The sequence below is a fragment of the Copadichromis virginalis genome, linkage group LG14 (genome assembly GCF_057382275.1).
Source record: "Copadichromis virginalis isolate Kocher_CV1m ecotype Utaka linkage group LG14, C_Virginalis_male_GT1.1, whole genome shotgun sequence".
In the NCBI taxonomy this organism is placed as follows: Eukaryota; Metazoa; Chordata; class Actinopteri; order Cichliformes; family Cichlidae; genus Copadichromis; species Copadichromis virginalis.
In genome coordinates this window covers 25,425,164-25,713,521 of record NC_140631.1, presented here as the reverse complement: position 1 = coordinate 25,713,521, position 288,358 = coordinate 25,425,164, and the positions used below count along the sequence as shown (strand labels likewise).

Genomic DNA, 288,358 nt, shown 5'->3' with positions numbered 1-288,358 from the left:
TTTTCTTTCAAAGAAGTAGACAAGAAGCCCAATATTGATGTCATGTTTGCACACTCACGAGATTATCTCCGTCTGAATTTTATCTTAAAAGACTTTACACAGGAGGCGACAACAAGACTGGTAACAAAATCCACCCGTCCATCATCTTCAGATCCCACTAATCAAGCGTTTTTTTGCTTTTTTAGAAATTTTGTGTGATTAATGTGGACACAATCAAAGCACTGAAACAGGTTTTAGGTGGGTTTTGTGGTTTGCTTAAATCTCAGCTGCCTGCCTAAGAAGAAGAAGTGAAACCAAGTCTTCAGTAAACACAGAGAGCAGTTAATTTAATCTAAGCTTATACAGCTTTTGATAAGAAAGGAACTGGTTGTATTTCCCACAAACTTAAAGCTAAGATGCTAAAACTCACAGTAATTGACTTTGTTTATAGTAAACACACACACACACACACACACACACACACACACACACGTATACAATGGACACTGTTTTGCATGTGAAAAAGAACATTTTTATAGGGCTCTGCACAATCCTTGGACAACTAAGAATAATGCATTACTCTTATTTATACTTAATTAACTCTGTCTCTCATTCCTTGCTTTTGCACATTTTGCTCTGTTTGCATTCTTATTCTTGTTGGCTACAAATTTCATTTCACCCCATGAATGCATGGAATGGCAATAAAACCCACGAATCATTATTCACTTTCTTGCAGAGCCACCTTTAGCAGCATTAACTTGGTAAAATCACTTTCTGTATGACTTTATCAGTCTCTCACATCATTGTGGGAACATTTTCTTCTTACTCTTCTTTACAAACTTCAGTGTTTCAGCTCATTGTGATTTGTGGCCTTTCATTTATGCACAACTCTTTTAAGCTCTCGCCACAGAATTTCAATCATGTTGAGGTCTGGACTTTCTCTGTGCCCTTGAAGCACCTTAATTCTTTTTTCAGCCCTTCTGTTGTAGATTTGCTACTGTGCTTGGGTTCATTGTCCTATTGCACGACCCAATCTTGACCAAGCTTCAGCTTTCAGACAAATAGCCTCGCATCTGACACTAGAATATGTTGTAATTACATAGGAGTTCATTGTCGAGTGATTGTAAGGTGTCCAGGTCCAGTGGCTGCAAAGCAAGCCCAAATCATCACCGAGGCTTGTAGAGACTGTGATGTAGCTCTGCAGTTGTTTTTTGTTTGTTTTGAGCATTGCAGGATCTGACCTTAGAGGGAATTTGCTGGGATGTTCACTCCTGAAAAGATTCTGACATTCTGCAAACAGGCACCAGAATCTTCCAGACTAGTAAACTGTCAAAATGTCTGCTTTTATAGAGGTGCTAACACTTGCTGATGATCAATACATTGACTGCATTTGATTAGCAGCATCTGGGTGCTACTTACAATCTTATTTCATATTGAAGACATAGGGATGTTTTTCACAGGACTGCAAATCCTGTAAATACTCCTGTAAAAACTGCAACTACTCTACTGCATAAAGTTGCATCATTTTAGATGCAAACGTTCCAGCAGTTGTAAATGTGCTATTAATAGTCTGTTATGGCATCTTAAGACTCAGTATGGGTCCATTAAAAAGCCATTACACGCCTTTGTATGTGCATTTACATAAAATGCATAGCTGCTGATATTATCACGAGCATTTCACATGGCTGCTCTCCAAGTCCATACGATTATATAGGGCTGCACTTGAAACACAGGATGCATGCGGCATGCCAATGCTGTGTCAATATGCCCTGCCCCTAATCCCTCAGGGTGAGGCGTTAATCCAGTGCCCTTACCCTTGACCTGACCTCATAACAGAACATTACCTAATTTCCTTTTGCTCTGCGATTAAATGAACTATAAAAAGTCAAATTAAATGCAAATTAGATTACATTCAGGCAACCCCCCCCCACCAAAGTGTCTAACCAAACCCATGATGACTACAGATTGAGAACACTTTGTTCAGACTTTGCACTTCTGACTTTTGCACATCAGCCTCTGTGTCATGTGTACAGATGTGCGCCTAAACGTATGCAGACTTACAGTGCTGTGAAAAAGTTTTTGCACCGTCCCTGATTTCTTCGTTTTTTGGCATATTTGTCCCACTTACATGTTTCACATCATCAAACCATGTTAATGATAGACCAAAATAACCTGAGTAAATACAAAATTTGTTTTTTGAATAATAACTTCATTATTTAAGGGAAAACTGCTATCCAAACTTACCTCTCTCTAACAATTGGTTTTGAGTGTGTTTGACTGTGGAATGGTGTGATGTTCGTGAAATATTGTGTTCATTTTATGCCAGACAAGACGAGACTCAAACCTTCCAAAAAGTTCTATCTTTGTCTCATCAGCCCACAGAAGATTTTCCCCAAAGCCCTTGGGGATCGAGAAGGCATTGGCAAATGCAAGATGAGCCTTTTGTGTTCATTTTGGTCTGCAGTGGCTTTCTCCTTAGAACTCTTCCACAGATGCTGTTTTTGCTCAGCCTCTTTCTTATTTTTGACTCGTGAACATTGACCTTTACCGAGAGAAGTGAGGCCTTTACATGTTGTTTTGGGTTCTTCTGTGACCTTCTGTATGGTAGGCTGGCCACTCCCAGGAAAGTTCACCACTATTCCAACTTTTTGAAAATAATGTGCTGTGCTGTGGTTCACTGAAGCCTTAGAAAAGACTCTGTAACCTTTTCCAGAATGAGAGATGTCAATGACTAGGTTTCACAGGTTTTTGTTTCGATTGTGGCATGATGTGTCATTTTTTGACATCTTTTAGGCTACTCAGCTTTGTCAGACAGCTTCTATTTAAGTGATTTCTTGATTCACCATGTCTGGTGGGAATCGGGCTTGATGAGGCTATTAAAATTGAAATCAGATTCTCATTAATGGGCCTAATCACAGTTAATCAATGATTTAACAAGAAGGTAGTTATGTTTTTACACAGAGCCAGGTAGGTTTGAATAGTTTTTTTTTTCCCTTAACATCTTACATTTCCAAATTATTATAAACTCTATAGCAGGGATGTCACATCATTTGACTTCTATCTTAGGAGGGCTGAACCAGTGAAACTTCTCTTTCTCTCAGTGTAAAGACGTTTAACCACATGTTTAGCAGTATGATATCTAAACATAAGCAAAAGAAGTGCAGTTTCAACATGCAGTCTCTGTTTTTGTACATGATAATGCTGCTGTAATAAATAAATGAAATCTGGCAGCATAACCCTTCAGTCTCTTCAATGATCTGGGCTTAGATTGTAAGAAATAAATGTTATTTATGTTATTGCCCAGACTTCCAGTTGTTATTTATTTATTTATTTATTCATTTATTTATGTTACCAACTGTAAAACAATAATGATAATTATAAAATGTTATATTAATGTTTAACTATTAAGTGTGTTAGTGTACTATGAATAGCCATGGAGGAGGTCTTTATCTGTTTTGAAACTTTCCCAAAGCTGTCCAGAGGACTCGGTTCAAATGTGTGCCGGCCTTGGCCTTGTGTTGACACCCCTGCTCTATAGATGCTGAGCTGCTGCGGCATCAGCTGAGCTTATATTGATGTTTTTATGATGTTTTATATCAGTATATAAGACGTGGGCATTTGCAGAAAACTATAAAGCCAGCATCTGTGTAATATGCATAGTATCTATCTAAGTACTTGATTTACAAATTGCATGCATTTTGATTCTTCTGCTTCAAACGCATGCAGGTTATCATTTTAATAATTATGTAAACCAGAAAAATCACGTATTGATAGACGGATATTCAGTTTTGCAGATTAAATATTCCAGCGTTCTTTTGTGAATATTTGCCCCCGACCAGTACAGTGTAAAGATGTTTGTCTGATATTTATCCTACGTTTTTATACTTTCGAGTCAACTTTTCTACATTCTGGTATTGTTTAAATAAATATTAAAATCTTTGAATAACATAAACGCATTATTTTCTATAGTATTTTTCTTTCCTCTCACGGGCGGTTTATGTTATTGCTGCTGTAGGTCGGCTATAGTAGCAAGTAGTCACATGGCCGGCCTGCATGCATGTAAACGGCAGTTGGAGCGAGACACAGAGAGAGAGAGAGAGAGAGCTGTGGGAGGAGGCGAAAGAGAGTAGGGGTGGGGGGAGGCAGACACAAACTGGGGGCGCTCACCGACACAACGGGGAGCGCTTTTTTTGGGTGTTTTGAGGGCGCCTGGCGGATCTCCGGGCTCCTCTTTTCGCCCCTCCGCCCGGTTTAATGTGTCAGGCCGCCGTTGGCTGCCCTCGCCACCTGGATATTATTTATAACCGACAAGAAAATTGGATGGGACGGACGCACGAGCTAGACAATCCCGGAAATAACATGCGTACTCTCAGCCTGTCACGTACGCTCGCCGAGGATTTGCATTGCTGTAGGCTGCCGTAGGTAAGCAGTGGATTGTGCTTTCCCGGCGAGAAATTTCAACGCTTTTAGACCCCATAACCTGCATATTTAACTTATTTAATACTCTGTGGGACGTTTTTCTTTTTTAATGGCGTTCAATAAACCGGTTTAGTCTTTCACTCTTTTTTTCAAGGGGCACTTAACAATAGTGGTGCTGCTAAGTTGGTAATGAATGGCAGACAAAGACGAAATATAAATAATTTAATTGGGGTTTCGTCAAAATTTAATACACTTCACGATGTCGAAGCTTATATTGAAAGCTCCTTTTATAGTGCTCATTTTATCCTATATTATATTTTTATTATTTTCGTGTCCATTGTCAAGGTGGTATAGCCCAACTGTGTGTAAAAGTGACTTGTTTTGACCTTCCTTCTTTGTAATGACTAAAATCTGGGTATAAAGCTGCAGTAAATATTAGCCTGCACATTTTTTCATTTTCTTTACACTGATAGCATATGCTTAGGATTGTATTTTTAAAAATGTATAGGCTGCACTGTTTTCTTGCTCCCACTTAAAAAATACTACGAGTAGGCCTATATACCGCATATATAGCCCAAACTAGGAGTTTGTTGCACCACATAAATATTAGGAATTATTTACATCAGCTCGCTGTGACAGGTGGTCTGCACTGTGCTATTAATAGGTCTAAAGTGTATCGTTTTGCTCTTCACAGAAATGCCCAACACACTCCCAGAATGTGTATATATAAGACACGGTGACAAACAAACACGCTGCTTCAGAGTATTTAAACCGGAGAAATGGGAGGAATCAAAGGCAGCAGAGGAGGACTTAGTCATGAAACTTCCATCGGTTGCGCCAGGGATCTTCTCCCCCAGAGAGAGCAGCAGCGGCTCAGCTAGAAAATGAGTCGAGGACGTGAAGTACGTGCGCATCCAGCAGATGACGAGATGAAATGGAGAGTTTGGAACAGACGGACCTTGTAAACCCAGCCCGCGGATCCGTCGCAGTTTCACACAAGCAGGACAGAGGAGCGAACAGCAGGCAGTTTGTCAGCGGACCGACAGAGATTCACCACACGCACCGGACGGACATGGGGCTTAATGGCTTATGTGCGGCGCCGGTCGGCAGTCCAACCGCGGCGGAGTTGCTCGCGGATCTAGCCTCTCAGACTGACTCCCCGGGAATCACCACCCCAACGAAGCAATGCAAAACCGGCGTGCCGCTCTACAACGGCGGGGTGGTGTCGCCTTCTGCAACTGTAGAGGGCAACCACTCAGGCGTTTTGGCTCAGACGCCAAATGGTTACCCTGCCCAAGTAACGGGGGTGGAGGGGCAAACGGAGGGCCCCGGGTACCCCCTCACCAGCAGAGCCTGCCTGATGGAGAACGGGGACTGGACTGCTCATGAGAAGCACCCGTCAGTAATGCGGAGACTCAATGGTGACTTAAAAACCAGACAGGCACAACAGCAGAAAAAGAGATGTGGGGAGAATCGGGAGATTGGGCCAGAGACTGTTAACAGCCAGAGCGTGGGGTCACCTGGACCAGGAGGTTCTATGGACCCAGTATTCGCTTCAGGGGACTCAGACTGGAAGCGGAGAAGGTTGGTAGAGGGAGGCGTTGCAATCAAATCCACAGAAACCAGCAGAGTGGCTCGAGCAGTCGCCCCTCTCTCAGTTGCTGTCAACTGTGGCAACAGTTCCCATTCCAACCAGTTGGCTTCCTTAACCCACGCTGCCCCTCATAATAATCAGCACAGTGGGCACAGTAAGGTGGCTTCTTCAGGCCTTTCAGCTACACCCGGGGTACATGCTGCCCGTAACCCACCACTTCCTGCAGGGACTGGCTGGTCAGCAGAGCGCATAGCCAAGCAGTACATCGTCCCTTGCATGACGTATTATGGGATTTGTGTAAAGGACAACTTCCTGGGCTCCCAGCTGGGCGACAGAGTCCTGGAAGAGGTGGAGACTCTAAATCAGAATGGGAAGTTTCTCGGTGGGCAGCTGGTGAGCCAGAAGAACATTCCCTCCCTTAACATCAGGGGCGACCAGATCGCCTGGGTGGAGGGGAAAGAGCCCGGGTGCGAGAACATTGGAGTGCTGATGGCTCACATAGATGAGGCCGTCATGTACAGCTCTGCCAATGGACAGCTTGGGAACTGTGTCATCAACGGACGCACTAAGGTGAGAGGAGTGGGGGAGGGGGGTGCGGGTGAGAGGTTTTAAAAGAAACGTGCCAGAGAAAACGGAGGACAATAAAGGATGCCAGAGTAGAGCGTCAGTCTGACCTCATTCAAATTGTGCTAGGCTGTCTTGTCTGCCCTGCTTTACCTTCTATAATGCCGACATGTGGGTAGGCAAACACACACCATCGCACCACATGGGGAGAGTGTGCAGGGCTCCTGCTGATAGGATGTCAAGATGAGCCCTGTGTTTGTGGCACATGCGAGAGGGAGGGGCTGCAGTCCTACTCGCACTAGGTTTAGGCCTGCCGAAGTTTATCTCCCCGTCCTAGTCCCTGCCTTCATACCTCTGGCACCCTAAAGAAGAAGAAAACAAACTCGGGGCTGTATCTCCTCCTGCCATCGCTTTATCTCTGCCAGAATTTTCTATCATCACTTTGACCCACACAAAAATGGCACAGGCATGGCAGAGGAGTGTTTGTTTTCATTTCCCTTATCTTATATCTCATGCCACGTGAGCAGCATTTTTTTCCCCCTTATTTTACTTTAGCATCACTACGTGACCCAGTTTTTCCATTGATATTTTTCAGACACAGTGCACAATTATCAGAGTGCGGCCCTCAGGAATGAGCCCCAAAATTACAAAATACTTCCCCAATAGTTTGGGAAAAACATTGTAGAAGAGCAAAGAAAAAAAAAGAATTGAACTTTGTTAGTCTTTTTCCATGTGTTTATCTCTGTGTATATCTGTTAGGGGCACTGTATGCTCTCCCCCCTGTCTGTGTTTTACACGCCAGTCTGGGCTGGGTTTTTTTTCCCTTTGTTTTTTTTGTTTTTTTTACTCCTGTTGAAATGCGCAACCTGTTTTATGTGGAAAAGACGTCCAGGATGGCTCTTGATGTTGACCAAATGTGATCTGATCTGAAAAAATAGACACATTAGTGCTCCGCATTGGAAAGCTGTTGCCTGCAAGCTGGCAACCACACAAGTCTTTGCAGCGGTGTAGCAAATTAGCCAGCATTTATCTTTATGTCTATGCAAAATACAACACACAGATGTAAAAAGTTGCTTGAAACCATGTCAAACAACTGTTTTGTTGTTTGACATAATAAAACATGGATGGATGGATATTCTTTTTTCACCTCTATTTCCATAGTGCTTCCTTCACAACCTTGCTAACTCTGCTCAACTGCACATAGCACCCTGCCCTAAATGCATGTCTTACCATTTACGTCAGCTTGAGACTGTTTAAACGAGGTCTGTTGTGCTTATCTCACTGCAGCCGCCTTTGCTCCCTTAGACTTGGGCCGACAGCGCTGCTTCAGTAAAGTGAAGCCACTTTAACATAATGCCTGAGCAGAGCTGTGTAAGGGTAACACATGCCCAGTTTTCCACAATTACCCCCATCCCTGCACTTCAGAGTGCAAAAACGGTAACAGTAAGGTCTTGTGCATTGCTGTTGAATGGCATTCTGCCGTGTAGCCTGTCTCACATTAGAAAACACTCTTTATCTTTTGACACTTTAAGCTGCAGCTTACTTTCATGACAGAAGTGGATTTATCTTTGAAGTCAATAACGCATCGAAGGTGTTACTTCGATCTTGAAAACAACAACAACAAAAGAGCAAACACTTAACCCTGGAAACAGTATGCAAATCTTCAATGCAGAACTTTAACGCTGTAAATGTAAAATGTGCTGATTCCAGTTTCTGCAGTGCCATGAAATTAGGAGGACAGTGAGTCAATCTTGGTTGATTATTAGATCCCACTGTTTTATTGTGAAGGATAATACATCCTTCACAATGTATTGTGTTAACTTTTACCTACTTGGTCATCTATTCTCTCTTAGATGGGATAACAAACCGAGTGACCCCTTGGTGAAAATGTTCGAGACCTAAACGGCAGTTGTTCCCAGGCCAAAATCACATTGTGCGCTCTTGGTGCATAAAAATAAAAGGAAAAGGTCCGTGCCGCATAGTACAAAATGTCCTGACGGGGTGTTTGTGTGGATTAGTGCGAGAGACAGCATTGCAATAGGTGCAATTGTGGAGTGAGCATGAAAGAAAGAGGAAGTGATAAGGAAAGGAAAAGAGGCAGTACAGAATACAGATACATGGAAGGGGCACCGTGTGGGTACTGTGGGGTACGTCCTCTCGTCTCATTGTCCAGAGTGCACTTGTATTTTTTCCTTCTTCTTGGTGTTCTGCTCTTCTTCTCGTCTTTTCCTTTTCTCCACATTTTCATTTCCCATGTCCTTTACTCCCTTTCTCCTTTCCCGTTTTATCAAGCCCCTTATTTGCTACTTGGGCAAAATATTTCCCTGCCGTTACCTTGGTAACAGGCCCATACAGAGTAGAGCTGCGCATTGTGTATGAAAGAGATGAGGAGAGGAAAAAGAGGGCCTGGCAATGCCCAAAATAATGCCGCACCAGCAGTAAGTAGCACTTTTTTCCCCCAAGCCTGTCTACTGTTAGTCAGCAGAAGGCCGGTTTCGCTGCCTGTGAGAACGTGGGTGGGGGGGGGAAGGCAAGGATTATAGTGTTAACAAAAGGAATGGTAATGTAGTTTACATGACCCAAGGTGATACTGGGAAAGTCTCAAAGATAAGGGATGGGTTAGAGGAGATGTGAACGTGCAGTGGATCAGGGGGTAAAGGGAAGACAGTGATGAGTAAGCGAGAAAGGGCGATGCAGCAGAAGCTTGGCATATTAGGACTGTCTGTCTTCTGCAGTAAAGTGTCCTTAGATGCCCCTCCTAGAGCTCAGCAGTGCCACCGTGCAGGCAGGAGCCAGAAGTCATATACTAACACGCAGGCTAGTCACTGAGTTCCTAGCATGGATGGATGAATGGTTGGATTTTCAGTTTTTAAATCAATTTAATTTCCTTTCAGATAATCTATGGTAAATAGAACCAGATTTTAGTTTTAACAGTTAACATTTGGTTTCCCTTTGATGACAAGTTGGTGTTTATAAGGACGCTCGCCTATCATTTTGAATGCATCTTAATGTGATGTTATGCAAGGTCCACTACTCTAAAGGACCCAGGCTTGGTGCATAATATGTGGAGCTGCTAATTTTTTATTTAAAAAAAAGAAATAGTGTATCGTGTACATGCAAATGCTAACACCTACAGAAATAGTCGTTTGACTGTGTTGCTTAGGCTAATATTCAGGGCTGACTCATACATAATGAGTGCAACTGTGGCTATAGTGTGACTGACTCATAAGGGCACAGCCTATGATCTCACCATTTTTTTTTTTTTTTGGTTTCCTTTGTGTTATGTTCACACAACCCCGAGTAATATACTGTTAACACTAGAGGCTGTTTATTATATTTGAATTTGATTGTGTTTCTAACCATTTATATCTTGTCATGCGGCAATGTCTCCAAATGCGATAGTGCTGTGTTGATGTGATTCAGCTTTAGAGGCTCACATTTTGTAACCTTAATGACAAATTTGTTTTTTTTTTTTTAATTAGGCGAGGGAAAGAGGGGTCTACCGCCTCTTTCAAAACACTCACAGAGTTGCAGTGAATCCAGAGCCTGGGCATGTTAGCAGATATTGGCTATTCTTGAATGGGAGAGTGACACTCACTTGGATCACAGTATTGCTGGTTACGATATGCTGCTAGGGAACAATTATAGAGTTATTGTTTGAACTCACCTAGTCCAAGTCACACCCCTTCTCACACACTCTAAAACCATCCATCAGCTTATATGAGCAGCAAACTAGATGTGAATCTGGCTAAGCAGCGGGCCGTGACATCAAACTGGAAGGACGGCAGAGATATGAGCTGGGAGTGGCAGAGCAGTTCAGCCTTATTCCGTTTTATTCACCCGGGCTCTTATCTCATTCTCAATTTGGAAGAAATTAATAATCTCTTTTTCTGCCTTATATGAAATCTCCTGCTCTCCCGGCTGCTTCTGAGTAATCAGTTTTGAAAATGGAGCAAAAATACTGTGCTGCTTGACAGTTAGTGACTCAGCAGGTCTCAACTGTGGAATTGAAAAAGATTTGTTTTACCGAAGAGTCCTTGAGCAGCTCCAAAACATTCACCATCAAGGACTTGTTGACTTTGATTCACGTTTTCCATTCATCCGAAAGGGCTCAGGGCTGCCACACGGCAAAATGTGGTGGAGATTGAGGACTTCTTTTGGCCTGCTAACACACTTCTCTTATGTTTTCATAGCATAGAGTTTGGGAGACATGCACAAGGCTTGTGGGATCCGCAGGGGACTTTAAAATAGTAATGTTTGCAATCGTAAGGAGTAACCGATCTGTGCAGTCTATATCTGTTGCAGCAGATGAGTAATATGACTCAAAGAGGATTTTAAAACAGTTTACTTGAAGGTTAACGAATCCTGAAATGTTTATAGAAACATAACTACCACCAAAACCCAGACTGAAAACTTTTTGTTTCTGAAATTCTCCTTAGCGTTTGGAGTCATCACAGTCAACTTGCAACATTTTCGCTGCTGTGCGTCACACGCATAAAAATGCCTTCCCTCTCTTTTACTCGATCACCTTGGCAAACGGCAATGCCTGTATTTGTTCAGCCACCCCCTCACCCAGCCCCACCCCCCACCTCCACCATAATTCCCTTTATCTGAATATGCATGTGGCATTGGAGTTTATTTTTGTTCTCCTCCAGAACAGCTTGTTCTGCCTGCCTGCCCGTCACCTGGGTATCTACCCAGAGCTGCCATTAGAGCATTAATGCTGGTCCCGGGCAGGCATGTGGTTGGTGCAAGTTAGACTTGAACTTACTGAGGGGAGAGATGAGGAGGTGAGGAGGGCCAGAAATGACAGATAGGATCAATTTGTGCTGTTTAGCTGACCGAGTATTGTGTGTCTGTGGGTGTCTTTGCAACTGACAGGTGTAGACTGATGCAATGTGGATGTATATGAAACTTATTTGAATACTATCGTTGTGTTAGAAAACTTTTTTTTTTCACCTCAGGTAGGTTTAAAGTAAAAAATAATAATAAAATAAAACAATAACTCATCTTCTAAATTATATACCCTTCTTGTGTACGCTTTGATAGCCACAGTGTATCAGTGTGTTTAATGTGTGTATGCTTCAGGGCTAGGCCTGAGGTGCCTGATGCGGCATATCACATGTTAATTGTGGTTAATTACAGCTGTTAAGACAGTTTGTGGGCATTTATGGGGGAAACCATACTTCCTCGAATACATGCACACCCAAAATATTTACACTCATTGTTAAAAAAATCAAATTTGTCATTGAGTATCAAAATGTCTGGTATGCCATTTTCCCGTTCTCAATAGCTGCGATTCAGATGATCACAAACTGCCTACCAGAGTCCACTCTGCTTCAAAGATAGCTGCCATTAAAATAAAACTACTTATAAAAATTATACTCATAAGTATTCTAAACCTGAATAGTTTCCTTTTTGAATTAAGTCAAAACCAAAGTATACCTTTATACAGTTTGCTGTCTGTTTAATGACAGAGTGCATATTTATCCTTTGCACAACAGAGCAGCTTCTTGTCTGCACAAAAGGGCACGTACCCCCACAAGACCGATCAGCTGTTATCACTGTGGTACAAGGTCAGCAGCAGAAGGTAATATGTGAACTTGACAGGGTGCTAAAAGTAGACTCCTGTCTGGTATTTTCTTCTTCTTGTCACTGTTTGGCATGAAGATGTTGCCAAGTCAACAAGTAGAGGTCCTAAGGGTTAGCACATCAAAACAAACTATCAGTTGTTCAAAAAAAGCCGAAAATGACCAATTATAAGGCAAACTTTTTTTTTTTACACTCCTCAGCCGTAAAAGGCTGACGGGCTATTGTCACTTCACTGGATGGGTGGCTTGGACAACTTAGTTTATGACTGCGATAGAATTCACAGAATTAGAGGCGTCATAGGAGCTTAAACTGATGCCATAAGTATGTCTACTGCACGTCATGGATAAGTTTGAATATCAGTGACCTCAACCCCAAAGAGTCAGAGGTCATATTTTTCTGAAAATCTTGTAAATGCAATAACTAAAAAAGGAAGTCACCTAAGATTTTCAAATAGATACTTTAGGTCTATCTATTAAAAATCTCGGACAGGTTTGAATCTCACTGATCTCAAGGTCAGAGGTCAGGTTTTCTTAAAAAATAAAAATAAAAATATCTTGTGAATGCAATAACTCACGAACAAGGCGACGTATGGTTTTGAAAACAATGCCATTGGTACATCTAATAGAAATCTCAAGACGAGTTCTAATCCTGGTGACCTTGACATCAAAGTCAAAATAACCCAAGAGAGTGCCTGGTTCTCCTGGAAATTTGTAAAAGGGTGTTGTTGTTGTTGTTTTTTTTTCTCTTCCCACTGTCATCGAGTACTTGCTCATAGGGGTCATCTGATTGTTGGGAGCTTTTTCTGTATTATTGTAGGGACTCTGTTGAAATAAATTCTAAGTAAAGCGACACTTCTGATGATCATAAGCAACACACCCAAATATCCGTTTTTCATTTTGTACAATTAGTCTGCTCATTTTGACATGGACACCGTTTGGCAGTCTGAGTCGAGAAGAAGAGGTCTAGAGGTTAATGAGCGCTAACTCTGAGCACTGGTCAGTAATGAGAGCAGACAATTGTTGCCAAGCAGAGTCACACAATCAAGCTCACTTTTCTATGAAGCCCAGCAAGAGGAGCAGGAAAGCATGCATCAAAGCTCTCCTCCACAAAGTGTTACAGTCACTTTTGAGTTTCACAAACAACACTAGGGCAGGTGTGTTTGTCTTAGAAATCTATGTGAGCAGGCTTTCATTTCCTAAGGGTACAAGTTGCACACTGTAGTACAAGAACTTAAACGATAGCATCAGCTGAGTTAAATCAATACTGCGGCATTGCAGAAGCTGTTAGCAATGAATAATAGTATTGCTCAGCTGAGCTAAAGTGATGCGCTGACTCGTATTATAAGCTTTGCTTCCCATGCAGAACAGTATAAGTCAAGACAATGACAGTATCTTCTTCTGTTGTCAACCTGGAGAGATAATAATGAAATCGTTACTTTACACGCTGCCAAATGCATCAGCCACAATCTCCGCTAGCAAAAGCTGATGTCAGTGAGTAAGTGAATCAGCTATAGATTTTTCATATATTGAGGAGACTTAAAGCCAGAGGAGACAGTTTGGAAAGTTACTGAAGCACAAATATGCCCCAGTTAATCTGAAGAATATGTCACACAGCCTTGTATGTATCATATTTTGGCACAGCTCTATTTTTTAGCCTACAGCCACGTGGCCCTGTAGTGGCCCTCGTCTGGAATGCGCATTGAACGAAGGACTTTTCACGCAGGTCTCAGTTCCCTCTGTCTCCCCAGAGAAAGCAGTGCTCTCCTGCTTCACAGCCTCCAACTCTCAGACGTCAAGCAGGGGAAATACCAGCGTGAAACCATTGTTTGCAGATCGTTTCTTTGCTGAACTCTGACATATTTCTTTGCTTTACTGCGCTGCCCACTTAATAACACTATGGAAAATATGAAATATTCAAATAGTTCTCGTGTGTGTGTGTGTGTATATGTGTATAGATAGATAGATAGATAGATAGATATGGTGGTGTGGTTTACTGCAGAGGGTTCGAAAAGCCAAATGTGAGAGATGATTAGAGCAGGAGATGAGGAGGGTAGCTGCATCATTCCTGCACTGCATCACTCGTATCTTCTGCTAGTGGCCGACCTTTCAAACAGTCCTGCCTCTACGTTACAAATATGGCTGAAGAATAAAAATCAAAAGTTAACTCTGTGTTTTTTGTTATAATGGTGTATCAAGTTATAACTAATGATCCCATTTCTTCTGTTTTTAGGCCATGGTTGCCTGTTACCCAGGTAACGGGGCAGGGTACGTGCGCCACATTGACAACCCTAACGGTGATGGACGGTGCATCACCTGTATCTACTATCTTAACAAGAACTGGGATGCCAAGGTACATTTTTTCCCACTATTTGTTTCACTCAGTTCAAATGAGAAAAACAAGTTAATCATCATTAGTTTATATGTGCATCTAATGTTATTGCATTATTATTATTATTATTATTATTATTATTATTATTTTGTATTTGGTAACCCGGGTAAACCCTCAGGGATTCGCATTATGTACTTTGGAAATAAGTATTTCTGTTTCTGTTATGCATTTGTCTTGTTTGTAGAAACAAGGTGGGTTGCTGCAGATCTATCCTGAAGGCAAAAATGTGGTAGCCAAAGTTGAACCTCTCTTCGACCGGCTGCTCATCTTCTGGTCTGACCGCAGGAACCCACATGAAGTTAGGCCAGCCTACTCAACTCGGTTAGTAACACGTGCACATTAATTCATGTAAAATCATGCAATGGGTTATTGGCAGCTAACTGTCTTCTGTTGCTCAGTTCTATAAGTACATCATAATTAACATACAGTTTAGGCTTTTTGTGCAGAAACCAATATATGTTTTTATCAAAACTATTCCAGCAGGTTAAAAAAAGATTACATTTATATTTTCCCTTCGCTCCCCTCTCTCTATTCTCATTTTACTTCAGCGTGGTCATTGTCGGTGTCTTTCTACAGTTGATTACGTGTGTGTATAGAAAACTGGGTTTCACATGGGTTGAAGTTTCCTTGATGCTCACACGAGATAATTCGGACCCACTTTACAGACCGACGTAAGCGTTTGCATGTTTACAAGGTCACGTGGCACGTAGCCTTTTACTCTCCCATCTCCTCTCCTCTGCGTCTTGACTGCTGGGGGGCGAGGTGGGGCCGGAGGCAGGAAATATGTGTTTCCTGAGGAGGTCGGTGGGAGGGAGTGGGGAGGAAGGTTCGATTGCAGGACTCGTGCTGGAAAGGCAAAGACATGAGAGACAGGAATAAACAATACAGCCCCACAGGAGAGATGAGAAACAGCAAGAATTAACCCTATGCTGCCTGTGACGTCTGCGGCCTGGTCGACTTTAGTTTTTATTTGTTTCTTTTGTGACATTGTGACTGTTACGACCATTGTGTTCCTGCTTTATCAATTTATAAAATTCACCGACAATGTCTCTTTTTCTTCTTCTTTTTTTTCCCCCCTTTTTGAGCCATAGTTCTTTGTCCATAAAAAGATGAGCTTTTATTCTTATTTCAGCCTTTTTGTCTCTTGCAGCTATGCCATCACAGTCTGGTACTTTGATGCCAAAGAGAGAGCAGAGGCTAAAGAGAAATACAGATTGGGTGAGTTTTCTGTTTTTACTCTTCTTGGTTGTGAGCAGCGTTACTTCTTGTTTCATTTGGTGTAATTTGTTGCTGCATGACGATTAATATGCCTTTTCTGTTCTTGCATCCATAGCAACAGGACAGAAAGGTGTTCAAGTGCCTGTCACTCAAAACAGCAGGATATAAATCTCATCTAGTGACTGGAGAGCACTCTCAGAGCATTACGTGCCTTCCTTAACTGTTAATGGACATTGTGATCATTAAGAGAGATGCCGTTAAGCTATTCATCACCGCAGCTCTTCAAGTGTCGGCTGTCAGAGTCACATCACAGCCCGTGATGTAATATTTTTGCTGCCCTATGACCGGGCTGCTGAAACGTAGAGCACAGCGAGCAGGATTGTATGGCAAAGGTCATATTTGCACGTCGTGGCAGAAGAAGAAGGAAAATTACTCGAGCTTCTCACTGAATCGCCTATGAACACAGCAAGCTGAAAAACATTATTGCAGTTTTTGCCTGTTCAGTTATCAGCGGTGTATTGAGATATCAACGTTTTTACTCTGCTCTCGTGTATTTTTTTCCCAAGCGAAACACAAAGAGCAAAAGTGGTAAATCAATGGAAGCACAGTAGAAATCAATGCCATGAGATTCTTTGCTCCCTCTCGACTGTAAGACAGTGCCCTTGTCTCATGATGTGGGCAAGACAAAAGAAATGGGCCATGACAACGCAAAGAGTGGCTGTCAGCCACGATGCAGTGGACAGCCGCGCCGTGGCACTCATTCGGTCCTGGCTGAAGGACTAAGTCTTGCATGGGGACAGCTCTACACCATAGTTTGACACTGTATAGCACACTATGTAGGGTTCATAACGTGTGGGCTCTTTTGCAACAGCCTCTCAAAATGTTAGTGCAGTAAAAACACAAATCCAGCATGAACCTCTTTTTTTTTTTTTTTTTTTAATCTTTAGTAGATACAATGTGTGTGTAACAGATTTTCAAGAAGTAAAGCTGTTCTACATACTTGATGGAGAGTCCTCTGTAAATGACTGAAATTCACAGCTCACATATGAGACAAGAGGCAAGATGTTCACTGACAGTGGACAATACAGGGTTTGAAGAAAGTGTGTGTGTGTGTGTGTGTGTGTGTGTGTGTGTGTGTGTGTGTGTGTGTGTGTGTGTGTGTGTGTGTGTGTGTGTGTGTGTGTGTGTGTGCAGATCCAGCTTGATTCTTAACTGTTCTTAACAAAATGGAAACAACAAGTTACCGTCAGTGTGGATGCTGTTGAACAAATCTACCCACCCCCTTAAAAAAAAAAAAAAAGAGGCACACAGAAACAAAAGATGGATAGCAAAAAGAATCAGATGTCTAAGTTAAACTTAGCAGTAATTAACAGAACGATTAATCTCAGTCAGTCTGTGTGCTCGAGACCTTTTCATATACAAAGCACAGAGTAAACATACACTGTATAAATGAACAAACAGCCAGGTGAAAATATTGCCTACTCGTGTGTGGGATTGAGTATTTGTGTGTAAATGTGCACGTGTCCGTCAGATTCCAGTGTCTTGAAGAGGGCTGCAGGTATTCTCTCAGTGTATCTTAGATTGATTGAAGAGAAGGTTGTTTTTTTTTTTTTTTAATAAAAAAAAAAAAAAAGCACTTTATTGTTTAAAATTGCCATGCGTGAATGATAGAGGGGGAAAACATGATTACAAATGTAGATTAATGACTTTATGCTGTGTATAATATGATTCATTCAAATGCAATAGAAACTAAAACAATGAGAAAGAATGGAAGCTGTCTTTTTAAAAAAAATGTATTTAATTAAAATGTTTCTGTTTTGTACACGAAAATTGTAATTGATCTACTGGGCGGGGGAGAAAAAAAATTCTAACCTGAATTGTAGTTTAACTTGCTTTCTCTTCATCTTAGATGAGAGAGCATCTTCCAGTACATTTTTAAATAAACATGTTTTCCAATGCAGTAATCTCATGTGAACTTTGTAAAGCATTGTGACTATAACAAGTGACTTGATCTCCAAATATCGTATAAATGTGTGCTTATATTAAAATAAAATGTCAAGCTCTTTTTTTCAATGTTGCACACAATGTTCCAAGGCCAGTTCACCAAAGTGAGTATCTGTCTTTACACAGAGAGCATCAGGAAACCGATAACGTGTCGGTCCTTATGATTCATAATAAAAAATCCTAACTAGCAGGCTCAGTGTTGCAGATTTAAATGTTCATAGGCAAGTTGTTAAGGGTACGCCTGATCCAACAAGCATCTCTAATTAAAGCGTCTTTTACAAAGTGCCTGACACCAAAAGAACCTTAAATAGAAGAAAAACGGCTAAACTGATGCTTAAATGGTACAAGGCCAGAGATATGATTACCCAAAGTGTCTTTAGCTAGAGTTTTTTTGTTTGTTTTGTTTTTAAAACCTTCTGAAGCAAAATTAGGGGAACAATTAGTCAAAAGGTTTGGGGGCCTCCACCCCAAAACCCCAACCTCCATGTGTTTTAAGTGACTATATGGGACCAGCAGTAGCAAACAAAGGCCTAAGGGACCAGTTGGAAGAGTGGGTCGATAAAAGCTGTGCGATGTACTGGGGTGTGTTACAATTCAAAGCTTTAATAGTTAATATGAAACTGACAGGAAGCCAGTGAATAGATTTTAGAATTTGGGAGATATGAGGCCTTCCCCTTGAATCAGTTAAAAGATGTGCAGCTGCATTTTGGGCAGTTGGCAGTATAAAGATGATTTGTTGAGACGGTTAAATTGAGAGTTTAAATAATTTGAGTAAGAAAAGATAAAAGCATGAACAATTTGATCCAACTCTGCCTTGGAAATAACACACATTAACTTATCAGGGTTCCTTGGATGAAAAAGTGACAGATGAATTATCTTCCTGGCATAACAGTTTGAAGACAGGGAATTGTCCAAGACAACCCCAAAGTTACGTGCAGCACTGTGCGCTCACTTGTTACCTTATTTATAGTTTGGACTTGAGCAATACAGCTCTCCAGTATTTCTGAGGATCTTTCAGGTTTTTTTTCTTCAAACCTAAGGACATGTTTTTCTAAAAGTCTGTCACAAAACATATTTGTTCCCAATTCCTCAGTTGAATCTAATGATAAAACAGTTTAAGTTAACAGAAAAGGAGTAATTCCTTGTGTAATTCCAAACAACTTTTAGCCAAAACCTAGAGATATCTCGGTATGGTGTGCAGTATCTGACACAGGACATAGAGATGCATCTGGCACATCAGGTAATCCTTGTACTGCTCATTGAGGGAATCAGAATAAAAGACCTAAGATCTGCCAAATTACACAGAAAATCAGTGGCAACAGGTCTAATGGAGAGATGAATCCAAATTTGGATTCTGGTTCAAATCCTTGTCAATATATGTATATATATGGAGGAGGTCAGTAGAAAACATGGTGCATTTTTAGCCCATGGTGTTAGGGATCTTATCACAACTGATGACATTGATTGGCATTTTAATGCCAAATACTGTACTGCCAATATAGTAAAAACGTACCATGATAGAAAAACACTATCAGCCATGGACTGACCTCCTCAGAGCCTGATCTCATCTTTACTTTTTTTTCAAATCCTTGAAATTTGAGAACAGAGAAGTGTCTCTATGATGTAGTGGCTAAGACATTCACCCCAGTTTAAGGCTGGGAGGAAACAAATTTAACCTCAGGGGGTCACAAGCTAAGGTACTCCTATTTCCAGTCCAAGCCTGGATAAATGGAAGGGTTGGATGAGGAACTGTGCTGTATGAAATGTGTGGATCCATTTGCTGCGGTGAACCCTTTGGGAAATAAGGGAGCAGCGATGAGGTTGGTATCACAATGTTGTTATAAATTAGAACTTTCATGTGCCATAATATGTTCAGACCAGATATCTACCCCACATGGGGATATGACCCATGAAAACTTACCCCATCCACTTTTTAAAGTTTCTCAGAAAACAGATGTAAGAAAATCCAAGCCTCCAGTGCTTGTTTTTGTTACTCGGGATTCAAAGCCGTTAAATTTCTGCGTCGTTTCTAATGAAACTATTGATATTGATGCTCAAAGTTGATTACAGGGGGAAAAAAAACAATGATACAGCTTTAAATGTTCTTGAGCTATTGTGCATAATAATCTTTACATCTTATACCGACTGTTTTGGAGGAAGGAAGGTTCAGGGTTTCAGTAGTCATCATCATGGGCTCATCCGATTAGAATGAGAATAAGCAGTCATCATTTGCAGGTTTTGTCGTTTTATTGTATAACAGGTAAAGGAAAGAAAGACACACATGGACTGCTCTCTCTAAAAAGGACAAAGTATGATTTAAGTAACTCAAAATGATACATGAACTCAGGAGACTCAAAGAGAAACTCACCTCAGCTGCCGCCCCATGTGGGAGTGAAGAAAGAGTGAGGGGTAGGTGAGTGCAGTCCTTATATAACAAGTGACAGGTGAGTGCAATTAAGGCCAAGCACCACACCCAATCAAAGGTGAGGAAAAGAAACAAGGTGCATCTGGTGAAGTGAATGTGCTGAAAGGTGAGCCTTTACAACAGCCGCCCCCATATTTCTACTGAGAAATATGTTCAAAGGATCAGAGATGCTCCTTTTCACAAAGCGGGGGCAGAGGAATCAGACATGCTACAGGTCTAATATAGGTTCAGGGGGTCGACAATGCAGGCCAGACAGTTCAGGGGGCCGACCATGTAGCCAGCGGTGGCGGCAAAGCAGGTCCAAATGCCAACCGCATGGGATGCAGCGGCAGGCCCAGACCTGCTGACCACTGGCGGAATGGCAGCCACAGGCGGTGGAACTGGTGATAGTGGCACTGCCGGTGACGACATAGGTACTGCTGATGGTAGAGTATGAGGTGGCTGAATGAATTCAGAGCCATCAGCGGACACAAGGATGTGCTGGAGCGGTTCTCCTGAACCTGAACTGGAAGATGTGAATAAACATTGGGCATGCGTGGAACTGCTCTGGGGTTGGAAGTCTGTGATTGGACCTTGGAGTGTCCATCCTAAGCGGGTTTTGACTGCTGCAGGAGATCCAAATGGTCCATGTCTAACTGGTGCAATAGGCGTAATAAGGTGGGTATGATCAGAGCCTATGAGCAGTAGTGGAGCTGCTTTGTTAATGAAGGTTAATGGGATACCTTGAAGATGCTTGTATCTCCGTTGAAGAGGGGATACGGGGTAGGTGTGGTCTGAAAGTGCTAAGTGACTTGTAGCGAAGGCATTATTAATTGTGTATGTTTTCTCTGGATGTGCGATGGGTGAGATCTGGAAACTTACACAAGAACCTTGAATGGTTTCAACTTCTTGATGGACAGTTCTGAGTGATAATTTTTCAGCTTTCCCAGTTAGGTGGAGATGCTTAGCTGCAGATGTCAGAAGCATGGTACGTTGGGAGCCATCGTCAAGTATTGCATACGTTTCCAGGGTTCTTTTGCCATTACGCAGGAGCACTTTCACAACCTTTAATAGTACACTAGGGCGATCGCTAGGTCTATCAAAGTACAGTGTCCTCACTACAGGATTAGTTTCAGTTCTAGGTCTCTGATTCACCTCACATAGGATCTGTAGATGTCTTTCCATGCAGGTGGCACATGCTTTCCTCAGATCACACTTCGCAGCCTGATGAGTTCTAGCACAACGCCAGCACCGTTTGTTTCTCTTTATCCACTTTATTTTCTCATCCTTTGTCTTGTTAATGAACTCAGGGCACTTGCTAATGTGGTGTTTAGGTGAGCAGCAATATGCACATCTAGCCTTAGTCATTATGATGGGTTGTGCTGCCTGTACAGGATCGGATGCATTTGTTCCATGTAATATTGTTGTGAGTGGAGAGGTGTACTTATGGGCAGGTCGTGGCTGGTTAAAGGATGAAACAGGACTGTCCTTTCTTGGTTGACACTTGCATTCCATTTGCAACCAGGATGAGAACAAAGGTAAGTCATACATCATATCTCCTTGTTCCCTGTAAATGTGCCGTTTGAAGCGACTGGAATGCTCTGCGGGCAACTTTTCAAGTAGGCGATCGACATGGGAGCCACAATTTAGTTCTGTCTGTCCTTGATCACCCATAGTGCTAAGCAAACCAACTAAAGCTTGCACACGAAGAGCAAAGTTATCCAGAGTCCGACCATCACCTGCTCTGATAGGAGGAAGCTCCAGTATATTCCGTAGCTCTTTCAATGCTAGCTGTCTTGGTTGCCCATAACGCTCATCAAGAGCTTTGATGGCTTGAGTGTATGGGTCAGGAGCATAGGAAAAGGAAATAGCTAACCGTTTAGCTTGGTCTACTTTCAGATGATCGAGGAGGACATGATATTTGAAATGCTCTGTCTCATGAGGGTCAAGCAGGTTAGTAAGGGCCATTCGTAACAGCCTATACTGGATTTCATCTTCTCTGGTAAGGTCTGGGAAAGAAGGACCCTCAAGTTTATACACATGTGTTCTAGTGCTAACAGGGTGACTAGAACTAGCAGTGATGGGTACTGAAGGGTTTTGTGCATGCAAACCATCAGATGTAGCTGGTTGCTGCTGCCTTGGTTCCGGAATGCAGACGAGAGGTTGAGCGGGGTCTTCATCTAGAGGAACAGCAGGTTGAACACATGAAATCTGGTGGGGACCTTGCAGTGGCGTGGCCAGGAAATTAAAAGGAGTCTCATCTGGTGTCTGAAAAACTGGTCTAGGCAAACCACTTGAAGGAACTGCAGCATCTAATATTGTTGAATTAGGGAAAGGAGGGCTAGCAGCCAGAACTGCACCAGAGTGACAGTTAACCTGGGGGGGCTGAGAGGGTGATTGACATGTTGCTGGATCAATCACTGGGAACTGCTCATGTTGCTGATGTGTTTGGGGAATGGCTTGTAAACCGCAAACTGAGGATTTGCTCTCATCAGAGACAGTGTGAATTGAAGATCTGGAGGAACTGCGAGAATGGGGAGGAGATAACTGAATCATGAGTTGCCTAATCTCCCTCATTGTCATCAGGAGTTCCCTCATCACCTCATCTTGATTGGTGGGTAAAGGAGCAGGGGATGTCTCTGGTTGTCTTTCTGACTCTCCGACAGGATCCTGCAGCCCATGTGTGTCTTTGTCACTATGCTGGCATTCAGTTTGGCTCTCTGTCTCACATGTAGCTCTTGTAGCTCCAGGATACTGAACGTCATACTGCTGCAGGTAGGCAGGAGGTCGACTATCACGACTGGATCTTCTCAAACCTTCAGTCAATGGCTGCTTTGAATCCATGACGCTAACGCTACTCCGGCTCGGAGGACCATGTTTTGGAGGAAGGAAGGTTCAGGGTTTCAGTAGTCATCATCATGGGCTCATCCGATTAGAATGAGAATAAGCAGTCATCATTTGCAGGTTTTGTCGTTTTATTGTATAACAGGTAAAGGAAAGAAAGACACACATGGACTGCTCTCTCTAAAAAGGACAAAGTATGATTTAAGTAACTCAAAATGATACATGAACTCAGGAGACTCAAAGAGAAACTCACCTCAGCTGCCGCCCCATGTGGGAGTGAAGAAAGAGTGAGGGGTAGGTGAGTGCAGTCCTTATATAACAAGTGACAGGTGAGTGCAATTAAGGCCAAGCACCACACCCAATCAAAGGTGAGGAAAAGAAACAAGGTGCATCTGGTGAAGTGAATGTGCTGAAAGGTAAGCCTTTACAACACCGACTATCTCTACATTCACACTAGTGAAATTGTGCATTCAGGGTCACAGTCATTTATACATTACGAGATAAATAAGTGTTTTTTTTTTACAAGGATTAAGTAAATTTTTGTAAAAGCTTACGTGTAAAAACCAAAGAAGTGACATTTCCTTAAATATTTTGTTAAAAATACTCATATAAACGTTCAAGCTCATCTTGAATCCAATCTGTTTTTTAAATCAGACAGAACCTTTGTCAGCCTGTACTTTCAAGTACAGTGATGACTGATAACTACCTTAACCTTTTTTATTTTCTCATTGTCATGAGATTCATTATCATTGTTCAGTGCAATAGCTTCTGTTAACATCCCGAGTACCCTTCACAGAGCTGGAACACACTGTTGCCGGAACATTAGGGGATGCTAATCCCTTTAGATTTTGATATCCTTTGATGTTTTAGTGAGTTTTCATGTAAAAAGCCCAAACATGTGAGAATATCATTTTGAATTTAATACCCTTAGAATCTAAGCTGTTTCAAACAGACCAAACGACAGCAAGTTGTCAGATTCTGTTGCACGTATTGTGGTGTATGATTAAAAGAGTTGGATTTTATTTGATGACATTTCAGCTCCATTAGCTCATCATAGTCACGTGTAAAACACATGACAGATTTTAGGGCTTCACTATTGACATGATACCTGATAGGATCACGGATAACTCAATTTGTAGAAACACAATGAAGGCAAGGAAACAATAGCAACATTTTACACAGGTCATCTTGATCGTTTCGGTTATCGCCCTCACGACAGTGTAACCACGTGATCTGAATAGACTGCCGGCATAACTACCTCCTGCTGTTGGCAGAGAAACCATCCACGGTGCTTATCAATGTTTTTACATAAAAATATTTTATGAATGTAGTACAATCTCACAATCTCTGCTATTATGATCCTAGTTTCTTCCAAATTATCTTGAACAAATGTCAAAAATGAATAGTAAAATGTAACCAAACACTTGCTCAGACAATGCACTTTTATGGCTCTTGTTTCTGTTTGGAAGCACTGTTACAGTTTCCTCTTTCCTCCTACACAGTCCTGGAGGCTCACCTAAACTATGATTTGTACTTTTGTTGTTTGAAATTTTTAAATTCACTGTTGTACAGTGTCCCTTCTGAATGTGTGTGATACTGGATAAGGAAAGATTTAAACCCTACCCCTAATTTTCTGATTAATTGCAACAAAATGTGCTTTATACTATATAACCACATGTCCACACTGTCCTTGCCAGCACCTTATTGTTGGATGTAGATGATTGGTTGTTTTTAATATTCTTACTCATTGCGCATATAGAGAGAATATAGGTTGCAGAGAGAGAGAGAGCCATTATGGAGAGCAAGTAATGTAAAGATTTATTGCAGTCCTGAGTCAAAACCTTTCTTGTTGTGTCTAGAATCTCAGGTTACAAAGCATACCGTTGGAAAAATTTCTGAAGTGACTTTGGGAAAACTCTGTTAAAATCTTGCAGCGTATCAAGTCCTGAAGCCAGATAAGCACCTCCTCATGCAGTGATTGAACTTAGATATCTATGTCATCTATATGCACCCAATTACTTCTGGGAGGGAAGAAAGCAACACCTATGAACTAAGATCTATGAACTAATGGAACTATTTTGCTTGTTCACAGAGTTTTGTATTTTCTGTTGTTTATTTGCTAAATCTTCAAATTAGCACAGACAGCTTTCCTTGCAGCACTGCCACAGTATTTGTATCTGCTGGTGGGGTTGCTCATGGGTTAAAACAAAACCAAAATAAACCAGAGTAACTTTTTAAGCGTATATTTTACAATGTGACAGCATGTGTTTCAACAGCTTTGTGGCAAACACGTTTATTGCTGTCACATTGTGCCACCTTGTGGTTTATTTCCCTTCACAGACGAACCGTCTACTTGGTTGTAATGTAATGTGTAACCACTAGGTGTCAGCACTTACTATTCAAAGTTTTCATGATGCCAACCTCTCCCTGTAAATGGCGCAATGTGGAGTTTGGCCTGATGTAATCTTCTCTCACAATTTCGCCTTTCCTCTGCCACCTTTGTTTGGTGGAGTGTATTGGCTGTGATCAAACACACCCAGATATATGTAGTGCTGATTAAAACAAACTTGGGCCTTTGTGATGACACTGTAAAAGTGTGTAAAAGTGGATTTATAGTAACGATCTGTGCCATGGGTGAGGGATAATTCATAGTAGTACCTTGTAACTGATCACTTTATAGTAAAAACATTGCACATGTGCTACATTATTTGACAGTTTTGACAAATTTAAGCGTTTTCTGTCGGGTTTACCAACACTTCACATGTTCAGTCTAGTAACAGATGTACAATCTGCACAGGCAGGGCAGCATATGGTATTAAATATGCACATTTTTTGGGTTCTTGTACTTTATTTTTGTGCTTTGGTTGATGACGTGATTCTCCCAAGCTATTCGTCCTCAACTTTTTGAAAGTTACTGCTGACTCAAAGTGGTCCCTCTCACTGCTTTTATCAGCTGGGATCTCCAGTGCAGGTTTAAGGTAATGACAGCAGTGTTTTGCACTTTGACCCTTTCAAAAGCACGTGTTTTTCTTTCACTTTTGCAAGCTTCAAAATCACTTCATTTGACCCATTACTGTTGTTGTTGTAATGTGATGTTCCACTACTCTGAGAAACTACTTTCCCTTTAATTGTTTTTCTTTACTTTTGCTGGGTTTCACGGTGTCACATTGCACGTCCATGCAAATGTTTTGTTAGTGTCCAGCTGTGTCTTAGCAACCGTATCCCCATATCTCACAAAAATGACTCTTACTTTGAAGTGAATACAGTTCCTGTCAGATATCGTGTATTTTGTTCTTTATCCTTTGAAATACTATAAGTATCAAGAAAACATGGCACATGATTAGAGATCAGACTTCTTATAGTGAGTACACAGTTAACATTTCTGTAGTCTTATGTTCAGTAAAAGCACATGGCTGTGACAAAGCTGTTGGTGGTATCATAAACAGGAAGGTGGCAATTTCCACACCATGTAAACTGTTCAAATCGTGCTATTTTAAGTGCATGGTGTATTGCCTGCTTTATCTTAATGCTAAGATGTTCCTTTGTCCCTCAGTTTCAAATTAATATATTATAAATATTCCAATCTGATATTTAAAAAGGGGAATTTGCAAGACACAGCAAGAGGGAAATAGGGCGCGACGAAAGCTGGCACTTCACTTGATAAGAAGGGCGAGTACCATTTATGGTGATGATTTACAGTGAATCATTTTTTGTGAGAAAGAGAAAGAAGGAAGTTCAATTCTGGAACAGTTTGTGAGCCGGCATGCCAAACATAAAAATACTTTGCTCTAAATAGCTTTTCTCCTGACGTGCTTCTTCTTCTTCTTCTTCTTCTTCTTCTTCTTCTTCTTCTTCTTCTATGTATTTGTGTCTGTGTATGTGTTTGATTTTAAGTGATCGTTGAACACTATTGTCTTTATTGAGGAAGTCAGGACCATGCTGTTATCAAGTATATAACAACATGCTTCCCCCCCCCCCTGCAGTCTCTTTCCCGCCTCTCATTTGACCTTGGAATGTAGGTGCAGGTGGAAAATAATAAATGGAAAATTTTATGGGATATTGCAGAGCGTCCAGTAGATCGAGCCAAGATGGCCTTTCTGTGATAAACAAACAAACAGCAAAGTTTTATCCCATAAGTTGTGTTAAAGAATGAGAAAAGTTGGTAGCCTGATTTTTTTAAAATAACAAATATCAATTCATTAAAATAGAATATAGTAAAGAGAAGCAAGCTGGTCATGGTGGTCCACTTATGCCTCTTAACTTAATATAGGAGTCCACTGAGATAGTTTTCACTATTAAGACTTGGATCTGACTTTTAAACTTTAGCCTGATTTTTGATTTGTAATGTCACCCAGTGAAAGGTTCTTGTACAGTGATTAAAGCTACTTGCAAAATTGCAAACGTGATGAAATTACGTGATTACGCACCAAAAAAAGAAAGCAAAGCTCAGTGGAGATTAAATGTTGGATTATTGCTGGCACATCGGTGTGGCTCAGGGATGGGGAGCACGAGGCCATACTGACAGATAAAATGAGTAAAGAACTGTACTTTGAGCACTAATTTATGATGCACTAGCATTAATTATTCTAAACCACACACAGTTTAGTAATAACGTGTAAGGACAGGGTCAGGTTCTTGTTTCAAAAACTAAGAACTTTATTTGTTACGCTTTTTTTTTTATTATGAATGCAGAAGATGACTGTAAAATCTTTCAAAGTGGATACAAAGTATCAAAATTCATGTGTTTGTCCCTGTGGAGCCTTTGATTTCAACAATCCCATTATAATAATAATGGATTGGATTTATATAGCGCTTTTCTAGGCACCCAAAGCGCTTTACAATACCACTATTCATTCGCTCACACATTCATACACTGGTGGAGGCAGCTACGGTTGTAGCCACAGCTGCCCTGGGGCAGACTGACAGAAGCGAGGCTGCCATATCGCGCCATCGGCCCCTCTGGCCAACACCAGTAGGCAAGTAGGGTAAAGTGTCTTGCCCAAGGACACAACGACCAGGACAGAGAGCCCAGGGATCGAACCGGCGACCTTCCGGTTACAGATGCGATTCCCAACCCCCTGAGCCACGGTAGCCACTTTCCTTTTTAAATTGGTCACCAATTTGACCATTTTGACCAATTCCAGCCACAGGATTGATTTTAGACTTTTTACTCTTGATTTATATTTTTTGAAAATGGGGAAACCAAATTGAAATCTTAAAATTGTTACAATTTGAAACACATAAAAATGTAATTAGAAGAAAACTTTTTTTTACGACATTCTAGGAATACGTATCAAACTTTAAAACTGTTTCCATATTTTATAAATACACAGTTGATAAAAATGTGGTTTATCATGTCATCCTTAGACTATGATGACCTGGATGACTGAGAACCTTCACAGACACATGCTTTATCTGTATTCATTTTGCCATATGCAAAAACAGCACTGGAAACTTGCAATCTGTCAAATTCAGTGAATCATATGTGACTCATATTACAATTATGAGAGAGCAATGAATCAGCATTTCTTAAGGTCTCTTCAACTGAAGTGTGAATTTTTGGTATGATGTTCCCCTTTCACATTTTCCTCTGTTCGAACATCCCCACCCAGTCTTGCAGCTGAACGCATCAACAGTTCATGGCGGTCACAGCATTGAAAAACACTTTCTGAGGAATAATATGTGTTCAGCAAAGCTTCTGTTTCAACATCATTGAAAGTAAATGTTAGTCTGGGCAGCACACAAGTCAACATCAACCAATTTACTGTTAACCATTATCTAGCGGAACATTAGCCATCTGTCATCATTTACGTTAATGTGGGAGATAGGAAGAAAATGTTATCAGTCCTGCCCGTCTCTAACGTTCATAGATGGTGTAAATTTAAAAGGATAAAAAATTTATTTGGTCTAAAAAGTGTTACATTCTTCTGAAAGTCCCAAATTAAAGCTGAGAAAGTGCCAGGAACTACACAGAAACAGTGGCAGCATACCTTATCAACTCAATATGATAGAGGTTGCTACAGTGGATCATATCTCTAGGATCCTTTTCTGACCCACCAATCCTCTGCATGTGCTTCTTCATTTCATCCATGAACCTCCTCTCAGATCTGCCTCCTTTCTCCTGTCTCAAAACACCATCTTTAACATCCTTTGTCCAATATTCACTATCCCTCCTCTGCACATGTCCAAACCATCTCCGTCTTGCCTGCCTAATTTTTTCTCCAAACCATTCAGCCTGAGTTGTCCCTTTGGTGTGCTCATGTCTAATCCAGGCCATCCTGATCTTAACATCATCAACTTTTCACACTGGCTTGTGTTCCCCTGAACCCATAAGAAGAACACAAGTCAGTGTAACGTTGTGCTGGGCAAATAGGAAGGGTTTAATCAGGAAGTGCATCTGGTGTAAAATCTTGGCCAAATCAAACATGAGGATCATAATAATCGAGACCTGTATTGTACTCTTGCCCTAGTTTGTCCCAGGTGTGGCCACTGCTGTGGACAAGCAGCTTTAAAAGCCATAGGCAAGAGTTTATTAAGAATTGGAAACTAGAGCCAGACGTCCCTGCAGTCATTGTGGCTGAAACACAAGCAGCACTGAAATTTCAAATGGCTAATGGGCTTTATCGAAATGATTAGCTGTAAATTAGATTTTACTCCATATTGACATGACAACATCACACAGATTTGTTGACTGCACAGTGGTAATGCAAATCTTCCATTCTACCACATCCCAAAGTTTCTATTTCAGTAATATCTGTGGACTGTGGAGGCCGTTTTAGTACTGTGAACTCATTTTAATGTTAAGAAACATGTTTGAGCACTAATGACGCATGTCTGCATTTCAATGACAGCAGATGTGAACTACAAGAGGGACCTGTTTGTATCACGATGGAAGAAATGGATGGACTATATTAAAAAACGCAGGCCAGTTTTTGATTTGACGATGTTAACTACTAGAAGACTAGAGGAAATATTACTTATATTAATGGAAACAAAAACACACTCCCTACATGCCTTTTGTATTTTTTTTCTGCTTTGCTTCTTTTTCTATTTTCTTTCTTTCTTTCTTTCTTTCTTTCTTTCTTTCTTTCTTTCTTTCTTTCTTTCTTTCTTTCTTTCTTTCTTTCTTTCTTTCTTTCTTTCTTTCTTTTCTTTTCTTTTTTTGTCTTCTTTCATTCCTTTTGTATGGATATTTTAGTTGTTTAAATACAGAAAAAAGAAAAATACATGTAGTGGCAAATTGTTGGAGTTGATGGTATTGTACAGTGATTCCTAAATGCCAATTAAAAAACAAAAACAAAACAAGTTTAAGGCCCCAAAACGGTGCAACTACTAGCGACTCCACACCTCCTTACCTCAACATGAATCAGGGAAAATAGTTGTTGACAGCTCGTTAAACCCTGAAACACAAGAGTGTTTGGAATGCATTATCTTATTTTAGTCTTATGGCTCTTGGTCAAACCCTAGACACTTTGTGTTATACTGAGTGATGAAGGACGCACACAAACAGACACGCACACATGAAAGCAAGTCCTTGCTCAGGAAATTTGATGTCTGGCTCCTATTTTACTTTGATAATCTTGGTGTATGAGTGCGTGCCATTGCTGAGATCCCCACTCCGTCTGTATCTGTCCGGCCTCACTCACCTCGTCACCATTCTGCTTTGTTTCTTTCAGTCATTTCCTCTTTACCTTTATCATTGTCTGAAGGTTGCACGTTAAGATTTATTAAGTGAGTTTTCACTTATATATTTAATAATTGAAATACATTTTATTTAAAGTAAAAATGGCAAGATAATTTAAGAAAATGAGATTGATTAAATAACCATGAAAAACCACTGCAAGTGTTAAACACTGTCCTCTCTTCTGTATTATAAGATGAATATTATCAAATATTGTAAGGTAAAAATATTGTATGATAAAGACCCTACAATAACACGGGAATGCATTTTCCACACTCACTGAAATGGGTGCTCAGGATACTTTATGGCCTTTTCTGCCTTTATAACTTTTGATTAATCCTTGTTTTTCTTTGCTGAAACTTGGTGAACAAGCCAAAAAGAAACCTCTCCTTTTAACAAAACCTGCTCCTTAAGCTGACTTTTTTCTGATTCACTGCCCCTCATATACATGGCTTTAAACAACCGGTGAGTGGGGCTTCTGTGTTTGTGTAGACTCAAGTTTTAACTCACAGGAATTACTTGCCACTGACCACATAATGTGAATATTTGGTTATGTTTAGTATGAGCAACCACCACTCTTAACAGTGTGTACATACTATCAGATCCTCCCCAACACTGGATACTTTTAAAAGTCGTCTAAAGACCCATTTTTATTCTCTGGCTTTTGATTCATCATGAGTTTGTTACTATAATTCTTTTTAATGATTTTATTCTCTTTTTAATGATTTTATTCCCTTTTTAATGATTTTATTTCCTTTTTTATTTTTTTATTCTCTTCTAAAACACTATTGTGTTTTTTTATGTTTATTTCCTTGTCCATTTTATTGTACAGTACTTTGGTCAACACCTGTTGTTTTAAAAGTGCCATATAAATAAATTTGAACTTGAACTACATACACCAGAAAATGAGGAAAAGCATAGGCTGACTTTAAAATTATGGATTCATTTACTTGTACTTGCAAAGCAAAGACTCCTTCTTAAAATACAAGATATACATCTGTCACAATGTTTCAGTTTCAGTGCGAGGAGCTGCAGGATGTAATGTGGCATGTAAGATAGAGACTCACCATTTTAGTGCACAATTTAAGCATTCAAATCATGCATAGACCATTAATTCCAAGAGTCTTGCAGGGTTAGAGCAGGTGGCATAATGAGCTGCTATTGATGTGACTTTCTTATGTTCGGTTACCTTCTTTCGTAACAATGGCACAAGAATTCCCACAGTTACCAAAGTACTTTTACATAACTGACTGAGTATGTGTTCTCTACTCTGTCTAAAAACAACTTTCTTCCACTCATGGAGGTCATGTTTAATGTAAATTAAATATAAACTATACCATATTAACATATTATAAAGCATACTCTGACCAGTATGGCCAATATAACTCAATTTTGAATCATTAATAAATCATTGATAATTAAGCAAGCAGAACATCTGTCCTGGTCTGTAATTCATTGGTGCACCATTGTTTTGAACCTAGTTCCAAGTTAAACTGCCATTAATCTGATCGGTCTTTGCCTTGTGCCTTGCCTTTATTTTTTTTTCAATGCCACTTTTAGACTGGTTACCCAAGTATTTAGTATTTCCACTCTTCTTCTGTGAAATGTATTGAGTAGTTAGGTTTCATACTGACACACTGTTGACAGTAAATGTGAAGCAGTCGAGGTTCCTTCCTTATATTTGCATGTGACCTAACAGCCTGTCACTTTGTTCTTTAGGAAACAAAAAAGGTAAAGGATCGTTCAAGGTACTTCTTACCAAAAACAATTTGTTTCTAAGGCAGGAACACAGTCACATCTTCTGGTGAAGGACTGTATTAGAATTGGTAGATTAATATAATCCAGCACTAGCATAGTACTGGATTATTATAGCACAGAGTACTATGCATTTCTTTATATCTTGCTTCCAATGAACTAGAAATTTCCTTTTTCATTTTTTATGTGCGCGTGCGTGTGTGCATTTTATCAAAACACTGCACACCTTGGCAAGGTGTAGAGTGTTGCGCAGTGTGGTTTTTTTGTTGTTGTTCTTTTTTTAAAAGAGGAAATTGGACAAATGTGAAGTGCAAAAGAAGCAGTGATCATAAAGCAGATGAACAGCATGTGAAATTCATGTCCTTAAGAAATAGTAAGAAATCCAGCAAAGACCTGACACAGGTGCTGAGAGCTGCATTTAGGCTTTTAGTTTACTGAAACCTCATCAGAAATGGTCTCGGTGTAAGGGTGATTGTACAATAGATACAACAGTGAATGCCTCTGGAGAATGGCTCTCAAGTAGTTTGGGTACAGACTTCAGACAGTGGTTTTGAGGATCTCATGAAAACTGATGGAACTATAAATACAGAAGCGTATCGTTAAATTTTAATCCATTATCCAATACCATCTGAGTTACCATAGAGAGATATTCACTCTCTATGGCCAATTTTGACTCACTAGTTAACATTGGAGGGAGCAGGCTGGAGTGCCTTGACAGAATCCACAGAGAGAACAGGGGAGAGACTCCGCACAGAAAGGTCCCGGCCAACTTGCACATACCAACCCAGGACCCTGTTTCTGTGAGGCAACAGAGCTAGACAGTGACAGGCAAACAAAACAATGATAAAATGCAATTATTCAGGTCAGTCTGTATGCTGATTTTCTTCTTATTTACTATAACCAACTATTTTCAGCTCTCTATTATGTGCACATTAGAACTTTAATAATAATGTAAGGTCAGAGTAAGTTTCACGATGCTGTGTTGTAAAGAGACCCAGCCCAAACCTTCCTAAGAAAGGAAATAGATGATATCTGTTAGTGGTGTAAACTCAGTGTTTCTAGGTGCAACTGAAGCAAATTCTTTCAAATCATTCCTGCATCAAAGAAATATCTTGTTGGGATCACAATATTTATCACAAAGGAAAACTACAACTACAATCAGCATTCTCTCTTCACTTTCCAAAAATAATGTTGGGTTTTTGTTTTGTTTTTTTGCATTTTGGCTTCATTCTGAGACGTGACAGGTTATTGACAGAAGCTTGTTTTTTTTGTCTTTTGGACTTTTATGCCAAGGGAACACGGTGTCCCTCTGTTCACAGAGCAATAACATATCATTATGGCTTGGAGGAAAACCCATTACTGTGATCTACTGGGACACACAACCAGAGCTGACAAACAATGAAGGTTCAAAAGAAAAGAAAATATCCAGTGCGTGGCAGCAGTTTGCCCATAGAACGAGATAAAAGAAAGGGCCAAAACAGTCAAATAACCTCTTGTTAAAAGTTGATGTTAAAGCTTGAAGCAGATGGGTTACAGCAGTAGAAGAACACCATGACCACAGTGTACCCATGTTCTGATGGCTGCTTCCAGAACGATAACAACAAGCTGAAATCATCTTAAACCAGTTTCTTGGACATTACAATGAGTTCATTGTACTTAAATGGCCTCCACAGAAATGAGATTTTCATTTAATAGAGCACCTTTGGGATGTAGTGAAGCAGGAGATTCACATCGATGTACAACGACTGTGTGGTGTAATCATTTCAACTGGAGCAAAATCTCTGAGGATTCCACATCTTGTTGAATCAACATAAAGATGAAACAAAGAATAACGGCTGTTCTGAAAGCAAAATCAGAACGGTCTGTAGTGTGGCTGTAGCTCAGAAGATATGAAGTGTGTGAATGTCAGATAGAAAGCAGTTACATAGAAAGTAGTTGCCTAAATGGGTGTGAATGAGGCAATTGTATAAAGCCCTTTTTGTGATCAGGTAAACTAGAAAAGCGCTATATAAGAACCAGTCCAATGTGGGATGAAACGCTAGAGTACTAGAAGGGTATCCCTAATAAAGTTCCAGTAGCGATAGATATTACCATCCAAACAAAAATGAATAAGGGATTTCTTGTGGTTGTTAGAATCATTTTCAGGCTGTGTACCAAAAACGTCTTTAAGTTTGAAGGACTTATAATTTTTTTTCTATTTCTTTTCAAAAACTGTTGTTGGTATTAAAGTAAGTTTATAAAACAAAAAGACTGATTGTTCATTGGGCGCAACATTTTCTAATTATGTTTGCACAGCCAAAAACTGCTGTGTTGTTAGATTTGGCTAATTGAGTAACAGTGCATCAGCCATCTTGGTTGTGCCTGTTTTTATCTGACATTTGTCAGCATAATCATGTTCTTTGGAAGAAAGGCTAATCCATACAGGAAATCGACAAAGAAACGCTAAAGATTTCATGCAGTTTGCAACAGTACAAACTGATCTAACATGAATGGAAACACAAGTGGGAGGATTGGTGGACAATTGAGCAAGAGGACAGATGTATCAGAATGTGATTTTAGATGCCTGACAGTTTCCTCATCTCTCAGCTTCAGTATCTGGGATACACAGAAACAACTCTGAACAAGAGTGAAGAGTCAAGTTGTGAATAATGATCCAATCCAATCCAATTTTATTTATAAAGCACTTTAAAATACCCAGCACAGGAACAAAGTGCTGTACAGAAAGTTAAAACAATAGAATAACAGAAAACAGCAAAAATAAATAAATAAAACACATAATACATAAAATTAAAACAGCCCTATATTAAAACAAAAACAAGATAAAACAGCATCGAATCACTTAAAAACAACTGAAATAAAAACAAAAACCAACATCTCACGTGGTGTCAAAGGCCAGGATAAAGAGGTGGGTTTTCAAGAGTGACTTAAAAACAGATAACGAACTGGCCTGTCTAATCTCTGAAGGAAGCTCGTGCCACAGTTTTGGAGCTGCTACAGCAAAAGCACGATCTCCTCTAAGTTTACGCCCAGTCCTGGGTACATTCAGGAGCAGCTGATCAGCTGACCCCATATGGAAAAGATATATATAAATCTTATAAAGTTTTTATCTGTCTTGTATGAAACTTGTATGAAGAGTGAAAACACATATAAGATCCCTTGAAAAATTATATAATGAAACTTGTATGTTTTGTATACTTACTAAAAAAATATATGAAAGTAATGAGAAAGTGGCCACTTTCATGAGTAAATCATATATGTTTTTACTATTTCTTTTCCATATGGGACCTGAGAGAGCGGGTGGGTGTGTCAGGCTGTAGCAGCTCAGAGAGATAAGATGGGGCTAGGCCATGGAGAGCTTTAAAAGCATTTTAAGAAGAAAGAATTTTAAAATGAATCCTAAAAGAAATGGGCAGCCAGTGAAGTGAAGCTAAAACAAGGGAAATGTGCTCAAACTTTCGAGTGCCAGTTAAAAGATGAGCTGCGGCATTTTGCAACCTCTGTAGATGACTAATATATGATGTGCTTACCCCAATATAGAGTGCATTACAGTAATCCAGCTGAGTGCTAACAAAGGCGTGAATCACAGTCTCAAAGTGCCGTGAAAGAATAGGCTTTATTTTTGCCAGCTGCCTGAGGTGAAAGAAGCTAGATTTTACCACTGCTTGATTATTAAACTTCAGATCACAGTCCACTTTGACCCCCAGATTTGTGACAGTTGGCTTAACATACTGGGCCAGGGAATCTACATACACATTGGGGGTCTCAGTGGGGCTACCAAAAACCATCACTTCTGTCTTTTTATCATTGAATTTTAAAAAGTTAACAGACATCTAAGCCTTAATGTCATCGAGACCCTGAAGTAATGGCTGTGTAAGGTATCTGCCTTTTTTCTTTAGAGGGACATAGATCTGACAGTCATCAGCATAAAAGTGGAAAGCAATGCTGTGCTTTCTCAGTACAGAACCAAGAGGAAGCAGATATAAAGAGAAGAGGAGGGGGGCTAGAACTGACCCCTGTGGGACACCACACAAAAGGGGAGCGGAGGACGACGCATAGTCACCGAGACTGACACAAAAAGTTCGCCCCGCCAAGTAGGACCTGAACCACTCCAGTGCTGTTCCCCTAATGCCCACCCAGTCCTCCAAACGAGAGAATAAAATGGCACAATCCACAGTATCAAGCACAAGAACAACACAGTCCCCAACATCAGTCGCTAAAAATATGTCATTAAAAACTTTTAAAAGGGCTGATTCAGTGCTATGAAATGGTTTAAAACCAGATTGGAAAACCTCTAACACATTTGTGTTAGATGATCTTCTAACCAGATGAAAGAAAAAGTAAATTAGTCAATGAAACACATGGTTTCTAAGACTTCACTTTATTCTTGGATCTGTATGATGTCAGAGGGCAGATATCCTTAATTTGGTCATGTTACCTTCTATTCAAACCTACTATTTCTAAAGTGCAGCCAGTCAAAAGAAAGCCAGCTTAAAGGGAAAAATGGATTATGAGGGAGAGAAGCTGAAACAGTTTGTTTCAGACAGCTTGATAAACTGAGGGGGCTGCACCAAAGCCCAGTATAAGATTAAAAAAAGGGGGGAACAGTGTGTGCATACAAAAATGTATGTCTATAGAACGACAGATATAGTTAAGAATGGTTGGCTGACCAAGGCAATATACTCTGATGTGTTTGCATGTCCCAAGGGATCCATGCCGTGTGATTGTTCACACGGGATGGGGTGTGCCCAAGCACCTATCTCAGGAACATCTCCAACACTGAGGGAGATTTAGCCTGTCTGACCCCTCTGTCTGACCTCTGAATGGTCTTCCACCGGGCCCCACAAACCTCCTGTCTGCTGGCGTCTGGATATAAGCCCCTGAGCAAGATTCTTTCAGGTCTGGTTTATAAAAAAGCCGTGGGAGATAGTTATGTCACATGTACACAAACCTCTGTAAGATTGCAATATTAGCCAAACAATACAGTAAAGCTATCCGAATAGTCCAAGCTAAATCCAAATGGGTGTAGTCTAAGACAGATGTAAAACACGGCTCCGCACGTCATGACCTGTAAGCTCACAATAACTCTGGGCGTGCCACATAACTGATGTTCTACCTATGAAACAAAAAGACAAAATAAACATGGTAAACATGTCCAGCTTAGCATCTGCATGTTAGCACTGTCTACAAGCTAACATTAGCATGTAGCTCAAAGCTTGGTGGTGGATTACTAAAGTCTTGCTATCATGCCTTAGACCTTTTCTTTTTTTTGGACTGCACCCTACTCATTTACCAAATTTTCTTTTTTTTCTCAGGGGGGGCAGCTTTTCAAATCAAGCAAAAATACATTTTGTGAGGCAAGACAAGGAAATCATGTTAGTGGTAGCAGGAGCAGTTTTATTAACCCTCATGGCAGTGATTTTCATCCAGTCTACTACTGCAGCTAATAGCTCAGGCCAAGAGGCATTATCGGCTACAGTAAGGGGATTAGGCCGCCATGTTGGTTCACACACACTGAGGGGGGAGAAGGGGTAAGGAAAAGCACGAAGGGGTGGGTGAATTGCTGGTGGATCTGGAGATTGGGATTGTAGAGATTAAGAGATTTTCTTTTTCATTCATGTTTTTACATTTTACGTGCTCACACCACACAGTGAACTGCCAGCGAAAACAAGCATGGAGTGACCTCCAGCTGTGTTTTAATTTAGAGCACAATCTTTTTAATAGTGCTGACTACTGAATTTATATTAAACTGACTCTACATTTGCCATCACGAATTTACAGCCCCCCCTTTTCAATTTTGTAGGATTAAGATAGCGTTGCTCTTTATGAGAAATGTATCTCTGTGGATATACTGAAGGGTTATGAAAGAAGCAGTCAAGGATACAAAAATATTCAATTTATTAGCGTTCAGGAGGAGAGGAGCTGACAAGCCTCTACCATACCTTACCCATAGACTGTGCATTAAAGACGGCGCTAGCTTCTGGGTCTAAAAAATTATGCCAGTGTTGAAGCCCCTTGAAACTTGGTTTCAAAAAGAGGTCAATTTGTATAGACGTTTTATTAGAACGTTAACATCTTGACCTGTAACCTTAGCCCTTCCCCGATGAAATTATGCCTTAATCATCAGTTTCAGTTGTCAGTGATTAGAACATGATGCTTATTTTGTATATAATGGCCCCCATTAGCGTCAGAAAGAGTAATAAGGCAGGCCCATCCCACAGATAATGATTTGGGATGGGCCTACTTTGTGACTCACCTAATGTGTTAGTCTCAATCCGATTAACCTCTCACTGGTCACATTAGGTTTCAGAACACGAGTTACAATGAGACTTCACTAATCAGTGAGAGATGTCACCATGGCTATGTCCATCTTTTATTGCCTATGTGTTTACCAGATGCAATCCAGTCAAAGAGAACAAAACAGATTTCCAGGCTAATGTAATCAACACACCTAGCAGCCTTAGTCTTTCTGACTGTATTGAACATCTTCCTTGCCACTAGCATTTTCCCATGAGTAGATGGCATCATTATCACTGTGGAAGCACTGCTACTATTGCCCTGGGGTTAGGCAGGTCTCCAAGCAAAGGTCTTCTTTTTGCCCCTCCCTTCCTTCCCTCCCCATCTCCAGCTGCCTCCCTCTTCCCGCTCCTCCACAACCACCCACACATGCAGGGCCTTGGAGTGGGGGTATGTCACCAGGGTGCAGAGGAGGCTACCCCCCCCCTGTCCCCTTCTGGCTGCCTCTGCCTCAATTTTATCCCACAACTTAGACATTCACATTATTCACACTCTCATTACACATACATATAGGATCTTGGGGGTGGGCACAATCACGGAGTCCAAATCACCATCAGGGTGTATACCTCACCCCTGACGTCGTTGCCCACCTCTCAATTTTAAATACACTTAGTCATTGAGGGTTAGCAGGAGGGACTATGCGCTTACCTGCTGCTCCTTGGCAGGTAGCTCCATGCCCTCCTGGGTTTTAATTGCACCTTAGAACACATATGCATCAACACTACAATGAGCGGGTGGAGGGAGGTTTGGAGTCTTCTCCCACCCCCATTCTCTGCGGCCTGCTGGAGCGGGAGGGCTAGTAGGAGGAGTTGGCCGTCCGACTGCGGTCTGGGGTGTGGGGCCTCCCTGCTGCTGCGGAGTCGGGGTGGTCTGCCTCTCCCCACCGCAGGGAAAAGGGTAACACCACCTGGGTCTGGGTGCAATTCCCCCCTCCAGGGGCAAGGGTACCTAGACCCGGTTTGTAGAGTACGCTTGGGGAGTGTGATTGTGTGTACAGCGTCTCTTTATGTCTGTCTCCACGTTGGTTGAGTGTGGAGTGAGTGCATATGAGAGCATGAGGGTGGGAATGGATGTTTGTGTCTGTGTGTGCCTGTATGTCTGTGTCTATATGTCAGGTTGGGTATCAGACGCCACCTCTCTGGGGACACCTCAGGCCCTCCAAGGTTTGGAGGCCTATCTCCACCCACCACCACTTCCCCTGCTGGTGGCGGACTCCCTCAGGTGTCGGTGTGTTGGTGGTTCTTTGTGTCTGGGGGTGGGCGTCCGGGTACACACCGGCTCACTCCTTGGCGGCCGCTTGTCGGGGCCTGGGGCCTGGGGCTCGCTCGGGCCCCTTTGGAGGTGGGGTGCCCCCGGCCTCTCGGCCTAGGGCTCGGTCACTCAGGCGCAGCTGGGGGCCGGCGGAGCTCACGGGCGCGTCACTGCAACTCCCCCTGACTTCTGCTCCGCGGCTGCTGGGCGAGCCCTCATCTGGGACTCTCCTCAGCTCTTACTGGGACAGTGGCGCGGCTGCCCCTCTGTTGGTCTTCCATGGTCTCTTGTGTTCTGGGGGCCTCTGGATGTCTGGAGTTTTGATCTCCTCCATACCCGCTTCACACCCTGGAGGACGGGGCTGTGGCCCCCCCACACTCCCTAGCAGATCATTACATGGAGAAACCTTTGGAATGCAAGCATGCTGATCCACACAGGTATGCACACATGGGTATTCACAGACGCGGACTAAAGCTTTCTTGGCTGCTGCCTCAAAGCACACTGTGCGCTGTCTATCTTGCGTGCTGCACAATATCGTTTATTACTTAGTAAATACTGATATCTATGACTAGCTAGTTTATTGTGATGGTGCTTTGTTTTCTCTATTATTATGTTGCTCTTTGTTGTTTGCTGTCTCCTCTGTTTGTTTTTGTTTGTTTGTTTGTTTGTTTTTTTTCTCCATACAGGTGACCCAGGAGTTTTGTTTTTTTTTTTGTCTCTCTTCCCCCCCCTTCTCACCGTCTCTTCTCCCCTTTGGTTTTCTTTCTTTCTCTCCCCCTCTCTCTCTCATTCATTCCCCCTGTCCTATTTATTAAAAAAAAAAAAAAAAAAAAAAAAAAAAGCAAAGGTCTTCTTTTTACTTTGTTCGTGCATTGCTAATTACATTGATTAAATCTACTGGGCTTGCACTGTCGTCAGTGTTTTTGTCTGCGAAGTATTTGAACAGTCTGTTTTTCAAGGCCGTGTGAAGGACACATACCTAGCCAAACAAGGCAGCAATCCACCCCTTGAGAAGGGAACAATAAACAAGGTGGTCAAACCTCCAACTTCCTTTCATATCTAGTGTAAACTTACTTACAGGTCTGAGTGACCTCTGCTCTGGTGCAGAGCAGTTAGAGCCAGCATGTAAACAGGACTATTAATATACACATCTTGCTTACATAATGCACTTATATATAGATAGAGAGCTTTCATACAGCACACATACATACATGTATGTCCAACAGCTGTACATTTTGCATTGTGTTGTCTAGTTTTATGTTCCCATGTTTTCTGAGTAAACTATGTGGCAACAACCTCGACAAAACTGTGATTAGATAATCACTTACTTTAATATTGTGCAGAACTATTTTCCTCTGACGCAGTTAACCCTGATCTTCAGATTGATATATGTGTGTGTGTGTGTGTGTGTGTGTGTGTGTGTGTGTGTGTGTGTGTGTGTGTGTGTGTGTGTGTGTATATAAGAACTGAATAGCTGAATCCTTTGATTTTGGGACAAGGTTAACAAGTTTTTTAGGCCTGTGTGAGATTTAGTGCCTTTCTATATGCAGTCTATATGCAGACATTTAAAATTAAAGTTCACCAATGATGCTAAATAACAACCCAAATAAATGTGTAGTGGTGAGATTTTCTTCTAGAAGTACAATGCATTTGCCATTCTTTATTCTTATGTGAGATTATAAACATATTTTTACCATTACACTAATATAAAAACACTCCACTTAAAATACTCCACATGGTCAGTGGAGGCGGTCTTGGGTTTCCAGAGTGTATGCTGCACATAGCGAGTGCAGAGAGCAGATATATGTGTAATAATGAAAAGAAGATGGAGAAAGCAGGATTAGAAAACAGATCAGTCACACAGCTGTTTATTCTTTAGGCCCATGTCATTATCTACACAAAAGAGCTAGTGAACAAGCATGGAGTAGGAGGTAGAAAACGAGACACGGAGAGAGGGTGGGCTGGTGAAAGAGAAAATTCTGAACGCTGTGCCATACAGTATCATATGACTTCTAAAGCAAGACTGCGCAAAGGAGCTGGGAAAGGGAGGCGTTACAAGAAGGGAGTGTTGATCTCAGCAAATCAGACCTCTCACTTGTTCAGTCTGGTTTGTACTGCCCAGACCTGGATGTTCCCTGCAACTGTCCTGTGGGAAGATTGGCTTCTGCCTATGTTTTTAGTCTACAGGTTGGCTGCCCTTCTAGGACCTCGTATCTCATCCAGCTCTCTAACTTGAACCCCACTGTGACATTCTGACCAATGGTTAGAGAGACTCTGTCCCCTAAATGGAGTGCTGCAGAGGAAAATAATCTATTTATACTTGTTCTTTTTAAAAATATAAGACACAACAGACCTATTAAAGCCCTGATTTTTTTAAAATGTACATAAGAAAGAAATTTGCTTATAATGGTTACATTTTAATAAGCTGTACAAGGTCAGAAATATTCTATGACATCAACCTCCAGTCAGGACATTCTAACTGGCTGATCTAAATGACTTTGTATAACCTTATGTGTCTCTAAATGAATTAACTTGACTTATTCATTTACAGACTTAGCCTTGTTTATGTATAAGAAGAATGTTCCTTCAGAGCTTTCCAGCTCATGATGTCCGGCACAGGAAAAATGATACGGGAGCTCGACTTGATCTGCTGTTTTCTGTGCCTTATTCTGATATGTGTGAGGTCTGATCCCTGGGGTTGACCTTCAGTGCTGCCATCTGTAAGGGTAAGCATTGTGTAAATAGTCTTAATGTGTCTTCATTTCTCTTTTTTCCTGTTTGAAAACATCAGAATTGTCTCTAATGAGTTCTCAGAATGATTAAAGAGTGAAAAGACTACAAGCTGTCTTTGTTGCAGTAGAGAGTGGTTCTCAAACTTTTCACAGTGAGTACCACCTCATAAAATATATGGCTCATGAAGTACCACCCTTATGTGGTATAGTAGTATTTCTTATTTGAATGTTATTTATTTTAACTGTCATAAACAGGATGTAACGAGTGATAATAATAACAACTGTACTGGCATCCAGGCGACAGTTCCCGACTCACCGACGGCATCTCCCACACCTCCACCGATTCTCCCGGGGGCCTTCGACTCATCGATGGTGGCTGGGATCAGGGCACGGCAGCACCACGGAAAAGGGCTGTGTTTTTACCATCAGTGTGACAGTGCCGTGCCACCTTTGCAGTTTTAAGGCCCAGGGAAATGAGCCCGCCAGTGCTCTGTAGCGGCGATAAGGAAAGGCTGCTCTTCATAGAGGACTCACGCTCAGGGAGCCGTTTTCTGGTTGACTCCGGTTCCCAGAAGAGCCTCGGGAACTCTCGTGTCATCTTTGCATGCTTCCATGATAGTATATAGTATAGTAGTATATTATTTAATCTTAAAAAAAATTGGAGATTTCCTGCGTACCACCAGAGAGAGCCCAAGTACTACTAGTGGTACGCGTACCACAGTTTGAGAACCACTGCAGTAGAGGAGCACTGCTGCAGTGGCAAAAACAGCTGAACTGTTCTCTGTGCGATATTGATTGATCTCAGCTCAATGTGGGTCATTTATTTAAATACTCATGGTGAAACAAACTTAAATGGGCACATTTAAGTTTGTTTTGTCAGGTGAATAAGGTGTCTTATTCACCTGACAAAAAATTTGTCAGGTGAATACTATGTACGCACATGACCTATGTAGTATAATTTGTTCTTGAACATTGGCTAAAAGGAATGTTTGTGACTGTGGGTGTGAACAAACAGCTGTGACCTTCCTCGGGTAACTCAGTGCACCTAAAGCCAACTGACAGACGCAGGGAGAGAGACAGGGCATGCAGATAGATTAGATTACCAATCTGTGAAGAGAGACAGTGCCAGAAAGCGTGCTACTGTATTCTTATCAGACGATAAAAAAGCACGCAAGTTTGAAGAAGCACAGGTTGTCCAAAGGTATTTATGTAAGCAATGGTTAACAAGAACTTGCACTAGCACAGTGTTGAAATCTCCTTGTTGGCTGCCACAATCTACAGTTTTAAAAATACATCATCAATTAACTCAGCAAAACCTGTCAGACTCAGCTAAAATACCTCACTTGCTAACAGCAATTCAAAGTCTGCTTATTCTTCAAAACAAGTCTTAGTTTATCCTGAGACTAAGGCAGGCAAAAGGGGAAAAGAGCCCAGGGAAGAGGAGTATGTGGTTAAACACTTAAAGCTAAAACACATGGAGTAAGACAACAGCTTTCCAACACATGGTGCATTTAAGTACAGCCCATGTGTGGATGCACACACTGTGTGGGTAATTAACTCAGAATGTAGCTTTATCTTATATAGAGGAACAACAAAATACAAGCACGGCTATGTAATGAAATGCAGATGTGATGAAAGAGCACCTTGGCCATTCAGCTTTGTAAAAAAAGGAAAGGTTAAAGCGAAAATCTGGTGCAGCGTATTTATTTTACAGGTGACAGAAAGTCAGACATAGTTTACTCGCTGAGGACAAACTTGATCTCTGAAACTACTAATGTTAAAAGAAAGTGATTGGACTTCTATTGTTAGAAATATTTGTTGTCCCTTTAACATCAAAGATAAGCAACTTTTCATCAATGCATCTGTGAGGACCAAAGAACTTTTAAATCATAAAAATTCCTCAGAAATTCTCGTTGGTCTGTTCTCACATTCATTTTGCAGCAGCGACAACAAATGTCTGCAGTGACCAGCTGTCCACAGAACCCCGATCACGGTGAAAGTAGAAAAGCAGCAGATTTTAATCAAACACCTTTAAATCAAAAATTCTTTATTGATAAACCAGTTAATGTTAAAATGTTAAATTATTTAACAGCACAATATTTCCAAAATTACATCAAGATAATATTTTTATGAAAGATTATTTTTGTCCCTCAGGAAATGTCATAGACTAACTGTCGGTCTAGAGCGTGACACCACAAAAGGCTAAAAAAGGAAAAAGACGAGTTCTTTATTTGATGTCAAAGAGCTGATGAGCTCTTTGAGTTCTCTTTTCATTCGTAATGACTAACTGGGTCCCTTTGTCTATGTATTGTCCTGCTACCTTTTCTTTTCTTTTTCCTTTCCCCTCACCCCCCTACTGTTCACAGCAGATGGCTGCCCCCCTTGAGCCTGGTTCTGCCGTAGGCTTCTTCCTGTAAAAGCAAGCACTTTCCCACTGTTGCGAAGTGCTTGCTCACAGGGGTCGCTTGATTGCTGAGGTTTTCTCCAAAATATAATATGGTCTTTACCTACAGTATAAAGTCGAGGCACTTTAATGACTGTCATTGTGATTTGGCAATATCGAAATAAATCCTCTCTTATGCTGAATCCATTCAACCAACTTATCCAACCATCCAAAGCCGAGAGGTAGGATACACCCTGAACCGTTCACCGATCTACCGCAAGGCTTTTGTCCCGAATGCTTTTCAAGTATATCATTTAGGATTAAATGTTAAGCAGTACACTCTTGTTGAATAATTGAAAGTATTTCACATTCAAATGGAAGTTCATTTGTCATACATGGAGGATGGCTCTAGGCACGGCATGTGAGTCTGACTGCGCAGCGCAAATCTGTAAATAAGTTCGGGAGGCCCCTTCTGATCACAGAAGGCTTTAAGAGATCAGATAGGCTTTAGGGGGCCCTCTCATCACTTGTGGGCTGCAGGGACAGTAGTGACAGCGAATCTACACATGGCACATGCATAAGGAGCTTTTTTGTAATGAAGTTTGCTTTGCAGTACTGTGAGGCTGGGCTTTGTGAAAGCAGTGCTTTGAGCCAAAATCTAATGTAGAACATGCACGCTGTTGAAAGTGTACAATCCTGAGAGTGACGGTCGAGATAATGTTTCACTAAAAACCACAACTTCAGTTTACTTTGACATTTGTGTATAAAATGCACACTTCACTTTTTTTTCTCACATAATACTAAATGTAGAACTGTTCAGGAGTCAGGATCAAAGTGCCATTTCAAGAGTGTTTTGTATCGCTGAGCACACACAGTGTATGATTGAACAGCACACCTCACTTATCACAAAGCAAGAAGCGTAAATGTTTGCTTCATAAACATTATGTTCTAGCAAACAGAGTTCGAGCATAATGGCCTAATGGCATGGCTTCCCCCATCTCACTCTCTTCTTGGTTCCTTTTTTCAAGTTTACCATAGTTTGCATGAGTATTATTCCTCAGCCTCTTTGAATATTCAGTCATGAAATTTCCCCTCAAGGGGTCTTAGTGGGGAAAAAAAAGATATTATTTCCAGACTTTTCCTCTGTCCAACATTCCTTCCAGATAAACATCCTGGAATATATTTTCATCATGACTCTGCACCTTATCATAACTCAGTACCGCAGTACAGCACCATGAGTCAGCACTTTGTCGATTATTTAGTTTGTGGACGACTACTCTTAATTTTGTATTTTTTTATTTATCTTGTTTGAAAAACAGCGTGGAATGAGTGGAAGTGTTTTCATACTTCACCCTGATCCTGCGCGATGACCGCAGCAGACCAGGATAAAAGATAGGGCATTGCTGCACTGGCACATTCAGGTGGAGGGGTATCAAGTTTCCTTTCAGCCTTTCTCATTTCTTTTCTCCCAGTCTCTCACTTGCTCTTCTCACGATACTTGAGACAGCAACGTTTTGTTGTTCACGTCCCCATTTCATAGGTCACATGAATTGCCCCTGTTTGTGCGCCGTGTCCTTATTCATGCTTGATTATCAAGCATCAAACTGTAGAAAAAGAGGGAACTAAACCTCCGGCCAGATGCCACGTGATGATAAATGCTAATGTTTACAGCTGAGGTGGTGCTGAATTTGCCATGTTCTCTGCCTTGGTTTAACGTGTCAGTGTTAAAGACATTTAGATTCAGCTGAGGTTTTCTGGACATATCATAACATATTTCTTCCAATTTCTTTTAAAAAATGAATAAAACCTCATCTCCAAATTAAGTCAGTTACAACTACAAAAACATAAGGGCAAAGTAAACACTCTTGGGCTCAGTGAATATAAAAAAAAAACCACTTAGTGCAATTTTAAAATGCCAAAGGAAGCCTTATCCTTATCACAAGGCTGACCGAGATCCATAAAAAAACCCTCTCCAACAAATATTTACTAACTTAAGTGCTGCCTAATAAAAGTCTTATATAAGACTTATAACAACAAGCCAAGGACACCGGTGTTATTGAACCTGTTCGAAGAACAGTACAACTTTACTGACACACAGATGTACGACAAAATGCTACATCCACCCACCAAATTTCGGTCTTCTTTGAAGACTTTCTCTACTTTCTTTATGCGGTCAGAGCGTAGTGAGTCAGTTAAAAACTCCAACCTTCACATTTAACTAAAGTTGAACTAATAACTCTCACCCATACATGTGTTATCATAGCATTGCTGTTGTTTTTGCTCTGAAATATGTGCATTTAGAAGTCAGACACTTCAGTTTTAATATATTAAATAACAGCAGAAACTCATCTTCACAGCGTGTGCATTGTGTGTTATTATAGATGGGGCCTTCTCAGCTCTTGTGCGCTAGCTGGCTTAGCCATTGAAGTTGTCCTTTCTCACAGGGTAATGCACTTTTCACAGAATCACGGTGATTCCTTCAATCATTCACACAGTCAGGGCGAACAGGGCCTAAGCTTTAGATAACAAACTTGGCTTGTAGAGCACAGCTTCCTGCCAGTCTGAGATCTGGTCCTGTGGGCATTATTTGGTGTTGAGGTGTTTTTCCCACAAATTTCAGCCAGTGGGAGTCTTTAAAAAAAGCACCTGAATTGTAGTTTGACTGTAAGCTATCCTCAGTATGTCCTGAACACTTACACATAAATTATAAACAATCGGACTGTAGGCCTCTGTGGCCCAGACAATGAGTCTGTCTCTTATTACATCTTTGTGCACACCTAGCCAATGATTGGAAGTCAGGATACTAACATTTCATGGATGTTTTAAGCCTTTATTTTCATCTGAAAGTTGCTTTCTTATTCAACGCTGTATTACTCACTTTCATTCTTAACTACTGTCAACACATTTCCAAGAAAAACACACGGCCCGTTGCTTCACAGTCATTCACTCATCACTACAACTGGGTGAGAAACAGTTTCCAAAGAACATACTGCTCCTCAGTGGCCATTCTTTGCCATCCAGACACGCCAGATGTCAGATTAATGTTATTACTGCACTTGTCGTTCCACGTGCGTTACCCTTTCATGATCTAAGAGGTTTCTTCTTCGTTGATTTGTGACTTGGGGAGAAAGCAAATAAAGCCGCAGAGGAGGGAGGGCACATCAAAGCCCCAGTGGCTTCCTCCACAGTTGTAGAGACGAACCCTGGTGGCTTCCTCCACAGCTGTAGAGACGAACCCTGGTGGCTTCCTCCACAGCTGTAGAGACGAACCCTGTACCTCTCCTCCGCTAATGTGCCCTAGTTCAACTGCTGTTCAAATGAAAAGAGGTAATCTGGGAAGGGATTAAAGCTGACAGATATTCCAGTGGATCTGCATCATTTTTAAATGTGCCACACCCTTATTTAAGAGCCCCAATACAAAGTAAATGTAAATAGTTGTATTCACTGAAAGTTGGAGACTTAAAACTGTATCATCACATGTGGTTGCCAATTTCAGCCCTCAATGGAAGTGTTGTGATGTCACTGCATGATGCAATATATGTTGCTTGTTTCAATCTAGTGAACACCACACATCATAAAAGCATCTCATTATATAATATGAAAGTACTGTTAATATCTACAGACTTTCTCTGTTCTGTAACTGATGTTAAATTAACCAACTTTCCCTTTTTTAAAAGGTAAAAGGTCTAAAACGTCTCCTTACAGAAACACTTGTTTTTTTCCCAATCATCCAGCCAGAGGCTCATTCATGAGGCCCTTACCATATTCTTTCTTTCTTTTATTAATGTCATGGAACATGTCCCTGTTAAAACATGCCAAAATCTACGTCAATATAAAAAAAGCAAGAACATTTTCTTTGTTGATGTGTGACTTGATGAATGCAGTAGCAGGCTCCACACCCTGTACCTCTCGTCAACTCATGTGATCTAGTTGTTTAACTGATGAAAGGTAGTAATCTAGGAAGAGATTAGAGCTGGCAAATATTCCTGTAGCACTGCATCATTTTGAGTGTACCACACCTTTAATTAAGAAACCCATTATAAAGTTAATTTCGACCTTTTTTTATTTATTTGATAAAAGTTGGACACTTTTCAAAGACTTTTCAACGTCTTTTGCACGTGGTTGTAACTTTCAGTTCAGGTGGTTAGGGGAAATTTTTATGCTGTCTTGCTTTTAACAATGCGTGACGCAACGACATTTTTATTAATACGTTTCCGTCCAAAAACGCTGTTTTTTTTATAATGAATGTTGCAGCCTTGGTTAGACACGCCCAGATTACTAAGAGGTGGGCGTGGAATGCTTCCCGGTAGATAAGAACCCACGCGGTCCTCAAGCGACATTCACTAATCGCAGGAGGAAATTTGTATGCAGTTGCCTTAATTTTAGAAAGGTCTCCTGCCACGTTGCTGCTAGTTTTCAGACACGTTTTCCTTCGTTAAGTTTTAGGGGAAGTTTAAACGCGCGTCATGGCCTCGACGGTAGACATGATAGAGAGCAGCAAGGAATCCAACGGTGAGGCTCACCTCGACGAGCCCATGCCCAACGGGCTGGACAGCCCCAAGAAGAGCACCCCGGAGACGTTGTCTCAGCGCGTGCTGAGGATCGTCAAGGCCAACCTGCTGGTGATTCTCACCGTGGCCGGGGTTATCGTTGGTGTTTTTATTGGACTTGGTGTGCGTAACGTAACACTAACGAGAACCCAGGTGATTTACATCGGCTTCCCAGGTGAGATTCTCATCCGGTTGCTGAAGATGATCATCATTCCTCTGGTGGTCTGCAGCCTGGTGTCCGGAGCGGCCAGCATCGACCCCAAAGCCCTGGGCAAACTCGGCGGCTTGGCTATGCTCTTTTTCCTGATCACCACCTTGATTGCGTCCTCGATTGGGGTCGTGATGGCTTTCATCATATCGCCGGGGTCTGTGTCCGTCAACAAGCCGGCCTACTTGGAAGAAGACGTGCCTGCGCATAAAGAAATTATAGACTCCTTCTTAGATTTGATAAGGTAAGCGAAACCTTAACTCTTGCTCACACACAGTCGGTCTACATACTCTCAAAAAAGTCGTTAAACCTTCACATGTAATTAGGCCTGTATGTAATGACGCGCGTAGGACGCTCCAAAGATCTAATAATAGTAGCCAAGTTACACAGAGTAACCTGTTGTACGTGTAGCAGTACTTGTAAGAACCAGATCGGGCACATGTCTTCTTAGTTGTCCACTACAGCCGGACAATGCAGTGCTGTAATGCCAACAAACGGTTGCATCAGCTGTGTCCTCGCTGAGGGTTAACTCCCCGGCACAGTCCTGTTGTCCCTTCTCGGGCGCTTTATAAAAAAATGAAAAGATTTTATTTTGTGTTAGTGTTTTGTTTTTTTCCAGGACCACTAAACCCATACACTGACTTATTTGGTAATATTCCACGTCTTGTCCAGTGTGACGTTTACACGTGGAATCACAAGACGTGCGTGAAACTTGTCCCTAATCGCAACTGTGGTTCAAACACTTCCTGCTGGGGGCTCACTTGTACTGCTGCTACACGTGTTTTATCTTTAGTCTGACTCGCTTTACGCTTACGCTCACAGGTTTTCTGTTCGCAACTTTTGTCAAAGTTTACTTTGAAACACATAACACGGAACATGGCGCAATGCCGTTTAAACTTGTTGAACTTGTTAAGTAAAAATGACTTCCGTCTGTAGGTGCCCATGCGCCCCCACCCGCCCGACATTTTTATTTTTATTTTTTAAATCAATGCGTCATGTTCACAGGGCATTCATGAAGCATGTGTCACCTCTATGGTGTGGGAGAGGGGACACCCGGAAGCATCTATGACCATTGTACACAAACAACTGCGTCAGAAGGAAATGTTCCACGTCATCTAAATAACTATTACATGTTCCTATTGATGTTGGTCCACTGTGCACGCTTCCCCTGTACCTGCTGTGTTTTGGTCTAACACTAATTGGGGGGTGAGGGCTTTTCTTACATGTCAACAGCAATTCAGTGAAGCTTAGTTTTTCTATTTTTTGGAATTTTTTTTTTTTATTCTAAAGACATAACTACACAGCATGATGCAACAGCATAGTCTGAAATAAAGTACAGTGTCAGTGTTTCCCACCACAGAGGTTAAAAACATGTTTAGAGTGTAAACAAGAAGACTTTGGGTTTACTGTTTGGATCTGTAATCTGAACCACGAATCACGTTAAGCTTATTTGGTTTGCCTCAAGTAGACGAGATGGAACACAGACAGTCTTAAAACACCTCTAAGAGTCTGTTTACATCCAGTCTTAATAATGCTTGCAACTATTGCATCATTATTCCTGGTTAGTTTGACTGGTCTGTTCATGGTTTGCTCAGTCTGGCGCTCGGTGAATCACGGACTTGTGCGCTATGAAAACCAGAATATTCCACTCGCCACCCACCCCTTGCATCGTGACTTACCCTTGGCAACACATCCATAAAACAGTCCTTGTGCCCTGATGGAGATTAACATTTTTACCTGACGTTAATTGGCACGTTACATAACGTGGGGTGGGAGGCAAAGACAAGAGATGATAAATATGAAACAAGGGTAATGTTTGTCTTGTATTGGACACATGCCACCGTTCCACATGCACGCACATTATCCCAATAGAAGACCCGTGCCTCTCATTAGCGTGAGCCTGGTCAGCCGGTGTCCTGGTTACCTTTGACAACAAAGGCAGCGTGGAACTTACTGGGTGGAACTGACTGAAGAGCTGTTCATTAAAGTGCAATAATGGCCTGGTCATTGTTTGCAGACGCACACTCATACGAAACAGAGCAGGGGAAAAAAAGACAACACACCACCCACACACCACTCCTACACATCCTTGTTGACATATCTTATCAGTTGCATTTTTTTTTTTTTCCCTTTTGACCTACAAAACCTGTGGGTGATTCTGCGAAGCTAGAACATGTTTTTGTTTTTTCTTAGTAAACTTAGTTATATGAAGATCTTCTATCTTTGTCATCCTGTCCTTAGCTGTCAGGAGCTCAACAGGCCTTTGAGATGCTGGGATTCATTCCCATTCTTTAGAACCATAATCTATTTTTCAGCTTAAGTGTTTCATCCGTTTGTCCACCTTATTAAGTGCCCGAAGTTTCTGTTGTTGGGTTTGATACTAAACGTGTACCATTTTCCCAAAGCAGCTGAGGGATGGTGTAACAGGATGGTGTCAAGACGTCAGAAGATCTGAGCACAAACAATTGTCCGTTTGACATAGGAGACCCACCCGCCTAATAGGCATGTGATGGCCCATTGTTTTCATACCAACATTCCAGTTAAACAATAAAATCAAGTTTATTTACATTCAAGTCGCAAGTTCACCTCAGAGTGAACAGTTTCGAAGGAGCATGGCATCCACATGTAGACTTGAGTAGGATAAGGCGGAAAAAACGAAACATTGTGTTCTTTTTGTTTTAAATTTAATTAGCGCTGCGGTTTGTACCTGTGCCAAGAATAAGTAAACACAGCGGAGAACAAGGAAGTGGAAGTGTACGAGTGAGCCACGCTTGTACTCGGGATTGCCATCTCTGTGCAAATGTAGTGTACGTGTACCTGTACCTATAGTCAGGAGTCCTGCCTCCCATTAATACTATACAAGGATGTGATGGCATGTGAATTCTAACAATGCTTGAAGTCTGGATTCTCTTTAGATTCTACACACAGATTATTATGCTGATCACTTTTGTGCTGATGAAACATTAAATACTTAAGCCTCTTTCCTCTCGTCATCTTACTACACTCAGACTATGCCAATCCATTTGAATATCCAAATGGTGTGAAAGCTTAGCAGTCGTTTAGTCCCCTTTCACGGCTGTTTGTGACGCAGCCGGTTTTCTAGTTCTGCCACGTCATGCAGTCACATGATCCTTAAGCTTGAAGCACTGCAGCGCCAATGGAAGGGACTGAATGACCGGAAAGCGGTTGAGGAGTTAATGCCTTATTACTCTAGATCTGTTGCAGACAGCTGCAGGGGTAACGGGTGCACTTTGGGTTTTTCGTGTGTTCTTGGGAAATTTAATACACAGCTGTACCTACTCTGTGGAAGCCAGTGTGTATGCATGCACTCGTTAGCAGGTGATGGATAAGGTCACAGCAACACGGGGGGGAAAAAAACGAGATTAACAGTTAAATTCTCTGAGCTGTTTTTTTTACATGGCGAGCCTTGGACTCCTCTCTGTTTGAGCTGTCACTGATCATTTGAAGAGATAGCATTTGTGCTTTCAATGTCACAGGATCAGTAGCAGTATTGCTCTATAGTTAGCTGAAACTCAGTAATGAGTCAAAGCAGGTCAGCCTGTAGTTTTTAAATTAAATTTCCAAGCAGCACATGTGACATTACTCAGTGTTACTATTCTGTGCTTTTTTAAAAAATAAATAAAATGTATTTTGAGAACAAACCCAAACAACCAAACCTGTTTTCTGCACTTTAGTTCCCAAACCTGTCATTTCTCTGCTCTCTATCACAGCTAGTAATCCACTTCACACTGAGCACAAGGATTTGAATGTGTTGTATTTTTTTATCCACAGAAACATCTTTCCCTCCAACCTTGTGTCTGCTGCTTTTCAGTCTGTAAGTATTGGATTTGAATTTTTTGGGTTGTTGTGGGTTTTTCTTTTTAACATAGTCATTCCACTGAATTGTGTAACAGAGCTATGACGATAAGCTGATTATGTGCTAATTAGTCTACTAAACTAGCAATTTCTTGCCTCCTGTACAGTATACGACCTCCTATAAGCTGATGAAAAAGAATGGCACAAACGGAATCGCCAATATCACGGTGGAGAATGTGAGCAGAGTGACTGGCTGGAAAATGAACTATAAATACACTCAAACTACCTGACTGTATTCTTAAACTGAGGGCTGAATAAATGTGTTTTCTTACTCAGTGTTTTGTTTTTAACGTGTGCTTTTCAGGTGCCTTTTGGAACAGACCAGGATGGCATGAATATTCTTGGTCTCGTAGTGTTTGCCATCGTGTTTGGGGTGGCTTTGCGGAAGCTGGGAGAGGAAGGAGAGATCCTGATCAAGTTCTTTAACGCCTTCAACGAGGCCACCATGGTGCTGGTGTCCTGGATCATGTGGTAAGGACACCTGGATGCTTTTTGGGTTGGGGAAGGAATAAAAGAACAGAAAATGTTCACGTGTGAAGAGCAAAATATTCAATTACAGCAAAGTGTTTTTTAAAGAGGACCACGCTGCTGTTTTAAACCTGCTATTTGAATGAATAGAAGCGTCTGCATCCTGCAACTACTGTGCATGTGCAGTTGCATAACATTATGGCTTTATTAAAGGCTTGATTCGCAGTGTCGACAAGATCCCCGTCTCTCCTAACATTAGAGCACTCAACAATATCTTTGCTAGTTATTTTTATGGATGCAGTACACCAAGACAAACTATTTAAAAAGTTTTGCTACATTTCTGGCTGGAGTTGTGTATTTAATGGACAGATACGCGAGGAATATTGTTGTTGTTTTTTTTTTATCTTTAAGTGTGCTCTGTATCAGAAACTTAAACTACATCACTGTCTCGTCTCTTCCCTTGCAGGTATGCCCCAATCGGTATCATGTTCCTTGTAGCTGGGAAGATTGTGGAAATGGAAGATGTTGCAAGCCTGTTTGCCAGTTTGGGAAAATATATAGCCTGCTGCCTCATTGGACATGCTATCCATGGAGCACTTGTGTTGCCAGGCATCTACTTCATCATTACAAGGAAGAACCCTTACACCTTCCTCTGGGGGATATTCACGGCTCTAGCCACAGCCTTTGGAACAAGCTCCAGGTAATAAACGTGACTCTCAGGTTGTTAAATACTGAATGACTTAGATTTCTGTCTTCTAAAGCAACAGTGTATCTCTACATCCTTTCTGCACGCTCACGGCCATCGTTTCTTGCTTCTTAGCTCTGCCACGCTACCTCTCATGATGAAGTGCGTGGAGGAAAAGAACGGCGTATCCAAGCACATCAGCCGCTTCATCCTGCCCATTGGAGCGACGGTCAACATGGACGGTGCGGCTCTCTTTCAGTGCGTGGCCGCAGTTTTCATTGCACAGCTGAACCACGTTTCCCTTAACTTCATCCAAGTCATTACCATCCTGTAAGTCCCAAAGCCACCAAAACACACCTTTAGTTAGACAGTGACATGTAATACTAAATCAATTGTACCACTGGCTTACTTATCAAACAGTTGCCTAATAATAGAGGTGATTTCAGTGGCTTTTATAATCATGACAATAGATTTGTGTCTAACTGCTACTGTCCATGCTTTTTGTACTTTAGTGTTACAGCTACAGCATCCAGCGTTGGAGCAGCGGGAATTCCTGCAGGCGGTGTTCTGACTTTAGCTATTATCCTGGAGGCAATAGGACTCCCCACCAGCGACATCTCTCTTATCCTGGCTGTTGACTGGCTTGTGTGAGTATACAAACTTTGGACGATGTTGACCGTGATGCCCTAGATTTACAATAATGTAGGGCACACAGCTGGCTGTAAATACCCTGACATTAAAATGGCATGCCATCTGTTTTGTCTTCCTTCAGCGATCGTACCTGCACGGTGCTCAATGTGGAGGGTGACGCTTTCGGCGCGGGGATCTTGCAGTTCTTTGTGGACAGAGATGCCAAACGAAACGGAGCAGAGCTGAGCGAGGTCCGGCTGGAGGCCGCCCCCGAGAGCTCGCCGCTCATTAGTAAACGAAGCGATGCTCAGAAATCAGGGTCTGGTGAAAAAGAGTCAAGTATGTAATGTGACTGATGACATTTTCAAGGACTCCTGGCTCAGTTCTGATACTTGTTTGATATTGTGGGGGGAGAAAAAGAAAACTGAGCATCAAGCCCCTCATTTCCGTTGTCTGCTCTGAAGAAAAGAGTATAGAGAGAGACTAGACAATGTCTCTGACTTCAACACTTTTCTGGAGGGGTAGCTGAAAACACACATGGGGCGCATTTAGCGACCTTTTCAAGATTTTTTTTTTTTATTTTTCATTGTGGGTGAGATTGTATTGTACACTAGACTGGCTGCTTTAACTCCTGTGTGTGTGTGTGTGTGTGTGTGTGTGTGTGTGTGTGTGTGTTACTAGAGAGTAAAAAATCTGATTGGTGAGTAAGTTTGTCATGTGACCAGTGCATCCACCCACAAAAGCTGGACCAATGAACTTCAACACGTAATAGGCGGAGCTTAAGTTACATGAATGCACTGGTCTGTCACTAACGTTTTGCCCCATTTCATTTGTATTATTGAACCTGCGTCTTAGTAAATTACCGGCAAACACTCCACGGGACAACGGAGAAAGCCTCTGACTTTATAAGTAGAGGACCTCCATACTGTTCACTGCACCCACTGTGTAATTATTGGAAGTTGTCAACTTTAAACATGTTTTGGCTACTTTCATGCAGAATTCATCCAGTGATGTTTTAAACTGCAAGTACTTCGTATTTGAGTTTAAGTGCATTCTTTATACTCTGCATGGAAGTAGCAGGGTTTTTTAGTCTTTTAGTGTGTTTACGGTTATTATGTGAAATGACCTTCTCACAGTGAGGGGATGAAAAGGCAATAAATCTGTCCTAGAGCCTCAGTTCGTCTTCTGAAACACACCAAATGAAAACACGTCCTCAGTAATCACCCAAAGTTGAATGAAGGCCTCTTTGCTCATGGACCTGCAATATGTAATAAAATGGGCGCATGTGGAGAAAAATGCTGCGATCACCAACACATCCTCAGGTTTTGACTTTGGCTACAAGACTTTCCTCTGCGTGCGCCTTAAAATACTCCAGGACCAAAAGTTAAATAGACTCTGCAACAGAATTCTAGTCACACTCTTTGGTCTGCTTTGCTCTTGTGCAGGTACAAGTGGTTTAACACACACTATGCAACAGTGACTGTTTGATGTTATATGTCATATATGAGCAACTAACTTCCTTACACTACAAGGATGTCTCTATTTTATGAGAATGAGAGGTGTACACACCTAAATAACTTTGGTAAAGGGAGAATCTCATAATCTGTCTTGGCTATCATGGGTGTAAATGTGGAGTAATAGCCGGGTGGCCTCCACCCAACCAAGAATTTCTGGTAGGCATTTGTAAATTTATTTCTTTAAGCTCCAAAGACATTTGTAGTATTTAATTTTGTAAATGCTAGTAATTCCAAACTTTATTTTTCCAGATTCAACTTTTGGCAAGTTGTTGGATTTGGATATTTTTATTTATCAGTCTCTTCTATTTGGTGTGAGCTACAGTTTTAAATATATTTTATGAGATGCTTCTTTAAAAAAGTTTATATCAGTGGGGTAGACTTTAAGGCTCTGGAGAGAAGTTGTTAGATCATCGATACTAAAGAGATACTGTCTGGGGTTGGGGTATGGTGATGTATCCAAGAGAGCAATGCAAGTCCGGCTGGCCGGGAACTGAACCTCTTCCCTAATAAACGCTTGGCTATTGAAGTACCCAGACACTTTTTAAATGGATGAAAGTAATATAGCACAATAGTATATCTTTTGCATCCATATCAATTGTTAATTAACATCTTATATAGACATGAGTTGGGCAAATACTGTTAAATCCAAAACCAGATATTTTTTAAGCCTGCTTTCTTAGCCTTCTCATTACATTAGCTTTACAGAATTTCACATGACAATCATTTAACTGCAACCTTGAGGTCTTAGCATTTCTTATGTCATAAGAAAATTCTTTATTTTTTTTTTCCTGTTCCTTTTGTGGTGCAAGATTACTTCCTGAACTCTTCCATTATGTGGCTTGATCATGGTTTTGTTTGTTTAAAGTGGACTATGGTTGTAAAATAACTTATTGTCTGAATGTACTGTCAGCAACCTTTCAGCAATAAATGGTTTTTTTTTATACATATAAATAAGAGGATGTGGCTTTTTGTGGACAAACCCTGTTTTTAACTCTTACTGCAGAGACTAATCAGAAGCACACAGTAATACAAATCAGAAAAGACACAAAATACTTTGTCTTTATGTTTAGAGACTGTAAAGCAATGCAGCCTCCCACTGATACATAAGCCTGGGCACATTAACCAGGCCATATATGAATACTAGAAGCAAAAAAACAATATAAACACACCTCTAGGGACACAATATGTAGAGCAACAACATGGGAGAGGCTTGATTGTAATGCTAGTTTGCATGACACGTTGGGTTTGTGATGAACACGTGAGCCGTGTTCCTGTAGAGTTGTATTCCTGCCTACACTCCACCCCTTTGGTCGTCACAACAACAGCACTTGGCGTTAATTAGTTGTGTTGCGCCATCTAGTGGTAACAGCTATTTACAAAATACATGAAACTTATTCTTTTATTGTAGAAGTACATGAAATCATTTGACACCCTAGTACATTAGATACAGGAAAAACTACAGGAATCATGTGGCAACCAGGGGAACTGAGTAGAATACTGAATTTCCTTTTCATAATATTTATAAATATGTAATTATTTACTTGAATTCTAAGGCATGGTAGAGCAATCGTCCATAACAGCATGAATAACACAGGTGTGCTTCTCATTTCATTAGATGGAAGTCTGCTCAGCTGCAGTTACCAGCTGGCTCTACCACAAACTAACATTCACTCATAAACTGAGACGTGCAAAACAAGGCAACAGAGTTCAAAAATCATAAAATACCTGTTAGGCTAAAGCCACTTATTTAACACACATACGTCTGTATAATACCTTAAATCCTGCTTAAGATAAAATACAATTTAGTTTTTAAAAAATCGTTTTTTTTTTTCAATTATCTACCTTTTTTTTAAATTTTTTTTTATTACAGCAGTAGTAGTTCAATGTTTCTGTACAACACATACACACCACAGCCTTATGTCAGTACACTAGTGTATGGATTTAAACTTTTCAAGTGTGCCTTTCAAACAAAATGCTACCGCTCAGGCAAATAAATAACGTGTGTTCAACATTAGACTTTACATCCGAACCACAGGAAGAACAATCTAAGCATGCAATACACAGTCTTCTGATACACATGTGGTGAAGGTAACAGTAAATGCAGTCGTTTTGGCACCATATTAAATCTTTTTTTCACACATGACCTCCAGAAAATGTTGAGATGATTAGATGTGGATGTCACACAGACAAGAGGTACTCGACCATTTACGGTCAGATAAGAATGTCGGACATTTGTGCTCTCACGTGAATCTCAGTTTGGTAATGTCTCAAAGCATTCAGGGCTGCAGTGCACGTGTGTAAAAGGCTTTACTTTCCATTATCTTTCACAGACAATTATTTGAGGCAAGATTTTCTTTGTATGTATGTAAACCTAAATGGGTCTGTAGCCCTCCGGTATGACTCATAATTTGCTTCTGTCCAGTCTCTTTTTTGCAGGGTTGGGATACTGGGGGTTCTCAATCGCCCCCTCTCCAAATTTAAGTTCCAAAAAGGCTCTGTGGTTGTTAGGGCCATAGGCAGTGATGCCAGCAAAAGGCATGGGTACCAGTGGCTGCAGGAAGTGTTCTGGGAACTCGACATCTTGTTTATGTTCAGTCCACGTATCTTTGGTCATGACGCCATTACGTGGATAGAACGGCCACAGGTCAACGTGCAGGTGGTTAGCCTCACTGTACTGGACCCTGTAAAAGTCTCCTTCCACCGCACGCTCCCACACATAGCCATTAGCATCCACCAGAGAGCCCGAGTCCAGGTTCTTTAAATGATCGCAGTTGGGTACATCCTCCAGATAGATACCAAGGTCTACATCATAGTCCCATGGGATGATATCTTGATGGCGTACGGCGCCCAACAGAGTACCTCCCTCTAGCCAGTAGCGCACACCTGAGCGCTCCAAGATATTGACGACATACTTGGTGGTTTCCCTGAGTGCTCGCAGACAGCAGGGAGGTGTCCAGCGGTCCAGATAAAGATAGTCTGGAGTGTCATCCTGCACAGTGCCAAAGCAGCGTGGTGTCTCTTTGCTGCAGCCGTACCACTGTTCCCTCCCATCAGGCAGCAGAAGACGCTTCAGACCGAAGCTCCTCATTAACTTCCCCGTGGCCTCCTTTAGTCGAGTGTCAGCCTTCCACTGGTTGTGAGCAGAGCTGAAGAGAGGCCGATGGTTTGCAGAGAAACAGGGGCCTTCCAGGAGTTTGACCTTCCAGCCTCTCAAAGAAGTCTGGATGAAGAGTGAAGAGAAGAGAGGCCTTCCAAGAGGGACAGAGAGGTTAAAAAGATCCTCAGTCCGAATGAGTACGACTGCATCTCCCTGTAAAGCTGTACATACACTCCCACTGCTCCCTGATGCAGCTGTTGAATAGATAGCTGTCCACTCTCTGAGGTTCACCCGCAAGTGGAGACACTGCACAGCAGATCGAGCCAATACGGGTGCAGCTACTAACCTCACAGGCCCTCCACCCTCTCCTTCCAACTCTCTAATTAACCTCTCAATAGCCCTTGGTTGCTCCAGCTCCACTCCATCAGGCACTAGCAGCACAAACTCTGTTTGCACATGAAACTCAGGCCTGTGAGCTTGTGGTGGTTGGTCTGGGCTGGGGGAGAGGATAAGAAGCCGAGCACCCTCCGGAAGCACCAGTGGAGGGTACGGTGATGTGTCAGCTACAGCCAGGAATGGAAGCTCTGGCCTCTGGTGAAGGAAGGAATTAGCCACATCCCCAACATAGTTTTCAAAATGTTCAAATTCCCGAAGTAGAACAGTTACACGTGGGCCTCGACTGTGTCCCTCCACTCCAACCACTCCAGGCTCACCTCCAGCTCCTGCAAGTAACCCTCCGAGACCAGAGGCTGGTAGGGCAGCCCTTCTTGTGCCCCTGCCAAGTTCTTTCCTCTTCTCCATCATTTGCTGCTGGGCTCGGGACACATAATAGAGAATGAGGAGGTTGAGGATGATGGCAATAGTTAACAAGCCCTGACAGAAACTGATCCGCATGGCAACTAATATTTCCTTTGCAGTTTATTTCAGGAGAATAACTTAAGTTTGAATCAAGAAATCCAGTGGCTGGTCTCGGACCCCCATCAGTGTAACAGAGAGTCGCATACAACCTGTAAATGACAGAAAAATGTTGTGCTTTGGTTCCAATACCACAGGCTTACGTATAAGTATAATGTATTGATCTGCATATGAACATCACAATTTGCACACAGGATATTTAATTTAAACAAAGTAGTCAGTGAATGACCCAAGCCATAATCACATTCTTGTGGAACTAGGACATGATTGTTCCATGACAGGTTCTAGTTGCATTAGAAATTAATGAAAATAGGATAGTAGCAACTCACCTTCATCTGAATGTATCGGTTTTATTTCATATAAGACAATCGTTTGTAGGGCCATAATATCATTCAGAAGTTAAAAGAGGCTTTACCAACGTTAAGCCAATTATGCCCGTTATGCTCGCTATATGTGGATTTCATGATGATCTTTTTGAGCTGGTAGCGTAGTAGCTACCGAGGTTGAATCGGCAGCAGCAAACACAGATATTAACTTGAGTTTAGCTCATATTTGTACGGCTGTGGAAGAAATAGTCTCCAATATTTTTTGGAAGAAACTCACACCTAATGATCAAAAGAATATATCAAAAGCGCAAGGCTTAACACAATCCCAAACAAGAAACCCAGCTGCACGACTTTAGCATTAAGCTATCACATTGTTGCCCGCAGCAACAGGACAACTTCCGGTTGAAATCCTTCAGAATAAAGCTATTGTAGGGGGTGTCCAAATCTGGACCAATCTATGAATCTATTTAATGAAAGGCACATATTTTACGCAATAACCGCTTCAGAGTTATCCCAGTTACCTGGCGTCTATACCTAATCTCTTACGTTTTAAAAGAATAGAAAAGCATATTGCTATAATATAAAATATGAGATATAACTGCAAATGTTATTGCAGAGGTTATAAGGATATAAGCAATACAAAAAAATATAAATATAAATATAAAGATGATATGGGGAAAAACTATAATTCACGTTAACATGTTATATATTACAAATGTGTCCCAAAGGCTTTTGTATTGCTGTTCTTGGTTATGGCTGTCTTCGTTTCACAATTTATTTTCCAAAAATCAAAAATCAAAATCAAAGATAAAATCTCGACCGGAAATAGCATTGTTGATCACTGCAGCTAACTTTTTCGTTCCCGAAACCATTCCTGCTCACAAAATGGCAGGAAATTCATTCCCCTAGCGACATGTTTATTGTCTATTATAGAAAACATGGCCCTTTATTTGTCACCCACACTGGGCATTTCACGAGGAGGAAACTGATCTGGGATCCGGGATATACAAAATAAGAGCAGCAAAAAAAAAAAAAAAGGTTAACGTTTATTTTCAGGTGCATTACATTTAATAAACGCTGCCTGGTGTTACTTTATTTTGATGTTAGTTTTAAGACTGCACGTAAGCCGTTTTGTGAAAAGGGATTTGTTACGAAATCAATGGGGCCACGATGTTACACTGCGGTTAGATTGTGTTTTGCGCTGAAGGCTTGGAAGCGGAAGTGTATTATTTTACCAACAGAATAGTAATTTTTCTCTGTGCGTGTGAGAAAGGAAGAAAGGAGGGTAGCTTATAGTGAAGTGGAGCTGGGTTTGGAAAAGGGCACGGGGTACTTTTTTTTATATTTATATTCGTCCATTCTGCCCGTTCCCATCTCATTATCCTGGCGAAAGGTTGAACAGTTAAAATGGAGGCGGACAGAACCGGCGGAGGATCTAACCCGAACTCCGGAGGCGGCGACGGCAGCAGTGGAACGGGGCGCAACCCAAACGGGCCTAAAGCAGGACCGGGCCAGGCGACATCAGCTGGTGGGACCGGGGCAATGGCAGCGGCCGCAGCAGCAGCCGCCGGGGCCGTCCCCGGACCGTTGCAGCAGTCACGGGAGCCGCAGGACGGGGAGTCGGGGATGACGCTTCCTGGGATCCTGCACTTCATCCAGTACGAGTGGGGACGCTTCCAGGCCGAGAAATACCGCTGGGAGGCTGAGAGAGACGAACTCAGGGTAAACGTATTCATCACTAACCCCGCGTTTGTGTAGCTGTAACGCCAAGGAAAGGCCTGGAAGGATGTCACCGGAGCTCCTCCGGTGTTGCTTCGCGGATGTACACATGCCCTGCTATCGGTCAGTTAGAGGATGACAAAATGCTAATAGGGCTAGCATTACAGTTGACCAGGATGCGTTATTACTATACAGTAGATGACAATGTGGGAGCTGTTTGACCTCCAGTTGGAAGAAGAAACAGCCACCAGCACTCTTTTAAACATAAAATATTTTTTGTGTCAATAATAATAATAATAATAATAACAAATATATATATATATATATGTATATATATATATATATATATATATATATATATATATATATATATATATATATGTATATATATATATATATATATATATATATGTATGTATATATATATATATATATATATATATATATATATATATATATATATGTATGTATATATATATATATATATATATATATATATATATATATATATATATATATATGCCTTAGAAGCCTTCTGGGCTTCTAAGTCGATACAGTCAATACAGATACACACCACAAGATTAGATAATAGACTTTTATGTCTGCCCGGAATAGCAAGCAGGCTGTGGTGCAAATAAAGAGGTAGGCAAACAGTTTAGGTGTGGCTACCTTGTCTTTCCATATTATTTCGTGCAGGTACACATGGAACTCACGCTTGGGTCACACGTTATTTTAAGATTTCTGGCATTTTACTAGGATGTGCAAATACACGTTAGTTTGTAAGGAGACACTTATCTGATTCTTTTGTACCCCACACAGACAACTCAAGTGATCTGTGAGTCTGTTGTTGTGGTTAAAAAATGATAACAGTGTTAACCAGCTTTGATTTCCCTTAGCAGTTGCTGCATTCAAAATAATAAATGTGTAAGCATTCCTAAACTGCCCTTACTTAAGACAAGTCTCCCTAAAAACAGTAATTTGATGGCTGTGATATGTATTTATAAAATAATTTGCACAATTGATCAGTTTGACCTTTGAACTTAGGCGCACAACACAGAGATGAAGTTCATGAAGGGATAATGCTTTGTGATCTGTAGTACCAATGCCTCCATACCCATGGCACACACACAAATCAGCATTTTGAGCTAGGACCAGTTACACACACACACACACACACACACACACACACTCAGTCAGTCAGTTGTGTGGTGTATCTGTGTCTATGTATGGACTAAAGTTGTATTTTCATTAGCAATGATTAATACATGAGTATTGATGAATAACAAGTGTTAGGATGAAAATTTGTAGTAGTCTATCTGCAGCCAAACTTGTGCTTGTACTTGTGTTTGTATATATTATCTTTACTATGAATAGTGTGTGATTAGTGTAGATTGACCTTAAAAACAATGCATCTGCCTATAGGCTAGAGAAGTTGACTTTCATTCTTAAAGGTAAATGGTTTAAAGCTGTAAAATACCCGCCCTCCAAGAAAACGAATGTGAGCTTGTGACTCGGTGCCATAGGAAACCCCATGAGCAATACCTGTCACAGTTATTCAGATGCCAACAGCAAAAGACAGACGTTGTACTATTCACCTCAGCTGTATGCATAAAATTAAAAGGCAGAGAGCATTACTGGACAGATTTTTCCAGGATTAAGAAAGGTTAGGAAAACATACAAACATATTTTACCTCTGCATTTGGACAGTTCATCTTTTGTGGTTATCCCTCAAGTAACTACAGTTCTTTTTTGTAATAAGAATGAACTCTGGAGTTCATGAGTTCGACAAAACCACAGAACCCCCCCCCCCAAAAAAAAAAAAAAAAACATATCATTTCCCACTCCTCTGTCACTGTGCTTCTCACATTGCCCCTAACTCAAACATACATAGTTATAAATAGTGGCTTGATAAAATATGAATGAACAATAACAAATGGGCAGTGCTTGCTGCTTTTATAAAAACGAGGGAAGAGCAGGGAATAGAAAGCAGAAACAGCCAATTGCTGTGTCCGACATGCCATTAAGTGCTTGTTATGGAACTTTGTATGTGCACATTGGCTGCACATGGTCTGGCTTCACGGGTACAATTAGCACCACGCTTGTGCTGAGAGAAAGAGAAGATAACTGGAGTGCCACGCTGAAAAACTGACCTAGCTTACAGTTTAACACCCACGGGCCAAAGGCCTCTGGCTTTTGTTGCCAACATGCTCTCCTCTCACTGAGCCAGTTAGTGTGCCCCCTGGTCATAACCTGCACAGTTAACATGCTGTAAATGTTTCCATAGTGTAGTTTGCTCACATGTTGTCTGCACATGGTATTTTCCACACTTTAATTTCAAAGGCTTTACTGAGTCACATGCAAAATTAACTCACAATCATTTGAGATCTGTGTGACTTTGTGTGCAACAGAGGAGATCTCTTCATGTGTGTCTTAGCATGTCTCTGCAAGATCACGACACGTGCGCCGCTAATGTGTTGGTGTGTAAAGCCACCTGTGGCGCTGTGTCTTCACTGACAGGTGGCTGTGGCTTTTGCCTGTCTATAATTCAATTACTTAAGAATCTGCTCTGTGAAAACACACACAGTAGCAGTCTTGTTTCTAACTAGGCATTGTTTTTGCATGAGAAGAATCCTAATTAAATCTACAGGGTATTCCTCAGATAGTCATTTATTCTACAGAGAAAAGGGATGACCTCAACCTGTTCCTCTTTAAAGTGTTCTCATTTTCAGCCATTTCATTTTATTAAGGATGTTAGTAGACATGTAGAATAGATTACTGGTGACCCAAATTACATCACATCCTGTTTGGTGTGAGTCTTGCAGTCCCTGGGTACGTATCTCTAATTAATAGCTCTGTGTACTCAGCCGTGACACACATATGATGTCCATGTGTATTGTGTTGTTTCACAGCACTGCTCTTGCATTTGCAGTCTTCAACATGCAGCGTTCATCCTTTATTTTCCTTATTTAAAAATTTCCATTCCCTTTCTCTTAAAAAAAAAAAATTATATACTGTTTGTCAGTCAAGCATGTTGTAACCTTAGTCATAAAATCCCACTAATTGGGATGTCATTATCTATCTATCTAGCTACCACTCTTGGACTGCACACACAGTGTCACTAGCACACTCCAAGCACACTGTCCCAGAAAAGATTTTTTGCTCTACTTGTTTGCTCATGGATTCTCTCACGGGGTGCGAAGGGATAAAAAGATGGAGAATAGCCAGTGGAGGAGGAAAGCTGCCCTTGACCCTATTCTGCAGCTAGTAGAGAAGGACTGACAGAATAGGCTAAATGTGGATGCGCTCCATGCAACAGCAAACTGTGGAAAGGTCAGCGGCAGCGGGCCTCATGAAGGAAAACCCACCCACAGGAAGGCTAGATCAGATGGCGCGACAGGTTTGCTTGCCCCGTAGGCCCTTTGTACTTTAGCCTTTGTTAGTTTACCAACATATTATGAAGAAAGTAACCACAGTGTCATTGTTAGCTGGGCTATGATAAATGACACCCTAGTGGTTTTATTACTCTTTGACCTGTTTATCAGATGGAAGCAGATAGTTCTTTTGCTTTTGATATTAAAAGCAGTGATAGGTTTCTATCTGCTGCTCCACATCTGTTGTGATTGTCTCAACAGCTTCTGTTCTGACGTTAAGTGACAGTCTTGCAATAAGAGCACCTTGACTAGTGGATGAATGGACGGCCTTGTCTTAAAGCTCCTGGCCTGGATCCCTCACATGAGTGAAAACAAGAATTTGAAGCAGGCAAAGGGCAGAATGACAGAGACAAATGAAAGTGAAAAACAGTGCGGTTATTACATCCCCTTGTGTAATTACACAGTCTGCTGTAGCAGTCCCATGGTACAGCTTTTTTTTTCTTGTTCGTGTAGAAATTTTTAGTTTTAGGACCCTATTTTACTCACAAAGTCAGACATAGAAAGCAGCATTTGTTCTATTTTTAAAGTGAAACCGTAGAAAGGAAGAGCTGTTGGTAAGTCCTGCATAAACACTTCCATATAACAATAAACCCTTTGAACCTGTGTTTTGGTTACCTTTATGTATCAGAGAAAGGTTGCTCTTGCATTGTACTTGGGGTGTGTGTGCACAAATGCAGCCTTGTCTCCAACTTCGCCAACAAGACAGTGTCAAGGCTTTGAGGCATGAACCTGTCCTTCTAGGAGCACAGGGCGAGACTGGTACACAGGGGTGTGATGGTTATCCGTGTCCAAAGGCAAGCTGTAGCTTGTCTGTGTGTGAGTAAGAGTAGAAACGTGTGTCTTTGCCCCACGAGGGTGAAGTAAACACATTGATTTAATGCCTTATTCTTTTACACAACTGATCAAATTTACGCCATTAAAAGAGTTAAGTCATTATTCAAGAAGAGATTTACTGTTACTGTGTCTGTCTACAGGAGGCTGCTGCTGATTTAAGCACTTTTGTTCACTGAAGTACAAGTCTGGCTTATAATTAAGTTCACAAAAAGCACCTTTCTGCATCTGGTGTTATCTACATAACTTTTAGTCACAGTCTTTTAGTAAGCTTTTAAGCAGGACTTGTGTCAAGGCTGTCAGTACACTAAAAAATCTGTCTGAACAACTTGTTTACATACACAAAACCTCCCTGAAAATTCCTCAAATACTGACCTCTACTTAAATCATAGTACACAGAACTGCTGATGTAAAACAATTATAGCATTTAGATTTGAAGTAGGTTTTTTTCCAAGCTCGGACTGCATTCCATCTGTGCTCAGCCATTTATAGTACACAGTATACAGTGTACATGCTGTGCCCACACCATGACATCGCCCAGCTTTGCCTATGTGGTAGTTTAGTAAGTTTATGCACATTCACATCTGATTATGTCGCTCTAAAACAAGTGTTTTTGCTTGCATGTAATGTGCAAAATACATCTTCTGCATCGTCTATTACAGAACCCAACTGCACAATTACTGCATGCATGTGTGGGAATGCAAGCCACAGAAATAGAGCAAATGAGTGAGACTGTGTCTTATGGATGGCTAAGCTAAACTGGTTTTCATTTCATCTCAGTTAATGGCTTAGATGTTATTTCAGTTAATTCATTAGTTATTCTACTTGTGAAAAGACTTTAGATAATGTACATGTACTGACCTGCTCCTCTTAGTTTAGGCCAAGAATAACCCCACAAAATCTCTGTTTTTCATGCCCCTATTAGCCCATGTCTACAGTGTTAATGTACTAGCTTTGAGAGTTCTCTCCAAAACTCTCAGATAAGCATATAAATTCACGTTGCATTAATCAGGATTACTCAGCAGCAGTAGCAGCAGTAGGAAGGTTTGCTTGGCAGATTATCCTGTGTTCCACTAGCCCTCCTAGCTGGTTACATGACTGTGTGTGTATGTGTGTCTGTGTGTGTGTGTGTGTGTCTGGGTATATATGTGCGCTTTTTCTCAGAGATTGACTACCCTTCCGAGCAGACCAAGTGTCTGCCCCGTGAGACGGCGTTTTTAGATTGTTCTAGTTTTATAGAATTGCGTATGTGTGTGGGAGCAGACTCGTGGACACAGACAGGGGCATGCAGAGGAGAAATGGGCTGTAAAACAAGCTGTATTAATGCTTCAGCACCACTTGGCACAGAGAGAGAAAATGCCTGTTGTGCTTGCAGTCACCATCCTGGGAGTAGAGACAGGGTTAGGGCTTTTTAACCTACTTCTGACAGGGATCACTGTTTAGTTAGTTAGTTTGTTAGTTGTTTGTTTGTATTGTTTCTCCTCACTTGGGCATTTTTTTTCTCCTTCTAAAAGCAGGCAGGATATTTGTTGCCTGATGTTAAATGGACAAAAGTTGCATACTGTGAGCAGGCACAGCCGGGTTGAAACCTGCATTAGCAATCTTTGTCATTAAGTCTGGCAAATATTTCACATTTTTGTCAATTCTTGCATTATGATGGCTTACTCAAGGGAAACCCTGTCTCGGTGTAGTGCTTGGAAGCCGTGTCATCACTCTGTAGTCTCTTATTACCTTTCTATCTCTCAGAACTCACTGGGGAAAAGTCAGAACAGGCAGAACATTTCTTTCCTCAAGGTAAGAATTTTATCAGCAGTGAGGAAGGAAATGGACAGGAAATGAGAGAGGAAACACAGCAAAGGATGGGTCTTGAAAGAGGGTGTTTGAATTTGGCTGCTCCATGTCTTGTTTTTCCTCCTTTGCAGATGCGCAGTGAGGCCTCGGTTAGGAAAGTTAAAATAAGAGCCCTATTCCACAACCCTCTACTTATTGCTCTTGGCTTTCAGAAGTCTTTTTTTCTTTTCTTTTTTTTGCACAGCTAGTCACATCAAACCTTTTTGTTCAGTCTCTCATTGCGATGTTTTGTTGATGTTGAATGATTTACTTTTCACCCCAAACCGAGACGGTGCATGCATTTTGTAACTAATTCTTTTCCAGGTCCCAATTTATCTTACTTTTGTTTATGCTTATATGGACAGATGTGGTGTGCGCGTTCCTCACCATGCTGTGTATATGTGTGTTTCAGGCTCAGGTTGCGTTTCTTCAGGGTGAGAGGAAAGGGCAGGAGAATATGAAACAGGACCTGGTGAGGCGAATCAAAATGCTGGAGTACGCCCTCAAACAAGAGAGGTAAAACGAATGCCTGGAAAGCCCCCCCTTTCTGTCCTAGTCTCCTTATGTCTGTTACTCTTTCAGTCTGTCCTGGGAGTTTGCATGCTCCAGGCATAATGATTCTTCTAGTGAAAGATGTATTTGTGGAAGCTCAAAACGTTGCCCTCAAGTGTTCCTTTGTTGCATTACAGGGCTAAGCACCAAAAGCTGAAGACAGGAAATGACCAGAGTCCTGGGGACAAGAAACCAGAGACAGAGGCAGATCAACGTATGTTTGACCAAGTCCTTATGTGCTCTGTAACTTGGACCCATTATGTTGTCTGCTTCTGTTACATTTAGATTCCTGTTTAGCGTTGAGCGCAGTTCGAAGTTTCTGCTTCTCTCTTTTTCTTCTTTTCTTCTCATGCCCTGCTGTTGCATCACTATTGAACAATCTATTTTCTGTAGTTCCCAATGGGCCGGCTGAGTCAGATTCAGAGCCAGCCAATCAGATGTCCTGGAAGGAGGGACGTCAGCTACTACGCAAGTAAGGCTTCATCATCATCCGTTCCTTTTTATCTCAGTGCCATATTAATGTGTTCCATCACAACTTCATCGTAGACATTACAATTCTGATCTAGGCTTAAATGATTCATTTATATGACCATGTGTGTATGTGGATGTAGATATCTCGAGGAAGTGGGTTATTCAGACACCATTCTGGACATGCGTTCTAAGCGCGTGCGCTCCCTTCTTGGGCGGAGCAGCCCTGAAGCTAACGGGCCCCCACCCAGTGAAAGCTGTCCTGAGCCTGAGCCACGAGCAGGTGGAGAGTCCTTGTTGGTCAGACAAATAGAGGAACAGATAAAAAGGTGAGACAGTGGAAACACACGCCCCTCTTTGATCTTACACCACAGAAGAGCTCCAATGTGAACATTGATGACAGAGTAAACATTTGTTTTTTGCAGCACAAAAGCCTTTTTCTTTTCTTCTTCTTCTTCTTCTCCTTTTTTTAAATAGATGTACTTGATGTAAAGCTACTCCTTAAAAACTGAACTTTTCACTGCTGCTTGTGAAAGGCTGCAACTTGTAAAAATTTGTCTTTCACAGAAAGCATTTACTTGCAGTCTCGTGCCAAACTTTACAGACAAGTGCGATTTTTACATCACTTCATAATCAAACTAGTTCACTAACATGGCAGACTTGCATATGAAGCCATCCCTTAACCTTCCGACAAACACTTCTTACATTAAGTGTATCTGCATTTGACCTCATATATCAGGATTTGACCTGTCTGACTATTTTCCAGTATGGTAGTAGTTCATGGTATCCTTTTATAAACAGTGGACAATATCCAAATTATAAATCCATTTGTGTCTTAAAAATTAATTAAGCGATGGGTTGTTGTATGAGATAACTGTCACTGTATCATGAGACTGCTTAGTGAACAAGATTCGTGTGGAATCTTTCTGCACAAGCAGAAATGTGAAGACGGTGAAACAAAAGCACAGTTTAAACTCCGAAACTGGCAAAATAACACATGACAGAAGAGGTCTAAAAGTGAGGGGATTCCTCATCATGCAAGTCAGGATTTTTAATGAGCACTGGAGGTAAAATTAAGATAGATGTCACTGAAGTGTGCAGAGAGGCTCAGAAGTAAATTTTATAGCTAAATGTGGCATGTTTCATTTTTAATTCATGATAAATAGGGAGTTAAAAGGTCTGGGGTTGATTCTAAGTATTAAATTTGCATTTGATAGCTATTCATGGGACTCTCAACCTTCACTTTGAGTTAAGGAGGCCACCATTCAGCTGAAAATAAACCATACCAAATAGCAGAGATTTTAGCACTAACCAAATTAACAAACTGGTACATTCTTAAGAAAGAATGCAGCATAAAATAGCCCACTGAAAACAACTAAAGTGGGTGATTGCAGAAATATTTCCAGCCAAGTCTGTGGAGAAGGTAGTTTTCAAATCTAGAAACACCACAAAAGGGTTTACCACAAGATGCAAAGCAGTGGGAACACACAAGCACAAAAGAGCAGGCTTTGAACAGAGAAAACCAACAGAAGGAAACAACAGATCAAACGGTCTTCCGTTGAAATACTCTGATGGTGTTGTCCAGAGGCTACTGTGCTACCCATAATTCACAGGTAGCTCACAGCTGTTACAACTATGGGTTTTGAAATAATTTAAAAACAGTAAAACAATGTAAACAATAAATATATAAATAAGCAGTCCTTCTGTTGATCTTTGAGTGAAACATGCAGTCAAGATACTCAGCTGTGCATCTCTTTGTAGGAATGCGGGCAAAGAAAGCTCTAAGGAACGTGTGGGGGGTTCAGTGCTGGATAAGATCCCCTTCCTTCATGGCTGTGAGGACGATGACGAAGACGACAGTGACGAGGAAGATGAATTCCAAGGCATGGCCACCGATTGCATCGATGGCCCGCGCAAGAACAAAAAGTCTCGCGTGAAGGTACGGCAGGCTAAATAAAGAATGACCAAGAAATGTTTTCACAAAAAAATGAATAAATAAACAACAACCTTGCTTTCTGCTGTGTTCTCAGATGGGTTCGGAACCTATGACCACAGATATGGACCCTGAAGACGAAGAGGACGAGGATGACTCGGAAGACGCCCTCAATGAGTTTGACTTCCTGGGCTCAGGGGAGGATGGGGAGGGGGCGGGAGAGGCCCGGATCTCAGGGGATGGACGGGAGTTAGGTACGCTGTTGCCTTAGCAACATCATGAGCACAAGCACTGCCAGGATCACTGCCATAAATGTATCTGTCTTTATTGCCCCTATCCTTGCTCACCTTTTTTTTCCTTTACTTCTCATTGTGTCTTGACATCTCTTCTTGTCAATAAAACCAACCTCTTTTCCCAACCACCTGTCTCTCTGTCCTGTTTCACAAGCTGTCGGTCTGTGACTCCTCAGAGCTGTGTAGCTGTCATCTTTGTCTCTAGATGTACTTTCTGTGGTCCAGGGCCATTTCAGAGGTTACCACGCATGCTGCCTTTTTTTTTTATGTGTTCACATTTCATATTTAGAATCATATTTGCACTGTAGATGTGCTTTTGTAAATAAAATTGTACAAGTTTATGTTGTCATTACACGTAAAGAATGAAGTTTGCCTTTTAGCTTCTTTCTGCCTTTGTCTCTTATCTGTCCAACTGCTGACCTCCCCGGCCTTCCTCGACCTCTCCGCATGACGGTATTGTGTCTCTCTCCTCTTGCTGGGTTCAGAAAACCGCAGGAACAAGTTACAAGGAATGATGTCAGATTTCCCCCCTAAACCTACCCCGCCCCCTTCTGTATCCGGACAGGCTCGCTCCGGGGAAGGTAAGACTTCCCTACAAAATATGCCAATAAAAACATCAATTATTCTCTGCCGAGCATTGCGTTTTTAGTCTTCCCCCGTGCAGTTGTAGCTTAGTTGCTGAATCTCAAATTTAGATGTTTGCGTAGGGGTATGCTTGCAAGGTTTCTCCTGCAACTATAAATATTTCCTGTGGTACACAGTGTGGGAGTAGGGAAGTGGAATAAATGACACTGTTCTACAACTATCTAGGACTTATCACGATATTTCAAAGTGATCTCACCATCCTTTTCTAGATCCCTGACATTTGTCAAGATGAAATCATATCTCTTGTGCTTTTCCATTTACAACCTCCAGGTGGTGCCCTGGGTTTCTCCTCTGATGTCTTCATCATGGATGCTGTTGGCGGAGGTGACATGAACCTGGGAGAGCTGGCTGATCTCACTGTTGCCAATGACAATGATCTTTCCATGGATGTAATTGCATATTTTGTTCTGATCAATACAAACTATGCAATACAAGCTACATATGTACAATGAAAACATTTGAATGTTCCCTCTTTTCAAACATGTGTCCCGTCAGTTGCAGGATAACAGAGAAGAGTTTAAAAAGACATGGAACCCCCGATTCACACTACGCAGCCACTTTGACGCCATCCGCGCTTTGACCTTTCACCCGAGCCAAGCAGTGCTGCTCACAGCCTCTGAGGATGGCACACTAAAACTCTGGAACCTCAACAAGGCAATGCACTCTAAAAAGTAAGAACCCTACTGGTGACGATGTTTTTAAATGAAGACGTGTTATTCTCTGCCACACAAATATAAACTCCAGATCTCATTTTAACGGTGTCTCTCCACAGGAATGCGGCTTTGGACGTTGAACCCATCTATACATTTAGAGCACACAGGTGAGTTCAGCCTGAGAACAATAAAAATGCTGCAATTTTTTTTCTAAAAATGAATGATTAATGCAATCATTTTCAAATTAAATGCTGTGAATACAAAAAAAAAAGGGATGAACACGAGGTTTTTGTTTTTTGTTTTCTTGGGGGGAAAGGGTGATGTCATTTATACCTGCTTCTCTTTTGGTCTTGCTCTAGTGGAGCTGTTCTTTCACTGACGATGGGTGAAGATGGAGAGTCCTGCTACAGTGGAGGTCTAGATGGATCCATCAGGTGTTGGAAGATGCCGGACCTGAATGTAGATCCCTATGATAACTATGGTGAGTCATTCTTAACTGCTAATTATATAGCAGAATCACAAAGTTTAGTTTTTCTTTTTTTTAAATTACGTGATTCTTTATCCAGATCCTGGTATTGAAAGCAGTGTACTAGCAGGCCACGAGGACAGCGTGTGGGGTCTGACTTACTCTGCAGTTCACCATCGTCTTGCCTCATGTTCAGCAGATGGCACCATTCGTATCTGGGATCCTCAGAACTCATCCCCCTGCATGTCTGTCTTCAATAAGGAGAGAGGTAGACATTTGTCTTGACTTTGTGGGTTTGCTTTGGCGCTTTTTCTATTCAGATCCCACATCCTCATCACGTTCCATTGTTTGTTTGGTTTTTTGTGTGTGTGTGTATTTCATTTATTTATTTATTTATTTTTCCTAGAGCACGGAACACCCACCTCAGTGGCGTTTGTAGCCACTGATCCCAACCAGGTGGTGGTGTCATTTGATGGCGGTGAGACCCTCCTGTATGACCTCAACACAGAGCAGAGTGTCACTATGCTAGATACACAGACCAAAGATGGTATGTTCTGGACACAGTCTCCAACATAATGTGCAACACTTTTTTTTTTTTTTGTTGTTGCCACAAATAATAATTTGGTGAAAAATCATTAAATTCTTCTATTAGACTGAATGTGATGTCTTCCTTTGCAGGCAGGGAACTGATCAACCGTGTCGTCAGTCACCCTTCTGAGCCCATCTCCATCACTGCACACGAGAACCGCACCATCCGCTTCCTAGACAACAAGACAGGTATGTGCAGGAGGTGTACTGATGATTACTGAAATGTGTTTTCTCACATGCATCTGAATAAAAAATTTTTGTGCAGGTAAAGTTGTCCACTCGATGGTTGCGCACTTGGATGCGGTCACCTGTCTTACTACAGACCCTAAAGGCACTTACCTCATCTCTGGCAGTGAGTACTCGGCTTTACTGTGTGCTTACTTAGCTAAGTATCCTAGGCTTAATTTTTAAAATGCTCCTCTGTACACCGAGAAACATCTGTTTAATATCACTTGCAATCTGTATACAAGTAGCTTTTTAAATCACAAATTAATTGATAGTAATAGCAAATTTTAAACAAGGAAATTAAATGAGTTTTTTGTTTAGTTCTTTTGAAGAAATAGGAGATTATTTATGGCTTATGAGCAAAAAGTACCTTAAGAAATCCTGTAAAATCTGTAGTAACCGCAAAATATAACATATCACACTGTAGAGGCGTGTGTTAAATCTAGGTTGTAAAAGGATTCCTTTACATTGTTCTCCGCAGTCATCCCTGCCCCTCGTAACACTGCTGTCTTTGCTTCCTCCCACTCCTCACCTCTTACAGGCCACGACTGCTCGGTGCGCTTATGGATGCTGGACAACAGGACGTGCGTGCAGGAGATCACTGCCCACAGGAAGAAGCATGATGAGGCCATTCATGACGTGGCCTTCCACTCTTCCCAGCCCTTCATTGCCAGCGCCGGCGCAGATGCACTTGCCAAAATCTTTGTCTGACATCACTGTCGTCGTTCTGGTGAGATGGAGGGTGCCAGGAAAGAAGCAGTATGGGGCGAACAGGGAGCGGGTTTTTTAGGAGTTTTTTTGTGAGGAGCCATAAATAGTGAAAAACAGATGGCAATGTCCTCTTGTTATTTACTAACAAGAAAACATCCCTTTATATATTGTTGGATTTTTAAAATCCCTTTAAATACCAAATTGTGCTTCTGTTGTCCCCTTTTTTTATTGGTGTTTCGAGTAGTTCTGAAAAGCTGCTTTCTTTCCCTCCCTTTCTACTTTTAGAGTCCTACATCAATAACTGGGCCAAAAAAGACTGAAGACTACAGTGGATACATTTCACCTGCTCATACATACACACACACAATTAGTCCTGCACCCCACTGGCTGGGTCATCGCCACAGGACGTCAACCATCAACTTCCTCCCCCTCCGCTCCGAAAACTCCTCACAGTTCTCTAATGCCTCAGTGACTTCTTGTAATACTAATCACATCTTGTAATGCTTTTTTATAACTTTCAAACTCTGGCTGCTCTGTTTTCAAGTAATCATATTTGGAGTAACACTTTTCTACACTACAATATTCTGTTCTTTTTTTTCCTTTCCTTTTCACAAAGTACTATGTGTGTACGCTTGTGCGCTTCAAGTGCTTGCACAATGCTTGCATTTCACTGAGAGCCGAGGGGGAAACACTTGATTTTAAATTGTTTATTTTTTTTTTTAACAGTTGAAACATTGCTTGTGGCTAACACACATACGTAGGCTTGACTTAAAGGAATAACAGTTCTCGGCATTGACGGAAAACACCTGACCTAACCTCTGCATTGGGAATCAATGTGTTGCATTCCAAAGACTCGGTGAGGAGGATGTGTGTGTGGTGTTGGAGGATGTTTGAGTTAGTCGTGTGTGCTGTGAGGAGGCACTAGAAAGCTGAATAGTGTTGATTGAACAACCTAGTTTCATTGTATGTCTGATTGCTATAGCGTCCCCATGATTCTGCCTCTACGTATGTGTGTGTGTGTGTGTGTGCGTGAGATTAGATGTCACTTAGATAACTCTCACAAACTTATTTCTACAGATGTACAGTACGTATAGAGTCTCTCACACCGCATGAACCAGCTTAGGATGGATATGACTGAGCATAGTTAAAGTCTGTAGACTAGAGAGGTGCGAGGCTGGTCTGGTGCTTTTTACTGTACAGAGGAGTGTATGTGAGTGTGTGTGTATGTTTGTATATGCACTAGTTCAACCACGGTGCTATGAAAGACTTCATCAGTCTTGAGTCAGAATCAGGGACATGTTTTGTGAGTGTTTCTCTCTCACTGGTCCACACGTGTACGTTCAGTAAAATCATCATTCGTGTGACATTTCGCTGTTGGATCATTTCATTAATTGTGGTCAAATTTCAGAATTGGCAGTCCATCCTAGTTATGTTTTTCATTAGAGGGATGTGCATATGGTCGGCTTTGAGTGTCTCCGGCTCGAGCAGTGCATCGAGCTGGTAATTATTTTACAGTGGAGGAGCTCGGATGAGAGATTGTCTCTTTGAAGTCGGTGCCAGTTTTTTTTTGCAGGCTGCTCGCGTCTCGTGATTGTTTTTATTTATTCGGGCTTTCACAAAAGGCTGACATCACCTTTACTCGAGTGATGAGGTGAGGATTTCTTCTTCTTGAATGATGAACACAGGGAGCACATTAGCCGCAGAACTAATCTAGTGAAGCGTGTGTCCTCTTCCTGAAGAGGGATGCTGGACGGGTTTAAAAAAATAAACAAATACTCCATTTTAAATTCAGCCATACAAAAAAAGTGTTGATTTAAGACGTCTGACTCAGTTTAGGAGGTAAACTGTCAACTTTTGGCTCAGCTGGAAGCATCATTATTTTGAGACCCATGTTTGTTGATGTCCTGCATTTGTGCTGTTGACTACAGGACAGTTTGTTTGCTTTAAGTTGCCTCTTCACAGCTGACCTCGTCCCAGATTATTTTTTCATTACCTTTAGAAAACCTCTAAAATCTGCACTCGGTTAGGCGTCAGCTCTTCAAGATTACACACTGTGTGTCACACTGGTGGTCAGATGACAGCTTAACTCTTTACCCCTTGAAAGCCTACTAGAGGTAACCCTTGAAGCGCTTTCCTGACTGAGCGGCCTGCTTATAGAACAAAATGACTGAGTTTGCATCAGAAGTTTATGAGGGTGGTCTCTGCCTATTCAGCTACCCTTGGAAAAACCCAGAACTATTCTAAAGGTCATCAAACCACACCTGCATCCATATGTACTGAGGCGGCAAAGCTTCTTATTAAGAATACAGGGGAGGTCATCAGATGTTGTCTTTATGGGGGAAAGAGTTAAAGTTGGCTGGAGCTAAACACTTTTAATCACTGGTGACACTAGCATTCATAGTTCATTTATATATATATGTAGTGAGAGATTTTTTTTTCTCTCCAAACAGAGTGGAAGACTGTTGTGTGAAATTAGACAAGATGTCACACTGCTGTTCCTTTGACACAAGTCTGTCAAAGACAACAACACGGGGCAACTACATTATTATACTGCTGCTGGGCATGACGTCCTATTATCACGTATTAACTATTTGACCCCTTGTTGCACTATATCTAAAAGTGAATGCTTTACATTACAAGAGGATAGACAGGGTGCAGAAACGATGTATTCGATCTGAAGCGAATACTACAAACGTGGAACTGTTGCCGTTCACGGTTATATGACAGCGGGCGTTACTGACACTTTCTTCTCGCTCTGAGCTACTATGTCCCCTGTCTGAGAATGACGACAAATCAGTGTGACTCATCAATAAGAGGAAAACAAGAGGAACTCGAAGCAGAGGTTGTAAATGATGGTTAGAGTTGCCATTATGTGCTGTAAATGTCCATCATTTCTTTGTTTTCTTTCATTTTTTTCTCTCTCCTTTGGTTATGAATATGATTATTAAGATGTAAGAATACTGTAGTATCATAAGTGAATCATTCTTCCTTGCTAGGCATAGAACTTGCTTGTGATTGATAATGGCAATGTAAAACTTGTAAAAAAGCAAAACGATTAAAAAACACGAAAAACAGACGAAAAGAAGATTTAAAAAAAACAAAATCTGTTACCAGTCGGAGGCCAAGGTAAAGAACTCTCATTTCTTTGTGTTTTTTATTTTTTTATTAGCAATTTATCACTGTGTGATATTTTGTACATCATATTAAGCTGTATTCAAACAATTTCCTCCAACTACAAGGGATAAGAGACCTGCTTTTTATTAATTTTGTTTTATTATATATTTTTGAACTGCATTTTAGCTTGTATCAAATGACTTTTCTCTTTTTGTTTACGGGTCCCCTGTTGTATGTCATTAAGGAAGAAAAGACAAAAAAATGAAAATTTTGTACAGTGAATTGAGAGTTGAGTTTTTTCTTGTCTGTCTGTCTTTCTTTCTACTAAAGGATGCTGTACTTGGAAATACATGAAGATACATGAAGGTGTGATCACTTACACTGTAATCCTTACTTATGATGATCCGGTATAGGAGTAGGGTGATGAATTACTAGGAATTTATTTTCCAGCTTTCACACAGTAAAGTTAAAGATTGGTCTGAAGATTTACATCAGAGACTTTCCTGACTTTCAGGCCTTATGTATACAAACTCCACATGTCCTATAACATGGCTTGATGTCGTCTGTCATGGACTCTCTGTCTGGTAAATTTCATGACAGTCTTTTGATGTCAAACTCTGCATACATTGTTCATACAGTGTAACCTCATAATGACTTAACTATTCTTGAAACTAGTGTATAAAAGAAGTTAGGTTTTAGTCGTCAAATCTTGCAGTTACAAATGCACTAATTTTCACTGAGTGAGTGTGTTCATTATTACATGTTCAACTGCATAGTAACACAAATAGCTAAGCAGCCAATCACGTGGCAGCAATTTACAGCATTTAGGTATACAAACATGGTGAAGATGGCCTCGTGTCAGCAGAAGGGGGGAATAAAAGGGCTTTGAGTGACTTTGAACATTAAGTATTTCACAGATCACTGATCTGCTGGGACTTTCCAACATAACCACACAACAGGATATACACACTCACCACTTCATTAGATGCACCTCGCTAGCGCTGGGTTGGACCCCAGAACGACCTTAATTCATCATGACACAGATTCAACAAGGTGCTGGAAGTATTCCTCAGATATTTTGGTTCATATTGACATGATAGCAAAACACAGTTGCTGCACATCCATGATGTGGCTAGCAACAATACTCAGCTAGACTGTGGTGTTTAAAAGAATAATCATTTGATACTAAGGGGCCCAAGGTGTGCCAAGAAAATGTCCTCCACACAAGGCAGGATGGACCCAAGCTTTCATATTGTTCTCACTAAATCCTGACCCTACTATTTGAATGTTCTTTTGTCCAGTTTTAGTGAACCCCTGCACGTTGTAGGCTCAGTTGTCAGCTGACAGCAGCGATACCCAGTGTGCTGCTCTGCTGCTGTAGCCCATCTTCTTCAAGTTATGATCGCGTTTAGCATTCAGAGATGCTCTTCTGGTTGTTACAAGTGATTATTTGTGTCACTGCCTTCCTATCAGCTTGAAGCAGCCTGGCCATTGTCCTTTGACCTCTGGCAAAAGCTTTTTAACATAGGGAACTGCCACTCTCTGGATATTTTCTCTTTTTCTCTTTGGACCATTATCTGTAAACCATAGAGATGGTTGTGTGGAAAAATCCCAGCAATGATGCCACTTCAAAGTCACTTAAATCGCTTTTCTTCCCCAATCCGATGCTTAGATTGAACTTGTCTTGATGTTAACCATAACCCTAAGTGTACTGAGTTGTTGTCTTGTGATTTTGCTGGTTATTTGCTTAAAAGTATTTGAGCAGGTGTGTATGTATGTAATGAAGTGGATGGTGTGTATAAAATAAATAGTAAGTCTTTATTGTTTGGCTAACATGCAAACATGCACATATGTATTTAACGCATACTCATTGTGGGCTATAGCATGTTCTGGTACATGGTGGTTTAGTTTCATGCCTTCATTCAGTGGTTCTAAAACTTCTTCTCGCAGTTCACACTTCCTGTCCCATATGTTTAAAATAATCCTTTTAGAAAGTGAAAAAAAAGAGGATTTAAACAACATCACAGTTCCCCCTCATCAGAGAGGAGGTGGCAATTCACTGGGGAGCAATTGCCTTTTAAGGAACATCCTTTAACATCATCAAACACCTGATTATCAATTTCCCCCCCATGTCCCCATGTCATTTATAACCTAAGATGTAACCTGCAGCTTAACTAATGCTTGGGAATCAAACATTTTATATCCAAATCACACAGGGTCTGTAAGATCCGATTTTATCCAACACTGCCCCCTTGTGGTGGCAAATCGAATCAATTCAAGCGTTTTGTTTTCTGTCTTGTTTCATTCAAGTCTAACTCGCCTTATTTAATTTGTATGAAATGAACATCGGGAGATGCCTTCACAGATATAAGCGCGACAGTGGCACTGAGATAAACTGCACACACTGTTTTTTTGCTTAACCAATCAGAGCGGTTTATTAGAACTTCAACTAGGAAACCACAAATTTCACAAGCATTCTTACTGTGTTAAATGATTAGATTACCAGTGAGGAGTCACAGTCACGCTGATGACTTCATTAACCAAACGTTTTTTTTCCTTTTAATCTGCTGCATACAGTGTCATTGTCCAAACCCACCCAAGTCACCACTCTCAGTCCATGAAACTTCTCAATTTTCATGAAACCTGGAGCATGGAAAGAACCTTCCATAGGTGCGGTCCTTTTTCTGCAGTTTATGAGAGGCGTGTCTCCCCCCCAAAAACAAAATACAGAGGAAAAATAAGGCAATTTTAGGAAAGACAGAAGGTGGCTTGTGAACTTAAAGGAAGGACGAGGAAGCGGTGGGAGGGGTTTTATGCGTGAAGCAGCGCCCTGGGCCATGTATCTATGCTGTCTCCGGCTACAGGAGGGACCAAACAAGACAAATGTCCCTAAACTAAGGAAGGGAGCCAGAAGAGGAAAGGGAGGAGGGGGAGGTTTGGGAGTCAGGACTTTCTGAATGCCTATTGGCTTCAAGATGTGTCCGTCATTTCACTTCCTCCTTGTTTAGCGTAAGATGCGAAGGCAGGAGGGAGGGTAGAGGGAGGTACCCTCAGACAGCGCTTTTCGCTCTCTTCTTTTTCACAAAAAAGACCGAACAGGGGTTGAAACTGAAACAGGGCAAGGTCTCGTAAAAAGGAGTGCGGTCTCTAGCTCCCCTTCATTCTCAGTTTCCTGTTTAAAGGAGGCCATTTTGTAAGTGAGCCTGGAGAAGAGCACAACAAAGTTTGGGCATTGTTGTTGTTTTCTTTCTCTCTCTCTCTGCCCGCGGCGGAGAGTTTCACAACCAAGTTTGGACTTTCTCCTCTGCAGAGCAGCGCCTTTTGGATGCGAGAAGTGAAGGAGGGGTGGAGGAGAGAAGGCTGGAGGTGTCGTGTTCTCAGACTCTTTACTTTGTGAGTGTTTCTCTCTCTCACACACACACAGGCACACACCGCTCACGCCTGCCATGCCTGAACAATAAGCGAAGCCTGGAGAAAAGAAGTGCTCCTTCCTGGATAAAGATTTTCTTCCTTGAGCTGCTGGAAGGAAGCGGGTTTGACGCGGGACTCGGAGGAAAGCGGAGCCGTCCACTCAGCGTGCGTGCGTGTGTATCCATGTTTCAGCGTGTGTAGCCCTCCGCTTGAATGAGTGTTGCTTTTCCGAAAACTTCAGACTGCACCTGCGTGTTTGTGAGAGCCAGCGGACTCTGAATGGCTAATGCTAGCCCTTGTATGCCCTCGGGGGCGGCAATGGCTCAGGTCTTCTTCCCCCCAGGTGGCACCTTACCATCAAGCTCAGCTTTGATCCAGCAGGGGACCCCCATCGCCATACACTCTTTGCCCACACCGGGTGGCTTTCCTGTGATGGAGCTGACTCCAGGGCATGGTGGTGGTGCTGGGGCTGTGATGCCCGTGATCCCCGTAATGCCCACGATGCCCCAAACTCCAGCAGGGGTGTCCTTCATCATCCAGATTGGTCTGACCAGAGAATCTGTCCTCATGCCCCAGGCTGCTGACCTGGCCTATGTGAAACAAATGGCCTGCTCCATTGTTGACACCAAGGTAAGAAGCGGGTGGGTGTTTGTGTTTTCTCCAGATGGAAACCGTTTTAGGTGCAAGCCCTTCGTGGCATGTGTAGTTTTCATACCTGTCAGGTGAACAGTTTTTGTTACACCTTTCACTTTCAGCCTGTGTGTGTGCTGATCTTGCAACAAACTCTTTGCGCGCACTCCATTGTTATCAAATTGTAATGAAAGTGGCAGAAGTTTCTAGAATAAACAGGTCCGAGGACAGCGATTAGCATTTTTCCCTGTTTCCCTTTCCCTGTTTTCCCTGTTTAGTCTTCCCTTATTCAGCGTGTATGCGAATACAAAGAGGTTGATATTTGTCACTTTTATCAATTAGTTTCTTTCCCATTGCGTAAAAAGGCTGATTTAGTGCAGGTTAGTGGCATCTACATTTATACATATATAATTAGACGAGCTTCGCCCATTTACTGTGACCTAGGGTTGTAATGGTCAACGTTGCTTTCACTTCTCCATGGCGCAGCATCGGAAGTTTTGCATGTCATGGCATACGAACACATTTGGCCAATTTTAGTTCTGTGCCGTACGCTTCAGTGATCTTTTTTATCTTCTGCTGTCAGTGATCATCAACACTTGTTTTTGTCTTACTTTGCACGCACTGTTTTCACCTTAATGACCTTAATGTGTGTTTTTTTTTTTTTTAAAGCACATCTTTTAAAGGACTTGTAGCCTTCTCAGGTTTTACATGTTCAGTAGGAAAATTGTAGATTTCTTGCACAAAACCCCCAAAACACCCTTTTAACTGAAAGAGAAAACCTCAAAAAACACACGTGCAGAGAAATGACTTTTTTGGGGGGGGGGGGGGGGGGGAGGGCAGTGACATCCTCTTTATAACAGGAAGCAACAAGTGTTATGGGAGATATTACATCTTTTTTAAAAAATTGAGAACTGTGCTGAATTGTGCTGATTTATTCAACCGTATAGTGTAGTTCCAGAGAACGGTTTTCATTTTAGTGTGTATCCACACGCATACAGGAAATAACATTATCCATTCACTTAAGGTGGCAATTTGAGCAGTTTATGTGTTTTTTATTTGCCAGCTAGGCTGTTGGGTGATTAGCAGATTTCCACAGCCTGCTCAGAGCCGTTCTGTAAAACTCTCCATTACTGAAAATGTTCCAGGAAGCAGTGGTAACTCTCTCCAGCCAGTTTACCCTCTTTGCTAATCTGTTCCTGTGCACAACAGTCTTTGTTCTCCTTGGTCATATGAGTGGCTCACCGCCATGCTCTTGGTATAATTCGGAGACACAGATAATTCAGCAGTGCATCTGCATCTGATGCTTTATTTGTATCAGACACAGTGTTAGTCCAACTAAAGAGCCATTTGATGGCAAAAGATGTGTTGAGTAATGTAAAGAGAGGCTGTTTCCTTTACTCTGCTATTTGCTGTTTTCACACTCAGTGTAGCCCTCAGGTATTTCTTCTTCTTTGTCCTGCTTTTTCCAATTTCCAAACTGTTTCCAGGTTCCGTAATTTTAAAACCCCCCTGCAGCTGTTTCACGGTACATCTTTCCTTGGAGTCATTAACAGTTTTCTGTTGTTAAAACTGTTTAGTTGCTCCTCTAGCTAATTAGTCAGTTGCACAGATTATCTTGGTGTAGGACAGTTAAAATGAGTTCAGAACAGAATGCCAGTAAAAGAACGTACTGCAAGCAAACGATTATTTTGATAGTCGACTAGTCACCGATTATTTTTGCGATTAGTCGACTAATCAGATCATCATCCATTGGACGTACAGCTTACAGCTTATTGCACCAGCAGCATCTGGTCTTATGTAACTATCATTAGCTTACAGCTTGAAGTGTTTGTGCTAACTAAAAATAAAGACAAGATGGTAGTTTATTAATTTTTAATGAAATTTGCAGATTGTTTCGGTAAAGTTTAATAAACTCCTTGCTTTCTAAAATATAACAGGACACCGGAGTATATTCTCCAGCGTCTCACACTTCTGATAATCAGCTGTCTGCTTGACAGTTTTAGCTGTGCAAAAACTATAACTTTAATCTCAGCCAAACCGATTTACTCAGGAACAAATAAAATACTAAAGAAAGCCAAACAATAACATTTTTAAGTTATCTAAGTGACTTATATATATGTTTAACCTGACTAGCGAAAGACGGCGGTGGGTTTGAAAACGATTTGCCGGGAGTCCGGTGTTCTCACGGCTCTAGTTAGCCTTGCCCCCGCCTAGCTAACGAGCTAGTGGGTAACAGACGTCTCCGAAAACGTCGGCGCGCTTTTGAAAATATGTGGTGTCTTGATAAACTGAGCAGATATTTGAGGTTTACACAGCTACATTCTCGCCTGAAAATATGTTAAACGTTTATTTTGTGACCCAGAAAGAATAATAAGAGTAAAGTTAAAACTAACTAGCTGCCGCCATTGTTGACAGCTGCGCTATGAATTTTGGGACACAGCTTCTTCTTCTTCGGGGTTTAACGGCAGCTGGCATCCTTGTACATGCAGTGCTGCCATCTTCTGTTTCAGTCCGTTATTACACTCTTAAATCCTACTACTCATTCCTGCGTCCTTTGTGATCTTACAAAGCTTCAAACGATGCGTCGACTATTAAATTAGTCGTCGACGATTTTAATAGTCGACATAATCGTGACTAGTCGACTAATCGTGGCAGCCCTACTGCAAGCTGAGAGTTTGTCATTTCAAGCGTGCTTGTAGCAAGGCTGAAACATCATTTATTTTTCTGTGTGAACTAGGTGGCACCTGTGTCCATTTCTATGGGATTCTTCATGCGTGTTTCCCCTTGCATGTACTTTTTCTCTAACTCCACAATGACAAGCTGGGGAAGCAGCCAGATGTGAGACAGGAAGTAGTGAGGTGGGAGTCACGAGCATAATTTGCTTATATGGTATATTTGGTTGATTAAGTTAATTGCCCTTAACTGAGCCTGGTTCTGCTGGAGGTTTCTTCCTGTTAAAAGGGAGCTTTTTCCATCCCACTGTCACCCAGTCCTCGTTCCAAGGGGGTTTGATTGTTGGGCTTTTCTCCGTATTATTGTAGGGCCTTGACCTTACAATATAAAGCGCTTTGAGGTGACTGCTGTTGTGATTTGGTGCTACATAAATAAAATTGAATTACTGAAGAGGCTAGCAAGGCAGAGGAGCTGCAAATGAGGTGTTCTGCAGGGCCTGTGTGAAATAAATAAATTATGAAAATAATTTATCAGAGCTACATTTCCAGAGAGCTTTTCTAATATGGCGACTGGCAACAAGGAATCGTGTCTGCTTTTTCTGACAGAGAGAGGAATGTTGTTTCCACAGCAGAATGATAAATACACATTTTGGGTACCACTTTGTGGTTCTTGCGCCACAGCATAAACTTTAGAAAAAAAAAAAGAAACAGCTTGGCTTTATTTTTTGCTTTGCTTCAGTCTTGTTGTTTTCAACATCTTTGGTCAGGCTGTCTTGGCTGAAAGATGCCAAATGTTGGGAAGATGCATAAGCTTCCAAGCATCCTCCAAATGATTTGGTAAAAAGGTGCAGCCCTAGAAGGTGTTATACTTTAAATATTTTCCCTGGTGTAAATGGGACATATAATTCTTTCAGCAGGGCATTGGTTGATTTCGAGCTTATTACCCAAGCTTGATAAGCATGGTTTGCTTTATTTACATATGGTAGTGATGTGTCATGTCAATTGTAATATAACTGCACCTCTGCTTAGTTTGTCCTGCGTGGGGCTTTCCTGCGTTTCGGCTGGATTGTCCATTTCTTCCTCAGTTTACTCCTTAAAAGATAAAAGGTAATGCATGAGGATGTTCCCGCCTTTCTTTTTGACCAAGGCTCCAACCTCAGCAAGCTGCTCCTTTCTTGTAAAAGTTGTAAAGATGTAGTAGTCGTGAAAGAAACTCTGCTGTTCAAATGTCAGCGTAAGGGACAGCGTGTTGTACAGTAACTGCTGGTGTTTCAGCCTCAAGTTTATATGAAAATCAACACAAATCTCTGATCGAGGGGGATTAGATGGTGTGTGCATTGTAATGTGTTATTTCTCGTCTGTGCGTGATGTTTACTGTTTATTTTTATATAAAAGAGAGGGAAAAATGTGCAAATGTAACCGAAACAAAAGGGTCATGTAGCCTTGTCAGACCTTATTAGTTGAGTCTTTCTCTCTCTTACATGCACACGCATGCGCACACGATTAGAAATCCCTGAAATCCCCTAAGCAAAAAAATTCCTGTCCCGTTTGGAGCTGCAGCTTTAGGTGGGAAAGTTGGACAATGGGTGGTTTGTCTTGGCTTGGCCAACACCACCAGTGCAAGACATGAGGTGGACTGCATGAATGCCTACAGTGGTGTGATTTGGGAGGTAGTGAAGGTAGTTTGGTATCCACACCGCCACCCCCACCTACGGTCATCTCTCCCATCCCAGAAAGGGTGAGTCATGGACTCTGTTTATTCACAGGATCCCTCCTTGTGTTCCATTGACACATTTTTCCATTCACTTCTGACTGGAGAAGCACGCTGCGCTTCCAACACAACACCCCATCTTAATTACAATTCTGTTGCTTTTTCGAGTCTCCAGATCGGAGCATTAACCTCAGCCAGCAACACAATGCTGCCTTTAGTCACAAGCACTATGTTGTTTCTAAACTTTTCCAAACAGTGCTATGAATCTAAGATCCTATGTAGTGCAACCCCTCTACTCCTGATGGAGGACGACCTGATAATGTGGCCTGGAAATCAGAAGTCTGTCTTCATTCAGCCATATGCTGTGGCGGCACTCATGCATTTGGTCTTGTTGGACAGGCCTCAACCACTTTCCTTTCTGATCTTTCATGATTTACTTTCCCTTTTCCGTGCAGGTTTCTGCCATCTTTTTAAAATTATAGACAGAACTCCTTTCCTTTTGTAACAACAGCTGTTTCTGCTAACTGTCTTCAGGGTACCAACCTCCTGGACTTCTTCCCTCTTTGCCTTTTGATCTTGTATTTCCTCTCTTATCCACTCATCTTCACTCCCTGCCTTATCTTCAGCCTCCTCCTTCCCACTGCATCCCATCCACCATTCATTCACTGTAATCTCTTTGGTTCTACCTTCTGCCACTACCTCTTCCTGCAGGCTGATCTTTGTATCAGCGTTTTTGTTTTGTCATGTTTTTTTGTTTTGTTTTTATTTGTTTTCTCTGTTGCAGACGAAACATTCTGCTTTGTCTGCAATAAGAGAATAGTGGTTTGAACATTAATACTTTCTAGGAAATAAGTCAAATGTCCTTGTTACCCCCCCCCCCCATGGCGGCCTCATTCAGCTAGTTTGACAAAAGGCGTGCCGCAGTAGTTAAACGTGTCTTTTCTTCCAACGAAGACAATTTGTTGAATTTCGTCATTAAGTAGATGCAGTACAATCTGGCTTGACGTCACTGGGTGTGTAACAGTGTGTGAGAGTCAGCATGCGAACACAAGCGAGAACCTGTCGAGCCCCGTCAGCGTCAACTGTGTCACATTACCGGATTGTCAAACACGTCTGTGATCTAATCCGCGGTGACACACTTAACACGCACTGAACAATGTGGGATCCAGCAGTGTTTGCAGGGAGTCGCGCTGCTGTGAAATCTTTTAGATTTGTTGGAATTACTGTTAAAGTGCTATATATAAAAGCAGTGCATGAATGTGTTTGAGATTGGTTGAACAAACCTTGTAGTAGAAATGGCTTTGAGTGCTTAAACTGAGTAGAAAACTGCCATTGAAGTACCAGTCCATTCCTTAAAAACAGAAGTATATGGAGCCACACACATGCACGCTTTGTGTGTCACACACAAAAAAATATACACGCATACAGCTGCGACTGAGAGCCCCAGCCCTGGCCATTGTTTCCATCTCCGTTTTGGAAGGGGCTGCTGCTTTATCTCCCTCCCTGGAGAAGAAGTTTGGCCCTGGGAATGGGATCGTACACACCACCTCCTGTTTACCTCACTTACTTATACAAGTATAACACACAGAGACGCACACACCAGTGTAAAGTAACTCAACAGCTGGCCCTGATTTTCCAGATAAAGGCCCAGTGTGACAAACAAGGCCATAATACTCATATGAAATGGCACAGTTCCTTGTTGAGCGTTGTTGAAGGTGAAAGCAGTGGCCACCCTACAGTTACACTTTCATTCACTGTAGTGATCTAATGTTGTGTGGGTTTTAGCTTGCTGCTTAGATTATTAAAAAGCCTCCCGTATGTGTCTGAGCTCCTGGGCAAATACACTCTGCTTATCAGAACAAACCTTTGTTGGTCTGTGAATAAATGCCTGTCAATTAGCAAGACACTGGCAGGTGGACGTGCAGGTGAAAGAACAAACCCTGCCTTACGACATTTAATGATTGAGTGAAAATAATGCAGCAGCTCACCAGTTTAAGCAGCCTTAGCCAAATGCTCTGATCTCACTGTGACCAACGTCAGCTAAACCTTTATTACTATAAAGGAGCTAGTGTTTTCAAAGGGGTTTACTTGCACATACACATGTGTATGTGTGTGTATATGTGTATGTATGTGTATATATATATTCACCTTACCTAAACCCATCGCTCTCACCCCCCTTGATTTGCGTAATAGCGGAACAGCTTTGCATGACTGACTGTGCCTGGTGTCTCCTAGCTGTTGCTGGTGTAGGGGAAGCTTAGCCTGCACAGGAGCATTTGATTATTCAAAGCACACGCTTCTGCCTGCAGTGCAGTGAGGAGGATAGTTATCAGAGAGAGAAGATGAGAGGTGGGATGAAAGAAGGAGATTTTTTTTTTTTTCTTTCGTGTGTTTGAAACCTGATTTGCTGTTGAGATTGTTCACATGAAAGAATAGATAATGGCCAAATCAAATCCCTTGAATCTCTTGGACGGGGGGGAGGGGAAACTATTTCAGATGTGTTGGTGTGATTGTGAGTGCAAATGGTTTTCTGTCTCTCTGATGTTAGCCCTCGGTCAGATTAGGGACCTGTCCAGGGTGATGGACACCAGCACCCCTACAACCCTCTTAAGAATAAGGGAAACAATTTTCTGATTATTAGGAATATAGTTTCTTTTTGTTCTCAGTAATGAGCCCTGTCTCTAAAAGTAAATAAAATGCATTTGTATAAAAATCACAAAGTGCTTCACAATAAAACATAAGACGATATATAAAAGGTTAACATATCATGTCATTGTAAAGCAATAAAACACAACAAAGTTCTACTGCCAGTGCTGTTTCAAAAGAGAACTTCCTGTCTACTGGAACATGAATTTGTGAAGTTTCACAAACACATGTTCTTCCTTTTCTGTTGTAATTCAATTTCAGGTAATAAATCATATATTAAATGGCCTTCTGGTAACCCTGAAAATGAAAGAGAAGCCTTTAACATGGTTTACTTTATGGAAGAGTCTAATTTAACCCAACCATGATGTTTGGGTTAAGTCCTGCCTCAGTAGGTAAACACATGACATCAGTACTGACGGGAATTTGGGGTTAGTGTCAGTGTAAGAAGCACACAGCTCTCAACATGAGATATATAGAGAATATATACACCAAATGCTTTATCTGTGCCTTGTTATAATGATCACACCTCAATCATTAAATGGATATTTTGCCGATCGTAGCAAACATTAACGATCAGTTACAGGCCTTTGTCCTTTTCATGCACACACGAGTACTATAGTGGTATAAGAACTGTTTGAAATAATAATAATCAGGATAATCATAGATTTATGAATTTGTGTATCATAGATGTCATTGCAGTCGTGTAGGATGCAGAATAGCTCACTGACCCATTGCACGTGTCATGTGACAAGAGTGTGCATACAGGCATGTGGGCAGAGCAAATAAGGTTTACCGTAGTATGTTTAAGCGGATTCTTGATTTGTTTTATTCATTTTCTATGAAAAACAGGCTTTGTAAGAGCAGAAGCAACACCAACTCATTTCTATAAATGTGTGGCCACACTTTTATCATATGACTGGAGTTCAGTGTTTAGCCTCTGGCTTTTTCTTTCTTCTGCTCTTTCACTTCAGTGCTAAAGCCAGGCAACACATGGGGAGAGGAAAATGGGGAAAAGAAGAGAGGAGAGGGGACAGACAAAAAAAGAGGAGGGGGATGACTCAGAGCGCAGTAATGTGGCCCATTGTGGCCCTCAGCATGCAGCTTTGTGTGTTTGTGTCCCCATGGCACTCTTGGCACATGGGGAATGTACAAACAGTCCTCACACGGGCCATTGCATGTGTGCTTTTTCTCTGGAGAACTTCTTATGGTGTATTCAGAGCAAGTTGAGTAATGATGATTAGGGAAACTGATTGTAAAGAGGAAAGAAAAGGAGAATAGAGAATCGCTGGTGTATCAAGGACAGGCACAAGGTGGTGTTCTGCATCAGTTCTGTGGGTCTCATTCCCGACATAGGGATGGTTGTAAAGGACCCCTAGCATATAGGGTTAGTGATGCAAAGGGGCTGGTTAAACCCAAACCCCAATCTTTTTCTTAACCTAACCAAGTAGTTTTTGGTGCTTAAACCTAACGAGAAATGAAAGTAAAAAGGGTGACAGAAAAAAAAACAAGTCGGTGAGTGTAAAATAAATTAAACACAGGTCCAAGCATTGGTTATGAAACTTATGACTTATTATACCGCTACGGCTCTAATCTCCAAATGCGGACTTTGACCCACATTAAATATGAACTGTTACGTCTCGCTGTCCAGCGCTGCTACAGCCATTGTGACAAAGCAAAAAGCAAAAGAAACCCAACCCACCTTGTGCGTGTCTCAGTGACGGTTCTGTTTGACACACTGGAGGGAGAATGCATCGTTTCTGTCAATTATGAGTCGCACGTTTGCTGTTGGTGTCATGTTAGAGTTGGATTTAAAGGAGTTATCTTTTCCAGAACTTTGGGGGATTGTAGCACGCAGCGAGATCCTGGAACGTCACACTGTAATTCAGAAGCAGTCATGCAGAGAAATTCCCAGCTTTCCTCCTATTCCGACATGATCATCACTGTGAATGAGTCATTTCTGTCAGTTATGTGGAGACAATATGTTACTTAAGGTATATACAAGAGCTAGCTAAGCTAGTTTTTCATGATGCAATCAGAAAGGAATCTTCAGCTCCGTCTACTTTCAGTCCAGTGATCTTCATCAGCATGTAGTTAAAATACAAACAAACATTTGTTTGTATTTTCATTTTTATTTATTTATCTATTTTGAAACATATTTTTTGGGGCTCTTCCTTAATGAGTTACAATTGGCTATTTGAGTCAGATGAAGCCCTGTTCCCCCCCCCTGCCGGCTTCTTGTCATGAATCAGTAAGTTGCACGCAGAGTGGATTGGGTCCGGTGTTTCAGTCGGCTTACCTTCCCAGACCTGTGCCAAGGAAAGGGAGAGGAGGAGGAGAAGGGTGGTGGTTGATGCAGACAGGAGCTGCTACCAACAAAAGACTGGTTCAGAAAGAGTAGTGTGCGCCTCCTTTATCCCCAGACCCCTCTCTCATGCCTGGTTACGGCTCTCAAATTACCTCTCCATCCTCCGTGATGCTTGGAACAGAATGAGATGCTTTGTCCCTGCGCTCCTGTACACACACACAGACAGACACATTACACATAACCTTTTACCATTTTCGTTTATTTTAGCTTGATCTATGTGCTGCATGCACTTTTAATATCATGCACAAGAGTGCCTAACAACAGTTTTTGTGCGTCATTAGCTTAATGATTTTTTTTGTGATGATCTTTATGATTAAGTGTTTTCCAACTTTATTGCGTGTATGTTATAATCTATGTGCTTGATGTGTGAATGTGATGATTCACACTCCCTCCCCTTCCAGTTTCTCTGGTTTACACAGAAATCTGTGGTATTTAGAAACCAGCACGCCGGGAATGTAAACTTGATGGCTTTGCTTTCCAGGACTACATGGGTACACAAGAACACTTTACCAGAAAAGCATGAGTCAGGCAGTACCACCGAAGCTGTACTAATTCAGAGGCTTACATTAAGTTTTTGTTCAAAATCCATGCTGGGAATCAGCATCTAACCAATCACCAGTAATTTTACAATTAATCAGCAGTAAGTCATAGCTGACCAAAAAGACTGCGTGAAGACTACTACTGACTACTGTAGAAATCTCACAGATGACTTAGTTTTCTTAGTTTTTAAAAGTTAATCCAGTAAAAGTAAGAAAAGTATATGGGCATCTGTGCAGAGCATGTTACTTGGAAGAGATTTCCTCAATCATTTGTTTGGCAAATCTCGCCCTACTTGTTTAAGCAGCCACTCAGACTGGCACAGATTCACTGCATTTTGCTTGTCTTCAATGTTCAGGCTCATGCAATAAATAAAGCAACCTTTGTTTGCCAGTAGATGTTTATTCATATTAGGTTACTCGATGCTCAAAATGCTTTCCTAGTATCACGTTTCAAACAGGAAGCTCATCAAATCCAGGAAGAAAGAAGCTTTTGCATCTGACCTTCAGTGTGCCTTTTGCAGAGATCATGATAGTAAAACGATTTTCATTATTTCCACTGATAATCTTGATGCAAAATCTCTTGACTTGCTTTGAATCTTTTACGACATGTGTGTATGCAGTCACATTCACACTTTAACAGTTAAACAGATGAGACTTTCTAGAAGAAGCCGGAAATTTCAGACAATTCCCCACTGTTCACAAGTGATTTACTTGGACGTAATTCTAGTGACAGCATGAGGGCATAGTTTACTTTACTGCGTTATTTACATTTCATTTGTGCTTCTTTTACTCATCCTTGTTTTGCTTTCTTTCTTTATGTCTGCCAAGCCCAGCGGTTAGCTGACGTCATGGGTTTTGCTTAATTCCTTGTAGTCCTGGCACAGAGCTGTCAGTCACTCCTGCAATTTATTATGTGACATTTGTGTTTCAGAGACCACAGCTTTCTTTTCTTTAAATCCAGCATGGTGCACTGTAAAGAGCAGGGATGATTATCATATTTATTTTTTTTTTTTGTGGACTCCATCTTTTCACCAGCATGTGACCTCACTGGGGTTAAAAATAGAACAACCAGCACAGTAACGCGTTTGTTCCATCACGAACGCTGTCAGCACAAAAGGAAAAATTCCTGCGCTACACCAACTTGTTGTTAGGATCTAATGAGGGCAGAAACGTTGACGTCTTTACGTGCCCGTTGCCATGGCAGCCCCTCATTAAACACCTCATCATTTTCAAAAAGATGGGGTCCTTACAGAGTCCCGTGCCTGACATGTTAACAAGGATGGTGGGATTTATGGTGCAGCCTCAGGGGTGTGTCTGACTGAGATAAAAAAGCAGAAAGTGAAGTACAGGTGTACCTCCACCCATTATCACCCTCATTCTCAAGAGTGTGGCGTCCGCGCACACGTGCACTTTTTGGGGGGAGGGTTACACAGCAAGATGTGGATGCTCAAACAATGTGTGTTGTTTGAAGGGATACAACATGTTTCCTGTCTGCTATAAAACGCCTGGATCGGGTTCCTGTTGTGATAGCCAGCTTCTGCTGCAGAAACACATCACTGTGGAGGACCATGTAAGGCTATGGAGGTCACACTGTTTACAGAGCATGCGGTGTACACAGCGACGCTGACGTCCAAGTTCTTGTCACTGGAGATTGGCCCAGCTGATTCTGAAGAGCTGCGGTGTTTTGGGTTTTTTTATGTTGTGTGTGTGTTGCTCTTAATGCTGTTTTGAAAATTATTCAGCCGTGTTGCCAAAAGGTCACAACTGGTGTTCTTTGCATACGCAGCTAGGGAAATTCAGTGGCTTTTGTGAACTGGATGTCTAAACTACATGGTTAGTTTTTTAAATAAAATTGGAAACTTTTTTTTGTCTTTGACTTAACACTAGAGCTGGGCGAAATGAGATTTTTTCATATCACGATATGTTTTTTCATTTCAGGCGATAACGATATCTATCACGATATAAGCCAAATAACTATATTTGTAAGATTTAAATGTGCCGTTGCTCACAAGTAAAATGTGAAATAATCAGCAGCTTGTTTTTATTTAAATATTTATTTCCCATAATAAGTTCAACAGGGTAGATGTACTTAAGGAACATGAGACTTTTTCAGATAAATAAAGGCAAATATTGCAAACTACACAAAAGGCAGCCGCTAAAGCGTTTAAGTTTCAAAATAGAACAAACGAAACAGACTAAATTGTCAGTTCCACTTAGAAACAAAATATTAATTCTAAAAATAAATCTTAGTTTGTTTTACAGAAGAACAGACAAAACTGACTAACTTGTCAATATCAAATAAACTGAGAACTAAAAGGAAATTCTCGATCTCTCCTTGTTGTATAGCTGAGCTTTTCAAACAGTTTTAACAGTTACTTTAGTCTGACAAAAGCCGAATGACGAATTAGCGCTTCCAGTCAGAGACTGAGGCTACGTCCACACGTACACGGGTATTTTTGAAAACTGAGATTTTCCGTTTTCGTTTTAAAAAATAATCCCGTCCACACATAAAGGCAGAAATGAAGGAAAACGCTGCTATGAACATGCCAAAGCAGCCGGTGGCGCTAGATTCCTAACCGTGCCTAAATGTTGGCCAATCAGAAGTCTAGAAGCCTCGGTGGGAAAAAGTAAACAAAGCTGGGGCATAGAAGCAGAACCGAGTCGTAAGTGTGGAGGGACAGTAACTGTGTGTATATGTAAGCATTTAAACACTGCAGAGAGTAGAATTAACAGTAACAGTATTGTAGAAATTCATTTCACCGAAACAATAACGTGGCGCACAGTGTGACGCATGCACCAGTTTATTGTATTTCCAGACTTGCTTTCGGCACAATTTACAGTGCACGCTACTCTATTTTTGTCAGACTTGAAATAGCCGAAATACCTTCACACTACGGAACTTCTTTAGCTCTTCCGTTTGACAATCTCTCCGGCATTGGAACCATCATCTGTTTTCTCTTCGGTCACGCTCGGTTGATTTTTCTAGTCGGCACACTCATTTCCTCCATTACCCGCTGGCTGCTTCCCAAACAAACACACGTGCGGCTTGGCACTTGTGCTGTACGTAACAAGTCACGCGACGTGACGCTGCGGCTGTGATTGGTTCAGCTCTGCGCTACTTAATTTGGATTGGCTGACCTTTTTTTTGAGGACAAGAGCGGCGAGGTCTATCGCGATAGCTTAATTTCTCTATCGAGTAAAAGTTATATCGCGATACATATCGTTATCGTTCTATCGCCCAGCTCTACTTAACACTTTCATTTGTGTGTGTGTGCATGTGTCTGTGCTTGTGTATTCAGTGACAATTCTAAGTGCCTTATTTGAACATGTCTTACTCTCCTTCCTCAGGCCCATATTTTATGTTTATACATCCTTTACACCTTCAAAAAGCTATAAACCATATGCTCATGCCAAGTTTGCAATTTCCTGTTGTGGCGATAACAACAAATTGAAATAAAAGGATAATATTTCTCTTATTAGTCCTAAAACATGGCCGCCTCTAATTCATTTAATCCACCAAGTTAAGTTGAGTTAATAAAAATCTACAATAGTAATGTAAAATGATTGATGCAGAGCTTCCTGCCGTAAGGTAGTCAGAATAGTTTTTTTTTCTTTGTTTGTTTGTCTGAGGTTTTGCAGTTTCCCTGTATTGTCTGAAACAAAATTAACAATCATCATTTCTCGCCAAGCAGCTGACAGAGTACAAGTTACATCCGAAGCATCATGCACATTCAGTGAATTCACAACATCTAAGCTTTGTCAAATGCAGTAAAAGTGAGGAGGATAAAGATCGAAATTTGCTGTTTGTAAGCTGCATAGCTATGGCTAGCTGGCACCGAAGAAGCGGCTGCATTCATTGTGCATACCCGAGCATACATTCTTGTGTGGCTTGGTGGTCGATGATGGCTGGTGCAGAGCTTCAGGAGGGGAAGTGATGGGGAAGATGAAAAGCAGAAGCAACTAGCGAACTCAGCAGGACATAAAAGTCTCTGTTCTTCACACATGCAGTGCCTTTTATATAAAGAGGGTCTATATTTAGAAGCACTGTTCTGTAGCTGTTTGACATAACCTCAACTTTGAAATGGCGCTGACTGAACTGGACATCAGTGGTAATGCTTTACACGTATGCAGTAATGCTTTGGTTAGATTGTAATGACCTGTAGCCGATGTGCTTACTCAAATAAAACATGAAATAAAATCTACGTGCTGCTGCTCCTGCTGCTGTTTTAGTAGAATAAATTTTGGCTCGTCTTTCATTCATTCCTCAGAACAACTCATCATTAGAGGAGGCGAAAGTAGCCGATGTGTACAAGGGGTATTAAGTTAAGCAAAATAAAGTTTTTCGTCCCTTCTAGAGTTTGAAAAACTTGTAGAATATTTGGAAAAAATGATCTAAACTGCCTGAACTTGTTTGATGTCAGATAAAAATCGCTCTCTTTACCACTGTGCATGTGACCTGCTTTATATGACCAAAACCTGAGGTGATTGACAAGGAAATAAAGTAAGAGAGGAAATGGCAAGCATTGATGTGACCTCAAGTGTGCATGTGTCTGGGTTTTGTTTTTGTTTGTTTCTTTTTTTTCTCTCCAAGCTAAAATTTCCCAAAAGCCAATACTTTGATGGTATCTGTGTGAGGGCACAAACTGAGATGCTTTGTGTATAAAGAGCACATCACTTATTATGTTTGAATCATTTTGTGTGTGAGTCTGTGTTCCTGTGTAATGTGGTTTAAAAATAAAATATATATATATATATATATATATATATATATATATATATATATATATATATATATATATATATATATATATATATATATATATATATATATATATATATATATATATATATATATATTTTTATAAAAAAATCATCTCTTGCTCTCATTAAAGTTGAAAGTTGCAACAGCACACAAAGGCCCACATCAACAAAAAAGTTGCTGTGGCATTGTTTAGGGTGACAATGGTCACCTTTGCTTGGGTTATGAATTTAGATACATGGCTGTTCACGATTGCCTTCTGAAACTACTTGAACAGCTTCCTGTCAACCACATCTGTTCATGTAATGCCACCGCTTACATGAGAGCAGCAATTGATCCGTGTGAGGCTGCTTGCTGTGAGTTAGTCTTTGATTGAAAAAATTAAAACAGTTTGTTTCTTAAGACACTATTTGTTATTACAGGTTGTTATAGCAATCTACAGATGTGTATCAGTAGCATGTTTTAGATGTTTTCAGTCAGTGACAGTGTTGGACTGCAAGGCAGCTTAGCACCAGACTTACCACGAAGCCATGTGTTTTTTTTTGTTTTTTTTTTCCCAAACATGCAGAATATGATTTGGCATTGTCTTGCAGAAAGAAACCGCTGTCGTGACACCGTTTAGTACTCAATAGTCCTTGTTGCTCATTATTAATGGTGCCTCCATAGGGTTGAGATATGATCTAATATGTGATTTTATTAAATTTTTTTGTTGTTTATTTCAGGTTGTTTTTACTAACTTTTAAGACCTGTTAAGGTCCAGATTATTTTTTATTGTGTCCATAAAATCTTAGTATCGAAAATTTATTTATTTTTTTACCGTAACTGTGTGCTATCATATAGCCTGTTATTTAATAATGTCCCGATTAGATCACGAATCAAACCTTCTGAACAAAGTGTGTTAGTCAAGTCAGTGATGAAGTGAGAGATCTATCTTCCAACTTTACCGTGACATCACCTTGAGTGAGAGGGTGTGAACCACACTAAAGAAAATGTCGGCCTTTATTAGTTTACTTTATAAGGCAGTTGCTGTCCTGTTTCTCATCAGTGTGTAGACAGAAAAAAAGGAGGAAGGAAGACTAATCAATAAAAGAGGCCATTAAAGGACAGTTAGTATTGAAGAGGAAATTAAAGGTGACGGGAAAACAAAGGCAGGGGACATAAAGAAATCCTAGTTCATAATTCATTTCACTCATAATGGCTTCATTGACCTGAATAGTAGAGGGAACACTAGGCAACCTGATCCCTGGTACCTCAGAGAAAGCAGCTACAGATCCACTCCTTCTGCAGCCAAACCTCATCACACTATACTACATCTAACTATATACTACAATACCATCAGGTGTTTGTGCACACAAGGTACACAAACAGATATATTCAGACTCCACATCTTGTAAGAATATAGCTTTTAACCTCACAGCAAAATATACAGTGTATGATTGTAAGGCAAATGTTTAAATTTCTCAGCATGCTGACATAGATGAAAATTATTTGTGGTACTTTATTCTTATTCCACCATTACAAAAAAAAGAAAATGAGTTTTTTTTTCTTTTGAGGTAGCAGTGGTTTTACGGAGCTTGGATTTTGTGCTTTTCAGCCTATCTGTAAAGGCTTGTGGTGTGCAGAGACGTGGCAGCTGCAGTTATGATTATTGCATTGTGTATGTTTTGGACGGTACAATGTGCAGAATAATATGACTAGCTGCCTTGATTTGCCTGCTAAGAGGCGAGCTGTGACATCAACAGCGTGAGGTTAATCGCAGAGAGGCTGGCATCAAATAGCGTCACGGGGCTCATAGAAGACGGCTGTCTGTGGATTTGGAAAGAGCTTGGAGTCTCCTCTGATCTGGGCTCTGTGGGTGTTTTGTAATTACTAATGGCTGCAGTTGGTCTTAGTTGTGGCAATCCCTGGTACCGATGCATGTAGCTATTACATGATTCACTCCCATCAGACATCAATCTGTGTGTGATTGCGGGTTTTTAAGTCTGTACTTAGGGAAAGGTTGGAGCCTCTGCTCATTTGTATCTGCAACGTCGGCTTGACTCAAAGCCAAAAACTGCTGTGCCAGAGTGTTGGGAATAAAGGGTCATTTAAGTCAAATTAGAAAACTGAACAAACAAAAACCGAACCATAAAAACATTAAGAACATTAAGATGGTTTCAATTACAACAATTGCAATTGAATTGCAATTGTTGTAATTGAAACCGTCAAATTGCAACATTTCGTTTGTAATCTGCACGATTAGTAGAAGTGTTTTCACAGCAACTAATATTCAAGACTGCGTCTCCACTGTTTTTCTTTCTCATAGTAACTAAACAGACATGAGATGTAGTAGTGATAATGAGAATGCTATGCCTCACTCTTTTTACTGAACCTCACATAAAGCTATGCAGAAAGCTTCCTGCTTTCACCACTATTGTTGTTCAAATAGGGTCCCACCCTCACGCCAGCATCCACTTGGTTAGTTGACTAAAAAGAAGGACCTTTAATACGGTCCCTGGTAAAGCTACATTTGTGAGTGACGAAGCCGCTTCACTGCCTGTGAAACCCGTCTCCTGGGGTGGACATCTCTCAAAATTCTGGTGTAGGTATTTTATTTTTTTTTTAATCCACCGTTTCAGTGTATACATCAACACTGAAACTTTAGAAAAGGATGCCCCATAAAAACCAAAACGACAGCCATGTGAATTTTTTATTTTATTTTTCTGCATCCACTCCATTGTTTCAAGCTTTATAATACTTTGGTATCAGAGAAGTTCACGGTCTGCAAGCTGTCCAGATCCTTTGGCTGCAAAACAAGCCAAAATCATCACTCTCCCACCTCCGTGCTCAACAGTTGTTTGTGCGGATATGCCGTGTTTGGTGGCACACGTGCATCACGGCAACACAGCTCCACTTTGGTCTCATCTATCCAGGGGACATTGCTCTGGAAGGTTCAGATGCACCTTTGCAAAGCTAAGCTGTGCTGCCTTGTTCTTAATAGAGAGAAGATGTTTTCTGATTGGTAACCCTTCAAAAAAAGCCATACTTGTTCAGTCTTGTTCTAACTGTACTATCTTGAACTTTATTCTGTATTTAAGGCTTGTGGCTTTTTTGTTTTAGTTCACTCTCACCACTCTTATCACAAACAAAATCTTAAAAGCTCCTTGCCCAACATAAAAAGCCAGACAGAATTACCAACTATGGTTTTTTTTGTTTTTAAATCAAGGGTGTGTGTTCATGTCTAATGTTCAAGCCCTTATACCTGTGACTTTTCTGGTTGCAGTGGATGCTGGAGACCTTTAAGTAAATGCCACTATATGTGCTTTTTGTAACTTTTTGTTGACTGTGTGGTCAGTAGCAGCAGGCCAATGTCGGGGCGTGGTGAACTCACTGTGTAGCTTGGCAGCAGTACAGGCCAGGCCTGGATTTCAGATGTGGTGATGTGGAGTGGCTGTTGGGGAAACAGAGGCAGACTGTCTATGTGCAGAGGAGGGGAAAAAAAGGGAAATGAGGGGGGAGAAGAGAGGGTGTGTCTGGTGGTGGTTGTGTGTGTGTGTCATTGTGTTGTTTCAAGTTGGAGACCTGGGTTCCCTTTTCTGTAAGCGATTAGAACTTAGCCAGAAGCGGCAAAGAGTGTGTCTGTGTGTTTATTTTTTATATATTTGTTTCTCTTCATCTTTCTGGTTTCATTTATGCTTACTTAAAAAAACAAATTATTATAAAAGCACACAAAGGTCCTGCTCCCTCTCTTTCTTTGGTGTCCTGTGTGGCGTGGCCACTGAAGTGAGCCAGACTGCATTAACTATTCAAGAGAGCAGGGTTTCCCTATGACAGTCTCTCTCGCTCTGCTGACTTCTGATTGACACGCTCATCCCTCATATCTCTGAAAGAACTTCATGGAAACACCTATGCGCGCTTGTGTGTGCCATTGTGCGACTGACAGGAAAAGGGGATAAAGTTTCTCCTTTGTCTTGCCTTCCATGTCGACCGACTTGCTTGATTTGTGGAAATCAGCTTGTGTTTCTTGTTTAACAGCGATAGCATCAGCATGTGTTTGCGTGTTGGCAGTTATATATCCCTGCAGCGTTACATAGCAGAGCATGCTAGAATTAGTTGGAGACATACAGTAGAAGTTATGCTTGAGAACATGCATAGACATGTTCACACTTTATAATAGCGGGAGAATCTTATAACAGATCTTGTTACTGTTAATGGCAAATGGAATGAGGTGACTTAAGTTGTAGCTTTAAGTGCATAATGGACTAAATTTGCATTGCTAGCAGAAACTCTAACAGCCAACCCTTAGATACTTTATTTAGTAGCATTAAAAATAGGCTGGTGTGTTGAGTGGTCTGTGTTGGCAACAATGAGGCCTTGCTTGAAATTCAGTCGTCTGTCTTTAAAGGGGATCAAAGTGGACACAATGTTCAAGATTTGTTTTCCTTGAAGGGTCATAAAAATGCTATCCTTGTATATTATATTTAAAATTAAAAAAATGGAATGACTAAATAAAGTTTGTCTTGTCCTACAGCAAATGTCCATTCACCATCTTTCTAGTTTCAGGAGCTGAGTCATTTATTTGTCATTCATTATTTTGAATGAAATATGACTTAATCAGGGTTCTGCCTTGGCTGCAGTTGATTCTCCTAACCTCTGTTTTTGTATTTTCTAGTTCCCAGAGTGCGGCTTTTATGGCATTTATGACAAGATATTGCTGTTCAAGCATGACACATCTACCAACAACATACTACAACTAGTTAAAGCTGCCAGCGACATCCAGGAGGGAGATCTGGTGGAGGTAGTGCTCTCTGGTAAGCTCTTCTCTTCTCTTCTCTTCTCTTCTCTTCTCTTCTCTTCTCCTCCCATAAGATAACCATATCAAAAACAAAATCATCTTTCCATTTGTCTTATCTATCTTTAATTACTTCATTGTTTTCATCCTTATCTGCTTATTTTACTACAGGTCCTACTTTACACTACCCTAATCTGTTCTTTCATTGTTTCAAGCTGTAATTTCCCTCGTGTCCACAGTCAGAAACTTGATCTATTTTTCCATCCCGCTTGTATCTCATTCATCTAATCGTTTTCCATTTTGCTCCCTTACAATACCGTGATTGTATCTTGTCCTAATGTGACGTGTTATCTATTTTAGCGGCAGCTACGTTTGAAGATTTCCAGATTCGGCCCCACGCGCTCAATGTGCACTCGTACCGGGCCCCGGCTTTCTGTGATCACTGTGGAGAAATGCTGTTTGGGCTGGTTAGACAAGGACTGAAATGTGATGGTGAGGGAAATGATGAGAAGAAGTGTGAATAGCACTAGACGCTCATATGGTGAAACAAATTTGAACACTCAGTAAATATGGTCCATCTCTTTGCTCCCCCCGTTCTTGGATGCATGCTGCCCCCTGCAGGTTGCGGGCTAAACTACCACAAACGCTGTGCATTCAGCATCCCGAACAACTGTAGTGGGGCTCGCAAACGGCGTCTGTCCACCACGTCGCTGAGCAGCAGCCAGTCCCTGCGCCTTTCGACCACTGAGTCGGTGTACAGCGTTGGGACAGCCTCCACCTGCGCAGAAGAAGCGAGTCTTATTCGCTCACACACTCAAATGGTACTGCCTCATTTATCCACATAATGCTGAAGTCACTTTTAGAATTCTTTCAAGTGCCACATTTTCTGAAACACTGAGTAGATTCCTCAGACATTCCTAATTCCCAAACACTTTTCATTAAACTTCATTAAGCAATATTTTTTTCCTTCTCTGTGTACACTTTTGAGATATTCATCTGAAACTCTTCCTGTCTGACTGCATTCCGCTAAAGGGGCATTGCACTGCAATATCAGTGAACTTTAAGTAAATAGATTAGGTCCGTTGAGGCTATAATACTTACTGCTGCTGATTTCCTCTGTTCAGCAACTCTATTTGCAAAGAAGATGTAGAAAAACATTTAATTAGATGGGCAGTAACACTTATTACTGACTGATTTCCCCTGGTTATTGGCTCCCAATTTAAAAAGAAGTAGGAAAGGCGTCTAATTGGAGAGACCACACACGCACATGCTGGCACGGACACGCATATATATGATGTACCAGATAAAATCATAAACGTATGACGAGTTAATTATCACCCAAAACTGCAGCCTCCTGTGTTTTTTAAGCCATTTTCAGCTGGAAATTTAGTTACAATAGGAAGATGTTTTCAGAGAAGGAACTGAAGACAGTGTAAACACTCCGTCCAACAACAAAGAACAGACAGATACACAGCGACTCGAGGGTGAACAAAGTTTCGCATTCAACAGCTAAGGAGTCACATATTTCCCTTGGGTGTTGTTTGAAAACAAAAACAGAGCAAAAAGAAAGTCATTATAAGGGACTTTTGTGAATAGGGAGATCTCAAAAAACATAACAGTGTGGCTCTGTAATTTCTAGATGTGAGTAGCTGGGTCATTCCATATACACCTGCAGCATCTGCTGATTTATTTTCTTTTTGGGGTTGTTTTTTTTTCTTTTTCATTAAATTAGTGATTACAGGTCCTCAAAGTAATTAGTGGTGGCCTGACATTTGGCACTTGTTAAGTTGCCTCTCTCCCCCCCCCCCCCTAGCTATCTATATGAAATGACTGAAAGCTCATTGAGGACAAATCCGTTTTACAGCACAGCTTCAAGTGTTTTACTTCATGGCCACTTTAATACTGCTTCTACTGTTTACATAAATAATGTGGGCTGTAGGAGGGTAGATGGGAAGCACTTGCTGATGTTCCATAGAGTCACTCAGCTGTTTGCTGACAAATTCACTGATCAAATCAACAGTTATTAAGGTTCGGAGGCTATAAGCAAAAGTGAAGTAATTAATTACTTTGGCTACAGGCTGAATAGCTTCCAAAGGTTTTGATTTAAGCACCTCAACAATTGTGACTGTCGCTAAAAATTTGTTTCCTATTTATTCTGCCAGCCACGGACAGCTAGCGACGCCCGGCGTTTTTACACGGGGCGACCAGTTCATCTCGACAAGATGCTGATGAGCAAGGTAAAGGTGCCCCACACGTTCGCTGTTCACTCATACACTCGACCGACGGTGTGCCAGTACTGCAAGAGGCTTCTTAGAGGACTTTTCCGACAAGGGCTACAGTGCAAAGGTGAGCGCAGCTGAACAGAGTGTCTTCTTTGTATGACCTTCAGTGGGATGCAGAATGGTCACTGGTCTTTCTGGTTTACCTAAACTGTTTCTGCAATCTTCTCAGATTGTAAGTTCAACTGCCACAAACGATGTGCATACAAAGTTCCTAATGACTGCCTTGGCGAGACCATTGGAGGTGAGTAAAGATGAATGTATTAGCTTTTGTGGTGTGTGTGTGTGTGTGTGTGTGTGTGTGTGTGTATTACTCTGTTAACCCTGCATGGATTTGATAGCATGTGTTTCCATTGTCAGAATTAGATTACTTGAGAGTATAACACTTTATCTAACAGCTCTGAAACTCACTATACTAATCTTTTTATCTTCTCAGAAAACAGAAGTAACTCTGGTAAGTATTCTTGGTGTTGGTTTGCAACAAAGTGAACTAGCTTCTGTAGCATTTTAGAATTAGACGAATGGTAATAGCATTTGTTTCATAGTATATTTAAGGCTAAGCTGCACTTAAACCCTTCTCTTGTTTGTTTTTTGGCTCAGACATGTTGAGTCCCACTGCGGACCCCGAGGTTCCAATGGACTTTAGCAGCGAGTATGACGGCTCTGACAAGTCTTCAATAGATGACTCGGACGAGGCCTGCAGCATCCCTGGTTCCTTTTCACCTGACAACAATCAGGACGGAACTAATGGAGATCAAAGGTGTGAGATGTTTTGGATAAGAATATTATAGACAGACTGATAGAAATGTAATTAAACTCATATTTTACCTGCTGACTACCTTAATGCTGTCCTTTTCCTTCTAGTGTTTACATCCCTTTAATGAGGGTGGTACAGTCTGTGAGACAAACAACCCGTCGATCCAGCACAGCTATAAAGGAAGGGTGGATGGTTCACTACAGCAATAAAGACACACTGGTAAAAACACTACCCATGATTCCTGTACTGCCTTCTTTCTAAAAACTATACATGAACCACTCTGAAATTCTGCTAGTAGTGGAACACTTGGAGACTTAAATTAATTTATTGTAGATGCATGAACTCACTTTCTTCACTTTCTCTTCTATGATTTATGGCAGTAAATTCCTTCTAGACATCTATTTTTTCTGTCTAGCAGCTTGTTGTGCAGCCATTTCCACCTTGATGAGGTGCCCGCTTTCATGCACTTTATTGCTTTCTTTTCTGTAATATTTCTGTGTATGAGGCTGAAGCACTCAGCAGATATAATAATTTCAACCTAAAATCCATTTCCTGCCTTCTTTCTCTTAAGATCTAAAATCTATATTTGACTTTCTAGGGCAATTTATTTACCTTTTCATTACTTGTTTTGTTTTTTCCTTGTTTTTTTTCCCCCTCACTGGCTGAACTAACACTCTTCGTTCACTTTTTCTTTCTCTCGATTCCCACCTGTTCATCTGGTAGCTTAAATTCCTTTTCATCCTTCTTCTCCTTTGGCATTTGGTGACATCCCCTTTCATTCCTGAAATTTACCCCCCCGCTCCATGCCCCATCCTTTATACTCTGTCCTCGCCACACCACGCTCATTTTTGTTGTCCCATCCCAACATCTCACCCTACTCCAACCCCCAACAGAGAAAGAGGCACTACTGGCGTCTGGACTGTAAGTGCATCATCCTTTTCCAGAATAACACCTCCAACAAATACTACAAGGTAACGACAGCTTTTGTTTTAACAAGCTAAGATTCATTTAAAGTCTGCAGCCCTTTTCTTTTGCTAACCCGTTCATTCATCCACCTGCAGGAGATCCCTCTTTCTGAGATCCTGGAGTTGCGTCCTGCTTCTAACTTCAGTCTCGTCTCCCAAGGCACCAATCCCCACTGCTTTGAGCTTATCACAGCCACTATGTGCTACTTTGTAGGGGAGGATCCCAACACCCTCCCCTCTGTGACCCAAAGCCACCCCCAGACTGTCCCACAGACACCTCCCTCCCCAAGCCAGGTGGCGCCCAACAGTGGCATTGGACGTGAGGTGGCAAAAGCATGGGAGAGCGCCATTCGACAGGCCCTTATGCCAGTCATCTTTCAGGACGCACCGCCAGCTGCGGGGAACATGCCTCACAGTAAGTTGAGAAACAGGTTGATGAAATTGTTTTGTGGAAGATTGTATTGCCAAGATGAAAAGACATAATTTAGAACTATTACACTGCATAACCTATGCTTTGTTCCTATCACTGTTTTTCTTTTCCAGGACAAGCTTCTGTCAGCATATCTGTGTCCAACAGTCAAATCCAAGAGAATGTGGTATGACTTGTGGTCTAATTAAGTAACTTCTGTCAATATTGACATCAATTATACATTAAGCATTATGCATGAAATATTGCATCCCTACAGGATATTGGCACAGTGTACCAGATTTTTGCTGATGAAGTGCTTGGATCTGGGCAATTTGGAGTAGTGTATGGAGGTATGGAGACCTACATCCGACAATGGAATTGATCAGTCCATTGATTTGATGGTTAAAGTGCTTTGCTGAAAGCAGTGGTGTCTAAAGTTTGAAGCTAACAAGAAGCAAGATTGTATTTCACAACCTCTGTGTATCATGCACTGTGCTAAAATGTGTTTTTAGAGTTGACCTGATTTGACACATAATAGGCTGTTTACAGGTTTTAAGGAGTGTTTTAGTCAGTTTTCACAAGTGATGTTTCTCATGCCAGCATTAGTCCAGAGTAAGTGTTAGAAAATGGAATAAAAATCTGGGTGTGTAGAGATAGATGTATATGTATCACAAGTTAGCATTTTAATTGTTAAAGTTCATGTCAATATAGTTAGAAAAGACTGAACAAGTATGATGTGCTAGGAAGGGATGCCAGGGTAAAACTGTATAAAAAAAGAACAAAGCACCGCCGCTTAGGTTTGCAAAGTTGCATCTAAGCAAACCACAAGAAATCTGGAACAATGTCCATTAGACGGACAAAGCCAAAGAGAAGATGTTTGGCCATAATACTCAGCACCATGTTTGGCGATAACCAAACACGGCAACAAATTGCCACAATGATGTGCATGGAGTATATATGTATGTATATTCAGTTTACTGTCACAATGTAAACAATCTGTTACTTGCACAAACTCCCTTCAGGAAAGCACAGGAAGACGGGGAGAGACGTGGCCGTCAAAGTCATCGACAAGCTTCGTTTTCCAACCAAGCAAGAGAGCCAACTGAGGAATGAGGTGGCCATCCTGCAGGTAAACGCACGCATTTCACTGGACTTTCTCTCAGAAGAAATTATGTTAATGATTACGTCTAAAAGTGTCTGTGCAGGTTCTTAATCGTTCAGATCATGGTCGTCTAAGAAGCTTGAAAAGAAAGCGACTGCACTTCTCATCCAAGAAGCATTTTGTGCTAAAACCATTATTAATCATGTGAGTCATTAAATGAGCCAAGGTGTGGAAAAAAAGGCAGAGGTCATTGCTAGCAGAGGTTTCGGGTAAACCCACTGTGAGACCTTGCCAAGAGGTCATATGTCCTATTGAGGTCACAGTCAGCCACCTAAAATATTCATTCTTTCCCAAGCACCTCAGCCCGCACTCACAACCTGCGTTAGGTGATCTCAACAGGTCACGTGATACTGTGGTTTTACCTGAAACATCTGGTGGAAATGACCCATGCCTTTTTTACTTTATCTTTTTTTACACCTTGGCCAATGTGATGACTCACACGATTAAAAGTGGGTCAAAGACTCTTAAGAGACGACCCCCACTAGGGTTTAAATACCTGGGACTCTCCACCGTTTGGTTTTAGAACTAAAGAAGCATTTTGGATGAAATGTGACAAGTCTCCACAAAACTTAATCCAAATGCTTTCTTTCCAAGCTCATTATGCCTGAAAGAAAGTAAAAAACCATTTGTAATATTAAAAACTACCATTAAACACAGTGAGACAGTAATAATGTAATAGTAATCTGTGCTTTGTAGTATCACAATAACCAGATTTTAATCTACACTATTAAAAAAGCTCAGTTTTGCTTATTTAAATGATTAATTTCTAATTATTTTACCTCGCAGTCATTGACAGTATTTAAATAAGTAGTACTGTTTCTCCTTTCCTTATGTGATTGCAACTTCTGAAACGAGCAAAAATAAAAGTTTGCATATAGAATTCAACTAAATGACACGACTGTATAAAACCATTTAACATTTTCATTCATGCCAAATATGTGACAGGGAAAGACTTCACATTAACAACGTCTGTTTAAAATATATATTTTTGAAAAATAACAACGTATGTTTGATTTCACCTTCTTGGGCGGCAGACTTTTTTCCCCAGCAGATGGAGGTAGTGGTGCACTAGTCAGTCTGAACTTCCCCCTGCAGCTCGGCATTTTACACAAATGCAGTTATGCAGTCATTATTATTTATGGAACATATGTCATATGTGTGACTTCTGCGGAATACTTATATTGTTTGCCAAAACAGAGTTTATAAATTTTCTGTTCTCTGCTTCCTTCTCCTGTGGTTTACTGCCTGGTTGTCACGGTCTGGTCCTTTCTGTTTATCCCCTCCTGTGATGTTCTTCCTGTATTGCCCAATTTATATTTGCTTCTTAGATTCACACTCTATCACAGTTTATTTCTGGTATTTCATCTTTTTACACACAACATATTTTTTCTTATCGTCCGCCTTCTCCCCACACTCCCCTCACCCTTCTGTTGTTTCTCTCAGAGTTTACGTCATCTGGGCATTGTAAACCTGGAGTGTATGTTTGAAACCCCAGAGAAAGTGTTTGTGGTCATGGAGAAACTACACGGTGACATGCTGGAGATGATTCTCTCCAGCGAAAAAGGCAGATTGCCCGAGAGGCTCACAAAGTTCCTCATCACGCAGGTGTGTATGCATTTTCAAATAAGTCCCATAGCGGTAGAGAGTGGGTAGTAGAGACCCACAAGACTAAAATGGCATTCTGATGCTGCAGTGTTTCGCTGCATGCTTCCTCTGCTGTCATGATGAACATTTACTGAACCTTACATTTCTGCATATTCTAAAACGAAGCTTTGCTGTGTTTGATTTTGTTTCGGATCATCTTGCTCCCGTGGTTTTGGGTATGCACATGACGTCGGTGTGCATGCAGATTCTTGCAGCTCTGAGGCACCTGCACTTTAAGAACATTGTTCACTGTGACCTAAAACCTGAAAATGTGCTACTTGCCTCTGCCGATCCCTCCCCACAGGTAAAAACACACACACACACACACACACACACACACACACACACACAGATGGATTTCCCAAATCTGAGCTGAGGAAAGTAACAGACACTTGCTAATGGCGTTTTGGTTACATGAGTCCTGTTTCTGTTTCTTTCTCTTAACATTCTTTCTCATAACCGTTCAGCTATCTTAGTGAGGACCTTCATTGACATAATGGTTTCCCTAGCACAAAGATAGCTAGACAGGAACACGCACACACGCACTTGCCCAACCAGCTCGTTTGCAACACATGTGGTTTCTGCACTTGCTCATATACATTTCCTGCCATTTTGTTATTTTACCAGATGCCTCGCAGTCATGTGTCTCTGTTCTTGACTGTTTTCTTCTCTCAGGTGAAGTTGTGTGATTTTGGCTTTGCCCGTATCATTGGAGAGAAGTCATTCCGCCGTTCAGTGGTTGGCACACCTGCCTATCTGGCTCCAGAAGTTCTGTTAAACCAGGGCTATAACCGCTCACTAGACATGTGGTCAGTCGGCGTCATTATGTACGTCAGCCTCAGCGGGACATTCCCATTCAATGAAGATGAAGATATCAATGACCAGATCCACAACGCAGCCTTTATGTATCCTCCTAATCCCTGGAAGCAGATCTCCAGTGATGGTAATCTCAGAGAGGGAATCAGCTAGAGGAGATTTCTCCTGTTAAACACAACCGTGAGATGGACGTTGATGTACACTTACAATACCTGCAAAAGCTATTGGATTGGTTTTTGTAATCAATATATAAAATTTTTATTTAACATCACCTTTGCCTAGTAGTGGAGAAAAAAATAAAACGTATGAGTGCATATGAGAAAGGGCAGCAAAGAGTGACTAGTACTGAATGTTGTTTTCAGAATGCAACCAATCTGATCTGTGATAAGTTGTACTTCAGTTTTACCACAACTAAAGTCGGGTTTAGTGTCTAGACAAATAAGGTATGATAAAGAGATGACAACTCTGATGGTTTCTGTGTGCTTGCGTGTGTGTGAGTGAGAGGTGGTTTGATTTTTATTGAAAAACATGTGTTTGTGTTTCCAGCTATTGACCTGATCAACAACCTGCTGCAAGTTAAGATGAGGAAACGCTACAGTGTAGATAAAAGTCTCAGCCACGCATACTTACAGGTACTATATTAATGAACTGCTCACAGGCACACATTAGAATGAATGTTCCACTCTATCGTTCCTACAATTTTTTTTTTATCCGTTATTATTTGCTATTAAACATACAAGAAAAAGCCCCCTTTTCTGTGGTAAATGCTAGTAACTGTAGTTTCTGAGCAGCAATTTAAGTCCTTAAAATTGCTTCAATAAAATTTGTTGCTTTTAAAGAAAATTGCAACAATAAAGCCGAGGTCTATGCACACAAATCCGAGCGTTGAAATGTCAGCTCAAGGCCGGAGGTTTTTAACTTTATTGAAAACATAACAGAAAGGGGATTAGTTAAAGAAATTGTGTTTTCTTTGACTGCACAGCTCTTAAATGCCTGCTTCAAAACAAAATGTTTAGCGGTGGAAAAGCAGGCTGCTATTGCTGTTGTTTTTTTTGTTTCCAGAATGTCACCGGATTAATTAACATTCATTGTCACGGTAGCCACGAGTGGGTTGAAGCATAATTGATCATTTCAGTGTCATTCTAGTTCTTATGTACACACATGCACATGTGCCCCCGCAAACAAATGCATTGGCACATGTATCGATCAAATCTTTGCGATTCCCGACACTCAGATTTCATCACCGTGTTTATTCCTGTTTGTCATTTCCCAGGACTATCAGACGTGGCTCGACCTGCGGGAACTGGAGACTAAGCTTGGGGAACGTTACATTACCCACGAGAGCGATGACAGCCGCTGGCAAATGTATGCCCGTGAACACACTCTGCCATACCCTGCTCACTTTGTGCCGCCTCCTCTGGCGCAGGCTTCCGATGACGAGGACGGTGGGGAGGATGCAGATATGCAAGGTCTCACAGAGAGGGTCAGCATACTCTGACCACAGAGAGGTGGAGGACTCACGCTCATTTAGGAAGGATGAAAGAAGCGGGGAGAAGGAGAAGGGGATGGTGGCCTTGTACTCTAAAAAGACACACTTGCAAAGAATCATGTGGTTTTTATAAAATAAAGTGTCTGACTGATTAGAGCTGCGTGAGAGCACTCGGTTTTACAGCTATAAATCCAATTTCTCTCCTCCAGCCCGAAGAAAACCTTTAAAGCATTTACTCTGCTCGTCTTGGTCCTCTTTCATCTTTTGAATTGTTGAATTTCTTTTATGATAAAGACTGCTCAACTCTATTTCACATTCCCTGTTCATCTGTTCAGGGTGCCTTTACAGATAAAAGGTGCGGAGTGAACCGTAAATCCGAATTTGTCAGAGGAATGAAAAACAGCATGTTCTTTCCCCCTGTCAGTGTAGTGTGCATCAGAGCAAACAAGGAAATGGCATTTTACCACAGGTGCAGATAAGAATCAAAGAATCAAACATTTTGCTATACAAACAGTAGTAAAACCCAGCCGAAACGTTACGAAATTAAAAGCAACGCGATGCTTCTTTTTTTTCTTTAATATATTATTTTAATGGGACTGACTGGAATTACAGAAAATTCAGTTCAATCTCTTTTCAGTGATGGAGCTCTTTACAGCAACAAAAGACTTCCTCTGTGCTGGTAATTACTGAAGTGAGTCCACTGAGAGAAGCCATCTATATTCACAAATGCATTCCCATAAATTCGTGTTCTATAGTGAAAACCAAAGGTATCGATCCGGCGACAGCAAATCCTCCAGTAATTACTGCAGGTTTGTGGCCACAATGGCCTTGTAGAAAATTATATGTAATTAAAGATGCCATTATGAGTTTAAATGAACTAGCGTGCGGGCAGTGTAATACTTCCACTCACCGGACAATTTTCAGTCGTGAGATTTCGTATATCGGTGACAGCTCTCTGTAGCTGCTGCTGAAAATTGCTTTTTATTGTGTTATCATTCGTTGTGAGCCATCTGAGGTCAAGCAGGTCACTGAAATGATTTGTACCGTTAATAATGAGCAGATAAATGAACGCATCTTTCAGCAAAAGCAGACATTCCCCTGTGATGTAAGTGTATGGGTGGACAGTGTGGGTCACTAAACTAGTTTGGACAACTTATCTTGTACAAGTATTGACTACCTTTCATGTCGATGTGTTACATGTTTCTGTGAAGTAGCATTATCTAGATTCATCATTGAACATACTGTAGTTACTGTTTTATGAATGTATAACCTGAAGCTTATATAGCTGTCAAATATGTGTAGACTGTGTATAACTTGTTTGAAGGATGATCCTGGCTTTTAGATAATACAAACCTCCTACAGCATTGTATTTGTCTTGGAAGTTTTATTTAACGTGACGTCCGTGCATGCTTAACTGGAACCTGCTCATTTTCACCTGCTTCCTGAGAAATTGCACACAGGCCTGAGCAGATACGGATTTAGTCCTAAAATATTTGTCAGCCATATACAGATTATTTGCTTTTTCCCTATAAATATATTTATAAAACAAGGGCCATTACTGTGCCTTAGATTGTCTATGGAAAAAGACGTGCTTCATTTAAAGCATAACAAAAGAATAAGGACGACTTGTTCTGCACCACTAGTTTTCTACTCACAGGCTGACAGGCTGTTATTTCTTTTACTCTCAAAAGAAGAGATTTTTTCCCCTCCAAATATGCTGCTGGGTACTTTGGTACAGACGTAGGCAACATGGACTAAAGAATTATGATGGAATTGGAACCAGAGACACACAAAAAAGTACTCCCAGCTCTCAAAGCACAGACAGTGGGTTTTTTTTTTTTTGGGTTTTTTTTTGGTGTTTTTTAACACCCCACAGTCTGAGTGGCACTCAAGAGGACCCTGTGGCAATGGAGGCAAAGACGCTGAATTTTTTCCCATTGTGAAATGAGTACTCTTCACTCAGTTATACTGGTAGAAGTGCACCCTTGTTGCTCCTACCCTACACCCGTCGTCATTCTCAAACAATGCCAGATGATAGACTCTTCCTTTTTCCTCCCCTCCTTTTATTTCTTTCAAGTGTCAGTAACTTTCGTTCTATCTCATCAGCTTCAATCTTCCAGCCCATTGTTTTTGCACTGTCATGTAGAGCCCTCCACTTAGTAAGCAAAAGAGACAGGCCCAAACCTCCAGAGAGACGTACCTGGCACCAGAAATTACATTTCTATTGAGTTTTATCTGCGACAAGCAATATCAGTCTAGTTTGTTAGAGTAGGTGGAAGACAGCTTAAAAATATTTCTGTTTTCACTCAACGTTTCCACTGAAAGCAAAAAAGCAGTCGGGCATCCAGATTAATGACCTTGTGCTTCTTAAATGAAAGTGTTCTTTTCACCTGCAAGCACTAGGTTTAGCAGTCTACACACACACACACACACACACACACACACACACACACACACACACACAGAGGAATAATTGATTGGCTTATTATTTAACAGAGTTAATAATCAGATGGCAGCAATCCAGTGCATTTTGGCCCATAGGACAACCTGTCAAAAGGAACATAAAAATGGGAAAGAATGTGACATAGTTGCTGGTCTGAAAGCGAGAACATATTCAGTGAGTGTCAGTTCTCTGCGTGAAAATAGCTTGTTGACGTCACAGGAGCATTGTCAATACAGTAACTCATATGACTGCTCGTTGTAGAAAAGGTATGCCGAACAGAATCTGACATGCACCTTAAATGCACCTTATGAAACTTAAAACTTAAAACTTAAACAGAAGACCACACAGAGTACCACTCCTATTAGCTAAGAACAGTAAACTGATGCTACAATTCACACTTCTTACCAAAACTGAATAATATAAGATTGGAAAATGTGCCTGCTTATGAGACTTTCTGCAGCAACATTCAAATGGTAGGGTCAGAATTGGGTATAAATGGCATGAAAGCATGGATCCAGCCCTCCTTTTATAAATTGGTCAGATTGCTGGTGGTGGTGAGGATATTTTCTTTGCTCACTTTAGGTCCCTCAGTACCAAATTCACATTTTTTTTAAACTACCTGAGTGCTATTGTCCACCATGCTTATTCATATATGACCACAGTGTATCATTTAGGAATGTATATTTCCCACCAACTGATGGCTGCCTCCAGCAGGATAACATAATGTCATAAAACTCATATAATCTCAAACTGGGTTCTCATGATGGGTTCTCTGTACTCAAATGGCCTCTACAATCACCAGATTTGCATCCAGCAGAGCATCTTTGGAATGCGGTGGAACAGGAGATTCACATCATTGTTTGATGCTATCATGTCTGTATGGCTCGGAATTTCGGAGGAAAAATTCTAGCACCGTGTTAAATCTTTTATGGGGGCTTTGAAGGCAAAAGGGAGGCCAGTGCAGTGCTAGAAAATGTACCTAATAAGCTCAATGAGGGTATGTGACTGTTGTAAACAGTACATTCAGGGTTTTTTTTTTCTGCTGTAGATTAATATAACACAAAATTGTCTGTCCATGTTTTGGTTGTGAATTAACGTGTAATCTTGTTCTCATTAGTGTGCTCTTTTGTCTTTACCACAGACAGTTTTCTTGAGAATTAGTTTGTGGTGCGATAGAGACGCGGAGGGTCCAGAGAGTGGCGTAATAAAGAAGCCATTTTAAATACACACTCATCACACCACAACTCTTCTCTACCCCTGCTTCCCCGTGTTTTTAAACACGGTGGGCGTGATTGCGGATGCCGTGCCGGTGCTTCCGCCTGGCACCGCCGACCACGCCTCACCACATAGTTCTTTTTGATTTTGTTTTTTTTAAACTAAGAAATATATTAACAATAATCGCAACTTGATACTTTATTAACGTACTCAGAAGTGTAATGTGATCTTTGAACTTGTATTATATTAGTGTCGCTTCCATACGGAAAGAGCTACTGATTACTTATTTCCATAGCACGTTTTGTCATCTAAACCTCTGAGACCTCCCAGTGCTCATTTCTTGTCAGCTTTAGTGGAGTCTGTTTTGTTCTGCAGCTCTGCTTGGGGTGTATGCACATGCATGCCAATTGATTTTAGCCAGTGGGTGCAATTCCATTTTCTCTCAGGCTTGTTCAGAAGTTATCTGTATTAATGAAGTCTGTGGGAGAAAGTGCTGTTTTTCCACAAGAGGCAATTGGCTGTGTGCTCAAAAGGTTACCAGGAGTGTTCATAACTCAGAGAGTGTCATCTTATTTGAACTGCAACTACTCCTAGAACAATTGCAATTTGCACTCTCAGTTTATAGCTGCACCTCATCTGGAAAACACATCAGCTTTTCATTAAATACAAAAGAAAGTAGTGCACGCATGCGGAATTTCGAGATAATACCCAATCAAAATAAGAACTGAACTCCAGAGTTTTCAGTCATTTCCACTTTCTTGTTATTTCATGCTTCTCGAGATAACGATCTGTGTAAACACTGAACACAAAGCCCACAAACCATCATTAGCTCTGGAAATGTTTTGTTTGTGATTGTGTAACATGATCACAAATTCTGATTGCACTTTCCTCCACTTGGTATGACTGCACAACCGATGACCTCCAGCTTGGCCATCAAGTACATTAAACGGCTATACCAGCTGCTGAGTTTGCCCCTGCACTCAGGCGTAATGCATTTTGAAAGGCAATAGATCAACTGTGTAGAGCAATTTGCAAAATTACAGAAAATTGCAGCGCATTTCCGGTTGTCATGTAGATGCATGACCAAAAAGGTACTAAATCTCTTTCTATATCACACCACTGTGTGATGCAACAAAAGCTAAACCCTAAGCTTAAAAACCACTGGGAGGTGTGAAATACTTGCAATCCTACCATTATCATAAAATGTCAATATCTGTATTTATATTACATACAAGACTGTTTTTCTAAAATGACATTTCCATAAATAATCTTTTAAATAGTTTTTATGGAAAATTTATGATGGCAAAATTCACTGTATGCCTACTGCTCTGTCTCATTAGTGCCCTCTGACTCTGCTTCATGTGACCGCAAGTTGGATGCTTGTTACCAAAAAACAGGCAGGTAAACCAACAAAATGATTTATTTTAAGGTGATAGAGGTGAAGCACACTATCATGTGAGGAAACAGTTACAAGAAACTGAAATGCACCAAACATATGCCCACTGCCTTGTCTTGTTCTCTTTTGCCAAAATAGCAAAGAATTTTCCATATATCAGTGTCATACTAAGGAATGAAAAAGGGAAGTTGACAAATTTAATATCCACATGCACAACTTTTAAAAAATATTCTCAGCACTTAAACTTTTTGGCATCACATTATTGGCACCTTGAGGTAGTCGTTAAAAAAGTGTAAAAGCCACAGCAGAAGTGACAGATAAACTTGTTCTGTATTTGAGTTTAAGAAAAAATAGGTTAGTAGCATAGGTAGGTAAAATAATACATCACCAACATGGCCTTAAATAGTATTTAGACACAATTAATGTGGTTGCTAAGTGATGTAAGCTCTGTAAGACTACATTACAGACAAAAAGCTGGATCTGTTAGAAATGACAGACAATAAAAGCCTGAATTCAACAGGAAAATGTACACATTCATGTAATGTTATTTAATCATTTGTTTATTAGAGAAGAAAAAAATTAAAAGAAAGAATACCAATAAAAAGAAAATTACTCATTCTTACTCATATTCTGCTGAAATGCAGTGACAAAAAGCTGAACTTATTGAACATGTGTGTGACATCAAAGCATTACAGAGGAAAGAAGAAACAATGCTTCAGGTGGTGGAAAATCAGAGTATCTGGAAATTCCCCTTTTGAGTATTTTATTTCCATACATTTATCGTTTCCGTTTCAATAATCGTCTACTTTCCTTTCCTTTTTCTTAACGTCATGTAAGGAATGTGTTCTTGCCGTCAACATTCACATCTGTACACTGATGGTCACTCAACGCATAACCAGAGCAACCTCAAGGTTTCGTCACAGACTCCATTTATAAACATGTGAACAGCCTCGACTGAGACCTACACGGTGCTGATACCCAGTGTTCACATCATCTGAAACAGAGCAACGTTCTTTATCTTCTTCGTGTTTTACAGTGACGTGATTGACACATTTTGGTTTTCTCGTACTGAACCAGACTGAAAGTGATCAGCCAAACTGAAAAAGACATTTAGACCAAAAAAAGGAGTGAATGACCCACTCATTAAGAACTACAACTACAATGATGCTATTTAAACACTCACTGTGATGTAAAAGGGGAAGACAGGAGCTATGCAGCTCCCGACCCATAAGTTACAAATTTCCCTTATATCGGAGAGGAGGAGGAGGGGACTTTTTTCTGGTCTCATAAGAGCATTAACGCATGATTCATATCTTTTCTATAACCGTTTAATTTTTGCCCAGCCCTGAACACTTCCTGCACGCACGTGTGCAGAAGCAAACCTCCCTCCTCCTACGTGTGTCTTCCCCTTTCTGTACTTCGCCCTTCCACACTTCTTACTGACATTTCAGCTGTGGCTGTCAACGGGAACTAGCAACGAGAGCAAACTACACAGTACAGAGAAAAACAACCTCTTGCATCTGTAGCTATTGAACTGGCTGTTAATGATCTGGTTCATTTGAGATTATGAGGAACTGCAGTGGCTTGGCTGCATGTCAGCAGCTCTGAAAAGTCTCTTCTGAAGCTTTTTTTCTGATCTTCCTGGACTGAACTCTGCTGAACCTGAAGCAGGTCTGGAATGCGTCTAACACTCTTCACCCACTGGACAGCTTTCTACAAGATACAACTTTCTATCAACAAACAACAGGTGAGGTCATTCATTACTGACTGGAGTTCTGGAAACCAGATGAGGGAATTTATGTAAAACTTTTTATAAACTGCCCTAGAAAAGGACAAGTTCAAAGGTAACTTTTATTATGTTTGCCAAGTTCTTAAATGTAGTAATTTATTTTGAAACCGCACTTCATATGCTGGGCTTCTTTTTGTACCCAGTGGACTGTTGTCAAGGGAAAGATGGAATGCTTGAGGTGATGTGAGTAACCACTGCAAAAATAATTAGGTTTGAAATGTTGATTCTCTGGAGGGTTGAATGTTTTCTGTGATTCTCCCAGCGGTGGTCACCACAGCACGCTGGAGAGGGCAACAGAAAACTGCTCTGGAAGAAGAAACTGTGGACTGCTTTACCTTTGAAACACCACTTTGGTATGAGGGAGGCAAGTTAAAACGCATATTTCTTCTTTTTGTTTTAAAAGGAGGGCATCTGGCAATCACCACATCCCCCCTCTTTAGAGATAAGGCTAAAATGCTGCTCTCTTAACAATTCATAATGACAACCAGATTTACTTCAGCACATAATGCTAACAAACACATAGTTGGCTCAGATGGAAAAAACGAGTGAATCAAGCCCTGGCCAGCTGTGCAAAGTAGTCGTTTGTTTGGATTTGAAATGTACTGATAGAGACAGCAAAAGAACAAAAAAGATGTATGCAAGAGGAAAAAAGAAAAAAAATATTGTTTTTAAGAAGGACCTGAACAGGACAAATGAACCATTACAGGCATTAGAGGTAAACTCTATCTTTGTAATAGGGGAATACCTGTTTGTCATTAGTCATAGTATCCTAAGTGGTGACTAACAACTGAAATATTTTAGAAAAGTTTTGATTTATGAGGAAAACTTTCCTATAATGCAGTCATGATAAGTCTCCCATTTTTTTTTTTTAATTTTATGAATAATCCATTAAATCAAACCCATTTCAAACACACCTGCACACAGGCACGTGCAGACACACATTATCGTTCTCTGAAGACGATCTGTCTCCAAATGGCTTCTCTATTATTGAGTTTTCTGGACGTTAATAGCATTAGATGCTTCCTGAGCCTATAAACACACCAGGGTCAAGCCTGGAAGAGAGAGAGGGAACAAAACAAAGAGAGGAAACAAATATCAGCAAAAGCCACAGAAATAACGAGCAAAGTTTGATCTCCTAATGCTTAAATTTTATACAGCAAATGGAAAGAATAAAATATCTGTACAAAAATATTTTAGTCTTGTGGTCTACATTAAGAAGAGTGTGTTAACCATTGGTTCCCATTACCTGGTAAAATAATTAATGTGGATTTTTTTTCCAGTGGAACACAAACTAAACATTAACCCCTTAATCGTCACAATGAATGGGTGTATAAGATTGTACTGATGGTGTAAATATGAATAAATACTTCGGTTATTAACTGAAACCAGAGGACATTTTCAAAAAATTCTGTTGTGATAAACTAAAATTTTAAAAAATGTTCAAGGCTGATGACACAGTTTCACAGACCAATAGAAAGCCTATAAACAGTCTGAAAGGAAAACCATAACACAACCAGTTGAACTTTGTAACAGTTCCTCTGAAACAACATTCCTAATTATGTAGTATTCATGTGTGAGTTCTTTTGTACAATCAGGTTCTGGCCTTAGTTAGCCTGTCATAGTTTCGTTGAATTATTTTTGAACCAAGCTGAACTCATGCTCGGTCTGCCCAGAAATATCCTTCTCAGTCAGCATCTTAACATGTCTGTTTAACCGCACTGTTAGCATCTGTAGTCAAAACATGGCCATGCTGTAGGAAATCCAAATTTACCCCGAATAAACCACTAAACTGTTTTAACTGTGCAGCATCTTTTGTATTTTTAATGCATTAGTCGTCAATTATGACTATATATTCCAAACCATTTTTAGGTTTCATATTATTTATGAATGTGTCAGAATTTAAAACATTAACAAGAACGCGCGAATAGCCTCCTTCTGTAACAGTTAAGCATGTCACTCTTTAACTTTTACATTAAACAGAGTAGATTAAAACAGGGGGACAAAAAGCCTAAAGCTGTGCATTACTAGAAAACAATTAGGTCTGTTATGTTAAGAGATGGTCATGTCCCATATGAAATGTGTAGGATTTCATTGAAAACAACTGGACTTTAAAAAGTGAAAGTTTAGTGAACTCTATTTATTTGTACTTTGATGAGATGTATAATTGAGTAAAACATATAAAAATATTTATCATTTATACACATTAATGTGTTGCAAGCCCTATGATGTAAGTCATTTTCTGTTAAGCCTGCAACGTGCTGCACAAAATTCATGCGACACGCCTGTAATGTAACTGATCGTTATGCCTGCACGATAATATGTATGGGATATATAAACGTCATAAAGAATTAACTTTATTAAATGTTAATAATAATGTTTTGCTAAGTTATGCACTTTTATGGACACTACCTAATTTTTCAAACAAAGTTGACAACTTCATACATCACATATTGACATGAAGAAAGACAATTAGTGTCATGTGATCATCTACATGTGTGCTCCAAATAATTTTTTTTTTTTTAAATCTAGAAAATCTGTATTTCAAAAAAGTCCTCCTGCCGTTCAAAAGGCATTGTTTGCACCCCTTACTTGTCTTAGTCTGCAAAATAGGTATATTTTGTTATCTTTTCTGGACATAAAAAACTGAAAGAGCAGGAAATGCAAATGTGATCCATCATCATTTCAATTATATTTTCAGTCATAGAGCCTTTTATTTGTTTCCCCCAGGAGGTAGCTTACATGGCCTTCAGTAAGAACTGGAATCTGTTCATGGCCTTTGCATTGAATTATACTTCTTCTCTACCAAGCTAGTTAGTGAGCCAGCATTACCATTATAATAACAACAACAACAACAACAACAACAATACATTTTATTTAGGAAAGTGCCTTTCAAAACACTCAAGGACACTGTACACAGCAGAATAGAGACAAGCAATAACAACAACAAACATAACAACTTACAAATTTACAAGGATAAAACATAAAGCAAATAAATAAAAGAGATTATGTGATAATGCATATTATGGGAAATAAAATGCAGCTCACATGTTACAAGTCACAGTAAGCTACAACAGATTGTTTGCAGTTATGCTAGCTTGGCCAAAAAACCTCACTCATCAGTGTATTACAAAGAATACCCAACAAAGAGCGCAGAGGTTCTCTCAGATGCCTTGCCCACTGACCTTGTCGTTATACCACAAATCTCTCACCTTTTAACCCTTGTGTGGTGTTCGTATTTTTGTTACTCAGCCAGTGTTCATGGGTCTGGTGGACCCGCTAGAGTTTTGGCTTTCCAAATTAACACTATCAAACAATTTTATGTTAAATTACTCAACAGATGTTTACTTCATCCCAATTACAAGACATATGAACAGCAAACATGGTTAATTTTTTCCCTTTACCTTTGTTAGATCACATTTATGAATTAATGTGCTTCTCGTTTTTCTTTTATATAAAATGTTATAAATAAATCAGTTATAATCAAGTGGAGTGAGTGGAAAGACACAACACATTTACACGTGAAAAAATAATTAATTGTTTAATTTTTCTTTTGAAAAAAACTGAACAATAGTTTCATATCCTCTCTGAAACTGCACTGCTAGCTTTACTCTCATGGAAAAGAAGACTTCTTCAAAGAGGAAAGGTTCATGTCAAAATAACAAAATCAGTCTCACAGCAGATTATTTGACCTGCTCTTTGTCTTTTATCTTTTTGAAACAGAAAGTATTACTGGATTATTATTAAATTCATTTTGAAATTCTTGTCTCTGCTGGGTTACGCTAATCTTTAAGATGTATCTGGTGTGAATTACAGTCAGAGCTCTGTGATGGACCAGGTGTGATGGTTCAAATCAGGGAGAGAATTAATTGATTCATTTATAGAGTGCATGAGTTTCACATTACTCATTCTTGAAGCTGCAGTAAACAACTACCTTCGTCACATCTGCATCTGTTTGTAACGTCACATTTTCCACGTGTGGGACTAATAAAGGTTATCTTATCTTATCTTTAAATTGGAAATAACTGGTCCAACTCACTATATGACTGCCAACTTTTTTGTCCCCCAGAATGCAATTCTGTGGGAGCCTGCAAGGCTCTTATTGTGCTGAGAAACAAAAAGTAACCTGTAATCTGTGATTACTGTAAAATGCAAATAATCAGTTTGCCTGTACATTCTGTGCGATCCTCGCCTGCAACTTAGACCACGCAGGAGAATAAATGCAGCAATTTATAGATAATTTAATAAAAAGTAGCATTAACAACAAGTAATGTTGATCGAGTGCTCAGGTGATCGAGTGCAGAAGGTTCTACATCAAGTTAATCTAAAAGGTATCAGTTCCTTAATGCTGTCTGTTTCCACAACAACGACAGCTTACCTTATGACATGTGTTCTCCATACAGTGCAGCTGAGGCAGGGACTTTTGGCAATTTCACTTTCTATTAAAACCGTGGGTGCAAACTGTTATCATCAAGCAGCATGACTAAACCCATACTAGGAAGCGGAGGACTCCCATCGACACTATGCCTGAACACCATATAGTGTGCAGAATCAAACTATCTCACATTGAGAAACATCAGGACAACCAAATTATTTTTTTTATCTCTTGAGCTCAGTCAACCATGAAATAGAATAGGGGATACAAAATATCTAAGCTATATTATATGTTTTTAAAGTATTACGGTGAAGTCGTGTTACCATACAAATTGTTACTGTATTTATTTTAATTTCATGGATTTAATGATGTATTTTTGTCTTGCAGGTGATTTTTTTAACCAGGGGAGTTACAGCTAACTAAAGGAACCATGAACTCCACTTTTAAACCAGAAACAGGCAACAACTCAACATGCGTTAACATTGGAGAGAGTGTTGTCAGTGACTTGCTGATGTCTGTTTACATACTGGCCTTTGTTTTTGGTTTGATCTTCAATGTACTGACCCTGGGCCCCATCATTCAACAAGTGAGGCAAAAAAATGTCCTGGGAATCTTCCTGCTCAACCTGTCTATCTCTGACTTCCTTTTCATCATCACTATGCCCCTTTGGATAAATTATTACCGGTTTAACCACCGCTGGATGCTAGGTTCTGGGTCCTGCAGTGTAGCTGGCTTTGTCTACTACTCTAATATGTATATCAGCATCTACCTGCTTTGCTGTATCTCTGTAGACCGCTGTCTGGTGGTCAGCTACCCACTCCGCTTCAAGACACACCGAACTTCTTGCTACGCCTGGATGCAGTGTATCGTAGTTTATGTGGTAGTGGTGGTGATACACATCATAATGCTGGTCTATGATAATCTCACAGACGCCCATGATGAGAACAACAATAATGACCGTTGTTATGAGACCTACCCCATGGAGAAGCCTATTGCTCTATTCAACTTGCTCAGAGTAGGCTTGGGCTTCCTGCTACCCCTGCTAGTGCTGGCAGTGAGCTACTGGAGGGTGTTAGCCACTGTGGGCCGAAGTCCCGGCCTGAGCGCCCAGGTTAAGAGGAAGGTCCGTCTTCTCTCCTTTGGAGTCATTGGGATCTTCTCAGTTTGCTTTGCTCCATATCATATTCTTTTGCTCATACGCTCACTAGTATTTTATAATAACAATTTTGATAAGAGTCACAATGGGAGTTACTGCAAGTTTGAAGAACAAATGCACTTCTTCTTCTCCTGTACGCTTGCACTGTCCAGTTTGAATGCTGTGGTGGACCCAGTGCTGTATGTGTTGGTGAGTAATGGAGTCTGGGAGCAGATGAAACTAACCTGGAGATGCCGCAGACGGACTGAACAAGAAGACTGTGCACTAACTGCTTACAAAGGAGGAAAAGCTGCCACTACTGCCACTACTAATTTAATATGAATAATAAGCTATATGTGATAGACATGTGTACAATTGTATGTGTGTGAGTGTGTATTGAGATATTATAGGATTTTGCATGGCAGCTTTTTCAAGTAAAGTCTTCCTCTCATGAGTTAAGTAACGGGATTATTTCCATCCCACTTGTGTATGTTATTTTGTGTATGTATAAAAGGCAATCTTTGTTGTTACATTTGTATGTTATATCGAGCACAGTGTAAGGAGGAAGCTGAATAATGTATGCATCTGAGTCCTGGTTAATGTGATATTAGTCTCGGGTTCTGCTCTCCCACGAGTTCTTCAGTGTAAGCCACTTCTGGTTTTGTTGTTAGACACTGTTGCCGCAACTGAAGAGCCATTGTATTTTTTTTTGTCCAATCTATGCAATCATAGCGTGACTGAGCAACCCTGATATATTTAAATATGCATTACCTCCAATGCATGCCATACAAAGCCTTTGTTAGCATAACTTTGTGTGCCCAGTGTCTGACATATTTAACAAGAAATAAATCAGTATTATGTCCAGGTGCTCAGAGTTTTTTTTCACGCAGACAGTATGCAACAATTAACCCATACACCCAGTCTCTTAGTCTTCGCCATTAAACATATAGATAATTATAAATGCAACATAGCTGTGTGCTTCACAAGTGTCAAGTTGAAAAGGAAGGCAATAATGATGGATGTATATAAGTGTGTGTCAGGGGTGTGAGACAGAAATGGAGAAAAAGAATAATAAAGTGAAAGAAAGACAGCAAAAAGACTGAAAGAGGAAGCGTTTGAATCAACATTATGTCTGTTACTTGGTTCATAATTTATACAGCAGCTTCCTCATGCGTCAGCAGAGCTTTTTTTAGTAAACATCATTACAATCTAAGATGAACATTGACTGCATAGTATAAACCCTGAATAAAACCAGTTTTGTTTAATTAAAGGTCTATACTGCTGATTTCCTGAATTGTACAATCATGTATATCCTTCCATAAGAAGCAGTTTTGGAGGTTTGCTACTCTGGAGAATTCTGGTATCTGTTCATATGATGCCATGATCTTCCCATCAAATTCACCCTACCATGGAGCTATGCTCATAGAAACTACAAAAACCCCAAGAGCAACATTTCAGACAGGTCTCAGTTAACCTATGACAAATTGGCCAAAAAGGGGAAGGACACAAGTGTTACAATAGCCCAATGTCCAGACCTCAAGTCAACTGAAATGCTGCGACAGGAACACAAATAGCTGTGCATAAAAGAATGGCCGCAAACCTCAATCAACTTAGTCAATTTTATAGAGAAGAGTTCACCAAAATTCTTCCACAATAATGTCAGAGAATAATAAATGAATACAGAATGACTCCTTTAGATATCGCTGCTTTGGGTCTAGCAAAGTGTTTTGTTTTTTTAAAATAAAAGGATAAAGATAAAGCCAGGCTTTTTTCCTCTGAAGTACAGAAATGTTCTGGTTTCTAAACCTTACTTTATTTTTAAACCCTCAGATACATCATGTTTAGATGCTTGAAAAGCTCTGTTGGCAAAAAAAGAAAGCATGTATCTATTTTTGAATGGAAGTCACAACTGGTGATGCTGAAGCTGCCCCATTAACTTCTTTTCAGATGGAAAAGAAAGAAAAACCCATGTTATTTTCACCACAATTTTAAAGCTTGCAGCATTTTTGAAGAAGCGTTAGTAAACGAATCAGGTTTAAAGAAATTAATGTTGCAGTCAATCATCTTGTGGCATTAGCTCCAACATCTTAAAGATCCATTTTCTCCAGACTCAGCTTTTAATGAGCTAACTCAGGTTGTAGCCAGACTCATAGGAAAATCAATGCGACTCCATTGATTAGCTGTTATGACTCATAGCATTGTAATGCAGGCTTGGTCTTAATGGACTATACCAACAAGCTATACTTAGATCTTATTTTAAGCATTTGGAGTCTTTGGACATATATAACGGAGCACTCAATAGAATGAAGTTTTTAATTTCCTTTTACCCTAATGAGCTGATTAATAATTAATATTTCTACTGAAACGCAGCAGACGTTCTGCTAATTATGTTTTGTATTTCATAAGAAAGAAGCTCTCATAATGAAACTTTTTTTTTTTTTTTACAGTGTACTGTCTTTGTGTTTTTGTTTTATTTTTTAAAAACTATTTCTGCTTATTAAAGAGTGGACCTTAAAGAAAAAAGATAATTGAAATATTTTAGAAAAGGAAGACAGCAAAGTTATTAATTGTACAATAAAGAGTTTGCGATTTACTTGTGCTGCATCACATCCACTGAAGCATATTAAATTGAATGACACTTAGGAGGGTTTGTCTCATCAGAGACTTGTTCATGTATATTTGTGTGAAGCCATTGTCCATATCTTAACTGTAACAACAAGGGTCCGAAAAATTGAAGCACAGCCAGAGATCATACAGGAAATCAGATAAAAGCCAAGCATCCAAACTTTTACATGCAAGCAAAAACATCTTACATGAGTATTAGTCAGAGGAGCAATTTACACAAGAGAAGAGGCAAAAATGCCCACAAAGGCTAGTTATACATAACAGTGTACAACACCGGCATCATTTTATACACAAGGAACAAGGAAAAGTTTGGAAGTTGAGTGGAAGAATCTGAAAACACAGCCCTGCCAGAAGCTGTCTGGGCATACCACTGAAGATGATCTTTAAGGGCTCATTCGAAGAACTTTTTGGTCACACATTGTATACACAGCAGACTGACACTGGTTAATAAGACACAATTAACAGAACAAAAGCAGTTAAAAGATCCTACATACATATGTTCCCAGTCACACAGGCCTAGAAACGGTGTGTTACCACAGTTGCAATGGAAAAATGTGAATTTCCTGACCTGTTGGCAAATGGTTGCTAATGGTTGTCACTAGATAAAATTAATCGCAAAGAGGTACAGGATACTGCAACAAAAAAGTCCTTGAAATTGTTTGGTTTCTAGTGGGTTGCCATAAAATCCCTGTAATTGCATGGAAGATACGTCAACTTCTCACTGAGCAGTAGTGAAACAATAGCATTTTTCTTTTTTTAAATGTTGAGGCGAGCAACCTCGTTTTACAGTTTAAACCACACGTTTCAGTTTCACTAATGTTCAGAGAGAAGCTGGCAAGAGCTTGCAGATAAGTTGGCCTCTTCCATGCAAACTATGTGCTGCTAACAACAAAAGCAATCACAAGAAGGATTTACTGCACTTCCTTCTTGGCAACCAGTTTAACAAGGTGACCAGCTGGTTGGGGACTACACAGTTAGAATCAGAATTACCCTACAACTTCTCTTTACCCTGTGTGACTGCGGCCTACGGTAAATGATTTACAAAAACAAAACATAACAGATGACTACATAGATGAGGAAGATGAAAGTCGTGCTGCGAAAAGTGAGAGGTGGAAAGAATTCTTCTTTGACACCAGGAGGCAGTTGTAGGGTTAGTCACATGTGAGTGTGCACAAGAGAGTTTCTCTGGCTTAATACAGTCACATAAATAATGTCCACTTGGCTGCCTGGGAGCTGGGTCTCTTGACACAGTAGATATATTCCAGACTCCTCAGACCAAAAAAGGTTGCCTTGCACCCTCCAGTGCTTTCAATCTTCCAAAGCCAGCACGATAGCTAACAGCTTCCATTTCCTAAAGTCACAGTTACTCTCTGTGGGTGCCAGTTTTCTGCAAATAAAGGCTAACAGATTAATCTTGTTGTCAGCATTAAAACACTGGGGTAGCACTACCCCAACCCACACATTCAAGCATCGACCATGTTGCGTAATTGCTTAGGAAGATTTGAGGATGACAGAAGGGCAAAATCCATGTTTAATAATCTTAAACACATGCTCTGTGGCTTTTGTCCAGTCTAAACAGTACAGCAGAGCAACGCAACAGAGCAGCGGTGATGTATAAGTTAACTGTAGCTGTATACTTTAGCAAAGCCCAGTAACGGTTTTTAGTGCACTAACACTATGTGCACTATGTTGTAGCCAATTAGGATGTGCATTGAGCTTAGAATTACCTATGCCTCATGAAACAGAAAGACCGAAAAGAGGAACTGTGAATTATTTAACTACAATTTATCTGTTTGTCTAATCTACTGATTAACTAATGTGACACAGATGTTACGAGACAGTGATGAGAAAAATAGCCCAAATCAGCAAGTCAACAACTGTGGATACATGGCGTAAGAGATGTATAAGTAAAAGAGGAAACAACAGCAAAGTCTAAGTGGCAGTGCGGTAATGGAGAAACATTAGAACTCAGTGAAAGTCTCAAGTGTCCAATTGTCATTCTGAAGGAAAAGGGACTTTCTCTAAATCACATCATGGCTAGACTGAAAGTTTCCCAAGTGTCACTACACGGCATGCTAAAATGTTTTGCAGAAACTGGATTAATTATGTCCAACCACAGTGACGCACAACAAAAATGACCATACCAACCGAAGATCAATACACAAAGCTTTGTTCACTGAGACACAGAAAAACAACTTGGTCACATACAGAGAACTTACGAAAGAAAACAATACGTGATGTCAATTAGCAAAAGTATTCACAAAAGAACACTCTATTAGCAGTGTCAGTGGATGAAAAGACAAAAAGTAGAAATTTGTGTAAAGGTAGAGTACATGGCAGAGGTCTAGGACTGGTGCCCATGAGCTTGTTGTATGTGTACCTAAGAAAACATCAAGCGTGTACGATCATGTGAAAAAGGGACAGGAAAAAGCACATGCAAATTTAAGAAATTTATGAAACTTCACTTCAAGTTGCTGCAAATGAGGTTCTGCAAGATATTGAATCATGGGATATACTTAGTTTTTCACAGGAGTCTTTTGCAGTAAGTATAAAAATAGTCATACAAAAAATGCACATTTTTTAATGACTAACTATACTTACTAAAAAATACACACTTTTACCATATTTTCCGCACTGTAAGGCGCTCTTAAAATCCTTTAATTTTCTCAAAAATTGATACTGTGTCTTATAAACTGGAACACCTTATGTATGAATTCTGGTTGTGCTTATTGACCTCGAACCAATTTTATGTGGTACACGGGCTCAAAAATCTGTCAAAAAATGTTTTAGTACAACTTTGGTAAGCTATGAAGCCGCACCGCTTAATGGATTCTTGGAGCATTACGGCAGCAGTAGTCAGGAGCCTCGCGGAGTAATCTGGGTCCAAAACTCCGTCCTTTTCAGGTCCCAAAGTCAAACGAACAGTGCGGCATCACTGAGAGTTACAAACTGTCTAAATTCTTTCATCTTTAATAAAATGATTAGTGTAGCTGCTTTACCAGGTGTAACAATTACGTTTAACATCCAGGCCTTCATGAAAACAGATTTTTTTAAATTTAACGGAGTTAGAAGTTAGCAGGAAGTTAGCTCGCTAGTTTCCACCTAAACATGATATGCCTTGTTCTGACTGAGAGATTTCTGAAAAAATTAAAACGTACAGCTCTACTATCACTTCCAACATAAATGAACACAGAAAACTAAACAGCAGTGACTTTTTTAGGGTTACTGAAGTTGGGTTAACTGGTACATAATGATGTGCTACGTGATCAATAGCGACACAGCTATGTTAGCATAACATAAACAGTGAAACTGGAAGATGAACGCTAACTTTTTTCCACTCGATAAAAGTTAACGTGAGGGTTCCCGATGGTTATGGAAAAATGCAATCTCATGGGAGGATGCTGTAATCGGACCAAATTTCAGTCAGGAGAACAACTGAGATAATCCATCCACAATACGAGGTTAGTCATTAATATACTGCAACAACATAGGAATAGAGCAGCTGCGAGAGAATTCAACATTAATGAATTAATGGTACGGAAGTGGAGGAAACAAGAAGAATAAGTTGAGTAAAGTTTGACTTATCTGACTGTTTTGTTTCGCTTAATGCGGCTTATAACTCGGTGCGCCTTAGGGTCTGAAAACTATGGTCAAATGTGTGTGTGTGTGTGTGTGTGTGTGTCTTCTTAAACACAAATTAATATTACTGTCAGTTCTAATGTATTGATTCTATGAACAAACAAACATCATCCAATGAGTCTTACCATAGTTCACTTCACCGCATTTCAGGCTGTTATTTTATAATGTACAACATGTTGAAGTACATAGTTGTGAGAAATGGCACAGAAATTGTCTTTTTTTAAAAATTCAACAATAGCAAAACACAACAACCAAAACATGGAATTTTTGAAATTGGCTTAAATACATAAGACCTGGTTTTCCACCCATTACTCTGCTTGCACATGCATGGTTGTTCAGTAAATGAAATGAACATATAAAGCCACAGTTCAGTGTCTTTTTTTCTTCATTGACTTAGTCACAGATAAATAAAGTGGAAATGTTAGCAGCTTTTGCACACTCATAGCTTACCAGCATAATTTACAGTTTACAAGAGAATACTTGAAATGACTCATACTATTCACACTTTCACACTGGTACGTCATGAAGGTATCTTTATGGTTGGCAAGGGTATATTTTTTAATATTCTTTTGTTGTGGAACACTCATTAAAATAATAGATTTTTAGTGGGGAAACCCATGTCCACATCTGATGAAGTACTGTCTTATCATCTATATAACCAAAGTTTACATTGACAATGACATAAATACATTCAGGTAAGGAACATTGCTGCCATCAACACACAGAGTGGGGGTGGGATCTGCAAGTGTCTATTATGTGTAGCAATAGGGCATTTGGCGGAAAGAGATGAAATTCAGTTAAAAAAATACAAACAAGCAAACAAACAAACAAAATCACTTTTAACAACAATAACTATTTTAAACCCTTTCAGAAAAAAGCATCAGGACAAAAATCCAATTGAGTAGGGGTGAATGCAGTCTCAAGGTTTACTTAGAGAGAAAAGCCAACCAAGCTGCCAAGCAACAGACAGCAAAGTAATTTGATTGTTAAAAGGTGACAGTTGGCATCAGCGAGCATTAGCTGGGGAGCGGTGGCTCATTAGTTTGCACTAAAGGTTCACTGGATATGTTTGAGCAAATGGTGTTTGCTATTTTTGAATGGGCTGATTAGATTTGTTGATGGACATTTTACCCTGCATTATTGCATTTGATGTACTCTATCTATCTATCTATCTATCTATCTATCTATCTATCTATCTATCTATCTATCTATCTATCTATCTATCTATCTATCTATCTATCTATCTATCTATCTATCTATCTATCTATCTATCTATCTATCTATTCATTCATTTATCTGTCCAAATAGAGAGCTCTAGACAGATCTACATAGACAGAAATTAGCATCAATGAAAATTTTAGCTTTCTAATTAACCGAATGAAAAAAATTAATTCTGCTTGCTTGCAATTTAGAGCACATTAGCATGTCCTCTGGTGAGTCTTCATACCCAGCCTATGAAAGCATTATTCATACTTGATGGCAAGTCAATGAGAACGGCATCAGCAGAGTAATGCTTTACAGTTATTGTTTTTGTCTGTGCTTTAATTATCTAATAATTAATTATTGTGCCAGTCTCTTTTGTCAGGTAGAGCCAGAGCACTTAACATTTAACTATGAGCTCTCACTCAAGTAAATCCTTTATTAATTTGGTATTGATAAGATGTAATTGAAGACAATTTCCAATACTGCTGCAAGGTGTCATATACAGTAAGATGCATTTTTATCATTATTGCATATACTGTGGTTTTGACCTGCAGAAAATGAAGAGACTGCATACAGCATGTATGCAAAAACACAAATATATATTTATTTACACATACAACACACTTAGACTGTACCACCTAATTACGTTTAATAAACCTAAAAATAGCCAGCAATTTGTTATCCAATAATATATGTAAATAATTGAATGACATTCAGTTCTGTGGACAACATAAAACCATCATTAGTATTTTCCTGATCCACGTTTGGTTTGAGGAGTTCACTGTACGGTCAGCTCCCTGAAGTCAAGTGTTTAATGTTTAAGCAAACCGGTCCATGTAACCAGAGTTAACACCCATGATCTCAAGCTCAAGCATAAGTCTGCTACAGCTGAATACTGTTTATACCCCCGCTGGCCTTTTCAAAGCTGCAGCGTCTGCGTAGCCTCTGCAGCACTGCCATCTAAGCACAACACAGGGATCCCAGTGGACTCTTCACTGGTCTTCTTTTTCTTTACCATCATTGGATTTCTTTGTAAGCAGTGTTTTTTTTAGTTGTTTTTTTTTAGCTACTACCTTTGGAGATGCTACAAGAAAGGACTAAATGCCATGACGTCACAACATGCTGGTAAAGCATGAAGAAAATGGTTTAAATAAATTTTGAACAGCCTCATTGTATTCTCCTGGATGTCTCAGACATTAATGCTCATGCTGGGGTGCAGGTGCTAGCTTGCGGATAAGAATGGGCTCTGCATATCAAGAGCTGCTACAGTCGCATTGTGGGTTCAACTGGATCTCTCCACCATCCTTCTCTGGTGGTTATGGCAAGGACAGAGATAACCTTTGAGGTGCATTCGCACCTTGCTGTGCAGTGAGGCATAAATGAAAGGGTTGTAACATGCAGAACTCATAGCCACTAAGTGGCAACATACTTGTAAGACATTTATGTAGCGCTTGCCCATAATATGGAAGTCCGGGTCCAAGTCCAGCAACAGGTTCAGCACCTACAAAACACAATGGAAAAAGTTGTTATTGCATCGAATCAGCACTGACTTCTTAAACTATTAGGAACATTTTTGAAAAAGTCTGACCAAGCTGCTCCTCTCTTTCTGCCTAGAAAATCACAAATTAGAAGGCAGCTTGAACTGTGGTAATGGATTTCAGAAATGTGAAATTTGCCAGCATAATTAGATTTGGTTGAACGCTAATACTAAATCATTCCACGTCACAAGTTAAGTTTCGGTGTTTAGCAGCAGGATTTGCAACATGCCAACTGCAATTTATAAAACCAGATCATTTCACTTTTGACTCATTTGGACACGTTTCACTAGCCATGACAAATACCCTTCTCCTAAGTCATGAAGGAGCCTTGCAGAAGCCACGAATTTATCAATTTGCATGCAACATTGACTTTAGAAATGCGACTCTACCAACACTTACGATCTGCATTTAAGCAGTGCACGCAAAGTGCTTTTAGTGAAACAAGGCTCTGAGTGTTTGCAGCCATATTGCAGTGTCAACTTTTCCTTCCAGTTCAATAATGTGACAATGAAATCCTAATCTGTTAGCCTTTTACATGGCTCATTGTGGACATAATATTGGCTTTGTGGACACAAATATCTGATGTTGGGTTTCCATAGTTAATGATGCATAAAATTGAATCATCCTAATAGTAGTTAAACCTGCAGTTTTGCATCATTTTGCTGCTATTGAGGTTATGAGTTTCGAACAGATACATATAGAAAAATGTTACTTTCTTTGTCTAATGCCTATAGATAAGGATTAATGGAGTAATGGTTAGAATTCATCAATGTCTTGAATCACCTGGAGAGGCAGCCAACACAGGGCAAAGGCCAGCACTGAGGCCACCAGCAGAGAGAACGTCTTCTTCCTCCTTTGGCTCCAGCGCTGCTGACTGTTTGATGGCTCCCCAGGCACTGAATAGCGCTTCAAACTGATAGTAATGGCACAGTAGGATACGCTAACTGACAGCAGTGGGATCATATACGAGGTTATTAAAATGAAGCAAGAGTAGAGAAGCCGCAGATTGCCACTATTTGGCCAGAATTCTTCACACACTACCAGGTCAATGCCCGTGGGCCGCAGGTCCAGGTAGTCTGTGTAGTACGATGGAGGTGCGGCCAGGGCCAAAGATAAAAGCCAGACACCCAAAGTCACTGCACCGCAACCCCACACAGAAATCCTCCTCCGTACTGGATGAGCTGAGACAAGGAAAAAATACAGATATAGTATATATTAGGTAAAAACAATAAGGATGTTATTTCATACCGAAATTAAAGTGGCCATGTATAGAAGTGTGTAAAAATTAGAGAAGTCTCTAATTATTTTAGCTTGGTCATCTCAGTATCAGGAGACTAAATCTGTGTGTGGTCAATTTGCATTTCGCATTACAGAAAACACATTTTGGAATATAGTAAGGTTAACTTTTGAACGTACAGTAAATTACTGCTAATCAGTAATGGTAATGTCAAGTCCCTTACCTACAACAATATAGCGGTCCACAGCAATAGCAGTAAGTGAAAGCACTGATGCAAAGACTGTGGCACACTGCAGCAAGGGAACCAAATGGCAGAAAGGTCTTCCAAAAGCCCAGCCATGGCTGTCGAAGGCGTAAGACACTGTCAGCGGAACACAAGTCAAACACATCAACAGGTCACCTGCTGCTAAGTTACCGATGAAAAAGTTGGTGGCATTGTGGAGTTTCTTGTCAGCCAGGATGCAAGCCAAAAGGAAGGAGTTTCCAACAACAGCTACTACCACTACAAGGCAGTACAGAGGCAGGAAGAGAGGCTTGTATCGCTGAAGGAGCTCTATGCCTATGAACATGTCCAAGGGGTCGCTGTGGTTGAGTCCTTGGTCTTTGTTTCCTTCTATTCTTGCTCGTGATGTTTCATGACTTGTGTTGCCAGTCATACTGAAATCCTTGTCCATGAAGACATCCATGTCTCTGCACGCCAGCCTTAAAAAAGACACCATCAACAGTTATCCAATAAATACTGCATGGAAAATCAGCCATTGATTTTTGTAGTCTTCAGGGATCCAGTAGACTGACAACATAATAACGCTGAAGTGACAGAATTCAATTATAGTGGGTAAAAATTCATTAACCTAAATAACTTTATGTTTGCAGCAAATTTATTGGAACAATTTCTCCAGTGGTGAAGTATGTGTAATATAAATAGTGTTCATAGAGAGTTTTTTCAATGCAGGTTTTCAAGGTTGCTAGCTGCATATGTAAAATGCAACTTCCCATTCTGATAATGGCACATTAACTCAATTATGTTTGGAAAGTTGACTAAAACAAACGTTGGTTCCTTTATAACTTTACAGTACAACCACAGCTCTGTTGTATCACTCTCTTCCTTGAAAGTATATTGAGGCTGAAAAAAGGCACCAGGACTCCTTTACATTTGTGAAGATGTTTCACTTCTCATCCAAGAGGTTTGTTCAGTTCTAAAAACAAATCGTAACCCTGAACACAGAATGTAGATATCTGTACTCTGCATGTTAGTAAGCTAGATGACCTTGTTGCATACTGAGTCTTTAATGTGAATGAGCTATGTCTTGTGGCTTTTCAGCTTCTCATTTCACCACATTGACTAATATGTTGTTTTGATCCAAAAGTCACCTGTTAGTGATGGATCTTGATCTAATGTGTACTCCTGTATATTATCTCTTAGTTCTAAGTGCCACGAAGGTGCTTATCTGTGACAGCAGTTAAAAATGGTGGATCTGATTCACCTTAGCAAATATGTCATCAGACTCATAGTTCATGATCTTCATGCCAGTGCAGAGGTTTGATTTATTTTGTGCATGAATCAGGATACTAAAAACTCACCTGCATAATTCTTCTGAAACTGTTATAGGAAGAAATGAATAATGTCTAAGTTACTTTCTTGTGTATGAGGTTTGAGAATAAATGGCTTCTTTTGAGAAATGATTTAAAAGATTTACTGAGTTATCCAGTGATCCACTTTTTTTTCCATCACCTTGGATTTTTTTTCAATGTAATGTATCATGCACTAGAATATTATACGCCTTCCTTTCCCTTAGAATAACTGACAACTCCCAGGTCTAGGCACCGCTAGCCCAAATGCAGTTATTAGAAGCGGATTATCCACAGACCAAAAAGATCATAAAGAAGAAATGACTATGTACACCTCTAAAACTTTATTTTGCATGAATTTTATGTCTTAGATAAATCATTAATCTGTGATTGTTATGGATAGATGAGTGGTAATATGAGGGTGTTTTTAATCTAATAACAATTTACTACACAACAGGGTGCACGGACATGCCCAGACATCTCGGGACTGGTTTCAGGAATATGTCACTCAAGGTATGATCATCATTCAGGGTAATAATAACATATATAATACTGGGTATTACAACTGTGCTTAACGGTCTTTTCACCTTGGGATTCTGTGTATGTGTGTATGCATTCATGACAAATCTTAACATCCTAGGACCAGGCGTCCACATATGTGGACATCACATTTTGGGATGTCTAGACCAAAATAATAAATTCTGCTCTACAAGGGAGGGATATCCACTTACAAGGACATCATGCTGCCACCGTTCTATCGAAATTTTAAACATATGTCCTCATATGTGGATCAAATTTTTCTCAGAAACAAAAAACAGGTAAAAAAAACCAAATCTGGAAATTTTTTGTTTTTACATTCATCAGGTCCCAACATGCCCAAATATCAAAGAGAAATTAAAAATGCATGCCATGGAAGAGTTCGGGTCTTAGGAGGTTAATCGTGGAGATAATTACTGGAGTGAATGCTAGCAAGTGTTTTTTTTTTTTTTTTTTTTTTTCTGAAGGTCTTTCAGCAATTTGTTTTTTTCTGTTTTTGTTTTTTTTTGTTTTTACATTGGCTATTTTTTTCTCAGTCCAGTTCTTATACCTGTTCATTTATAGAGGAATGTTTTTTTGTGTGTGTTAAGCCACTTAACACTGATCTTTGAATGATTCAAACATTACATAAAAAAGGCCTAACCAAACAAGGGAACTAGTGTTGTCTCTACACATAATGAAAACTTATCAATCAATCAATCAATCAATCAATCAATCAATCAATCAATCAATCAATCAATCAATCAGTCTTTATTTATAAAGCACTTTTCATACAAAAAAATGTAGCACAAAGTGCTTTACATAGTTAAAAGCAGCCAACCCCACCCTCCAACTCACTCCCCACACTCTCATTAACATAAATGATGTGAATACACACATATATCCCCCCCCCCCCCCCCCCCCCCCCCCTCCCACACACACACACACACACACACACGCGCACACTTAAAGAGTAAAAATTGGGCTGGGTTCGCATGAGCCAATTTTTAATTATATCTTTACGCCCTTTGTTACTGCTAAAACACAGTTTGTTTCAGTTTCTTTTTGTTTCTTTGATTTTATAAATAAAAACACAGTTTGACATGTGTAAAAGAATATTATTGCACAAACAAGGAGACTGCCAAAGAGCAAATGAACAGTAAATTAAATTTATTTCATGAAGAAACTGGAAAAATCCATCAAAGAATCTAACACAGGACTTGAGACATGCATCTAGCCTTTTAATTGAGCCATCTACTGTTCACCAAAGCCTCATCAGAAATGGTCTCAGAGCACCTGTGGCTTTTAAGAAGCCATTCTTGAAGAAGGGAAACAGGGAGAAAAGGCTGAAGTATACGAAATTTAAAAAGAATTAGAGTGAAAGTCAGTGGTAACAGGTCTTATAGGTTGAATACAAATTTAAAATTATTGGTTCAGATTAATTTCCTCAGTGGCAGAGTGAACTGTCGTGTCTGGACAGGCTTGTATTACAGCATGTCTTATCAGTTACATTACTTTTTCTCTAAAAGACTATCAGGCTACACTGAATGAGACTCAACACTTCCTCCAGAACTTTAACTTTTCACATTTAACTGTCTTGTTTTTGCCATTGGAGTAAGAAGTCAAGTACTGATTTAAATTGATCTGAAAAAACAAAAACAAAACTTTAGGACAGAGACAAAGATGAGTATAGCATGTTTTGTCCTGATTAAACTGGAGCTGTGGAAACCAACATCATATCTAATGTGCTATTTGAATTGGCATTTTCAGTCAGCATCTATAAAGGCTTTGTGTTGGCTGCGTCCTTGGCTATCATGGAAATGTATCCATGCGTTACATATGAGAATTTACAATATAACGCTGACATTTGACTTTAAAGATATTTTCTTGAACTAATCGGTGTTTAAAAATACAAATTATACTTAATCATCAAAGGGATATCAATCAGTCCAGTTAGGAATCTGTATTCATTTCACTTGCTGTGATGAATTAAATGTGAGAATTGGTGCACAGGAGGGTAAGAACAAGAAAATGCCCCAAAGCATACAGATTTTAGCAGGTGGTGGCCACAGATCATTGCTCTCTCTTTATCCATCTCTGGGTCTGTTTTTTTTCTTGTTCGTATGCATTGCAGTAAAGGTAGCATAAGATGGTACTGCAGCCCATTCTGATTGCACATTTTGCCCAGTTGCCCAAGAACGGCACATCCATACATGCTGTAACACAAACATTTTCTTTGTCACCCAGGTCACTCTCAAGCCTGGCAGGAAAAAACTACGAGACAAGGCTTTGCACAAGAAGAGCTGGAAGAGATTGTACATGGGGACTGAGTCAGCAGTGGAATAATAGCTCATCTACATCTAAACCTGGATGCAGGTTGCAGTGTGACCACAGTGCTCTTACAGGTGTCACAGGGGAAGAGGACCTGTGTGACTATGATACCCGATCAGAGGCCTCCTCCTTTTTAATAATAGCTCTTTCTTTGTACAGTGAGGAAGAGAGCAAATATTGCCAGAGACCTACAAAATGACCTCCAGTAGGCTGCTCTTGTGGATGCTTCTTACCAAAATTAGACTCCGTTAGGGTGGCATGAAGGCCCATCATCCTTTAGTGTGATAGTCCAGCACCATACAGTCTGAATGGCAGAGCCATTTGCCAGAGAACACCAGAACTGGCACCTCTGATGCCCCACAGATGGGAGCAGGTCCACACTGAACACAGCTATAAAAGAATCTGGAGACACCGTGGTAAACCTTACACCACATGTGTGGCAACTGTAAAGTGTGTTTTCTTTTACGCCCAAATATCTGCCAATGTACTTTTTCGTATAAAGCTTTATTTGTTTATTTATTATTCTGTTTACACATTATTTTAGTTGCCGTGAGGGGCCAAAATAAGCTGTCAACGACACATTACTGCCAATTCTGCAGAAGAAGCGAGTGAAGTAGACAGAGCAAGGTGTGGGAGTTAAAGAGAGTCTGTGCAGCTTTACCGACAGCGCAGATGGCAACAACTGACTAATGTGTGCATGGACCAAGTAAGTAGTGTAACGACTTAGTTCAAAGCCAGGACCTCCACTCCATCACGGCAAGCTTGTCAAATGATGATGTCAGGGCTGAGATGAGGGTGGAGCTGCAGAATGAGAGCAGTAGTGCTGGATTACTGTTGCTTTGTACAATGAAAGTGAGAGGGCTCTAAAGATTAAAGCCACATACAAAGAACTACGTACAGAGCAAGTTTGAAAATATGGCACAGAGTAAAAAAGAAAATAATTTTCTAATGAAACCTGTTTAGATAACTAACTAAATAAAACTGGGTATTTACAAAAAAGAGGAAGGTAATATTGCAGTCAGGGAGTTTACAGATCACTGTTGCAAATATCCAGTGTGAGAGAAAATCCAAAGAAAACTAAGGTGCCTTTAAGGAGGTCTGTCAGCAGGAACAAATTGATCATATTTGGTGGTGATGTACACTAGGTAAAAAGGTGCAGAGAAGGATACAGAACCTGCCGGGTAGCTGAAAGACTTTATGAATAAGGGACATGTCATGACCTCAAAAAAAAAAGCAAAAAAGTCCCAAAATGACCCAAAACCAAAGCTTAGCTCCCCCAGCACTCATGTAAGTCCCCACAAAGTGAGAGAAGGAGTATTAAAAAATCCCCAGTCACAAAACAAAGGGAACGACTGTCTAAATCATACAAGCCTTACACGAAACACAAATGGTACAGCTGAAAATGCCTTGTTTGTAAAGAAGAGTTGCTGGATATGAAAGCTGCCAGTGGGTGAGAAATCCCCTTATCAGTGTGTATCAAGACTAACCTTAAACTTTATGATCCAAAGGCTAAAATAATAGGGCTGATGAGATTACAGTTACAGTAATAGTGAGTATGTACATAGTACAAAGACCACTATTAGTGTCTATGAGGAGATATTGAATGAAACAGAAAAATGACTCGTGATTTTGAAGGCTTAGCCAAAGAACTAGTGGACAATGCTACGGCTAATTCTCCCATTTGTAATATTGAATGACCAAAATTTACAAAATCAATTATATTTTTATTCAGTGTGAAAAGAAAAACAGACTAAGACTATGAATTTGGCGGCAGCGCAATTACAGAGGTCAAGAAAGGAGGCTATTTTCCCTTGAACTTGTATAGGACCAGCAGCCTTTTTTCCATTACAGCTATTGCCATCTGGTATTTCTAGCACTCACATGGGCCGTTACAGACAGTTTAGAGGCAGTGATAATAACTCTGTCACTTATGTGTTGAGCACAGCTAAACTGAAGTCACAGGGCATCACTGGTTGACCGAGCTGTGTGATTTTAACAGAACTCTGACATTCTGTACAGATGCAGACTTCCTGTCCTGTAAATCTGTGAGTATGGGCTGTCCATGTAAAGAACAGTGCTCCCCTGAAGTATTAGGTTCCATACTTAGTGCAGTTTAGACTCAAAAGCACTTGGACTTGATCTCAGCTATTACAGCTATTAGCCTACACATTCAAGAGATAACTGCACAAAGCGAGCCAGATATAAAAATAACACAGACTGAGTTCTTGCAAGTGCAGTTTCAGGACCCTGCCATATCCCATGTCCCCCACCTGAAGATGTCTGGGTGGAAACCATACAAGGATTTATAATTGATATGTTCTCCCTTTTTTCTTTATCCTTTGGCTTTCCTGCTAAAAAAAAGACTAGATGGTGAAGAATTTGAGAACCAGCTATTCGGGCAGGTGCAGAAAGATTAAAGCATTGCAAATTAACAAACAACTTCTTTTCACTCAGAGTGGAACGCAACAGAAAGATTTAATTGGATCTTGCTATCAATGCCCTGGACGAAGGAGATTGTTGTGGACTTCAGGAGAATGCACACCCAACATGCTCCTCTGACCATTGACGGAGCGTCTGTGGAGAGAGTGAGCAGCACCAAGTTCTTGGGTGTGCACATCACAGAGGATCTCTCCTGGACGTACAACACCACAGCACTGGCCAAGAAATCACAGCAGCGTCTCTTCTTTCTCCGCAAACTAAGAAGAGCAGGAGCTCCAGCCCCCATCATGTACACTTTCTACAGAGGCACCATCGAGAGCATCCTGTCGAGCTGCATCACTGTGTGGTTTGGAGCCTGCAATGCGTCCTGCCATAGAACCCTCCAACGCATAGTGAGAGGTGCAGAGAGGATCATTGGTGTCTCTCTCCCCTCCCTCCAGGACATTTACAGCACCCGTCTCACTAAAAAAGCCCTTTGCATAGCGGCTGATCCCACGCACCCAATGCAAAGCTTCTTCAAGCTGCTGCCGTCAGGGAGGAGACTGCGGAGTCTCCAGGCCAGGACCAGCAGACTGAAGGACAGCTTCATCCATCAGGCTGTCAGGAAGCTAAACTCCCTCCCGATTCTGCCCCCCTCTCCCCTCTTCTCCACCACGGTCTCACTGAACTCTGTCACACACACACACACACTCACTCTCTGACGCACTCACTGGCCTGCTCCAGTCACTTTGTGGAGCATTGGACTGCTTAAGCATTGGACCTCATAAGACTTTGTTGTTACACTATCTCTTACCGTACACTACTAAATCTCCATTTGCACTATTTGCCTATTTTGCACCACTATGCCTTCTTACTTGAATATTGTATATTGTATATTGCATAGCGTTTTTTTTTTGTTATACGTAAAATTGTATTGTATTTATTTAAATTTTTACTTTTTAATTATTTTATTTGCATTTTTCTAATCACTAGGGTTTGAGAGTAACGCAATTTCTATTCTGTGTATGTCCTGCACATGTGGCAGAATTGACAAATAAAGTTGACTTGACTTGACTTTATAAGGAAAAAAGGGAAATTGCAGTGGCTATGTAAACAAAGTCGTACACACCCATAACTGCACAACCAGTGAAGCGCCTGAGTACTCTCCCTTTTATTTGCTTTATGATACAAATCACCATCTGCCAGTTGATCTTATTTTTTGCGATTAATGATGCGGAAGAGTGTAACTCTCAACTGCAATATCCTCTAAAGTGGCAACAACAAATGAAAGCAGATTATGACATTGCATCCAAAAATATCCAAAGGTCTACAGCAAGAGTAAAACTTACATACTGTGATCAAAGGAGCTAGAGTACAGTTCTTTCACCTTTTGACATAGTCCTCATGTCAGAGCATTGTGGGTTTGGCAAAAGGCACTTGTACTGGGGAGATCTAATGCATATTGTGATCTTGCGAATGGGAGAAAATGTGCAGTAAAGGCTTAACATAGCAGAGAGAGAATCTGAGGCCTCCATTGCAACATGAGCTTTTGAGGAACAATTACAGAGTACTATGTACTATGTTGATCAAAAGAAAGCACATTATGCCAAATTAAATTAAATACCAGAGGACCCAGCGAGCTCAGATGAAACGAAACATTATTAAGCAGAGGATCAGAGGTTTGGTGTTAGCTTTTTTGGGCTGATTTTGAATCTTGCTCTCAAAAGGTTGATGATTTTGTATTTCCAGTGACATCTTATTGCTCTCAATAAATTACATTGTCTTTTATCAGTAAAGATTTTCAACTTGACTATTTCTTTCTTTAAAATGTGACATATGAGTCAATTGTTCCCTTAAGTTTTTTTTTAAGCAGATCATGACTTGTAATAGACTGGTCTTCATCTACTAACAAAAACAACATGCCCAGTTCCAACTTAATTGTTTGCTGTGGATACTGAGTGCAAAGTGTTCCAGGAGACAATGCACACCAGTCAGGACAGAGCTTTCACAGAGGAACAAAAACAAAGCATCAGCCTCCTTCTGTGTACAGGGAAACACATTACCATTCAGAACACTAACCCAAATATTTATGTGTCATACATTTTATTTGTTTTCCAGGAAGGTGCCTGGATAAACTTAAGGTTTTCCCTGAACAAGACGGAAGTTTAAACATCTGGTAGCTGAATTCTACTCAGTAATCTATGAATAATGCATTTTTCAGTTTTTTATTCTTACTGTAGTCTGCAGCAACTGCATTTAAACAGTATATATGGGGGTAAAACATTTAGCATTTAGCATACTTTTATCTATTGCTCCTTTCCTAACTCTGTGTTCACACATAACGTAATGCAAATTTGTGAGGCATGTTATGGACTTGCACTTAAAGAACACTTAAGACTTGCTGACCACTCACAGCGAGATGAGTGAGTGAGAAAGTGAATGGAGCAATGCAATCAGGAGCAACTTAAAAATAGAATTCACTTCATCCACCGAAAGACATTCATCTCAAGTTCAGTGGCAGCCCATCCAATAGTTTTGGAGAGACTTCCTAAACATGATGGTGACACAAAAGGAAAATTTAAAATTGGAGTACAAAATTCATGGCAATCCAGACTAGTAGCACTGACATCCCCAGAAGCAAACATATCAAATGCTAGTTTTTGCAGTGCAGTTTGTGCAGCTGAATGGGTTGATGCTTTCCAGTCAGTAGGTGTCAGACCAATTCAATATGAGCAGAAGATTATAGGCTGACATGTGTGACCTTTCCAGAGCATGCATTACTTGTACCAGCTTTAAAAAATTTTGCAAAAATTCTTATTTCTGCAGTGCACACACATCAATAAGTAAAAGATTCACCATCACAGCCAAAAGAAATCACAATTTATGAGTCACTTTTTGCCACTGATATTAAATCCTGTCTGACAATTTTTCAAAGGGTCATGATCCCAGTCAGGCTGAAATTAAGCCCATGGCGAAGCTGCAGTAGAATGCTAAGATCCTCAAGATGGAATCTGCCTCTCAGGCTTTTGTATAAAGAATAAAGAACACAATAAAATATCAGTATTTTAAGGCCGAGCTCTGAAAGGTGGGAGCATATCTGAGCTATCTGTCCCTTCGCACAGAGAACAAATGTTTCAGACTGTTGATACAATCGTTAGTAGAAAGATCCACTCTAGTGAATCAGTCAGCTCACTCAGCATGTTTGACAATTTTCCATGTTAAATTCAGAACCTGTTAGTACCATCACTTGCTTAGCAGCATTCGCCACTTTGGAGCTTGCTAGACTTGCTGGCAGACCGCTCTGTGTTACATTTACAAATTTGTTCTGCACGTGCCAATAATCAAGAGCAGGAATATGTTTTCTCATCCCATCTGGCCTCACTCTATCTACCTTATCTGACAGCTTGAAAGAAATCTACCCTTGCCTAGTAACACTGTTGCCATGGCCTTTGTGGAAGCCATCCAGACCCTGCAGCTAATTTGTGAAGCGTGATGGGAATTGAGAACCCTCAAAATGCAAAACAGGAAGAGCAACTCCTTTAGACTCTCTCGCACCCCAGTTTGTCTGCTGTCTTGTCCTTATTTTTCTTTACGTTGACCTTTTTGTGGCCTCTCTGACTCTACTGACATTTCCTAACCCAAAACTGATAAAACTCTTGTATTTCTGTCATTCTGAGGCTGCTGAGGCATCCTGAGAGAAAAAGAGGCAGAGGTTGGACAAATATGAGACACAAATGAGGTCAAGGTTCAGTCTATGAAATTCTGATGAGGTAGCTTAATGGTGTCCCTCATTATTTGAATTAAGAATGTAGGCTTGCTCCTGGACGACATTATTGCCTGTTGATGATTCCAGTGCAGACCCCTCAGCGACTGCTGGCCTAACAACTTTGGATGGCATATTTTTGTCTCTACACACAAGACGCTCTGTGTGAACTGGTGCTGTTGCGAAAGTCTAAGCTAGATCCTATCTTAAAACATCCTCAAGACAGTAACAGTGGAATTATAAACAGCAGCATTACTGTCTTTCTTAGTCTGCAGGGCTAATGATTGACTCCTAAATGTTTATGACCTTCTGACCCTTTAATTAAGAGAGGTCAGAGCCTGCCTAATAGTATTGGCTCTGTCTAGGAACAACTTAAGACTTGTCCAGACACACACATATAAACATTCAGTGATTGCAAGGGGCAGAAAAATTTACACTTACCTATGGGTATGATGAATTAAAACTAAAAGACGTAACCATTTCTTTCCAGTTAAGAAGATCTTTTTAGAAGAAAGCATTTAGAGCATGTTATAGCCAACAAAACAGATTCTCCCTATCTGGTTATTCTATTGCCACATCCATGCAAGGACTTTCAGCAGTTTAATTTCCCAATTTTGTGGTCTTGTTTGCGATCATGTAGTAGTGTTCAACTCAGCATTTTTTATTTTTCCAAAATCCACACATTGTGAAATTCTTTATCCAGGCTCATATTGGCTGTTTCCACATTCACGCAAGAAGAATTTTAGTTCCTGATTTTGTGGTCTTGTTTGCGATCGTGTGTGTGCGCACATGCGTGTGTTTTAACCTAAAAATCTAATACTGTTCAGTATTTGGCTAGGTAATTGTGGCAGTGTGCACCAACCACTCTGCATCTCTATTCAATTAGACATGCACAGAGATGCAAAGTGCTGCAGATGCCATGGAGTACCAGATTTTTTTCCCCACAGATTGTGAATTTATGTGCCTACGCTCATGTTTAGAGAACGCCAGTGCTGATGATGTTTTTTTTTTCATCTAATTTTTTATTATTTCATTCGTTTTTTTGTTGCAAAAAATTAATTCCTCTGTTTTGCTCTGGATACATACGAGCATTATGCAAACTTGAATGAATACAAATTCAGTAGTGTGAGCTGGATTCCCAAAACAAGCAACACAAAAATGAAGTCACATCACTGAAAAATTCAGTACAGTACATTTTTTACCTCTTCACCCACGACGATGACACTTGCTGCACAGCAATCAGCATGTATTGGAAGATGTCGATGTTTGGTAAGTGGGTGCATCTCTAATTTAATACCTTCAGTTTTTTACTTTGATTGACCATAAATGACATATCTTGTATTCTATTGTTAAAGATATACACATACCTATTTTTTGTGTGTTTTATCCAGAAAGTTTGTAATTGTATTTCTGCAAGTTATCATCATCGTAAATTTGTCATGCCCAAGAGAAATGAGTTTGATTCCGTAGCAGTTCAAAATTATAGTTGGCTCTAAATCTTTATTGGTGTTTTGCACGAGTACATTCAATATGAGACCCTGGACTGTGTGTTTTTGTGTTATGTGGATAATTTCTATCTTTGTTTTGTAAAAATCCCTTGATGTAAAATCAATAAGTAATAATAACGTCATAAGTAAATTCATAGAAATGTCATCAAAACTCCTGTATTTTATAAAATGGAAACATTTCTAGTTTGCACCTGAACACCCTTAAATGATTACTAAATAGAGCACAGACACGTTGTTCTAACATGTGTATGCAGTCAGAAGTATGAAATACACCAAGTACCCCACAGCCTGCAGAAATAGTGCGCGTGATGAAAAATATACCAGATTATACAATAATGATTCAGATTTGATGGCTGGCTTTCAGGACTAATAAGCACTGATGCGCCTTGTCACAGATGCCTTCCCTCTATGCTTTTTAATTTGCCTCATTCTCCCCTATAAACACTGTTTGCCAGACTTCGTTCAAACCTGACCAATGGTCTTAATTGCCGATCATCCTAAAGGAACCCACTTTAATGACAGCGTTATTAAGTGACTACGTTAGTACAGCATTTGAGCCCCTTTTCACAGAGAGTTCCTATGACTTTGTCCAGTATGTTCCCTCTGTGATGACTGCTTCATGAAGATATTTATAAAATATATATGCTAATAAAATCTAAAAAAAAATTAAATGACAGCAAACAACTATTAGAATTAGAAGTTCTGATTTTTAGCAAATAAGACTAAGACACATTATATTTATACGCACTCCTTAATTAAAAACAATCAAAAATAAATATAATAAAAAATAAACATTTCTATAAACATTAGTAAAAAAAAAACCACTATATGTTTTTGTCCGTTTCTTTACTTGTGTGAATCTGTATTTGTAAATGTCAGTGCATGCAACAAGAGAGAGGATAGAGATAAAACATCTTACCTGTGCAAATTGGAGGCACTTAGAAAATCCCTGTGTGGTATCTCTTCACTTGAGCAAATTAGGTTATTTTCTAGCTATCACCGTTACCCTTTTCCCCCCCCTGCTTCACGCCTTTTCTTTCTTGCCACAGCTCTTAAATCTCTAGTAACAAATGTCGTATTGCAACCTACACAGAAGCCCACACTGGTATGAAGAGTCAGCCAGAGAGATGGTGTTTCTCACTCAGTCTGAGTGAGAGTGACAGAAAGAGGGAGAGAGTAAAAGGGACCTACATAACCTATCTCCCTCAAATCCTTAGAAAAAGAAGTGCCCCCTCCCATGTATTTTCCTTTATTGTGTCTGGCTCCACACTCACTTCGCATGTGCACACTTTGCACGCACAAATGTATCCCTTGCAACATGCTGTGAAGACGTGTGTAGCAAGTTTTTATTTAGCCTCAGGGGTGAGGACAGCCTATTCTTTCTGCTTTATGTGCTCTATAAAAGCCTTGATTGCTGACAGAAACTCCGACACCTAAAAGGGAACAAGAAAGAAAATTAGCACCAGTGTAAAAAAAAAAAAAAAAGGGGGGGGGGGGGGGGGGCGCGATATTTACTGTTTGGTCTTCAGGGAAATGAAGAAGACTCGGTGTCCAGCTGCAATTCTATATATTCAGTATAACCAGATAAGCAACTGAGTTTGATGTAAGCTCACATATACTTGCTGCTTCTGCACAGTTTGCCAAACAATCATAAATTCATCCGTCTATTGTTTTTTATGCCAAATTGACCCTAAACAAAATTAAAAGATTAAAAGTATTAATACTTCTAAAGTCATGTGCTGTCACTCAATTACCAATTCATCTTGCTTTTGCCTTTTGTGATGCAATGTCACCTCAGAGAACAACCTGCTGACACATCAACATAAAAAACATCAAGTAATCATTTGCTGCCTTTTCTCTTCCTTCATTTCCTGCTCTCTCTCACTCTTAAACACGCTCACTCTATATTTCTCTTTTAAAAGCAGCTCTTTATCGCTATTGTTGGGTGTGTGATGAGTATCTAACACTTGAGTACTGACCATTTCTCACTACATCAATTGAGGGCATCAATTCAATACCAGATGGGGCACTCAGTAGAACAAACTATTCTGACAAACCTATTGAGAGGTCTCACTATAAAAGATAAAAAAAAATAGCAGAGTAAAAGGAGACATATAAGGGAAAGCCGTAGATATGGATTGCTATATTTCAGAGGGACTTTATGCAACAGGTCTTTTTGAAGGTGTTGGTAAGAAACAATCCCTGCTTGTTTGGTCTGAGCCACAGCTCTGAAAGCTTGCAAAGAAACAGAAAGGGGAAAAATAAACATAGAGCATCACAAAAAGATAAATGCAAGTTTGGCTGATAAAATGCCAAACATTTAGTTCTTAAAAAGTTTGACAGTTTTGGTTTGCCAGCTCCTAAACGTAACATCTTTCATATGTGGTCATGCATGGCTTTATAATATACTGCTCTGGTTCCTTAGACTAAGTAATTATAGATGCTTCTGCTCTCCACTGATATATGAATAAGCTTTCAGCATTCAGGCTCTGAGGACATAAGCACACATTTATTTAACCTTGTTATCGGTGTGTCCCAGCCGTCTGTGTAATTGAAAGATTGCCTGTGTGTGAAATTACTTTGTTGTAGAGCCATATTGATGTGTCAAGGATTGTATACACATGTAAAATTCATTGTGTGTATACAGTAAACTTTGCTAGCCTATATAACAAGTTTTGCTTTAGGACATGTGGATTTGTCTAATTATAATAATGTTTTCTGCTTCTCAGCTCTGTGAAAAAAGATAGACAATGTTGTTAATTTTAAATGTTGTTAATTGATTTGTTCAAAGTAATTCAGTCACTTTGCCGTAAATGAAGTAGATGGAGATGGTTGAGCACGCGATCCATTGATGACCTGCCTATGGTGTAACCTGCCTATAGTGCAATGTCAGGTGGCTTATGTGCCAGTCTAGTCCAACCTTGTATTGGCTGAGAGGTTAAGAAAATGAATAGATGAATAATATTAATACAACAATTCACGCATCGGTAAAATAAGTGTCATGTATTTGCTCAAGTATGTCCACTGTCTTTATTCCTTTAGCAGAGATTTATTCATTTATTCATCGAGGTTTATTCTCGATGAAGTTGTCCTTGCACTTCCCTACAAAAAGGTCAAGTATGTGACATTGGCGGGCTGATGAATGCATTGACTCAGCATGCTTGCGCAGTGGTCAGGAAGAAAGAAAATGGGAGTGCAATTACAGTAGGAAAGCAATAATCATTATTTTTCTTTTATGGCTCAAAATGGTTTTATTTTGGAAGTTAACTACACAGAAATGGCAAAAGAAAATACTTAAATCACTATCCCAATATGAATGTAGTTGAAGTATCAGTATACTGAACACCAGTTAAGATATTGCTGAATCAATCATATATTAACAAGATTTAACCTTGCAATAGTAAGTAGGGGAAAGTACTCAGATTGCACTGTATAGCCTAGAAAAGTGTAAGTGAGAAAATGTACATCTAAACTTTCTTAAATACAAGCTGTAATATAATCCCGGGATTTGCAATTTGTATAAAATTGAAATGTAGTTATTGCCCTGAACAGTATACTCTTAATATGAATGCATCTGTTAATGTTACATCTGTAGTGACACTGGAACAGATTTGAACTTCTCAAAGTAAAGTCTTCTTTTCAGTAGGAACTGTGGAGGAACTCTGACATTATTTAGGAGAAAGAAAGCACAGAAAACACGACAACAAAACAAAATAGCATTACTTCAGGTAACCTAATGGATAAAAAAAAATACAAAAGTGAAAGCACAACAAGGGCGAAGGGAAAAAAAGACTTAAATGCACTCAAATATAAAACTGAACATTTTTCCTAACATGACGCTGCGCTTTGCAGAAATAAAGAGGACATATTCCTGTGATTGGACGGGCTGATGTCACTTCCCGTTGTTTTCATTTGTGTATCATATAAGCTAATTATGAGAGGATGAAAGAAAAGAATGTGCTAACCATTCTGCCCTATTTTCAACGTAAGACACTAAAAAACTTTCCTTTAGTTTAAGAGGAAGTCAGCCGAGTACTGTGCATATGCGACTGTGGGATTGTGTCATGAGACAGGAAGTGGTCGTTCACCACTGAGAACTTTCCAAAAGTTGTTTTTTTTTGTTGTTATGTTTTGTGTTCTTGTGGTATAACAATTTTTTTTTTTTTTGGGGGGGGGGGGGGGGGGGGTATGTTTCTTTGAATTGCTGCTGTGTTTTGTTAATTACTGTGGTGGTTTTCTTGTAGTTGTTTTGTCTGATGGGTTTATGTTTAGCACTTTGTACTCCCTGTACTTTACTCATGACAAAGTGTGCTACAGGGAGACACTAAATTGACACCAAATTGTCCCCACCAGGAAGTGTGTGTGCCTTGGTTGATAATGGTGTCTGTGTGAAATGTGTGTGTGCTGAAAGAGAAAGACATTGTGAAGCTCTTTGTGGAAGTTTAAAAAGTGCTGTTGAACTGCAGTGTGTTAGACTGGGCTTCACGCAATTATTTAAATAAAGCCACTTGGGAAGATTGATGGTGAAATCACTTTTCAATTAAACTTCCTTCTCAAACATTTGAAATGTGACAGTGGTCCCCGAGTATAAAAGCTGACCATGGTTGAGAATCTCTTTTAATGTGTTGTTTTACATAATTTGTAGGTGTATTTTTAAACTAAATATCATGATTTTGGAAAATTTGTTGAAACGTGGGAAACACATAGGTAAAGCAGCATTTCATAGAAAAATGAGATCCCTGCTCAAGAGATAAATGCTGATTTTCACATTTACAGCTACCTTGCCGCTGAAGTACGATGTTTCGAGGGTGTAGCAGTGAAGCATGTCTGCCTTGCTAAATGTCACGGACAGTTTCGATTCAGTTCCCCTTGAGGACACGTTTTGTAACAAACAGTCATGGCAGATAAAATTGTCTTTCATGACCTGTCTCGGTTCTGAACTCTGTATGTCTGTATTCACACTCCACTGAAGAAGCACTACAGATATGCATCAGGGAAAGAGATTTTAACACATAACTCTTGTGGTTTGTTAGACTGCACCAAATAGAACTGTTTGCCCATCATTATTATTACTGATAGCCCACTGCCTATAAATTAATGTTGCCTCCTGCTGATTTTGTCTTAAAACAAGTCAATGCTGGAGGCTTGGGGACAGAATGAGCAGTGACCTGCAAGGACAAATGAGAATATCATAGTTGGATTGTGTTTGAGAACTGTTGCTTTTGTTAGCTCAGGCACTATTTGCTGCTGTTTACTCTTATCTGGGATGGCAATAGCTGGATGGGAGCTCTCATTTACAAGGACACAAAGCTAATGCCTTATCACACTGGCCATTTTTGACTGACGCTGGAACTGCCTTGTAGTGCCTTATTGCTTTGTAAGTGCAACAAGCTGGCCATCATTATTGCATTTAAAATAATGTGAGACTGCAGATATTTTAATTGTGCTTTGACCTTCGTTTGACCTTTAGAACATGCACAAATTTTGGATGCTTCGGAGTATTCAGAGTGTTTGTGTTTTGCTGTCATTTTATATTATTATGGTTTATGTTTTAGTTTCATTAGCAGTCTTTAGGTTAGTCTGTCTTGAGTTTCTCTGTGTGTTCTTGTGTCTTGTTTCCCTTTTCTGTTCCCATGTTCCCTTCCTTGTACCATGTTTATCCATGTTTCCCCAGCCCATCATGTCTGTCATGTGCTCCCTCTCTTGTCTGCCTTTCTTCCACTCCTGTGTCAAGTGCATGTATCAGCTTTGTGTTCCATATTTTTCCTGTTTTATTGTGAAAGTCTTATGTTCCATGTTCAGTGTGTTTAGTTCTACTTCCCCTGTCAAGTCTGTCTAATTTGTCTCAGCTGTGTTGCCTGTGTACTTCCTGTTCCCTCATCATTCCTTGGCTGTATCCCAATTCAGGGTCTGCAGCCTTAAAGTACGCAGCCTCAACGGTCCTCAAGGGCCGCATACTCAAAGACCGCTAAGGCCGGAAGTGTGAGGCTTGTGAAATGGGACGGTCTAGCCTCCGTTGCACTGCCCAGGTTGCCTAGCAACCATGATAGCTGGAAACGTGTGGTTGACAGAAATGAAGGAGAACATGTTTTGTTCATTTGTTTGTTTGTTTCTACACGAGCTTTGTGTGATTTAATAAGTATCTGAGGCTGTGACCACAGGACTGTAAAACATGATTGTTGGGCTTCATATCTGTACTGAACAGTCATTTAAGATTAGCTAGTAAAAAACAAATAGTTAATGTTGTTCATGAGACTAAAGTCAGTGTAAATATGAGATGGCCAATATTATAGTTATTATATTAATCATTATTAGTTATTACCAGAGATGGGCAGTAACGCGTTACTTGTAACGTTCATACTTTTATTCCACAATCAGAGAGAAAGAAACAGAGAGAGAGTGCAGGACAGACAGACAGACAGGTGACAGTCTCAGGTGTATACACTGCTACAAAACAGGAGGATTTAGTGTTTGTGTTATTACGAGTGCTAAACAAGAAGAGTTCCCAGATGGTGCAGTGGACACATGCGTGACTCCTGCGATTAAAGCATCTTTCTTTCAGCTTAACGAGTGAACCATCAGCTCGTTCAAACGCACGTTAAAGTCCGTTTGGCTCGACACCACCGGACAGAGGCAGCAATATAACATAGCTAACATTAACAGTGCAGTGAATCCTGCTTGTGCCGTGATATTCAGGACTACAAACCGAGCAGCATCACTGACTTTCAGCTTGTTGTGTTTGTGGATATATGACTGACTTTAATTATCCACAAAATCATCACATTCTCTGTAAGATTAAGGTCGACTATTGTATTATTATATTTTAAAGGCTTTGAAAGCAAGTAAAAGCTGAACGTACAAACATCGCTAATAGCAAATAAGTTTGCCGACATGTGGCCAACAGTAATGTTTTAATGTTCCTCATTATTAAACATTTGCACATAAATAAGTGACATAATATTTAGTACTTACTTTTCACAGTTTACTCTTCGGCCGCTCCGCTTCTGCCGTCTGCGGCAAAATTATCCACACCGACTGCCGCGCTATGAATTGTGGGATATGTTGGGCCACGAAGTCTACACTGCCACAGCCTTAAAATTCAGGGAAATGAAGGACACATTTGAGGGCCACATTTCGAGCAGCCTTTGAATTGGGACAGCCTTCGGCGTGCCACTGTGATGTAATCGGCCTTAAAATGCGGCCTTTAAGGCTGTAGACCCTGAATTGGGATACAGCCCTTGTGTATTCAAGGCCTCTGTTTCCCTTTGTCCAGTGTTGTGATCTCCCTCATGGCTGTGTGTTTAGTTTCCTGTAAGTTCCAGTTTAGCTTGTAATTTCTCTGTTCCATCACTAAGGCTGAGTTTGAATTTATTTTTACCAGTGAAACCCTGTTTAGGTCCTATCCTGCTTGCTTTACATGGCTATCCATGACAGAAATACACAGATTCGGCATACTGCTACAATGCTTTGTGTAATGGCGGTGACAATTTTTCAGGCCACATTTGTTTTCATTTATTTTCAGTTTAGTGTAAAAAATCAGCTGGCTGCTACTTTTGTCATTGCTATTCTCAGGTTGGTAGACACTGTTCTGTCATCAGTTAGTCTGTTCACTGTTGACTAAAAAGGTTAAAACCTGTGTGTCACAGGCAGTTTGCAGTCACAGTTGTCAGACAGCTATTTGCAACAAAGTCAAGGGTGAAAATCTGTCAGCCCCATCAACACCATGAGAGGCCTCATATCGATGTCACTTCTTAACCTATTTGAGGTGTCAGTGTGGCAATTGAGATAACTCTAAGTTCCACATCAAAGCTTTTGCAAGTGTTAACAAGAACAACAGTATTGTTAATAAGCCCTAGATTATGCACCTTGCTACTAGCCATTATACTTTAAAAGCATATAACACAAATGACTTAACAGGTAGTTTGTAAGAATTAAGTGAAACAGCATTACACAACCTTATTCCTTTAACACAAATAAATTGCAGATTGGAAAATAAGATGGGTTGCTTTGTAGTCCTTAGTGTATGCTCAGTTTTCACTCCATCATCTCTGGATGTTTGTGTGTACCTCCCTTTTCCTGTTTATGTGTGTATGTGCAAACAGGGATTTAAAATGGCTAAAGCAAGCTTCCACTAAGAATTTTCAGCACTGTTTGGATGATGTAAGATATAAATCTGTAAGCCACAGTGAGGTCTGCTTTCTCTCTCTCTCTTCAAACTCGCCCTCGCTGCAGATCTGTATTGCTGAAATATATATGGAGAAAAAAAAGCTTCACACACAACTCCACCCCCCCACCAAATTATTTGCAATTCCCTCGGGCTTGTTACCATTTACTATATGTGCCTAATTATTTATGTGTCTGATTTGGATTCTCCTTTATTACCTTTTCTATTATCTCAGCCTCCTCAGATGTTGTCCCTTTATCCATTTGGATCATGCTAGATAAGGCACATCTAGGGGAAATTTTAAATCCTGGTTTTGTTTAGTTCCTTCTGGGTTTGACAAGACACCAAACAGAAGGCTTAATCGATCTGGCAGGTAGAACAGAAAAAAAAAAGTTCTCCTGCTGGTCTACAAATGTGCTGCGTTTGGCATGCAGCTGAGTGTAAAGCTTTGTTTTCTCCATCTGGCTGCAAGGCAGATCAGACCATACTGTGATTATTCATCAAACAGGCACAGCTGGAGGAGGTCATTCACTGGCAAAAATAAACCATGATGGCAGTTGGATGTTTATATGTCTGCTGTAAATAATTTGCATGAAAAGAGAGTTTAGATTATGGTCCCTTGCTAGGTATCTGTGTGTATTATAAATCCACACAGAGTTGGCTTTTTATGAAAATCCATTAATTGATGCCATAACTGAGAATATTGTTCATGCTGTTGCATGTGGGTGTTTGTCATGGTCCTGCGACCATGACTCAGTGACTTTATGTTTATGTACTTATTGTTATTACTTTCATTATTATTCATGGCTGTTTTGGGATGGTTTGTGTTTGGGATTTTAGACACTGGGTTCTGGGTTTGTGCTCCCTCTGTTGGTCCCTGGTGTTAGTGTTCCCCTGTCTCGTCAGGTTAATCAGGTCCAGCTGTTTCCCCCATCTGTGTGTGATTTCCCAGTGTTTCTTTGTGTATTTATAGCGTGTGATTTCCTCTGCTCCTCGTCGTGTCGTCTGTGTTCCTACCTGTGTTCATCCTTTGTGTTACCCTGCGTACTCTGCATCTACCCTGTGAAATCCTCTGCGTGCTCTCCCTGCTGTTCTCCCTTCGTGTTCAGGTTTGCCACTCCTTTGTGTAGTTTCACCCAGTTTAGTTCATCCGTAGTTCTGTTTTGCCATCTCCTCTTTATGTTTGTTATTATCAATAAATCACCCTCGCACCTGAATGAGTGCTGCGCTTTGAGTCCTCCTTCCACTCTCCACACGGCCGCTGCCCCGGACCGTGACAGTGTTATGATATTTGTATATGCTAAGTGTGAGTGAAAAAAATCAGCTGTGTTTTTATTCAAGGATGAAACAATTTTGACATTTAAAGAAGTTGGGGAATAATTAGTGAAATGTGAAAATTACTTCATCTGTGCTACACCTAAATGTATACAGATGTACAGCATATGAAAAAGAAACCTTTCCCTGTATCAGCTAATCTGTTTCTAACAGGGTTCTGATGCGCTCGTCTTTACAGTGTCGTTTCAGAGGTTTGCAGGCAGCACATCACAGGGTTGTGGTCTGCTCTTTGAATGGACCATTGCAACCATTTAATCAACATTATTGTCCCGTGGCTAGACAATGATTGTTGATTAATTTTAACCAAGGTTTAGCTCTCAGACAGATGAGACCATCTGACATCTGCCTAACTCGAGAACACTTTGGTATCTGCAAGGTGTCCTTGAGTCCTGCGGCATTAAAATGGGCCCAAATAATCATCCCTCCACCAACGTGCTTGACAGTTTGGACAGTTTGTGGTTGTGCTGTTATTCTGTGTTTGGTTTTGTCAAACCTGTTTGTTAGAGCCAGACATCTCCACTTTGGTCTCATCTGTCCAAAGGTTCAAGGTTCTTTATTTGTCACATGCAAAGGAGGTCCATTAGATGTTGGATGGCTGGAAACTTTCTTCAACTAAATGAGGAGAAGACTGAAGTTCTTGTTTGTGCTCCTAAAACTTTTGTACCTAGTGTTATGGAAAACTTGGGTCCACTTGCTACATTTGCAAAACCGTCTATCAGGAGCCTTGGTGTTAGTATTGACTCAGCTCTGACTTTGGATGCCCATGTAAAATCTTTGGTTCGCTCCTGTTTTTATCATTTGAGAAACATTGCTAAGCTGAGTCCCATTGTATCGCGCTCCGAATTAGAAATTGTCATTCATGCATTTGTTTCATCTCGTCTGGACTACTGTAATTCTTTGTTTACTTGTTTATGTAAAGCCTCTTTGGATCGTCTGCAAGTTGTTCAGAATGCTGCTGCAAAGCTTCTGACCAAGTCCTCCAAGTTTTCCCATGTCACACCCCTGCTGATTCAGCTGCACTGGCTCCCCGTTAAATTCAGGATCCAGTTTAAGGTTTTGACCTTGACTTTCAGGGCCCTGCATGGACAAGCACCAACATATATAAGTGAACTTTTGCATCCATACATTCCCAGCAGGTCCCTGAGGTCATGTGACCAGGGCTTGCTTGCTGTCCAGCACACGAGGCTGAAAACAAAAGGCGACAAAGCTTTTGGAACTGTGGCCCCCAGATTGTGGAACTCTCTCCCTTTGAGCCTGAGATCTGTGGACTCAGTGGTCGCTTTTAAAAAACAGCTAAAAACCCATCTTTTTAAACTTGCTTTTAGTTGATTTTTATTTTTAGGTTTTAGCTTCTGTGAAGCACTTTGTGATTTTTATCTTGAAAGGTGCTATATAAATAATATTTTTACTTACTTTACTTGTTCAAGAAATCTTGTGGTTTGTTTAGGTGCAACTTTGCAAACTTAATGAACTTTACATTACAGCCCTCAGTTAGCATGTTTAGAGTCTGAGATGTTGCACTTGGGTGTTTTGCAATTTCTCTGAGCATTGTGTGGTCTCATCTTGGGCTGAATTTGCTGGAATGTTCATTCCTGTGAAGACTGTAGCATTGTGTTAACACACAACTGATTATGCAAACTGCCAAAACCTCTGCTTCTATGGAGGCGGTCCTACTTGATGATCAGCTGATTTGATTAAAGGCACCCGACTGCTACTTACCCAATTAATACCTATGGAAGTAGCAAAGGTGTACTTAGCTTTTTTTTTCTTTTTCATATGGCTATAGGCACAGTTTAAAGTGGGTGCCAGGTGGGGGAACCCCAAAATCAGGTGAAAAGAATCACTTATAAATAAGTCACACAATAATTTATTTTGTGAGGCTATGATTAGCTAACATGTGCTGCTACTCTGTTATTCACTGGTATTTGTGGGATCAGCCAGAATTCAGCAAGATATAAGCAGATGTTTCATGGGCTGTATAGCTGATTTACAACCCTTAGACACTATGGCGTTAGTATAAAAGCTGTAGGTGCATGAAACTCATCAGCATCATCACCTTAAATATAAATTGGTGTCTGCTACCCTTGATGTAACCTAACACTGACCATAAACATGTCTGCTATGGAGTCCAGTATATAGTGAATCACTGGGAACTTGACTGCAACATTGCAAACTAGCCAGTTAAATTGCACTTTACTGTCCCAAACTGCTTACTATGCCCACAGTACTTTCCTCCTGTTTGATTAACAGAAAAATTGTGTGAAATGATTTAGGACACAATTCCTAAATTTCTAGTTTAGCAAATGTCACTTGCTGAGCAGTCAGTGTTATTAAAAATAATCTCTAATCTCCCGCTACTATCCCAATCTTACACCTTTCTCCATCTCTCAGAGTCCATCTCACTCTCCCTGAGAAATACGGTGCATTTAGCTAACTAGCAGACACTTTTTGTGACAAACTGTGCAGAAAGAATTGTCTGTTTGGTGATATTTGTTGAGCTGCTTGAAAAAAATGAAATTACCTTCCACTCAAAAAAAAAAGGTGCCCTGTTTATGCTTGCTCATCTTCTGCAGGGCTAGTTACTTGCATTATGTCTGCGCCTTGAATGCATCGCAGGAACGAGGAGAAAAAAAAACATGGCTTGAGGGTGTATATACATTAACAATATCATGCATTAACCTTTCTATCTGATTTAGCTGAAGGTGCAGGAAAGCTGTTACAGACAGCCCACTTCAAATCCCAGACTGTAGTGGTCATCACCACACATTCTTTACAATGTATTGAGGAGAATATGCAGCAGGTATGTAAAATTAAGAATGAAATATGTTGTTGGATTCCCAGGTTTTAAAGTTTGAACCAAAACATTGTGAAAATTGTTTAAATCTCAGATTGGATTCCTCCATCCTATATTGCCCTCTTGTGGATCTCACCATTTCACTTATCTCTCCATACAATTTTCCCCTTGTGATTCATGTTACTGATAAACAGTAGGGTGTGTACTACACGTTTTTTCTTGAATAGCCAAGAAGGAAGTTGCAAACATTAGTGTCATTAGAGCTTCTCCATGTGCTTCCAGACAAAGAGATGGTGTATGCAGCCTTTGAGATATAGTGCTTGTAAACTTTCACCTGCTAACACTTTACCAGGTGACAAAATATTTTAAAATTCAGATGGAGGAATCTACTTATGGGATGCACATGACTAAATTGAGCAAATATCAGCAGGTGCTACCAAAGAGACATTAATTGTTTTTAATTTTTAGTTTAATTTTACATGTCATTTCACAAGTTAGACTTTTGTCAGTTACGCTTCACTGTGGTGTGACATCATAATTGACATATCTGCATATTATTTTTATACTTCAAAATATAGGATAAAAAAAGTAATAATGGAAAATATATTTGATTTATGTTGATGATTTTATATGTTATAAAAGTACATTAATAATGTGCTTCCTTTTCAAAATAATGAAAAAAAAATTAAAAAGTGTTTTCCTGTTGTTATAATGTTTATACAGAAATGCTATTTACAATATTATATATATATTTCAAAGTGTATTTTTTTTAAAGTAATATTGAGTTGAACTTGTTAAAAACAATAAATAACATTCAGCACAGAGCAGTCCTTCTTCTGCATCTATTTCAAATCAGGTGGGAAACCTTAAAACCCAGGATCTAAATTCCATGGTTGAATTATGGTTTTTCACATATGAACAAATGTTCTTTCTTAGCTGAACTGAATGCAGTATTTTAAACACTCGTTCTGGTGAGGAACACCTCCTTCAGACTGTTTAAGGCCTGTTCCTGAGTGATTTTCCTCCATTCCTCAGGAATCTTTGTCGGCTCTCGTTTAAACTCCTGTGCAAACCTCTCATTGAACTTCACCAGCACATACCTGTAACAAAGAATTTGTTCATTTAATAAATTAAATTTAATCTAATACTGTCATTTCTACAATAAAGAGTGTTTAAGTCACACAGTACCTCCAGTAATCACTGGCCTTTGAGCTGTTTGTGTTGTCAGGAGAGAAGCTCCAGTCTGGGTAAAGTGAATGGAGAACACTGCTTGTTGTGGATGTATCATGTGTGTCCTTGTCCTCGCTCATGCTTTCAGGGCAACTGATGCAGGATACAGAACTAGAGGCATAAGGCTGCATGCCTTTAGGTCGATGGAGCAAGGCATTGTGACCCTCATGCCCCATATCCTCCTCCTCACACGGGGCTCTGCAGAGAGGACATTGCTTGTCACAGCCTTTCACTTTTTTGAAGAGGTAGTCTTGGGGCTGAACTGGAAGACAGTTAAGAAATTGGGTGGTATCCACATTTTTGGAGAACTCTTGATCAAGGTCCATCTGCATTGCAGCCACTGACTCCAGTAAACATTTAGCAAAACGGTTCCATTCTACAGTGATGCTAAACAGGGGTCCAGTCAGACAGGTCCTGATCACATTAACATCCCCTTTCTCTAAAGTGAGACACACTCTCTCCAGCAGTGGCTTTGTATCATTCAGGACTCCACTGATACCTTCTGTGGATTCGTTCACTGCTTCTTCAATTTTTCCTACAATCTCACAGAGTCTCTGATGCCTCCATTGTCCCAGGTTGGTTGATTCAGTGAGGTGAGCTGTCACTGTTTCCTGGATCTTCCTGAGTCTGAAGTTGTCATAGAAGAGCAGATATTCCAGGAAGACTTCAAATTGATCTTCTTTAATCATCTCTTCCAGCAAGCTTTGGTGGAAGGCCTGTGAGGAGTGATACTGCTGAGCTTTCCTTTGGATCTCCTCTGCAATAGATATCCCCAGGGGTCTGTTGATGTAATCCAAGACTGTGGGCTTGATGACCATGGAGATGAATGCTTGGGCCATCCTTTGACACTGGTCTCTTTTCCTGAAGTCATAGATAAACTCGGCCAAGTCCATACTTTTTCTTTTAGTGATACATGTCAAAAGTTCTGCGTCTTTGGCATAGCGGTTATGCAGGTTTTGAAAGTCTTGGCAAGAAGCATTACAGAGATATACTTTTAGATCCACTTCAAAAGCTGATCTAGTTTCCACAGATTTTTCATTTAAAGATTTTTCAACATTTTGTAACAGCTCTGTAATGTAACCGTCAGAGAAATCTGCTGGTTTGTTACACTTATCTGCTATATACTGTTTGCATTCCTCTATGATATTGTTTGCTACCTGCTGAGCTTCTACCTTGTGTTGTTTGTTGTTGTCTTCAAACATTTGCTTTAATCTGCTGCGGTATCCAAAATGCTCATCGCAAACTTGGAAGTCAGAGTTCTGGTTCTGGCCAATCATTTCAAGCTTTTTCATGTGTTTCTGGAGGCCACGGCTGATTAGATTCTGTCTCAGAATATCTTCTACTCTTGGAGTTATATCTTCTGTTTCTGAAGGCCTGAATTCAAAGTTGGACAATATCTTATCCCACACAGCCTCAAATTCATCCTCTATCTCTGCATCTTGCAGAAGAATTTTTGTTGTCTTGCTTTTTTCTACTAGTGCATCTACCTTGGATTCTTGCTCTTCTCCCAGTAATGCTTTAAATTTTTTAAGCTGTGTGGAAGAGTAATGGCTCTCATAGACTGCCTCCAACCTTTCTGTTATCTCTTCAGTTACTCTGTCCTGTAGGTTGTCAATATTGCTCATTAGGATTGGCATGAATTTGTCAGATCTCATTTTGAGAGTTTCCTCTTTCATCACATATGTCTCTGCTATTGACCTGAGTTTGTTCACCTCTGCTTTGACTTCCTCACTGGCTTCCTTCTTTAACTCACTGAGAAGGTCATTTTGAATAGATGCATCCAAAGCTTCTCCCTTTGTGGTAAAGTTTTTTTTTGTTGCACCCGTTAGCCAACTTTTCATGTTATCCAGTAAATTGTTTTCCCAGTAGAAAAATTCTGTGCACAACAAAGAAAATGCCAAAGCTATATCAGTGTTTTGGAGACCAATGGAGAATGATTCCTCTTTGATCGCATCCCAAACAGAACACAAACGCCTCATAAATTCAGTCAAAACTGGGGCTTCTGCCTTAGCGGCACTCCTCTTCAATGCTTCAAAAAGGATTTCTTTAAACTTTAAAACATCCCCACTATAATCTGTATCAACTGGTTCAGAGAGGGACATTTTGTTCCATGGTCCTTTGACAGAGACTGTGCAGCTTGTGGTCTTTCCATCTTTATCAATATTGCTAGTTTGCAAAAGCACCTGAGAAACGTACCTTAATTGTGACGCTTGTAATTTGCTATTTACGTTTTCGTTCTGGACAAAGAATTGGCAAAATGGCATGGAGCCATATTCTTTGATTCGCAGGAGAGCATTGACTCTGACACTGAGGTTTGTTTCAAAATCAGAACCAGGGTGTGAAGACATGCTGTGCATTAAAAAGTCACTCAGTCCTGTTGCAAAGGTAGCCATTTCATTGTCATTGCCCAGTATATTTCTTTTGCTGTCCAGTGAGACTGAGCAGAGACCTCTGACCTCAATTAGCAACAAAACATCACACTTCATGTCCTTTCTGAGGTTTTCAGGAAGACACAGGGCAGCCATGTACACCCCTCTTGAAGTTTGTTTCTTCCATTCAGGGAATTTCACTCCAAATAATGCAGAAAGAATCTCTGCATTCCTTGCATTATAGTCGCCAAGATTTGTCAGCACTCTTGTCCTACACTGTTCTTGTGGTAGGCGACGTTTGAGCTCTCCAAAGACACAGCCCAGCCACTGGATGGGGATATTTGAGGCATCTCCATCCATTAGTTCAAGTGGAATCCCATAAAGAAGAAGATCTGTAGCTAAGCTAGGGAGACGTAACACATTTTGGCTTCCGCTGCTGGGGCTGATGTATGCTAGCTCAAAGATTAGCCCTATCTCACGCAGAAAGTGCTCAGGACCTAATGCGCATGTATCAGGTTCATAAGAGGGATCAGCACAATCATCAAGGCTCATTTGTTGCGTGCCAGAAGTTGAATTGTCCGTAGTGAGTGTTAGCTCTGATTCATTTGGTTTTTTCTCTTTGAAGCGCAACGTGCTATTTTCTCCTGACTCTAAAAGACAGCTTTGGTCTTCAGAGGCCGAATTTAATTCATTTTCTTTTTCATTTAAAGTGATGGATATCTCCTGCGCCATGTTTGCGTCATGTTGATGGTCTGTCTGTTGTGACAGTGGTTCTGTGGTCTTTTCTTTGGATTCTGAGACCTTCAGTTGATGGCTTCCTTCAGACTGTTGCTCAGAAAGTTGCAAATTTAGACCTGCAGATTGTATTTCTGTTCCCTCTTGAAATATTGAACCAGTGTCTCCAGGGGTGTCTTTGACTCTTTGTTCAAGCTTATCCAAATCTACCAGCATGCTTTCTTTCTTTACTGTCTGTAGATTTGTGAGCAGATCTTTCGTCTTGTTTTGTTTTGTAGTTTTCTTAAGTCTTAGAGTGAGCCAGCTAAGAAAGTAAGCTCTCTTCACTTTATCTTTGGTAAAGAGAGCATCTGTAAAGATCTTCATAGCTGGGGTCATTTTGTAGCTCCTCAACTCAGCCATAATGTCATTCTTTTCTTTTTGTAGCTGGGGGTCAATTTCTGTTCTTTCTTTTCTCTGCTTACTCTCTGCTTTTTCTAGCTCTGCTAATTTGCTCCACAAAGGCCCCTGCAGAGGAAGCTGTTTACGCCTATATTCATCAGACCCCTCATCTAAACCCTTCAACACTTCCTCCACTGAGGCCATGGCTTTTTGACAAATGGGTCCTTCGTCCACATTTAGGCCTATATCCGCCGCAAATTGTGCTGCTTCCTCAAGCGTAATAAGTTTCAGTCTGTCTGGTAGCAGATGTTTTAGAGTATCACATAGCTTACTAGCCAGTGCATCCTCACTCAGACCTCTGCCCTGAATCACAGATTCTTCGGGAAGCCCCATGTACTTTTCAAGGTTCTCATCAACAAAACCAACAACTCTGCTCCCATTTCTCTCAGTGTCTAAAAGGTCAATGAGTATTAGTTTGCTGTTGGTATCCTTACAGGAAGCAAGAAGTAGTTTTTCCTTCTCCTTAAGATTTCCACAGAAAACAACTATAGCTGAAGATGCCTTGCATAAAAAGGTAAGGCATTTCTCATGCGCACTGGCATCACCCCGCAGGTTGGAGAAGACCAAAGGGACTGGGAAGACATCTTTGGTGCTATCTCCAGTGGGTAGATGCCATCCAATTTCTACCAGGCCACCCGAAAGCCTTTTGGGCAGCTGCCCTCCTTCCATCCCCCTGTGGAGAAATGTCTGACAGGAAGATGTGACTCCACGTAACATATGGTTTAGCACCTGTGACTTGGACACACTGCAACAACCAAGCCTGACAAATGAAACTAATGGCATGCATGTGGTTGCCAAATCCCCCTCTTGGATTCGCCTGTATTTATTTAGGGGGTGAGATCTCCACTGGCCCACAATCCCTCTTAAAGGCCAAAGAAGGAAGCAACTAGGCTCTTCCGGATCTTTGTTTGGAAGGACCAGTGGTATAGAAAATTGGCACTGCATCATCCGTTTGGAGATCTCTTGCTGAAGGAAAGTACTAGCAGACATATAGACAGCTGTGATTAGATCAAGCGGGTTGATGGCACCCTGGCTATCTCCTTTAAAACTACTGAGCACCTTCCCGGTAGAATTGTTGTCATCGTTTGTAACAAGATTATGAAGAGACTCACACCAAGGAGTCCGGGCATCTTTCCTGAGCAGCCAAAGGGACTGGAGGAAAGCTTTTGGTAGATCAGAGGGTTCTAGAGGAGATTGGTTCCCCAGAGTCCAAGTAATAATGTCTAGCATTGATGAGACATCCAGTGGTATAGCCTGGTAGGCCTCCAAGCCGAGCTCATGCAGAACCTCTGCCTGGAGATTATCCTTTGGAGATTCTAGTTTAAAAAAAACAACCCAAAAACACAGCTTTATCCATTTAAGTGTGACACAGACTTTGATAAAATAAGTAAGACAGAAAATAGCTACAAAAAACTAGTCCAATTACACAAAAATTTCAAGTACTGTGCAAATGCTCTTCTTTTTTGCTTTTATTTCTATTTAATTTTAAGTTCTTTACATTTATTTTTATTGTTTTCTTTTCTTTTAACAGGAAAAGAACATTATCCTTCAATCTCACTTTTCTTTTCATTTGAGCTTGAAAACAGAAAAACAGTGTTATCCGTAAACTTGGCATCCCTTGGTGCAATTAACATCAGAATTTACACTTGCAAACAAAAAGCCAATTATCATTATTAACTAAACATATTGGAAAAAAATGCTGTGCTTTTTATAATAGCACATTAACTCCTACCCAGTAAATTTTAGCTCATATTGTTTGCAAAGTCTGAACAATAGGAGCCTTCCTGCAACAGTCAGAACTCACGTTAATGTAAGACAGCTTTTAATCATACCTCTGAAGATAAAACTTGACAGATTCTTTTTCAAATTATTATGTTTGTTATGAGCACCATTTAACTTTGGCAACTGAGAAAAAATGAGGGTTCAATAACAGTTTTTTATTATTATTATTATTATTATTATTATTATTTTTCGCATTTATATAGCGCTTTTCGAGACCCTCAAAGCGCTTTACAATTCCACTATTCATTCACTCTCACATTCACACACTGGTGGAGGCAGCTACAGTTGTAGCCACAGCTGCCCTGGGGCAGACTGACAGAAGCGAGGCTGCCATATCGCGCCATCGGCCCCTCTGGCCAACACCAGTAGGCGGTAGGTGAAGTGTCTTGCCCAAGGACACAACGACCGAAACTGTCCAAGCTAGGGCTCGAACCAGCAACCTTCCGATTACAGGACGAACTGCCAACTCTTGAGCCATGAGTTTTTTGCAACAGTATCTCCAAAATCATTGTAACCCCATACTATTTTAGGTCACCAAATGTGGTTACCAAAGGTTATCAGACTGTACTAATACTTTTATGTCTGTTTGTGGGACTCATAATAATTGTAATAAGAGGTATGCATTTTTATTAATTTAAATTTTACTCAAGAGGGCTCTGGTTATTTACATCAAAACACAAGATTATGCACAGTATTGGGCAAAAGTCTTGTGTCATCCTTCGTTTCTTTACATTTTCTTCCAAGAAACCACACTTAAATTTTTTAAGCTGTCTTGAGCAATACTTGTCCAGGCTTTCTGAAGGTACTTCAAGGGTTTTCTTTGGACATTGACTGCTTTTCCACTTATTTTCAGTCCTGTCCTTGTCCTTTACCATTTTCAAAGGAATGATTTGTTTGTGTGTTAGCCACTTAACAATGACCTATGAATCATTCAAGCATAAAAGAGCAACTAATTCAAGTGCTGTTTTATACATAACAGACAACTTAGCAAAGATTCAATTTCATGATATCTTTAGACATTTTGTTACTAGGAGAATGTTTACAAAATGATAATCATCTGTTCCAATATTTTACCTGAAACTAAAATATTGGCAGGCATAAATGTTATTTTTGTACCAACAAGATAATTCCCAACATGCTATAATAACTCAACACTTGTCATATCTCAGCATGATGTACATAAAAGAAAACTGAAGAAACTGGAGGGCAGGAATCCTGGAGATCTATTCCTGATGACTTCTTCAAAAAATTACAAAAACACTTGCCTAAGAGAGTTCAAGCTGTTTTTGAACACTAAAGGCAGTCATTCCGAACATTGACTTTCAAACTAATCAGAAGTGTACAAAGTCTATTTTTACCTTATATGCTGCTTTTCCATGTAAGTGTGCATATTTTTTAATAAATCATTGCACCCGTTTGCCATTTTCCAATCAAAATACAAAGAAACTAGTCCTTTGTTTAACCAGGTAAAAATCTCAATGAGATTTAAATCTAATTTTCAAGGGGGACCTGACATCATGTCAGCGAATGACACGTGACTGAGTTCAGTAGTGTAGTTACAAAAAAAAGTCTTTGTAGAACATAGGCATTTCTTTGGCGATTGTGCTCACTCACTGACTTTCAATATAGCTACACAATACCCACAGCATGTTCAAGTATTGTAAGTATGAAAAACAATGTTCAGAATGAAACGCATGATAATGATGCACAAACCCCAGACAAACAAAACAGAAGAACAAAAAGGAAACATACTTTTCTTCTTGCTGCTCAGTCTTTTATGACGCTTGAGCGACATGATTGAAACTGATGAGGCTGCTCTCTGCTCTCTTTTAAATGAGTTTTTCTTCAATGGTTCACCACATCACCACGTATTGGTATTGGCTGGAACCCTGTGAGCAAAACAAGCAACAAACAATAACAGCAAAAATCATTACTGGTATGTAACCTGCAATGCAACATCTATATGGTCTAATACCGCAAATACCACACGAATAGGCATTGTAAAAAGCTTTGTTGTCCTAGCAACAATACGAGGGAAAATCTCAAAAGATGGATCATTTTGATCAGAATGAATGTGGTTTGTCATGATTTCTATCTCCCTGAAATGCTTCACTGAAGCAAGACTCTCTTCCCTGTTTCATTTTTTCATTTTACTATGATAAAATCTGATCCTTGCCAAATGTGATAAACTGATATAATGGCTTCGCCTCAGACAAATCTGTACAGTGTCAGGAAGATAAAGCATACTGCTCATAGCTCTTCACTGCGAGATTATTGTAAAAAGCTTACAGCATTAAGCTCATAACTCTTTAGATTTCGATCAGTTCAAGTTTGAGCTACCTTGCACATCTGAGAGCTTGAATGGCAGCAGAATAATGGTGATATAAGATTAATAACAAACTAAGGTAATATAGTATAGCCTGCTACATAACATATACCAAGTGACTGCTAAGACTAATAATCGATTACCAAGAACAATTAATAATGAATTATTATATAAGCATGTAATCATCTGTTACTAAGTTTGTGATTTACATATGAGATATATATGTCAGTTACACATGGGTAAGTAAATACAGATTTTTAAAGAGTTGTCACTCGACAGAGCATTTAGCAATATGTTAACTCATCACTGATTTACACATTCATTCTGATTCTTTGAATGCTGAATCAGCTGTAAGCTCTCATCAGAGAAAAAAGTAAGAGAAGAGGAAGATATGAAATACATTTTGGATGTAGTTGCTGCTCTTCAGCTGCACTCTTGCTATTTTCAACAGCCTAGATCCAGTTTTGTAATGCTGCTCTTCTTCCTTTATTGCTCTTCGTGCAGTAAGTATTCTTTTTTAATATGTAATCCCTCTTAAAGCAGGAAATATAAAGAAGTCTTTTGTTAAAGTTGCGAGAAATCCTAATTTTCTTACCAATTTCTCTTCACACGACTGCCTCTGTCCTGTAGATGTGATGTGTAACCAGTTTGTCAGTGTCAGGAGCGCTCTTATACCCGTCTGTTCAGTGATAATACACAGTGATAACACATTCCTGCACCTTTATGTAATTCCACTACTACAAAAACTGAATATTCGTTTTCATTCAGGCTCATGCGACACGTCGCCAAGTGTAAACAAAGGGCAGATAGTGATTAGTGATATAAAAATTCTTTACACGACAAGGTTGACACTTGATCTTGATAACAGCAGTGTCCTTCACAGTGCAGGGCCAGGTGAAATGTATTCACAGACACATGCCTAAAGGATTATCACTGGCCTTCAGGGGTTAGAGGCGACACTCCAGACAGTGACGCACACAGACCTTAGTCATGTGTGATCTCACAGATAGGTCTATCTCTTTAAGATAACCGCATAACTGGCATACTGATGCATCCGTTTATTCGTAGAAAACCACAGTTTCTGAATTTTAGTGTCGACGTCCTATCAGAAATCTCTGCCTGATGTACAAACAGTGTAACAATCAGTAGAGGATGGAGGCGATCAGCATTTTGAGTTTAATATTTTTTTTCCCATTTTTAAAAGATTGTTTAGGTTTGTTGTTTTTACAATAAAAGCACAACTGATCAACTTGATCTTGATAGCAAGTAAGTAAAACCAGGCATTTCATATATTTACCGAACTTGTTAGTAACACTGTGCAGGATTCTGGATTAAAGTTGCAGCTGAATGAATGACTTGCAAGTCAATAAAGTAAATCTGCTTGGCATCTTTCTTGGCCTTCAGACAACAATTCTGATGGCTAAAGATCCAAATGGGACAGGCAACAAAAAACAACAACCCAAAAAACAATAATAATAATAATAATAATAGGTTTTGATTACCAATCTAACTGATTGATTGCTTAATTTTATTATTGCTCTTCGTTCTACAATGTATTAAGCATTCATTAAAAGATTACCTACATAAGAACATTATAATCATGTAAATAGGACAAATACCAGGAAGGGGATTCATCCCAAGAAGGTCAGATATGATCTTTTTATTTTTTTTGTTTAACACAATTTCATAACATTTATTAAAGCAATTTGCTATAAAGTATAAACCTTTCTTTAAAAAATACCTCATTAGGAGGTAACTCTAGTATGTCTCAGTATTAAGTTGTTGTTGTTCGGCTTATTAATAAGATTGCTACACACTTAACTAGAGGCTAAATTAAATTGTATGCATCCTAAATTATCAATAGCCTTTTTCTTTATTGATAAATAAATGCATGTCTGCTACTGGAAAGGTGCAATGCACACCTGAGGGATAAGTGTTGTGCATAGGAAAAGATTACTGCTTCTCTATTTCTGTCCTGCAAAGCTCTTTAGCAGTCTTACCCTTATGTGTCAGAGACTGAGACAGTGAATTGAGTGCGTTTCTTCCTGATTGCTCAGACCTGTGCCTGTGTGGATTTTTATTTTTGTTCAACAGAACTGAAGACAGCAACTGTAAACGAAGAAGGTCCTAAAGGAATAGCGATCAAGATGTTGATAACCATGCTAACAGCTATGTATATGGTGGTCAAAGTGGTAGAAACGGTAAGGTGATTATAATGGTAGCACTCTACTGTACAGATCAGAACAACAAGAATGATGACGTTGATTATTAGCACAAAGTAAGATGCCTTTTTTTTCATTTATGGAGGATATCAGCTATAGTATAGTAAGTGTTTGTAGGTAAATGGCATTGACAATAGCTTTATAAAATAAGAATGTACATGTGGATCGTGCTGCAACAGCTGGTTAGTGTAAACCACATTTATATTTACAGCTTCCAGATGTATTCAGGCAAGTTATGTTAGAGCCAACTGGTAAATGCTGCCCTGTCATTGTTCTCTGTTTTCTCGTTATTCAGTGTTCACATTTAGAGCCGAGCCAGTTGTTGACCTTTGACCCATATTCATATGTCTAAGCAAAACGTCTTTTTATTTACAGATAGGGGCGCGATTTACGCGGGAACAGGATCCTTTGCCTTATGTGGTGTCTCAGCCTTTGCCTTGGCAGGTTCACTCAGTGTCTCTCAGCCGGAGGAGCAGCAAAGCAGATGAGGTTAGTTATAGCAAGATCGATACTGCAGATCATAATTTACATTAAAAACCACATCAGTTCTGTTCATATAGCTTCATTCTCTGTATGAGAAAACTGTTGGGTAAAACTACATCCTCTATTCTTAGTATTTCTAGCCTGTATAAATATCGTCATACGATTATTATGATCTCATGTACATTAATAGTAGTAGTATTTTTTTAATCATCAATACTCATAAATGATCTTTTCTTATTCTTTGGTAATTAGTAGAAAGAAAGTCCAGAAGCACAGGACATAGAAGCAGAGGAATGTGTCTTAAAAAGGCAGAGATGGTTTGCCTCTATACTCAGAAAGTAGCAGCAAAATAATATATTTTTAAAAATAAAGTTGCCTCTACATCTTCACAGTTCACATCTGATGTCTCCTGAAGGTTTCAATATGTATCCCCGAATAAAGGAGCATATTTCAGCCCAAGTTGAAAGTGCGCACATCTTTTTGTAAAAGTGAAATTTTGGTTGACAGGCTTGTATTTTTCTTGTACCTTTTCTAAGGTTACTTCTGTCTAAAACCTCTATACAACTGAAACTTACAAATGTATCGAGGATAAATAGCTGGAGTGCTTAATGTGAGCACAAGTACTTAAATGAAAAGGTGCAACAGTCATACTCAACAAGCAGCTCTATACCCTTATGTGCTTAGACTGGCTACAGTTTAAATTTACCTTAGCTTGTCTGGTGAAAGGAGGGAGCAGACCTCATAGACAGGGTTATAAAGCCAACACATGAGACTGAACATAGGCATGAAACACACAGTCAAATTGGCAGGTAGGCAAGATAAGCTGGTCCTCAGACTCTGGATTCCCTGCCGCTGCTCTGTTTGAGCTATAATCCCAATCAAGGGGATTTGTGTTTGAGGTCATTACTGTGACTGTATATAGAAAGAAAGCACAGTCATAGACACACATGTACTTTGGCCATTAGTTCCTTAAGTGTGGAACATACATTGCAGTTTAGTATTTTAGTAGTTTTGCATATGTTTAACTCTGAATGTCAGCCAGAGAAGATGGCACTACTGATTATTCTTACACATAATCTGTATGTGTTACATCTTGTGCACTAAACCAATACTTACTCTCCTTCCTGTGTGTGCCTGCACATCTATTAAGAGTTTTATAACACAAGGCTGTTCTGTTTCATTTACAGTATGATGGCCTCAGGAGAAACAGCATAGGCGTGTATAGAAAGAGTAAGTAACATTTGTAGGTAAATATTTTAAATGCAGGCTATTATTCTGATGAGTGGCCCTGGAAAAGTTGTTCTGAATAACTATGAAATCCAATTTTAAAAGATTTTTTTTTCAGAAAAATAGCCTGCTTCAATAAAGGCTAATATATAAAATGTGCTTGAACTCAATCATTGCTACAGAGTTTCTCTACATGGCTATTTCCTCTACTTTCCTGGCTATTCCCTGTGTCCTGTCGTGTTCAGACTCCAATGCCAGTAACGGGACATGCACAGCGCCTGCTGTTCCTCCGCTCAGCCCTGTTGAAGTTGAGAAGGCCGCCTCTACCATCCAGAACCATTTCAGGAAATTCCAGCAGAAGAAACACAAGAACGGCAAGTAGATGGACCAGGAGAGTCTTACTACTCCAGCAAGTCTGAGAGACAATAGCAAGCAAGCTGTGATTTCATGTGATTTCATCCAAGACTAGATGAATGCTGTGATGTCATGATTAAATTCATATGAACACTTATATTCAAATATACATACATTTAAACTTAGTAGAGGTCCCAAGATTAGTAATCCAGATTAACATACAGCAGCCTATATCTCACACAATGCTTATAAAACCATATTTTAATTTCTATGTGAACAATAAATGTGAATATTCTGTAATTCTGAATGAACAGATTTGCTGTGCTGTGATGATTGATGTGATTTTAAGAGTGCGTGAGTGAGTGTGATTCTCTAATTTATATATGACTGTTGTTTCCTGTATATAAATGTGTGGAAAAACACTGATGTCTCTTAAGAAAAAAAAAAAAACCCCAGTCCATTTCAATAAACTCATCATCAGATTATGTTGTTTCACTGCCCTCTAGTGTTTAGAGGAATTTTTGCCTCACAAGTTGTATGAATTTTAAGGTGCTTATTTAATTTGATGTTTTTAAAGGTTTTAAAATATTGTAAAAGTTTGCAAAACACAATTAAAGTTATCAACAGTTATTATATGTAGTAATGTGAAAATGTTTAAATTCATCAAACTGAATGTTCACTTCAGGTCAAAGTGATCTTCAGGCCAGCGATGCTGCCAGTTGGCCAGTCCACTTCTGATTGTGTTGAAGATGTATGATCTGACACAACAATAGAGCCGGAACGTATGTTAATGCAACCAATTTATATCAAAAGATGGTGTGAAGAGTCGATGTGCAGTCAAACCTGAGTCCCACATTAGAAGAAGAGGAAATCCTGATAGAGAAGCAGAGGAATCGCCAATTCTTCTGTGGAAAGACAGGTAGGTTATTCTGGTATTCATCGGTATTGGATAATGGCTAAAGCACCTGGAAACCAAATCCTGTCAACACCACTAACAACTCTCAAAAACAACATAAAACATGTTGACTTTCAATGAGAAACAGGAGCAAAACAGGAGCTTTCTTTTGGTGTAAATAGCACTTGTAGAAAAATGTGCCACAGGCTGTTGCATCCAGCAAAAGGCTAAGTTGTTGTCAAAGAGCTAGTTTAAGTCAATGAAAGCAGACACTAATGTGATGAGCTTCTGTCAGCATGGCTGCCCTGAGGTGAACTTAACCTTAGTGTGATTGCTTTTCTGCTCATGAGATGTGATTGTACGCGGTTTCTGTGTGTCTCCACGAGAAATTTTGGCTTTAAGGCGGAAGTGCATTGCACTGCCCATCTACCCGCAGAGAGAGTCTGTTGTGAGATTGGGGCAATGTCAAAAATATGTGGTTTAGCTCGTCTTTCGACTCTTGCTTGTGCTCTTGTCGGTCCATCAGCAAGCTGTGGAGAGGAGCTGTAAGTTATAACATGCAAAAAGCTGAAGTGAAACCAAGTGTTAAAAACAATGAAAAGTATCTACGGTCTGTGCTTTTCATACTGTATTGTTTATCTTTGTGTTTTTTTTGTTTTGTTTTGTCAATCCCTTCTCTGCTCTGGCCAATCAGCATTCGACCAACATACAGCATCATCGACATTGAGAAATCAAATATCTCCACAAATGTGGAAGTGCAATAACATAAATAAAACATGAAGGAATCAGTGACAATGCTGAATATTAGGCTGGTCAGTTTCCCAGGTATGAAACCTATAGGTCAGTTTTCTACCAGAGAGACAACTCTGAATAAATCCTTCTGGTTGGATGGTGCTTACATTTCTTATTAACATGAAAACACTAAAATGTTTCAAATCTGTCAAAAACTTGTTGAAAAACTTATATAAAAAATGATATTGTTATTTATTAGGCAAACAAACAGAATTTATGTTTTTATATCCAAATTTGAGCCTGCTCACTTTAGGAGTCAGAAATTAAGCATCTTAATAAAAAAATAATAATGTAATTGACTATATTTTTAATCATATTTTTATTTAAGATTAAATATGACAATTCATAGATAAGAACAAAAATTATATTTCAGTATCAAAAATATCATTTTGATTAAAGAGCATGAGCATACTGGAGGATTAATGATTACATAATTTAAAAGAAAATAATTTTTAATGATCAGATTTTAATTGTGTGGCATAAATCTTACATTGGGTAAGGTATAAGGTATACCTTGTAAATTTTTTAAGCACTACACAAAGTGCAGTACTAGCTGTAAAAGCTAACATGCATGACTCCATATAGTTTAAAGTGGCTGTATGGAGATGCTGACGAAAATAAGCATTTAAGTACACTTAGATATCATGAAAGTAATTACTGGGGAAGTGCAAAATATTCCAAATATTAATAATTACTTGTTCAGAGCAACATAAAAGCCAATCATAGTACCTTGCTGTGTTTATTTTTTTTTAAATAAAGTTAGCTGAAAAAAGTGAAGCAAGATGATTAAACAATTTGGGCAGTCTTAAAAAAATGTCAAGTTTTATAGGCTATATTTTGTCTATAATAAAAAAAAATTACTTTTCACCTCATTTTAAACTCCTTGGTTCTCTGGAGAGTTAAAGACAGTTTACAATTTACAGTAAAGTTTCTACTACTAGTTTGAGATGAGGCAAAAGAGCACAGATTTCTCCAGGCTTGGTTCCCATTTGACCTTTTTCACACGTCTTGGGGCTTTGCAAAGGTTAAATTTGGCTTTTAACCTCCTCTATCCACAACACATGTCCCCATGGCTGAAAAATTCACACTTCTTATGATTTTTCATTAAACAGAAGAAAAAGTTAAGATTCAACATTCAACAGCAAGTCGCCAATAAACAATATCATCACAGTTTATAAAAAGATAGCTTTATTGCACAAGGTGTTGAGTACTCTTTTTTTCCCATTTTTGTTTTGTTTTCATAGAAAAGAAAATGTAGAGTTAAACGCAAGCAATTGCAAATTGAAGCAATGTTTCCCCATAAAAGTTTAAGGAACAACCTCTAAATTTTGAAAATGGTTTCAGTAATCCCCTTTTAAATTGGTCAATTCACCATTTTCCTTTTTCTTTTATAACCAGCAAAATTTTCAGTACATGCAATGCTGCTCCCCTCCCCACAAATGTGGATTAATAATTTATTAATGATTTTTATAAAAGCAAACTCTAAATTTTGTGACAAAGTAAAAACAAACTAAATTACAATAATATTAAAAAATCAACAAAAAAAAAAAAAAAGGAGACAACTCAACCAAATGCCCTGTAAAAGAAGAAAACAATATATTTTTTTTAATTATGCATGGTCCACTCTGACACGTTTTAACTGGTCCATAAATCAAGATAAAGCGGTGTCTGTATAATTTTATAGTCTTGCCGTTAAGTCCTCTTCTGTTTCATTACAATAGCTTCAGTTCAAAGTTTACATTGTGCCCTGGTTTCTAGTGAAGATGTCGAAAATAGTACTCATTTATACAAAACACTTTCCTATGTACACAAGTCTTCTATTATGGAGTAAAACATAAGCTGTATAAGTGGACAACGGGGAACGGTGAGGGTGGAGACGGGGTTCTGATTGATTGGCAGATGGGGAAAACGTTGGGGAAGTGGAACGTGTGAAGTTGGCCTTACAAACACAGGCAAAGTCAGTTTGAAAGTATGTTGTTGTATTTTAAGGAAAAATCCACCCCAGATGTTTCGTAAGCTGAAAAGCTGTCCAAATATAATAAGAGAAATAAGAATAAAATATGAGGACCACTTTATCCAGTGGATTGTTTTTTTCCCTTAATAAATGTTAGTGATTTTATCTTTTCTATACTCGCTATTTGGTACATAAACTTCTAAAACTGATGTATTATCATTAATATTAAAATGGAAATTTGAGTATGATTAATATTTTCCTTACTATGTGAGTATGCTTTGTAAAACGCATTGAAAGCAATTCAGTGTTCATATGTTTGGGTGGACAAAAAAATAAAAAAAACCATCTGCTATAAAGTATCAAAATAAGCTAAATGTTAAAACGCATATTATATGTAATGGCAAAATGTTACATGGACATTTATGGCCTACTAGAATTCTGGAAATGTTTGGAGGGTGGAATTTTCTTTAAAGACAGACATTACATTTACTTTAAGCAAACTGACAGAGGATCGGTGTTATACGGTAGAAGCAACTTCACTGAAGAACTGGGGAAAGCAGGTTGGACAGAACTTTATTTCATCATTCCAACCAATATCCATACAACTGGAGTAAGGAAGCCCCTGGTTGTGAAAGCAGGCCTGCCCCATTCCCAAACTCTTGTTTTTCTGAAGACAAGTATTTGCATAACTTGAAATGTAAAAGCTAAAAGAAAAGGCATCGTAACCATTAGCAACAAAAAGCAAAAATACATATCTCTCCCGGCTAGTTTTCAAACGAAAGGGAGCATGGATACATTTAGAAGCAGTTTTTAAACACCACTGTGTGGTATGCTCATTGGACTGCACTCCTGGAGTTTGGGAATGACTTGCTGTGACACAGATAGGAAACAGAAATACTTGTTGGTTGTTTGTTGTCATTAATTATAATTATAGGTAATGGCATTGAGTTTGTGAACACACCTTCAGAAGGTACAATACAACATAATACAAGATTCTCACTGTATAGACTGTCCTCGTTATACTGTTTTCTTTTTCAACACCACACTTTCTGCACTGAGCCATAAACCACAGTTAACCAGCGACACAATCTCACACTATAATTTGACTTTACTGTGCTTGTCCTTTCAGCTGCTACCTGCTGCACAGGCGGTACAGCTTTGAACATTTACAAAATCACAAGGGGTTCAAACCTCAGTTTCACCACTTAATTTTCTTTCACACAACTTCCTTTCGCTCTAAGATCTTCTGCCCATGGTTGTGCTACCCGTTTAAACTTCCCTCTTCTTTTTCCTTCTTCTCTTCTGGCAATTTTTTTCACTCTGAGCGATTGTCTTGTGATCTTTTATATATATTTTCAATTAGAACGGCTTTTATATTTCTCTGCATTTTTTTCAATATTCATATATTTGCTATATATTTGAATAGAAATATATATGTACATACTTTTGAAAACAAACATATATCTTTTTCTTTTTTCTATTGCGAGAGCCCTGATGTTATGTTCGACCACTGAAAAACATGTGGAGCAACTCTTCTTTTTTTTTTGGAACGATCTTTGTTATGGGATTAAGCTTTGGGAGAAGAACTAATAGTAATAATAAAAAAAAGATACAGTACCATGCATAAAGCTAAAAATAATTTCAGCAAGGTGGAGGGACTTGAAAATACTCCTTTTAGTTTCAAAGACCACTTATTTTTGAAGAAAAATCTCTCTGCTACTTCACATTATATTGACGCTCGATCCCTCTGATTATACTCTTAAACATTACTGTCTGTTTATAAATTCAAGATTATGCAAATATGATTTTTCTTCATAAATCTCCATAAATCTGCTGCGACTTGCTTCTCATTCAAGCTGACACTACACATCAAATAGCATTTCTGCCCGTCTGTGCATATTAGACCTCTTCTCTCAGTCAGTCTGTCTCTTTGACCTGCCAGTAAGCTAGCAGTAGATCACAGTGACACTGTATGGATATGATGATGGACCGGGTGGGTAAAGGTGAAAGTGGGAAAGGACAGAAAGGGAGGAAAAGGGCACAGGTAAAATGGCTTAAAACAAAAAACATAATGGATATTGTGGCGCCATGATGAATCATATAATGGTCGCTTCCTTCTTGAGGAAGTTTAAGAGAAAAAGAGGGACCTAGTTCTTATAATCTGTAATAGCTCTCTTCTGAACCCACTTCTTTTCCTGTGTTTTTCATTTCCTAAGCCATGTCGTCAATCCAAAACAAAGTTCAAAATGCTGGACCAAATTAGGGTCGTTGCGTTACATCATCAGCATCGACCCATTATCCCCTTTCACAGGTACAAAATGAACATTTGTCAGTTTTGACACAGATGTCTGCCCAAGAGGTCAGCATACAGACTGATTTTAAAAAGGTCCATCGTTGGTGTGCCTGCCACATGCATACATTTATATACACACATATACACCCGCGCAAACACGCTTGCACGCGCGCACACACACACACACACGCACGCACGCAGGCTGTTGAAGGTTTCTGTTACTTGGATCCATTCTAATTTTCTCTTAGTGCACATGAGATTATATTTCCATCATCTGAAAATAAACAGAAAACTGATTTAAAAGAAAAAGGTTGGATTCATCTTGCACTTTATGATGCTTGAATTTTTTTCCCATCTTCTCTGCTTTGAGTCTGTTTAGAAAAGCATCAATTAAGACCACTATGCTGTATCATCCATTGCATGTATATGAAAATCCCTTTGTCTCAAATCTGATATTGAGACGACGGTCCATCCATTGCCTCTAATGTACGAATCCACGATGGAGTAATCTTTCAGAGCCAGTGTAACACCAAGGTTGGTGGTTAATGCATACAGTAAAGCATCCTGCCATGGCACAATGCTGTGATATGAGCTCCTTTCCATCAGAGGCCAAAAAAGCAACATTTTTAAAAACCTAAAAATCTTAATACACATCTCTCTGAAACTCAAGCAACCTGGTTCATTCTACAGCTGTCTTGATCCAGAAAACAAGACAGTGCACGTGGAAAGCATTTTGTGCATAAGTACTGTGTCTTTGCCAGAAAATCAAAATATAGAGTTAACAAATGTGAATAAATCATCTATGTTTTGGCAAAGGTGTTTCCCAGGGTGATGAAGTAAGAGATAAAAATGACACAATAATAACAGAAAGCAATCAGGCAGAAAGAAAGGCAAACCCCTGTGCTGTGGAGACCCAACTCTGACCCCATCATATAATATTGTCAGTGGGAACCCAACCAGCCCCCTGCAGCCTGGCACAGCACAGGCACTGACAGGTAAGCTGTGCATCTGTATGTTTCTCACCCCAATTTTTCATAGAGGCTCTAGGCAAGCGATGGCTTGACCAGCATTCAATGAAGAGTTACAGTGACAGGCCGCAGTGATGACAGGCTACACCAGTGTGTAGGACTTGGAGTAGGCCCCCGCCCCTCCATCCCTTTGCTTCTGTAGTCTGCCTAAGCCCGAGGAGCTGCTCTCCAGGAGAGAGTCTCTGGATCCTCCCATCTTGGAGGAAGATGAAGATGCACCTCCAGGGGTCCCTCCTGTGGCCCCTACTGCCCCACCTCCACCGGAGGATGATGATGCCCCAGAAGCCGCAGCAGAAGCAGCAGCTGCCGCTGCACTCTGGGCTCCTGCAGCAGAGGAGCCAGGCATTGTGAGAGTTCTCTGGGGAAGTGTGGAGCTGCTAGAGCTAGCAGATGCCCCTCCACTCCCACTGCCACAACCACCGCCTCCTGTTGCCCCTCCCGAGGAAGCCCCAGAGGATGTGAGATTGGACAGACCAGAGTGGCCCATGGTTAGGGCCTGCTGTTTTGCAGAGTCCATAGTCACATGACGGCCCTGGGTGTGGTATGCACGTTGGGCCAGGCCACGAATAGAGGCTTCACGTGGTGGGACCACTGGACACGGGTCATGACGCTCTGCCTGCTTTCGAAAAAAGGGGTCTGACTTCATGTAGAGGGGTAGGTTGCAGTAGTCACCTGGAAGGGAAAAGTAAAATTTATCATCACTGCACAAGCTTATAGGATATAATGGATAGTATACTGTGCACCACAATAATTGCTATAAACTCATCTAATAATCAGAATACATGCATACTATCTACAGTTTGTTTGAGTTATTTACAGAAAACATTTACTTACATGAAGTCTGATTTTCACAATACAATTTTAAGCCTTTGGCCATACTTTTTAAATTTGTTTTCATATTAAAAATCCTAACAGACAAAAAAGAATCATGCTTAGAGGTGACAACTCACTCTTGGCGCGATGCGGAATGGGAACAGCTACATTCTTGCCACGGTCATAGTCTTGGGGTTTAGGTGGCGAGGCAGTAAAACGGCAGATGCCGGGCTCTGACGGTGTGCTCATGGACGTCATGCTGTCTGCATTGTCGTTGGTACCTGTAGTCATCTGATCAGATGAGCTGTCAGAAATAAAGCACTCTGTAATCTCAAATTTAGCATGTTGCAGGTGTTCCTCCAGCTTGGCATGCTCATATGCTCTTGCCAGCTCCTCGTAGGTGGAGGAGGCACTCTCTGTTGACACCATGCTGTTGCGCCCTTTATCTGTTCAAAAAAATAAGGAAAGGAAATGAAGGCAAGCCCCTTTCATAGCCTACTGCAAAATCACATTTGCTTCCTGCAGATAAATAGCCTTAATTGTATGTACATGCTAATGGCTGTAAGTGTCATTTCACCCATGTACTAACCTGTGTCCTGCGAGAGGCTGGCACTGTAGCTGTCACTCTCTGTGACAGTGATGCCATGCTGGGAGCCAACTGTGCGCCAGTCTGAGGTGAGAGTACGGGCTGGCGTAGAGGCCTGGCACTTGGTCAGAGTCCACTGACTAGAGTAGCGGTTCCTGATGCTGTGGGCTGACTTAACACTCTTCCTTGACACTGGATCTGATGGTAAATGGATGAAGAAATAAGAAGGGTTGGATGTTCACAGCCGGAATAAATCAACAAGAATTTAAAAATAAGAAAGATTGGTCTTCATATTTTGGTCCAGAGAACATTTGAATCATTCATGAAAAAATAATACTAATAACTCAATTGAACTGAGCAGAAATGTTGCATTTAATGAACATATTCAAGGTTAAACATTTAATGATATAATGGAGAGTGAGGAGTAAAAGCACATACTGGTTCCTGGCCGGATGTCAGACATGTCAATCAAAGGGCCAGTGTTCTGGATGAGGGCAGGATGATGGACTGACACACCAGTGCAAAAGCTCTGAGGGTTCCCAGTTTGGTTAAACTCTGTGTCTGTCACAGGGATAGTGGCCTTGTCCTCACCTATGACAGGCAGAAATATTGTGTGTCAACAAAATAACAATTAGCCTAACACCGCATTTCATGTAACGGTCATCGATTCGGTCCTCGGCATAGTTGTGTGAACATATGCGACAAGTCTCTCTTTCTCTCTCTTCCTCTCACCGATTTGCTTGATGCCTTCTTTGTCCTCAATTAGCAGCTGCACTCTGGGGATGTCGATGTGCAGCCGTGGGCCCTGAGGAGGCCCTTTAACCGGGGTGTCGAAACTGCGGTTGTTTTTACTAATTCATAGATACAAGACGAGCACACACAAACATGCATAGTTTGAAGAAAATGGGAAAGAAAGTTGATTTTTGAGTGGATTTTAGGTTACGCTTAATAATATTTCAAGCTTAATTTGCTGAGAATACATTCCAGTCTTACCTGATCAGCATCTCTGCTAAGCTTTTGGCATCTAACGAGAACAGAGGATATAATTAATTTTTCATTTTTTTTTGACAAACAAGTATTCTTAGAATAAATGCTCTGCAGGCTGAATGTAATATTCTCTCTCATTTTCACCACTTATCTCCTCTCTTCTTATTTCTTCTCTCACCTCTCAGTCTCTTTAGTCTCTTTTCTTTGCGTTTCTTGCGAATGATGAAGAGCAACGCAACACCAAGTGTGACCAAGATCACAGGACAGCCAATAGAAAACAGCTTCTTGACATCGTCGTTCTTCTCCAGAGGGGATTTAATTGGCGGTATTGTGCCTGTAGAGATCAGTTTAATGTGCTTTCATAAGACAATATCATAAGGTACCCATTTTAATGGATTTCTCATTAAAACAATGCCATTTATCCAAAGTAAATGGCAAATGAAGATCATCTTGTACTCACTGCCATCATAGTCTAGAGTGGCAAACTGGGAGCTCTGGTTACCACAGCCAGCACTGTTACAAGCTTTCATCTTTAACTCATACCAGGTGGCCTCACGCAGCTCTGCCAGGAACACATCTGTGGTGGCGTTGGTGCGCACGTTCTGCCATGTCCAAGTGCCTGCACGAGTGCACACGACTCTTAATTACGATCACGTTTTTTCAAGAAAAAATAATATATGTGTCTAAGTTTGGTCACTTTTCCATTGAATTTATATCAGGACATCTCCAATATTACCAAAAACTGAAAAATGAAAAAGGAACCACTCACCTTTCGGTCTAAATTCTAGCGTGACAGCTGTGATCGGACAGCCTCCACTGGCCCAGCCTTGCAAGTTGAGGCGAGCATGGCTGGAGTTAATGTGGGTGAAGACAGGCTGGTCTTTGTTGAACTGGGGTTCTGTAAAGGCAGCAACGGTTTGATGCAGAATATGCTCAGAATATTAAAACAATATTTGGAATGGCATTTCACAGGTAATATGGTTAACACAGGTCATCAGCAGCAGACCTGCACACAACATTCAGTTAAATAAACTAAATAATATATTGATGCAGTTACAGCAAAAACTGAAGCAGCAAAGTTTAGTATTGTATGTAATATGTTTGCATAATCTCTGAGAGGTTAAATATGCATTTTGTAATGACTACCAAATTTGAAACTGGACTGCACTATAAGAAGTTTAATGACAGCATAAACATCCCGCTGGTCAGTCATATCACTGTCCATAAAACAAACCTTTCCCACTGCATTTTGAGAGCAGTGTACATTAATTTAAAGCCTTACTAATGACACGTAACCTTGCTTTGGAGCCATTTGTAAATGAAAAAGCATTAAATGTATCAAATGTTTTAATTCTGATATTTAATATTGAAACTAATTTGATATCATTTGAATAGACTGAAGCATAGATGAAAGAAAATAACCCTCCTGTAATAAAACACATGATCTATTCGTATATCATCTATTCATTCACATTTTTCAAAAGTCAATTCAAATTTTGAGATTGCGGAAAAGATACATTTAAAGGTGCATTAAACACTTTCAGTTGACGTTTTTTGTTGACCTCCTCACATGTGACCTGCTGTATTTTCTGAGTGTTATCTAGAACCCCTTTTCAAAAATAATTCCATTGTGTAAAAATATATTTTTTTTACTTGTCTGCTGTATATATTGTTTAAAGTCCTTTTCTGCCAACTTCTCACCTCGCCCGTGAGTCTTTGCCTCAATGATCTCACTGATACGTCCAGCACCAACGCTGTTCTTGGCAGCCAGCTTGACTTTGTACCAGGTCCCACAGCGCAGGTTGTCCAATTTGAAAGAGCGCTCGCTAGAACTGATGAAAACATCTTTCCATTCCTCTGTGTTGTCTACAGAGTACTGCAGAACAAAACCTGCATAAGAAATGAGACATGCACAAAATAGTTTTTTCTCAGTTTGATGCAAATCCCTCACTAATATAAAGTCTACTGAACTTTCAGACATTGGTACCACTCCTGGCCACTAGATGGCAATGTATGATTGCACTTCCCTTGTCCAGTTAAGCCTCAATTGGAGGATGGTGTAGCTGCTCTCTGTCTATGCCGCCATTAGTTACCTACAAACCCCAAGACTGGGATGGCGCTGACTGAGCATCTATGCAAATGAGGGCATGCAATATGGTGACTGTTTTTATAATCAGCTGCCTTGAAGAGCCAACTCCCTCCCACTCTGAGACACCTTCCATCTAATCCTCTGTCTTTCCTTCTGCCTGTATATGATTACGCATATATGACTGTCTCACTCTGAGTGTTTCCTTGTACTCTTTGTACCATCTTCATTTCCTTACTCTCTCTCTTTTTCTAACAGATGGTGCGATGGAGTCCAAAACGTTAAAAAGGGTTAACATGCAGATCGAGCAGTGTCTGTAAGTTTTATAGTCACCCTCGGTCTGTCACAGAACAGAAGAGGACACAGCAGAACATAACAGAAGATAGCACAGTGAACAGTACAGAACAGCACAACAACAGGCTGGAAGAACACTATGACTGACTGCTGTTGTACATAATATAAGATTCTCAGTGTATGGGACCAGTCTGCAACATTTGGCGATTTGTCTATTTAGAAATTATTTTATTTTTACACAAACTGGAAAAAAGTCCTCATTACCAGCTGAAAATGGCTTTATTAGTGCACACTAGCATGTTTTTTCTGAAAGGGAATCATATACAGACATCAGGGCAGTGATACTGCAAAACAGGTGCGTGACAAGGAACTATTGCTGACAATGAGCCGGTGGATTTAGCGACGGGACTTTCCGCTATCACACAAGTTCTACAGAAAAGATTTATGGACACATAAGACTAGATGCTGTATGCAAATACTGGCACATCCCTATTTGAATACTAAGCTGCACATCCAGTAGAGGCTGTTTAAGTTTATGCATTATATCCTGTTTCAGTTTTGCATAATGCATGCACGCAAGTCTTTCTTGGGTCATCCTGGCAGCACGGTTTCCAAAAGGAGTATATTCTATTCAGTTTTGGAGGCCTTCATGTGCTGATTGCAAGAAGCTATTACTAAATGTCATCTACTGAAATTTCTCTGGTTTTATTTGTTTGTTTTCATTGTCATTTATTCTGTAATCACATAAGGTAGAATAGCGGCTTTACCAAAACCATATATGGTGCTTGAGTGTGTCATATAGAGCAGTAATAAGTTAAACTGCCACAGCCTGACCAAAGGGAGAGACCCAGTCACGCACACTGTGGCCATCTTCACATACAGCTCATCAATAATCAGCTAATCAAACAGACACACAATTAACAGGGAAACATAAAACCAAGACACCATTCAATAAACTAATAGGTCAATAGAGACACTACCAATAATGCCAGGCAGGAGACAAGCTGAGGCACGACAAACATGTCAGCTATAGACAAGAGGAAAGTAATGTGAGTACACAAGAGGAGAGACAGATATACGGCTTTCCTCCGAAAAATTACGCACCTCTTATAGAGCTGCCGCCATTGTCTCCTGGTATCCAAGCCAGAGTGATGGAGGAGGTGGAGGTGGTAGAGACGGTTAGACGTGGCTGGTCTGGAGGTACTGAGGACGAGGCACAGAATCTTATAATACCATGACTTATATTATCAAAGACATACTTTTGATGAGTTATGTATTCATTTTGGCAAATCTTAATGTTTATTACGTAAAAAAAGTTTGCTAGTGTGTCATTATAGCCATTCGCTTACCTTGCACCAAAAGGTTGACTATAATAGTGTCAAAGCCAAGTGTGTTTGTGGCTGTGCAGGTGTAGTAACCAGAATCCTCAGCTTTGACAGAGCGCAGCACCAGAGTCCCATTAGCCAAAATGAGACGCTGCCCATCTAGAGAAACTGGTATGGCTGTGTCCTCACTATTGAAGAGAAAGAGACACTGATAAGAGGACCTTCAGTCTATTATTAGGGTTAATTAAGTATCAGCAGCCACTTTGAAACACCTATGGTCATAAAAATTATTTAATATAATAAAAGATTAATAAAATTGAATTAATTCTAATCTATTTCTCTGATTAACAATGTTAATGATTTATTAATTTTTGCTATATCGTTATATGTTCTTTTGTCTTAGTTTTACTCATGAGGATGGACTCCAAGGGGATACAAGAGAAACTGGGACTTTTGTGGAAAGCTGCAGCAATAAGACAAACTTAGTTCTGTTCAATATTAACTTTATCTCATTATAACCATACTGGTGGGCCCTCCACAACAGTCCCAGCTTCTCTCGTGGCCCCTGGAGAAAATTAATTGCCCACTCCTGGTTAAGGTGGATCACTTGTGTTAAGATGTAAGTTAGGATCTGACTTGGTGTTTTGCATAGTTTCTAGTCTGAAGGTTTTCATAATAATTTTTAATGGCTCATCCAACCAGGACTGCAATGAAGCTGGAGGCTATCCCAAATGAAATTGGCAAGAAGTGAGGTACACTGTCTGCACATTACCTTAGCATGTGCACTTAATTGTCTGTAATCAATTCTCAGAGGAATTACAGCAGCAAGAACACTCTGCTTCAGTATTTCTAGTGTGGATTCTCACCTGTCTTTGGTCCATTTTATGGTAGGTGTAGGTTCTCCTACTGAGCTACAGGGCAGTCGCACCTCTTTCATCCAGGGAGTGGTCACGGTACCGCCAAATGAGAGGATTTTAGCTGGGGCTGGTGCAGGAGAGGAAAAAAGTGAAAGGTGTATAGAGGCAGAGAAATTTAATAAAAAGACCTTTAGAGCTAATTGCATTAACACTCAAGCAGCCCATAAGACCAGCTGAGCAATAGACTAATTAATATGCACCAATCGGATGATTTGCTGTTGTCAAATAATTTTCAAATCCAATTAACAATCACTTGGTTTTGAACCAATACATCCCAGTGTTAATGCATGTGCATACATTGATTTATCTTCTTGCTAGAATTCTTTTAATAAGCACAATTAACTGAGAGGAAATGTGTACTCCCTATAATTCACATTAGAATTTGTTACACTGGCTGGAAAAAAATAGAACATTTATATATATATATATATATATATATATATATATATATATATATATATATATATATATATATAAAGAATACAAAGAATGAGAAGAGGGGATATGAAAAAAAAAGTCTTTCCATTCAGGCACATAACCCTCTTATTCTCTGTCACTCCCCTACCCTCTCTGTCTCGCTTTCTTTCCCAAGCTTGGCGTCTTAATGCTAGTGCTCTGGTGCACTTATGTTAAGGTTGAATGAAGTATTGAGTGAGCAAGCCTGGAGGACACTGTCTATTACAGCTGCCGATCAGCAGCACACTCCAATATGAGCACACATTAACAAACCTTTGCATCCAAGTCAAAGGAATGAACAGATAAAGAAAAGGCACTCTATTCATTCTTACGCCTTTATTCAACCTGGCCTTTAATCCAAAGCCTATTGATTTAACTGCCATTTTCATTTTCTTAAACACTTTGCCTCTCTATTGTCTTCTATATTAGTTAGCTCAGCTCTTTTTTCCTCCACCTGCTGCCCACCTCTGTTGCTCCCCTCTTATCATTTCCCTGGATGAGAGCAGTTTATCTGGTGCCCTCTGAACTCTAAAATTAATCGTGCACCTCTGTAACGTCAAAGCGAGCAGTAACACAGAAATAAAGAACGAAAGTAGGGGCTGTGGAGTAGAAAATATAATATTGGGAATAATTACATCACATCTACTATCAAATAAAAACACATGACATGTGCAGCAAGATTACAGTCCTTTATGGCGTAGTGTGTTACCAATGGTATTCTTGGTGACTGCAGTCCCAAAATGCCTTTAGATCACTAACAAGCTTCTGCTGTGTAGTTTTCTCATGATTATTCTCACCCCATGAGGCAAGATCGGGCTCACACAGATTGGCTTGCCAGTCTGTGTGGCTGGGTCTGGGATCAATTACTTATTTATATATATACAAATTTATAGACAAATCAGTGTATAACTTTCATGTAATGTGCATTTGTCCTGGATTTTTTTGTCTCTCTTCATTAAAACAAAACTTGCATAAAAATTAGAGACTGTTCATTTCTTTGTAAGTGAGCAAACTTATAAATTCAGCAGGGGAGCAAATAATTATTTCCTCCATTGTATAGCAAACGTAATGCAGTAAGAAGATGATGGGGCATGTAAAGCAAAACATCCTTTAAAAATGCTTATTTTTAGTTCATGAGTGGTGCAGTGGGGTGAAGAATAGTCGGAGAGAAAACGAGTGGTTTGTAGAGCAGCACCACTCTAACAGCGGATGTATCCTAATAGTTCCTGAGAGAGAGGACAGAAGCAGGGGAAAATAAACAGGAAAAAGAGGGCACTGTTTGTTTCTTCCACCAAACAAAAGTCGGTCAAAAGATTACTTCACAAATTTAGCATTGAACCTCGATAAAATTATCAAACTTAAATTTTGAGGGTCTTTTATCAACAGTGGGCACTTCCACTAATCATGGGTCTCCCTTTCATATCGAGGGACTCACCTTTGGCAGCTGGCTCCACAGTGACCTTTTCGCTGAAGTTACCTCGGCCTGCAGTGGTGACGGCTGCAGCCCAGATCAGGTACTGCTGGCGGTGGTTGAGGTGTGTGATTCGATAAAACAGCAGCTCTGGATTAGCTTCATACTCACTTGGGAGCTAGAGAAAAATGAAATGAGAAGAGACATTGTTGATTTGGAAGAACAAACTTGATAATGTCCGAAAAATCATTTCACTTGATTAAAACTGTTCGACTACCTCTTACTGCAATTATCTAATCAGCCAATGGCACAACTTAATGCATTTAGATATGTAGACATGGTCAAGAAGACCTCCTGAAATTCAAAAGTGAGCATCAGAATGGGGACTCTGAAAGTTATATGGTTGTTGGTGCCAGACAAGCTGGTCTGATGATTTCAGAAACTGCTGATCTACTGGAAAGGCGATGGTGTAATGGTGCGGGCTATTTTCTTTGCACACTTTTTATCCTTTTGTACCAACTGAGTACCGTTTAACAACACAGTCTAGCTGAGTGTTGTGGTTGACCGTGTCCATCCCTTTATGACCATCGTGTACCCATCATCTGATGGCTGCTTCCAGCAGGATAGAGTGCCATGTCACAAAGCTCAGATAATCTCAAACTGGTTTCACTGTACTCGACTGGCCTCCACAGTCACCAGATCTCAATCCAATAGAGCACTTATGGGAAGCGATAGAACAGGAGATTCACATCATAGATGTGCAGCTGACAAATCTGCAGCAACTGTGTGATTATGTCAATACGCACCAAAATCTCTGAGGAATGTTTCCAGCACCTTTTTGACTCTATGAAGAATTAAAGTCGTTTGAAGTCCAAAAAAGTGCACAATGAGACAAAATGGGCAATTACAATAAAAAGAGTCTGGATTGGTTTGGAAACATGTAGCACTTTAACGGTACCTTTTCAAAATTAAAAAGAAAATGTTTTATAGCATTTCTCCGAAAATTTTAAGTATATTCAAGGTAGCATAAGATAAAATTTTGGGGATTCCAAATACAAGATTGTTTGGAGAGGCTGGAGTGATGTGATGAACTGAGTGAACATCATTTTAACGTGAACCAATTATTTTCTTCCTCATTTTTTATCAGTAAAACAGAGACTAAGATGGGCTAAAAGTTAGAGAGGTTCTGAGGCTTATCATAATGTGGTAAGGCAAAACGGTATGAAAGGATGACGCTGGAGGGAGGGAGGGAAGGAAGGCAAGCGATGCTTGAGGAGAGAGAGGCGAGAGGGTTGGATTGGGGGAGTGAATCCCACTCCCTCGCCTTCTCCGTTCTCCTCGGGGAGGGCAAACAGAGATATGAGAGAGGAAGACAATAGGGGACAGACAAATGAGTCAGTCAGAGATATCATGAACAGTCATACACTAATGAGGCCTATCTACTGCAGGCATCAGCAGTGATGGAGAGGAGAGGAGAGGAGAGGAAAGTAACACAAACAGACAGAGGAAGAGGAATGGTTACCCACAAGCAGTATGAATACACACCAATACATATGCATGAATGTACTGAAACACAGGCACACACACACACACACACACACACATAGAGCCGCATACATGACCTGGAGGTGGATGTGTAATTGCAGTGTGTTTAACCCAGCCATGTGTCTCCTGTCTAGACATATACGCATCACTGTCCCCTTAACACACACACACACACACACACACACACACACACACACACACACACACACACACACACACACACACACACACACACACAGAATCTTTCATTTTCATTCGCTATTCACCTACCCACCAATTATACCTGTATTTCCTCAACTCCTACTCTTCACCTACTCCTCAGGTATCCCAGCAGTCAGCTATATATACACACACCTGCAACTCTGGCTGTTGCTGTGCTGCTGGCCTCAAGTAATAAATAGTATGGAAAAAAAAAAAGAAAGAAAGAAACAATCAAAAATCAAAAATTCAACACACACACATACACTGCACTGTAAGGCAGCACCTAACATTCACTCGGCACCCTCTAAATCATATTTTACTACACCCAAGCTTGACACCGTCTTACATTTGTGACTGACAGGCACACATACACGGATGAAATGAAGACTGCGATACAAGTGTCAGATAGCATGAACAGTCAGCGAATGTGCCAGACCAGTAAAACCTGCGAAGACACTGCAGCGTTACTGAGCTCTGTCCTAGCCTGCTGGGTTGTTGTCTGCAGAACGGTTTATTCTGTGCAAACAGATTCCAGTATTCATGTTGTTTTTCACATTTATGAGCAGGTTGCCATGAAGGAATCCACTGAGCTTTTTATTACTTCACTATGTTCCCTGTTCATCATCCATTCCTCTTGCCTGTGACGCTCTCTCTATTTTTCTCTCCGACTATTCTTCACCCCACTGCACCATCCTTCTGTGCACCCCCGATGCCATCACTGTTCTTCATTTCTTTATCTTTACATTTGTCTGTCATCTGTGGGCCCACTCCTTGCTTTTTCCTGCATCTATCCACCAATATACCCCCCCCCCCCTCCCTTCTATTTTACATTGTTTTAGCCCCCCGCCCTACTCTCACATACGCATCAATATCTTCTTCTGCACATTTGTCTCTATACTCTCCGCTGCAAGCTGAAGCATGGATGGAGAGATGGATAGATAGAGGGTGGGATGGATGTATGGGTGGGTGGGTAGATGCTAGGAGGAAGGGAGGGAGGGAAGAGTGACAGAGTGTGTGTTGCTGTAACGGATATTAAAATATTCCTCCGGCATGGAAATAGCGGTGATCCGGGGAACGATAGAGCGAGATAATGAAAAGAGGAACAAAAGTACTCCCCGCGCGGTGTGTCTGACCCCCCCATCCCTCCTTCCTTCTCTCCAGTCGCACTCATTTACATAGTAATCATGCCGAACTCTGCATGGGGGCTTCAGAAAGAGATAGATAGATAGATAGATAGATAGATAGATAGATAGATAGATAGATAGATAGATAGATAGATAGATAGATAGATAGATAGATAGATAGATAGATAGATAGATAGATAGATAGATAGATTTATGAATGAAGGACATTAAGGAAAAGATGTAAATTTCTCAAAGGGAACATTTATATAGTACATGTGTATGCATGCGTGTGTGTGTTCAAGATTGCAAGCAGGTTATATTTCTTGCTTTAAATTCACACTGTTATAGAAACATGAGTTGCATATATGTATGTACCTCTATATCGCTCATGTAATACATTTATGAGTGCGTTTCTGTGTGCGTATGTGTGTGTGTGTGTGTGTGTGTGTGCGTCTAAGCTAGAGTGTGTATTTGCTCTTGGCTTGTTTTCTGCCCTCGTTGATGAACAGATGAGGTTGTCCTGGCAACGTGATGAGACGCAGATATGTAAATGAGGCTGGAGGGTGAGTTTGCACGCACACACACTGCAGAATGAGGAGAGCTCATTTCACACACGTATCTCGCTGAGACTGCAGCACTAGACCACACACAAAAACACACCCCAACACACACACCTACACACACACACACACACACACACACACACCTACACACACACACACACACACACACACACACACACACACACACACACACACACACACACACACGCAAATGCTGTAATTAAGTCAAATGAGTTTTATCTCAGCAACATATAAAATGTTTAACAGAAGCTATTTTCTGCATAGAAAATAGGGTCTTGTCCCCTTCACTTTTCCACTTTAATTCATTTGTTTATCGTGAAACTCTCTGCGCCCCTCTTGTAACTTACCGGTTGGCCTGACCCGGGGCTGGAGCAGTAAATGGTGTACTTGCGGATGATTCCATTTGGCTTGTGAGGGGGCAACCACGACACTACGACACTGCTGGCAGAGGAGGGCACAGCTTTGATGCCAGCTGGGGGTCCAGGGTCTAAAAAGAAAGAAATGGAAGGCTGAGTAAAATGTGAACCACTTATATTTCAATGTGGTTACAGTAAACGGGAAGTAGTTTTCCCTTTCATCTTTATTATTTGCAGTAAATTGAACATCTTTGGGTTTTAGACTATTAGTTTGACAAAACAAGCAGTCAGAAATTCAATTCAACTTTCTTTTACACATCATAATAACAGCTATCTCGAAGCGCTTGTTAATATTATTAGGTAAAACCCTACAATATTAGAGAGAGAACTCCAGTGATCAATAGCCTGGCTTATGGGAAAATACAAAAGGAATATTTCAGTATTTTCTGCCATTTAATAGAGCACAGATAATGATGTTAAGAACATGACTAGCGGTATACCAGCTGCTCTATATGCATACTGGCCTGCATATAGTAGTGTATTATTATACATTCTAAAAATCTATTGGTTCTTTATTATCATTTATAAAGCCCTAAAAAAGGCCTTATGCTGCATGACTGTAGTCCTCAACCTCTTCCCAAATAAAGATTTCTCCTCATCAGCCCCACTAAGTATGAAACTACTGGTGAATTAATTAATTTAAGACCTCACTTCATTATAAACAACATCTTATGAGAAAGTCTTCATTTGGACACTAGTGACACCTGTAGCTTTACATACATTTAGAACAGACAATATGCCTTAAGTTCCATAAAGAGAAAATGATTATTCTCTCTTTACTATCACCATTTAAGGCTCATACTGAGCAAAAAATTTAAAAATGCATGATCTATAACAACAATGTATGATATGACCAACAACTCCCTTACTCAGTGATGTCCAGAAATTAGGCTGTTTTTGATGGAAATTTGTATTTGGCCGAGCACCAGCAGAATATGACATTAGGATTTATTAATATGAGAGGTATTTGTGCAATACTTAAATATTATTAAGAGATATGAGTTCATTTAGAGTCAAAGGTCAGAAAATCCTGAGAGAACTTGACAACATTGGAATTTATACCAAAATAGTATTTTTAACATAAAACCCACAAATGAAGACATGTAACCACACATTCAAAGAGCCAAATACTGTGGTCCCCTAGATATAAGGCTGAAAAATTAATCCCGGTCTTCAATATTCTTATGCTTGCTGTCTTCTATGTTTATTCATATAAGAGACAGAGGCAGAGAACGACAGACTGAGAACTGGCTGTTTGCACAATTGCACAGCAAACACTTTTCCATGTGCTGCGGCCAGAACCGAGGGCAAAGGGAAAATACAGAAAACGCTGAGCGTTTGTGAAGAGGTTGCCCCTGGACACAGTGTCAACCCGCATCAGGGAAAAAAGACACACTCAGTTTGCCCCAGATAAACACGCACACTCTCACACACGCACACACAAAGACTAACACAATAGACATATTTGAATAGCAATTGCAGTGGGGCCAGCTCATAAAATGGAGATATGGTGGTGAAAAGAGAATAAAGGCCTTTTCTGAAACGACACATCTTAGAATCACCGGCTCCCCTCTCTTTCCTGCACTCCCTCTCTCCCTCATTTTCTTCATCTCCAGACGCCTGCCTTCTCCTCTGCCTGGCCCCAGGGAGGTGGAGGAGAGGCGGATACGGATGTAATCCACAGCACCGCCAGTGTAAGCACAAAATTAATTCTCTCTAAGCCACAAAGAATTAATCCCTCTCCTTGTGCTGGGTGCCAGGGTAGACTTGCACACAAACAATAGCGCATGTACACACACATGCACTCGTGCATGCACGCCAACACAAAGCCATATACACCTGCAAACAGACAGACTTAACCCCCAACCCATCTCCACACACACACCTCCAGATACCCGCATGCACAGACTGACACCCTTAGGGTCCTTAACCACACACACACTTTTTGGCTTCTTAATTCTCATTAGCACTGGTAATGGCACATCAGAGCACAAAGAGGTTTTAATCAGCAACCTCAGCCTTACAAAGACCCCCTCTACCCCCGCTGGCTCTCTGCCTCCCACATTGCTGCCTAAACCAAGAAAAAGAAACAAAAAACCTTAAACCTGCCCCAAAGATGTGAGGAAAGTAAATGACTCCTCCTGACTGGAGGTCAGTTCTTCACTTAGTTTATCTGTTTGGTCAGAGCTAGTAAAATACAGACTCACAGTCCTCACGGGTTTGGATATAAAGGACGTTGCTCCGGACGCCATCCCCAGCCTGGGTGTAGGCCAGCACTTGGATGCTGTAGTTAGTAAACTTTTCAAGGCCTCTCAGCTCCACTTGCTCTTTGGTGGTTGTGATGTTCTGCATTTCACCCCACTCTGTTAGACAATAGGACAGAGAGAAGATTAGAATGCAAACCTGAGACATTTAGTGATCGCAATTTAACCTGGATATAACAAGACAAACTCAACACACCTCCGTCTGGGAAAACAGCCCAAAAAACAACACGATATCCCTTCAATACACCGTGAAGTGTCAGTCTTGGAGGCTCAGCCCATGTGATAACTGCTTCGTCAGATGTTACAGAAATGGCTCGCACATTCTGAGGAGGCTGACTGGGTACTAAAGACAAAGACAGAGGACAAAAGGTCAGATGAGTTATCCAAGCTGTGAATCGTCAGGTATTTAAATATGTAGTGCACCTTTTCAGTAATGAAGGTCTGATCATTGAATGTTGGAAAAACAACTAATTTGACTGATTGCACTACAAAGATAAAATGCGGAAAATCCAGGAATTATTTACTCTTAAATATGTGGTTTATCATTAGAAGATAGATTTCTTTCCATGCTGTGGAACTGGATTACATTAGGGGAGCGGTTCTAAAACTTTTGTTGTCATGTCCCAGTTCAGAAACTGAAAAATAATTCATGTCCTTCACAACACAAATTTCACATTTTATTTTATGGAGTAACCATAAACCAAGTTGAGTTTGACTTAAATAAAGGCCACTGTAACAGCATGAATAAACACTTTTTTCCCTGAAAAAATCATATTGCTTAACTTATTTTCATTCCATGCTTTCTGTCCAAATGCCACAGTGCTCAATGAACTTAAGAAAGCTAATGGAGATGTAGATTTTTGAACTTGTGTGTGTATATATATATATATATATATACATACATACATACATACATACATACATATATATGTTTCATAACAGCAGGGTGCAAGATGCTAGCAGGCAGGGCATACATGGAGCGCCATAACCAAGTGGCCGGCATAGTGTACAGGAACATCTGTGCCAAGTATAACCTGGAAGTCCCGAGGTCAAAATGGGAGATGCCCCCAAGGGTGGTGGAGAATGACCGAGCTAAGATCCTGTGGGACTTCCAGATACAGACGGACAAAATGGTGGTGGCTAACCAACCGGACATAGTGTTGGTAGAGAAACAGAAGAAGACGGCCATAGTAATTGATGTAGCGGTCAAGAATGACAGAAACATCAGAAAGAAGGAACACAAGAAGCTCAAGAAATATCAAGGGCTCAGAGAAGAGCTCGAGAAGTTGTGGAGGCTGAAGGTAACAGTGGAACCAGTGGTAATCGGAGCACTAGGTGCGGTGACTCCCAAGCTAGGCGAGTGGCTCCAGCAGATCCCAGGAACAACATCGGAGCTCTCTGTCCAGAAGAGTGCAGTCCTAGGAACAGCTAAGATACTGCACAGGACCCTCAAGCTCCCAGGCCTCTGGTAGAGGACCCAAGATGAAGGATTGACTGCCCGCAGGGGCGAGCGGGGAATTTTTTTTTATGTTTTGAAAAATATATTTCATATATTTTTCAGTTCAACTATTTTGAAAAACCAGTGTCGCCATTAGATTTCTAAAGTTCATTGAGGTTATATGGATATTGAGTTTTCAGGGGTATCTGCAGCCTGAAGTTAAACATTGTGCAGATTATTTTTAAATAAAGATATGACTTTGGTAGTTAGTTTATTAATAAATCTATTAACAGACCTTCCTGAAACTCTAAAATACATTTCCATATCAAACTTAAAGTGAGTAAACAGGTGATAGATGAAAGGCCATGCCATGTGTCAAGCCTGATGTATAGGACCATTTCTCTTTCTCTGTACAAGCCTCCCTCTGTCTCTGCCAGTCCAGGTGTCCTTTCTATTGGCTACCACTGACCACGAGTCATTCAGGCTTTGAATAAAGACCACTGTTGAAGATGAACAGAAGTCAACTTGTGAGAGAAGGAAGCGCAGGAAGAGAGGAAGAGTGCTGACTGAAAGACAGTGTAATGAAAGAGAAGGATTGGGCCAAGTCCACCAGGGAATTTCTCTGCAGCTGGTGAAGAGAAAGGAGGAGGGAGGAGGATGGAGGACTGGAGGGAAAGGAGAAAGGAGGATCAGAAAACTAAAACATGGTTTTGCATGAATAAAAACTTTAGCTTCCATATCCAAATAATGAGAATGCAACCAAACACAACCCCATTCCCACCTTTACCAGAAGCAAAATAAGACTAAAAATGTGATCAAGAAGGTTAGTGGGTTCAAATGGGTGTCTCTAATAGGGCTTGCTTATACAGATATTTTAAAATAAAAAAACAAAACAAATGAACAAAATAAACCTTACATAAATGACTGCATTAATTTGGGGAAAATAACAATGATGAACTCGGGCTATAGGGAGGAGGACACGTGGGTGATGGGCAGAGGAAGAAGGGAGGAAGAGAGTTAAAAGCAAGGGGAGCAAGGGAAGGGCAGAAAAAGATGAAAAGAGGGATCAGGGAGACAATGCGCTCAGCTGTGGATAATTACAGCAGGAAGCTAGCACAGGGAAAGAGAGAGAGACAAACAGAGAGACAAGCTAATTATAATTATTTTTAGTATGCTTGTTGTTATCACTATTATCATAATGGCCATCAATATCACTGTCGCCACGGTGACAGCCACAGGAAAGAACTGGAGGGCTCTGTCTCTTCTAGACCAATGAGGCTAAGCCAACTGTTCACTGGAAGGACGAATGTGTATGTGATTGGTGTATGTGTGTTTGTTTGTACGTGGTACAAACATGCAAATGTAGATAAACGGAGATTGAGAGAGATAGTATGTAACAAAGATGGCTGTCTGCATTTAGCATGAAGATGAACTGCCCAATGCTAAAGAAACAAAGAGTGAGAAAAGACAAATGAGAACACAAGAAGTGCGACAGATGCAGCCGCCTAGTCCAAAAACTGGAGGCAATGCATCAACCTTAATTCTTTCGAATGGATAAAAGCGAAAAGAAGTCCGTATAGATGTCTATAAGAAAATTATAATACTTCACCTTGTATGTTGTCAGTAAACAGTTTGATCTTAATTGCATATCTTAATTTAATTTGATGTGGTGTTTAACTTTTTTTAATTATGGTCAAAAAGATGATATAGCAGGATATGATTTGCCTACCTAAATAGTGACTGCCATAATGCTAATTATGAGTATAACAACTGTCAACTTGTCGTGACTTTCATTTGTTTTATCAGCAGCCAAAAGTCAATACAGTCGGCATAGAAACCAATGCTTAATATAAAAAAAAAAATTCATAAATAAATGATAAAAGAATTTTTTTAAGAAGGTGTCTGCCCTTGCAATATAAAGTTTAGCCCTTGAATGTCAGGTTGAAAAGCTAAATGGATCAAATTCAATCACAGGACAATAAACAAGGACAAGGATTCATTGCTCTATTGTGATTGCGCCATCAGTTTACTACACCAGCCTCTTCCATCTTTCCCAAACTGCTTTTAAGCTCGTGTTGCACATTTTTGTCTTTTTGTTGGTCAATTTTTGTCATCAGTTGTTTCCCCCCCAAAAGTATCAACAAATCTCTAATGTGTTTGTTTGGTAAACTATGAATCTTGTGCAACACTTTCCAGCCTAAGAAGAGGGTTTTGCTCTCTAAGTGCTTTTTGTGTTTTAGTCATTCATCCATTCAGCATTAACTCTTCTACCCAATAATGATCGGGACGTATTGCAGTATATACACTCTGTCTACACTCACTTTACATGAATCACAGAGGTTATCTGTGTAGATGGTATTTATAAGGGATTGGAATTTCAACAGCCAATATTCATTCTTGCTGAGGCAACAGAGCGAATGTAGTAATTTGAGGTTATACAGCATGGCATGATTTGAAAGAGACCAGACTGCAAAAGCAAAAAGTACAATGGCATGAGAAATAGTGCAGAGGCTGATATTTCATATGACTGACTTTGTCCTTTTCCACTGCACATTTGCACTTATTTGTTTTATTTGTTCCAATATTGCTACAGGTCATAAAGGTAGCCAACATTTACCTTATTGTACAGTCCTACAGACTGTCCTACAATCCCTTTACACGTATGTTGACACAGTTGTGTATTGCTCACCGTCTTCTAGTGTTGTAGCATTGATCTCTGAGCTGGAAGGTCCTGTGCCTGCTCTGTTGAAAGCTTGGACAACCACCCCATACTGGGCAAACTTCTTCAGGTTGTCCAGTGTGTAGACCTCACTGTCTCCAGTGGCCTTCATCTCCACGATGCTGTACTGCCCATTACTACCTGGGCCATTTTCTCTGTAACCGATTTGGTAACCGCGGATGACACCGTTCTGCAGCTCCTTCCTTGGAGCCTAAAGGTTTCCATTTGAAAAAATGTTCTCACATTAGAATCAATATTCATATTGCTAGATTGTGTAATGACATTGACACCTCCACACATATATTAAGATGAAAAATAAGTTAATCTGAAGAAATAATGATAAAATAATATAAGGCAAAGCTGGTCAGGAGACAGATCCTTGAAATGCATTACCTTCCATGTGACCCTGATACTCTGAGATGTCACAGGCTGCAGGATGACATCCATTGGAGGACCATCAGGCTCTATAACAAGAGAGACAATGGGACTGAGTGGAGGCATTGCACTAATGTCAGAAAAACATTATGCAACATTAACATTTCCACGTTTCGTACTTTTTCTTGAATATTTAGATCAAAAGAGGTTTCTTTCAGTTTTATTGAGACTAGCATTCAAAATGATTAGTCAAGGACAGATGTCAGAGTCATAACAGATTCAAACGCTAATTGCTCATACAACAAGCAAAAAATAAAATATTTGCCTACATTCACGCGAGTAGAAAGCAGTGCTGTCAAAAGACTTACGTGCTTCCTCTGTGCTGATAGTGAGTTCCTTACTAGCCTCGCTTTTGCCTATAGCATTGTAGGAGTACATGCGGATACTGTAGACAGATGCAGGATGAAGATCCACTATGTTGGCCTGGTTGTTGGTTGGAGAGATATTTCGGGTGGCATGCTTTAGTTCCCAGGAATCTGACAAAACAGGAGAAAATAACACATTTTACTACTTCAACACTTTGGATGGACATGGGAAGTTGGGAATGCTATTGGCATTCAGTTTAAAATAGCTTCAAATAAAGAGGCTCAAATAAAACAAGCACAAACAACCTAGCAATTTTCAGTGTAGAATATACTGCTACTTTTAGGATCTTTTGCAATACTTTAATAAAATAAATCACCGACTTGACTTTTACTCACCTGTTTTGTTCTTGTATTCGATATCGTATGATGTAATTACGCTGTTCCCATCAAATCTCTGTGTCCACCTGAGATTCATGCTACGATCTTTCACTTCTCGCACCTCTAGCTCTGGAGGGTCTGGAGGCTCTGAGGTTTAAAATTAGACAAAGTGAACAAAAGGAGGCAAGAAAAAGGAGGGAAAAAAGGACCACATGAAAGACAAGTTCAAAGGTGAAGAAAGAAGAGCGTAGTTTTGTAGCTTTTATGGTATTAAAGTGAGGATGGTACAGTACATGCTTTTGCACATGGACGCTTACCTTGCACAGTGAGCTGGATAAGGCCTCGTCCCTCTCCGTAAGAGTTGATGGCATGACAAGAGAAGAAGACTGAATCCTCACGCTCTGCTGGCTTGAGCTCAAGTGAGAAAGGCACAAAGAAAAAAATGTCAACGAGAGAAACAACTCTATGTCTGCATAGACAAATTGTGCAAAGCTTTGTGATGAAGAAGCGCCTCGGTGAAAGTTTTTGCTTGACCATGTTTTGTTTGGTATTTAGGCGACTCTGTTCACCTCACTGAAAGGTGTAACAGACACCTGTACACTCGGCACCCACTGCAGTTTGAGTGCCAAGAATTAGTTTTTGCCTAAAAAACATTTGGTTGGTGTGTGAGGTACACATACACCGACAAAACATACAAAACACTTGATCATCGCTGAGGTTGTGACACTCTCTGAATTCAGTGAACACAAAGTTGCTCCTCATTTATGCGTCTCCCTCCATTACCTTTTGTTAATATCTGAAAAACATGGCATCAGCAGGCTAAAGAAGCTCCGTGCTTTCATTTGAGCCTGGCCAGTGCAGAATTTCCGTTTTAAATGAATTAGGAGACAACCCGTGGCTGCTATGACTGCCACGGTATGTTAGAGGAAAATTAAGACATAGAGATATTGAGAATTAGAATTTCTGTTTTGAATCTGGGATAATAAAGTATATCTAATCTTGTATTCTGATGAATTAATTTAATAATAAATTAATCTCTCTAACTGTTAGCTAAATTTGTGGCCAGCACAATTTGAATTTCTAACAACCCCAAACACATAAACTGGTTTTGCTATCTTCTTTCTAATCTTAACGCTATGAAGCACAGACAAGGAAGGTACAAAAGTTGACACTGTACCAAATAGTTTGCTTTGCGTGGTGAAAGTTACAGCTGTTTTCACACGTGAACTCTGGAATCTCTGGCAAATCACCGTGTGATTTTCTGTTTTGGACTGTGTCTGAAGTTGCACCTTCTGATCGGTTAACTGCTAATTTTATGGCAGGGAGCTAGGAGGACAAAGACCGTTTAATGTCTAAATGAAGTCTGTCATTAGTGTTCACACGTACAATGCTGTCGGGTAATATGTTGAAAAATTCAGGGTAGTAGTCTGGGTGTGAAAAAGTAACTCAAAAGAAAAGATTTAAAGCTCATGCATCTGTCAACTGAATAAGAGTCGGTGAGACATTAATGTCTCATTTCATCAGAAATGATCTAGATCTTCTACTATATATAAGTCTTTTTTTTTTTTTACCTTGAGTGTTGACAGCACCTCATCAGTCTTTTCATTGGGACTGGTGGTAATGGAGTATCGGGGGTTGCGATCGGGGTCGATGACGGTGTCACCCCTTTCCCAGCGGATGATGATGGGCCATTCTCCCCTGGCTGTGCAGTTCAACTCCTTCAAGTGACCCTTCTTAGCCATGGTGGTGTTGGGGTGACTGGTGATCATTGCTGGGACTGGAAGGAGACGGGAAATGGAGTGTGAGATGAAGAGAAGGCAAGAATAAATGGGGTGAAGCAGGCAGAAATGGTAACAGTAAACAGATTGATGAGAGGGATGTCAGATGACAGAAGCAGATAAAAGAGGGGAGAGGGAGGAAGGAAAAGAAAGAGTAAGTGGATAATAAGCAGGGTTTAAGTGGAAAAGCAGAAAGAAGGGAAATAGCAGAGAGGAGAAAGGTGGGATAACTGGCAGTTGAAAAAGGTGGAGTTCAGAGTAGCCAAGTTCCATTGCAGTAAAGTAATGAAGAGCTGTGGTCAATGAGGTAAAGTCAATAAACCTCCTTCCTCATTCCCCAATAGTTAACACTGGGGTCTAGGTGAATGAAGAGGCAAAAACGATACACTCTACCTTTCGTGTACACTCTATACACAAAATCCCTTTACACACTCAATCTTCTCTCCCCAACAGACACACGGGCACACGCACTCATTTACACACACAAAATATCGATCTGAGGAGGCTTCTGCTGTTTTGTTTTCATCACTTATTCATCTCACCCTCCCTCTTTTCCTCTTTTCCTCCCTCTCCGCTGAGTGAAACAGACAGAATTGAGGGAGGCAGAGGAGAGGAACGGTTCAATCAATAACACTAACACCAGAAGGGGAGAGAGAAAGTGAAAGGGAGAGAGAGGGAGAGGGGCAACCCTGTGATAGAAAAACATGATGAAACTAGTAGATAGATTTATGTGCAGCTTGTTATATGTGTCTGCGTGTACAAGTGTCAAAGGGTGCCAGAATATTAAGCCTTGACATCTCTGTCGTGATTACAGATTTTTGGTCAAGGTCAGTGTACTGCATAGTAAAAAATATATTGGCATCATATAACGCTCTACTAGATACTGACAGTCAATGTGTCTGTGTGTGTTTGCATACACATTCTCCATGTGGAGTTTCACATTGCATTACATAGGGTGTTACTGACGTCGAGGGCAGGTTGAAGAGATTGATTACAGATAATGGTTAAGCTCAAAGTCATTTTGATCGTCTGTAGACAGATCCCGAGAGTCAAAAGATCAATCGCTGAGTTGCTTGCTTTGTCAATGTCTACCGCAGATACACACACACACTTTTTTTTCATTCTATACCTCATGTTTTTTCACTTATGTCCACAGTCACCTTTGCTCTTCGAGTCTACGATGGTGCATGTATGTGCGCGTACGGTTGAGCCCAAAGAGAGAGTGTTGCGAGCTGGCTCATTGGTTTGACACGGTTAGTGAGTGCATGTGGATGAGGACCGATAAAGAGGGAGTGCTGGAGCATCCCAGATGGCCTCACTGCAGTCGTCTGCGTAGCGAAGAAGTCATACCCTGCTACATTAACCAGTGCAAGTTTGTATACTCACTCTTAACTGTGAGGACCATGCTTTTGCTGATGTCTGAGCCCACGCCGTTGGAGGCCTGACAGAGGTAGAAGCCCCGATCCTCTTCCAGGACATGTCTGATAAGTAAAGAGCCATTATTCATGATCTGAATACGGCCCGTCAGAGGCACAGGGTGGTACTGCTGTGGGTTCCCAATACCCGCTGGACAGAGAGAGAGTGAGCAAAGGAACATGAGATTATGATGTAGTTAACTGCCGGCATATGCATTTTACTTTGCACAGAATAGATATGACAATGTGCAGAGAACAGCTGACGGAGGCACATCACAGTACATAAATAAAGAATTTAGGATCGTATAAAACTCATGTACCTAATGCACCTTTGGCATGCTTCCACATGACCTTAGGAGGAGGGTATCCATCAACAGAACAGTTCAGGATAGCTGACTTCCCATAGATCCCATCCTGGTTATTGGGCTGCACCACAAACCGAGGAGGCACTGGAGAATATTAAACACGAGATTCATATTTCTGTTATTATTTCAATAACCTCTAATGTTTAGTGAGGAAATGGAGATGAGTATGAATTAAAAAAAACAACATATACTAAGAGTTATCCTCAGTTGAAATTTTGATAGTTGATGATGATGGAGAGCACTGTTTAACAAGTTAATCAACTGAAATGAGACTGCAAAGGCCATGGAATGTAATTCATATACATTTTAAACTCATCAAACTATTCAGTCACCGTTTAAAAGTATCCCTGCATCCTCTCATCGTGCAGGTTACACTTTTTACCTTAATATTTCAAGTTGTTCAAAAAAAGGCTTTGTCTGAGGTGACATAGACTTCGCAAAAAATAACCCTTTCTTCGAGTGTTAATGTGCTGATAATTAAAGAGAGAAAAATCAAATGTTATTTGAGGGATGTGGAGATGTCCTGTAATACTTTAAAAATCTTATCTTTTTTGTGTTGTGTTGTGTTTTGAAAAATTTGGCATTAAACCAAAAAGGTATTGGAATATCAAAATTAGAAGTTAAGGATCCAGTGCAAAATCACTTCTGCTGTTTGATTTTTGACCATTTTTATTTCTATCATCCAGGTCCTCCATCTTTATTCAAGTGGAATACCAAATCTCCAAAGTGCTCCTTTTTCCTCCATTTGTCCTTCATCCCTTTCTAAATATCTCTTTCATATTCTCTCTTTTGTGCTCTTTCTTTTCTTACCTGTAACCGTGAGCTGCCTCTCTGTGCTGACAGTGGCAGCATCATTGCTGGCAATGCAGGTGTAGTTGCCATTGTGCTTGAGCGACACCTTCGATATCTGGAGGGAGCTCATGAACTCCTTCGTGTCAATAGTAATGCCCGAAGAGGGCACGATCTCCTGGCCGTCCTTGCGCCATGTGATGCGTATGGGCATGTCCCCAGACGACACCACGCAGGCAATGTACATCAATTTACCGATGGAAGTCGGAGGAAAGTCAAATGGCTGGATCAGTGGAGGAACTGAGACAGGTAGAAAAGACAGAGAAATTGGATGAAAGAGTCCAAAAAATAACCAAAACCAATAAGAGAAATACAAGGTCCAAGGAATAGTGGGAGGGTGAATAGATATGCAGAGACAAATGGGAGAAATTGTGAAATGAAATAAAAGAAGATAAGTAAAAGAGATAGAACGATTGGATGAAAGAGAGTGGAAAATGGAAAAGGCAAGGGTACATAAAAAGGCAAGGACAGGCAGCGGGGTGAAATAAAGGGTATATAGAGAGAAGTCAGTCTAAGGCAAAGAGAGAATGGAAATAAAGAAAAAAATGAATGAAAACAGTTAGAGGGCTGTTTAAATGAGCAGGGTGAGTAAAAGGTGAAAACAGATTTTAGGCAGATATGAATAAATGAAGTATAGAGAAGAGAGACCGAGTCAGATGTGAAGGCATAGAGAGGATATGGGCAGACAGACAGTTTTGAAGATTCAGGGGCATCTCGAGGACATGGAGTGGGAGAGTGAGTGGTGCAAAGGGAGAAGAGGTGAAATGAGAAAAACAGTGAAGAGATAAAAAAGACTGTGTTAGACTGGGCATGGTTCAGAATCTATCATTTTCAGCTGACAGTCTGATTGGTAAACTAGTGGTCCAACTGACTGTGAGACTGTTGGATCAAAAACATGATTTCTTGAGTCTTTCATCTAAGCCTTCACTCCCAAAAGCTTCTGCAGCCCGGCCTACTAGCCCACTACCCACTCTGCAGCCGCCTGTGCCCCCTACCAACCCCTCCACTCCACCCTACCCTGCCCTGCTAAAACCAGCCCATAATAGCTGCTCTAATTAGAGCCCCATCCACAGGGGGAAGAAGAGTGTTACCATGGATACCGGCAGAGGTGATGGTGGTGGTTTGGAGTGGGGGATGAAGTAGAGGTTGTTGTTGGTGGAGGTGGGGGGGGACTACAGCTGAGACATCTGGGGGATTTAATCTGGGCCTCGTTAAAATTCATCTAATTAAATCAAAGACATGACAAGCACACATTCATACAAGCACATACCTAAACCCGGCAAACGTATGCATGCACGCAAATGTGCCTGTATACTCACATGTGCAAGTATGCACAGACCACTGAGCCACACAAATTTCACACATCATGCCAATGTCAAACAGACACACACACACACACACACACACACACACACACACTGCACGCTTATACTCGACAACATCCTAAAACAAACACATTGTTCTGTTGCAGCTGAGAGCAGAGACAAACATACAAGGTGACATGCAGAATACACACTCATAGTCATCTCTCTCACACACACACAGACACACACACATTTTATATATATATATATATATATATATGCATGAGTATGATATGCACACACACAAATCGTATATAATAGCTCTCCTGCTCTATGTAATTGCTGAGTGGTTGAGAGCTCACACTAGGCCACTCCGCCCCTTAATCAGGGGTTATTAGAGGCAATGCATACAGCATTGTTCTGTCTTCTCCCTCTGCTTCACTCACACCATCTTGCTCTTAACCAGTTTTGCTCCCCAACATGTCTCTTACAATCACTCTCATTAGCATTCATAATTTCTTTTTTTTTTGACACAGTAAAACAAAGTCAGATTACTATAAATTCTGGTTCTATATAATTTTGCTTGTAGCATATTCATCTCTTTTCCCTTTACAGAATTTACATCACTGAGAGAAGATTATGTGCATTCTCATGTCATAATGCCTCTACTGTATGCAGCTACCCAAAAACAGATACCGACCAGCAGCTACTGTTTCAAAGCTGTGACCTCTGTGACTTACCTTTGACAGTAACATAAACAGTCTGTGTGATAAAGAGCTGCGGTTGGATGAGCACGCTACAGACATAGGCCCCCTCGTCCATCCCTTTCTGAACATCGCTGAGCTTTAGAGTCCCGTTCTCATACACCACCTGGACAGACATCAGCAGTATTGAAGTTAAATAAGAGGATGCTCATACATATGAGACATACTTGCTTTGCAAATTAATTTATTTCCAATTTTTAAGGATTTTCAAGATTCCATACAGGTTTTTTTTCTGTACACTACTAAATCAAATAGGACCAAAACAGTGTAATGTAACAGGCCTGTATCATACAATAAAAAGTAACAGCGATGCCACTGATCATTAAGTCAGTGTTTCAGACAGCAAAATCCCTTTTTATGGTTAAACACTTGCTTAAGCTTTCATTATAAAATGGATGTATGAAGATCACCTGCTCTATGCAGAGCCACACTGTCTAAAAATAAATTAACAATTTTAATATATATACATATACATTTTTGTAATTTTGTCCAGCTATGTTATTCTAAGTTATGAGATTCATTATGGTTTTTTTTACAGTAAATATACAATATTTCTAAATAACAGCTGTTAAACGACAAGAACACAAGCCTCTTACGGATAATCTATACACACAGTGAGAAATATGTGTATAGATTAAATGCTTTATAGTGCTGTATGAAAAACCAATACCAAGATATATTTTTATTCATGTTATTCATTTATTTTGGAGCAGAAATGGAGAGCACTAACTCTACCTGGCGATGGTTGTCAGGCAGTAGAAGTCCCTCCTTGTACCAGTTTATTGAGTAATAAGGGTACCCAATCACACGGCAGTTTATGAAAGTGTTTCTTCCTGCTACGGCGGTGATATTCTTCATTGGCCGAATCCTTGGAGGACCTGATGGAGAGAGCAAGCAAATGGGGAGAGAAATGGAAAAACAGAAAGAGAGATGGGTTGATCAAAAAGAAGAGAGGAGGAAAAAAGAAGTGTATTAATTGACGGTGTCAGAAGCAGGTCACGGGAATTTTAGGAATAACGGGGAGGGTGGTAGGGGAAGGCTAGTGGACAGAAGAGGAGAGAAGCTTGCAGAGGAGAGGGAGAAAGAGAGGTTAAAATGGCCTGCCTTAGTGTTAAGTTTCTTTTCTGGTGGAAACAGTTTCTCACCCACCCTCAGATGTTTTCTCTGGAAAATATATTAACCTCATTTCTCACCGATGTGGGATCTTAAGGAATTTTTTTAGGTTTATGGAGATTACATATACTAAGACGTTTACTAAAATAACCTTATAAACATGAACTACATTTTTTTTTCAGGTTTAGGCGGGGCATAAATTGGATAAAAGTGGCTCATGTCTTTCTACTTTTGATAATTTGCACTGTTTCTTTTAGGAGCAAACGGAAACTAGAAGAAGAAAACACCAACGTTCATGTTGTTGTTTACAGGTCAGACTGGGCTAGAGATGATAATTTTATTTAATGCTACTGACATTTAAACACACCGGGATTTAATATAATTGACTGCATGACATCTCTAAAAAGAGAGCGTGAAATACAGAGAAAGGGAAAGTGAGTGGGTGAAACCAATGGGAAAAAAACCCCTGCTAAAATGACACTTGACTTTATTCTGTACTTCATTTTGTGAGAAGATAGCACTTTTACATGCCCAGTAATAACAGAGTTTTCATTCATGCTGACCAACCAATTCTGACGGTTTCAAAGCAAATCTTTGGGTGTAAAAACCCTCCCTTGTTTGTGTCAGTGTCTGAAATGCGCTTTATCTTTTCCACAGTTCTAAATTATGACAAACTTGTTATTAAAATGTTGTGGTCCAATAGTGACCACAACAAGCAACTAGTAAAAAGCTCAACTACCTCAGTATAAAATCTTGCCAAGAGGCAGAGAAAGGCTGAGGACAGGTAGACAGGCAGTCAGGCCGACACAAAATGTGTTTCTGTTTAGCATCATTGGAAGACACTGTGAGCTATCACTCAATCATCTGTCACTTCTTTGTTGACCTCCTCGCCACTGTTCGTCTTGTATCTTTGTTTTTGTCTCTCCTTCCCGTCCCCCTACCTCTCACTTCCCTCTGTCTCTCTCCCCTCCCTTTCGCAGTATGTGCCAACCTTTGAAGTCGCAGCTCTGACGAGTCAAAGATGTATTATTCAGCAACACCATCACACACAAACACAGATACCGTGTTTGTGTGACACGCGTGTGCTCAACTATGTCTGTGTGGCTCAGAATGCTTGCTGTGGGTCCCTCGCTGAATGAGATAAGTTGGGCGTATCACATTTGAGTGAGTGGATAAGCATAGCGCTGTGCTGCTGTTTCATTTCTGAATGTCTGTGTCCATGTACGCGTCGTGGCTGTATTTGTGTCAGTTTGTGTTGCATGTGGGCTTGAAACTCTCTGGCAGCGGGGCTCATTCTCACTCCAATGATCGTTCTGGCATGTCTGCTTCGGGCAGACTCACATGTCACAACTACACATCTCACCAATGGACAATGAAAGCAGAGAGAGTGTGTGTGTGTGAGAGAGAGGGAGATGGAGACAGTGATACAGCCCTGTTCAGTGGTGTCACTCCTCATTCTTGTTATCTCAGACGACAGTGACATCACCTGTCCTGTCACCAGAGTTTACCATCACTCCCTCAACATACATTGCCACTCCCCTTCTCTTATTCTTCTCCCATTTCAAGTACTCTGCCTCACCTACATCTCTGTCTTTCTGTGCCTTCTTAGGTTTCTTCGTTCAAGTCTCAGATTACCTTAATGTCACGTCCTCTCCATTAACAACTCACAGTATAAAGCTGGAAAGTTTCCATTTGAATATTCTATCTCCCTGCAAGCATGCATATGTGTGTACATATTGATGTGAATATAATTAGATAAACTTGATGGATGACTTGGTGTATTTGTCTTATCTATGCATGAGTTTACACCAGCACATATGCAGCTGGAGGACCCAAACTGCACAGCAAAGAAGACAGAACGAGACAGAGTATAAGGGCTAGTGAAGAAAAAATACACTCCCTTGTAAGATTAATGTGTAGATAGAAAGATGGACAAACAACCAAAAATAAATAAATTTAAAAAAGGAAAAAAGGAAATTTTGAAAATATACATATATACGAGGAAGCAAAACACATACAGAGAAAGAGGGAGAGATATAGAAGGGTACAGGAGAGGGTGGGGTAGGGGTCAGGCTATGAGAAGCCTCCGTATGACTGATATTGAAAAGTAGACAGGCACCTCTTACGTTTATGCGCGCTTGGTACTCAGCACTACCGGCTGAGTTTCGTGCGGCGCACCGATACACTCCACCATCACGAATCTGTGGGTTGCTGACGTTCACGTGGCTCACGGTGCTGCCGTCAGACAGGGTGTACTGACTGGCTCTGACACGCGACAGATCTCTGGCCACAGGCTCGTCATCCAAGGTCCAAGTGATGGTGGGTGGAGGCGCTCCTTTGGCAGCACACATCAGGGAAAACGGTTCACCCGGGACAACCACCCTCTCACTGAAGGAGGCAACAATACGGGGTGTGCCATCTGGAAACAATCACAAGAGATGTGAAGTGTGAATTTGGAGGAAAAATGTTACTTTTGCTCCTCTCTAAGCTAATTTCCCGAGTTCAATCTTTAAGCCCACTCTCTTCTGATTTGCCCCTAGCAAAGAGAATTTGAACAGCAGGTAGGCGGGGCTTCTGTGTTTGTAGCCAGAGGTGTGTCCCTGAGATGACCCTATTAACAAGTTCCTCTTTCGCTGACAGAGCAACAAAGTCTTTAGAGCAGAATGAAGCCTGTGCTGTTGGCTCACATATACTACTTGTAAAAATATTGTGCCATTATATTTTGCTAGGAAAACGGGAAAGGGGTGGGGGGCAGTGGAAACACAGTGTATACAAGAACAACAGAGTCAACATCTGATATGACCACCTTTACTCCTCAACACAGCATGAACTCTCTTAGGCAAGCCCATTCTGTCACCCATTCTCTGGGTCAGTAATGTTGAGGTCTGAGCTCTGGGGAGGCCAATCCACGACTGAAAGTGTTCCACTCTGTGTTTTTCTATTCAGACATTTTATTGCATTAGCAGCTTGTTTGGGATCAGTGCAGAAAAATCAAGACACCTTCCAGATGATATTGCATGGCGGATCAAATTCTGATGGCACTTTTCTGCATTCATAATTTCATCAATTTGACAAGATTCCCAACACCACTGGCTGAAAATGCAACTCCACACCATAAATCCTCCACCGTGTTTCACAAATGGCTGGTACCTGGTACCTCTTTTCTGATTTCATCAAATAAATTTGGAAAATAACTTTAACAGAAATGTCAAACTTGGATTAATCCCTCCATAAGACCTGTTGCCACTGCTTTTTAGTCCAGTTCTTGTGGAATACCTCAGCCTTTTCTCCCTGTCTCCCTCCCTTAAGAACAGCTTCTTGACAGCCACCTTTCCACTGAGACCATTTCTGATGAGGCTTTGGCAAAAAGTATATGGATCAACTAAAGGGCCAGATGCATCTCTCAGGTCCTATGTCATGTCTTTGCTGGATTTTTTTTTCTTATTTCATAAGAACATGGTTTTCAAGTCTTGTTCATCTGCTGTAAACAGTTTTCCGAGCCTGCCACTTCTTCTTTTATAACCCACTTTCAGTCCAGTTTCACATTGCACACCATACAAAAATATGACACTTTTTCTATGCTGTTATTTTTGAGCCTCTATTCTGAGCGCACATAAAAAATTTTTGCAAGTGCAAATGTTGCATTTTGAGGATACAATTATTTTGAGCAAAGAAACGCTTAATTTGAGCCAACAAAATTCATTGCTTGGGCAAGAAATGTATTTCAGTGTTTGCTATTATCCATATACACACAATAACAGTCCTCTCACTCAGTTGTTGGCGTTGCTCTTGCTCAGATCTCTGCTCTGTGTGCTGACGGACATCTGCAGACCTGCTCAGCGGAAAATGGCTTAACCCAAACATACAAAACACATTCTTCTGAAAATGGCCAGGTACAAGAACTGGTCTGAATATGGATGAAAACGCAGCAAACAAATCTTGAACAACTGTTGCTCAAGACCACTTACAAAAAAATAAAAATTTCAAGTCGGGCTCCTTGTAAGGAAAATATAGGGAAATAAGGAGTAGCTCAGGACTTTGTGCAGTACTCTACGTTGAGATGATTAGCTGGTTACTCCAACATTTATGGAGGAAGGCAAAGTAGACTTGTTTGGGAAAAATATGGATATGTCTTCATGCTTAAGTTGGAATGATTACTTTCTTTGACTTTCTGTAAGAGAGCGATTTGATAAAAACTAAAATGATATATTCCGATTTCCTAGGATTAAGTATGGTTGTGGTTGGGCTGGGATGGTCAACAATGACTGCTTAGACTTCAGAGGGTTAATATGAGTATAGACCACTGTAACAGTATATGCATAATAGTAATCAACAAAAAGCTGTTTGTTGTTTATTATTTTTTCCTTTTCTATATGTGAACAGTTTTGAGTAATAGACATAGACAATTTCTTACAAATATTAGAAGCATAATTTTCCATACCTTCTAGGAGAATGATGGAGAAGTCCTGGGCAGTCTGGCCTTTGCGTGTGGCAAAGCACTGGTAAGCACCCGAGTGTCTTTTTTGTGCAGCAGAAATGAACAGCGTCTCATTGTGAGCACCCTGGATGGAAAAGTGCTGATCAGGCAAAACAGGTTCTGTGTTGCGGTACCAGGACACCATATAGTGAGGAGAACCTTGAACAGCACAGGAGAGGATGACTGTACTGCTGATCCCTGTCTTCAGATTTTTGGGAGACAAGGTAACCCGCAGTGGCTCTAAAGGTGGTAGAAGGAACAGGCAAGACAAAGTAAATTAAAAAATAAAAAGGGATGAAGCGGTAAGCAGCAAGCAAGCACAGAAGCCAGTTGCTACCCAAATATTGAAGGTACAAAAACTGGTGCGTGTCCCTCGGGCACTAAAAAGTGTATTATTTGCATTGTTGCGCAAGAGCAATTTTTATTGAGCTATTCTGTGCTGTTCAACACAAATAACATGTTGGTATAATAAGTCTGTGCTTTCTGTATGTATATCATTTTTTCTGACTTTTTGTGTTTGTGTGTGCGCGCACGCTCTAAGCAGCGAGGAAAACCGAGACAGAAAGACGAAAAGGGGAGAAAATGTCAGTGAGCAATAAAGCAGCTGGTGTTAGGTGCTGGAGGCTGCTGAATGTGTGTGAACATGTGTGTCTCTGTGACAATGAATGTGTAAGACTTTCTTCATGGGCACTGAGTGTATATACTGTATGCTTGTCCAAATTTGTGTGTGTGTGTGTCCCACCTTGCATGCCCTGTCACTTGAGGTTTGTAGGCTGTGCAATGATGTGCCCTGTGGCCAGTGTACTCAGCGTCCACTAACTCGTCTCAAGCCACCCTCAAATTTCATCTCTTATCTTTACCAACTCCATAACCTCCTCTAAGTGTTCTGTGTCTTCTATGTGTGTCACCTTTTAACATCTCTTATATTAACATTAATGTTATTGTATATATTCCATAACCTTCTCCTCTCTCTCACACACCCATCGGAAAATGGAGCGACAGGCCTGCATGACCACTGTTCTCTGTCACTGTGGAGACGCTTCACTGCGGTTTGAGAACACAGTGGGGGAGCAAGCCATCCTTAAATATCAAGCTCATGCTCGACCTAGACGAGGGTGGCCACGGCAGAACCGACAGAGCTTAAAAGATGTCTCTATTGCGGTTTGTGTCCTGATGTCACATTTACTACTTCTGCCTATTGCACTCAGTTGCTATTTGAGGGGAACACTGGAGGACAGGAGAGGCAAATTAAAAATTTACCCACCTATCACGTTGAGGTGACCCGTCACCTCTTTGGAGCCAAAGCTGTTGGTGACCTCACAGATGTAGTTGCCGCTATCCTCGAGTCTCAAGTCTGAAATGGTGAGACCAGTGATGCGCCGTGTCCAGCGCGAGTCTGCTGGTAATGGTCGACCATCCTTTAGCCAACGGATGGTCGGGTTTGGATATCCAGAGGCGATGCAGGGCAGCTCCACATTATGCCCCACCTGCACCTCACTGGACTGGAAACTGTCCAGCACTGACGGGGTGGACTCCGTAGGGTCTGTAGGTTATAAAGGTCACAAAAAGGTTTTATTGATTTCAAACACCAAAAATCTCAAAAACTAAAACTTAAACACAAGTCTCTTTTTCATAGAGTAAATTGTTGCTTACCCAAAACAGAGAGCCTGGCTCCGTTGCTCTGACGAGTCTCTCCACTGTACTTGTGCTTTGTGATGCAGCGGTAGGTGGAAAGGGCATCTTCCTTCTGCACTTCTGAGATGTACAGCGCGCCAAATGAGGTCAGGAAGAATCGATTGCCTGTAGAGGAGAGCAGAACAGGAGCGGGTCAAAAAAACATACATGCTGTTTATGTATGTCCTGTTTTATCTTTCGTAGGGCTAAATAATAACAGCATGTTTTCCATTTGATCATTTAATTACACATGTATAAGTTCTCAAGATTCACAAAGGTAACCCTATAAGCACTATATGGACAAGTATCGGATCCCAACTCTTAGTCTTTGAAGTCGATGTTTTCAGTCCCATTGCCACTGCACAGCAGTCTATCTTTAAAAACGTTTTTGTGAAGGAACGGGTTGTTCCAAAGAGCTCACTGAATTTGAGTGTGGCACTGTAATAGGATGCCACAGTCCAAACAAGTCGGTTTTCCACCCTAGATTTTCCATGATCAACTGTGAGTGGTATTATTGTAAAGTGGAAGTGTTTAGGAAGCACTTCAAAGTGTCAGGCTGCATTCAATTACAGTGTAGACAAAGTATTTAAAAGTCACCAAATCAATAACTGCAGAGATCCAAACCTGCTCTGGCATTAACATCAGCATTAAAAACTTTGCACTAGCAGCTTCATGCCAAGGGTTTTAATGGCTGAGCAGCTCCTGTAGGTGTTAAGGGTAGGTGGCCCAGAGCTTTTGTTCATATAGCATATGTGCGCTGCTGAAGAGTTGGGGCTACTAGCTTCACCAACACTGAGCATATTTGTAAGGAAAAAAATCACAGTTTTTGGAAGATAAAAAGCACTTCTATAATATACATGTCATCAAAAGACCCGAACACATGGGTGCTTTTAACTGACTCTGTCCCGTTCTTTTAGTGAGATGTACACAACGGGAAAAAGACATTTGAGAGGAACAAGAAAGAGAAAAGAGAGTGGGGAGTTATTGTAAGCGTTAATAATTGATGTGTCGGTGCGTGTTATGGTAACAGCAGATTAGCGTCATTTTCATGTCACATCAGTGACTGCTTGGACTGGCTGTGATTTATCTGCATGTCAATAGACAGAGTATCTGCACATGTGTGTATGTGAGAGAGAAGAAAAAGAGAAGGAAGGAAAGGAGATGAGGAGAGTGTATTTCAGTGTTTCATTCTTTCCGCTTCTCTGAGTCTTTTTGTATTCTGTTCCCCCCAAAGGGTTATTTTAGACAGTGTGCACTTCAGAGTTTGTAGTAGATTGCAGATTGTTTGGTTATGTGAATGCTATTACAGTGTGTGTGCGTGCATTTGTGCAAGTGTCTGTGTGTGTGTGAGAGTGTATGTGAGTGTAAGAACATGGTGACTGTTGTTTGCCGTACACGATGTTTCAATATCTCTTTGCAGTGTTGACAAGAGAGAGCTTTAGTAAAATGCAGGTGCATTGAATAGTTGAATACTAGAAATATGTGCCAAGCACAAAAAACACTCTTACTCACTCACACACACACACATGCTCCAAGCAATAGGTCAGCGCCTAGTCGTAGCACAGCATTATTATTGTTTTTTAGGGTTTTTTTTAGAAACTTTTAGGGTGCAAGCAAATCAATTGGTTTATGGAAAACAGCTAATGTAGTGTTAAAACTTTATTGCTACTGTTTGTTTTTTAAACACTTAAATTGTAAAGTTTTAATCAGGAACATAGCTAATAATCATTTTATTGACAAGATGATTTAAATGATTATTTGTTTACATTTTTATTCCTTTATTGTGGCTGGCAAATGGTGAAAAACTGTGTATAATACGTATATGCATATGTTTACTGTGTATTAAGTATCAATAACCAGCTTTGTATCTGTCTATGTGTGTGTGAGTGTGTGTGTCTCCTACCACAATGTGTGCAACAAAATCAATGCATTTTATGGCTGCACAAGTCCATCCAAAGGAGATTTATAAAACAGAGAAGACTGACCTGGCTTTCTGCCACACACACACTAACAAGACTGAGATATGGCGGAGAGTCGCGGCTGTACTTCTTCACCACAGTCACACCTTGGCATTAATCTTTGGTAATAAATACAGTCCATGGGGCCTGTTTGCAATTGTCCATCAATTCTTTTTTGTTATCTTGATTGTTAACACAGTTTAAAAACATAAGTTAAACACGGCTCACAGACTTGTCAACAAACATTTTGTTAGAGTTGTTGAAGTCTACAAGAAGACTCAGATGACGTTTTAACTTGTTTGGTGTATTTATTCATTATTTGATGAGCTATATTCACCTGGATGAAATCTGATCACAGTACCTTCCATTACAACTCAGAGCACTTTGTGTTTTTTACATAGAACAAATTCCTTTTACAAAGACTTTTTCTTCTTTAGGCCTCAGTCTCACATATCTAGAGACGTGTCAGTGACCCTCTCCAACCTCTGGTCAGTAGGTAAGGTGTATTCCCTGATGCTTACTAGCATATCACTATGGCCGCCCTTAGTTTTCATGCAAGATGCTGCCTTGCCCAAAAACACTCGATCAAAGCAATCTGCTACAATAAAGACTGCTGCAAATGCAAGTAGGTGCACAGCAGCAGTCTTTGCAAACAATTTCACCTAGCAACTGACAGCAACTTCCAGGACTACTTGCCTGTGTGTCTGGGGCCTTATACACTGTCATCCAATTACAGATTGTTTGTCAATACCAGGCATAAATTGAGTGATTTATTTAAGGCAGTTAATTCTAAAACAGGATTTAATGCATTTGAACTAATCGTGAAAGAGGCATTACAAAATCTTTGTGTGTCTGTGACTAAGCTGTCAGAGTTCTGAATATGCATACACACGGCAGTGTCATCTTGTGCATCTGCATGGATATATGAAGTTCACACACGCGTGTTTTCATGTGAGTCAGACTGTTGTGCTGAGTACTAAGCGACGTAAGCTATAATTTCCAAGCCTGCCCTTTTGTTCCAACCTAGGTATTAAGCCTTACAGGATAATATGCACTTGGTGAGTAGAACCCTGTATAACACACTGCTACACCCTGTCACAACATGCCTGGAGAGAGGAAGACAGACCAGAGGGGGGTGACGGGAGGGAAGAGTGGTGGGTAGAGTAAGAAATGGCTAAGAATGGAGGAAAGGAAAGTGATGCAGGGGACCTTAATGAAAAGGAGCTTGTCACTGCTGACTGTGAAGGAAACTTATGCCAGCCTTCTCACTATTTTTCTATACTCTGTTCTTATCTTGTGTTTTTTTCTCTCTTGTTCAAACTGCATAAGGATCCAAGGAAAAGAATTCATCCTGCATCATTTTTTTTCTGTGTAACCGATTAATTTATTCTGTAAATTAATAAATATCATTAAATGTTACATTAAAGCTGTGGCTACAACTGTAGCTTGCCTCCACCAGTGTGTGAATGTGAGAGTGAATGAATAGTGGAATTGTAAAGTGCTTTGAGGGTCTCGAAAAGCGCTATATAAATGCAATCCATTATTATTATTATTATTATTATTATTATTATTAAACATCAAATTTCACCAAACCAAAATAATAATTAGAAATTAACATAGAAAAAAATCATAAAGTCAGTAAAATGCATATTTTACACTAACTATAGATTGTTTTAGCAGTAATGATGAACAGTATTTTCTATTCTTATTAATATGCAGACATTTTCTATGTTTTAAAAACTATTTAGAAAAACAAAAAAACCTTCAAAACCTGAAGTGACTTTAAACAGAAAAAACCTCAAGGACATATACAGGATGCTAACAGATGGCTTTTTTGAGAAGCCTAATTTACCTTTTAATCCCCTTAGATGTCCAGCTGTAGCATCTTCCATAAGTAGGGCTGCAGTGGTATACCAGATTAAAAGCAGACATGGTATAAAAACTGAAAGTTATCATTCACTATGCATCTTATTATTAATATGCTTTTTCAAGCCAACCTGCATGCACATATCTTCTTTCCTTTTCAACTGCCTTCCAGTCATGGTCATTGTAGCTGGTAGCATTAAAAAAGATTTTTTTTATATACATGGTGATCATGGCTGACATTTGGTCCTTCAATGCTGTGATTTAAATGCGTATCCAGTGTGTAAAATTAAGATAAAAACAGAAAATGTAAAAAAAAAACATGCCCTATTTTCCCCTTGACTGCACTGACCAAAGCTTTCTACCACTCTTCCTCTTCTTTCACTACTGATATTTAATTTCTAGCCACTCTCTGCTTCCCTGCTGTCTTTGGAGATGTGACACACCTAAAACAGGCAGCGACGGCGAGAGGCAGTGGAGTAGCGGAAGGGTCTGGACCTACAGGGAGGAAGACGGCAGATGGAGATTGATGGAGGGAGAGATAGGGAGATAAAGAGAAACATGCCGCTGGGAGTGACACAGGAGGGAGTGAGAGTGAGAAGGATGAGGGGCCTACAGGCCTGAGAGCCATACATGGGTAAAAACAATTCTTCTACATCTTTCTCCATCTCCCGTTCTCTCTCTCCCTCCTTGCAAGCCTCTCCTTGTGGGAGAGGAGATCAATTCTCGTCTAGTCTGCCTACGCCTCCAGGAGTTTGTTGATGTTGTTTTTGAGTGTGTGTTTGTATGTGCTTCTGTGTCTGTATTTTATTTATTTATTTTACTGTAGGAAGCTGGATGAGAATTTTGAGGTCTATCCTACACCCAAGGGAGGTGCAAAATCCTCTCACTTCCTCCTTGTTTTCCAACCTTTTCTTCCCTTTTTTTGCTCTTTTTTCCCTTTTTCTGCCTTCTGCATGGCATCTATTCTCCATCCCCAGTCTCTCTTCCACTCATTTCCCCTCTGCCCTCCACCTCTTTCTGTCTCTGCCTTTTTCCCTCTTAGTCTGTGCTCCTCTCTTTCAGGGGGGTCTGTAAGTAATGGAATCAGTTCAGCTGATCAGCCTGAGGCATCAAGTCAAGCCAAGTGCAGAAGCTGCTGCTAGATCTCTGTGTGAGCGTATGCGCACGTATGCCAAAAATTCCACAGGCAGACACATACATGCAAATAACGAGATGCTGAGACAGGGGGGGGCAATGAAAAAAGGATTAAGGAGCCCTGGAGCATCACTTGTCTTCCCCAAAGTTCCCCTAGAGAGAGGACACTCCTCTTTTTTTTAAGATATAGTGAAAAGGGGAGAGGAGTTGGAGGCAGAAGATGAAGGGATGTAGGAAAGGTGATGCTAAATATATTCCAGTAGTATATGGCTGCCATTTTCAACAAATTATTGTCAAATAGAGGAGGAAGGAACGGTAGCATAAGAGCTCATAAAAAAGGAAAGCAGTGAAGAAAAAAATGATAATGTTAATGTAGTGATGTTGTAGCCACAGGGGAGGCTCGGAGAAGGAGACGAACAGATCAGATATGAAAAAAAAGATTAAAAAGTACCTAAGAAAAGATATACATATTTTGAGATGTTGACTAGACCAAGGAGATGAGGAAAAGATAGAAACAGATAAAATGGTTCAGGAAAAAGAAAAAAAAAGTGACTCAGAGAGATACAGAGCGAGAGAGGAAATGGCGTAAGTAAAGGGGTTTGTTCTTGGTGCTGCCATGCAAATGAAAGCGGCGCTGCAGCAATGCTAACTAACAGCAATTCACACTGTTGGACTCATCACTTATTAATGCTCCACAGCTCCCCCCTCCCTCTCATCTCTTTCTCTCTCCCTCTCTTTACCCATTCCCCTGTCCCCTGCTCTCGCCAGGATCTCTCTTTTTTGTTCACTCTCTCGCTCGCTGTTGCTAGGGCCCGTGCACTCACGTGATAACAGCTGGGTAGGGGGCGCTGCGGTAGCACACAGCGACGTGCAAGTGTGCGTTTCATGTGAGTTTTGTGTGCACGTGTGTCTATGTGTGTGTCTTTGTGTGTGTGTGTGCGTGCACGGTACCCTTCATTAGAGGTAAAAACGAAATCAGCCATTTAAATGATGGCAAACGAGATCAGAGGAGAGGAAAGGAACTGCTGAATGGATCTGTAATTGATTCACAAGTCTAGGCTATAGGCCACAGAGGAGTTCACCACATTTCTCTGTGCATCCTGTCACTTTATTTTTTAGGCTGCACTAGTTAACAAAAACACTCATAACATCGAGGTTTGCCTTTCAGATTTTGGGCTAAATGGATTGCAGATTTGGTACAATGCAGGCCAGTAGTTGCGCAAATGGACTTCTCACAAATGGATGTGCTCACAGACACACACTAACACACACACACACACACACAGTGAGAGACACTCACAATCTGTCTAACGAGCTACACTATTCTTACTCCCACTGTCTTACAATCCACATTTGCAAAGTGCACTCAACAAACTGTGAGTGTGTGTTTGTGGTGAGTATCCTCACTACAGCGTGTTGCAGCAATGAACAGACAGTGGAGTACACCTACACATTCCTTATTTATTCACCTCCTCCTGATTTACCTTCTCGTTTCTATCTTCCTTTTCTTTTCCACTCCCTCCATTCAATTCGTCTCCATCTACCCTCCATCATTACAATGCTACTTTTAATGGTCAATCTCTCTTTCAGACACACATAAGCTGTCACATATGCTACAGTGACAATGAAAGATGTCTACTTTGTGTGTATGTGTTGTCACAGCCAGGGATTTAGGCGTGTGCTTTAAAAAATATATTTTTATACAGTCCTCCATTTTCAGAGGCTACAAATTAACTGGACAAACTAGCATAATTTTAAATATAAAGATTGCTTTTAACACTTGCATGAAAATCTTTTGCACTCAATGAACCCATGAGCATCACAAAATTCTGTGTTTCCTCACTTGTGATGCTCTGCTAGGCCTTTGAAGCGACTGCCTCCATTTGCTTTTGAGTCTTTTTCCAGTTTTTTCTATTTAATAACTGAAAAGCATCATCTGTTGGGCTGAGATCAGCTGTCTGACTTGTCCATAGAGGAATATCCTATTTTTTTTACCATGACAAATTCTTTGATTGCTTTTGTCTTATGGTTAGGATGATTATCCATTTTGCGCTGTTGAATCAGTTTTGTAGCATTTGGCTGAATCTGAGCAGAGTATACTGCCTTGTACACTTTAAAAGTCATTCTGCTGCTTCTATCAGCAATCACATGATCAATAAACACTGGTGACCTGGTTCCACAGGCTGCCATAAACGCCATAACATTGCCTCCTCTATATCTGACAGATGATGTGTTGTGGTCGCACAACTTGTACAAGTTAATCTTGTCTTCTTTTCTTTTTTTCAAAACTGTAGAGAGTCCTTTAGATGTTTTCTGGTAAAGTCTAATCACGCCTTCCTGTTGCTGAGTGTAACCAGCGGTTTACACCTTCTTGTAAGTCCTCTGTGTTTGCATTCATAAATGCAGTCGACTTTGACAGTGATATGCCTGCTTCCTTGAGCATGTTCTTGACTTGGTGAGATGATGTGAAGGAGTTTTTCTTGAAATGGAGATAATTCTGCGATCATCCACTTGTTGTTTCTGTGGTTTTCCAGTCTTATTGGTGTTCCAGAGTTGATTAGTGCTAAAATGAATGTATACTGGTTTATTTTGCTTTTGCAGCCTGATGATGGCATCATTCACTTGAACATGATTGGCATATAACTGGCCTACTTTGGGGCCTGGAAATGGGGGACTATAGATAAAAATGGCTCTAGGGTTAATTCAATATGAAGTGTAAAACTCTGCACACAATCATATATTGATTTAAATAATCTTTTTTGAATGCAAACCCCCTATTAGTGTACAGACACAAAAATATATAACCATATTTTAGTAAAAAAAAAACTTATGGAGCTATCCAGGTTTGCAGACACATTATTACTGGAGTGAAAAAATTCTTATGTTCCAAAATGTAGATATTACTAAGCCAGTGCAGTGTTGTTACCGTGAATCCATTACCACTATTAAGAGACAGTGTGTTATTTAATTTGGTTTGATGCCCTTTAGTCCCAACTGCTTCACTTGGAGAAGATGTTCTTTATTCATCTAAACAAGCAGAAGTGTAGAAGTAAATATTCTCGAGTATAGTAAAACAGGAGTGCAAAAGCATGCAAAGGCTAAAACTGCACCTGTGTGAAAGGCCTCCTCGGCTTCCCATTAAGCCCATGATTTTATGAGCGCATGTATCTGTTTCTTGCAAACTATGAACTATATATTTGTGTTACGATGGAGTAAAGCCAAAGCACGTCTGTCTAAAATATGTTTAAATGGGTTATGATTAAGGCTAACATAGGGTTTTCTCACATTGTGCACCCTTCAGTGTGTAGAGACTTTTTAGCAAGCTAGAAAGCCAATTTATTTATACACAAGTCAGTGCAAATGGTATCTTCAAGAAGAAATATCGAGTCACTATATCAGATCAGAACAATGCATACTTACATTTTGCAATGCTCTCAAATAGTAGCTGAAGTAGCACCATGGACAGCTCTGTTGCTAGAGCCCAAAATTGTCACAATCAAACAGTGTGCTTTCCTTTGATAATCCTACCTATAGTGAATACTGTCTCTGAGCAATAAAATAATAGTGTACAACACTGTCCATTGATATTGCCCAGTTCATCTCCAAACACTCATCTCATGACCACATGATTCTTTAACCACCCATCCACATTAGAAGTACCATTTAAGAATCAACACTTCATCCCTACACATGCGTATTTATTTAAATATTACAAGTTCTAATAGGTTTGTTGAAATGTCAGGTATTTTTAACTCCTAAATAATATGGGTTTGGGGAGAAAAAGGCTGAAAATCAATGGTTTCTTTAACCTGTTATCCTACTGGAGGCGTGCTAATCCTTAATTTATCAATCCATCTCAGCTGATGAACACTATAATAAAGAAAGAAAACATGCCCTAAACTACAATAAAAACCAACGTGTATTTGCATAACAAAAGTATTAAATTACACCAAGATGCCTGTCTGACAAAATTATATAAATTTAGGTAAAGCGTTTTAACAGGCAAAGACAGCTATGAGAATGAAAAAGAATGAAAGGAGTCAGCCCTGATCCCTCCCTCTTCCTCCCCCTTCTCCTCCTGCTCTCCCACTCTTTCCCCTGGCTAATTTATTTGATAATTACCAAGGGCCCATTATGGTTGATTTCAAGGAGGCACTGGGAAGGTCTACTAAAAGCTATTTCATTTGAGCTGCTCATACTGTATCTAAGCTTCTTCCTTGTACACACGTACACACGTACACACACACACACACACACACACACACACACACACACACACACACACACACACACACACACGCAAGCACACATACGCACACACACAGAACCCTTATTGACATGTCATATTTTTCCTAGCCCCTTACGCCTAACAATAACCATAACTTAACCCAACCCAATTGAAATTTATACTCTAAAACCAAGAACCCTCAGCCAGCTCTTAGAAGCTGGGTTAGAAAGTAAATCAATCCATTTTCCTCCAGTTATCCAATTCAAAGTCACAGGGGGCTGGAGTCTGTCCTAGCTGTCACAGGGCAAGAGGCGGAGTACATCCTGGACAGGCTGCCAGTCGATCACAGGACAAACACAGAGAGACAGACAAGCACTCAGAATAGGAAACCAGAATACCCAGACAGAACCCATGCAAGCACAGAGATAGCATGCTGAACTCCATACAGAAAAGCTCCAGCTAGCCAGTGGATTTAAACTGTTCCACCGTGCTGCCTGGGTGAAAGTAAAGGCCGCTAAAATTGTCCATATTTTCTACTAATGTCCTCACTCCTGCTACCTAAATCTCAAGTAGAGCTAGACATACAAGAAAGCACAACCATGAACACAAAATAAAGCATTATTTTATCCATTCAGACCCAACATGTAACTACCACCCTGACCCCACTTTCACTCACATTTAAAAGCATTATGTGTCGGCTCCAACAGCCATCCTTCAGTATCAGTATCTTTTTAGATTAGTTAGTTATCTCTCACACAAACATATTTACATAATAACACATAATGGCACATAGTCTTGTTTTAATATTACCTTCATTTAAGAAATTTATGACCGTTGTTTTCCAATATTAGGGCACACATGTAATAAACAGCTCTGGCTTATGTTTTGTGCTAAAAATACTTACTTCTTGTTTTTACACTGAGCTGAGGGCTTTTATACAAGGCAAACATGTTCCCTTTTGTGTCTTGTAGGGAAGTATTTGGGAAGTATTAAAATGTTACTTTTTTCACCCTGACATGTTTGTAGATGCATGTGGTATGTGCACATGTGCATGTATGCAGGATGGTTTTCTGGTGAGCAGAGGGGAAGGATAAAAAAGACTGAATTCTAATAAAATGCTTGCATCCTCCTAAATCCCCTCCTGCCCTCTTCCCCTACCTGCCATATTAACACACCCATTACAAGGGCAGATAAATGAAAATGAACAGCGCTGTGGTGTGATTCCCTTAGTGTCAAATCAATACTGCTCCCCTCCCCTCTGTTCTACTCCCGCCTTCCAACCCGCCCTTTTTCCTTTCATCTTTTTTCTCTGCTGCTATCATTCTCCTATTCTCCTCTCTTCTGTTGGGGCTTAAGAATTGGCATGTGTTTGACAAAGGGAAATCTACACGTACCAACAATAGGCTCTCTCCCTATCTGAGCCCCCCCACCCCTTTCTCCCTTTTGCTCTCTCTAGTATGAAATGAATGATGGTTGCTCCTATTTCCTTTCTATTCACATTCAAAGCAGTCTGTAATAGTTAAGTGCTATGAGAACAAGCCAGACATAGAAAGACCTACAAGGACGACATATTACTGTCACTTTTTTTTGAGTCAATCATTGACAAAAACTGAAAAAAATAGACTGGGGAGAGGTTGTGTCAAAATAGCAGAAGAAGGTTATTAAAGAAGAATTGTGTGAATTTTTATAGAGTTTGCCTCTTTGACTCTGCATGAGTGTAGGACACACACAGTTACTAGAAGCAGAATAATTGAAGAGGAAGCACAGATACACATTTACTCTATTCTTATCTCTCTACAAGTGTTCTGGTTTTTCAGCCCCAAGCCTTGACCTTCGCATCCTCCTCTCTTCCTTTGTTCAGTCTGTTTTCCAGGTTCAATGTGATGCAGTGATCTGAGGATAGGTATTCAGAGGACTAATGCACTCATTAAAAAAGCATGCTTCACCGTCAAATGCCAGCTGCTGCCCTCCCCAACACCACCACCAAGTCTCCTGTTTTCTTTGTCTTTCCCTCTCACAGTATCTGTTTCCTTGGTTTCTCCATACTTCTCTCTTCCTGCTGCTGTCTCTCTGTTTCACTCTCTTTCTATATTTGTTGTTAGAAGGTGACACCCCATACGCCCACACACCCCTCACCCTCTCTGAACAACTCATGCTTGGGACTAAAGAAATAGAAAAAGAGAAAGGAAGATGGAAAAACAAATAAAGGAAATGAAAATATGCATTCATCCAAACCGAAAGAAACAGAGAAGGAGAATCTGTTTTATCATCAGCCCACCCCCACATCTTTATCTCAGACTACCCTCTGCAATGGTTAAAGGCCTCTAACACAGTTAAGAAACCTTAATTGGAATGGCCATAAATATTCAAGCAGCAAGATGGGAGTAGTTACGTATGTCTGGATGAAGAGAAACAATAAAGGAATGCAATGCAAAAGTCAGACTAAGACAAAACCATCGTCATATTCTCAGATTGTCTTTTCCTCTTAAAATGATGGTTCTGCATGTCAGAGCACACATGCAAACACAGCACACACAACCACAAAAAAGACTTCATCTGCATTTATCTTAGATTAAATTCGGTCACTGACACTCATGCAAACACATACGCTAGACTTGTCAACATGTGGTGCTTTGTGTTGCTTTTGTCTTTAATTATTTAGTCTCATAGATAATAGATTGAGACAAGCTCACCAGTCATGAGAATGATAACAGGGCATATCTAATGCATTATAAACACACATACAGCAGCGCAAAGTAAACTCTACTACAGCGTGACCTTATTTCTGCCGTGGAAAACACAAAAACGACAGTGCATGAAGGGTCTAATTTCACATGCCGCTCGCTTTTGTTTGATTGTCATACATTATGAAAGGGAAGACAAGGCAAACAGGGAAAAGACTGATCATGGATCCTCTGAAAGCACCACTTGGACTTTCTGTTTAGATATTGAACTTGATTCCATTGTGTGCTTGTGTAAATTCAACAACAATGTACTGTATATTCATATGTGTATCCGGACACATACGGTACTGCCTGCAGTGTTCCCTCTGTATACATGAGAAGGGGAGAACAGCGAGTGTGCTGACACACATGTGATAAACTCTCTCACACAAATCAATAAAGCCTTGCCCTTTGTAAAGCCATGTTGTCCTCAGTGGGAGTACTACAGTGCCACAGCGTGTAAGCAAGCGCGCAGTGACACATACTGAATCTCAGGGAGCAGGGGGGTCACCGGGGAGCAAGGCCTGTGTGCGGATGAGTGCACCTTGCATGAGGAACGGGGGAGGGAGGGGAAGGAGGGAATGAGGCAGGGAGAGAGATGGCCTGCCCTTCTCCTAGGCATGCCTTTCCATGGCCTCCAACCCCCATCGTTTGCCCGTACCACCGTGATGATGCTCCCTCACCACTGTTGCTGGGCATCTTGGTGACAGAGACCCAAAAGAGGATGTGGAGGAGGAGCCAGAGCAGGAGAATGACATAAAGGATGATAGGAGGCAAAAGAGCTGCAGAGACAGATGTTGCAGATTGGAGTGGAGTAGTGGTGACATGCTAAAAGCGGGTCCCCCAGATGTCGCGAGGAGGCCTGAGGGTCCAGGAGTGCCCGAGGTACGTTCTCGGAGGAAGCGGCACTAGGGGAAGGTGTGGGGTGAGGGCACAGCCTCCCTCCCTTCATGACTGTCTCTCTGTCTCTTCTGCCTCAATGCCCCCCTACACTCTGTCCCACTTAAGCCCAGTGTCACTGTCTCAGCAAGGGGGAGGGGACATGAAGAGAGAGAGAGAAAGAAACAAACAAAAAAGTAAAGACAAACTGGGGAAAAGAGAAGAGAAATAGATGAAAGAAAGATCACATTAAGGATGAAGATGAGGAGGATGCTCAAAGGGAGTATTGAGAGTCCAGTTAAGATTCCATCACTTGCCGCTTTCATGTATGAAGATGTTCTCTTTCCTTCTCTCCCTCTATCTCTTCCTTGGGAATGCTTTTGTCTCTTTGCCACACAAACATTCCTCACTCAGTATATGTAGAGCTACACACGCAAGCAAGTAAAAACATGTATGTGCAGACACACATCTGCACACAGCCTGCACGCGTGCACGCACACTGAAGTCAGCTAGCCAGCTGATCCAGCATTTCCTGGTATGATTTTTAGATATGAGCATACTTAATAGGAAAACAGTCCAAAGTCGCTGTGAGAAGATGGTTTCTCTGAGGCTTTGCTATGGTTAAATCACATCTGCAAGTACAGAAAGTGGCAAACAGCTATAGAACGGTCTTTACAGAACAACACAGAGGTAAAATAAAGACAATTAAGGTGTAGGATGGGGAACAAATATGGATCTTATTAAAAGAGGACACCCCAAAAATTATGCTTACACTCCTATAACAGAGTCATGATGATCTATATAAAAAAGCTCCAAATCCAGGTGCCTGTGCAATTTAAGCAGTAGCAGCTTAATTATAGATTCAGTTCAATTCATTTCAATTGATAATATGAAAAAACAATAACAACAGTTATCTTTGGCCACTACAAGATCCAAAATTTATAATTGTATAGACAAAAGCAACTATTTTCCCTCTGTGCACCAGCCGTTTAGAGTGGGAAGGAAATATTTCCTTTGAACAGGAAGAAACCTCTAATCAGAGTTAGGGTTGAGTGTTTTCCTAAGGGATAAACAGAAACCATTTCAGAAACTAGCAATAAATTTAAGGTCTACTTGGTTCACACCCCCAAATTTTCCATATTCAAATTTGTACCCTTCAACACCAACTGACACTGACTCATATGACAGCTCCCTTTAGAGGTACAAGTCTTTGCAAAACACATTTTGATAAATGCAGAAGCTTTCACAAATATCTGTAAACTGACTTTAATGTGCAAAACAAGGGATTAATGTAACAGGTTTCACAGTGGTGCAGTGGTGAGCAGTATTACTGTTCGTCTAACTGATTATTCTAAATTAGCCGTAGCTGTGGATGTGAGCGTGAATGGATTCTGTGTTCCCCCACTAATCAGGGCTCGACAAGCAAATGTGGCCTTTCTAAATCTAAAGCAGGAGAAAGATTAGACAGATAGAGCATATTCGGTCACTCTGAATATGCTCTATTAAGACTCAGAAATCAAATCCACCCCGGAGGCCTCTGCAGTCTCAAACAGAACCTAGAAGTGCTAAGGACTTCGAGTTTGGGGATTATTGAATGTAACAGATTTGGCACAATCAATGTGCTGCTGCTCTCATGTCTACACAAGACCAAGAATGTATCTGCTAACCTTGCCATTTACAAACATTTTCCTTAGCTTCTGATTTGCTCAAATGTCAGGGGGATCAATAGGCTTTCTTTACACTGTGAGGTGTAAACTGGGGTAGTCTATTATAGCACTTTACCCTTAAATTCTATCTTAAAAGAATAAAAAGAATAAAAAGAATGAACAACTCTAAGAACATATTATTGGTCTTGAGCAGCATGTTTATGAAGCCTGATTAGTACTGGATGTTATTCTGAAAAACAAACAGATACTTTAGTTTCAAAGAAAAATCAGGGAAAGGGCAACATTTATCCTGACTCAAATAATGAGATTATGACAAGCTGAAATTACGTGATACTGGAAGATAACTGACTGCTGATTGTTTTAATTGGGAATTTAACTTATTGTTCTTCATGGCAATTAGGTGTTTGCTCCATATTTGGTAAAAAAGAGAAGCACAAGGGACAAAGACCCATCAAACGAATTCTGATTAATTTTTGTATATATGCACAGAATTAAGGAACATGTTTAAATTTGGCATAAACTTCACTGTTCACAAGGCCTGGTTACATTTGATTCTATTATCAAACTGAAAGGTACAGCTTGAGGTGGAGTTTGTATTGCATGACTGAATACTTCAACACAGTGTAGTCACGCAAAAGTCCACATGGCTAAAAGAGGCCGTGATCACGTTTGAACATTTTCAACCAAAGACAAGTTCACACACTGAACACCAAACATTTTAAATATGAATTTAAAAAAATGAAACAACTGTAAACCTGTAACCTGCTACAGTAAAAATCTATTTCTATTTTTATAATTTATTCCTCCATGTTTTAACTTCATATGTTTCTCCACTCTGTCCATTATCTTTCCATCCTCTGTGTCTCAGTCTGGCTGATATAGCCTGTCTTGCAACTCAAACAAATACTGTTAAATCCCATCATCTCTGAAACCAGACCCTCTAATCTCACTTGAGACCAATTTAACAGGTGCTATCACATCATGACATTGTTTTTTTTCCCTCAGTCCAGCTCAGGATACAACAACGCAAACACACTCAAAATATTATGCTGACATGGGTTTAGATTACAGCTGCTTGTGTTTGAAATGGTTGCAGTAATGGTTGGGAAATTCTCCTGTAAATGACGGGCCAAGCACATCAGCAGATGAACTTTGATTAAAAGTACATATTGACCCAGTCTTACAGAGCAGAGCAAGATTGTGAGAAACACCCCAGAAATCTCCAGATCCCTGTCCGTACACCAACATGTGTGTTTTACAACAGAACCCCTCTCTTCCCCTTAGTCCAGCATCCAATCCCCGCGCAGCCATGTAGCACTCCCCCTAAAGAGTGGGAGGCCTCATGAAGGGCTGGCACTGAGATATGGCAGTTTGGCAAGAGGTGGCATTTGCCAAGGTCATTCAGCATGTGTGTGTGTACCACCATCTCTGCTGCACGACCATATTTAAACATATTATACTGGAGTATGAGAACAGCACAGATGGGCAATTTTTGTAGTCGAGCTTATAATGCAGTATGCAGAGCAGAGGCCATCTTATGAGGCTGAGTGCAATATAAGGAAAGGCAAGGCTTGCTGCTGTTGTTTGTTTTTTAATGGGCCAGCAACTGAAGCTGAACCTCAAATCATCATAATGAGAGAGAATGAGGTCCACATATGCAAGGGGGAGGAAAGGAAGGTAGTTAAGGAAATCAAGTCAAAAGAGAGAGAGAGAGAAAGAAGGGAGACCAGAAGAAACACGGAGGGTGGAGAGGAAAGGAGAAATAAGGGGAGAGGAAAGAGGGTGAGAAATGAGAGCGAGAGAGAGATTCCTCTGCATCTCTGATTTGCTTGGGTGATATTCATCAGAGCGACAGAGCATAGGGAGGAATAGATGGGGTGAGGCAGCAACAAGGGTGAAGGGAAAAGAGAGAAAGAACACAGAAGTATTTTTTGTCTCTATAAGCCATTTGTTTTTATTAAGCCTGTCCTTGTAGCTGTTTCATGCACTCTTCACTGGTTTGTATTTGTTTATGTTCAGTTACAGGAGCATGAATATAGTGGTATTACAAGCTTAAGGTAAAGTGTTGCAGTCAAAACGTCTAGATTTTTGTATTTGCTGTGCAAAGTAAAGAAAAGGGAGAGGACAGGATGCTAAAAGAGACCGCAATTGGAATTTAGCCTGCCTAAATACTATTACTTTTAAGATGGATTTTATTGCTCATGGAGGAAGTCACATATTTCTCCACAAAAATGACACATTTCAGTAACGAGGCCTAAAATCTACAGCACATGCCTCCTTGGGCCACTCAGTCACCAAGTATTAAGACATATGATCACATTTTTTTTTCTGCTGGCATTTAGAAAAAGGATAATGCCACAATGTTTAACGTAAAATGTGACTTTTGTTGTTTTAAACAGAACCCTCTCACTGCCGTCGAAACAGACTGGTCATTTGGAATAACAAGAGCTTCTGAGTAATATGCAAGATGAATGCGATCATAATAAATGTTGCCCAAAAAGCTTCACGCTGTGAGAAAAAGCAAGACTGAAGAATATTAAGAGCCTGGGCGCAGCACAGTGAAGAGAGGAGAAGAAGCTGGGAGAGAATGAGAGGGATGCGGGGAGGGAAGGAGGGGGGATGGAGGCAGAAGAGAGGGAATGTGACAGAGTGGTGACAGAGAGAGAGAGTGGAGCGCTGTGTGTGTCAGGACTGTGTGTGTCTCTGTGCTTGTGTCCCTAGGCGCAGGCAAACATTAGCTGCATTAAGTGAGCTGACAGGTCCCTCCCCATTACCACTACTGGTGGCCGAGCGAAGGAGAGAGAGATAGAGCAAGAGAGAGAGAGAGAGAGAAGTGTGTGTGTGTGTGAGTGTGTGTGGTTGTGTGTGTGGGTGGGTGGGTTGGCTGTGGTTTTTACCAAATGTCTGTACAATTCAAAACACATGATGTGCTTCTCCTTTCTGTGCACATGGACGATATTATCATGACACATCTGCATATAAACGGTGCCTGTACACAACAACTTTCATACGTTTTTGAAAGCACACCACAATTACACAAAAACTACACCCTGACACTCTGATGTGGAAAAAAATCACTTGCAAAATAAACACATTTTACACAAAGTCTTGACCTCTTGGATGTACACCACACACACACACACACACATATGTATTCCCTCGCTACATGCAGAAAAGCAAACTCTATATATCATGCACAGTGACATCCATGCCCTGTCTCTCATAAGAAAGTGTCACTGAGTTTACATATAGTGCACGCGGGCCTCTGTGTGTGCATGTGTACAATGCATCGTTTCTTTTCTGCTTAAATATTGATTGTTGTCTTGTCTGGGGTTCAGGGTTAAAGACCATCTGCTGCCTCCACCCTTCAATTATTCAGTCACAGCACCACCAGCCCCCTACTCCAACACGTACACATACACAGACACAAATTAGTCCCTGGGGACATATTTTCTGTTTCTGTGTGTCATGATAGCCTAATACTGTGTGCTTCTGTGCCCTGAAAAATGGCTGAGTTACCGGTTACTGATATTCGCATTCATTCAGTCTCCTTCATCACATGGCACAACTAGAATAGAACTCACAAAAGCACAAACAAACAGTTAACCCCAGGAAGTCAGCCCCTGCACTTTAAGAAAGCAGTCGTCTGTGGGGGGCTCGGAGTTAACATTACACTGTGGTAAGGCCAATTCCTCTGCCTGAAGAAGAGCACTGAAGACAAATTATAAGATGAAGTAGAAGATTGACTGCAGGATGTACAGAGAACAATGCAAGGATAGTGTGTAAAAGAACAGACGGGAACGATAGAAAAAGTTGTGCAAAGGAGTTAAATAGTCGTAAAGACCAACTGTGAGGGAGAGAAGCAGTGAAAGACAGAGAAGGCAAGAGAGGTTGTTGACCTCTGGCTATGAAGCTTGTCACTATAGTGCAGGCGGGGTGGGTGTGAGAGGTAGAGGGGTGGGGGCTGTTTGTTAGCAAAGATGTTTTTCCTCAAATACAATGTCTCCACGCTGTGGTCTGTGAACATGCACGTAGGTATGCCTGCGTCTGTGTGTAATCTCCCTGGGCAAATCCGTCTTTAGCCAAAGCAGGGAAGAATAGAGAAGAAAAGGAAAAGCCATCTTTATCCAAATCCAATTGCAGCTGGAAGGAGATAGTAGAGTGAGCGAGGTGGAGGAGGAGAAAGGAAGAGGAGGAGAAGACGCTGTAATTTGTCTGAGGGATTACAAGAAGTGCTGGCAGAACATGACTGCTGACTGTGTGTGTGTGTGTGTGTGTGTGTGTGTGTGTGTGTGTGTGTGTGTGTGTGTGTGTGTGTGTGTGTGTGTGTGTGTGTGTGTGTGTGCTGTGACCTAACCCTATGAATTCAGAGTACAGCCCCATCAGAGACAGTATTTTGTAACAAAAACACATTTTTTTTGTAAGACAAAAACCATGTTCTGCTAACTCAGGTAAGCATCAAACCCTTTGTTGACTTAGAGGGTGACGACTGGCCCTCTGTTAGTTCAAAGTCATTATCATCTATTTTTGCTTCTATAAGAGATCGGGGTTTCCTTGACTTGACCTCTTTCACATACTAGTAAAAAATTAATTAAAAAATTTAAAGTACATAAAAAGCATGTAGTTAAACATGTCCAATATGTGGCTCTGCTCCATTGTGCAATCTATATTGCCAGTTTATATATATTTTATTTTATATTGTTTTTGTTTTTTCATGTGCAGGAGTAAAATTATTTTTGACTAAACAGTCCAATGAGTGCTGGATTCAATACTGAAATCAGATAAGACCAACCACGCCTTAAACCCACCAGGTGACTCATGTCAAAACAAATCAATATAAAATGACCATAAAGCTTTTAAATGTAAGTATTTAGTAAGGTATTTTGATGAAACAGGGATAGGAGAGAAGAAAAAAATGAGGGCAAATATGGTGGGAGAGCCAAAAAATGTTGTGGAGCAGAGGAATGGGCTGTAGGCCAGTGTTTGGGTGCCAAGGTTTGATGTGATATGACTGTACGACACACAAGAACGCAGATATCTGCCTGGAGCAGGGTAAGAGTTAAGGACAGTGGAGTCAAATAAGTGTCAGTGCGAACCAACATCAGTGTCTTTCTCTGTCTCTGTGAGTGACAGCGATACGAGGCAGTCTGCCCCCACACACACACACATGCACACACACAGGTGCCCAACGGCTCTGTGCAAGAACAGCTGTTTTGCTGTGACACACAGCATACACTGCACATCACATCTGATACACAGCAGCTCCTTACCCAGAAACTCATAGGCTACAATGACACACACACACACACTGCTGCTTGTTTCACCAAATACTGACACACTTTTTTAGGCGTTTTTTTTACTGTCAGGTTACATTTACAGGCTACGTCTATGTACAGTATTATCCTGCAGTTTAGATGAAGTAAAATGTATGTATGTATAGTACATATCCAAAGGCATAGTTACAGCAGCTATGGCTGTTGCTAATAAGGCAATGAGTGCCTTGTGCCATGTTATTGTTACGCCCCCCTTAACACTCCCAACGCTCTGAGTGACTTTATGGTGATGAGACATGGGCTTCATTGTCTTAATTGTCTTAAGCAATGAAAGCCTGTTGTAGACACCACTCTCCTGGGGTTTCCTTGCCTTTAAAGCCCATTTTTTGCTTAGGGATATCCTATGGTTTGATTTTTGAAACAACACCCAATAGCAAATGGTCAGTAACTATCAATTTAAGATCAACAAATCTCAATAATTTTATCTCCTTCAGTTTTTTCAACCCTAATCTTATGGAGGTGTTGGTGTTTTAATTGGTTTACTATAACTGGCATAAATTGGGCTCAGTGTAGTAACCTGATACTTACATATCAATAGCAGCTCACTGTACAACCTGATATATATCATGACAAAGCGTGTAACAGACACGCCGATCCACGGTGTCCATTTCACGCTTTGCCTCTCCAAAATGTGAAATGTGCACGCATGCAGAAGTTGCAGTAATCTGCAGTAACAGCAGAGGGAGATTTGTTTTTCAAGACAACATGAAAATATAATCACGATAAAGTGTTTAAACAGAAATTATTAACACATTTACATGTATATCCATATCAGTCCCCTAGCTTAATCGATTCATTTTGGGGAGACAAAGCGTAAAATGCCTACGGTGGATCAGCGTGTCTATTACACGTTTTGCAATGATACCTGGTTGCACTGTAGTTAGTCACCATGACATCTCGATACTCTCCATGCACTAGGAGTATAAGACTTGAAAGCAGCCTAGATTGCAGTGAGCAGTCATAGTCATAGTTGAAATAAGGGAGATTATGCCCTCCCATAAACCAAAAGGTTCTCTATTATTTAATCATATATGGGCTTATGTTTGCACATGGATATAAAGTACACACGTGCATGCAAGTCATATCACGCAGATGTGTCTTTGCAGTGTCAAAGCACTATCTGGTTTTTTAATCAGGTGATGAATTTATGCTGCGAAATCATTCACTCCTTTCTTTCCTTTTGATTACCTGCCTTCACTCCTATGGACTAATTCTCTTCTTGTATTGGAACTTAATTAAGTGTAGTCTCTCTTTAGACGTGTGCTCTTACACAGCTTAAAACGAGTACAACAATTAGCACAAGCTGCAGTACTGGTTTCAGTATGATAAGAAACAGCTACAAATATCTTCCAATAAAGAAATTCCCTGGAAATATTCGGTCAAATGAAGAGATAAGAAGTTTAATAATAGGATAAATGACAAGGTAACGTGAGGTAGGTCATCAAAAAGGACATCGTTAACATATGATGAGAAGTTGAAGACAGTCGTAGACAGTGTTACTTCAGGCAGGCTGTGAAATCAGCTCGGCCTGGTCCTTGCATAAAGTATAACATTTCTTGTGTCATGAGTCTAGAAAGTACTCTATAATCTATTGCCAGATCTACATGACAGTTAGAGCTGCATCTTTTGAAGATAAGATTTAAAAAAAATCTTATGCCACAGATGATTGTGTTGCTGCTTGAGCCCAGTACATAACACACACACACACACACACACACACACACACACACACACACATTACAGAAACCATCTAGCTTAAGCAAAACTCAACCTAAAGAGTTGAGTGTGTTTCTGCAGGACAGCAGATCACTAAATCAGGAGCCCAATAATGTAACTTTTTGGCTTGTAACTTAGGAATATGTTATATCTGTAAAAATCATGTTTTTCTCTGCACACTTCAAAAAAAAGCCTTATATTTTTTGTGTTTGAGTAGAGCTGCTGAGCTGATTCTTTTAGTCAAAACACAGCAGGTTTGAATGAATATTTGCCTTTTCTCCCACTTTTCAATCAATAATAATAATTTTTCATAAATCAAAATCTGTTTTAATCTCCTTTTTTGTGGTTCTCTCCTGTTGCTTTAGTAAACCCATGCTTTTCACTCACAAAGCCACAGGTAGTCCTTGAAAGACCGGAGGAGGTTCTGAGTGCTTTTCGAAGTTTTCCCTCTCTGCCTCTTGTCTTCTATCAGATGGAAGAATGGAGGTGAGGAAAGAAGTGAGGGAGAGGGTAGAACAGAGGAAAAAGACGGAGAATATAAGCCCCCAAAGCAGCACTTAAAGTAAGTCTGCATTATTGATGTGGAGACAAAGCGAAACATTTATTTATCATCAAGGATGTGCAGAAGCTAAGCCGATCCCCGCAGAGCTGGAACAGAGAGAGAAAGAGAGAGTAAGTGAGGGTCAAAAGACAGAAAGAGGCCATGCTGAAAGAAAGATGTCTAAGGAGGCTTCAGTGTGTCTGTGTGAGGATACAGTAGAAGGTCAAGTCTAAGATGTGTCCTGCGCATTTTATCTAGTCTGCTGTGGGATTTCCTCTGGGCTGAAGGATCAAGACCAGGCCAGAGAATTATTTATGAGTCCTAAACATGCTTCCATATCACACTGTTTAACTGCTGCTGTTACCCCCCCCCCCCACACACACACACACAAAACTTGATGTTGTCGCAAGCCCATTATTTTAACATCTTTGTTATTTTAAGACTACAGCTGTGTATAAGTGTCTTATTTGGGATTTAATTGACTACTTTTTCAATTATTGATTCCTCTATTGTAAAGGATTCGAAGAGAAGTGCCCATAAAATGTGCATTACATGCCCCCATGTTACCAGCACAAGTGCACACATACAGTATTAGAGATGTTGACTTTCTCCAAAAGCAGAAGGGATTGCAGATTTCCTGCACAGTAGGTAAATGAGAAGCAGATGATGAATGAACAAAGCTTGCGTTGCGTGCAGTAGTTAAGACAACTCAAGCATTAACACTAGTTACCATAGTGATTAAGCTTTGTATTAGCAACTCAAATTGTCACCTGTCGCAACAACGGGGAACCCTTCACTGCATGTCAGATTAGCCATAATGTTTGGCTTAAATAATGCACATTGTTCGGCTGTGACTGATGGATTTGCAGGGAACCGACGTGTGAAAGTGGCTGAGCACTGCATGAATAGTGCGATTTCATCGGCATGGCTGTACATTGTGTGCATTTGTGTACGTGTGTTTGCGTGTAGGGGAGGCCGTTAGGGGATAAGCACTCAATAACAGCTGACACTGAGCTGCCCTCTGCTCTCGCTCACACAAAGGACTATGATTATATTACTGTTTGACTGCCTATCCCTCTCTCCCTCCACCCCCCCACCCCCACCCCCCCATTCAGACCCTATACTGCCAAGCTCTCTGTGCACTCAACGGCTAGGATAATTACCACTATTGTGTCTCTCGCTCTCTCTCTCACACACACACACACACACACTCCCATGCAAAGTGTGCCACGTGCTTGCCAGCTACCCCATCTGTCCTCTACTCTCTCCCCCTTTTTTTCTTTCTGCTCCCTCCCTCACTTTTTATCTGTTTATGTTTCTGCACCCTGAGACATTTGTCGTTCGGCAGAAAAGGGGAAATCCATTATTGGAAAGGAGGGGTTGGAATAAAGACACGTAATTTTTACTACTTACATTTCTCTCAGAACTATACAGTGGACAGCAGGTTCTTTTCGAGTGGCTAAACACCGATTCAGTTGTGTAAAATGTGGAATAAAATAATGCATCATAGCGGGACAGACTTATTACTGAATATCAATATTCTTCCCAATACCTGATCGTCTCCTCTCTTTATCCCTTTCGAATTCTTCAGCCTTCTGATTTAGCAAAGAAAAAGAAAAGTGAACCGCAGAGAGTGAGAGGGTAGCGAGGGAAGAATAGCGTGTGTGACAATACTGTCCCCTTTATTCCTTTCCTTCCTCCTTATTTCCACAACAAGTTAAACTTTAATGTGTTTTCCCGCTTAGGTACTCAGGGAAACTCCTCAGAAATGGCTTTAGTTGCAGAAACACCAGAGTGGTTGTAGTGTGGCTTCTGTGTGTGTGTGGTGGTATTGTGAGAGAAGTAGATTTAAGTGGTAAGTGGCTGTGTATGTATGTGTGTGGCGGTAGATGAGTGGGGTGAGGTCACAATATGATGCTGGAGTCGTGTTTACACGAGCAAGCGAAGCTGCAGACAAATGTAGCCATTAATACCAAAATCATTTTCCACCATTTCTCCATCTGCCTTTTCTTCATCCCTCCATCCAGTCTCCTCTGCCTGCAGGAACAAATGCATACCTAGAAAAATACTTTCTCACCCTCTCTCTCTCTTTGTGTTAAAGGTTGAGGTGACCACCTTGAGAGTGTATAATTGCTTAATAGCCTGAAAGCTCCCATGTCTACTCCAGAGGCCTTTGCTCAGTGAAGATCGATCAAATACTCTGGCTGCCAGTGACAACTTCGAAGATACATGCACACACACACACACACATGAAGCATAGGGGCTAACAATGAGTGCGGCTCAAGAAATGGACAGAGACAGTTAAAGGAAAAGAGAAACAGAGAGTGAGAGGAAAGAGGAGTACCTCCCTTAGTGGCTGCCATGTGGCTTTAGCCATCTGTTGGCAGAGTCTAAATTAATTAGCTCCACTCATTACTAGTTTGCAAGAGGCCTGCAGTCTAAACCAGACACCAGCTCTCCAACTTCCCTTTTTCACAGTATCTTCTTCTTCACCCTCTCTTGTGACTAAAAAGCTTCCTAGCATACATTAGACCTTGTGCTGAAATGTTTAACATTATAATGCACATATTAAATTGAACTTGTCATCAACAGACTCACTGTCACTGTTTTATTTTTACCTTAATCACAGGGATTGGCCAGGCTTGTCTATCTTAAAGTGAAATCAGAAAGAAAAACATTCTAGGTTAATGCTGCTGATGGAAGAAACTCTTCATCTCATGAGTTTCACTTTCTGGTTAAATAACGGCAAAACGTTCAAATGTGAGAAACAGTGATATGATATACAAAGTCAAAGGAAAACATTTAGGTGGGTGGGAATTTGATCATATTTCACGGTGAGGCATTATGAGTCTTTTTCACAAATGTGCAGATCAGACGAAATGAAGGTGGAGGATATCAGAGAAGAACTGTAGTTCCTGGTGAGCTGTGAGATCAGTCACAGGCTAAACCAAACACAAAAACACAGCCACAGTTGCACATTCATTGTTGTTGGATTACAGGTAACGTCTGTACAGTTGGAATTCTTCCTATTTGGGTAAATGAACAAAAATCACTGACATACACACTAATATAAATACTATTTTACCCCTAAATTTCATCTCTATTCACTGAAAAATTAACAACTCTTGCCCATCATGTTCCTTGTACCTCCTACACTTCTCTGCATGTTTAGGAGACTCAAAAATGAGAGCTCAACACATTGAAGTTCTCTCTTGAGAGAGAACTGTCTTTGCAAAATATGAACTTTTCTTTAAGCATCAGATTTTTTTGGTCAGGTTTCCTGTAAGTTTTACCTATGAAAAAATCAACTATCCCACTATAACTGCAATAATTATTCTCAAATAAAAGACTGGGTATTCCCCAAATCGGGTAAGTTAAAGAAACAACTGTGTGCTGCATGTGAAAATGAATCCAAAACCCTCAGAAATCTCTTGGACCTGGAATCCAGGTCTGTAGTTGGAGACCATTAAAGCCCACAGTGTAGTGATCAGCTGTGATACTAAATTCAAATGTGTAAAACAAATCTTCTATTCATACTGAAACAAAACCACAACCACAAAATCTCAGCGATGCTCCATCTAGACACACCATCTCTCACCCTTCGCCCTCCCCTCCCTCCTTTTCTCGCCCTGCCCTCTTATCCCACTTTTCCCTCTCATCCTTGGGGAGTGCTCTGTGCCACCGCAGAGACGACAGATGGGGCTCAACATCATCCAGAGAGTGAGAGAGATGGAGGGACAGAACAGGGGAAGGTTGCATTCATTATTTACATCACTTGGTATTGGAATATTAATGCTAAAAGCAATCGGGTAACCCTTCATTAAATTAACTGAAGATGTAGGGAAAGAGAGGAGAGGGTGAGATGGAAGGATGGGGCGTGAGCGAGGCAGAGGCAGTGGGAGAGTAGAAAGAAGCACACTCTGTTAAATGGGCCTTAAAATTAGTGAAGCAAAAACACCTCCATTAAGAAAGCCTGCATCTCTCTTTCCCCTCTCTTCTTCCACTCTAACTCTCCCCTTTTCTGCTCACTCCCTTATTTTAAACACCTCTTTGTCTTTCATAAAAATCACTGCTTTACCCACAAGCGCCTGCTCCGAACCTCTTTGAGAAATATGCATTTCTGTGCTGTCCCTCTTAAGTGCCTGTTCAAAATTTAAACATGCTTATGGTGGCAGAAAGTGTCTTTGGTCCCCATGTGCAGCATATCTCTGGAGAGTACTCCTCTGCCTTTTATTCTCTCTATCAATCTCTCCTTGGCAACTTCTTTTTTTCCCTTTATCCTGCATCTTTCTTTCATCACTTATTCTTAGCTCTCTTCTTCCTATCTCTCAATTTCTCCTTGAGTCTGTATCTCTATTTCATCTTCTTTCTCTCCCCAAAGTCCAAAATTATTGTCCCACATACACTTTGAGTGTGCACACACGGAAGAAAAAGCAGACGAAAGCGTAAGTACACAGATGCACAACCATGCATATTCATACTTAAATGTACAAATTCAAGCCCACAGATAGGACACACACAGCACACAGACACACACACACTCTAAGCGTGGCAGAATGCTTCTGTCCTGCACAGCAACACATTGCGTATATGCAGAGCCACTCTCCCTATTAGTGGAATACTGCTACATGCTGTCGACTTCTGGAGAGGAAAACATACAGTCATATTCAGAGGTTATCAACTGATGTTACAATTACCCACCCACCCACCCAACCCCCAGTTGACATCCAATTTTTTAATATAAATTAATAATATAACTTTTTTAATTAGTTATAACTACACTAATCTAGCTAATCTAACTATTTTCAGCAGCACAACTGACTATTTCTATTCATCCATATCTTGATCCATTTAAGCATCAATACCCTCTTAATTATGGTTTACATGAAGATGTACTATAAAGTATTTCATTTATTTATGTCCTAAGAAAACAGCAGCAACAGCGGTAATGGGGCAAGGCACTTACTGACTGCAGGACTCAATTAACAACCTTATGTTTAGCAACCTTTTTATCTGGCTTAGGAAAACACAATAAAGATTTTATTTTGCAGATAGGGTGTTATCTCCAACGACACTTCGATAGGAGTCACTTAACCTGATACAAATGCGTATTTTTAACCAACTTTTACATTTTAATTTTATTCATTTGAGAGAAAATGTTTAAACTGTTACTGAAGATTTAATTTTCTTCATTGGTCACTTGAAAAGAAACAGAAGAAAACGCGATGCAGCAATGTACTTCTCTGTATGAAGCAGAATTCTTTCAAATCTTTTGTGGTGGGTAAAATATGCTTGTTCTGGTTCAGTCTGAATTACAGAAAAATTGGGGCTCTGACATTGGTTTTGAACCACTATTAATTAGTTATGTCAGTGTGTCCAGGCTACTCTTCCACAATGCTCTTTCACAGTTTATGCATTGATGTTATTGTGAATTAAATATTATTATAAATAGAGAACTGCTTAATAATATTCCGATATTGTGAACTAAAGATAGGCTTAATTAAATGCCTTTAGATAGCTACAGCTTGAGGTTACATGAAAGTTTATGCCGTTTCCATAGCAACAGAAACTAACCTGAATCCAGGATGCCAGGCATCAGAGCAGCAGTTACTTGGCTAATCTGCACCTAACTACTTGTGCAAACACACTGTGTATGCACATGGTGGTTTTAAAAATGTGTGTTTTAAAAATAACAGCAATCACATTTTTGCATGTTATACATTATCCTGCACTTAAAAAACTGAACAGAATTTATTGCATGCCCAGTAAAGTGATGTCAAGTTCCACTTATACCCACACCCTCTAGGGTGATACCAAATGAATTGGGGGATCAGTTTATCAGGTCAGTGTATCAGGCGGATAGAACTGAATATACTGTTTTCAACATACATTCCATAGTGCCACATGACTACAGTCTATATAAGCTGCCACAGCATGAAGATACGTTAATGTTAATAACTGTGTAATAAACATGAAACTCTTTTTTTTTTGTTTTCTCATCTGTCCTATAGCTGATTACTCTATCATTCCCACCTATGTTAGTCTAAAATTGCAAAAAAAAAAAAAAAAGATGGGTAATGAGAAAGAATTGTAGGTATAAGGGACCAATAGACATCTTTTTTCCAGTCAACAGAAATAAACAAGGCATTCACTTGTCAGCCTGCAGGAAAAGGGAACACTGTTTATGCAGAGGAAAAGAGACATGCTTACACAGATGCACACACACAAAGCAAATCGGGGGATGCTGGGGATGGATGCCATTGGCGAGTGAGAGTGCTTAAGTCAAAATCTCTCTCTACAGTGTTGACATTGCAAGAACCGCCTGATATGTAGCCTTGGCAGGTTTAAGTCACAACAGTGTCATTAACTTCCTGGTTTTCCAAAATTGCACATATACTCTTAAAAGGCCAAAAAGTTAAGACCACTGCCCAGAAAGACTAAAAAAATCAAACTTCTAAAGTTTTTCACTTGGACACCAAACACAGTTTTAAAGCAGCTGTGTTTTTCTTAGGATACATGTTTTGGAGGAATGTAAACGCAAAAACAAGTTTGTCGCCCACAGGTTGTTTTCCTTCCTTTCTTTCTTTTTACCAGCTTTTACAGTTTTTTACAGCCGCTAGGACACATTTCCCAATACTTAGGTCACTTTTGCAAAACACTTCACACAATCCTCCTAACTGACCGTCAGCTTGGCAAAGCAGTTCATTTCACTTTCAAAATGCACTACAACTACCAAAACACTTTATTCAGGTCTCAAATAAACTCATTCTTCCAGAACACTAGCAAAGGTTGACAGCCGACAAACACACTTTGTCACCCACAAAACAATGACCTAAAAAACACTAACAACATGTAGCATTACACAGTGTTTTCTTGTGTAAAACAAGGACACATCTCTGTTTATAATTTCAATATATGTTACTGGAATGAATCAGACATCATGCAGAATTCGTTAATATTTGTTTATGTATTTTTATTTTTTTGCACTAAGTAATCCCAAAATACAAGAATTTGTATACACACCATCCACTGATACACATACAATAGTAATGCTAATCTACTTGGTCTTCTCCATTTGGCCACAGGTTCTCATCCACATCACATCTCATGTCATCTAGGGCAATACACCTAGGAAATAATCTTCTGGCTGCCAGAATTGAAGGAGTTGAAAAATTGAAGGAGTAACACCTGTGTAGATGTTCATCTACAATGAGAATAAGCTGTGGCTGGTTAAACTGCATTTTTAGATTTAAAATATGTTTCAATAAAATATTGCTGTTGCATTTTGCTGTCTTTTTAAGTTTTGCATTGTGTTATTGTTTTGGCCATAAGTTTAACAGTTTTGAAAACAGTATGTAAGCACATGCAAAATGTCCTGTACGTACAAAGATTTTTGGCAGTTGTTGTGTCTGAGTGAGAAAATAATTCATGAAATTTGAGAGATGTAGTCATTGAATGCATTTTGTGCCAAAACAATGATAACTGATCCTCAGTTTAGCCCACATAGACTTCTGTTGTGCTCACTGTGTGAGGAGTTTTGCAAAAGTGACCTAAGTATTGAGAAATGTGTCCTAGCGTCTGTAAAAAACTGTAATGTTGTATTTGTACGCAAGCAATTGTAGCTACAATAGAAAACAATATGTTTTATTTTGTAGAGAGGCTGCATCTGACACATCATTCATTTTCAACTTGGCTGCAGAGATGTAGTCAACAAGGATGAATGAGCTGTAGTGTGAGCACTCAACTGTCAATCTGTGCTCATACACAAGAGCTTTGTCCACAAGTGTGGGTGGGGGAGTGTGTGTGTGTGTGTGTGTGTGTGTGTGTGTAAAACTGACTCCAGAGAGAATGTACCAAGGCTAAAATGACTTTCAACTGAAATGTATATGAGATTCAAATTACATTCTCTTTTTCCACTATACTCTCGCTTCCCGCACTCCTCTCACCCTTTCTTTGTCTTCTGGGAGCCTTAGTCAGCTAAGCTTAGATGTAAAAAGATTGCCTTCTTTCTCTTGCTCTCTCACACACCAAAACACACATTCTTTGTCAGAGGGCAGCTGGATATAGGAATAGTATTGAAAGACAAAATATAGTCAGGTTATAAGAAAGCTTCCTTTAAAAAATGGCCTTCACTATGGCAGCGTGTTTCTCCGTGCTGCATTCAGTGACAACTGGTAAGTGAAAGTTTCCAGTGTCTAGGAAAATTCAAAGAAAAAAAGTTCAATGTAATGCTCTTTCTAAGTCCTGATGTTATTCCACATAATGGAATCTTGGACAATAAAAATAAAGTAGAGCTTCTCTACGTATGAGTTCGGCTGAATGATAATTAATTTAGTCCTTTAGCTCACTTGAAACTGTGGCTGTATTGTCATAATTGATGCAAGCTCTCACTACTAGCTTAACATTGTTAACTTTACTTCATGCGCAACAAAGCAAACCTGGAGGCGGCAAGGTTTTTCTTCTGGCTTTGTGCATTGAACACCTGGAGGTTGAAAAGGACACAATTTTGAGTTGTGATTTCCCACCTACAAAATGTGTCACTGCATTGAAAAACAGATGAGAACGTTCTTTTGACTTGGCATAAAGTCTAAGCCAAGTCAAAAGCTGTTTCAGTGACTGCTCAGACAGTCGTTGTCCAAGAGAAAAACATTGCTCACAAAACACCACAAAATTGCAAAATTTGCCAAAAAATAAAACATGAGAAGAGGCTACATTCATTTTGGCACCACAATTGTTGGCTAGATGAAGCATGAAACATGAAATATGATAGTGTCCACAACTTCAGCATAGCGTAGGCTGAAATACAAGGGCATGGTGTCGGCCGTGAGCTGCTAATACACCTGGGCTGCTACTATAGATGGTGCTGCGAATGCAAGTTTGTAAACCAAAGCACTAAAACAGAAACTTAAGGCTTAGCCTAAACTTTGTCTCTGTTCTGTCACTTTAACACAATAAAACTCAGGAGTTTTGTTTGAAAAATCAGATACACCCATTACAGTAAAGACAAATTAAGCAGAATGACTTCTAAGAAACGCATAAACATTTCCAAATATCTGCACAACACTGCAATCGTGTATTCCCATTAACTGGGGGTGAATTCTGGGGAGGACTGGGTTCTGTTTTGGGGACTTAGTAGAAGTTTTAATGACTTTATGTTATGGATAAATCATTATATTTGAATAAGGTGCATTTTTAACTTTTTTAAAAGTGGATTTTTAAAACAAAATGTTTAATTTTGTTTGTTGACCACACCAAAAATTGGATTATTAATAGCAGTATCCTTTATTTAGTTTGGGTGCTTATAAATGAAAAAGCAAAAAGTTGGAGGATTCCTCCAAAGACATTTGAAACTCACATTTCTGTTTTCAAACAATGTCCCCAGTGAGTGAGAGGAACAAAAACCCAGATTGCCCTGGGCATCGTAAAACAATGGCTATGCACATGAACAAAACAGACAAAAAACAAAATGGAAAGAAGAAAAAAAACAGGCTGCACTTTCAAAATACCAACAGCTAAGGTACAGAAAGTGAGCGCAGAGAAAATAGGTAGGTGAGGGAAGAATAGGAAGAGGGCAGACACACTGAAAATAGCAGAATGTGAAGAAAAATAATGATGCAAAACAAGAGGCGATCAAGTGGGCCTGATAAGCGCTTCAGAGGAATAAATGTCAAGTCAAGCAGTAAGAGAACCCTAGGAGGCAGAGGTAAAACAGAAAGTGAGAAAGAAAGAGTGCATTTATGACACAAACAAACCAGATATGGAAACATGAAGGGCAGATGTGAATCGGTCTATAATGGATCTGAGCTGCTTGCACCACTTTGTTGCTGCAGCTAAATTAAAATACGAACCGAAAACTTGAAAAAAAAAAAAGGTATTGACAAAAAAACAACAACAACACCAACTCTAAATGTGTTATACTCCACCGACTTCTATGAGCTATTGATGTGTGTGCGCTGATACGGAGGCATATGTCTTATGGGAGTCCTCAGGCCATCTCATAGATCCCAGAGAGCTCATTGATTAGCTATTAATAAAACACAGAGATGGCACTGCTGACAAGGGAGATCAGTGGGCTCACACACATGCGCTCATGTACTTACACACACACAGGCAGATGCACATCTGAATTTAACAGATATGACAGAGGTTATGTGAGGTTAGAGGGAAAGAGTGGGAAGGGCGGGAAAGTCCAGAAATCCAATAAAAATGGCAAGTGTCAGAAAGGGTAAAATAAAAATTGAGAAGGACTAAAAAAAAAGGAAGTGCAGGTCAAATGTGCAAACCTGTTTCACCTGTCTTCTTATTCTACGGCTATCTCGCTGTCCTTTTACTTTGAAGCACTCTGTCTCTCCCTTACTGCCTCTGCTTGTGTCCACTGTGGGCTGCGTGTCATGGGTCTGTCGGCTGTCGCCATCCTGACTTTGATTAACTGTGATCTTTCAGCCCAAAGAAAAGAAGTGGATCCAGAAAAGTGAGAAGAGTGCCAGAGGCAGACAAAGAGAGGTAAGAGGAGGAGCTCCTCAAGCAGATGGACACGACGCTGGTCAGACCAAGACGTGTTCCAGAGAGAGAAAGAGACTGGAAGGACAAAGAAATAGAGAGCAATGCATCAAGCAGAACACATTTTCATCTCTTTTCTGCTTTATTTGCTTCAATTTTCATCCATTTTGTTCCTGGTCCAACACCCCTCTGCTTTCCTCCTCCTCCTCTTCCTCTTCAGCTACCCTGCCTCCTTGCACCCTCCCGCTCTCTTCTCCTAGCATGTACATCTTCAGGTCATGGGTCATTAAGTCAGCTCCAGCGGGGATGTGTTGGAACAGGATATCTCTCATATTGCCCTGCCCCCAGCGCACTACTAAAAACACAAATACACAGAAACACATGCATGTCTACAACTACAGATGCACATAGGAATGCTCTGTTTTCTTTCTTTTCCTTTGCTTATGTAGCCTTTTCTTTAACACAAATGTAACAACTAGACACATTTTTCGACCTGCCGACACTCAACTTCAGCATTATCTGCTGCGATTACAGTCGTCAAAGTCATCATATTCTTGACTCCGAATGAAACATTTTCAGTGTTTAATGGCAACACTGCACTCTGTACACAGCAGGGCTGAACTGAAAATGATCAATAATGATAAAGCCTCACATTTTATCATTAACCAATTTGTCCACAAATGGCAGAAAATTGTCACAACATCACAACTTCTAAAAGTCGACAATGATGCAAAGAAGAAGCAAATCGTCTTCTATAAAACCTGTTAGGAATTTGTGGTATTTTCATTTTTTCTCAAGAATGACTTAAACCATTAATCAATTAATTCCAAATCGTTTTTTTTTCCTTTAGTTTAATCAGCTGGTGGTGTTTATGGAAGCTTATTTCGGCCATTAAAAAAGAAAAACCTGAATTTTCAATTATTCTCTCCAAATTTTGACTTACTTGAAATTTCAAGTTATTTTAGTTAGTTGAAATTTTAAGATAATAGCTTGAAATGTTTACTTAAAACATGCTTCTGTATGGTTTCACCAATCATACACTATTTGATTTTTTGAAGAAAACAATAAATATTGGCCCACAGCACAGTTTTTTTTCCTAACTTTAAACAGTTCCAGCTCATGTTTTCTCACCTACTTAAGAGTGCAGTTCAACCATTTGAAGCCAATACATGATGCAGTTCTCTTTTTTCAAATAAAGGTGAAATAAGTAACTCGTGTCAAACACAAACTATGGTGTTTGCCTACTTAAAATGAGCAGCAGACCAACTTAAGCAAAGGTCACACAAAGTGAATTCACCCTACAGCTTAAGCACATGTGACAAACACTGTCACTGCAAATTCCTGGTTGCAGATTCCAACGCACGCACTTACACACACACACACACACACACACACACACACACACACACACACCCAGCACACACACACATACACACACAAATGTGCATACAAGTGCAGCTCTTCACCATGGTTTTTGTGCACTGTCAAACAACATTAGATCGCAAGGAGGTGTCAGTGGGATAATTAGAATAACACATCCACTGCATTCTTCATTATGTGTGTCATCTTCACTTACTGGCTCTGCTTCCTCATTGACACCACCCATACTCCCACCCCTGACAAACACACACAATCCTAACCAATCTTACAAGTGACATGCTTTTTTAGGCAAGTTATGCTCCCCATTAGTGATGATCTGAGGTAAAAATCAAATTGTCTGAACCTCTATCATGTATTTTTTCCCCTAATTAGCTTCTTGGGATGGAAGAGGAGGAGAAAGGCAGCAGCGATATAAAATTTAAAGCTCCGGCGTCACTACTTGAGGAAGAAGTTGTTGGCGAGATCACGGTGGGTGATGAGTAATGCTCTGACGTTGGCTCTGCAATTGGCACAATATCTGACAGCAATTCTGTCTGCTGGCATGTACCTAGTCAGTATTGTAAGGATATACGTGGAAAGATCCAGGGCACGTATCCAGTCAGTCATAAATATGCAAACCTCATGGGAGGTAGATCTGCAACAAAGCCTATATAACAAGAAACATACAGTGTAACATGAAAGGCACACCGGTCAACAGGTCACAAAAACACACACACACACACACACACGGATGCATGAGAAATTCGCGTGAATGTGCTTCTGAACACCTTGTGCTTAATGAATAACTAACTAGCTGAGAGAAAAAGGGAGCCATCTTCTCTGAGTAACGCCAAATGAATTCGCCGAAGCGCTATGCAAATGTTCCCTGGGCTAACGAGACTGCCTGCATGATTGGAGTGCCATTGAAATTCTCCTCGTGCACAACCCTCTCTCACTTCCTACCTCCCTCTCTCCCTCCTTCAACCTCCCTCCATCTCTCCCGCCATTTCAATCTCTATGCAGAACATCCATGTTCCTGAGCATGTACTTTCTATCTATCTATCTATCTATCTATCTATCTATCTATCTATCTATCTATCTATCTATCTATCTATCTATCTATCTATCTATCTATCTATCTATCTGAAATCTACAAAATAGAATTTCTTTTCAATATTCAAATCATGTTATCCACAAAGACAAACACAGCGGCCCTATCAGTGCCTGGACAGCAGTGAATGCCCCTGTGTCTGACTCTCTTTCTGTCTGTCTCACTGACACAGCTAGCACACACACGCACGCACACACACATGCGCACACAAAGTCCGCTCAAACAGAGCAAGCTCAGAGTCACTCTGCACCTGTTCTCTCTGTAAAACATCCAAACACGAGTGCTGAATAAATAACCCAACCTAACATGCATCACTGCCAGAATCGGACACACACACACACACACACACACACACACACACACACACACACACACACACACACACACACAGCCCATAAATACACATCAATAAGTAAACAGCACCCATTTCCCCTCCACAGTTACCCCCCTGCCTGCCCTCTTCCCCCACCTTTACCCTAGGTATGAATGGTAACCATTCTAAAGACAAACACACATAGATGTGCACCATGTGTGTAATGGTTAATGGTTAGATACTAACAGGAACAAGTAAAGAAAGTCTAAAGAAAAATGAGAAATGGAGGGGAGAGGGGAGGTAGGGGAGCATTAAGTACTTGTCAGATGCATCTTTAATGGTAGGCCCCACTGGCTTTAAAGCCTCTGGCCTTCTCTCCCTCCCTGGGGTGCTGGGGACAGCAGGAAATCTCAGCGCACACACCTCTTTCTTTGTCCATCTGTCCAACCCCTTATATGTCCTCATACACCTACCCACCTCATTCCATCATCCCTGCATCCTATGCCCACTTTCCCATCTGCATAATTTAACATGTCATGCTTTTGTGCCACTTTGTCTCTCTCTTTTTCTGCCTATTCTGCCATTTTTCAGCCTATCTGTTGTTCACTTTCAGGCCTGATGGAGTGGAAGAAAAAAAGACGATGCTTTGTCACTTCACTATTTCCTAATAAGTGCCTCTAGAAAAGAAGGGCGGGAGAGGGATAAAGTTAAAAGTGGAAAGACAGAGGGGTGGGAAGAGTACAGGTCCTCTGCGGAGTGGCTACAAAATGGAGACTGGGACAGAAGCTACTGCAGCTGTGGTGACGCTACACTTCACAGAGAGAGAGGCAGTGTGTGTGAAAGAGAAGGGGGATTAAACAGCCTCAATCAATGCAAAAAAAACACAGACGTCACACTTTTCCACACCCTCTTCACCCTCGATGTTTACGCTTTCTGTTGTTATCTCCCGCGATATCAACTAATCAATCACTTAGTATTGTTCTGTGACTCTATTTGCTTGTTCAATCTATTACAATTTTCAAAAATATTGTAACATTGCAAGTGTCTTCTTTCTCATACGAATAAAGATTGTTCTTTAAGAAGCCATACATTGTTTAAGATAAACGAAAACAACTTAATTGTGTGTGTTAATCTCTTTATCCCTTACCCTGGTTTAATGCTGTAATATGACTCACAATGTTCTCATTAACATTTAATGAAGCATGCTACTCAGATGCCACCTGAATAGTTCATTCAACCACAGTATGTAAATGTGTAATTCAAATAAGCTGTAGTTTCTTTGGCTCTAATGAAGCAAGCACATTATATCTAAGTGTGTACAGTTTGCAGAACTGACTCAGCTGCCTCACAAAAGAAAGGAACATTAAAAAGACTACACTGACTTCATGTGTAGCTATTACATAAAATAAAGACCATTCCTGTAAATGTCTTTTGGCAAACTTTGATATTTCTATTTTAACTTCAGTATTTTAGTAAAGGAAGAGGGCAGACACACTGAAAACAGCAGAATGTGAAGAAAAATAATGATGCAAAACAAGAGGCGATCAAGTGGGCCTGATAAGCACTTGAGAGGAATAAATGTCAAGTCAAGCAGTAAGAGAACCCTAGGAGGCAGAGGTAAAACAGAAAGTGAGAAAGAGAAAAAGCAGGTCTATAAGAAACATAAAATCCTGAAGTTTGGGGTTATGTCTACATCATGGTCCAATCACAGATGCTGATGATATTGTTGAATGTGTTGCTTACTTTTGGACATTTCCTTTCCCACAAATACAATTAAACCCATGGCAATCATTTATTAAAATTAAGATTAAAATTAACATCCAAGTCAGCACATTGCATTTTTGTTTCCTTGGCCCTTTCGAGTGCTGCAACAAGTGTTATGCCCCTGACACAAGCCTGATGTAGAAATCAGGGACACATTCTGGGATTATAGGAAAACATGCACAAGTGAGAAAATACATATAGTTACAGGATGGCAGGAGAAAAACTGATCATCTTTCAAAGGAAAAGTATGATCACACCATATAAAACCCAAGCTTTTACAGTGCAAACGTGTAAAACTTTGCCATGCATTTCCAAAATACTTAAAGTAAACTGACATATGCTTGACAATTCTGCTGTACGGTTTTAGGTCAGTTATTAGCTATTCTCGATAACAATACATGCATAATATGTATCCAAGGTGTGTTTGCAACTGAACCTCTAACGACCAATCATCTTTAAGCGGGGTTTGATTGCATGCAGGTAGAGAGCAAAATTTACACAGCTTTGTTAATGTACCTGCATTCATAAACTCTGCTGGACAGATTAGGAAGTGTTGGCTCAAATATCTGCCTTCTACACTGGAAGCTCCTAGATATTGGCTGTTGTCCCTGTTAACAGAGTGGCCAACAGGTTTATTATAATAATATATATATCACACAGGCACATAGTGTCACCGACAAGTCACACACAGTGCTTCATCATCCTAATCCAGACCATGGATGATGGACTATACAGTTTGCAATGCAGGAAATAAAGAAAGAAAGATGCTACATATGCTGATATGTCCTCTGTATGTGTGTGCGTGCGTGCACATGTGTGAGTATGGTGGAGATGAACCGTGGTGATGCACTTATAAAAATCAGGCAGCGATGCATCCTCACACCTTCCTCATTTCGCACCCGTTACCATGGCGACCAGATAAAACTCACAATGTTTTAAGCTCCAACTGGAGGAGGAGAGCGATACTAACAAAGTGACACGCAAACACTCACACATACACACGGATGAAGTTCCTTCGTACACATCGCTGTCAGAGCATACTCTTTCAGTTCCCTAACTGACAAGCAAACAAATGTTAATTTTCTAACCGACAGCAACACCAGCAAACCATCAATTAAAGGGAGAGGCATGGCTAGATAGAGAAGTAGCACGAGAAGGGGAGGAATATGACAAGGGAGTAAAATCCACGATAGCCAGTCAACACGCAAAGCTTCGCACTGTTTGACTGTCTGCCTGTCTATCTATCTGTCTACTCCCCCATAAATCGCTCCACGAACAGGCCTCAACGCAAACAGATTTGGCTGTCAAATAGTGACATGACACCCAGGCAGGGTCGTCTCACAGTGAGGCCAGCTGTCAGCAAACACCCTCCTGCCTCTTCATCAAAGCCCATTCAAACTTAGCTTTATTGACCAACACAGCCGTCTGTTTGACATGTATCATCCTGTCAAGCCAATACCTTGGCATACAGTGTCCCTAATAAATGGCAAACCACTAGAGCATCTCGAGCGCTATCGAAAGACTGAAAGCTGTACATGCTACCAGGAGCTGATAGATGAAGTGGATGGATAGATGGATGAGGTGTATGGTGGAGTGCAAGTGGGGTAGGTGGGGCCCGCACATGGATCCTCTGTGTCTCTGTTTGTGTGTGTGTGTGTGTGTGTGTGTGTGTGTGTGTGTGTGTGTGTGTGTGTGGTTATGATGCTGACACGGGCCACCAGTCTGTACCAGGGTTGAGGAGGAGGCATCAAGCCAAAGATGGACAGAAAGAAGAAGAGATGCACTGTGTCACCAATAAAACGTATTCATCAGGACTGAGAGGAGAAGAAGTAGAGAAGAGAAGGAAGCGAAGGAAAAAGGGAAAACAAATACTCTCAAGTATTTTGAAATGCCAGCTCAGATATTTTGGGATTATATTACTTAGTAAACAATTGGAAAATCAATTAACCATTTTGTTTAAAGATGCCTTATTAGACATCTTCATATGTGCGGAAATGTAAAAGTGACCATTTATAATCATCTAAAAGAATAAGAACAAGAAAAATCCAAGAAGAACAAATATGTGATTGAAAGTTATGATGGTGATCATTGAAATAGTGACAACTGATAACCTGACTGATCATTTCACCTTAAAAATTGTGTTTCAGTTATTGAAAATGAAACAGATTATTGTAGTTCGTGCAGTGATAATTCATTCAAATGGAATCAATGGAATGTATAGTTTGTTTCTTAAAGATTATGGATAACATGAACTGGTCACAGCTGAAAGCTCAAAGAGCTGCTCATTCAAATGTGTGTGTGTGTGTGTGTGTGTGTGTGTGTGTGTGTGTGTGTGTGTGTGTGTGTGTGTGTGTGTGCTTGTCTATATGTGCATGCTTTACCAAAGGCGTCCATCACGCGATCAATAACATACTCCCACTGAGCTCTTGCACACAGCCATGATACAGTGGCTTTAGCAAATACACATACACACACACACACACGCACACAAACACACACACACAGAGCTATGAGTCAAACAGACTGGCCCGGTCTCACCACTCTCACACTGAGGGATCCGTGACAAGAGAGAGGGGAATCCACCAGCAAGCTTTATCGATCCAGACTGGAAACCCCCCTCAGGCCACACACACACACACTTACTATAGTTGTGCTGGATCAATGAGTGCTCCTGTGTGAAGGACAGAGCAATATAGAGAGGCACACAAATACACAGACACCTTTATAGACACACTCACACACAGTGTTGAGAGATGAAACAGGCAGTCTGTATCAGAGAGCAAGATAAGGGGCAGAGAACAATGCGTATCATCTGACCTAAACAGTCTCATCTGACACCCTGCAATTTGCCATTGCTCCATGGAGCAAATGTTAACACTGCAACACAAGCCTGAACACATACTGTAGATACACACGAGTGCCAATGCACAAGCGTAGCAGCACGCAGGAGGCCCATACTGATATTTTCACTCTTCAGTTAGACAGTGAATGATTTGTTTAGAGGATCAGATGAAACAGAGTGAACAACACCAGACATAAGAGAGCCCTAGAGGTGTTGCTGCTCTCTTTTAGGTGACTGTGATAACATCAAATTAGACACACACACACACCCCAGTCCACACACACCCCTCGGTCCTCCTCTTTCTCTCTCTCTCTCTCTCTCTCTTGCTTTCTCACTTTCTCTCTCTCACACAAACACAAATAGCACATGTCTGCTAATGTCTGATTTATCCACAGAACACAGCTCTGAACCACAGCAGTGACAGTGACTGAGCAGCCAGGAATGTGTCAGGCAAAGGCCATTTCATCAGCCTTATTTTTGAATGAATGAGGCATTCTGTCATCTTCTCTCACTGGGACCAGTACCAGCAACACAAATAAACACAAATAGATTGATTATTATTGATAAAGAGAAATCAACAATCACAAGAAAGTCCATTACGTTCTGAAAGCAAACCACATTTAAAAAAACAAACAAACAAACAAACAAAAAAACATCCCTGGATTTAAAGCTTGGACTTCATTTGCAATAACAGAGAAAATTCTTATTTCTCCACCTGCAAATATTCCATTTATGTAGTGGAATGAGATTAGATCATTTGCTTTCCATTATTAACCACAGACACAAACAGAGTGAGCATGAACTTGGAAAATGAACCTGAAGCTTTTGTCTGCAGTCTTAGTTTGGGCTTTTTGATGAATCATTGATTATGAGTGGCTGAATCTCCTACCAGGGACAATGGCGACGGTGTCTTTCTCCCAGGAAACAACGCTGACATACTCCTGGACAGCTGAGGGGATGAGGCACTTGAACACGGCAACATTACCCCGCATGGAGCGCTGGTCGGCCACACGGACTGTGTAGGGCTCCCTGAACACTGGTATGTGAAGAAAAGAGTTGATATTAGTCACTAGATGTACACTGGGTGAGAGTGACAGTGGACACTTCAGTTTAATAAACCTCAATCTGATATTAATACTGATATTTAAAAATGACAGATGAATGCTGATATCATAAATTGGGAGTCTGCACAAACTGTGATATGAGAGGTATAGTTTACTTTTATGCTTTAATTTAATCAAATCTACATCTCTCAAATAGCTTTTTATATACAATTTAGTCCACAAAGGCTGTCAACAGCCCACAAAAGTCTTTATAATGTTTAGTCAAGCAAAGTACCACAGGAGGGCTACCATACAGCCAAATCATAAAAAGATTGGGATACTCTATAATAGAGTTCAGACACGTAAAGGCAATATGTAATTACAATGTAAGAACACAAGGTAAAGATAATCTGATAATAATCTGTTACATTTTCATTGAAAACATTTATTCTTCCTTTTAAATTAAGGAACTAAATTCATAAAATTAAATATATTTGTAATATCATTTGTTGTGTTTCTCTTTACTGTCTACCGTACATACTGGTATTTAGTGTAACATGTTACACAGTAACGTGCTACTGTAATCACATTACACTTTTCAATAACATGTTACTGTATTGCATTAAATTCAGTAATTACATTACATTTGCAATTATGTTGTTATAAAGGTTCTTTCAGTTCTCTACAGGATGCATCAACAGAAACAATAAAAACACCAAACAGGACTTTTTCTTCCTGCACTTGTACTGAAATCCAGAGTAACCATAGTTGTTGTTTTTTTAATTTCCTAATTAGTTTTTTATTTTTATTTTCATTTTTATTTTCATTTTTAATTCCATTTAATTTCATTCAAAGTAATTTTTTAAAATATGTTTAGCCCTATGACAGCTGGGATAGGCTCCGGCAGCCCCCGCGACCCTGAAAAGGATAAGTGGAAGCAAATGGATGGATGGATGTTTAGTTTAATTTAGTTTAGTCTCTTTAATTATTATCTTATAAAGGGCTTATGTCAGAGGTAAGATTTAGGAAAATAAGTATCAATATTAAAATAAAAACACTTAAGTTTTTGAAAGCATTACCTCGTAATCTTGTAAACATCCAGAGTTTCAATAAACACATCCATCAATGTCTCATTGGGAATGTTGTAATAATATTTTTTTTAGCAGACTAACAGATACTAAAACTCACTTCTATTTTGGTTTTCCAAATTCACAATATCATTTCAGTTAATTTGCATTTGTCTTCAAAAGTCTAGTTTTTACTTTTATTTTAGTTAACTGCAATGTTTCTCACATCTAATTGGAGTATCGGAATTTCAGGAGTGGGACCTCTAAACACGCTCCTTCCGGTTGTCATCTAGGTTCCCCCAGTTCTACAAGCTGTTTATTCTCGTTTACGTGCCCCACCCTCCCTCTTTGTTTTCAATTCTTTAACTTCTTCACTTCTATTTAGTGCACGGGGATCTGCCAGGCCCGGGAGCCATCGCCAGTCAAGGCCTTCCCCAAACCGCAGCTCAATTCATGTCCAAGCATTCACCTTTACCTACTAAAACGCTGTCAAACCTAAAATGAGGACGTTGGCCCAGCTGGTGAATTTTAGTTTTTAGGAAAAGGGTGGCAAAGTCTACATCTTTAGAAGTAGAGATTCAGGCATTGCGTTGGTTTTTATTGCCCAAAAAATAAGAATGTAGTAGTAAAAGTACAAACTACATCCAGGAGTCTGTATTTTTACCTGTTCATGTTCCTGCAGGAGAATTGCTGTGATGAACATGGGGACGTCGCTTTCAGATGGTTTTCAACTTTGAATGTAAACACTAAAAGTAAGATTGTATGATTGTCCTTACTAGGATATTGTTTTGCCTCAGTTTATAGAACTGTAGGTAATTATGCGCGACAAATAATATAACAAATTACTTATTTTGGAGATTAATTAAGGTAATGAATACATTTTAAGAAAAGTAACAAGGAATGTGGAACACTGAGCTAACAATGCTGGTGGTGAATACTTTTAGGTATTGGAAATTACAACCTAAAATATATCTTAAATGTGTGGAAATTCTTTATTATAATATTCTTTATTCTCTATTATTCTTTATAGTTGCTCTCTATAGAATCAGAATTCATTAACTGAACTTAAAGGATCATTTTTTTAGTCATTATTATCAAGAATTGGCATTCGGATATAGTGATAGTCCTGATTTTAAGCAGTGGTATAAAAAATAGTAATATATCTAAAACAAACAACAACGAAAAAACACAAATATTTTTTTCAAATACTTTTTTCACATGTTGACAATTCACAGCTGACATCTGTCCTGTTCGACAAATACTTAAAGCAGGGTGAGTAAATAACCTTGTCTGGTGCTCTGTTCAGCCACATTAAGCATGTTTTTCACTGTTCAGCCACAGCTTTAAAAATCACGGGGCGATTGTAAGGAGGACCGACTCGGAGCTGTGTTGAAGGGGATACGTAGCGAGTTGCTGCTGGCCTTTTAAAGAACAACGCCACAGATGCTATGAGACGGCAAAGAGTGGAGGGTTGCACAGAGCCGATGGAACTGTCACATGCAGGCGCCAGGGCATCAAAAACACACCCTCTGCACATGGCATGCAGAGCACTAAACTGTGAATCTGTGCCAGTGTACAGAAAGGATGGTGGCGATTAAGACAGGCTTAATGATGAAAACACTAGCCTGTAGCAATAGCCTGATTGGTGAAAAATGTGAAATGCTGAATCAGAGCATAAATTTTCATTAAATAAATTAAGTGAAATTAAATTAATGGATTATTCTGGTAAGAAGGACAGACAGGTAGTTCAAGGACATGCTAGCTCGAGCGAATAAACAGAGCTGTTTTATAAACTGAACTGTGTGGCCTTGGCTGCTATCTTCATCTCATTTGTTTAAAGGTATGTTGCCAGATTTTTCAACACAGACAATTCACATTGGACACAATTTGACTTGAATAAGACGAACAGAAAAACAAAGTTACAGAAGTCAGAAAGGGTCTCAGAAAGGCTGATATTAGTGAGTGTTTCCAGCAATCTATCAATGCGGGCTCTCTTTAGAAATGAGGGCAGTAATGACTTAACAATGTAAAACACACATACACACAACAGAGGGAGTGGCCCTGCACTCCTATGTGTTCGCTCTCCCCCAGCTCTCCAGTGATATAATTAACGCCTAGCCTGAAGGCCAGTTTCCTTGGTCATTAATAATGCTTTATGCCAGCCGCCACTGTCACTGGAACCCATTGGAACCAAAGCCAGTGTCCTTGTCCAAACGGTGGGGAGTCTTTCACCTTAAAGTTCGATGTTTAATTTCCTGATTCTTTGTCTCACCATGTCTATTTCTTTCACACTAGCCTACTTTATCCATGTTCATCTAATCCTTGGGCCTTGTTAAGGAGTTAAGACTGGGGCAGACTGTGTCAACACCATGGAAATGTCACTTTTTGACATATATATGATCCTGCCAAAAACAGATGATGCATATTGGCTATTGAGCCTTGACACTGACAATTATGGCACTACCATGCCACTTTGGACCTTAATTATGCCTGGTTATTGTTTCTCACTTGGTCACCTAACTCACGGGCGGCTAATGTGAATTGAAGCTTAATTTGTAAATAAATCAAAACTAAAACACAATTAATTCCAATCAGGTCCTAATCTCAGTTTTTCATTTAAACAGCCCTTGCTTTTCACTGAAGCCATCTACCTCAGATCGATACCCTGGATCGACAGAGTGGCCTCGGCTGTTGTGGCCGAGCCAATTCTTTCAATCATTTATTTACTCTCTGACTGACCCTGCTGCCTCTCGTCAATAGCAAGTAAAATCCCCAATGCCCACTGAGCCTCTCATAGAGTGTTTAAAATCGGCTTGGCAGATTGTAAATGTTTGGCGTGATGATGACAGTGGTCACATTTTAATACAGCAGAGGTGCTAAACCAGTCAAGGTCACCTCGGGTTTGTACTTCCTGTCAGTGATCCCACCTTGCCCTACACTTGATTCCTTTTAAGAAAGTGTTGTTTAACCACTCGTTACCCCATTAAAATCTGTCAATCAAGCCATGTATGGCGACATGCCCTTGGACCCATCTATGTAACCGACCCCACTAAGAGGCAGCTGTTGTGATAGCATTGTCATTTATCACACGTTTCTCTTAGAAAATATGAAAGACAGAGAGGAAAAAAACCATTACATATTCATCCTCTTAAGCCTTGTGACATGATGCAAATGGTACCCCAACTGATTTGTGTGTAAATTGCACTCCCCCTCATCGCATGCGCAGCAGAATCATTAGGATGTTACTGATGCCTGACTATATGCAGCCTGGTTGCCTAGATACAAGTTAAAACATGGGTCTGGGCGACTGGGCGCACTGGGAGGCAAGTCCTGTATCACTGTCGCTTCAATAATTAACGACGGAGAAACCAAATACTGCATTTACTTATTCATAAAGCGAGCATTAAAAACACAGCAAAGGGAAAGGATAGAAACGGGGAAGTATAATGAAATACAAGAGAAATGAATGGATGTGGGTTGCATTATTGAATTGAAAAGGATGAAAAAAAGCAGTCTATCAGGTTCAGGTTCAGACAGATATGAGGAGGGCAGATAGAAGAAATAGATCTAAACACCTGCTGCCTTGGCCCTGTCCTACGTAGGTTTGTGTGTTTTAGGTGGAACAAAGGGGAGATAGGGTGGGGCTCACCGAACAGGTCTACCCAAATCATTATACCAAGTTTTTGTAAAGATGTGTTATGTGAGCAAAAAACAAAACTCTCAGATGTTTTTTTGCAATTTTGTTTTAAATTTCTATCCTTCAAATGTCCTTTGGGTCTTTTGTTTATTAACAGACAGAGAAAAATGCTAAATTTGCTTTATGAGAAAGTCCCTTGATATTTTTAAGTTTTGAACTGAAGCTAAGGTAATGCTAGGCGGATAGACAGATAGATATACAGTACAGTCATGAAAAAAGGTTTTCTTTTTTGGTCAGAGTTGAATTCAACAAATTATACCATTTATAATATAATATTGAAATTTTTGTTTAGTTAACTGGTGATTCTAAATTGGTTGTCGGTGTGGATGTGCATCTCTCTGTCTTGGGTAGGGTGTACCCTGCATCTCCCCCTACGACCGCTGGGTTAAGCGCCTAACCCTCCAGTAAGTACAGATCAAACTGAAGATGAAACTCAAGTTGCCATGCACACTCCAGTTTAAACATACGTATATCAATAGCCTTTCAGTTGCCTCTGGATATGAGAATGTATCAAACTGTTTTACCAAAAATAGTTGCGTGCAATAGACTGGCGTTACACTCGAGTGAAAAATGCACAGAGAAAACTAGATTTTTCAAAATGAGATACCCAAACAAAAACATATACAGGAAAACAAGCAGCCCACATACTGATTTTCATAAATGTAGAGCTATCCAGACAGGTGCTTGAGCTATTATTGGACCACAATCAGCATGCAAAGAAAAGGGTGAGAAAGAGGGGGAGGGATAAAGAGAGAAAGGGAGATGTGAAGATGTGAAGCGAGAGAGAGAGGGGGAGAATGACGCAGGGGGAAGTGGGAGAGAATTTTTTTAGGGGGGGGGGGGGGGTGTCACACTGTGAGCTGTCAGCTGTCATCATTCTCCTGCACCACCTGAGACAGGGCATGCCACACCCTAGCGCTCACGCCTCTGTCGCCCATGGCAACTACAGGATTTTGTGTGAGTGTAACCGAGCCTGTGTGTTGTGTACAACTCTAGGGGTAATGAGGCACACACATGCATGTGAGCTCTGGTTATGGAGCTGTGGAGTTGTGGTTGCCTCAGCATTTAATTGATTAATTGTTGTAATTATTTGGGAGGGAAGGTCATCCCAGCACAGAGACTGGCTGTAAGGTCACTCTCACGCTGAAGGGACTGTCATCCTCTGGGGACCACATATGAGAGTGTTTGTGTTAGTGGTCGCGAGGAAGATGATCCAGCAGCATTTTGGAGAATGATTTTGTTGGTATACGTGTGTGCTAAGGAACTGCTGACTCTCTCTTCAGGTAGAATTGATAAACACAGTCAAAATGCCTCACTGGCTATTAGCATGACCTAAAAATCTACTTTTTTTTCAGGATTTCTTTTCACATCTTTTCATGTGTCTAGCTCACTCCAAAATCTTTCCTGCCAAACACCCTTACAAAGAGCTGGCGACTAAACACCATGAGCCAGCTTGAGGAAAATGGCTGAGCCTGTGTTTCAGTGTGTGTGTGTGTGTGTGTGTCTGTGTTAGCCTGTGTGTGTGTGTAGTTAGGGGACTTTCCAGTTCATGGACAGATGGAGAGACTGGGAGACAGGAGGCTTGCTGGCACGAGCTATTCGCAGGCTGGTGTGCATGTTGGTATGTGTTTGTTTGTGTGTGCGCGTGCATGTGTGGGTCCGTGTTTGTGTACATGCGCATTAACATGCAAACGTGCATATCTATTGTATAAAGTGTGTATCACATGAGGTCATGTGCATGTGTTTTTTACTTTTTGTGGTGTGTGTGTGTGTGTGTGTGTGTGTGTGTGTGTGTGTGTGTGTGTGTGTGTGTGTGTGTGTGTGTGTGTGTGTCACCGTGCAAGTGTTAAAAGATCAGTAACACCTTTCCTCGGTGTGTTCAGCACCTCTCTCCAGCTTTGACCTTGGCAGGGAGTGTGGACAGGTCACCAAACCAACTGTCTCTGTGCCTGCATGTGTGTCAGGGCACTCGGAGCTACTTAAGCCCCACCGAGAAAAGTTTTTGGTTTAAAATGACAATATGACTGTGGGCTGTTTGTGTGACCATATTTTCAGATGCTGGCTGTGGCTATGTTGTTTTTGTGATCACTTCAATGTGTGCCAAAAAAAACTGCCTCCAGCTTGGCACTTGGACATTTTTTGGTGAGTATTTAGTGAAGTGAAAATTTTCAGAATGTCCACATAATATTATTTTATTGATAACCTTAGTGGTCTCCAATGGGCCCTCAACAAATTTAAAACATGAAGATCAGTTTTCTTGTCATATTCCAACGCACTGCACTCGACCAGTTTGGTGGCACAAGAATTTGTTTTTCAAAACTTGAAGTACCTCTCCTGAAAAAGTTTTGCTACCTCTCTTTTTTTTTGTTACAGAAAATGTATCCAATCACTGAAAGAGTCCAGTAGTGGCTTTCTATAGTAAAGCTAAAAAAAAAAAGTCAGTCTAGAAATGAACGAAAAAGTCTTTTTGTTATGATGGTCATAACATGGTCATAACAGTGGACACAAAATACTTCTATCTCCATGTTAGTTTTAATAACGGCAACAACTACCGGGCCAGAAAAGCATGAAAAGGTAAGGTTAGTTAGTTCACCTGCCCTGAACATACATGATATGACAAAAGTTGCACCTCTTAATCTTTGAATAGGAGCTCACTGAATTGAAATGTGGTACTATAATAACATGTCACCATTACAACAAGTCAGTTTGTGAAATTTCTTCCCTCCTAGATATCGCATGATTCTACAAAGTGATATTTTCACAAAGTGGAAGCATTTAGAAACAGCTGCCACTTGGCCATGAGGTCGAAGGTCATGTAAAGTTACAGATCAGGTTTGCCAAGTGTTGAGGTTCCATAGTGTGTAAAAGCTGATACCACTCCACTGACTCAGTAACTGCAGAGCTCCAAACCTTCTTTGGCATTAACATCAGTACAAAAACTGCACACTGGGAGCTTCGTAGCATGACTTTCCATGAGCAGCTGCTGTATGTGTAACATGTAGGTGGACCAGTACTTTTAATGTACATTTAAAACTGACCTTAAATACAATAACACTGACATCAATAATATATTCTAAATACATATAAAGAAGAAAAAAGGTAATAGTCTGCTGGTTTGGTAAGTAAGAAACATAGTAACATTCCTGAATTAAAGTGTCCTTCTGGCCATTCAGTTTTAAGCCCTCACCTGCTTTGATGTGGATGCTGGGGCTTCGAATCTTGCCCGCTTGGTTCTCAGCAGTGCAGAAGTATTCGTTGTCATGGATAATGCTGTTATAGGCGGAGGGGGAGAAAGGGTAGAGCTGGAGGGTGCCGTTGGCATGCACGTGGCGGATATGGGGCACGTCGTAAATGTCGTCTCCGGCAGCCAGGTACCAGCGCAGGACGGCATGGGGGGCGCCACCCGCGGGGCAGGGCAGGGACACCCCCACCGAGCTGGAGAAGGTCACCCGCTGCAGGGAGGCGTTCACAAAGTACAGCCGCGTAGAGACAACATCCTCACTGTTGACTGTTAGGATGAGAGAAGGGGAGACAGAGTTAAATAGCTGATATGTGTCAGATATAGAGACAACATTCACGCCCAATATAGAATGTGCACAATCAAGGACCAAGGAGACTGAATAAAGTTGCATAGCATGATAAACTGCAACAGACAGCCAGTGCATTAATAATGAAATATATAGTATATTAATTGTACTTGTTCACTTTGCAACTTAAACTTTGACTTTAAAAAATTATAATTACAATTATTATGAAAAACTAAGCAGATACAAGATATCCTGTTCAAGTATAAACCAACCTTAAAAAATCAAAATCATGATGAATCAACACATGAAGGCTATTCCATGCAGGAAATTGCAAGAAAACTGAATATTTTATACAACAGTGTGTATTTCTACTTTCACAGAAAAGAAAAAACTGGCTCTAACCAAAGCCAAGAAAAAAAAGTGTGAGGCTCTGATGCACAGCAAAGCAAGAGAGCAAGTACAACTTGTTCTGAGAATCAAGAAACTCACACATCCTCAAATGTGAGATTCATTGTATAGTACCTGCAAAAAAAAAAAAAAAAAAAAAAATCAACAGTGAAAGATAACTCTAGGTTTGTGGCCTTGTAGACAGAGGCCATATGAGGCTGGCCACTAAATGGAAAAGATTAGGATGAGTGAATGAATTTGGATCTAAAAATGAGGTGTAGAACAAATAAAAGATGCTGGAACATTGACTGCCATGTAAAACAGTTTTTGTAAAGGCTAAAATAGATCTAAATGACTAGAAGACTATTCCTCCATTTTGAAATGCCACGCCTAAACTTGTCAACACTGTTTGTATAAAGTCTCTAAACTCCTATGACTCCTGTAGTAGAGCTGTTTCACTGAGCTTCACCTCTACACCAACAAATTACAGCTTGGTGGCAGTCAGGAAAAACTCTAGTATTCAAGTTGCTTTAAATATAATAATTCTAAGTGTCATTTGGCATTGCAATAACTTGGTATTGGCAGCAGTGGGCACCAAGAGAGAACAGTCCTGACTGAAAGAAAGCAACAATGCCAGATAAGAGCAGTGGCACTGGTGCGTATCACAAAAAATCAAAGGAGACAAACAGTTTGTGTCCTGCTTCATTTCATTTCATTTTTTTCTTGCTCTTTAGTTTTGTTGTTGTTGTTTTTATTAATATTATTGCCATTTACTTTTGCTTTCAAATATTGGTTATTTTATTTTAAGCACCAAAACTTTGCTGGACTTTCACAAAGATGGTGATATAGAATACAATATGAGTTGGAATCTATAACCTTTCCTTCTGTTCAGTATATTAATTTTACTTATTAATTACTTAATTAATCTGGGGAAGCTAAAGATAGATAGATAGATAGATAGATAGATAGATAGATAGATAGATAGATAGATAGATAGATAGATAGATAGATAGATAGATAGATAGATAGATAGATAGATAGATAGATAGATAGATAGATAGATAGATAGATAGAAAGTACATGCTCAGGAACATGGATGTTCTGCATAGAGATTGAAATGGCGGGAGAGATGGAGGGAGATTGAAGGAGGGAGAGAGGGAGGTAGGAAGTGAGAGAGGGTCTTTGTGGATAACATGATTTGAATATTGAAAAGAAATTCTATTTTGTAGATTTCAGATAGATAGATAGATAGATAGATAGATAGATAGATAGATAGATAGATAGATAGATAGATAGATAGATAGATAGATAGATAGATAGATAGATAGATAGATAGATAGATAGATAGATAGATAGATAGATAGATAGATAGATAGATAGATAGATAGATAGATAGAGGTGCATCGTGAACATCCATGTTACTCTTTCAGGCCTAATGCATTCTAGAGATGTATTTACAATATTTTACAGGTCTGTTAACTAAATCAGTGTGATACAGTCAAACATTAAACATAAACCTACATGCATTTGCATTCAACCTATAAGAAAGCATCTACAGGCTCCTAGGTCACCTTAACTCAAAAAACTTCCTCACTGTCTGCCAAAAGGCAGACATAAATCTCATCCAATACGAAATCCTCTGAGATCTATAATCGAATATGTGTAAACAGGTAGTCCTTTAGAAACATGCCTCTCAACAGGAAAAAAAATGGGTTACATAAGATGACCCCGCCACCACTGTTATCTTTTCTGGAGGGAAAAATGTATAAACATTTGTGGTGTGAAAGCTAAGTGCTGCATATGTGTATGTGTGTGCATTTATGCTGGGTATAATTTGCTGTATATCAATACTTTTGTGGCACAGATGAAGAGTTAAGTTTTCCTAAGGGGAAGCAGACCACCAAATATCCTCTTTCGCACAACGCCCTCGTCAGCTATAAAGCAATGAGGCATCCTTTAAGATCTCTGTTTCTCTGTGTGTTTGTTGGAACTGGGAAGAGGGGTGTAGAGGAGTGTATAGAAGTGCTGAGCTCGGCTTGGCTGGAGGCCAGGGGAGGACGCTATGCCCCAAGCCAGAGTATTTTCTTCTCAGACAATGATACTTAATTAATCCCTTTTCCTGGATTTTGTCAACAATGCCTGGATTAGCCCTGTCTCTTTAATTCTCTGTGTGCTGGGAGAAAATAGGGTGTTAGCTATCAATGGAGATATAAAGACACTATCCAATGTCATTTAGGCTCTAATTTTTACAGATCCTCTATATCAATGGATATCATTAGCAGCCAGCTATAAAATGAAACACATAGGCTGACTAGCTGCTTTTTTAACATCTGAATGCATGGTAAGAAAAAAAAAGGAAGGGATGTTATAAAGGCTATTTTTGTATCTTTTCTGTCTAGTATAAATAGTAACATGTAATGACATTAATAACATGACATAAATAGGATGGGTCACATGAGAAAAGGCTCAAAAGTAAAATGCAGGGATTAGCCTGAACTGACGTAAGGTGATTTTCACTCTCAATTGTCTGCTGCCTGCCACCTAATGCATCTACCTGCCTTCCTTTCTCTTATCTAAGCGATAACTCCTCCTTTTCTTTCTGTTTCCCATCATTCCTTTTCCCTCTCCAGATACCCCTCAAAAGACATAAACCTTGTCTTTTCCTGCCACATTAAAGAAAGGCGATGTTACATGATTGAAATCTGTATGCCAGACACAGAGAGTTAAACCCACATAATCTCCTTTCACATTTAACACACACATAGTCTATCCACTCTGTAATCGCACTGCTGTGGGAGGCTGATGTCCGACTTCCCTCTTTTCCATGCGTGTGTGGGTGTGAAGCGGAAGGGAGCCAGGCAGGAGCGCAATATTGTAGACAGGATATGGGTGGCTGGTTGGGGGAAAGGTTCTCAGGTGCAAAGGTGTTCGGATGCAACTGAGTGACCGAGCGTGCATCTCAGTGTGTGGTAAGGTGAAAGGGATAGAGAAAGGTTAATGTTAAATGACTGCCTCCGCTCTTGATGCCAAATTCAACCAACAGCAGAAATCTACGATCACTTGTGCATGTGCAGAGCGTGTGACTGTAAATGTATGTGTGTACAAGCACGGCAGAGAGGAGATAGTCATTGTTGGAGCAGATCCTCTCTTCAAAAATCTGAATTTAGGTCAAGTTCAATCCATGCTACCGTTTGAATCCATGTCAATCACTTTCACAGGCTGCTAGGCTTACTGATCTGCACTTTCAGCACCACGGAGAGCACCACTATGTATTTCTGGGGATAAACACAGAAGTGCTGCCATACTTGGAAAATAAGGAGAAAACTATTAGCAGGTGACACTATTTGGAAGTAAAATATTTTCATGATAAAGTACTAAGTATTGGTTAAAAAGTATTCATAATTACGCAATTGTTCACTATTGCCATCATAAGATTAATGTTGTCCTTCAGCTCACCTTAAGTTTACCATAGCCTGCTTTGCGTGTCAGTGCTTTTCTACTTACACGCCTCGCACTTCACAATTGTAGCATAGTTGTCTTTAATCTTAAAGTCTTACCAAATGAACTCAAACAGCATTTGAGTTCATAGCTGCAGGGATGAAGTGATTTTAGTGGAAATGTTTGACAGTATGTGTTGCATATGGACACTATGTGGACAAAAGTACTGAAGAACCTTTACATTATCTCTACAGGAGCTACTCAGCCATGGAAACCCATGCTATAAAGTTCCTCCCCACAGAGCACCACTTTTCAACAACAGGTGCTTACTAAGCAGGACAATCTACTATCCATGAAAAACTCACAACAAAGGTTTGATCTGTCTCCCAAACTCCTGATAACAAGCCAGTTTCAGTGCACATGAAATGTTTACAAAATATTTATATTCTCATTTAAAAGGCAGTGTCCTTAGGAATGTCACTGCTGTTTAAATATTTAATACAAAAATCCCTAAAATGCAAAGACTGTTGGGCTAATTTATATCACCTAAAAAATAGCTTTCTTCTTAAACTTATCAGAATATATCTGTTTGAACACATGAAGGCTATTCCATGCAGGAAATTGCAAGAAAACTGAATATTTTATACAACAGTGTGTATTTCTACTTTCACAGAAAAGAAAAAACTGGCTCTAACCAAAGCCAAGAAAAAAAAGTGTGAGGCTCTGATGCACAGCAAAGCAAGAGAGCAAGTACAACTTGTTCTGAGAATCAAGAAACTCACACATCCTCAAATGTGAGATTCATTGTATAGTACCTGCAAAAAAAAAAAAAAAAAAAAATCAACAGTGAAAGATAACTCTAGGTTTGTGGCCTTGTAGACAGAGGCCATATGAGGCTGGCCACTAAATGGAAAAGATTAGGATGAGTGAATGAATTTGGATCTAAAAATGAGGTGTAGAACAAATAAAAGATGCTGGAACATTGACTGCCATGTAAAACAGTTTTTGTAAAGGCTAAAATAGATCTAAATGACTAGAAGACTATTCCTCCATTTTGAAATGCCACGCCTAACCTTGTCAACACTGTTTGTATAAAGTCTCTAAACTCCTATGACTCCTGTAGTAGAGCTGTTTCACTGAGCTTCACCTCTACACCAACAAATTACAGCTTGGTGGCAGTCAGGAAAAACTCTAGTATTCAAGTTGCTTTAAATATAATTGGTATTGGCAGCAGTGGGCACCAAGAGAGAACAGTCCTGACTGAAAGAAAGCAACAATGCCAGATAAGAGCAGTGGCACTGGTGCGTATCACAAAAAATCAAAGGAGACAAACAGTTTGTGTCCTGCTTCATTTCATTTCATTTTTTTCTTGCTCTTTAGTTTTGTTGTTGTTGTTTTTATTAATATTATTGCCATTTACTTTTGCTTTCAAATATTGGTTATTTTATTTTAAGCACCAAAACTTTGCTGGACTTTCACAAAGATGGTGATATAGAATACAATATGAGTTGGAATCTATAACCTTTCCTTCTGTTCAGTATATTAATTTTACTTATTAATTACTTAATTAATCTGGGGAAGCTAAAGATAGATAGATAGATAGATAGATAGATAGATAGATAGATAGATAGATAGATAGATAGATAGATAGATAGATAGATAGATAGATAGATAGATAGATAGATAGATAGATAGATAGATAGATAGATACCCAAACTGCCAACAGGTATACTCTCATATAGTGGTGGTTTTCTTTGATTGCTGTATTTGAATCATTTCTAAAGGGTCAAAGAGGTAAATATTTCCAAAAAAGGTGCTGCATGAATAAATGAACACATGAAATGAAGCCCTTTAGAGGCATTTATTCCTTTTCAAGACATTTATTAACTTCCCAACTTCTGAGATTTGGTATATGAACACTTATGAGCTTCCTGAACCCTAGGCAGTGAAGCTTTGATACAAGATATCCTGTTCAAGTATAAACCAACCTTAAAAAATCAAAATCATGATGAATCAACAAAGGTGGCTTAATTTTTTTTAAACAACTCACTTAAATTTAGAGGGAAACCTCTTAAAATTAGTAGCATGGGATGAATGGGCTAATTGTTTTATTCTATGGTATAAATCCAGGTCACTGAGTTCACACACATTCATGCGCACGTGCAAAAACACATGAAAGCAAGCCCAGGCCTTCACTGCAAAAATGACAGCCTCCAGCAGAAAAGACCATCAAGATGATAGTGGCAACCAAGGGTCTTATGGCAGTAATGGTTTAAAGCTTAGTACAGAACAGTAAAAACATACACATAATAGCTGCCAAAATGAAGCGTCTGCTTTAAACTTATCAAAAGTAACTCTGTACTGGTCATGGGTATCACACAGATACATTAGACATATGGCGAAGAGCTCTTGTTTGCTGTTGGGCAATAGTAAAGTCTTCCCTGGAGACTTGACCTCTTTAGGATATCTGACAGGTGAGATGTTCAAATTGGACAGGAATTACAGGAATTAATGTGATCTAAACAAATAGCAGTTAGCTGCATTATACTGCACGATCCATGACATACTATATACTAACTTCCAATTCAAAGCTTCAATGAAATGTCAATGAAATGCAGACAACTACTGGAAAACTAAAGAAGAATATCTTTCTATCAAATATTATAACAAACTGTTAATAATTTGTGTAAAGTGACATATAAAAACATGGGGTGCAATAATCTTGCTTTTCCTCTTTATTTGAGTAACATCTAACCTCAGATGTTATCTGAGTCCTTTCACTGCCCCAGGCTCTCTTTTTCTTTTTCCCAAGCAGAGGAATAAGGAGCCAGGAAGCAGCACTCATTCATTCATGAACAGTATTTTGATTTTCTTCTTCAAGCCTCGATGCACTGATTACAATGAAGAAGGTCAAAGTGATTTTGGGTGAAAAATCTTTCCTGCTGGATGAACCCTTCAATATTTTCCTCATTTGTTCTCTCCTTTTGCCCCCTTTTTAAATTCTTACTTTTCTTTTTGTCCATGTATTCCTTTTGATGGTTCTTTTTTACTCCAGTCCATCTCAGCAATAGACTTAAATACATTTTGCACATTCCTTCCATGCTTTTGCAGTTGATATAAAACTGGTGTATGAATATGTATGCTGGAGAAGCCAGAATATTGCCTATGGTGAACCGCTATGCATAATGCAGCCTTTTCTGTCTCGTCTACATTTATTCAGACACACACATTCATACCATCACGTGCACAGAGAAACAGGGCTATAAATTCCTCCTTCTCCCTCCCTCTTTAACTCTTTCTCCCCATAAAACAGACACACGCAGAGTCACATAAATACATTCTTAATTGCAAGTAGATTTTCAATATTGCGATCCATGCAGCACTACAGATAACGGCCCACAAAACCCATTCAGGTCAAATAATAGCCAAAGCAAGTCTTTGCAGTGATAATGCATGCAAAAAGCAAAACATAAAAGACACGATCGTGTTTGATGGAGAGGAGGGTCTCGTTTAGATTAAGATATCCATTATTGCTGCATGGCAATGTGTCAGTATAGTTTTGTGTGCAGTCAGAAAATTAACAGTGTCTCATATAGTTTCATTAAACATTGCAGTTAATAAAAGAAAGAAAAATTCTGGATTGAATATAGGTGGTGTGTGTGTGTGTGTGTGTGTGTGTGTGTGTGTGTGCGCGCGCGCGCGCGCGCGCGCGCGCTGAGGTGCAGGGTGGGGGTGGGGGGTTAAAGGCCCTGCATACAACTTATGCAGTGTCAGTGAAATATTAGGCAGCCATTTCGGTGTTTGAAAATTCACATCTCACACTTCAAAAAGATGATTTCCGCTGTTGAAGCGAGTGTCAGAGTTGTGGTGATGTGTTTTTTTCTCCTCTCCCTCAGACACAGGACCATAAGTTGTCAGTAAGCAGAACACAAGAGAGAGGCGGAGTGAAAGAGAGTTGATTGTTACTATGGACTGTGGTAGTTTCACTGCTATTTTGGGGTTGGGGCTTACTTATGTCCTAAGACATGAGACATGGCTTTCTGTGGGAGAAACGGGCTACCGGACACGACTTTGAGCAACCTGTGTAAGCCGTTAAAGTCGATCTCTGTGTGACTTGTTTACTTAAAAAATACCCTCATCATCCTTAACAGAAAGCAAAGATCACCGAAATCATTTGGATTGGAGTCCAGACCCCAGGTAATGCTGAAACTATGACCTCGCACCAACTTGTCGACGAGGTTCATGTGTTTCAAAGTACACAAAATGGCACAATGTTCAGACTGAATATGAGGCCGAATGGCTCGTTCGGATGGACGTGAGCAGAGCGACATTTGACAGTGAACCAGCCAAATATGACACGCAGTCCTACAGCTTTAAACTGTTGAGCCGTGTGTCTCCGACAACACTTTAAAGTTGTGTAGGCAGAGCCGGGAAAATTAGACGCGGAGCTCTCAAGTGTGACTTGGAAGAATTTAAGTGATATTTGACATGTGCGTCGCAGATAGACTGGAAAGTGAATTCCAGCCATATAATTAAATCCAGTCGGGCCGGACTGCAATAACCTCTGATGTTGTGTTTAGAGGGGTTTAAAAAAAACAGAAGGGGTGCCAAAGGAGAAGGTCACCTTTGAATGTCCTTCATTACCACGATTCTGGAGTAATATATATGTGTGTGTGTGTGTGTGTGTGTGTGTGTGTGTGTGTGTGTGTGTGTGTGTGTGTGTGTGTGTGTGTGTGTGTGTGTGTGTGTGTGTGTGTGAAGAAATCAATCGATAAATTAAAACAGAATAAACAACTCCAGAGATGGCGTCTTACTTCTATCAGCCGCTAAGTTTTCCAGTCCAGAAACAATACATCCGAGTCCATCGTGCGGGTGTAGCCGAGAAGCCACCAGAGTCTGACTCATACCGCAATTACAGGGCTCCCCCTCCAAGCACTTCTCCAGTAGTCGGTGACTGTTTTGTTTCCAAATTTACACACAGCCCCGCGGTGTGCGCACATCAGCGGGTCAGGCCGCTCTCAAGAATATGAAGGTGTCCCAAAGGAAGGCGAGAACACTGACAGGTGATCCTCTAGCAGATACCCAGAGGAGATACCCATACTTAACTTGTGTCGAAACACTCTTTATATGTCGTACACCAAGTCAGAATGTAAAGACAGTAAAAGTGTGGCATCATTTAATATCACAGCGCTCAGACACAAAGCAGATAGGGACACACTGCATTCGAGTCTCAAGGTTAAGAAAGAGAAACACACACGTTTAAATAAAGTTCTGAAATAATATATAAGTCAACGTGTTTTGTAGCTATGTGGGAGGAACAGCATGATGCAGACGGTTAATTTTACGTGTGTGTTGCAGGAGGCCTGTCGACCAAAACTGGATAAAACCGGAAAGATGTTAATTGATGAAATAATTATAGCAAGAGCTTAGTCCGCGTCCATGTCGATCACTACATGGCGTTTTCCTTGAAAATTGTATAAATACTGATCGAAATTCCTCGAATTCCACTCTGTACCGTGTGCCCCATTTCTAACAGTTCTTTTTAAATGTATTAATTGCAATATGGCTTCCCTTTTCCAGTTTCCCGGGCCCTATTATGGCCTGTCAGGCCTGACAGAAGATTCCCCCACAGCCCTCAGCTGTGTTTGTCTCAATCTTATTTCCATAAAATGACAAGCAGCCTCCCAAATCATGACAAAGAAGAATGGCTGTACTCCCCCTCCCTCTTCTGCCTCTGTCCCCCCATCCATCCATCCATCCATCTATCTATCTGTCTATCCCTGTTCTTCTCTCCCCCTGCTCTCCGCACTCATGGGTGCAGGTGTGCTGGGGGGGGGGGGGGGGGGGGGGGGACGCCAAACCAACAGCCAAAAGTGACTGAATGAATGTTTAATTAATGAAAGAAAGAAACGATAAAGTTAAACATCTCGCAAAATATCATAACACATAGCGAATCCTCATAATCATGTTTATAAAAAATAAAAAAGACAAATTGTGTGTCATTCTAGGAGGCGCGGCCGAACCAGCAAAATACGCAGTACTAATGCATATGCATGTATGATAATAGACCTACCCTTTCCCTTATTTTATAAAAATCAAACATATATAAAACACTCAGCGACCCCATAAAACAACAAATCACTGTTGGATCGTGCAAAACGATGGGAACATGGCGTAGGAAAAACAACGGAAAAATTGAAGTTTGTTTTCCACCGCGTTATCTACATCTCTCCCATCTCAAGCACTCTTTCCGCTCCAGTGGCTGTTTGCAGCCCCCAACCCTTCCTCCCCTCCCCTCCACCATACACACAGGCACACACTCACATCTCGTTCAGTCACGGGACAGGGCGATGTACAGTCTGTATAATCGAAATAGACCCTGTAATCCAATTACATATAACAAAAACAGCACAGAAGCCCTCGCCGCAGCTGCAGCCTGAAAGAGGGCACTGCCAAGGCCAATCATGGCGACTGGCATGAGCATGAAACAGGCGCACTGCCCACAGTTATAAAGACATTTTTGCAACTTCTCTCTAATTTGTGAGATTAAAATGGTTTAGAATCACGTGTATTCGGTTACAGACCTGTGCGTAAAGGAACGAAAGAACATTTACTATAAACACTAAACACATTATTTCATTGTGTGGCTTTCATGAAGTGTTTGGAAATTAGTAGACAAACAACAGAAGATTTTTTTTTAAATTTAAAGGGAAAAATGAATCATTACTTCGTATCTGCAGTATTTAGAGCGAAGCCAATCAGTGAAATCTGGTGCCACAGAAAATGGTGGATGAATAATTAGACCAGGGGTGATAACAACCGAGCCTGCACACGCTGACACTCCTATATTTTGCCAAAGAAAATAAACGGTAAGATATGGCATCGTATTTTAATTATCCAACTGGGGCAAATTATCTGCAAATTAAAGGCCAGTGGTCAATACCCAGTTCACACGTCTATCATAAAACGTATTGACCCTTGTTGCCTCGCACCCGCATCCAATCAGCACACAACGATGTTTATGCAATAGTTCAGTGTTCATTCAAAAAGAAAAACTGAGAAAAAAGATTCTTTAACCTCTAGGGACCCGCTTCTTCCCCGCTCCCATGTCACCTAAGCTCCTTGTGTGCGCATTCTCGCGCACACAAACTCACACCCTATCATCTTATTTGTGCTTCGACGGGACAGCAAAAAAAAAGTCAGTAAATATATTAAACTCCTCTGCCTCCTTGGACTTTTGCGAGTAAACAGTCTACAACTGTGTCCAGCAGCAGCGCTCGAGGTCGCCCCTTTATCCGTGCGCGCGCCTGCAGATCCTTATCAGCCTCTCCTCCTATTCAACAGCCTCCATATTCACGACACCTCCACATATTCATCATGCAAAATGCAAATGCCGTTATCTTTCTCATCTCAACGAAAGGCAGTGTTCACTTCAGAGATCTTTGTGCTTTTTCTTTACTGTCATCCGACGGCAGGGCATGTTGATTTTATTCTCCGATTGAACCAAATTTTTTTTTTATCATTTTAATAATATCATCAGATAATCACAGTGAGGACGTGCGATGAATCAGCCATCATGTTCTCTTCCAAAAATCATGGCTGCTCAGGAAAGCATCTTCGCCAAACATAAAAAAAAGTTACAATTCTTCCTCTAACGGCAATTTTGGAGTTTGAGTCATTCGTTTTAGACGTTAATTCGTTTAGTCCAGCACAATTCATCACCCGGACAACGTAACAAACATGCACAGACAACTTCAGCATTGCACTGGTAAGGGGGCAACATGCAGATGAGCAACACTTGAAGAGACACAATTCAAGCCTACCTTCTTGCAAAGAATACAGCAGAAGTAAAGTTACAAGCCACATGCCATTAAAAGCAGTTATATTTCACAGGAATTTTGTGCAGTCCCCAAGAAGAGTGCACGGCGCAGCGGTCGGCCAGGCGAGGCTCCGTGCTGGACTGGTTCTGCTGATGCTCCCCGGCGGTCTCTCCAGCCCTGGTCCCACACTCTCCAGCGCCGAGAAAGAGGCAGCGGAGAAAGTACCGCCTCTGTTCCCTGTATTCTCCTCCCCTCACCGGGACAGGCTGCCGTTGCCCCACCCCCGGTATCCTAATGATGCGCCGTGGTGGAGAGGTGAGCCATAAGTACTAAATGGGGACCAAACGAAAACCACTGGCACCGCTGTATTACGCGCACTGAATAGATTCTTTAATCCGGTGATGGGATGGAGCTCCAAGTGCAAATTTCAAAATTCAAAGTCATTCAAATTTGGTTTTCAGGCAAGGGACTTCAAATCGAAATGAAAATGCTCGTGATTTCCCATGCAAATCAGCCTAAGAATTTCCATGAATCGCTTTTTTTGTCGTTACACTGGTGCACTTAGAAAGTAAAAGTAAATTCTCCACAGGATCAGTAGTGGCATTGGGGAAACAGAAAACTCCATTGGCAAGCGCAAATTCCACACCCGGAGGAGGAAAAAGAGAACAGAGAAGCTGCAGCCTCCATATCCTACTAGAGGAAAGTGGGAATGATGTGCGCTGCGCACCTGCATGTAGCTACCAACAGTGGTGGCGCTGAAGTCACATTTGATACTGAACAGCAGACTGATATTATTCTACACCACACCTCACCACAGCGTTGATGGATATCTCATTAAAAAACAAATCTGTGTACATGCGCCTTTCTCTCACTGTAACACTCAGACACACTGAGGAGCTGCACTTGAAGTTGGTGTTACTGGTTTATGACAACAGGTGTTTCTGAAAGAGGGGTCCAATACTTTCATCTTAACTACAGCTATTAAGCTGGTGTATTTACCAAGTCATTTAAATGGCATGGTAGCAAAAAAAAGTTGTGAAAAAAGTTGTGACCGGGGAATGTTTACCACTGTGTTGCATCACCTCTTCTTTCAACAACAATCTCTAACTGAGGAGACCATCTGACGCAGTTATGAAAGTGAAATGTTTTCACATTCTTGCTTGATGTAGGGCTTCGGTTGCTCAACAGTTTGGGGCCTCTGTGGTATTTTCTTTTCATATTTTTAGCAGTTTTCAGCTGAACAGCTACAGTCAGAGCGGTTCAGCTGTCTGATTCTTTTATTAAGAAGCCAATTTGTTTAGCATTGTCTTAACCTGGATGGATGAATAGCATTTATATAACACTCTACATTCATGGCACCTTTACACATGAGATTATTATCTATACCATGTTTGTGTGTGTGTGTGTGTGTGTGTGTGTGTGTGTGTGTGTGTGTGTGTGTGTGTGTGTGTGTGTGTGTGTGTGTGTGTGTGTGTGTGTGATTTATTGTTACTTTTTCCCTGTAACACTGTAACAATAAAATAGCAGTTTAAAGATACACATGTATTTAAACTGTGGTATTCCAGAGGACCCAGAGAAAATCAACCAGCCACATGGAATCACAGAGGTGATGGTTTATATGTGTATTAAATACTGTTTGTTTAACTGAAGTAAAGTGAAATCTTTAACTCTGAGATCTTATCTCATTTCCTTTTGTATTTGACCAAACATAGACACTATAAAGACACCAACTTTTTGGCCATCAAAAAACTGCACAAAAGTAACTTTAAGTTATTGCAGTAATTAGTCTTAAGGTACAGATTATAACTGTAGAAATACAAAACTGTTTCACTGTCTCTATGTCTCTGACAGGCCTAAAATTCTTGTCCATTTAGTACTGGTTTTTGGCCTTGCTGCTTGCATTCAGTGACTTCTCTGGATTATCTGAATATTTTTATGATAAGTAATGGAAATGATGAAGTGCCAGCATTCATTCCCATTTTATATTAACATGTGTTGTTCTTAAATTGTTCAACTATTTACCCAGGCAGTGATTCACAGAGCATTGTGCCCCTCACCATCTGTATTTGTGAAAGACTCTGGATTTAACCTCACTATTCATGAGACATCGATACCTTCAAATTCAAAAACTGTTTTTTAGAAAAAGGAAAGTTCTTAGTTTCAACATTTGATGTCACCTCTTTCCAATTTTCAGTTGAACACGGGGTTTAAATGATTTGTAAATGATTAACTTCTACTTTTAATTAACATTTTAGCTACACTTTTTGTAAAACAGGGTTGTATTCTGTCATATTAAAATCACAAGTAAAACAGAATTGTTATACATATGCCATAACCAAGTTGAGCAACTGTGTCTCAGGAGGTTGCACTGGTCGTGGGAAGGTGGCTGGTTCAATCCATGGCTCCTCCACACTGCGTGTTAAAGTACGTGTCATTGGGAAAGACACTGAACACAACCACTGCCCCTCAATCTTTTGCTCCAAAGAAAGCTAAAAAATGTTATATAAATGCAGCCCATTTCAAAAATACGATTACCATTGTTCAGCACACTATGACTTCACACTACTTTCACCAGCAGATATGAAAAAGGATAAAGCAGTGTAAGACATTTTGCAGTTACAAAATCATGTTTTGCATAAATTTACACTGAAGCTCAGCACAACCTAAACATACAGCGTCAGAAATTTGGTTGTCCAACTAAATGGAGCCTCTGCTGATGTAGTGTCACATGCACTGACTGATTTACTGATAAGTGTTATTCATGTTTTGAACCACATTCTTTAGTTGATATTCTTAAAAAAAATGTTCGAAATAATTTTAGGCCATTATGTATTTAATACTTAAAAAATTCTACCAATATGCATTCTCATACAAGATTTACTTCATCACCTGACTAGTCAGCACAAGCTTGGCTTACTGTTGTTTACCCATTTCAGACCAACCACAGAGGCCCCACTTGAGTCCACTCAGTTGTCCTACTCATCTAACATCAATCACCTTCTACTTGACGTGAAGAACTCCCTTCTAACCTCTGCCATCACTCTTTCTGTGTCTCTCGGTGGTGCAATGTGATGTTCTGAGTGTCTTAACCAAAAGCAGTGCTACTTGTGGAAGCTGAGGAAAGCTGTGGCCTCTCTCCCTCCCACTGAAGAGCCGCTGTAGTGTGGCAGGCAAGGAAGCACACTGTGCCTCCACTCTCTGTTATGTAACAGGTGGAAACACACACCCACGCAACCTGTCTCTCTCTCACACACAGACCCACAAATATGAACACACAAACACCACACAACAAGAAGGAATTTTTGTTGAGAGTGCACAGTGGCACTTTTATTTCATATTCCGTGTATCCCGATATGTCCTTATGTGAGTACATTTTCAGCTTTATGCATTTCGCTAGTTGAACATTTACAGCCTAGAGTGCACTGTGAGTGAGATGGGCTCGCTTGTTGAGAAATCCGACAGCCCTCAGAAAACATGATCTGCCTCTGGATCATGTATTCTGAGCCTCAATACTCCTGCTGTCCTAAACCAGCACCTAACACATTAACACTTCAACTAAGCTTTTTGCACACACGTCTCACCCATCTGCCCTATCCTAACATTTCAAGTCTCCGCCAGGACTTCAAAAGGCAGTGTGGCAAGCTAGTTAAGGGGCTGATGTGAGCTGGCCTGACAACACCAAGCAGGTTATACTGTATGTCAGCCAGTGATCATCATGGAGACTGACAGGCTGAGGTGGGCCAGCCAGGCCAGAGAAAAAGCAAGCAGCTCCCTGACAGCTCTAGTGGCTGTCACTGTGGACAGGATCCAGGACAGGCTGCCACCACACCGCTAAAAACCACAGCAGAATGTGACTCATCTCCATCACTCCTCCATCGCTGCCCGGAGATAGGGAAGAAAATGGGAAGCAAGTGTATTAAGAGAAAGAGAAGAAGAGAGTTTGGGCGAGGAGGGTGGAAGAGAAACAGAGAAGGCTGAGGGAGGGGCAAGGTGCAGACAGAGAGTGAGGCAGATGAGTTAATGTCGATGTTAATGTTAATGTTCAGACAATCACAGCTCCCCTCAGGCCCTGACTACATGCTAGGATCATATTAGCGTTAATGTATCCAGTATTAATGCACAGCCCCTCAGCCCAATGAAACCTTAGAAAGGCTAGAATTAAGAAGGGAAAGGGGTACATGGTATTGCTGCTTAAGCCTGATGCAAGGTCACAGGGATCAAAATGAGCAGAACTGCAGGAAAACAAATGATGGGGTTAAATTATGTTTTGAGGATCAGGGAAAAGCTGCATTTGGTCATTTGTTGATGGGTCAGTTGAAGGAGTTATCCTTTAGAAGAGTGAAAATAGAATCTAAAAATACCAAAACTACAGTTTACATTAAGAGGCAGTTCAGAATATGGTCAAAGTTAACGGGCGTGCTAAAGCAGGATAACTGGATCTGCATGCATTTTTTGTGTGAACAAGCCTCTGCATTAGGCTAATATGAATCACACACCACCATGCTGCAGTACATTAATAGGAAGCTGCCAACCAATGGAGTGTATTTGCCTTAAACCGAGCATGCGTGATTGTTGTAGCAGATGCGTTAAAGTGTATCAGCACATCAGAGGATGTGTGCGTACGTGACCATGTGTCTGCATGACGGGAAAGCACAGGACATAGAATTCTGGCTGCCATCCTACCGTACCGCGCTTGCATTGCTAAGTGTTTGCATGAGTGTGAATGTGCGTGCACGTGTGTGTGTTTTTGCATGCGAGCACATGCGCATGCACAAAATACACCAAGGGGTGCTAATTTATTCAAATGAGCTGGGGAGGATAACGAGACGATAGGGTGCAGGGCGGAGGACGTGTATGTGCTATAAGGGGGGACAACTTCTTTGGCTGGTAGTTCATCTCTTCAGCCCCCACCCCTCATCCACACACTTGTTTTTTTAGGTTTGCAAATGAGACTATTTGCACGGCTGAGACAGGGGAAGGCAAGAAAGATGGTGGGGAAAAAAGGGAGAGACAAATATCGGAGACGTGGAACGTTGCGATTCTGAAGCAGACGGAACGCCTTCAGACAGAAACATACTGTGCCAGGGCGATACCACCACTTTCAAGATGGCTGCCGCTGGAGCTGTCCTCTGTGGGAGCAACCCAGAGACCGACTACTCTTGCTCCATAGCGAGTGACATACAAACACATTTACTAGCTTTGCGTTCCGGAAGCTTAAAAAGAAGGAAATTTGCATAGCTCGGTAAAGGATTAACATCATCATTTGAAAGTGAATACATTAAAGACTTCAGAAAGTCAGCTTTAACAGAGATATTGATCAGAGATATCTAGTGACACCCAGTGGTCACAATTAAAGGTGTTATCATTAGAAGATCATATACTGCTCTATTTCCTGTATAGGCTGCTACCAGCAAACAGTATAGGACCAAACTAGTAAGTGACTCAACCTCAAAATGTTGGTCCACAGATCAATAACATGTGGCTCAGTGATCCATGCTTTTGTTTATGCTTACTGTACAAAAATGTAGTTATTCAAACAGTTTAAAAAGTAGTTACTCTAATTTAAATTGGCAAACTTTAAAGTAGCAAAATTTTAATTATGGCAAACATTAAAGACACTAGTATTCACATACTGCTTTTATAGTTTTACTGACAATTTAAAGCTTGTAAACTACAAGCCACTTTTCTCCATTCGCATACATATTCATATGGTAGTTTAATAATTTCAGATACTTTATTTTTCCAAACCACTCAATGTTGAATGCAGCATATTCCCCAAGGACACTTCCGACATGCAGACCAGAGGAACTGGAAATCGAACTACTGACTGATTAGTGGATGACATGCTCTATCTCCTACCCAAAATGTTAAAGTCAAAAATCATATGTTCTAAATTTTCTTCAAAGTGGTCATGCGGTGGATGTTTTTAAATTGACTATTAAATTGCAACAAAGTCACAAACAGAAAACCTTGAAATAGATGGTACAAGTCCATGACTGGTATATAATGATGATTTTGCTTGGCTAATGAAAACCTTGAGGTTGTAGAGTAAATACATAATACATAGAGTGCAGCTGTTAGGCTATCAGGAAACTGGTGAAACTGGTTAACCTAAAAAAAAATAAAAAAAACAACCCAACATACTCTAAAACTGTAAATATGAATTTTCACTTAAACATTTGCTGTTTTGGTTTGTTACTTCAGATCATGTCAGCAATAAACTGATGCATAGCACAGAGAGAAAATGAGTGGCAGAGAGACAGCGAAAGAAGACAGAGACAGAAAAATAGATATGGCAAGTGTGCATGTGAGAGCGGGTGTTGGTAAATGTAATGAAGTTTACCTAATACAACATTTACCTGTAAGAAACATATTTGTTGGTATGGTGACTATGTGAGCTTAAGACATGTGCTCACTGCGGCCAACTGGGAAAGAACCATTGAGAGTACTGAGAATATTCTGATAATATTCTGCTTCACTTATTTTCATTCAGATATCAGTGGCAGAACACAGTACTATTTCAAACAGGCTGTTGGGAGACCTGAAAACAGCTGGAAGTGTTGAAGTCTTTAAATGTCAACATAAGCGTTGGTCTAGCTTTTGCATCCTAACTCCAAAAAACTTGAGACACTGTAAAATATAAATAAAAACATAAGATTTGCAAATCTCGTAAACCTGCATTTTATCGACAACAGAACATTGAAAACATACCAACCGAGACAATATGCAATATTGTGAATTAAACGGGAGTTATCCTGTTGGGACACTATCTCATTTTAGATAGAGTCCCAACTGTTTTGGAGCTGGGGTTGTACTTTTTCTTTACTTTTTCTGTTGCGTTTGTTTTTTTTCCTGTCTTCAGCATGTCACTCATGATTTAAGCTGTTTAATTTTGAGTAGATACTTCCTGCAAATTAAGTACCTTGCTCGTGCCAGCTTGAGTCTGCTTTTGCTTTCGGAACTACCTTAATTCTGCATGGTATAAATTCAACAAGGTGCTGGAAATGTTCGACAGAGATGATCACACAGGTGCTTCAGATTTGTTGGCTACACTTCCATGATGTGAATCTCTTGATTCACTGTATCCCAAAGGTGCTCACTTGGACTGAGATCAGATAGCTGTGGAGGCCATTTGAATACAGCAAAGTCATTGTCATGTCTATATAGAGGCCTGGGAGCTTGAGGGTCCTGCACAGTATCTTAGCTGTTCCTAGGACTGCGCTCTTCTGGACAGAGATCAATGTTGTTCCTGGGATCTGCTGAAGCCACTCGCCTAGCTTGGGAGTCACTGCACTGAGTGCTCCAATTACCACTGGGACCACTGTTACCTTCACCCTCCACATCTTCTTGAGCTCTTCTCTGAGCCCTTGGTACTGTGCTTATACTAATACGAACTTATACGAGCTGTGGGTAGTGACCAAAAGAACGAGATCGGGGATACAAGCAGTGGAAATTCGCTTCCTCCGTAGGTTGGCTGGCCTCTCCCTTAGAGATAGGGTGAGAAGTTCAGCCATCCAGGAGGGGCTCAGAGTAGAGCCGCTGCTCCTCCACGTCGAAAGGAGCCAGCTGAGGTGGTTTGGGCATCTGACAAGGATGCCTCCTGGGCGCCTCCTGGGTGAGGTGTTCTGGGCATGTCCCACTGGAAGGAGGCCCCGGGGCAGAACCAGGACATGCTGGAGAGATTATATCTCTCAGCTGGCCTGGGAACGCCTTGGTGTTCCCCCGGATAAGCTAGAGGAGGTGGCTGGGGAGAGGGAGGTCTGGGCTTCTCTGCTTAGGCTGCTGCCCCCGCGACCCGGCCCCGAATAAAGTGGAAGAAGACGGATAGATAGATAGATAGATAGATAGATAGATAGATAGATAGATAGGTGTGTGTGTGTGTGTGTGTGTGTGTGTGTGTGTGTGTGTGTGTGTGTGTGTGTGTGTGTGTGTGTGTGTATACATATATAAGACAAGACATAGAAGCAAACAACAATTAAAAGCTGGGGAGCAAAATGGGCCTTCAGATGGGTTTTAATAATGTTGGGTGTTGGAGAGATCCTAATTTGACCTCACAGGAAAACTGTTCCAAGGTTTCGGCGCAGCAACTGCAAAGGCCCAGTCTCCTAGTCTGCTTCTAGGAACAATTAGAAGCAACTGATCAGCTGACCCCCGATTTTGTTTGGAGTATGTTTAGTTAAAAGTTCGGAGAGGCAAAATCTTAAAACCAATTCTATAATGTACTGGCAGTTTAAACGAGCCAAAACTGATGAAATATAGTCACGTTTACGTGTACCTGTCAAGATTTGGGCTGCCGCAATTTGAACAAGTTGGAGACAAGAGAGCAGAGCCTGGCTGATACCAAAATAATGGGCCTTCAGCTGGAAGAATGTGGCTTTAAAATGAGAATTTATTTGTTTCTCAAATGTAAAACTGCCAACAAAGATCATCCCCAAACTTTTCGCAAAGAGAGTTGTGGAGTTTTCCAAAGGGCTAAGGTAACCCTTAAGACAAGAACGAGGGTCAGGAGGTCCAAATAGTACAACCTCTGTTTTTTGATCATTCGCATTTAAAAAAAATTAATGCCAGCCATGATTTTATGTCAGCAAAGCAGTCCAGCAAAACTATTTAAGAGGCTGTAGAATACTTTTTAAGAGGAAAGTAAATTTGTCAATCAGCATAACAGTGAAATGAGATTCCATATTTCATGTTCAACAAACCAATTTAAGTTGGTTTCACCTTTATGACATAGGTGTGTTATTTTGCTGACAGTAGTCATCAGAAGACTGGTGCACTGTAATCATGAAGGGAGGCGCATGATCAGCAAAAGCACTCAGCTAGGCTGTGGCGTTTAATTCATGCTCAACGGTACTAAGGTGCTCAAAGTGTGGCAAGAAAATATCCTTTACACCAGAGATCTCAACCTCCTGGCCCACGCACTTACTTTGTTCAATTAAGTAAGTGCAGTTTTTGATGCGATCGGGGCAGATAACGTGAAGCAGGACAAGAAGAAGAAAAGGTAGTACTAGCAGAACTAAAAGAAGCAGAAGTGGATGAAGGACACGGACAATTTCAAGAAAGATGCATAGTGCAGTATTTTTTGTTGAATTTTATGGAAATGTGATCTGCCTTATATGCAAGCAGAAAATTGCTGTGTTGAAGGAATATAATCTCAAGTGTCATTACGCAACTAAACGCAAAGAGCGTAATGAGAATAACAAGGGAGAAGACAGAAAACAATAGCAGCTACAAAGACGACTGCTATCCCTGCAAGAACTTTTCCACAATTCAGTAAGGACGTTATGCGGTTAATCGCCAAAGCAGGAAAGTGATTCACCAAAGGGCAGTTTCTGAAGGCCTGCATGTCACAAGCTGCTGATATTACATGTCCTGAAAAGAACAGCTTGTTCAACAACATCGCTCAGTTGGCAAATACTGTGGCAACGTGAATGCATTATCAAGTAACATATCAAGTAACAGTGGAGTTACTGTCAGTCAGCTCAAAGCATTCCTGCCCATTCTCCTGAGAAAATCTGAGTAGATCAGCAGTTTCTAAAATACTCAGAAACCAACAAGGATCAACAATCACTTTTTATTTCCTTCTGATGCTCAGATTGGACTTTATTAGATTCAAGATTCTTTATTTACCTATTCTTTATTAGGTCTTCTTAATCATGTCTACATGGCTAAATGCACTGAGTTACTGCCATGTGATCGACTGATTTGCTATTTGGGCTAATGAGCAGCTGAACAGGTGTACCTAATGAAGTGGATAGAAGAGAGTAGGAACACTGCACCAACTAGAAGAAAAGAAGTTGCAGCTTTAGTTGAAAACAGCCAGTCTATGTGAGATCATAGGGTAGCTTGGTGCTAGGCGTTTATCGAGAATAGTTCAGGTTACTTTGTCAACACTTTCCCTTAAACTGTTTTGTCAAACTGTTCCACCCTGTCTCAGCAGTCACCCCGGAGTGCTGTCTCAGCAGTTACCAGCAGTTACTCTAAACGCTTATGTGAACAGTATCTGATCAGCGTCAAACACCTGTCCGGCATAATATGCATCTGTATGTGTGTTGTTCTCCAAACCTCTTCTTGGTGCAGCGATGTTATCAGTTCTAGTGAAGTGTGAGATAAATGGCTGCTCATGCTTACCTCAACCGAAGCCCTTATGGAGAGCAGCTGAACCAAGGCCCGGGGGATCCAACTGTTAAAACTGCCTTCCTCACCGCTTAGCAGTAAGGGCGGTAATTTTTACAGCTCGGTATTTTTCAGCAATTTCTGGGGCCTGAATGGGAAAAGAAAGGGAAAAGGGAAAGAGAGAGAAAAAAGAGCGCAGGGGGTCCTTGAGACTCAGCTGGTTGACAGCTCCTGTCTCTCTCTGTAACGACTTATTTATTCAGGGATAATTAATCAGGCGCAGTTTTATGGCGGTATGATTAATGCGCTTTGTCATTTGTGCTGCAGCGATGAAAATACAGTACCTATGATGCCGCTGCTCGAGTGGCTCAGATGAAACGGCAAACAGGGGAAGTCCTGTTTGCCTCCCAGCAAGGAGCCGTGAAAGCAGGCCTAACTTTTGATGTGTGCATTCTCTTTCTGTAACAAAACAAAAAAGGAAAAACAACCACGTCAGGGAAATTTTTTTATATACTGCACTATTTAAATGCAACCTCGGGGCCTCTATTTATGCTTTGACGTTGACGCTGATGTAATCTGCAGAATTAACGTTCCTCGAAATTTACAGTTCGCGGTGTTGTGTTTCAGTGTAGTGCATTTTTCCCACACTTTGAATTTCTTCTCTTTAGTCAGCAGCTCCCTCCTCACGGCCCCGTCGTGCGACTCCTTAATCGCCATGCTGATCCGAGGGCGCCACCTTGTGGTTGTTTTTGTTACAAGAAGTACATGTGAAGTTCACATGAATTACAAGTGGAAACCTGAACTATTGACCTCTGTCGAAAGAGGGATTTTAGCGGCTCTCTTACGGGACTTTTTGATTGCTCAGTTTTTGGATGCCGCCCACTTAAAAGGAAGAGTAACTGCAAATCAACACAAATTAGTTTCAAGTGAGAGATTTCCCGTAAACCTATGAATCACAAGCAATTACTAAAACAAAAGACATTTCGAATGACGCTCTTCTATCTCTCCACCTGAGGTCCTTGTGAAAGGGTCAGAGCTGTTTTTTCGCTGTTTATTTGTGTATGTTTCATCAACTGTCAGGAGGTTTATGCAAAAAAAGAAAAAAAAAACTTGTGAAACTTGTTGGGCGGGTACCTCATAGGCAAAGGGAGGATTTATTACAGGTTGGTGTGAGTCTAGATCATTTCCTGTGGACTCTTTAAGGCTAGAAAGGTGCCGTACAAACACTGTCCACTTACCATTACCATGTATCAAAGTGTAAACTTCATACAATTCTGCATACAGCCTTTTATATTATGATGGGGAGCTTGTAATGCAAACCACTTCCAGGTAGGCTACTGAAAAGACGCTGTGCCTGGGTTGGGCGTTTCCTTTCCGAGCAGACTTGTTTTTGTTCTTCAAGGTGTCAAATGTCAGGTGATTCTTTTAACTGGAAGGCTATCATCCTCTGGATACAATTTACTTGTTTTTATTCAGTAACTGCCTTTGTTGTTCACTTTAATATGAACACTTTAATACTGTCAGATTATACATTTTGCTGTTATGTTATTTTTTTAATTGTATAATTAGTTACTTTTATATCTTCTTCTTCTTATATCAAGCACAAACAAAGCGTGGTGGAATACACTTTATTTTTACAAAAGCCTTACATTTTTACACACATAACAGCTCACGGCAATGCCATGTATCGCAGGACACTGCCACAATGGTTCTTCTCGGATTAGTAATCTTCCTCATCACCACGTCTTGGCTGTTGACAAGAAAACAAATGAGGTCATTTTTCATGTAGGGGTTGCATCCATTAATGCCTTTTTCATATCATGTTAACATTAGCTTTATGAAGATTTGCACTATGCAGAAGTTAAAACAGAGTACTGTTTCATCATATAACGAGTTATTGTTTCATAATGACCAGCAGATGTCACTATAAACCCATCCAGCAATATCTTACCTTGGATTTGCCACAGTTTCTGATCTTGTTTCCTTGAGAAAAAAGCAAAACCAAGTGATAGTTAGCTCCTATCAAAACGTATGGATAGTTAAACTACTCCATTATTATTAGGATGTCCTAAAAACTCCAAAATCCAAAATACTTCAGTGAGAGTACTGACAGGGACTAGAAAAAGAGAGCATATTTCTCTGTATCTTCATTGGCTGTTCACACTCAGCCAGCCTTTCCAGCCATGTCCTCGGCAATCCTCACCTTAGGTGTTCCATTTGTTAGGGCCTTTGTTTCTATTTTCCTTTCTTTTCCATTGAAACACATATGAAATCTTATACAAACACAAAACACAGCACATATAGGATGGGAATGCTGTCTTACCTGCCAACAGAATGATGGAAAGGAACACAATGACCCCGGCAAAGATCAGACCTCCAATACGCAGCTTCTCATAATCTGCAAATTCACAAAGCGCTCTGTCACTACACCATTACTTTCCACCCCCTCACCCCCCAGACCCCTAATCCTAACGACAGAAACTGACTGTATCTTGCTTTCTACACACTATGATGAGATACACTTTTTTAAGACGTAGTTGCTTACCATATACAAAGTCTGCATCAAGGTCAACATCTGCACCTATTGAAGGACAGCGAGTGGAAAGAGATACAGAGCCAGTAAAAACTGTTTTCTACAGACACATAACTGCAAGCTGCATCAAGCTCAAATATTGAAGCTATTTTTCACTGTGTTGTGATTTGGACACATTCAAGGCTCAATTCATTGTTTTATTTTGTGCACGTTGTGAAAACAGGGTGACAGTCTAAATTGGTCCATTGTCTGAAGTTGTGCACAGACAACAAGCTCTTCTGGCAGATCGTAAGTGACTTTAAAAGTCCAAATGTTTCTTTAAATAATGATTCTGTATTCCATTATCAGCCCCTAAATTTGTTCTCATTTTACTGCCTCCACAAATGCACTGTCATATAATTTATTATATCACCTTATTACCAAAAAGCCAGAGGCATAACTAGTAATGCAGAAATTCTAAGTAAGCATGATTGACTGTGAAACAATGCTTAAATGCTAGAAGGTCATATTTTCCATGACCAGTGTTAACCTTTGTATTGTTGTTCATAATATTAATAACAATAAAAAAGGGAACTTTACACTCCCCTGATATATGACTAACATGCTCACTTGTGGTTCTGACTCAGAATCACAACAGTAAGTTTAGCTATGACCTTGCGAATGTTATGTCACTCGAATGCGTCTGTTTCCTTGCCCTGGCGTTTGTTCATAATGAGCAGTTCAGCTGCTGTGTAACTCACCTTTAGGAGAAGACATGTTGTCTTGTCTTGTTTGTGTGTTCAGCTGGTCAAACTGCAAAAAGATAATACAAATAGGTTTTTTTTTTATTTAAAGTGTGCGTGTGTGGGGCGATGGGGGGTTGCATCTACCAACCGGTGATCCACCAAGGTCCACTGTTTTAAATTATTGAACACAAACCTTTGTATTAATAGCATTCCCACCATTGGGTCTGGTATGTGAAAGCGTGTGTGGGTTAAAAAGTTTGTGGGCATTTTGTTTCTACAGCCCCTCTCTTGTAATAAAGTTTGACTGTTCTAGTAGCTAATTTAACTGGGCTTATTCACTTTAGATGAGAGGCAGTTGAAAGGCTTGGAAACTTTATATGTCCTGAACAAATTGCCCTGTGGGTTGCCTACTGCAGTCTTAATGGCAAAGCGATTGCCTTGATCTTCACTGAGAGGTTAATGGCAGTATTGATTCTTCTTCCGCATTCCCACAAACAAGCGTTTCTTGTTTGATCTCCAAGTCTTTAATTGTTAACTTAAACAGATTAAAGAACTGAGACTTTCCCTGGCTCTCTCCACTTACTTCAAGCATGCCATTGTGTGCATTGTGAACTTCAGTTCTTTAATCCTTTATGTGCCTGGGCCTTTTCAATGCACCACTGAGCATAAGGGCATACCAGGCAGTTACTCATTAATATATTACAGCTCCAATATTCATTAACCTTGAACCTTGCACAGTCTGATAGAGGTTATAGATAGAACATGGAAAAGAAGCTGCTGTGACGACTGCCTAATTGATATATAGTGATTTTGGCAAATAAAGACAGCACCCCTAAAGTCAAGCACTACATCACTGCTATGAGATTTCTTTAAAAGTGGGCATCTAGCAGGATATTTAGTAAACAAACTACTGTCCTCTAAACCCAGCTTTACAACACATATTAACTGAGCCATGAGAACATGTTTTGGACTATTTGGACAGCCTGCATTCAAAGGTTAAACTTTTCATTGCAGGAATGCCGGTAATTCACATTTAATACAGAAATAAACACAGAGATTAACTTAAACCTAT

The 288,358-nt window shown here is 40.4% G+C and overlaps 10 protein-coding genes and 1 long non-coding RNA gene across 17 annotated transcripts; 7 read left to right on the top strand and 4 right to left on the bottom strand.

Annotated features, from left to right (window-relative positions):
- Positions 1 to 4,113: 4,113 nt before the first annotated feature.
- egln2 (egl-9 family hypoxia-inducible factor 2) lies at positions 4,114 to 17,714 on the top strand. Its single transcript, XM_085430141.1, has 6 exons — positions 4,114 to 4,401; positions 5,093 to 6,562; positions 14,378 to 14,497; positions 14,721 to 14,857; positions 15,687 to 15,754; positions 15,870 to 17,714. The coding sequence occupies exons 2-6, from the start codon at positions 5,333 to 5,335 to the stop codon at positions 15,920 to 15,922; spliced, it is 1,608 nt and encodes a 535-aa protein (XP_085286267.1). The 5' UTR covers positions 4,114 to 4,401; positions 5,093 to 5,332; the 3' UTR covers positions 15,923 to 17,714.
- A 24,200-nt stretch (positions 17,715 to 41,914) lies between these two features.
- LOC146694052 (uncharacterized) lies at positions 41,915 to 45,465 on the top strand. Its single transcript, XR_014914853.1, has 3 exons — positions 41,915 to 42,713; positions 42,802 to 42,871; positions 42,975 to 45,465. It is a non-coding gene; the product is annotated as an uncharacterized LOC146694052 (long non-coding RNA).
- Positions 45,466 to 49,422: 3,957 nt separating this feature from the next.
- On the top strand, positions 49,423 to 57,975 carry slc1a5 (solute carrier family 1 member 5). Its single transcript, XM_085430140.1, has 8 exons — positions 49,423 to 50,104; positions 53,653 to 53,695; positions 53,844 to 53,912; positions 54,041 to 54,207; positions 54,671 to 54,904; positions 55,025 to 55,219; positions 55,402 to 55,536; positions 55,662 to 57,975. The coding sequence occupies exons 1-8, from the start codon at positions 49,569 to 49,571 to the stop codon at positions 55,864 to 55,866; spliced, it is 1,584 nt and encodes a 527-aa protein (XP_085286266.1). The 5' UTR covers positions 49,423 to 49,568; the 3' UTR covers positions 55,867 to 57,975.
- Positions 57,303 to 61,753, bottom strand: fkrp (fukutin related protein). The gene is made up of 2 exons (XM_085430139.1): positions 61,378 to 61,753; positions 57,303 to 61,140 (listed from the first exon to the last, which is right to left on the bottom strand). Exon 2 carries the CDS (start codon positions 61,025 to 61,027, stop codon positions 59,438 to 59,440), a length of 1,590 nt encoding a protein of 529 aa, XP_085286265.1. The 5' UTR covers positions 61,028 to 61,140; positions 61,378 to 61,753; the 3' UTR covers positions 57,303 to 59,437.
- Positions 61,754 to 62,562: 809 nt separating this feature from the next.
- Positions 62,563 to 79,115, top strand: strn4 (striatin, calmodulin binding protein 4). Of its 2 annotated transcripts, none has more exons than XM_085430138.1 (18): positions 62,563 to 63,096; positions 69,598 to 69,701; positions 69,875 to 69,951; positions 70,131 to 70,209; positions 70,349 to 70,534; positions 71,967 to 72,144; positions 72,236 to 72,392; positions 72,917 to 73,012; positions 73,347 to 73,465; positions 73,578 to 73,747; positions 73,849 to 73,896; positions 74,089 to 74,210; positions 74,296 to 74,463; positions 74,602 to 74,742; positions 74,874 to 74,972; positions 75,049 to 75,135; positions 75,550 to 75,738; positions 76,005 to 79,115. In XM_085430138.1, exons 1-17 carry the CDS (start codon positions 62,782 to 62,784, stop codon positions 75,717 to 75,719), a joined length of 2,316 nt encoding a protein of 771 aa, XP_085286264.1. In that variant the 5' UTR covers positions 62,563 to 62,781; the 3' UTR covers positions 75,720 to 75,738; positions 76,005 to 79,115. The 2 variants fall into 2 exon arrangements, with proteins under 2 accessions (XP_085286264.1, XP_085286263.1); XM_085430137.1 differs by having other exon boundaries at positions 62,564 to 63,096; positions 73,572 to 73,747.
- Positions 79,116 to 81,837: 2,722 nt separating this feature from the next.
- On the top strand, positions 81,838 to 113,222 carry prkd2 (protein kinase D2). 2 transcript variants are annotated; one of them, XM_085430129.1, is made up of 19 exons: positions 81,838 to 82,874; positions 102,218 to 102,356; positions 102,698 to 102,829; positions 102,959 to 103,158; positions 104,500 to 104,683; positions 104,789 to 104,860; positions 105,053 to 105,070; positions 105,217 to 105,376; positions 105,481 to 105,592; positions 106,267 to 106,344; positions 106,435 to 106,753; positions 106,882 to 106,934; positions 107,025 to 107,097; positions 107,770 to 107,876; positions 109,353 to 109,514; positions 109,759 to 109,857; positions 110,229 to 110,496; positions 110,916 to 111,001; positions 111,643 to 113,222. In XM_085430129.1, the coding sequence occupies exons 1-19, from the start codon at positions 82,524 to 82,526 to the stop codon at positions 111,865 to 111,867; spliced, it is 2,838 nt and encodes a 945-aa protein (XP_085286255.1). In that variant the 5' UTR covers positions 81,838 to 82,523; the 3' UTR covers positions 111,868 to 113,222. The 2 variants fall into 2 exon arrangements, with proteins under 2 accessions (XP_085286255.1, XP_085286256.1); XM_085430130.1 differs by lacking the exon at positions 105,053 to 105,070.
- A 5,087-nt stretch (positions 113,223 to 118,309) lies between these two features.
- Positions 118,310 to 125,072, top strand: gpr184 (G protein-coupled receptor 184). Of its 5 annotated transcripts, none has more exons than XM_085430135.1 (4): positions 118,310 to 118,659; positions 118,845 to 118,884; positions 118,964 to 119,065; positions 123,461 to 125,072. In XM_085430135.1, exon 4 carries the CDS (start codon positions 123,504 to 123,506, stop codon positions 124,548 to 124,550), a length of 1,047 nt encoding a protein of 348 aa, XP_085286261.1. In that variant the 5' UTR covers positions 118,310 to 118,659; positions 118,845 to 118,884; positions 118,964 to 119,065; positions 123,461 to 123,503; the 3' UTR covers positions 124,551 to 125,072. The 5 variants fall into 5 exon arrangements, with proteins under 5 accessions (XP_085286261.1, XP_085286258.1, XP_085286257.1 ...); XM_085430136.1 differs by lacking the exon at positions 118,310 to 118,659 and adding an exon at positions 118,667 to 118,756 and having other exon boundaries at positions 118,845 to 118,879; XM_085430133.1 differs by lacking the exon at positions 118,310 to 118,659 and adding an exon at positions 118,667 to 118,756.
- Positions 125,073 to 131,688: 6,616 nt separating this feature from the next.
- Positions 131,689 to 147,647, bottom strand: LOC146694046 (prolactin-releasing peptide receptor). Its single transcript, XM_085430128.1, has 4 exons — positions 147,475 to 147,647; positions 134,674 to 135,152; positions 133,997 to 134,394; positions 131,689 to 133,176 (listed from the first exon to the last, which is right to left on the bottom strand). Exons 2-4 carry the CDS (start codon positions 135,134 to 135,136, stop codon positions 132,958 to 132,960), a joined length of 1,080 nt encoding a protein of 359 aa, XP_085286254.1. The 5' UTR covers positions 135,137 to 135,152; positions 147,475 to 147,647; the 3' UTR covers positions 131,689 to 132,957.
- Positions 147,648 to 159,299: 11,652 nt separating this feature from the next.
- gvin1l2 (GTPase, very large interferon inducible 1-like 2) lies at positions 159,300 to 168,371 on the bottom strand. Its single transcript, XM_085430127.1, has 4 exons — positions 168,327 to 168,371; positions 167,158 to 167,294; positions 160,037 to 164,939; positions 159,300 to 159,948 (listed from the first exon to the last, which is right to left on the bottom strand). Exons 2-4 carry the CDS (start codon positions 167,198 to 167,200, stop codon positions 159,804 to 159,806), a joined length of 5,091 nt encoding a protein of 1,696 aa, XP_085286253.1. The 5' UTR covers positions 167,201 to 167,294; positions 168,327 to 168,371; the 3' UTR covers positions 159,300 to 159,803.
- Positions 168,372 to 169,761: 1,390 nt separating this feature from the next.
- LOC146694044 (uncharacterized) lies at positions 169,762 to 172,541 on the top strand. Its single transcript, XM_085478827.1, has 4 exons — positions 169,762 to 169,932; positions 170,329 to 170,442; positions 171,624 to 171,666; positions 171,909 to 172,541. Exons 1-4 carry the CDS (start codon positions 169,879 to 169,881, stop codon positions 172,043 to 172,045), a joined length of 348 nt encoding a protein of 115 aa, XP_085334953.1. The 5' UTR covers positions 169,762 to 169,878; the 3' UTR covers positions 172,046 to 172,541.
- Positions 172,542 to 174,871: 2,330 nt separating this feature from the next.
- dscaml1 (Down syndrome cell adhesion molecule like 1) lies at positions 174,872 to 274,261 on the bottom strand. Its single transcript, XM_085430126.1, has 35 exons — positions 273,919 to 274,261; positions 261,931 to 262,251; positions 253,826 to 253,972; positions 212,982 to 213,128; positions 212,593 to 212,871; positions 211,293 to 211,568; positions 208,971 to 209,270; positions 206,474 to 206,616; positions 205,715 to 205,844; positions 203,632 to 203,910; positions 202,777 to 202,905; positions 202,428 to 202,607; positions 200,835 to 201,040; positions 199,581 to 199,677; positions 199,282 to 199,410; positions 198,889 to 199,056; positions 198,539 to 198,609; positions 198,116 to 198,356; positions 194,185 to 194,331; positions 193,932 to 194,087; positions 191,656 to 191,795; positions 187,879 to 188,032; positions 185,937 to 186,054; positions 185,095 to 185,258; positions 184,850 to 184,948; positions 183,067 to 183,255; positions 182,135 to 182,263; positions 181,826 to 181,984; positions 181,544 to 181,699; positions 181,372 to 181,402; positions 181,111 to 181,229; positions 180,817 to 180,969; positions 180,382 to 180,576; positions 179,930 to 180,238; positions 174,872 to 179,651 (listed from the first exon to the last, which is right to left on the bottom strand). The coding sequence occupies exons 1-35, from the start codon at positions 273,959 to 273,961 to the stop codon at positions 179,062 to 179,064; spliced, it is 6,294 nt and encodes a 2,097-aa protein (XP_085286252.1). The 5' UTR covers positions 273,962 to 274,261; the 3' UTR covers positions 174,872 to 179,061.
- Positions 274,262 to 288,358: the final 14,097 nt, after the last annotated feature.

Bases quoted from the DNA above. Each gene is read 5' to 3' on its own strand.
- prkd2 (XM_085430129.1), top strand. From the start codon at position 82,524: ATGGCTAATGCTAGCCCTTGTATGCCCTCGGGGGCGGCAATGGCTCAG. The intron at 102,357-102,697 runs GTAAGCTCTTCT...TATCTATTTTAG, and splicing joins GGTGGAGGTAGTGCTCTCTG to CGGCAGCTACGTTTGAAGAT. The intron at 110,497-110,915 runs GTAATCTCAGAG...TTGTGTTTCCAG, and splicing joins GAAGCAGATCTCCAGTGATG to CTATTGACCTGATCAACAAC.
- fkrp (XM_085430139.1), bottom strand. From the start codon at position 61,027: ATGCGGATCAGTTTCTGTCAGGGCTTGTTAACTATTGCCATCATCCTC.
- LOC146694046 (XM_085430128.1), bottom strand. From the start codon at position 135,136: ATGGATGTCTTCATGGACAAGGATTTCAGTATGACTGGCAACACAAGT. The intron at 134,395-134,673 runs GTAAGGGACTTG...TCCTTGTCTCAG, and splicing joins GGACCGCTATATTGTTGTAG to CTCATCCAGTACGGAGGAGG. The intron at 133,177-133,996 runs GTGATTCAAGAC...TGTGTTTTGTAG, and splicing joins TGTGTTGGCTGCCTCTCCAG to GTGCTGAACCTGTTGCTGGA.
- gvin1l2 (XM_085430127.1), bottom strand. From the start codon at position 167,200: ATGTCGCTCAAGCGTCATAAAAGACTGAGCAGCAAGAAGAAAA. The intron at 164,940-167,157 runs GTATGTTTCCTT...TTTTTAAACTAG, and splicing joins ACTGAGCAGCAAGAAGAAAA to AATCTCCAAAGGATAATCTC. The intron at 159,949-160,036 runs GTACTGTGTGAC...TCTTTGTTACAG, and splicing joins AAGGCCAGTGATTACTGGAG to GTATGTGCTGGTGAAGTTCA.
- gpr184 (XM_085430131.1), top strand. From the start codon at position 123,504: ATGAACTCCACTTTTAAACCAGAAACAGGCAACAACTCAACATGCGTT.
- LOC146694044 (XM_085478827.1), top strand. From the start codon at position 169,879: ATGTTGATAACCATGCTAACAGCTATGTATATGGTGGTCAAAGTGGTA. The intron at 169,933-170,328 runs GTAAGGTGATTA...TTTTATTTACAG, and splicing joins TGGTCAAAGTGGTAGAAACG to ATAGGGGCGCGATTTACGCG. The intron at 170,443-171,623 runs GTTAGTTATAGC...TTTCATTTACAG, and splicing joins GGAGCAGCAAAGCAGATGAG to TATGATGGCCTCAGGAGAAA.
- slc1a5 (XM_085430140.1), top strand. From the start codon at position 49,569: ATGGCCTCGACGGTAGACATGATAGAGAGCAGCAAGGAATCCAACGGT. The intron at 50,105-53,652 runs GTAAGCGAAACC...TTTTATCCACAG, and splicing joins TCCTTCTTAGATTTGATAAG to AAACATCTTTCCCTCCAACC. The intron at 54,905-55,024 runs GTAATAAACGTG...CTTGCTTCTTAG, and splicing joins GCCTTTGGAACAAGCTCCAG to CTCTGCCACGCTACCTCTCA.
- egln2 (XM_085430141.1), top strand. From the start codon at position 5,333: ATGGAGAGTTTGGAACAGACGGACCTTGTAAACCCAGCCCGCGGATCC. The intron at 6,563-14,377 runs GTGAGAGGAGTG...TTCTGTTTTTAG, and splicing joins TCATCAACGGACGCACTAAG to GCCATGGTTGCCTGTTACCC. The intron at 15,755-15,869 runs GTGAGTTTTCTG...TTGCATCCATAG, and splicing joins TAAAGAGAAATACAGATTGG to CAACAGGACAGAAAGGTGTT.
- dscaml1 (XM_085430126.1), bottom strand. From the start codon at position 273,961: ATGTGGCTTGTAACTTTACTTCTGCTGTATTCTTTGCAAGAAG. The intron at 209,271-211,292 runs GTATGGAAAATT...GATTGTTTCCAG, and splicing joins CTCCATCATTCTCCTAGAAG to ATGGCACACCCCGTATTGTT. The intron at 199,411-199,580 runs GTAAGCGTCCAT...TTTAAACCTCAG, and splicing joins TATCCAGCTCACTGTGCAAG to AGCCTCCAGACCCTCCAGAG.
- strn4 (XM_085430137.1), top strand. From the start codon at position 62,782: ATGGAGGCGGACAGAACCGGCGGAGGATCTAACCCGAACTCCGGAGGC. The intron at 74,211-74,295 runs GTGAGTCATTCT...TTCTTTATCCAG, and splicing joins AGATCCCTATGATAACTATG to ATCCTGGTATTGAAAGCAGT. The intron at 74,973-75,048 runs GTATGTGCAGGA...ATTTTTGTGCAG, and splicing joins CTTCCTAGACAACAAGACAG to GTAAAGTTGTCCACTCGATG.